The 272,952-nt window shown below is 43.2% G+C and overlaps 5 protein-coding genes across 9 annotated transcripts in view; 4 read left to right on the top strand and 1 right to left on the bottom strand.

The window, feature by feature from the left end:
• Window positions 1-39,927: 39,927 nt before the first annotated feature.
• TAGAP (T cell activation RhoGTPase activating protein) lies at window positions 39,928-50,732 on the top strand. The gene is made up of 10 exons (XM_077813284.1): window positions 39,928-40,031; window positions 40,506-40,590; window positions 40,693-40,746; window positions 41,457-41,523; window positions 42,926-43,095; window positions 44,263-44,424; window positions 44,923-45,032; window positions 45,802-45,997; window positions 46,753-46,870; window positions 48,187-50,732. The coding sequence occupies exons 2-10, from the start codon at window positions 40,564-40,566 to the stop codon at window positions 49,479-49,481; spliced, it is 2,199 nt and encodes a 732-aa protein (XP_077669410.1). The 5' UTR covers window positions 39,928-40,031; window positions 40,506-40,563; the 3' UTR covers window positions 49,482-50,732.
• A 22,744-nt stretch (window positions 50,733-73,476) lies between these two features.
• On the top strand, window positions 73,477-107,394 carry RSPH3 (radial spoke head 3). The gene is made up of 9 exons (XM_077812161.1): window positions 73,477-73,616; window positions 74,974-75,061; window positions 78,116-78,257; window positions 79,586-79,731; window positions 80,656-80,859; window positions 82,347-82,509; window positions 86,614-86,700; window positions 89,703-89,884; window positions 107,228-107,394. Exons 1-8 carry the CDS (start codon window positions 73,477-73,479, stop codon window positions 89,855-89,857), a joined length of 1,125 nt encoding a protein of 374 aa, XP_077668287.1. The 3' UTR covers window positions 89,858-89,884; window positions 107,228-107,394.
• Window positions 107,395-140,068: 32,674 nt separating this feature from the next.
• Window positions 140,069-194,069, top strand: EZR (ezrin). 2 transcript variants are annotated; one of them, XM_077813283.1, is made up of 14 exons: window positions 140,069-140,110; window positions 140,957-141,052; window positions 161,689-161,772; window positions 174,446-174,541; window positions 176,674-176,948; window positions 177,848-177,931; window positions 178,712-178,858; window positions 182,527-182,623; window positions 187,212-187,375; window positions 188,780-188,910; window positions 189,756-189,916; window positions 190,264-190,356; window positions 191,740-191,991; window positions 192,651-194,069. In XM_077813283.1, exons 2-14 carry the CDS (start codon window positions 141,041-141,043, stop codon window positions 192,813-192,815), a joined length of 1,761 nt encoding a protein of 586 aa, XP_077669409.1. In that variant the 5' UTR covers window positions 140,069-140,110; window positions 140,957-141,040; the 3' UTR covers window positions 192,816-194,069. The 2 variants fall into 2 exon arrangements, with proteins under 2 accessions (XP_077669409.1, XP_077669408.1); XM_077813282.1 differs by having other exon boundaries at window positions 140,090-140,110; window positions 140,923-141,052.
• A 1,727-nt stretch (window positions 194,070-195,796) lies between these two features.
• On the bottom strand, window positions 195,797-262,807 carry SYTL3 (synaptotagmin like 3). 3 transcript variants are annotated; one of them, XM_077813279.1, is made up of 16 exons: window positions 262,571-262,807; window positions 249,456-250,057; window positions 247,734-247,949; window positions 239,944-240,008; window positions 222,386-222,437; window positions 220,839-220,905; window positions 219,873-219,945; window positions 218,148-218,275; window positions 214,376-214,519; window positions 210,317-210,495; window positions 208,036-208,138; window positions 205,007-205,177; window positions 204,620-204,734; window positions 202,381-202,489; window positions 200,003-200,208; window positions 195,797-196,128 (listed from the first exon to the last, which is right to left on the bottom strand). In XM_077813279.1, exons 2-16 carry the CDS (start codon window positions 249,563-249,565, stop codon window positions 196,007-196,009), a joined length of 1,860 nt encoding a protein of 619 aa, XP_077669405.1. In that variant the 5' UTR covers window positions 249,566-250,057; window positions 262,571-262,807; the 3' UTR covers window positions 195,797-196,006. The 3 variants fall into 3 exon arrangements, with proteins under 3 accessions (XP_077669405.1, XP_077669406.1, XP_077669407.1); XM_077813280.1 differs by lacking the exon at window positions 262,571-262,807 and adding an exon at window positions 250,175-250,412; XM_077813281.1 differs by lacking the exons at window positions 249,456-250,057; window positions 262,571-262,807 and adding an exon at window positions 248,433-248,530.
• A 2,737-nt stretch (window positions 262,808-265,544) lies between these two features.
• Window positions 265,545-272,952, top strand: part of DYNLT1 (dynein light chain Tctex-type 1) — an 8,113-nt gene continuing 705 nt past the window's right edge. Inside the window, exons 1-4 of one of the 2 annotated variants that reach the window (XM_077813276.1) lie at window positions 265,545-265,653; window positions 270,087-270,128; window positions 271,689-271,812; window positions 272,738-272,815. In XM_077813276.1, the coding sequence (XP_077669402.1) occupies window positions 265,627-265,653; window positions 270,087-270,128; window positions 271,689-271,812; window positions 272,738-272,815 (271 nt within the window). In that variant the 5' untranslated portion in view covers window positions 265,545-265,626. The remainder of the gene's footprint in view (window positions 265,654-270,086; window positions 270,129-271,688; window positions 271,813-272,737; window positions 272,816-272,952) is intronic. The other variant, XM_077813277.1, reaches the window with a different exon arrangement.

Below are 272,952 nucleotides of genomic sequence, written 5' to 3'. Positions count from 1 at the left end.
CCTGATCTTATAAAATTGTCAGCCTGATTTCCAGATTACATGCAGTGCTGAGTGTTTCCGCAAACTGAACTTTTTGAGGTTTGCCCATCAGGAGGTATTATCCACTTCTAAACAAAGTACAAAGCGATTGTGTGACCTCTGCAGTGACCTATATCCAGAGGCGGCTCTACCAATTTTGCCGCCCCAAGCAGTGGCCGCAGAATTGTCCCCACACCCGGAAGAGGGGCAGAGCTGCCTCCAAATTGCCGCCACCGGACACGGATGGCCGCCCCATTCTGAATGCCGACCCAAGCAACTGCTTGGGAAGCTGGTGCCTGGAGCCGGCCCTGGCTATATCCATGTTTCCCTTGGGGCCCGCATAAGTTACGGAAGCCCTCAGGCTGTTTTAATATGCATGGGGACTAGCCCTGCAGAGAACTGTGGCAAAATCAGGGCAATGCAATGGTCAGACTGTCCCTTTGATCTGAGCTCGGTGCAGCACCCCGAATGTGGACAAGCTGCAAATAGAGCCTGACGAGATACAAATCTGTGCACCGTCTATATTTTTCTTCCTGTAAGAAATGATAAACATAAAATTGCTTAGAAATATGGATGCTATTTATATATAGCATGTTTATGCATTTTAATGGGCTAGATCCTGTTGACTTTAGACAATAGACTTTCATTGAGGACCAGAACACACAAATGCAAATGTATTCCTGTCTACAGCTGAAAGGAATACACTTTTTAACTTCTCGTGTTCAGGGTTTTCATTTGACTCCAGTTGCCTGGCTGGAATGAAAGCTGCCCATAACAGTTTTCTTTGAAAATTATGCTGGCCCAACGATATGCAGAACTCTACTCGATCGCCACCAATTTGAAAAGATCTAGAAAAAGTCACACAAATGCACCTGATTTTAGTCTGTTAAAGTGTCTGCACACATCCATTGTCATGTGACAGCTAGGCATGAACTGTTAGGTACAATGGGCCAGACTCTCTGCTGTAACCAGCTTCTGCTGGGTGTGGCAGAGAGAGGGGCTGTTAGGGAGCCACTTGCAGTTCCCTGGTTTTCTGCCCAACCCTGGCCCTGGAATTAGGTTAGAGCAACCTCTAGGACAGGGGCTGCTGTAACATGCACCAGCTGGCAATGCTCAACAAGGAGCCATCCATCATCTGAGGATAGCTGGAGTGCAGTCACTCCGGCCATGCCTCCTCTTCATCCTCACTATGTCCATCCCTGTTCCCTAACATGGGGAGGGTGGCACTGAAGCTGGCTATGCTTACTGTGCATCACCCTGGGGGTTCTCCCATGCAAGGGGAATCCTCAGCTTTGAGGGTCAGGAGAATCTGGGCGTGAGCAGCCTAGGGGGAGTAAAGCAGGGCAAAGAATCTGCCCCAGTGTCTGGATATTACAAGTGAAAACAATGTGCTGTGTTTTGAAAGTGGAGCCCACAGTGTTTTAATGTAAGTGTAAGAAAGACAGGAGGATCCTTTCAGCTATGCATGTCCACCTATTTAACACAGCAGGTCTAAAGTCTCCCTTTCTGTGCAGGTTTCCTAAGGCCTGCACAGTCTTGAATTCATTTCTGAAATGTTTATGCTGTAATCACCCGCCCTTGTGAGAAATGGAAATGAATTGCTTACATTCAGCTAGATTGGTGTTAGTAGCTGATGGTTTCTCAGTGACTTGTGTGAAATGACTTTGTCTCAAAGATAGTTCGATAGTATTTGTCAAAGCAAGAATCTGACAAATATAGTCTTTTTTAGGTTTTAGTTCACAAATCCTTTGCAACCCATTCCCGGCTCCTGCAAATGTATTCGCTATTTATAAGTATTGGCCAAATAGTTTGGATGAACAATTTTCAGACAGTGTGATGAGGTTCACTGCAACTATTTACTCTTCATGGTTCCCAATCTATGGTGTATGATTGGCCATGTGATACTGTCTCTGTTTCATGTTTGAACGACTAGCCCTTTAGTAGGAGAATGACAAATAGTAAATCATCCATGTCAGCTGTGAAGTTGCAAAACTTTCAGGATTCACAAATATTTTCATGACTACTGGCAGTCGCCCAAATATTCACAAACAATGAATAATCTGAGCCCATCAATACCAATGATTCAAAGTGAAGTTGTTTATCTAGGAATGTATTTTATGAGATTGCTTTTTCTTTCTTTTCCCAGCAGTTGTCACAATCCAGTGCCTAGTAGACAGCTATGAACATCACAGAAAACCAATCCGCAGTTGACACATTAGAACTCGCATGGTAGGTTCAGCAGCTAGACCAGATTGATTTGGCCTGAGGATCAAACTAGAGATGAGCTCTCCAGAGCACGGTTAGGCACATTGATGGGGCAGCGTGGGGAAGCTTGCATGGCTGCTGCCCGTGCTGTACCCATAAATAGAGAGTTTCAGTCACTGGAATTTATAATCCAGCACATTTCAGGAACAACAAAACTCACTTTTAAAAAATGGCACCAAAGAAACAGGCAAAGCCACTTTCCTGGTCGATGAGATGAAGAGGACACAGCAGAAAAGCTGTAGAAGGGTTTAGTTTTAGAAAATGTGCACAATTTCACAACAAGCCACCAAGTAATGAAGCAAGATGCCAGCCTGCTCAGACTGATCATGTGATCACATGAGCCCACTTTACAGAGTAAACCCTACTTCTGTTCCTTTCACTCAGGATAATCAGCAGGTTAATTCCTATCAGGCTCTGTTTCCGCCCACATTTTGTAGCATTCTAGATTTTTTTCCAACAGCATTAATAACAATCCTCAGTAGAGAAGTAAGAAAAAAAGGAAGGTTGATAAAGACATCTAAACCCTATGAGATTATGATAGTGGCTGGACTTTTATTTTTTCATTTGTAGATTTAGCACTGACATAAATATAAAATTGCAGCATCTTGTCAGGTTGCAGCTATTGGTCCCTCCCTGCCACCTGCCTAGTTAGTCTGGCATGAGAAAATAGATGCGTGTTCTGGGCCAAGTAACACAATTTAACAGCCTCCCACATATAAATAAAAAAGCATAACATTTCAGAGCCCACGTCCTTTCTCCTTGAGGAGGAGGGTGTGAAAAAATGGGCCTGATTCTCCTCTAACTCAAACCCTTTTAAACAGGGGTAACTCCATTGACTTCAACATACTTTCTCCTGACTGACAATGTTGTAAGTCAGGAGAAATACCCAAATAAATTTGTTAGTCTCTAAGGTGCCACAAGGACTCCTCATTGTTAATGTTGTAAGTGCGATCAGAATCCTGTTCCAAAGGTCTTGATTCTCCTTTGCCTTGTGTTATCATTTAGGCCATCATTCTGATCTGGTAGCATTTTACACCCACTTTCCACAGGTGTAAACACAAAGGACAAAAGAGCAGAGAATCAGGCTCGGTGGATCCAGTCCTGCACAGTGGTGAGTGCTTCTGCAAGCCTAAAAGACAGCATCAAGATTCCGTTGAGCTGGGGGAACCAGCCCCTGGAGAATAGCCCTGATAAAAGAGGGATTCCCAGGCGGTGTAGAGCTGGAACAGAGACCATGACCCAGCAAACAAAGTCTCTGCATTTGCAATTCTACAAGCCCAAATGTTAGCAAAGGAGATTTACTGTGGGCATTGCTGCATGCCCTATTTGAGTTGAGGTTTGCAATTTCCACGCAGTTGTTACATTTTATGACTCTGCGATGCTTCCCAGGGGTGCCCAGGGTTGTGAGGCACCTCGCTACCACCTGCCTTTAGCATGAGGAAGTCATGTCGGTGCCTGCTGTGGGTCACTCCCCAGCTCCACAGATAGCACAAACACTCCCCTCTAGGCCTTGCAGGTCCTGCTGTTACTCTACAGGTCAGCAGTAGGCACACACCAATCCTTTAGCCTTCTGAGCATCTCCCTGGAATGTCCAGCCCCAAGTCCACTGGACACCCACAGTATCCACAGATCTGCTGCTTCCAAAAGAACAGTACACCCAAGCTTGCCATTTTCACCTCAGAGCACCACTCTGCTTAACGCAGAGCACTTCCATTCATTTATAGTGAAAGCAAGTATAAGTTTATTTAATGTAGCATAGAGATTCAAGTGATAGCAAGCAAAAGTATTGGAAACAAGCAGTTACTTATCAAATAAAATCATATCATGCATTCTAGAGCCTAGACTTAATTAACAAGATACTCTCCTGTTTAACCAAGTACTGCTCACCCAAAAGCCCTGCAGCAATTTATAGCCAGGCTAGAGACTACTATGCCGCCAGCTTGCCTCCTAAGTGAAGGATCCAGTGTGTGCCTTTGTACTTCTAGGTATACTAGAACAATCCTTTGTCTTTATTCATATACAGGGCACCTCCATGCTGTTTGTTTGTTCCTGCAGATTTACTTTCTTGTACATTTTGAAGTCTCTCAGTACACATCTGGCTATACATCCAAAGAGCCATTCATTGTGAGGCAGAAGATACACAATACACACATGGCCAGACAGAGAGAGAAGTGTCATAGAATCATAAAATATCAGGGTTGGAAGGGACCTTAGGAGGTCATCTAGTCCAACCCCCTGCTCAAAGCAGGACCGATCCCCAACTAAATCATCCCAGCCAGGGCTTTGTCAAGCCTGACCTTAAAGACTTCTAAGGAAGGAGATTCCACCACCTCCCTAGGTAATGCATTCCAGTGTTTCACCACCCTCCTAGTGAAAAAGTTTTTCCTAATATCCAATCTAAACCTCCCCCACTGCAATTCGAGACCATTACTCCTCATTCTGTCATCTGCTACCACTGAAAACAGTCTAGATCCATCCTCTTTGGAACCCCCTTTCAGGTAGTTGAAAGCAGCTATCAAATCCCCCCTCATTCTTCTCTTCCGCAGACTAAACAATCCCAGTTCCCTCAGTCTCTCCTCATAACTCATGTGTTCCAGTCCCCTAATCATTTGTGTTGCCCTACACTGGACTCTTTTCAATTTTTCCACATCCTTCTTGTAGTGTGGGGCCCAAAACTGGACACAGTACTCCAGATGAGGCTTCACCAATGTTGAATAGAGGGGAATGAACACGTCCCTCGATCTGCTGGCAATGCCCCTACTTATACATCCCAAAATGCCATTGGCCTTCTTGGCAACAAGGGCACACTGTTGACTCATATCCAGCTTCTCATCCACTGTTACCCCTAGGTCCTTTTCTGCATAATTGCTGCCTAGCCATTCGGTACCTAGTCTGTAGCGGTGCATGGGATTCTTCCATCCTAAGTGCAGGACTCTGCACTTGTCCTTGTTGAACCTCATCAGATTTCTTTTGGCCCAATCCTCTAATTTCTCTAGGGCCCTCTGTATCCTATCCCTACCCTCCAGCGTATCTACCCCTCCTCCCAGTTTAGTGTCATCTGCAAACTTGCTGAGGGTGCAAGCCACACCATCCTCCAGATCATTAATGAAGATATTGAACAAAACCGGCCCCAGGACTGACCCTTGGGGCACTCCACTTGATACCGGCTGCCATCTAGACATGGAGCCATTGGTCACTACCTGTTGAGCCCGACAATCTAGCCAGCTTTCCATCCACCTTATAGTCCATTCATCCAGCCCATACTTCTTTAACTTGCTGGCAAGAATACTGTGGGAGACCGTTTCAAAAGCTTTGCTAAAGTCAAGGAACAACACGTCCACTGCTTTTCCCTCATCCACAGAGCCAGTTATCTCATCATAGAAGGCAATTAGATTAGTCAGGCATGACTTGCCCTTGGTGAATCCATTCAATCAACCTCTGCCTGAAAAGAACATTTCCGAGGTATGTCACCTTCTGGTGACCTGCCCTTAACTCCAGGAATTTAAGAACATAATTTTCAGTGTAGACACGTAACTCCTTAAATATTATCCATACATACATGTTGCAATGATTGTGACGACCAGGAGGTTAGTGGCTCTAGGTAGAGTACTAGCTTAGGTGAGCTATTACGTAGTTTGTAGAGTCTATTATATATTATGTAGAGTCCACCCTTAGGTGAACTATTATTACAGGGTGTCCCTGTAAAACCCTATGCACACACACACCCCGTGCCCTCTCCCAGTTGATACCAATGAGTTATGGGTCACAGGCACCACTGAAGGTAAGATAAAAGAATCCCAAATTTTTGTCATTAAGCTTGTTCTAAGAGAGGGATGAAGCTAATACATAAACATTTTGCCAAGTGGTACCTGGGGCATGGCAAGTGAAGCACATCTGAGCACACACTAGAGCAGAGAGATGTGCCTGTCTCTTTAAATATAAATATAATATAATATAATATAATATGAAAATGACAAAATGATTCACCCAGCACTGAATAAGGATAACACTGTTTCTTCAATATTGTCAAGGAAAGAAGCAAGTTTCTTCAGGAAGAAAGTACAGGACATATTCATGTCCTCAAGGCACTTCTTCATTTGGAAAACATGTTGGTCCCAAGTCTCATCTCAAATATATGGGCACATATCACTGGGTATACTGTAAATTTAGGCTCTGCAATGTTATCTTTAAGCAGTATCATGTGATGCCTGCAAAAAACTTGACTATGGCTAGGCTGCTGGCGTGCTGAGATAACAGCCTAACATGCTGACCAATAATGTCTCATTGTTTCCTTGTTCCCCAATCTGTCTGTCTCTATCTGTTGTCTCTTGTCTTCTACTTACAGTATAAGCTCTTTGGGGCAGGGACAGTGTTTTTGTTGTGTGTTTCTACAGCACCTAATGAAATGAGGTGCTTGTCCATGAGTGGGGTTCCTAGATGCTAGGGCAATACAAATAATAATAAATAATAATAATAATAATTAATAATAGTAAATAATGTAAAATGAATCTATATCATGCTTGTAGAACTCAAAAAGTTCTCAAGTGCTCAACCAATGCTTAAATGTTAACTGTTGGATCCCACAGAGAGCAGCGTAGATGGCAGCATGGGAGAAGGTAGTGGGTCAGATACCTAGCTAGTGTAAATCTGTAGCTCTACTGAAGTTAATGAAGTTATGCCAAATTACACCAGCTGAGAATCTGGCTCAGAGTTATCAAAGCTTTGAAAGTGGAGCTAAATCATGGTGAAATGTTTTTAGCACAAATGACCCCAGTTGTTTTTCAGAGGAGTGAAATCTAGAACTGAATCCTTGTTCTTCTCTTCAGAGCCGGCACAACCTTCAGATTAAAGCACAGGTTGGATCTCTGCGAGTTGTGGGTAGTATACAGTGAGGAGGAGGAAGCTTGTGCATTCTGTGTCAACTCTAAGAGTTCCATCAGCCTCATCTGGCCCACCAGAGTCTGCATTGTATCTTTCCGGTGAGCCCTGAGGACATTCCCAGATGCAACATTGGATGTTCGTGATACAATCCTCAGTCCCCTCTGTCATCACTCAGGCTTGTTACAGTATATTGGAAGTGGATGTGCAGACACCGCTAGGTTTTTGCAAAGTAACCATCATTTTAAAATAAGAACGTGACAATGCAAAATCAGAGTGCAGAGGTCAGGTTTCAACCTGGGAAGGGAAGGTGGGGTTCACAAGCTGTGTGTATGAACAGCGGGGACCAGACTAGCAGGGTACACAGTTATATAGCTTCTGTGTAGTGTTCAGCAGGTAAAAGCAATCACTTTTGTGCACTACAGGCACAGAGGACCTGCCTTTCTTTGTCAGATAAAACCATCTTAGCATCAATAAGCATCACCCTTACTATCAGCTACATGACAGCTCATGCTCAAATAAATGTTAGTCTCTAAGGTGCCACAAGTCCTCCTTTTCGTTTTGCGGATAGAGACTAACACGGCTGCTACTCTGAAACCTGATCTATCATTAGTTCATGACAATAACTGTCAGTACACATGCACCATAAAGGATGAATAGAGCCAAAACCCAAATAAGCCAATGAAAGGATTCCTACTGGCTTTAATGGGCTCTGGCTCAGACCCTGAATCTTTCTGTGCCTCTCAGTTTCCCATCTGTAAAATGGGGATAATATTACTTCCCTTCTTCCACTTTTTGTCCCTCTTGTCTATTTAAACTGTAAACTCTTTGGAGCAGGGCTGTCTCTTGCAATATGTTTGTACAGCACCAAACACAGTGGGGCCTCAATCTCAGTTGGGAACTTAAGGTGCAACTGTCACTGTTTCTGGCATCTGACTCCAACACTGATTCACTGTTTGATCATCAAGAAGTCACTTGATTTCTTTGTACCTCTGTTACCCCAGCAATAAAACAGGGATATTGAAACCTATACACCTTTGTAAAATACTTTGAGATCTATAGATGAAAAGGTGCTATATGAGTGCAAGGTATTATCAAAGAATATGCTGCCTTGACGTACAGCTGTGGATTTTCTAGAGAGGTACAGACCAGCTGATGAATTGTGATTAAGCCTTTCACCCTTGCAGTTGAGGCCAGATTGCAAATCTGTTTTCATTAGCAGATAAAAGAGGTATTGCACTGCAGGATGGGATCAAGTGCTGCATTAAGTAAAAAAACTGTAAAGAAACTTGCATTGCATGTGCAGGGACCAACGTGACATTAGTCTGTCATGGAAAAGCACAGGTTACTTTCTGAAAATCATTATCCACATTAGACATACTTGACTTACAGTTCCCACCTCTACAATCATTACTGCAGCCCCAATTGGGGCATCAGTAGTGTTGGTAGGATGCTGGCAGCCGGCAGTGTTTTCACCATCAGTGACAGCAACAGTAAGCATTTTCAGGAAAAGAGGCTAGTCTAGATTTCCCCTGTTAGGAACTTTACCCTTGTATACCAGGGCTGGATTTGGCCCAATATTGCAATGCAGATACATGCAATTCTATTCTATAAAGGTTCTTATACTGCGCTCATCACCATAGTAGCTGAGTGCCTTCTGGGAGTGCATTAAACAACATGACTACATATCTCTCTTGTATTGTTTGTTCTCTCATCCCCTCCCCAGAGGCACAAAGCTGCCAGCATTGTGTCACCTTCCTTTCTTTGGGTAACATTCAAGTAAAACGAAACTTAGTTTCAATGGGGTAATTTTTTTGACTTGCAACATCAGTCTCCATGATCTCAGTCAATAATTATTTTGTATAACCAGCCAGTGAGAAATATATTTTCAGGAAGCTGGCTATATAACAGATTCTGGGAAAACATAAGGGAAAGAACCTATCTTTTGAGGATCCAGATTCTGTGAAAGCAGCTCAAGATTGACATGGCCAAAGCTCACAAGGGAGCGCACCAAAGGAATTAGACAGTATGATCCTGTCTCATCTGGAATTTAGGATCATTGAAACTAAGAAGTCCAAACTACTCACCCAGAATGGAATACTAGGTATTTTGTAGAATTGCAATGGCAACAAGTTATGTAGTATCTGCATAAAGAATCATAGACATGTAGGGCTGGAAGGGACCTTGAGAGATCATCTAGTCCTGCCCCCTGCAATGAGGCAGGACCAAACATAGACCATCCCTAAAAGGTGTTTGTCTAGCCTGTTCTTAAAAACCTCCAATGACAGGGATTACAGAACCTCCCTTGGAAGACTGCCCCAGTACATATCTATCCCTATAGTTAAAGTTTTTCCTAATATCTAACCTAAATATTCCTTGCTGCAGATTAAACCTACCTTGTCCTACCTTCAGTGGACATGGAGAACAAGTGATCACTGGCCTCTTTGTAACAGCCCTGAACATATTTGAGGACTGTTAGGTCCCCTCTCAGTCTTCTTTGCTCAGGGATACACAAGCCCAGTTTCTTCCACCTTTCTTCATAGGTCAGGTTTTCTAAGCCTTTTATCATTGTTGTTACTCTTCTCTGGACTCACAACCTATTTGTCCACATCTTTTCTAAAGCGTGGTGCCCAGAACTGGACACAGTACTCCTGCTGAGGCCAAGTAGAGAGGGACAATTATCTCCCATGTCTTATCAACACTCCTGTTAATACACACCAGAATACTCATCTTTTTTCACAACTGTGTCATGTTGTTAACTCATACGATTTAATTTGTGATACAATCTAACCCTCCAGATCCTTTTCAGCAGTACTATCACCTAGCCAGTTATTCCCCATTTTACAATTGTGCATTTGATTTTTTTTCTTCCTAAGTGAAGTACTTTTCACTTGTCTTCATTGAATATCATCTTGTTGGTTTCAGACCAATTCTCCAATTTGTCAAGGTCATTTTGAATTCTAACCCTGTCCTCCAAAACACTAGCAACCCCTCCAAACTTGGTGTCTTCTGCAAATTTTATAAGCATACTCTTCACTCCATTATCTAAGTCACTAAAGAAAATACTGACTTTTGCTGGACCTAGGGCAGACCCCTGTGGGACCTTACAACATACATCACCCAGTTTGACCGCAAACCATTGATAACTACTCTTCTGCTCTTTGAGCACAGAATTTCAAGCAGCTGTCCACCTACTTTATGGTAATTTCACCTAGATCACATTTCCCTTGTTTGCTTATGAGAATGTCATGTGGGACTGTGTCAAAAATCTCACTAAAATCAAGATATATCACATCTACAGCTTTACCCCTAGCCACTAAGCCAGTAAGCCTGTCAAAGAAGGAAATTAGGTTGGTTTGGCATGAGTTATTCTGGACAAATTCAGGTTGGCTATTCCTTATAACCCTATTACCCACTTGGTGCTAACCATTTGATTATTTAATAATTTGTTCCAGTATCTTTCCACATTTTGAAATTAGGACAACTGGTCTATAATTCAATTTCTTTTTAAAGATAGGTACTATGTTTGTCCTTCTCCAGTCCTCTAGGACCTTACCCATCCTCCATGAATTCTCAAAGATAATCACTAATGGTTCTGAGATTTCTTCAGCTAATTCTTTAAGTACCACAGGATGTATGTCACTAGGTCCTGCTGACTTGAATACATCTAACTTATCTAAGTATTCTTTAACCTACTTTGGCTTGCATTCCTTCCCCCTTGTTGTTAATATTACTTGTGTTAAGTATCTGGTCACAATTTACCTTTTGAGTGAGTACTGAAGCAAAATAAGCATTAAGTGCCACTGCTTTCTTGATGTCATCAGTTATTAGCTCTTCTTCTCCTCTAAGTAGAGATCCTACACTTTCCTTCATCTTTCTCTTGCTCCTAATGTATTTAAAGAACCTCTTCTTCTTGCCTTTTATGTCCCTTGCTAGATGTAACTCATTTTGTACCTTAGCCTTTCTGATTGTGTCCCTACATGTTTGTACTATTTTTGTACTCCTCCTTAGCAATTTGTCCATGTTTCCACTTTTTATAGGATTCTTTTTTGATTTTCAGTTCATTAAAGAGCTGCTGATGGAGCCATACTAACCTCTTACTATTCGTCCTATTTAAAACAAAAAACAAAAAGCATCAGGATAGTTTGCTGTTGCTCCTTTAGTATTGTCTCTTTGAGAAATTGCCAGATCTTCTGAACTCCTTTATCCCTTAGATTTTGTTCCCATGGGACCTTACCTACCAGTTCTCCAAGTTTGTTAAAGTCTGCATTTTTGAAGTCCATTGTCCTTATTTTGAAGCTCTCACTCCTCCCTTTCCTAATCTTGAAATCTATCATTTCAAGATCACTTTCACACAAATTGCCTTCAACCTTCAGATCTGCAACAAATTCCTCCCTATATTTTTAAATATAAACATAAAAAGCATTTAAAAATTGTGTTAAAAGAATGTTATTTAGGTTGCCGAGTCAAGAACTAGAAAAGTTAAGAATGCCAGAGTTATGGTTGCTCAAGCAACCTTAATTCTGCCCCCTTGTGCATTCATCCTGTGCCCTGAATGAGGCCGGGGTCTTGTGGAAAAACTAGTGTGTGATCATGTAATTAAATACTATATCATAGTACACATGCACAAAGGGGCTAGGAGAATATTGGAGATTACTTTGTTGATAGCTTTTTGTATGTGGTATTGTAGGTGTAACAACTGGCTGAATACTAGTTTTCTCAATTTCCATTTCTATTTACACAGTATCCACATTAATGTGCAAGGCCCAGTGAGGAGTGGTGAAGTCTGCTGACTAATATTCTCTGGGGGCACAGAGGAGCACCAGTATCACCAGCTGCTTCAGGGATGGACCGGGAGGTGATATGGTGGTCCCCATTGTCTTGCTGATACCATGCAATCAACCCCAACATCCCTGCCCTCACCACAGCAGCACATTGTGATTGGTTTATGCGGTTTATGAAAGTGAAAACCCAGAATCATAGAATCATAGAATATCAGGGTTGGAAGGGACCCCTGAAGGTCATCTAGTCCAACCCCCTGCTCGAAGCAGGACCAATTCCCAGTTAAATCATCCCAGCCAGGGCTTTGTCAAGCCTGACCTTAAAAACCTCTAAGGAAGGAGATTCTACCACCTCCCTAGGTAACGCATTCCAGTGTTTCACCACCCTCTTAGTGAAAAAGTTTTTCCTAATATCCAATCTAAACCTCCCCCACTGCAACTTGAAATCCATTTGCAATGCAGTTTACCCAGTTCCCACTGCATTTTTCCATATCCTGCTTATGCAATGTGGGAAAGCCGGATAGAGTCCCCAAAAATTAACGTCAGAAGGCTTTTCTGCATTGTAGTTCAGCACCAGAACGAATCATAGCCATTTGTCAGAGTGATACTTATAGCACTGCTCTAGTTGTGTGTTAGATTTTCCTTTAAAAATCCAGGGTTTTTATTACAACTCAGCTATTTTAAATTCACGTGCGGCTGAAAGGACCTACCTTCTTAGAACAGATATGGTGTTTGTTTGTTTGTTTTGCCTCATTATTAACCAGCTCTCAAATGCAAATTCACAGGGGGAAAAACAAAAAATGAAAGTAGGATTTGTCTGCTTTTTAAGCCAGCATCTCTAGTTCAAAACTAGCTGAGTTATGCAACCATCATTTAGCAAGAGGTTAGCCCCAACCAACAGGATGATATTACTACAATTCAGAAACCATATTTGAAAATAGTCCAAGCTGTTTAATTCTAAAAAATACATATGTTGTTGTTCATGATCAGTTAATACTTTTGATATTCTGTGTTTGACTGTGTACTGCCTTTAACCTTGATTATTTCTTGGGCAAAGCTGAATGCCTCATGAAGTCCCGCTGACTTCAACAGGACTTTGTATTTTATTGCAACATTGCATAGTAAACATTGCTACATGTTGATACGCTGCTCATTTTGCTGGAATCTTGCATGTTATTCTTAATGCACCAAATTCTGGCTGATGGAATAGCTTGTATCAATGTGTAACATTCCTAACATGCCAAAGTCCAGCAAAAGATTGGCATTATGGTGGCACAATGGAAGAGCCATGGTAAGGCATCTCAATAATCCAGCAGCCAGATACACCGATGCACACATCTCACTGCAGCAGCTAGTGTGGTATGTGTAATTATGTTTGTTGTTTTCAGAGGCACAATGAAGTCCCTGCTGACTGACATTTCTAAGTTATATACAGTTTTTAAGTCATACTGCTCAATGATATTTTTAGAGATGGGTCAGGACTTAAAATCTGGATCCAAACCTCAATGGGCCAGACTCAAATCCTGAAGCTGGCCGCCCTCAAACTTTGCAGCTCAGGCCTATCTCCAAATAGTTATAAGCTTGTTTTCTATCATTATCAAGGGAGGTTTGGGTCAAGTTTCAGTAATTTCTGTTTCCTATAGAGAAAGCTCCAGCAATCCACCATGCTGATTCCCTGTTCCTCCTTTCAGTCATCCTAACAATGATAGGAACCAACAACAAATGGGTCTGGAACTCTTTGTCCCACTGTGTGTGTGGCCCTGTCTGAGTGATGATTCAGAGATCTTACACTGCACATAGGGGACATGAAAAAGGGCAGAATCAAAACAGGACTGACAGCAGTCACTGCCAGCATGTGCCTAACTTCCTTCTGCAAGTGACTTGATCCCCGTTATCCACAGCTACCCAACCCAGCGACAGACATGCCTCCCTTTGAAATACATTCCAATACCAGTCCTCTAATTGCAGCTGCCAAAGCCACCTCCCAAAATTGTACACATCATGGAAAAATGGCAAAAGAAGTGAAAATCCAGAAGACGGGCAAATTCAGTTTCCATTACTTCTGATATGCTATGACACTGAGGGTATGTCTTGTATAGTATACCCAAACCCGTGCATTCGTGCTTGCTAACCCATTCATTCCAAGCCCTCCTTTGAGTGTCCACACTGCATTGTTATGCACGTCTTATACCTATGCTGGCACATCCATACTGTGGTACGCTGACACATTTCAGACATATATCCCAGGGTTCTTAGTGCCATAGGTAGCTGTGACCACTTTAGGGCTTGGTTCATAGTGTATTGTGGGAGAACTTGTCTGTCCATCTTGTGACACTTGACCAGAAGTGTTCTTAGCCCACCAAAACAGCCAGAGGAGCCATTTTGGGTCTACTCGTTCCCTGCAACCAGATCCAGCCATATGGGTCAGTCCAGCACAAGTGGAAGACCTTTCCCTGCTTGCAGTTTCACTATTTCAGGATTCAGGCAGAACATATGCGAGATGCTGGTGGATGTTTCGGCTGCAGTATCTGTGCTATAGAAAGCAGCTCTCAGGGAGGGACACAGCCATGGCATCCACCCCATGATGGATGCAGCTGATGCCTGCTGCCATCACTGCATATTCCCCACGTGGAGCCTGGTGCTTCTGGAGCAGGGCCACAAGCACAGGCTGGTGGATCACGTTATCATGCAGACCTGGGATGACCAGTAGCGGCTCAAGAACTTTTCTATGAAGAAGTCGATGTTCCTGACAATGTATAGGCAACTTGCACATACTCTCCAGCACCAGGACACATGAATGCTCATCTATCTGGAAGTTGGCTGCCCCAGACTGCTATTGGTTCAGGACTAACCAGGTTGGTGTTGGCAAGTCATTTCTGGGGGCTGTGGTTGTGGAGGTTTGTAAGGCAATCAGGCCTGTTGTTTACCCAAAGATGATTGGCATAAACAGTGTTCCTGACATAATCACCAGCTTTGAGAGAAAGGGCTTCCCAAACTGCTTTGGGGCTATTGATGGGACTCGCCAGCCCATTGTTTGTCGTCCATAAGGAGCAAATGAGTACATAAACCGAAAAGGGTAGTACTCCACTTCTATGCAGGCACCTGTGGACCACAGAGACAGTTTCATATGGAACATACTGGCAGGGTGCATAATGCCAGAGTTTTTCGGACATCAGGACTTTGTCTTCATGGACAAGCAGGGAACTTATTCCCTTCAGATGACATTATTATACATGGAGTCTCTGTCCCCACTCTTATCCTAGGGGAGCTCACATATCCCTTTCTGCCATGGCCTATGAAACCGTACCCTGATTTCAGAGGACCTGACAAAAGAAGGGTCAGATACATTCTCAGTAGCTAAAGGATGGTGGTGAAATGCGCATTTGCCAGATTGAAGTCAAGATAGCCCTGCCTTCAGAACCATTTGGATGCTAATTTTAGCAGTTCCTTTTGCATTACTGTGGCCTGCGGTGCACTTCAAAACATAACATCTGCAAAATTAAAGGAGAACCATTTTGCCAGGCATGGACTCAGACACTGCTAGATTGCAGGAACATTACAACCAGAAAGTGCACTTATCTTTACGGGGCGGGATAGAATCATAGACTTTAAGGTCAGAAGGGACCATTATGATCATCTAGTCTGACCTCCTGCACAACGCAGGCCACAGAATCTCACCCACCCACTCCTGTAACAAACCCCTAACCTATGTCTGAGCTATTGAAGTCCTCAACTCTTGGTTTAAAGACTTCAAGGTGCAGAGGATCCTCCAGCAAGTGTTCCATACTCCACGCTGCAGAGGAAGTGAAAAACCTCCAGGACCTCTGCCAATCTGCCCTGGAGGAAAATTCCTTCCCGACCCAAACATGGCTGTCAGCTAAACCCTGAGCATGTGGGCAAGACTCACCAGCCAGACACGCAGGAAAGAATTATCTGTAGTAACTCAGATCCCACCCCATCTAACATCCCATCACAGGCCATTGGGCATATTTACAGCTAATAATCAAAGATCAATTAATTGCCAAAATTAGGCTATCCCATCATACCATCCCCTCCATAAACTTAACAAGCTTAGTCTGGAAGCCAGATATGTCTTTTCTCCCCACAGCTCCCCTTGAAAGGCTGTTCCAGAACTTCACTCCTCTGATGGTTAGAAAACTTCATCTAATTTCAAGTCTAAACTTCCCAATGGCCAGTTTATATCCATTTGTTCTTGTGTCCACATTGGTACTGAGCTTAAATAATTCCTCTCTCTCCCTGGTATTTATCCCTCTGATATATTTATAGAGAGCTATCATATCTCCCCTCAGCCTTCTTTTGGTTAGGCTACACAAGCCAAGCTCTTTGAGTCTCCTTTCATCAGACAGGTTTTCTATTCCTCGGATCATCCTAGCAGACCTTTTCTGTACCTGTTCCAGTTTGAATTCATCCTTCTTAAACATGGGAGACCAGAACTGCACACAATATTCCAGATGAGGTCTCACCAGTGCCTTGTATAACGGTACTAACACCTCCTTATCTCTGCTGGAAATACCTCACCGGATGCATCCCAAGACTGCATTAGCTTTTTTCATGGCCATATCACATTGGCAGCTCATAGTCATCCTGTGATCAACCAATACTCCGAGGTCCTTCTCCTCCTCTGTTACTTCCAAGTGATGCTTCCCCATATGCCAGGGAAATCAGGGATACCTTGTACACCCACATGAAGGGTTTGCAGTGTGCTATTCATGAGGGGAATGAGTAATGTAGCTATTACACACAAATTCTCCCACACTTATCCCACAATTTTAGGGGTCAATGAAGCTGTCATAAATATAAAGGGAAGGGTAAACACCTTTAAATCTCTCCTGGCCAGAGGAAAAACCCTTTCACCTGTAAAGGGTTAAGAAGCTAAGACAACCTCGCTGGCACCTGACCAAAATGACCAATGAGGAGACAAGATACTTTCAAAGCTGAAGGGGGGGGAAACAAAGGGTTCTCTCTGTCTGTGTGTTGCTTTTGCCGGGACCAGAGCAGGAATGCAGGTCAGAACTCCTGTAAAAAGTCAGTAAGCAATCTAGTTAGATATGCGTTAGATTCTGTTTTGTTTAAATGGCTGATAAAATAAGTTGTGCTGAATGGAATGTATATTCCTGTTTTTGTATCTTTTTGTAACTTAAGGTTTAGCCTAGAGGGATTCTCTATGTTTTGAATCTGATTACCCTGTAAGGTATTTACCATCCTGATTTTACAGAGGTGATTCTTTTACTTTTTCTTTAATTAAAATTCTTCTTCTAAGAACCTGATTGCTTTTTTCATTGTTCTTAAGATCCAAGGGTTTGGGTCTGTGTTCACCTATGCAAATTGGTGAGGATTTTTATCAAGCCTTCCCCAGGAAAGGGGGTGTAGGGCTTGGGGGTATTTTGTGGGGGAAAGACATTTTCAGGTGGGCTCTTTCCCTGTTATATTTGTTAGACGCTTGGCGGTGGCAGCAATAAAGTCCAGGGACAAAAGGTAAAATAGTTTGTACCTTGGGGAAGTTTTAACCTGGTAAAAATAAATTTAGGGGGTTTTTCATGCAGGTCCCCACATCTGTACCCTAGAGTTCAGAGTGGGGAAGGAACCTTGACAGAAGCTTATGAATTTAATAAAACTTGTTAATGTAGCTCAGGGATCGGCAACCTTTGGCACATGGCCTGCCAGGGTAAGCCACCTGGCAGGCCGGGCTGTTTACCTGCCACGTCCGCAGGTTCAGCCAATCACAGCTCCCGTTGGCCACAGTTCACCACTCCAGGCCAATGGAGCTGCAGGAAGTGGTGTGGGCCAAGGGATGTGCTGGTCGCCACTTCCGGCAGCCCCCATTGGCCTGGAGTGGTGAACTGCGGCCAGTGGGAGCTACAATCGGCCGAACCTGCAGACGTAGCAGGTAAACAAACCAGCTTGGCCTGCCAGGGGGCTTACCCTGGCGGGCCGTGGGCCAAAGGTTGCCGATCCCTGATGTAGCTCTGTATTCAGCTGATGTACTGCTGACATGGATTGTGATTTTTATGAATTTAATAAAGCCTGTTCTTGTAACCTTAAAACTTGTTCTTGTTTTCAAACAAAACACTTTTTTTGAAACAAGTATTTAAATCACAATTACAAATCTTATAGGCAGCCCAGCTGCCAGCAAGAGGCAAAAGACAATACAACAAAAAAAGGGCTAAATAAATACCCGAAGCAACAAAAGTGCCACAATGCCAAACTATATACAGAGCCACCGCTACATCTCACTGGTTGCAGAACTGTATGCCCCCTATGCGCCTTTCCTCCTTGCCCTTCTGAAGCATGTTGCACATGTGAGCCCCAATTGCACAGGGTGGACTGTTGCACAAGGTACATTTGATTGTTCCACAAACTGTTCATTGCTTGGGTCATGGTCCCAGAATCATCCATTAGCTGCCTAGGCTGCAGGATGTGGGAGCGTGGTGGGGACTCAATGCATGAATTTCGGACAGTAGCTGGAGCCTATAGCCTGGTGGCCATGAGAGTGAGCAACCTCTCAAAAAGGTCCTTCTGCTGCACTCTGTCATCCTCCCCTCAACCTCTGGTCATGTTCCAAGAACTGTGTCGCCATTCTCTCCTCATGCTGGATTGCCTCCTTCTCCCTCTGCAACCGCCTCTCCTCCCTCTGCAGCTGTTCATCCACGCTGGCCTAAGTGTCCTGCAGCCTTTCATCTCTGATTCTTTCCCTTTTCCCACGTAAGCTGAGTTTCTGCTCCGCCAGACTCCTGATTCCTTGCTTCTTGCCCAGCAAAGGTGGAAGGGCCTGCAAGGAAAATGAAAGAGCACATTATTGTCTGACCATGAAAGAAAGATATTTCTACCCTTCCTTAGGGGCTGTGTCATGACAAGTTCATAGCTTGATACTTTTTATCACTTGGTTTTATTTTATTCATTCTTTATTCACAAGCTCCCGCAAGCCTCACTCCAAGCCCAGACACATTATGGTAAGATTAACATAATTAAAACAATTAAAATCATTTAAAATCTCCTTAATTCCCCTCCCACCTCCCCATGGGTGAGGGGAGGTTCCTATGAAGGACCCTGTTACTAGCTTTGGCTTTACCATCCTTTCACTTGCTGCTGCCCACGCTACCATGGCAACACTAATATTTTTAGTGCACTACCTTGATGAGAGCGAGTGTGAAAATGTCTCCTCGAGCTGGGACTCACACCTCCAGTTCCAAGTGTCTCTTTAGACTCAGGTAGGGCCTTGATTACACACAGGGGGCATATGTACCATTCTGAAAGACTCCGCTGTGTGTCTAGTGGAATTCCCCATTATAGCACTGAAAATGTAGAACCTTTCAAAGCAGTAAAGACTTGCCTGCATGTGCTCTGAGAAGAGCACAGTCTGGACACTGAGGCCCTGATTCTTCCTGCACCTTTTCAAGCCACTTACACATGTGAAATGTGACCCAAATCAGAATGGCTGTATTTTATAGCACAGATATAAACGACTGCACAGGGGGCAAAGGAGTGGAGAATCAAGCCCTAATTGTCACCTCTCCCTCTTGTAAGAGCTCTGCAGGGTCACAGAAACATCAGAGCAACTTGCAATAGGGCTTTTTGGCAGGGGACTTTGAATTTCAGACCTTCAAACTGCAGCTAACTATTGGTAACTTACACTGAAGTGACACAGTTAAAGGAAAAGAGAAGGTTCATTTTAAGGAAGTAAAACTAAGGTCTGCTCAACACTATTAAAGAAGGTAGAAAATGAGAAGGAAGAGGCGAGATCAGGGAGTGGCTGTAATTTCCTTTTGGGGTTTATTTCTGAATAGGAACTTAAGCAATCACATTCAAAAGTTGGTGGGGTGTTTTTTTCCCCAGCCACCTTTACATGATTTAGCACCTTGGAGCTGAGCTGAAAACTACCAGCATCTCAAGTTCAATTTGCTTTCATTAAAATCTTAAAACTATCCACCTAAAAATCTAGCCAAACTCCTGCACACTATGCCTTCCAATAAAGAACAGTCCGATGTGATCAAAGATAGAGTACCTGCTTCCACTAAATCACCTATTGTCTTCTTCTCCCTTTGCTTTCTTTTAACTGTTAAACATAAATAAAACCATCCTCAAGACACAAAATGGGCCATAGCTCCTTGGCCACGTGGCTCAGTGTATGGAAAACAGGTAAAACTTATAAAAACAACCTAAGTGAGTTAGCCGCATAAGGCCCTTTGACTTTTTTCTGTATTATGATGAAAATATGAGAGGTGACAGAAGTACTATGAGATACTGGCTACAATGACAAAATAGTTACTCTGATCCATGGACCAAGCCCTGCCATTCTTGCATCAATTCTATAGTTCATCCCGCTACAGCAAAGCATTTCTGTGCTTTACTGAAGAGGGATGGACTGAAGTCCCTGCTTAAATACTTGGCAGAAGTCAGGCCTCAGTGCTAATGCAGACAACATGGCTGTGATCTCAGTGGGATATTGTCTGAGTTAAGCTCTAAACAGAAACTGCAGAATTTAACTCTGTATGTGCAACAGTGTGGTGGGAGAGATTAAGGATAGATATTTTTAAAGATGAAGCAATTATTTCCTCCCCTCATCACTACTGCAATTAATTCACACTCACAAGTGCCAGCGTCTAGGTTTCAAGAATGTTTCAATATGCCTACTGGTACATGTCTGATCTCATAAACCCAACCAATACATAATATATTAAATGTGATATAAAGGAGTTCAATCCAGAAGCCTTTATCCAGTTAAGTCTGGGAGAGGTTTTGTTTTGATGAAGAACCAATGGGTATGTCTCCACTGCAATAGAACACCTGTGGCTAGCCCAGCTCAGCTGGTGGGGCTCACAAGGTTATAAAATTGCTATGTAGATATTGAGGCTCAGGCTGGAGCCCAGGTTCTGAGACCCTCCCCACCTCCTGGGGATCTCAGACCCTGAGCACCAGCCTTGGCACAAACATCTACATTGCAATTTTATGGGCCTGCGGCCTGAGCGCAAATCAACTATCCTGGGCCAACCACAGGTGTTTGCAGTGCAGATATACCTGTGATTTCAGAATTTGGCCCAAGGATGCTAATAATTAAAGACCAACATTTTCAGACATGGCTGCCAAAAGTTAGGCACTTACATCTTTATGTAGACATAAATAAAAGGGGCCTTGTTCTAAAAGGTGGTGAGCAGCTGCAGTTCCCATTTACATCCTTGCAGCTGCTCAGCACCTCTGAAAGCCAGGCTGTCTTTTATGTAGGTGCCTCAAACTGGGTGTTTGAAGCTGGGCTCTGAAACTCAAGTTTGAAAATTTGAGCCTACAAACTTTTTCTCTTAGAGGTTTAAGGGACTTGATTGTCACATGCACTTTTCAAGCACTGGCATATGTGCAAAGTTGATCCATTCTAACACCTTAGTGTGCAGGAACCTGTGCAACACCCAGGGAAAAAGAGGACCAGATGTGAAGGAGAAGGTGAAAGCTTATGACACTCAACCATATTTTAACCCCTACTTTCAGAGTGGTCCAAATTCAAGTCACCACCATGGGTAGGCAAGGGCCCCCCTGGCGTGCACCTTGCAAAGGGGAGTCCATGCTTGGAGACTTTTCCAGCACAAAAATGCAACAAGAGAAAAAAGGCTTGTTCAAATATTATTTTAAATTCTGTGCTCAATATAATAAAGTATTTGAACTGACTTGAGGGTGACCATCACTGAACAGACCATTTGAAAAGTGTGAAGAATGCTGTAGTGGAGATGTGGTATAATACAGCTGCAAAGACCTCAAGATACGATACTCAGAGTTAATGATTGCACACAAAAACAGTATGCGCCCAACCTAACAATACTTTGCCTTTACAGTGGTTGCAGTTAGAAAGCCTACATTTGTCAACAGTTCCACAGTGAAACTAGATTTAACACAGCTCCCACTGGCCACTTCAGGAAAAGCTATCAATGATAAATGGCAAATGTTGACTTTTAATGGCTTTTACTACAGGTACTATTTTTCACCCAAAGATATCAGAACACTTTGCAAAAAGGGATAAGCAGTATTAGCTCCCTGTTATATATGCCCTGGGTCACACAGAAAATCTGGGGCAGAGATGACACCCAGCCAGGAGCTTCATCCATTGGACTACAGCTCTACCTGATGAAAGGGAACTACTTGCTCAAAACACGTTTTTTATGTTGTCCCTTATAGGGCAGTCTATAGAATAACAACTCTAGTACAAAATTTTAAACCCACCTGTAGAATTTTGTCACAGGGATATGATTCCTTATTACATTCTATAGGCAAGTTTAAAATTCTATAGAAAGGAGATCATTCTCTATTAAACTCTATGGGTTTTTAGAATAATCCTATTTAACTTTTATAGAAACCCTACTTGTTTCAACCCTAGAAAATTCCGTAGGATTTTTCCTCAAGGCTATCACAGAAATATTATGTCTTACTTATTCATTTCAGTCTTCTTACAATTACGACAAGTTTATCACAAACAGAAATACTTTTCCCTACCCCTTCTCCGGGGCACTGTCTTACTACGCTGGCTCCTAGTTGCCAGTCCTTCCCCAGGCAGCTGTTTACTAAGGGTTTGTCTACACTACAAAATTAAGTCAACTTTATCTAATTCGACCTCGAGCCTCCAAATTAATGAAGTTGATTGTGCGTGGCCACACCATGCTCATTGTCTCAGTGGAGTGCATCCTCACTAGCAATGCATGCACCAATGCACAAAGCAGACACCACCTGGAGGCAAATTAAGTCGAATTATACAGTGCTGCATCTGCACTACCTCACAGTCGACCCATGAAAATCGAGCTAAGCGCTACACCTCTCGCAGAGGTGGATTACAGAAGTCGACATTAGAGGCAACTTAGGTTGGCGTAAAAGACCTGGTAGTGCAGACACCTACATTAACAGGTCGACTTAAGGCGTCTTCCTTCAACCTAACTTTTTAGTGTAGTCCAGGCCTAAGCTTCTTTCCCTAGAGGGAGGCAGGACAGCCTGGCAATCTGGCAAGTTCTTGTTGGAGCTTATGTCTCACCTCACCCCTCCCTTCTCACACCAAAAGAGGGATTTTTAAAAGTCCCTGCCAGCCTTTAACCGGCCTCAGGTGTCTCTAGTTAACATGAGGTAACCTTTTATCGCTCATAGGCAACAGGGCCTTCACCATTCTAGGGCTGATATATCCGCCCACTTCCCGGAACCCGACAGGACCACTCTCTTATGTCTGTCAGGATTTGTCACAAATAATATAATGCATATTCATTTCTATCCTCTGAACACTGACTTCAGTTGAATTACACAAGGTCAGAACTGGACCTCTCGGTTGCACAACTGACATTAAAACCGCATATTGCAGTTGAGTCATACTGCATAAATGTCATAACAGTCGCTAGACCATATAGGCTGACTGTTGGAGTTCTGAACCAGCATTCAGTTACCTTTTATAATGGAGCTTTTGCTTGCACAGTAGGACTTGTAGATATCTCATTGAGAAGACGCTGACTGAGACAGTTTTGGGGAGTTTTTATGTCAATACCAAATAAGGCGCAGTTGTTGACTGAAAGACCACACACTGCAATTGTCTGCAGAGTGAAAAGTCCCAAAGTAATTCATTCATCTGGTAAATGAGAGAAAAGGTAAAACCAAAATGAAACTTTAAAAGGCAGTTGAAGGGGGGAAAGTTCTGAAAAAAAGCAAACTTTTGGCTCTGTTTGCAAACCTCAGGCAGGATATTACTGAACCAGGGAATGTTTCAGAGAGTTGCAGCTAAAGTCCATTTTTATACCCTATATAATCATCATCTCTGGTCAGTTGTACCAAATCTGAGACCAAATAAAACATACACAACACACACATTGTGATTTTTATTTGACTAAACGTATGCAACCATAACTTCATCTGTGTCAGAGTTCTGGATGGTGTGTTAAAGCCACCTTTGTGCTCCCCCAATCTCTGGAGCTATCAAGAGACTGATTCCCCTAGTGTAACATAGAGCAAAATCAGGGATGCCCCAGATTCTGTCAGTTTGTAATGTTCCCAATGGGGCTGTTACACTAGCTGAGGATCAGTGCAGTGCACTACAGCATCCCCCTTTCCCGCTCCCAGCATGCCCCCAAGCCGGGGTGTCATAAATATAAAGGGAAGGGTAAACCCTTTTGAAATCCCTCCTGGCCAGGGGAAAACTCCTCTCACCTGTAAAGGGTTAAGAAGCTAAAGGTAACCTCGCTGGCACCTGACCAAAATAACCAATGAGGAGACAAGATACTTTCAAAAGCTGGGAGGAGGGAGAGAAACAAAGGGTCTGTGTGTCTGTCTATATGCTGTTTCTGCTGGGGATAGACCAGGAATGGAGTCTTAGAACTTTTAGTAAGTAATCTAGCTAGGTATGTGTTAGATTATGATTTCTTTAAATGGCTGAGAAAAGAACTGTGCTGAATAGAATAACTATTTCTGTCTGTGTATCTTTTTTGTAACTTAAGTTTTTGCCTAGAGGGATTCTCTATGTTTTGAATCTAAGTACCCTGTAAGGTATCTATCATCCTGATTTTACAGAGGTGATTTCTTTACTTCTATTTACTTCTATTTCTATTAAAAGTCTTCTTGTAAGAAAACTGAATGCTTTTTCATTGTTCTAAGATCCAAGGGTTTGGGTCTGTGGTCACCTATGCAAATTGGTGAGGCTTTTTATCCAACATTTCCCAGGAAAGGGAGGGTGCAAGTGGTGGGAGGACTGTTCATTGTTCTTAAGATCCAAGGGTCTGGGTCTGTAGTCACCTAGGCAAATTGGTGAGGCTTTTTACCAAACCTTGTCCAGGAAGTGGGGTGCAGGGTTTTGGGAAGTATTTGGGGTGAAAGACGTTTCCAAACAGCTCTTCCCCAGTAACCAGTATTTGTTTGGTGGTGGTAGCGGCCAATCCAAGGGCAAAGGGTGGAATATTTTGGGGTAAAGGTATTCTCACATGCCCCGGAGCAGAGGCCAGCATCTGTCCTATAATGAGAATCTGCTTTTTAAAAATCATGTAGAACAGTCTTATTTTAAAATGCTGACAGCAATACAAACCTGGAGTGTTTATGTAAAGCAGCAGCAGTTGCTAGTGGCAACAATATGAGACCACAATCTAATCTGGGGATATTTATTTCTAATTGTCATCTTGATTTTGACGAGTGGTAAGAGCCTCTCAGAACATCTTGTTCTGCTCCATGTACGTGTGTGTGCAGGCACAAAAAGCATAACTGGTCACGGCATCGAAATATCTAAAAGTACTGGGCCAAATTCACCTAGGGGGAGCTTGTCTGAAGACAGTGGAGTTATGCCAGAAATAAACTGGCCTCAGCATGGGATTTGTTTGGAGGATAGGTCAGGAGGAGAGAGTATATGGGATTATAGCTCTTTCCATTTAAAATGTAGTGTTGATAAGAGCTCTGTCACGGATGGCACTGTTTGTTATCCAGGAAACTGGAACCACACAGACCGTGGTAGGGCAGGTTTCCCCACCCCACCCAACAGCGGGCCTCAATGCTGAACTCTTTTGGGAAGAAGCTAACTTAATCTCCTTCAGTAGAGTCAATTGCTGGACTCTCTCCTGAGACATTATCATCATCATGTTCCCGTAACGCCTCTGGCGTTTAGGGCAGTGACGAAGCTTCTCCACTCCTGTCCGTTTCTGGCAAGGCTTTCAGTGGTTCCCCAGCTTGACCCAGGTTTTTCAGCTTGGCTTCCACAGCTCTTCGCCATGTTGTTTTCGCTTACCTTCAAGTGTCCATCTTATTGCTACTCTGGTGATGGTATCAGTTTCCATCTGAAGCACCTGGCCAATCCATCTCCAGCGCCTCCTGGCAATGATGGTGCTCATATCCTCTTGCCTGCACTGTGTCAATAGATCTTGGTTTCAGATTGTTCTGGGCAAAAGATACGGAGGATTTTTCTGAGGCAGGCTGGATGGAATGAAGACAGTCTGGACATGTCATACTTTCTCATTCCCCAGCATTCTGCACTATAAAGTAGTGCTGAAAGCACGCAGCTGTCAAGGCTGAATCCCCACCCTGTCACTCCGAGTGCAGGAAGTGGGGGCCCACAAGGATTCTAAAAATTAATACTTGCCACTCCAGGCTTGTATTACACTCCCAAGGTTGCAGCTTTTCTCTGACCTTGGCTTGGTAAACGCTGCCACCACCCAAATGCAAAAAAACCCAACCCTTTGAACCCAGGAAGGAGCACTTGGGAATTCCTCCCTGTGGGGTAGCCTCAAGCCCTTCCACCCCCCCGCAGGGAAGAGCTGAGAAAGAAAACAAAGGAAATTAGCTGTGGCTACCAGCTAATCAAACACCACGTACAAATCTGTTAGGACACCAAAAATCCAATCCTATTCTTGAAAAATTGTATTAAAAACAAAATTTAATTTTGTTAATTTAATTAAATTTTATTAAAAACAAAAAGGAAAAAATTACATCTGGAACTTAGGCTTTTTGCTCGATTTTAAAAGAGCAATTCCAAAAATCAAGCACCCAAAATAGCTTTCTTGGGGGTTCAGCTTAAAGGTTACAAGAAAACAAAAGCATTTGGGGTTAGCACAGAGGAGATCCACAAGCCAAAATAAGAAATAAACCTGATAGCATCTAACTAAACATTCCCTATCCAAATTATTTCTTCTAGGTATGGAAAATACTTTTTCATACCTGGTTCAAACCTTACACAGCATTCCTGCTTATAGCATTGCTGCCCCGTCCCTGCAGCCCAAACAACAACAGACAAATTGAAAGTTTCTTTCCCAAATGTAAAAGTTCTAGCCTTCCCATTGGCTCTTTTGGTCATGTGCCCACTCCTTTTCTTTTACCTGTGGGCTTGTTACCTTTACAGGTAAAGCAAGCAGAGAACAGACACCAAGAGGAATTTTACAGCTAACTGGCTGGTTGGGTGTCCAAAAGGGAGCTCCCCCTGCTCCTTCAGTTATCACAGCAGCTCTGATAAATCTTGAGTTTGGTTTTGGTGCTGTATTTTGATGATTTTCAGACTGTATTTAAGCTCCTGAAGGTGTTCCTGGCTTTATTGATTTTGTTCTGGATGTCCTGGCTTCTTCCATCATCCTGCCAGATAGTGCTGCCCAAGTACGTGAATGTTTCTATATTGGTGAGAACATAATCCTCTATCCATACTGATGATGGTGAGGCAATATTAAAGGTCATGATATCTGTCTTATTGCTGTTGATTTTCAGTCCCATTTGCTGGCTGAATGCATTGAGTCAAGTTGTTTTTTCTTGTATATGGTGTTGAGTATGTGATAGGAGAGCAACATCATCTGCGAAGTCCAGGTCTTCAAGGGATGAGAAGAGTGTCCATTTAATGCCTCTTGGCATGTCTTCTATTGTACGCTGCATTACCCAGTCGATGGCAATGTTGAAGAGGATTGCAGACATGACACACCCTGACGTACTCCTGTTGTGACTTCGAAACTGAGCTCACTGTGATCAACACTGCATGTAAAGTTGAAATAGAAGCTTTTGATTATGTTGATTATACGGAAAAGAATTCCATATGCCTGCAGGATGCGCCATAAACTGGTCCTGTGAATGCTATCAATGAAGCCTTCTCGATGTCTATAAAATTTATGTAGAGTTGCCATTGCCATTCTAAGCACTGTTCTATTATGTTTCATAGAATGAAGATCTGGTATGTGCATCCACAGCTTTCACTTTTCTGAGAACGCTATCAACTGCCTCTGATATATGCTGAACTATGATCTTATGCAATACTTCGCTTGGCACAGATAAAAGCGTGATACCACTCCAGTTATTACAATCATTGAGAGTTCCTTTCTTTGGTATCTTCACTATAACCCCATTGGTCCACTCATCTGGCACTTTTTCCCTGTCCCAGACGGATGTAAATAGAGGGGCCAGGATAGATGCTGCTAATTTAGGATTTACCTCGAACAATTCTGCATTCAAGTTATCCTTGCCAGGAGCTTTCCCATTTTTTAAGGATTTGATGGCTTGAATGATCTCTTCCTTAGTTGGGGTGTCTGTGCTGATATCAAGATCTTCTTCTGCCTCCTGGATGTTTGCTTCCTCTTTAGGTGGCTCCCTGTTCAGCAACTCTTTGAAATGCTCTGTCCAGCACATTTCTTGTTCTTTTTCAAATGTTAGTAAGTGGCCTTGTTTGTTCCTGATGAGAGTGCTTGTTGGTGTCTGCTGTTTACCACTGATAAGCCATGTCATTTTGTAGATGGTTCCTTGTTCACCACGAGCAGCTGCATCCTCTGCTTGTGTTGCCAAATTATCAATATAATGCCGTTTGTCCACTCTCACAAGGCGTTTGACCTCCCAGTGTGCCTTGCTAACTGCTTGTGGTATTTGTCCTTTAGCTTCTGGGATTTTGTGTCTAAAACATTTTTCTTCAGGGCTTGTCTGGTTTCTATGGCGTTCCATGTGGCTCTCCTGAGACAGCCTGTGTCAATTGTGGTGATGTTTTTTTAGATGTGATCACCTGTCCCCTGGAAACTAGAGCAAGACTATTCATATTATAGGCCACATTCCATGAGACTCTAACTACCCTTGAAGATTCCTTACCTGAGTATATTTTTTAAGCAATAGTCTGGTGGTGGTCGGTGGTTGCTAGGCATGGGGTAGCTTGACCCATGTTCCAGTTTAAGAATGGGTGAATTGAGATGGTGTTCCATCGCCAATTTCCTGAGCCACGGAGTCCTTGCCATCTTTTCTTTTTATTAGATCTATGTGAAATATTCACAACAAAACCCCAAATTACACTGAGATTTAGTTTTGTGACAAACTCATACCAGATTTGTTCAAAGGCCTGTGAAAGTTTGCAAACCATTTGAGTAAATGTAGGCCAATTCATGGCCAGAAATCAAGAGCGAGTAGCAATTTGACATGAAAACCAGGTTCTCTCTGATTCTCACTTTGAGATTTTGGATTAGTTTCATGCCTAATTTGAAAGCAAACCTCAGGGTGTAGACGCAGGGGAAAGACAAACCCACACATAGCAAAATCTAAAGGAAATATTCACCTGAATCTCTGCAAATCAAAACCAAGGTTGACACCATTCTGGTTTCAGTAGCATAGAGAACACTGTCTATCCCTCAAAGCAACTAAGCTTGGCAAAAAAACTAAATCTAGGTTTCTGGTACCTAAATGGTTAATATGCAGAAGCAGAATTTATTTACCTGATAGAATAAGAGGCCACACCTGTGGGTATAACAAAAAAGTGATAGAGTAACTTCTCATTGAGACATATTTTTACCATTACATTTGTAATAAGAATGATCAGCACATCCCTTTGGAACCTCCAAGCAGAAAGTTCAATACATAATGGCATTAAACTATTATTGTTCACGCTTCTTAGTTTTAGTTGTTTGCCAAAATCCAGCAAACAGTTAAATTCTACTCCAGTTGCAATTCCTCTGCTGCTGAGTGCTGTAACAGATACCAGTGTGCAGCATTCAGAGCCAATTGTAAGTATTTTGGCATCCTATAGGAAGAAGAGATTTGGCTGCCCAGACATGGTTATTTGCTCCTTTTCTCCTATCAGCTCATCCGATCACCCATCTGTGATTTCTTCTTTAATAAGGGTGCTTTTGTGTCTCCTCACTCACAAATGGTGGGCACCTTAAATTGCCAAATGCATCCCAGAATCCTTTATGCTGGCTGCAGTGGTAGTTCAAAGGGACAAATGATTCCAGAGAACATCTGAGACACAACGGACCCACTACACATAACTGAAGGGGAATAATGACAGCCTTTGGAAGGGGGAACTGCACGGCCAGGACTGCCAGAGCCCGAGAGGAGCAGTTTGGGACTAGCCTACTGGTGGTGGAAGTCCCAGGACAAAAATCTAGAGGTGGGCATAAAAGGTAGCTGCCAGTTTAGTCTAGATCTAATACTGACCTTGAAAGGATAATGTGAATGCAAGTAATTTTATTAAGATGATGTTAAAATAAAAAGAAAACAGTACAGAGTTTAAGCATAGAAGTTTCTGGTTATCAGGGAATAAGGTACAGATTATCAAGGGGTGTGAAGTTCAGTTTAGGAATGGGTGGCGTAAGGAATACATAATCTGCAATCTCCCTGATTGGGGGTAAAAGGTTAACGGGTCAAAGTACAGACATTGATATATGGGGGTGTGTTGTTCATATAATGGCTATGTTCAGGTGTGGAGTATAATGAGTAGATGCGATGATGAGGATGGATTTACCCTCATTTGGTGAGATTTAATGTTCAATGAGTTTATGGTTCCAGTTCACATGGTCCAATGGAAAAAGTCTCTCTGTCCCTTTCCCATAGTTGATGCACGATGTCGTACCGGCTCACACCTCCTGGTACTGTCGGTGGCTAGTGATGTGTTCGATGTAGATGTCCCTGGACCATCGGATGGTGTCCGAGACCATGAGGCGCCGCATGAGCCATGTGTAGCGTCGACCGATCCCACAGGTCCGCAGCACACGCTCGTTGCAGGGATCCCAAGCGCCCAGGGCTCCGACAATCAGGGCATCCATCTGCACCTCGTAACCCTTCACTCTCAGGGTGTTGGCCAGGGAGGCGTATTTTTCCAGCTTATGAGCTTGGGCTTCGCGGAAGGCCAGAGTTCTGTTCTCAAAGGAGACCGTGACATTGACAAGGATGATCTTTTTCTAGGCCTCGTCAGTGACTAGCACGTCAGGTCGCAACTTGCTGTCAGTACCAGGGATTGCGCAGTTCACGGCGACCTCCCCCAGGCACAGTGCGATGGCTTTCATCAGGCGGTTCTGGATGGCGTTGTGGTGCAGCTGCCAGGCTCTGGAGTGGGGCTTGCAGCTGCACAGGACGTGGGGCAGGGTCTCGTTGGAGTAGCTGCACTTCCTGCAACGCTTGTCTCGGTTCCCGTGGCAAACGGCTCCGTTGAGCAGGACTCAGTTGAGCCGGGCACGGTGGATGAACCGCCAGTCAACGATACAGGTGAAGCCGCCCCCAGCGAGGAAGTGGTTGCTGGCGTCCCACTTGCTGGTCAGTTTGAAGGCTTTACCCCAGTCCGGTTTACGCTTCAGGGTTTCCATGTAAGGTGAGTGGATGGCTGCCTTCAGGGTCCGCTCCAGCATGCCCCTGGCACTCAGGGTGATGATGGTGTTGTCGTTGGACCTGATCTGCAGCACCAGGAATCCCAGCTCCTGGCGCTCCTCGCACCACTCCCAGCAGCAGCCAATGTGCTTCCCCAGGCGACGCATGGCATTGCCAGCGCGGGACCACAGTGAAGCGATGTCGTGCCCGTCCCATCCGAATTCGCCATCCAGGGAACCGCTCAGGAAGGTGGCTATGTCTTGGTTGGAGGGGGCTCTGCCAATCTGCTTCTTTGTCGCGTCATGGAGGGCATTGGCCATGATGTTCCGTACCATGGCGTCGGGACACGTCAGCAGGCAGAAGGCATGGGTGATCACCACGATGTCACACAGGTCGCCCATGCGGGGGACATTGGCACCACCATGCCTGTGGGCGACACAGACCAGCTCATTGCTGGCTCTCTGGGGAAGGAACAGCCATTTCTTCACCAGCTGCCAGACAATCTTGTCTGCCTTGTTGAGGGGTACCTTCGCCATGGCAGATCCCCTTAGGACGAATGAGATGCGGGGGATCAGGAAGGTATTCAGGGCATTTATCTCCTGCCACGGTGCTAGCAGGGAGGCATCGATCTTGGCAGTGTCCTGCAAGATCTCCTGGATGGCGTCCTCGGGTGTCTGCCGGACATGGAAACCCGTCGCTGGGTTGATGCTGGTACGCCTGCCCCTCTGCCAGGGGGATGACAGGTTCACTCTGGATCTGGAACCCCATTGTCTGCACCGAGTCCCTTTTGCTGCCATTGATGTGGAGAGCTGTACACTTCTTTGTATTGAAGCAGAGCCCCATCCAGCCGGCAGCTCGACTGGTGGCATCTAGCATACGTTGGAGGCTCTCTCGGTCGTCCATGGTCAGGACCAGGTCATCCGCGTAAGCCAGGATGCTCACTCTCTCACCGTGGAGGTTGAAGCCATCTGTGCCATTGGAGATCGCTTGCAGCAATGGCTCCATGGTGAGGTTAAAGATGACGGGGCTGAGGGGACAGCCCTGCTTAACTCCGCTCCGGATCGGGATCTCGGCGGTCTCCCCTTCAACCGAGCGAATGGTGGTGCTGCATCCCTCGGACACCTCTCGGATCACACGAAAGAAGTTCTCTGGCATCCCAAACTCCTGGAACATGGCAAAGATGTGGTGGTGGGGCATGGACCCAAAGCCGTTAGCCAGATCTAGCCACGCTACCGTGCACTGCCTCTGCGCCCTTCTGGCCATTTCGATGGTGGTTTGGAGGACGAAGTTGTGTTCATAGCAGTCCTCGCAGGACATGAAGCCTTTTTGGGTGGAGCTGATGGCTCCCCCGCTCACTGACCACTCTGTGATCCTCGAAGCCAGGCAGCTGGCATAGACCTTGTACATCGTGGAGCAGAGGGAGATACAAAATTAATGCAAATAGGAAAGGGGTCATTGGAAGGGGACAGAAAACCCAGGGCATGTTTACAAACTTATTTTTTATTTATACACTTTCCTGTGCAATTGAGAAACAGTGGAGAATTGGGGAGAGCCCATAGTTCTGTTTGATCTTGATAGCTGATTAGGGTTAAAACCTGTAAAGTAGAGGTTTGAAAAACTGAGGGTGCATTTTGTGCAAAAGCAAGGCTGGTATCGATCCAAGCCCCACTTATCCAAACTGTTGAAGTTCAGCAGTGGCAAGGGTTGGATGGGTTAATGGTGCTGGTTCTGAATCATTTCAGGTAGAGAAGAGCCTGAACCAAAGGGGGCAGGAATAAAAAGCCAGGTCAGATTGGCAGGGCCCTTGGGTAGTTATCACCTTCCTCTACATCATGAAGTGGGGGTTAGTTGCCAGGGTTATCTGAGCATATGTCACTCAATCAGTTCCCTGACATTGTGGGGGGCTTTAGGCATTGGTGCCTCTCAGTCCCTTCTATTCTCTCCCTGTGGTGCTAACAGTTTAGTCTCCTGTGGGCTGTAAGACTTTGGTTTAATTCTGGTTGTTGGATTTAGTGTGCAGGTGCTGGGTGGTGTTGGTGGCCTGTGATATACAGGTTGTCAGATCTGGTGGTCCTGTGTGCCTTTAAACTCTGTGCCTCAAGGTGTCATATGTGAACACCCCCAAACTCATCTCTGATATGTGCTAGAGAGCAGAACAAGATTAGAGCTAAAGAAAGTGTGTGTGAGTGTGCCCTGTCCCGATTAGCTACACTAGCATTGTGTTGTGTGAATCTACTGCCAGGTCAAGCAGTCTAGTCTCTTCCTTCCCGCCCACCTCATCCCACGAAGGAAAGAAAGCAAGCAGTCCTTAGCTTTTGCGTAATGGTGCCCCTTATTCTGGTAAATGTTTCCATTGTCCCCAGGGAGACCGTACTTGGGCCGGTTGAGAGAAAGCTGGAATACAACCAGTTTTCAACATTCAGAGGCATTGTTGCAGAACCTGGCTCTTTCTGCTAGATTATACACGGAGTTGAAAGAGCCACCGCCTTTAGTAACATCCTGTTGTATGCTTGTCACAGCTAAACTTCTGCAGTCTTCCAATTAGTAAGACATCAGAACAAAGGCACGTTTCATGATTTGTTTACTTGTACGATTTGGTAAAAGCCATCACATATTTGTGAAAGTCCTATTGAAACAAACAGAAGCAAACCACAGTTGGGATTTTTCCATTGTGGTTCAATAAGGGAAGAAAAACAGACACTTCCGTGAAAGGAACCTTAGCAGATTAGGTTCCTTTCTAAAGAAGAAGATTCTACCTTCTTTTGTTGACTATTAGTTTCTGAGTTCTCTCTCTCCCCTGCCCCAGTTGATGCTCCCTCTTCATTGTCATAGTCTGGGGCATGTCAATGAGCTGCAACTAGCAATCATTTGAGCTGCAGGAAGGTGACATCACTGATAAAAGTCAAGGTTTAAAACGTTTACATAAACAACTAAATAAAAAGTAGGCATATAGCTGACTTGGTTAAAATGATTTGGAAGGCCCGTCACTCAAGTCCTTTAAAACTGGCTTGACAAAGATACCACAGGCACTGGCCGGGGGATGAACTTGCAGTCTTTTCATTCTTACTTCTCTGAGAAGCACACTTTGGAACCTGAGATCACCACAACACACAATGGGGAAGAAGCACTGAAAGCAGTCAGAAAAAAATTAGGATGAGCACCAAACTAAAAATCATTCATCTCACCTCATCACAAGCTTCCCACTTTGTTATTTCACATTGCACACCAAACTTAAGCTAGATCTACACTACAGAGTTCTGCTGGCAAACCTATGTCAGCTAGAACTGTGAAAAATTCCCACCCCTGGGGAACATAGCTATGCAAACAAAACCCCCAGTGTAGACACAACTGAGCCAACAGAGCAAAACCAAGAAACACTCTGTTCTGCAGCCACAGCCTTAGAGTCTTTGTCGCACACTTTAAAGGCTTGTGTCCCAGCTCTCAGGCCTTCTCTACACAAAGTATACACCTTATAAACCTTCCATTCCTCCCCCTCCCTGGACATGGTTATACTGATATCAGTGTTCTTAGTACTGGTATTCCCATGTGAAAAGGAGACTAAACTATGCCGATATAAGGCACCTTTATACCTGCATAATTGCATCCATCCTAGGCATATGCTAAAGTGGGTCCTTCCCCGAGTGATGGGAGGCCCGGGGGGTTGCAAAGCAAGCCCACCCTGCACTTACCCTGCAACAGCAGCTCCTGTCCCATGGGACTGGCTGGGCGTGGCTCCCTGCTCCAGGCATTGCAACCTGACCCTAGCACACAGGGTTGCAGCACTGCTTACTCAAATTTGGCACAGCCAGCCCCCCATCGGGGGGGCTGGGCCAAACCTGAGTGGTGATGTGACCCTGTGCACCACAGGCCAGTCACAGTGCTGGGAGCAGGGATCCAAGCCTAGCCAGCCTTGTAGGACAGGAACGTTTCAACAGGACCAGGTTTTATTGGTCAAAGCAGGACAGTTCCATGAAACCCAGGACCGTTGGGACATCTGACACTAGGGGTTATAACAGTATAACTATATCAGTAAAAAACAAACAACAAAAACACACACCCCTAACCGACATAGTTATCCTGGCACAAATACTGTGCATACACCATGCCGAAGACCTTCAAGATTTAGATCTGTATCTGTGGTGGGAAGGGAGTTGTTCACTTACCAAAAAATAGTTCTTTTTTTGGGCTAGTTCTTTAAGTGCTTTTTCTATGATAGCCTGGGAACGTTCTAAATGAATAGTGCATTTTTTTAGCCTGCATCTGTTACCTCTAGTATGTGAGAGCAGCTTTGTTTGTTGGTACTGTGTGACTCTTCACACGCGCGTTGAGCCAGCCGTGAAACTACCAAAGCCGCTGCTTGCAAGGGAAGATCGTACCCTTCTGGCTCTCTTTCCTTCATCCACCTGGTGCTGCCTGAGATACATCCCTAGTAGCAACTATTCTGGTCTCAAGAGAAGGAGGGAAGTCTGTGGGGCTGAACAGAAGCTGAGATTTCACAATTTAATGCTGTCTTTCCGTGAATGTGATCCTGTGAATTGTATGTGACAATATAACAGCTACACAGAGGCATGCCTATTCGGGATGCATGCTCTTCAGAAGGAATGAGTTTGCTTACAGTGAAACACATTGCTTTTATATTATTGCTGCATGAATTCAATGCTTGTGAAACACACCAGATGGCAATTGAGGGATATAGTTAGGGATTTGAAATCTGAACCCACATTGGTTAATTTTTATACACACCCACTGCTCAAACCATGCCCATAATTTTCGAAAGCAGATCTGCCATACACACAGGATGCTTGCTAACACAGGGAGTGTGGTTAGATAGAGAGATATAGCAGTGTATCTTAACTAAAGATCGGAGAAAGTACTAACAACCTACCAGTCCCCATGAGAAATACTGCCTCTAGGAAATTAGAAGGCTTACACCATGGCATATGTCTGCCTACACTAGTGTGTAAATTAATTGCCTGGTCCTGCAAAGCACTGCACACTGAACCACCACTGGATTCAAGGAACAGTTCCAGCATCCTTATTTATCCATGGAGCAGGTCAAACGTCCCCACACTGGCCTATGTGTCTGAAACTTGTCCTGGAGGGACCACTTTGAGTGATCATGCCTGTTCAATCATTGTTAATTTATATTAATATATTTATACTGCACCCAATAGTGTGCCAATGTGCTTAACAGATGGATTAAAAAGAGCATGCTCCCTGTCTCAAAACATCAGTCCTTGGATTTTCTGGATTAGACTGCCAGCAAGGGTCCTGCTACTGCCTGTCATTCTTAGGAAAAGCACCGAATACAGAACAACAATGTTTCCATAGAAATTGTATGGCATACCTAGAATTTAATAGGGAATCATTTATCTGCTATAAAATCCCATAGGATTAAAAAAAAACAGAAAAAAATCACTAATCAATATTTAGGGGTTTTAGAATAATTGCTTTTGTTCCCTATTAGTTTAATCGCTAATAGATTCTATAGGATTTTTCAATATGGGCTAAAATGGTGGGATTAGTATTGTAGACCTCTGCCCACTAGGAACTGAACTGAGACCAACAATTCATTTCAAATAATTTTTGGGCACTTCCAGATGTGACTTTGCCTAAGTAAAGATGAAAGATTCCTGAGGCCTATTCCCAATCTGTGAGCCATTTTAGTCCCCTTTTTCAGCTTGCAAGATGTCTACACAGCAAAAACTGTGCACAGGTAAGCCTGTCTGAACTAGCTTGAATCCAGCTAGCATGGGTAATAATAGCAGTGAAGATGGCACAGCATGGGCTTCAAAGCAGGCTAGGGAGCTGAGCATACACCCAGAGTCGGTGCCAGGGTTGTATTGTATTGAAGCCTGCACTGGTCTGTCTCCACTGCTACGTTACCTGCACTAGCTGGATTCAAGCTAGCTTGGGTAGGCTAACCTGTGTACAGCTTTTGCTGTGTAGACATACCCTTAGTGTTTTAGAACAAGGAACTGGAAGCCAGAAGTCCTGGGTTCTAATTCAGCTCTGCCAATGAGTCACTAAGGGTATGTCTACACTGCAAAAAAAGACCCCAGCAGTAAGTCTCAGAGCCCAGGTCTACCACCTCAGGCTCATGGAGTTCACGCTACATGACTAAAAATACCAGTACAGACATTCAGGTTTGCGCTGGATCCTGGGCTCTGAAACCCAGCGAGAGGGAGGTTCTCCAGAAGAAGGCTGAGGCAAGATATGATTGCGCTCTATAAATACATCAGAGGGATAAATAGCAGGGAAGGAGATGAGATAAGTTCAGTGTGAACACAAGAACAAATGGATATAAACTGGCCATCAACAAGTTTAGGCTTGAAATTAGATGAAGGTTTTTAACCATCAAAGGAATGAAGATCTGGAACAGCAGAGGAGCAGTGGGGTAAAACAACCTAACTGGCTTCAAGACTGAGCTTGATAAGTTTATGGAGGGGATGGTATGATGGAGCTGCCTACAATGGCATGTAGCTGATCTGTGACTGCTAGCAGCAAATATCTTCAATAGCTGGTGATGGGACACTAGAGTTACTACAAAGTAACTCTAAGTTACTACAGAGAATTCTTTCCCGGGTGTCTGGCTGGTGGGTCTTGCCCCATGTTCAGGGTCTAACTGATCGCCATATTTGGAGTCAGGAAGGCATTTTTCCCCCAGGTCACATTGGCAGAGACCCTGTGGGTTTTTCGCCTTTCTCTGTAGCATGGGTCACCTGCAGGTGTAATCTACTGTAAATGGTGAATTTTCTGTAACTTGAAGTCTTTAAACCATGGTCTGAGGACTTCAGTAACTCAGCCAGAGGTTCGGGGTCTAGTACAGGAGTGGGTGGGTGAGGTTCTGTGGCCTGCAAGGTGCAGGAGTTCAGATGAGATGATCATGATGGTCTCTTCTGGCCTTAAAGTCTATGAGTCTCAGCCTGAACTCAGATGCCTAAACTACTATTTTTAGCCCTATAGCGTGAGCCTCAGTCAGTTGGCCTGGGCTGTGAGACTCACTGCCACAGGTCTTTTCTTTTTGCAATGTAGACGTACCCTACGTGACTTTGAGCTAGTATCTTAATCTCTCTGTGATTTTGTTGCTTATAACATGAATAGCAGTTACCTCCCTTGCAATGGTTTTGCAAGGCTTCATTGCTATTATTGTTTCTATTAAGGTAGCACCCAAAGGCCCCAGTCAATATCAGGACCCCTTGGGGTCAGCTCCTGGAAAAAGATGGGCCCTGATCTTGCAACCTATTCTCTGTGAGCAGATTCCTACCCTGACATGGAGCCCCATTGACTTCAGCACAATTCCATGCATGAAAAGGGTCCACTCATGCAGGACTGTTGTGATAAACCGGTGAAATTAAGAGGCGCTGCACCCAAGTAGTAGTATGAAATTTGCATTCGAAGTAAAGCAAAGTCTAAAATACCTATTAATCGGATTACAATCTACAGCAGTGGTTCTCAAACTTTTGCATTGGTGACCCATTTCACACAGCAAGCCTCTGAGTGCGACCCTCTATAAATTAAAAACATTTTTTTATATATTTAACACTATTATAAATGCTGGTGTTGAAGCGGGGTCTGGAGGTGGAGGCTTACAGCTCGCGATCCCCATGTAATAACCTCCAGTTTGAGAACCCCTGATCTATAGGTATCCTGGCCCAGTTACTAGTTAAAGAAAAGGAAAGTGCAGATCATGTGTTCAGTACACTATACTAATACCTGTAAAAAACAAACCACTGAAATGGATATATGAGCCATTGACAAGTAAGAGAGAAAAATCGCCCCTCTCTCTGCCTGTCTGGAATAAATTTAAACCTTTATTTTCTTAATAATATTTCACACTTATGTAGCAGCTTTCATCTTTATTTTACAAACCCTACTGAATCTTCACAACGTCCCTCGCAATATAGCTGAGCATTGTTACCACCTGTCAGGGATGGTCTAGAGAATACTTAGTCCTGCCATGAGTGCAGAGAACTGGACTAGAAGACCTCTCAAGGTCCCTTCCAGTCCTATGATTCTATTACTCTATCCCCATTTTGCAGATAATCAGAGGCAGAGAAGTGGCTTCTCCCAGGCCACAGAAGAAGTCAGTGTCAGACTCAGATTTATTTCTTACAAGAAGCTGTTGTTAAGGAAGGGCACAGGGAGCTCTTACTGCAAGTTTCTTGACTTTTCATCAGTTTTATTCAAATCCCTTTTCATTATCTAGACAAACTGGTTTTACTTTTAATAAATAGATTTACTTACCACTGCTACTAACAACACCTTAGATTATTAAAATGGAAAAGCCTGTAAAATTCAGATTCACCTTTCACTTTATATGCAGTATATTTATCTTTTGAACTGCAGTCAACTGGGACAATGGAAAACTCATTGTCACTCTTTAGTCAATTTCATTTTTTTAGATTTTTCAGGAACTAGCCCAATGCTGCAAAGGTTGTTGTTGCACTTGTTTAAAAGCAGTGTCCATTGTAGTTTTTAAAAAATAATGCATAGAAATATGTCTATTAGTGTAAGGTGTCATGAAAAGCTTGACAAACCTAAATGTAGGGTCACATTTAACCGGATGACGTCTTTTTCATTGCAAAAGCGATGGTATTTGACTAGCATGGGGGTGTTAAACAGTGCAAATTGCCCTTTAAAAATTAAGTTTAACCTGCCTACACTGCATCATCCTTTTCACACATCCTACCTGGTGACAGTGGCATTACACGGAACCTTTACCTGCCAGATGACTCGTCTTTTCCATGCATAACAGCTACAAGGTTTTAAAAAAATAAAAACACTGCCGCTGCCCTAAAAGGAAAGAGGAAGCTAGAACTTTGAAGCGTCGGTCAGAGAATCTTGTCCTGCCCCATGATGCTTCTTCCTGTCTCAGTTTGTGAATTTCCACCTTCCCCTATTCTCCGTTTATAATGCAGCACACGTGGGGGTAGAACTGTTTAGTCTCCTTCTGTCTCTGCAGCAGATTAGTGGCAGAAAAGACAGTCATGCTGTTTCTCCTTTGCTCTATAGTTCGCTCGAGGTAAAAGAACTCTGGCTGGATACCATCCTCTGGTAAGCCCTGTTCTGCCTATGAAATGCATGTACCCAGTAAATAGTAAAGTTAGTGTAATACTACAAATTTAGACTGCAGAAATTATGTCCTGGGGAAGGAGGTCACCCATTGCCATTGTGGCTGTTGTGCATAGCAGATTGAGCGAGTTTAGTGTCGTATTTGAAAATTAGCACTGATGTAAGATTTGAGTTTTATGGTCTAGCTTTCAGCATTTATTATCTACTCCTTACATGTAGTGAAAGTGAAAAGCTCTTTTTTAAAGGAAGGCATATCTATGGTAGTTGTACTAAATGCATTACAGCTATAATTTCAGCTCCCATAATAATATTTTATAGTTTGCTAAGGATAGAGAGATTGACTTCTTATTTCAAGATATATTTTAAATGATATTTTGGCTTGCAGTAGAGCCACAAAAGAATGGTTAAATGTTATGGTGGGTAACCGTTATTTCTTTGTCCATTCATTCTGCACAGGCAAACAAAAGAAACCAAGGGAACCAGAATCACTAAAGTTCCATCAACTAAATTCCTAATGAAGGTGTTAAGCAGCTGCAATGCTGTAAGTGTTTTTAATGAGTCAATGGATCTACTTTAAAAAAAATTAATTTTTACAAATAATGTGGAATAGTTTCTCACATTTTGTATTTGTTTTCTTTCTTAGCCAAAATCTCTAAATGCCAGCAATATGGAGACTTTGATTGAGTGCCAGTCAGAGGTAAATAATCTCTAACTCCATCCAGTTCTTATTGTATGTTCATGTGTAATACCCTGGCAAACTTGGGGTCAGATCCTCACCTCATGTAAATCGGCATCATTCTGCTGAAGTCAGTGGAGTTTGCTGATTTACACAAGCTGAGGATCCAGACCTTGTTGTGTATTTAATTTCTGCCTTGTTTACATATTACATCTAAAGAGCAAATATGCAGCAGTGACGATGTTTAAAGTTAGTTTAAGCAAGATTCAAAAAGAGATTGGATATTTTTAAGGATATCAAGAATATCCAGTCAAAATAGTTAATGAAAATATTTTGGAATGTTTCAGGATTTAAGCAGATTTCTAACTATTAGAGATCAGAATAAGACCTATGTGGAAGGCAGATTGTCCCACATCTGCCTACTGCAGGGATCTTACACCCTCCTCTGAAACATCTGGTGCTAGCCACTGTCAGGGATAGGATAATGGACCTTGGGTATGACCCAGTCTGGCAATTCCTATGTTCCTAATAGCAACTTAAACATTAGGACTGGATAGTTCTATATAATACAGAGCCTACGTTTAATTGCTAGACTTAATAATTAATCCTGTGATGCTATATTTTTCCATTTTGTATATGAAACATATCACAGGCTTTTGAGATACAGATGTGGTTGGCTGTTGGTTTTTTTTATCTTTGTCTGCTTCATGACTGACTAACATTTATTTTAGGGTGATATCAAGAAATGCCACTTGTTGGTGTCGTGTGACAGTGAAGATGGGCTTTGCCATCTGATTGGTAAGTTTTGAAAAAAAACTTTTCTTCTTACATGAGTGTTGAAAGCTGGTATTTCTGCAAAACTAAAGCTGTTATATATATATATATACATATATATATATATACACACACACACACATAGTACTGGAAGCAGGAAAACAGGGTTTGTTGTTAATTGATATTATGTGTGTTAATATCACATTATGTGACATTGTTATTATTTTTAACCCTTAATTAGCAGGACTTTAATGAGCCACAAGTGCAAGTCCTGCTAACCTCTAGCACACATAGCAAATTTTCCATTTCATTTTGGTGTTGGGATATTCAATTTCTGCACAGAAGGCAACTTGTTTAGAAAACACTCCCAGTTATGCTTTATGGGGAAAATATAAGCTTCAGCACACTGTAATCTTCAAGTTCCCAACATGCCACTATGTTTAAGATCCAGGTTCAAATCCAACCATGGGAGATCTAGGAACCTCAAACAGCAGAGGGCTAGGAGAGCTGTTCATATCCTCCAGGCATGTGTGCTGTGTTCTAGGGCACCCCCTTGTGGCCGGCTGGAACAAAACTTTAAAGTCTTAGAGGTTGCATCCAATGGGCCAGCAACAACACACATATGCAGATGGCCAGAGCCACCCACCCCTAAACTGAAAAAAGTCCATATCTACTAAAGCAAAAAGAGCCAGTGCGTGATCTATGAGAGGTATGGAGCACTGGTATCCACAAGTTTCAGAGTAGCAGCCATGTTAGTCTGTATCCGCAAAAAGAGAAGGAGTACTTTGTGGCACCTTAGAGACTAACAAATTTATTTGAGCATAAGCTTTCGTGAGCTACAGCTCACTTCATCAGATGCATTCAGTGGAAAATACAGTGGGGAGATTTATCCACAAGGTGCAAGATATGAAAGGATGTGCTTGTAATCAATCCTTTGCAAGGTGCTAGAAAGAAAGAAAGAAAGAAAGAAAGAAAGAAAGAAAGAAAGAAAGAAAGAAAGAAAGAAAGAACCCCCACTTCCATGAACCCACTAACAGGGACATTGAGCAGGGTCAAATAATGTAGTGAAAGAATATTCATAACACTGCAAACTGCAAACTGTTGAATCAACCACAAAAGCAGTTCTTGGGCTGCATACATTCCTGCTGTAGGTCTAATGCTAAGAGGAAACAGCGAGTACAACATAGAAACAAGAAAGTTGCTATCTTTATAGAGCTGGTCAGAGTGTTACAGTTTAAGGACTTGTTTCCTTAGTAACATCTTAGCTATCTTTCAGTTTAGCTTTGCTCTGTTTAGCTTGACATCCTTGTTTTAATGTTTATAGTGCATATTATTTCCTCTGTCACAGAGCATACCAGATCATATCCACAGTAGCTTTCTCACACTGACTTTCCTTTCATTTTTGTTTTGCTCTTGCTTGTAATAGATGGTAATAAGAAAAGAAAGAAGGTGATATCATGGCCCTTCGCGCTGCGATGGAACTCTAACGTATCAGAGTCCTCGGGACATTTAGAATCTGATCTGAAGACTTCTCTGTTTGATCAGCCTCTGTCAATTGTCTGTGGTGAAGATGACACACTCCCCAAACCCATTCAGGTAAGCAAACAGCTAGTAGTAGTCATTTGGTATTTCTTATCTCTAATGAGTGGCAGTATGTCCTAGTGGGTAGGGCACTAGACCTCAGTTCTGCTTCTGGGTCTGCTGATGACCTTAGGCATGTCACATCAGCTCTCTGCCTCAGTTTCCCCATCTTTTAAATGAGACTAATGATACCTCATTTGTAAAGTGTTTTGAGACCTACCAATAAAAATCTCTGTATAAGAGCTTGGTATTAATATTCATGCGCAAATAATAGTGCTACTAAGCAAGGTGGGGATTTCCTCTGTTCTAGAAAAACCCAATCCCTCAACTCCCATTTTCTTCAATGAGAATTACACACGTGAGGATTGCAGATTAAGGGACTATTAAAAAAATGCATGGATTAGACCATCAAAAGTCAGTAGAAAAGCAGCAGCTGAACAGCTGTGAAGTTCAGGGTGATGAAGAGGCTTGGGTTGGCTAACTATAGAGAAAGGGTTAGTCGCAGAGTTCAGATGCAAATCCAAAGTTTGAGGGTATTCAGATGTGTGGGGTTGGGTTCAGCCCCTGTAGCTTGTGTTAGAAGTGTGGTCCACTGGTGAGGGCACTGATCTGGGAGTCAGCAAAAGTGAGTTACCTTCTTAATCATGTCATTGGCATGTGTGATCTTGAGAAAGTCACTTCTCCTTTCAAATATTTCAGAAGCATAAGGACATTATGAATTACATCTTTCCCTGAAAAAAAGCACTCAGCTTTTGAGCAAATACCTTCTGACTGACACAAATGCCACCTCACTAAAGCAAAGGAAACACGTATTGAGGCCACTTGTCAATAAGTGTACAGTAAGCTTAGAACTGGACTTTGCCCACATTCAAGCAATGGATATTTTTTTTCCAAAATGAGCTTCACTAGGCATTCAGTATGGGGGCGGGGATAAAAACATGACTGCCCAATTCATCTCCTTCTGGCAATCAGGAGTAATTCCACTGAAGCTGATGTAAAGTTAAAGTAAGAGAAAAGTCAAGAACCTTAAAGTGTAACTTATTGTAAACCAACACTAGATGGTATCCCACTTTAAGAACAGTGCAGCTCCCAGTTAAATATGCTCATATCTTTAATAACACAGTTATGCTCTATATGGCCTCCCTTACCATTCTTCCATTTCTGTATGTGTGTTTCCTATAGGATATCCTTACTACACTGTATTTTAAAGGACCTTTCACTGAAGGAATATTCAGAAAAGCTGCCAATGAAAAAGCACGCAAGGAGTTGAAGGAAGAACTGAACTCAGGAGGAAAGGTTGACTTGGAAGGCAAACCCGTGCATCTGTTAGCAGTGGTCTTTAAGGTAAATGTACCTGACCCCTAGCTGTGAGTGTAGATTTCTAACAGGAATGGGCAAACTAGTAACTAGAACAGATCCTAACCTGGAAAAAAAATTAAAACCAAAGTGAAACTAGACTAAACTTTTTAAGCTTCAGGAAAAAATTGATAACCCTTTTAATTTCTTATTTTATTTTTCTGCCACTGACTTCCAGTTCCTATGTGACCTTGGACAAGTCACTTCATGGCCTCAGTTTTCCCTTCTGTAAAGTGGGGATAACTATATTTTATCTTTCTTTGTAAAGCACTTCATGCTGTTTTGTATATATTCATACAACATACATGAATGGTTGTGTGTGTGTGTGTGTGTGTGTATGTACCTCATATACCATATAGCTAAAATTGATGAGCACTGTGCTGAGTCAAAGTCTTAGTAATAATCAAAAGGCAAGAAATGTCTTTATGTTCATTCCATCGTAAATGGTATTATCCAAATGCTAAACAAAAGGTCTCTTCACTGCAGGATTTCCTCCGAAATATCCCACATAAGCTACTGTCATCTGAACTTTATGACGAGTGGATGACAGCAATGGAGAAGCAGAGCAATCCTGACAGAATTGGAGGATTGAAAGAGTAAGTTTTGCAATCAGTCCCATTGAAATGGAGCAATCCAGATCCAGTGACCTTCCTGGAAACATTTCCACTCATGTCATTTGTAGAAAGTTGGTGCAACTCCTCCAGTGGTTAATTTTGGAGTGAAAATGGTGCAGAACAGCATTTCTCTAGTAACAATACTATCCTAAATGTATATGAGATTGATTTAAAAAACATAAGGCCTCCGGAATAATGAACAAACAGGCTTGCAATGTTTTGGTGATTAATGTCGTACATCAACAGTGGACAGTCATCTGGGGCCTCATCCAAACCCCATTAAAGTCAATGGAAAAGCTTCCATTGGTTTGAACCCTGGTCCTGGGAAAACAAAAGATAATTTTTCATTCTTGTGGGGGGAAAAAAACAGAAAAATATAAATTATAATTAACAGCTGACTTATATGAAATAACTGTAAAGCTACATAACATGACTTTAGAAGAGTTAAGGATCATATTATTGAATCTCTCCAGTGATATTTCCAGATTACATATCATTTATTAACATTGTTTGTTAATTTATTTTAAAACATGCAGTATTCTAACGCTTGCTTGCCAGTCAAGACGTTATGGTTAGCCACACAATCAGCTGCTGCTGGGGATTTTTGAATGGTAGTTTAGTAAAACAGTTAAAATAATTGTTTTCCTCTTTTTGGAGGAAGTGTTGCGTACGTGAGCTAAACTGAAACTTGTTCCCATAAAGACGAGGTCATTGTCACCTACTTAATTTTGCATTTTTTCATGTTTCTTAGGGTTGCAGACAAATTACCAAGACCAAATCTCCTCTTGCTCAAGCATTTGGTCTTTGTGCTTCACCATCTCAGCAAAACCTCTGAGGTCAACCGGATGGATTCCAGCAATCTTGCTATCTGCATTGGGCCAAACCTGCTGACTCCAAAGCATGATGAAACCCTACCACTTGAAGTCCAGAAACAGCTGAATGACAAGGTTAGTTTGGCTTCCTCCCTCTGCTGCTCCCCTAAACAGACTCTTACCATTACTATTTATCTTCAGAAGCTAAGTGAGGCACCACTACCAGCCATCTCTGGGTCAACGCCTCACTGGTCCATTCAGAAACAGGTCATCAAGTCTCCTTGCCTCATCATCTACATTGTACAAACAATAAGTTAGCCTAGAGTACACACTACTCATATTTCCAGCTCCTGAATACAAATGTACTGAACACATATATATCAATAAAATATACAGTGTGTGTGTGTGTGTGTATATAGATATATACACACACATACACTATCTGAGTTGTAATCTTCAAGTGAGAGTTAAGTCTTCTTGGATAAATCTGAGCAGATCCACAGGACCCCTGTTCCAAAGTGGCCCATTATGTAACATGAGGCTAACATTTTCACAGGATCCATCCATTCCTGCAAGCCCTTCATCGTTCAGCATGGTTCTGTTCAAAGATAACTTGCTGTCTGATATGTGGAGCTCTTTATAAAGGAGTGGCTTAATCTAATGTTTAGCAGCTACCCAGCTGCTGTAGTATTATATGCAAAAGTACTGTACAGTATTATGAAAGATTATTATATACTATACATGTTATTCGTATCCCTTCAGTTAAAATAAATTAGTTAACAATAGATCTTAAACTGCAAAAAAAAAAAAAAAAAACAGTGCCAGTTCTGAAACTGCCAGTTCAAATGCTTAGTTTAACACACACAAAAATAATTATTTTATTTTCACAGGTTAAGACATTGGTGGAATTCCTCATTGATAACTACTTTGAAATATTTGGGGAGGATATATCTTTGCTCTTCAGTCCCTCAGCTGATGATTCACTGGAACACACAGACAGCTCCACAGGTACTATGATGTGTGGATGTACTTTACATATTGGGTGTATTGGATCCACTCCAGATCTGGATAAATAACATCCGTGTATATATTTATGCATGGTATCTGGTCTATCAAGTTATTGAAGCACGTTTATGTTAAAATGTATTAAAATTTTACTGAAAGTACAGAGGTTTTCTGAGTGCCAGACACAAACTGCGAATGTTATTTTATTGGAGCGTGTTCTACATGCTAAAGAAGTCACTTAAAATGACAATATCCCACAAGGCTAGATTCATTCCCAATGCCAAACATCAGCTGTTCATACAGTTTATAAAATCATCGTATTCATAGCCTCTCATAGGACTCTATGCTGCAAGCTGCTGAGTGCCCTCAGCTCCCATTGAAGTCAGTAGGAATTGAGGGCACTAGGCACCTCACTGTGTTGAGTCCACAATGATCATTAAATGTCCTCTTAGTGGAACTTCCTGAGGTCCAAATGTCACCGTCTGTATATGTGTAGCTGCCAATGAAGTCACATCCAAGGGCTGAATGTTGTTCATTATGGGCCAGATTGTTCCTGCCCCTGGGCAGGTATGTAAGAGGGAATAAGGACCCTTTCCCACTATGAATCCTTTGACAGGTGCCAAGCACAACCCCAGATCTGTGTGCTCCCTGAGTGTAAGGACCTTAGGTCTCATTATTGGCAGCTCTAGAAACCTTCAAGGAGGGGATGGTTCCATAACCTTGTCCCAACCTCTTGCTAGCCCCGTGTTGGGACAGTATATGCTGTCCCTTTACAAAGTCAGTCAGAGCACCTGCCTTGCGCCAGCCCCTACCCTAAGCTAAGTTAAAACTGCAGTTCAACCTCACTGATTTTAAGGTGACCCACTATCCTTTTTGATATAAATGGATTAAGAAGATTGTTCCTAAAAAGAATTATGAAAATTGAAACCAATGTGCCAGATTGGGAAGCTATAGAATATAGTGGTTGCTCATAGCTGTTTTTTCTTTTCTACTTGTTTTCTTCTATCCCCATTCGTAAAATTGTTTACCTTTCTTTCTCCCCCTTTAGCCCTCCTAAAAATATTATGCTACAGTTAGTTGGGTATATACCTGAATGTAGTGAATTTGTCAGATAAGAACTCTTGAGGTGTTAGACTAAACTACATAGGTCAGATTCTCAACTGGTATAAGTTGCTGAGTTCCACTGACGTCAGTTTACATCAGCTGAGGATCTGGCACCAGAACTATGAATAAATGGAGATCAGCACATCAATAATTGTTGTTTTCAAGTAGTTTTTGCTTAGCATGTAATGTACTGACAATTTCTTCCTCTCCCACAGAACTGTTATCTCCCACTCAGCAAAATGACTCTGCCTACGACAGCACTGATCCCGAGGCTGAATACAACTCCAGCATTTCTCAAATTAAGCAGCTCCAGAAGGCCAAAGGGAAAACCAGTAGCCTGAGCACCAGAGAGCCACAGTGCCAAAAACCACAGGACCTCCTCCCATCTGCCTCTTCACTAACCGTTTTTAAAAACTCCATAAGCACACTGGATAGGAGATTCTCTGAGCCAGACATGTCCTTGAAGGACTACCTTGAAGGCAAGATAAGGAGCCAGAAGCTAACCAAAAGTGAGGATAATTTCACCATCCAGCAGGAACAGCTGAGGTTGCAAGGTCAAGAACTGGAAAAGCACCTGTCAGGGGAATTTTTTCCTGGAGGTCACTATAGGACTAAAAAACCACTAAACCTAAGTGTGAAAACCAACTTGCCATCAGAATTATCAAGTGGCTCATTACCCAAAACATCCTCCAACTGTTCTTTGGATAGCTCCTTATCTAGTTCTGACTGCTCTGTCTTTACCAGCTCACCATTAGTTTCTCCTTCCAGTCCCAAGAGAAACTTCTTAAACAGACCCCAGTCCTTTTCCACCAAGACTGCAGATGAAAGTGATACACCCATCAGAGAGATCAAAAAGCACTCCATGTCATTTTGTTTGGCAACCCGCAAGAAAGTGCTAACAAAAACCCAAAGTTGGGAGCCTGGAAAAGCCATAGGCTTTCAAAGAAACAGCTTCAAGAAGGACTCAAAGAAAGAAAATCAGTTTTCATGCAGAATAGTCCAGGAACACTGTACCAACAATGGCAAACCATTATCTGTGGTATATCAACCAAGGTCTCGTTTCAGGTCAGCTGATGAGGTGTTTAGGGAAGTGGACCAGAAAAATCCTGGCAAACCACCATCGTATGAAGAGGCTACTAAAAACTGCCTGGCTGCTAAGGTCCCCTCATACAGTACCTTAACAGTTCAGAATATGAGAGCAACTGTGTCAAATCAAGACTCTTTGCCTCCTCATGCATGTCTCAGCAATAGAGGGGTTACAACAGATACATATCGGAAGGATCTACCCTCTGACAGACTTTTTGTGGTAAATGATTCTCCGATACAAACTGAAACCATTGACATTGGAATGAATTCCCGTGCAAGTTTACCTGTAACCCCTCGAGTTTATCGTCTCAGGACTGTGTCTGAGTCCTATCAAAAGAACAAACAAGAGTATCTGATTCGACGGTGCAGTCAGCCAGTCTTTGAGGTTGACCAAATCAAATATGCTAAGGAATCCTATGTTTAAATAGACTGTCCATTCTCAACACAATGTACAAAGTAAACATGGTACAAATAGATGTCTTGCAAAAGATCATCCACAACATTTTACTTTAAAAGGACCAAAATTAAGCTAGCTTGACGTGAACACTTCTTTTGCATAAAGCTTTTCTGAAACTGGGTGTCAGCCTAATGTATCATGTTTTTCCAGCATTGGGTGTGTGTGGTGCATTATAATGTAAAAAAGTGTATATACTGCACATAATATATTACATTGAAAGAAAAGAGTAGAAATGTGAGAGCTGTGTGATAGAGTGTTGTGTTTCTATCCTTCAGAGGTCACTTTCAAGGCTGGGAGGGCCAAAACTTATCCCACCTGCCTTTTCTCCTATATATGTATGAAGGCTTTGTGTAATTTGCTATATGGTTTTTCCCCTCTAACACAATGCATTGCTGATTATTTTTTAATTTAAAAAATGGGTCAGCAATCCCTCAGTCCCAGAATCTGAGACATTAAAGATGGAAAAGAACTGTTCCATCATCTAGTCCAGTCCCACCCGCTCCTAATGCAGGATTGCTCGTCACAACATACTTTTCTAGAGCTCTGCCTGGTTTTAAATGACTCAAGCAATGTTTCCACCACTTACCTTGGGATACTACTTCACACTCTAATAAACCTCACTCTTATTAAGTTCCTCCTACTATTCAAGCTAAATTTCCTTTCTCTTGATTTTTATCTCATCACTCCTAGTTATACTCATTGTTGCCCTCCTAAACAATCCCTCTCCCTCCTTGGTGGTTAGGAGAGCAAACTTACAACAACTAATCGGCAGTATTATGTAGTCAGTCATGATCTCCAATCAAAATCAGGGACCTCTGTTATTAGGCATGTACATATACATTGTAAGAGACAGTCCCTGCCCTGAAGAGTTTATAGTCTAAATAGACAGGGCACACAGAGGTGAGAGAAAGGAAGCATTGTTATCCCCATTTTACAGAGTACATGAACAAGAAAAATCCTGCAAGTAAACATTTCACACTCAAGCTTCCAACAGCTCTTTAAAACCTACAATGAGAAACATTTTAGTTATAAAAAATACTTGACAGTGTCTTTTAACCTTATAAGAATAAAAATGACTGGACGTGTAATGTGTTTTCACATGTAGTAACTCACATTTTAATAGCACTTATCTCCAGTTTATGGTTCAATGCCTTGAACCAGGACTGAGGAGACTTTTTGGTTTTTCCTCCAGTGTAATTTCACTACAATAAAGCACTTTTTTCTGCATGTCTAATTGTTATGATATTTTATTCATGGCCTCTCTCTTTTTCAAACATTCACACACTATCTACATAAGAACATAAGAACAGCCATACTGGGTCAGACCAAAGGTCCATCCAGCCCAGTATCCTGTCTACTGACAGTGGCTAATGCCAGGTGCCCCAGCGGGAATGAACACAACAGATAATTATCAAGTGTTTTTCACTTCTCTGAGGCAAGGCATTGTCAGTTAAGTTCTCTCTAAGCTGCACGGCCATGCGGCCTTGCAGCTGCCTATTAAGCCCTACGCAGGGGCTCAGGGCTGCAGCGGGGAGAGATGCCCGGACCTGCCACAGCAAGGAGAGGCGCCCCTCCCGACCGGACCCAGCGCGGACTTGCCCTGGACTTACCGCAGCTGGGGAAGAGGAGCTCCTCCCCCAGCCCGGGCCCACCAGAGCTGCCAGAGAGAGGAGCCCCTCCCTCAGCCCAACCCAGCCCCGACAGAGCTGCCGCAGCTGGGGGGGGGACACCTCTCCCTCAGCCCCAAACTGCTGCAGAGAGAGAGAGGTTGGGAGAATCCTCTCTCCCCACTGGAGCCCAGGGAAGCCTGCACCCCAAACCCCTCATCCCTGGCCCCACCCCAGAGCCTGCACCCCAACCCTCTGCATCAGCCCTGAGCCCCCTCCTGTACCCCGAAACCCTCATCCCCATCCCACCCCAAAGCCTTCACCCCTAACTAGAGCGCTCACCCCCTGCACCCAACCCTCTGCCCTAGTCCTAAGCCTCCTCCCACACCCCAAACCCTTCATCCCCAGCACCACCCAGAGCCCACACCCCCAGCCAGAGCCCTCATCCCCCCCACTCCCCGAAACTCTGCCACAGCCCTGAGCCCCTCCCACACTCCAAACCCCTCATCCCTGACCCCACCCCAGAACCTTCACCCCTAGACAGAGCCCTCACCCTTTGCACCCAACCCTCTGCCCCTGCCCTGAGCCCCCTCCTGCACTCAGAACCCCTCAGTCCCACATCCACCACATGAATTTTGTTATGTGCACCAATATGAAGGTGATATGTCACACATCACCTCCATATTGGTGCACATTACCGAATTCATTCCACACACCGATGTAAAAAATTAGAGGGAATACTGATTGCCAGCGTCATCTAGTACACCACTGCTTGCTATCTGTCCAGTCAGGGTCATGGAGTAGCAGCTCTCTCCCATTCTAGCTCCCCTTTGTTGTCTGGGGAACACACCTACTTCAGGGAAATGGAAGAACCAAACAGATACTGAATTCCTTGGGGGGGGCGGGGTTGGGGTTTGTTTGTTTGTTTGAAAGATGTAATGCTGTATGTCAATAATTGATTAACGATGATACATTATTACTGTCATGGATATGTCAGATTTTTTATGTGTACAACAAACACTTAGCAGCAAACAAGTGCATTTAATTCCTTCCACTGTCACAGTGCCAGGAGGTCCCCCTAGAAAGTCTTTCACTTTGCTTCACGAGGATTCCAGATAAAGCTCTTAATTCTGATGGACACCCTCCTCCCCCTTTGAAATCACAACTTCATTTTTGGCTTGTCTACATTTGCCTCCTTTTCCTGACATTTCCCCTCATGGTTACTGCCTGTGCACCTCTCCCAGTAGAAGCAACAGTGGGAGCACTAGTGAAGACACATCACCGGCTTTCAACTACTGTGTTGTCTAACACTCCTCAAAGCAGGTGTAAATGATAAAAGGGCGAGATTCTAATACCCTTACATTCAGTAGTTCCTTATGTAGGAAGATGAGGCCCTGAAACAAACCCTTGTATCAGAGGCCCGGTATGAGGCCTAAGGCCTGAACTAAAGTAATGGTCAAGACTTTGTTAACATAAAGCAAAATTAAGCTGTGAGCAAGAGGCAGGCCCTGCTCAGAGTCTGGCAAGGAGCGGGCTGATGTTGCAAAAACACACATACCTAAAAGGTACTGGACATTACAGGTATAAACATATGCCAAGATAGTACCAGAACACTCCGATATTAGCACATTCTACACAGATAGCAAGGAACATGCTGACCCATCCTAAACACAGGGGCAAAAGGGTTATATGATGGATGGGGTTGTTTTGATTGAAGCAACATGTACAAGGTGATAGGCGGCACTTTACTACGTAGAGGGATTGTACCTCAGTATGTCAGGCGTGAGGTGTAACTTGTTTGTATCTGTGTATAAGAATGCACCCCTGAGGGGTTGTCTTTGTCTGGCCTAGGGGGCAGTGGTAAATCCCACCACTGATTGAGCCGGTCCATTGTCAGGGAGCATATATGTACTAGCAGAACTGTAGAAATCTGATCTGGGGAGCTAGAGATTTTGTTTCGTTTGGCAATAAGGTATGAAGGCACCCAGCCAGGTTTATCAGAGTCTGTGGTCTTTGAGGTTTCTCTCAGGGTCTGCTGTGCCAGCTATCTGCACAGAGCCAGGGCAGCACACAGAGGGAACACACACACGCAGCCGACTGTTATCAACATTGGACAGAGCTAGGGTGAGCAGATATCAGTACTGTCCCTATAAAATCGGGACAGTACTGATCTTTGGGTCTTTTTCTTATATAGGCTCCTATTACCCCCCGCTCTGTCCCGATTTTTCACACTTGCTGGCTGGTCACCCTAGACAGAGCAGAGCACCACACTAGTGACGTCGGACGGCATTACTACTACCCAAGAACTACTACCTAAGTTTTATTCATGCTTGGTCCCCTCTGACCCTGACAACACTGACAAATAAGTTTCTTACTTTGATACATTTACCTTGCTTTGAAGATTGATTCTCTTGGATTTTGTCACTATTCAGTAATTAATTCCGAGAAGTAGGGCTTGCAAGTTTTTTATTTTACATGATATAATATACATTACAAAAGAACTCTACATCCTGCACTGACAAACACCACTAGAGTTTTAAACAGGCTAGTATAAGAGACATTAACATCTTGCTGGCTTAACAAGGACTCTATCTGGGTAGGTCTACACTGCAGCTAAAAACCCACAGCTAGCCCATGCCAGCTGACTTGGGCTCACAGGGGCTTGGGTTAAGAGGCTGTTTAATTGTGGTGTCAACGTTGGTGCTCAGGCTCCATCCTGAGCTTTGGGATCCTCCCATCTCAGAGGGTGCTAGAGCCTGGGCTGCAGCCCAAGCCCAAATGTCTACACAGCAATTAAACAGCCCCCTTAGCACAAACCCAGGCCAGCTGGCATGGGTAAGCTGTGGGTTTTTAATTGTAGTGTAGACATACCCTCTGTGATGGGATCAGAGTACTTCATAGGCTAATATGCATTCCATCCAGCTGCAAACTAAAATGAAGCCACATGATTTCTCAAGATTTTTTTTTAAGTGAGATTGAGGTCTCCATAAAATGTTGATTAAAAAGGAGTCTGAGAAACTAAGTTTTCCTCTAGATCCAGACACAAATTTACCAAAAGTGCAAAACTATACTTACCCAGGGTTCCAGCTTAGACTCATGTGTACATCTGAAATTTGAAAAAGCCAAAGCTAAAATTACGAAGGGCACCTGTTTACATACACAAAACAGTTCCATACAGCATGCTTACTGCACAGAGTTCTCTCCTAAGCTAAGGCATCAAATACCTCCAATGCCAATATAAAGAAGTACAACATAAAACAAAAAAGATTTTAAACCCCAAAGGAAAACCCCAGTCTGTGTTATTTTTAGACAGACAGGGAGTTTCTGTTCTGTCTCCAATCAGTTCTGGTTTTTGCTACCTGACCTCTATATCACAGCTGTGCTTCCACTGTTTGATTGCACACCAGTACATGCTCATGCCACCCCCTACAGGGCTACAGATCACAATTTCAGGCAGCCTTCCACTGCACCTGAGCAGGACTCTTGACTCAGAGAAGGAAACTCTTGTCCTGTTGAGTACTATGCCGCAAAGACACTCACATACCTCAGTAATGAGCCCAATACAAAAGTCTAGACAGAAACTAGGCATCTGAGTGAAGTAGCAGGACCTATAAGAAAGGTTAAACATGAAGATATTTACATACTGGCCTCCAATGGCCTAGTTGTAAGTCACAGAGCTGCATTCTGAGGGCCTACCAGAACACACAAGGACGAAGAAGAATAATTCCTTTCCACCTCGGGGAACCAAAGATAGAATCATAGAATATCAGGGTTGGAAGGGACCTCAGGAGGTCATCTAGTCCAACCCCCTGCTCAAAGCAGGACCGATCCCCAACTAAATCATCCCAGCCAGGGCTTTGTCAAGCCTGACCTTAAAAATATCTAAAGAAGGAGATTCCACCACCTCCCTAGGTAACGCATTCCAGTGTTTCACCACCCTCCTAGTGAAAAGGTTTTTCCTAATATCCAACCTAAAACTCCCCCACTGAAACTTGAGACCATTACTCCTTGTTCTGTCATCTGCTATCACTGAGAACAGTCTAGAGCCATCCTCTGTGGAACCCCCTTTCAGGTAGTTGAAAGCAGCTATCAAATCCCCCCTCATTCTTCTCTTCTGAAGACTAAACAATCCCAGTTCCCTCAGCCTCTCCTCATAACTCATGTGTTCCAGTCCCCTAATCATTTTTGTTGCCCTTCGCTGGACTCTCTCCAATTTATCCACATCCTTCTTGTAGTGTGGGGCCCAAAACTGGACACAGTACTCCAGATGAGGCCTCACCAATGTCGAATAGAGGGAAACGATCACGTCCCTCGATCTGCTGGCAATGCCCCTACTTATATATCCCAAAATGCCATTGGCCTTCTTGGCAACATGGGCACACTGCTGACTCATATCCAGCTTCTCGTCCACTGTCACCCCTAGGTCCTTTTCTGCAGAACTGCTGCCGAACGATTCGGTCCCTAGTCTGTAACGGTGCATTGGATTCTTCCGTCCTAAGTGCAGGACTCTGCACTTGTCCTTGTTGAACCTCATCAGATTTCTTTTGGCCCAATCCTCCAATTTGTCTAGGTCCCTCTGTATCCTATCCCTACCCTCCAGAGTATCTACCACTCCTCCCAGTTTAGTGTCATCTGCAAACTTGCTGAGGGTGCAATCCACACCATCCTCCAGATCATTAATGAAGGTATTGAACAAAACCGGCCCCAGGACCAACCCCTGGGGCACTCCACTTGATACTGGCTGCCAAATAGACATCGAGCCATTGATCACTACCCGTTGAGCCTGACAATCTAGCCAGCTTTCTATCCACCTTATAGTCCATTCATCCAGTCCATACTTCTTTAATTTGCTGACAAGAATACTGTGGGAGATCATGTCAAAAGCTTTGCTGAAGTCAAGGAACAACACGTCCACTGCTTTCCCTTCATCCACAGAGCCAGTTATCTCGTCATAGAAGGCAATTAGATTAGTCAGGCATGACTTGCCCTTGGTGAATCCATGCTGACGGTTCCTGATCACTTTCCTCTCCTCTAAGTGCTTCAGAATTGATTCCTTGAGGACCTGCTCCATGATTTTTCCAGGGACTGAGGTGAGGCTGACTGGTCTGTAGTTCCCAGGATCCTCCTTCTTCCCTTTTTTAAAGATGGGCACTACATTAGCCTTTTTCTAGTTAATCTGGGACCTCCCCCGATAGCCATGAGTTTTCAAAGATAATGGCCAATGGCTCTGCAATCACATCCGCCAACTCCTTTAGCACTCTCAGATGCAACGCATCCGGCCCGATGGACTTGTGCTCATCCAGCTTTTCTAAATAGTCCCGAACCACTTCTTTCTCCACAGAGGGCTGGTCACCTTCTCCCCATGCTGTGCTGCCCAGTGCAGTAGTCTGGGAGCTGACCTTGTTCGTGAAGACAAAAGCAAAAAAAGCATTGAGTACATTAGCTTTTTCCACATCCTCTGTCACTAGGTTGCCTCCCTCATTCAGTAAGGGGTCCACACTTTCCTTGACTTTCTTCTTGGAAATGCCACAGAGATTTGGGACAAAAGGGGAATAGAAAGTAGCATGCTCACTCTTCACTCATATCTCATACACAGATGAAGGCTTGAACGGAATGAAGTAGAAAAATTCTCTGAATTGCAGAGGATTTAAAACTGAAACAAAGGGTCCTGGGGAAAAGAAAAGGGAACTCCTACTCTCCTTTTCCAGGAGCTCCAATCTCAACCATTCCCTAGAGAAAAACATGACTACATAAGGGCTGTCAGGCACCTTATGTCTCTATCAACTGGATTTCTCTTGAGAACCTCCTTTCCACAGGATCCTCAGAAAAAAAAAAGCCACCTACATCAAACTAACAGACAGACACACAAAACCAACACACAAAAGAAATTTGAGTAGATCACACTGCCAAAGCCTCCAAAGCAAAAATACTATTCTCTCCAATAAATCTCTCCTCTCCAATAAACCCTTAATCCATTCCCTCTAATGGAAAGAAAATTAGAGAGAGAAAAATGAAAAACTGTGATTCAATTGTAACCCTTCTGCCCGTCAGAGTTGGCAGCAACAAGGGCCGGGTTCAATATCTAGGGGATCCATTCCAATAACACAATGCAAACCGGCTCAAGCCCCCACCCAGTGACCTGGGACAAATATATACCACCCCTGCTGGGTGCCTCCAAGAGGCAATACTTCCCCTCTCGCAAGCACATAGTCTGAGTGTAGCAAAAAGCCTTTTAATAACAGAGAGAAACAATGTGGCATTATGTTGGGGAAACACCACCAACAGGATTCCTAACACAACCCATGAGCAAAAAACCCACCCCAAGCAAATTGGGGCATGCCCTTTCCCTTTGGTTCTTGAGTCCAGCAACCCCAAATCACCCAAAGTCCCAAAAGTCCAGTGACCCAAAAGTCTCTGTCCCTGGTCAGGGCAGCCCCAGAGTTCGAGAGTTTATCTGCAGAGCTTTACCTCCCAACCAGGGTGGAGATGGGGGTGGGGGTAAGAGGCACCTTACATGATCTGAAGCTGACCGCCCCACAGCTCCATAGGCCTTCACTCCGCTCTGCTCTGCCAGCTGCCCCACAAACTGCTTTGCTCCGCTTTGCAACCCACAAGCAGCTCCCGCCGTCCGTCCCGCAAACTGCTCCACAATATATCTTCAGGCTCCCCCACTACTTAACACAACACTCAGTGATTTCAGCTTGTAGTAGGGGAGCCTCAGTGCTGGTGCACCATTAGCCCAAAGCGAGCTCAGCAGCCTGTAACTAGACTCCTAATGAAATCAAAATTAGCTCTGATATTCTACAGTGGAGAGAGAAGGAAGTGCAATTAGCATGTAAGGCCCTCACCAAGGGGCCCATGCCACCAAGTATTAATACTTATCCCCAACCTCTCTCAATTCACAGAGTTTTAGAACCCATGACCCTTGCCTAGCTCGTGCTACTTAGTTGATGGTGAGTCCCTCCATCATAACAAAAGGCCGAGTACAGTTCCAAGCACAGTTCCCATAATCAGGGTAATAACAATTTATTCTTCCTGCCCCAATAACAGAGACACTGGGGATCCCACAGCAGCCAAAGTGACCATTTGGGCAGCTCTGGCCTCATTCTAGGCAGAGTGGGTGTGCCTACACAAATGAGATCGGCCCCTGAAGTTCTTTTCCACAACTTGCCACACCTCACCACCAGATGTAAGGGTGGAGCTCATCCTGACACTGTTTACACAATATAATTCAACGTTTTTATTCAATATAAATCACGTTGCCAAGTAATATGCACTCCAATCATTCCACCTCTCTACTAATGCTGCAAAATGGATTCTGTTGATAGAACTACTTCCCCACTGCTTTCACCTCATGTGGTCACTTAGACCTGTGCAAAGTGGGTGGCAAATGCTATCACTCTGCTCCAGTACTATTTTTGCACTCTCTTTGCAAGTGACTACATGAGGTGCAAGGAAGTCGAGAAACCAACTCTCAGGTCAGGGCCTACTACAGCAGAGTCAGTCTGCAGGCAATCTAAGGAGCACATCTGGCCTGCAGTAGGCTGTCTGATTGGTTAGAAGAATTAGCAGACTGGCTCTTAAGCCCAGCAGCTGTTCAATGGCAGCTCAAAGCATTTGACCATGGCTGTGATTTTTCATGTGCCAGTTTACCCCTAGCCTTTGGTTCTAACCCTTGGCTCTGATTCCTAATTACCAACTCCTGTGCTAACCACTAGGCATGACTCCTGCTCCAACCAGTGGGAATGATCACCCATGTCCTTGCCACTGACACAGTGACTCATTTAGATATTCTGACCTCACAAGTGTTTCAAACCTATAAATCACAAAGTCCAGGTGCAGATCACATGCAACTATTACACATAGTATCTCCATTAATTTTTATTAGCAACAGTAACTCCTAATTCTATCGTATACATCTCCAGCAGGGCTAATTTTGACTAAAAGGAAACAGGAAACCCACAGTACTCTCTGGTTTCTTAGAATTTTGTTCAGTCAGTGTTTATCTCTTGTGTCATCAGAACAATGTGTGACTACTCTCTAGCAGAACTTGTTAAAAACCTAAAATTCAGGAGGGGTGATTACAGTTTAAATAATAACAATAATCTACTTGGTTTACAGACGCTATCATTTGAAAATCAGGATAATCCTCCTTGTGCATTCCTCTCTCATCCACACACACCCAGTTTCAACTCTCCCTGGATTTGTCCTCTGGTTAGACTACTGGATAGATGTGCCTACTGGGGACTCAGAAATAGAAATTATCTAATTATCATTGGTTTCAGAGTAACAGCCGTGTTAGTCTGTATTTGCAAAAAGAAAAGGAGTACTTGTGGCACCTAAGAGACTAATCAATTTATTTGAGCATAAGCTTTCGTGAGCTGTAGCTCACGAAAGCTTATGCTCAAATAAATTGGTTAGTCTCTTAGGTGCCACAAGTACTCCTTTTCTTTTTGCTAATTATCATTGTGTTTTTTCTATAGAGCTTATACCTATGCTTCACTGCTGTTTAAAACTAACCTCTCAGTTGCTATGGTAAGTGTTCTGATTCACATTTCCTGTTCACTTTGGGTGCAGCCAGTTCTAGATTTTTCATGCTCTTCCACAAAGGCGAGAGAAGGCATAGTTCCAGGCTATAGGACTGCAGAAGGGTGGTCTTGTGGTTCAGGTCCTGGATAGTACTAAGCATATAGGAGTTCAATTCCTGCCTCAGCCATAGACTTTCTGTGTGATCTGGGGCATGTTATTTACTTTCTCTATGCCTTGGTACCACATATCTAAAACAAAGATTATATTCCTCTGACTTCCAAAGGACTTGTAAAGATACATTCATTAGAAGCTTGTTAGGCAATCACATTACGGAGACAGGTTTCAGAGTAGCAGCCATGTTAGTCTGTATTCGCAAAAAGAAAAGGAGTACTTGTGGCACCTTAGCGACTAATAAATTTATTTGAGCATAAGATTTCGTGAGCTACGGCTCACTTCATCGGACGCACTGAATGCATCCGATGAAGTGAGCTGTAGCTCACGAAAGCTTATGCTCAAATAAATTTGTTAGTCATTACGGAGACAGGAGTCATATAAACTGATATTCAGGTCTCATTCCCAGCCTACAGACAGAGGGATAAGCAAGGCTGATGCTGTACAAATTTATCCCTAGATAATGCAGGTGAACAATGACTATATACTCCTGAGGGCATTCTGTGCCAAAAAATTAAAAATTCTGTGAATAATATTTTAAAATTCTGCAAGTTTTATTTGTCAATAAATACATGTAGAGGCTCCAGCATGACAGTGGGGAGCACAGGCCACTAGCTGCACAGAGGTGGGAGATCACCCTGCAATGCCTCCACGCCTTGGGACACTGACTCAGCAGTGAGGCTGCACCCAACCCTAACACAGCCCAAATCCTGGACCTGTCCCAGAAACATGGTGGGGCCCTGCCTCTCTGCACCAGGCACACCAGGTGTGGGGCAGGCAGGCTCAACCAGGCAGGATCCAAGTGTGGAGAGGCTCAGTGTGGGGGGATTGAGGTGTGGGGTGAGAGGGTTCTGTGTGGGGCAATCTGGGTGCAGGCAGCTCAATGGGGGAATCTAGATGTGGGGGGATCTGGATGCACAGAGGCTCGTTTGGGGGGTGTTCCAGGATCAGGGCAATGGGACTCTGCAGGGGCTTCTAGGTGAAGGTGGTTGGGGCTCAGTAGAGGGGTCTGGGTGTGGGGGTCTCAGCGGGGAAGTCTGGGTGCTGAAGGAGTGGGACTTGGTGGGAGTCTGGATGCAGCTGGTTGGGGGTCAGTGGCATGGGGGTCTGGATGTGGGGGCTCAGGATGGTGCAGGGGGTGGGACTCATCAGGGTGGGGGGTTGAGTGCAGGGAACTCAGTGGGGGGTGGTCTGGGTGCAGGGGTAGGGTTTAGAGGCAGGAGGTCTGGATGCAGGGGGCTCCAGATGCAGGGGTTGAGATTCAGTGGGGTGGGGTTTGGGTATGGAGGGCTAGGGGGGTTCTAGATGTACAGGGTGAGACTTGGAGGGGGTGTCTGGGTATGGCAAGTCAGGATGCACCAGGGTTGGGCAGATGGGGGAGCAGCTCCCCATACAATGATCCTCCCTCCCACTCACAGCTGAGGAGCAATGGGGGCAGGAAGCAGGGGAGGATGCTGAGCTTCCTGCAGCTGGGGGAGGTTTCTGAGGGTGGGTCTGACACAGCCCCAGGCACTCCTTGCAGGGGAAGAGGAAGTCCCATCCTCTCCTGCCTCCAGCCCAGCTGGGACTAGCAGCTGATCCCGGCTCAGGGTAGGAGCCACTAGCTTGGTGATTTACCTCTCCATCGGCTGCTCCAGTTGTCTGATGTACCTGCACTGCTAGGGAGTGGTGCGTGACTGCTCTTGCAGCTTCCCTGTCAGAAAATCATTTTTCTGTGGGGAAGCAAAGAAATCTGAAGGGAAAATGAATTCTGAGCATGTGCAGTGGTGCACAATTCCCCCAGGAGTAACTATAGATGCAGTGGAATTGAAAGGAAGGGGAAAAGGTAGCTGGAATACAAATTTGAGGCTTCCTTAATGGCAGAAGAAAACTGAGAGTGTTTCAGTGGGGAAATGAAAATGTCCTTCTTGTCAGGGTTGAGAAGAGGGTGGACAGGGAGATTCAGTGTCATTTGCACTTTAAGGATCAGGAACCAAACTGAGACCTAGCACTAAGCAATGCCCTACTCTTTTTTCCCCCACTATTTTCTGAAACACACACACACCATTCCTCACTCTTCTGCATTCTAGATCATGCTGTTTCTTATTTCCTTTCACTGCCTGGGTACCAGCAAATGGGTCATTGAAAGCATAAGAAAAACAGTCTCCTTGCTTAGTTCAGGTGCCAGGTACCACAGTGGGGTAAAAGTCCTGCTAAGCTACTACAGCTCCAGGAGAGAGCATGCTCAGCTGCTCTGGAGAGATGGTGCATGCACAGTCTGATGACACAGGAGAGAAGAGGGGCTGGTGCATGCTCAGTACAGACAGAATCTTTGGAGAATTCAGTGGCCAAACCCTGACAAGTCTCTACTGAGGATATACAAACTGTGATTATTTTAAAAAGGCTCATAACTCTGTGTGACAGTTACAGTATCCAATCAGATCTACTAACCAGACACTCAAAGTCTGGTTACTCTGGGCATAGGAGGCAGGGAGGCACCAGGTCATCATCTGTGCCATGCCAGCCCCTACTCCACCAGGGCTGCCTCCTACCTGCATCAGGTGGCTGCAGCTCCCAGCCCCGGCTCCACATGAGTCCCTCCCGACCTGGGCAGAGGGGAAGGGAAGGAGAGGGGAAAAGCAGCAAGCAACAGAGAGACAGGGGAAGAGGAGTGAATGGGGAAAGGGGTGGGGCAGGGGTGGGGCCCAGGGAAAGGGTGGGCCAGGGGAAGGGCCTTGGGGGAAGAGGCAAGGCAAGGGTGGGGCTTCAAGGAAGAGGGGTAGCTCAAGAGGGAAGAGGTGGGGTGGGGGAGGTTCTGGTACTCCTGTTGGAGTGTATGTTTTTTAAATACAGTAGAACCTCGAAGATACGAACACCAGAGTTATGGACTGACTGGTCAACCAGACACCACATGAAAGGGAAAGGGACACACACACCCCTGCCCAGAGGGAGACAAGCTTGCAAATTCATGCTGGGGCTGAGGAGGGAGCTTAGCTGTTGCTGAAGCCTGGCCTGGAGTGTCAGCTGGTGGATCTGGAGCCCGAACTGCACTTTGCTCAGAGTTACGAACATTTCAGAGTTATGGGCAATCTCCATTCCCGAGGTGTCCATACCTCTGAGGTTCTACTGTATTTCAAAATTGGCAACCCTAGTAGTCAACTCTCTCAGATTAAGAGTACAGTGATCTGGCTGCTGCAACTGGAGCTCTCGCAGGCTGGTTGATGAGCTTCCAGCTTCTTCCCAAATCCCAAAATTTTAATTAATTAATTCTGTGCCCCTGTCAAGGCTGATTCCCCACTCTGGCACTTTGAGTGCAGAAGGTGGAGGCTCACAAGGACTCTAAAAATTAATACTTGCCACTCCGGGCTTGTATTAAACTCCCACTGTTACAGCTTTTCTCTGACCTTGGATTGGTAGATGCTGCCACCACCCAAGTGCAAAACCCCTTTGAGAACCCAGGAAGGTGCACTTGGTAATTCCTTCCTGTGGGCTATCCTCAAGCCCTTTCACCACCACCACCCCCTCCAAGGTAGAGCTGAGAAAGAAAGAAAAAAGGAAATCAGCTGTTGCTACCAGCTAATTAAACAATATGTGCACAAACCTCTTAGGACACAAAAATCCAATTCTGTTTTTAAAAAAGGTAAATTTTATTAATCAAAAAAAAGAAGAAAATACATCTGGGAATTTAGGATTTTGCTAGATTAAAAAAAAAACTACAAGGATTAAGCATCAAGAATAGCTCTCTTGAGGTCCATCTTAAAGGTTATGAGCAAAACAAAAGCACCTGGGGTTAGCACAGGGGAATCCACAAGCCATAAAGAAATAAGAGGGATAAATCTAATCATGTCTTCCTAGACATGTCCTAATCTACTTACATATCTAGAGTTTTAGATGAGTAGTTTCTAGGTATGATACATATGATTTTTCATACCTGGTCCAAGCTTCTCACAGCATAACTGCTCCCTGTCTGCCTCTCCCAGAGAACAACAACTGACAGACAAAAGGGGAGTCTTGTTTCGATTTTTAAAAATTCTAGCCTTCCCATTGGCTCTTTTGGCCAGGTGCCCACTCACTTCCTTTTACCTATGCATAGCAATGAGACTTTTTAATGTTTTACAGGTAGAGCAAGTAGAGAACAGCTACTAAGAGGGATTTTATAGCTACTAGCTGGCTGAGTGTCCATAAACGGGAGCTCCCCCCAGCTTCATTTATCACAGCTCCACCAGCCCAGAAATAATTATGCACTCCCAGTCCTCTATCTGTCCATCCCTCAGCCCATCAATTTATTATGCACTCAATCTGGCCCTTGAAGCACCTCCACTCCCTCTGCAGCTGCAAGGTTTCTTCACTACCACCACCCCAAGTCTGTTGTTGCGGGAATGGAGATGGGAAGGATGAACAGACTGACCCATTGTTCACGGGAGGAGAGGGAGAGGATGGAGCAGAGCCAGCCTAAGGAGCTATTTCTGCTCCCACACTTCTCCTGTGAGAATGGTAACTGCCCCCTTTGACTCCTCCCCTCCCAAAAATCTCCTCTGGGCTTCTAAGGGGGAGCTCTGCCCACCTCTTGTAGCAGCCCAGTTTAGCTGCTTTTCCCCAGGAGGCTGGGAAGTGGGGAAGGCAGCCAATCAGAGGGAGTTTTTCCCCAGGGAGGGGTTGGAACTCATGTGGAGGCTGGAACTTCTGGCATCATTGAGAGACTGGCTCAAGTAGGGTCCAAAAACACATTATTGGTGATGAAATCATGAGAACTGGCAATGCTGCACTGTTTCTCCAAAAAATTCTTACAACCAATTCATTAATATGGGCAAAACAACTTATTTTCCCAATTTTGTTCTCTGAAATGGATGAACCGTTTTTGCTGAAACCTTCCAAACAACTTCAGCCTGGGGAAGACACCGGTCACGGAAATTTTTAGTCTGAATGGTTAAAGTTTGGCAAAATTATAAGCAATTTAAACTAGGATCTTATAATAGGAAGAGTCAGGTAAGCTTTTTCATAGAGTCATGGAGTTTTAAGGCCAAAAGTCTGATCTCATGTATAACATAGGCAATTAAATTACACCAAGTTACCCCTGTATTGAGCCCAGTAATTTCTGTTTGGCTAAAGCATAGCTTCCAGAAAGGCACCTAGTCTTGATGTGAGACATCAACAGATGGAGAATCCACCATTTCCCTTGGTAGTTTGTTCCAGTGTTTAACTAACCTCACCGTTAAACATTTGTGCCTAATTTCTAAAATGAATTTCTCTGGCTACAGCTTCCAGACACTGGTTCTTTTTATGCCTTTCTCTCCTGGATTAAAGAGCCCTCCCAGTATTTTCTCCACAAGAAAGTACACATATACTGTAATCAAGTCACCTTTCTGTCTTCTTTTTGATACATTAAACAGATTGAGCTCCTTGAGACCTTCACGGTAAGGGATTTGCCTGTAAAATAAGACAAAAGAATTACAGTGACACCTTGTGGTGAAAATATCTTTTTACATCCGTTAAGATATTCTTGAGACTTGTCTGAGAACATGCTGCTGATACTGGTGCTTCTAAAACAGTATTTATTCTGCTCCATAGAAGTTTTCTAAAAAAAACCACACAAGGTACAGTATTGTAAGTATAAGTATATCCACTAAAAAGATTATTTCTCAAAAAAATCTAAGCAGCCAACTGGCCCAGGAGTTTGAACCAAAAGCATAACTAGAACTGTAGCTTCTACTGAATATTTCAACATGACTAATAAAATAAATAAATTAAATAAACATATAAAAATTACCACTTATTCGCACTGAATGGAATCATATGTTTCTTCATTCATCCATCATTTGGAGAGGCAGCTGGATCTAGTGGATTGATTTCAGGAGTTTGTGTTAATATTTATTTATATGTGCAACTGTCTGAATTTGCTCACAAATCAGATTGTTAAGTACCAAAATCAATCCTTTAACGTTAGCTTCTATATTATATTATGTTGTTAGTGAATTTGATTTGGAAGTGGTCTCATAAATTTGGCAGAGATGGAGCCAAGCAATGAATCTGAATCTGGGCCTGAACTTTCCTAAAGTTCAAATAAGCTAACTCATTCTAGCAAGGAGAATCATGTATGAACAGATCCTGCTCCTCTATTTTCTGGTTAGATTTTAATAATCATAATTTTATTTGTATACAGTGTGACAAAGTTCCTCCTCTACTTTGGTGGGTATTGCGCTAATTGGCGGATTTGCTCACCTTGGAGCTTCACAGCAGCCCTCAGTTTGGCCGTTTTCATGAATCCACAGTCCAGGTCAACTCCTCCTGTGTCTGACCAGGAGTTGGGAGGTTTGGGGGAACTCGGGCCCGCCCTCTACTCCGAGTTCCAGCCCAGGGCCCTGTGGAATGCAGCTGTTTAGAGTGCCTCCTGGAACAGCTGTGCGACAGCTACAACTCCCTGGGCTACTTCCCCATGGCCTCCTCCCAACACCTTCTTTATCCTCACCATAGGACCTTCCTCCTGGTGTCCGATAATGCTTGTACTCCTCAGTCCTCCAACAGTCCACGTTCTCACTCTCAGCTCCTAGCGCCTCTTGCTCCCAGAGGCACCTTACACACACACCACAAACTGAAGTGAGCTCCTTTTTAAAACCCAGGTGCTCTGATTAGCCTGCCTTAATTGATTCTAGCAGCTTCTTGATTGGCCACAGGTTCTTGATTGGCTAATCAGCCTGTCTGTCTTAATTGTCTCCAGAAGGTTCCTGATTGTTCTGAAACCTTCCCTGTTACCTTACCCAGGGAAAAGGGACCTACTTAACCTGGGGCTAATATATCTGCCATCTATTACTCTCCTGTAGCCATCTGGCTGGACCCTGTCACAACAGACAATTTTTCAATTCCTTTGAAAGTTTTACTTGTATGTGTTTTCCGATCGTTTTTGGATTACATATGTGTTTCTTCTGTAACTAATATAAAAGACAAGAAATAATGTATTAATTCTAAAGTATCAAAGCAATTGGAAAAGTATTTGAAACACTTTTAGAAGAAAGTAATATTAATATTATGTTCTTAAAATTGTAATAAAGTTGGTAAGATTATATACATATATTAGAGCTATTAATTTCTAACATACATATACATATGGGAGTTGTTGACCTATTATTTTTAAAAGTCCTTGTGAAAATTCTACAACGCTAGATAATATATGAAAGTCTATAACAGATATGTAAACACTGGGCTTTTCCATCTTAGCATTGTTCCAGTGCTGATATCATAAGAAAAAAGTTACTTCATAAAAGTACATGATGAAATGAAAAGTCATTCGTCTTTTGTGATATATAGAAAAATTGTCGATGAATGAATGAATAGAAAACTGTCAGTTAATGAGGGGACCAGAAACAAGTGAGTGTATGTATGACAAGGCTGTTAAAATACACAGTAAATTCCCAGTCCTTTAAACACTTACTCGTGTGCTTAACTTTACTGCCATGAATAACCCTATTGAAAGCAAGCTTGATGTTCACCGGATCAGATACTAAGGGTACGTCTGCATTGCAATGACATGGCTGCAGCTGACCCAGGTCAGCTGATTCAGGCTCACGGGCTTGTGCTGCCAGGCTATAAAATTGCAGTGTAGATGTTCAGGCTCAAGCTGGAGACCAGGATCTATGATCCAGCATGGGGGCACACACTGTTATTTTTAGCCCAGCAAGCCAGTCAATTGACCCAGGCTCTGAGGCCCCTGGAAGGTGGGAGGGTCCCAGAGCTTTGGCTGCAGCCCGAGCCCCAACAGGACCACAGTTAAACAGTCTCTTAGCCCATGGCCCTGGAACCTGAGTCAGCTGACACGGGCCTCTACCAGGTTTGTAATTGCAGTGTAGACGTAAGTGGGTTTGACCTACAGCAGGGGTTCTGAAACTGGGGGTCAGGACCCCTTAGGGGGTTGCGAGGGTATTGCATTGGGGGTCACAAGCTGTCAGTCTCCACCCCAATCCCCACTTTGCCTCCAGCATTTAAAATAGTGTTAAATATATTAAAAAGTGTTTTTAATTTATAAGGAGGGGGTCACACTCAGAGACTTCCTATGTGAAAGGGATCACCAGTACAAAATTTTGAGAACTACTGACCTACAGAAATAGGGAGTGGAAGAAAAGAATGTGACAAGGAGATCTATTTTACTGTACAACTTCATTAATTTGCAAAACCCATCACGATTTACTGAATTCTGAGCATAAGCGAACAAACATTTAAAAAAACAAAGATAATGCATCACAACACATATTTTGTTATTTTGACAATTGTTCAGTTCAATTTATGATCATACTTCACAATATACTATATATTTTGTAAATGTAGTAGTGAAGCTATAATAATAAGAGCCCTTAAACATGTGATGAGAAAGGGTGGAAGATTGCAATTTTTGTGTGTAAATTATGTGGATTAGTGTGGTTTCTATTGCATATTAGACGATCTACCAGTACTTCAGATATGCATATTTAGGCTAGTGGGCATCTAGTAATATGAACAAGCCACTCAACGTTTCATCTTATTGCTTATGTCAAGGACACCATAACTCCTCAGAAGAAATGCAGTATTACAGAACCAAATTTTTCAAGGGGACTCTTATCCAGCTTCCACTTTTGTGCAAATTTTTGTGCTTTGCTATAACAGAAAAAATATATTTGATTTTGGCACAAAACTTGTTTTGATTGTAGTTAATGAAACAAGCCGAAAAAGCCCCAGAAGCTGCTCACAGGAGAGCAATGGAGACAAAGGACAAAGTAAGGGAGGCAGTGAAAGAGGCAGAACAACACCAAGTGGCTGCTCACAGGAGAGCTATGGAAGCAAGGGATAAAGAAATGGAGGCAAGGGCCGAAGAACTGGAGGAGAAGGAAAAAGAGAGGAAGCATGTGGAGGAGGAGAAGGAAAAAGAGAGGAAGCATAACTTGGAGATGGAGAAGGTAAAGGCTCAGCAGAATATACCAACAAACCGTAGCAATCCTTCTCCAGGTACCACTTCCCATCCCAGAAAGTTCCCCACCTACAAGGCAGTCGATGATACTGAGGCCTTCTTAGAAAACTTCGGAAGGGCCTGCCTTGGGTACGGCATCTCTACAGACCAATACATGGTAGAGCTGAGGCCACAGCTCAGTGGACCCTTAGCTGAGGTGGCAGCTGAAATGCCTAAGGACCACATGAACAAGTATGAACTGTTTAAAACCAAGGCGAGAGTCAGAATGGGGCTAACACCCGAGCATTCTCGTTGGAGGTTCAGAACCCTAAGGTGGAAACCAGACGTGTCATTTACCCGACATGTCTACCACATTGTGAAACATTGGGATGCCTGGATATCAGGAGCAAGTGTTGAATCTCCAGTAGATTTGCCCTTCCTAATGCAAATGGAACAATTCTTAGAGGGTGCTCCTGAGGAAATAGAAAGATACATCCTAGATGGGAAGCCCAGAACTGTAATCGAGGCAGGAGAGATTGGAGCCAGATGGGTGGAGGTGGCAGAGAAGAAGAAAACTGGTTGCAGTTGGAGCGGAGACCAGAAGGGACCACCCCAGACCACACCCTATTACCGGGGGCTGCCCAAGGCCCCACCTACCCCCCAAAGAACCCTCCAGACACCTTATCGTCCCACCACACCATTCTCCAGCAACCCACCTCGCCCCAGTGACCCGTCAGCTGGACGATGTTTTAAATGTAACGAGCTGGGTCATGTAAAGCCCAACTGCCCCAAGAACCCCAACAGATTACAGTTCATTGCACTGGAATCACACCAGAGGTCCGCAGGCCCAGATACCTCCCAGATACCCTTGGAGCGGAGGGAAACTGTGCGTGTGGGCGGGAAGAAGGTCACCGCGTGGAGGGACATCGGAGCACAAGTGTCAGCTATCCATGCTTCCTTAGTGGACCCCAATTTAATCAACCCAGAGATCCAAGTGACGATTCAACCCTTCAAGTCCAACTCTTTCAATTTGCCGACAACCAAGTTGCCTGTCCAGTACAAGGGCTGGTCAGGAACGTGGACTTTTGCAGTCTATGATGATTATCCCATCCCCATGCTGTTGGGGGAAGACTTGGCCAATCATGTGAAGCGGGCCAAGAGGGTGGGAATGGTCACCCGCAGCCAGACTAAACCAACCGTCACGCCTAGCGCTGTTCTGGAAACTTCTACCAGGACCTGGTCAGAGGTGATGGACCCGGACCCCAGGCCAATGTCTGCAACAGCAGTAGTGGATCCAGTCCCAGAGACCCAGACAGAACCAGTCCCAGAACCGGAACCAGCGGAACAACCAGCACCAGACCCATTGCCGGCACGGAATCCAGTACTTGCAACCCCAACACCAGAGGGCGCCACCGAACCTGAACCGACAGCAGCCCATAATCCTACACAAGAGGCTCAGCTGGAGCCTAAACCCCAACATAGTGTCCCAGCAGAGAGCGGTTCACAGTTAACGGAAACAGCCCCATCCCCTACATCGCTTCCAGAGGGACCAAGCATAGGTCCACAATCCAATGAGGAACTGATGTCTCCAGCATCAAGGGAACAGTTCCAGACCGAAAAGAAAGCAGATGAAAGCCTCCAGAGAGCTTGGACGGCGGCACGGAGCAACCCACCACCTCTCAGCTCTTCTAATCGATCCAGGTTTGTTGTAGAAAGAGGACTTTTGTGCTGACGTTCTCAGCCACCCCAGGACTGACTGAACGGGCATACCACTCCATTGACACAGATCATGCTCACCCAATTAAAATCCGACCTTACCGGGTGTCTCCTCAAGCTAAAACTGCTGTAGAACGGGAGATCCAGGATATGTTACAGATGGGTGTAATCCGCCCCTCTGGCAGTGCATGGGCATCTCCAGTGGTTCTAGTTCCCAAACCAGATGGGGAGATATGTTTTTGCGTGGACTACCGTAAGCTAAATGCTGTAACTCACCCAGACAACTGTCCAATGGCACTCACAGATGAACTATTAGAGAAACTGGGACAGGCCCAGTTCATCTCTACCTTGGACTTAACCAAGGGGTACTGGCAGGTACCGCTAGATGAATCCGCCAAGGAAAGGTCAGCCTTCACCACACATGTCAGACTGTATGAATTTAATGTACTCCCTTTCAGACTGCGAAATGCACTTGCCACCTTCCAAAGACCTGTAGATGGTCTCCTAGCGGGATTAGGAGAATATGCAGTTGCCCACCTTGACAATGTGGCCATATTTTCGGATTCCTGGGCAGAACACCTGGAACATCTACAAAAAGTCTTTGTGCGCATAAGGGAGGCAGGACTAACTGTTAAGGCTAAGAAGTGTCAAATAGGCCTAAACAGAGTGACTTACCTTGGACACCAGGTGGGTCAAGGAACTATCAACCGCCTACAGGCCAAAGTGGATGCTATCCAAAAGTGGCCTGTCCCAAGGTCAAAGAAACAGGTTCAATCCTTCTTAGGCGTGGCCGGTTATTACAGGCGATTTGTACCGCAATACAGCCAAATCGCCGCCCCACTGACAGACCTAACCAAAAGAAACGCCAAATGCCGTTCAGTGGACCGAAGAGTGTCAGAAGGCCTTTAACCAGCTTAAAGAAACACTCATGTCAGACCCTGTACTAAGGGCCCCAGACTTTGACAAACCGTTCCTAGTAACCACAGATGCGTCCGAGCGTGGTGTGGTAGGAGTTTTAATGCAGAAAGGACCAGATCAAGAATTCCACCCTGTAGTGTTTCTCAGCAAAAAACTGTCTGAGAGGGAAAGCAACTGGCCAGTCAGTGAAAAAGAATGTTACGCCATTGTCTACGCTCTGGAAAAGCTACGCCCATATGTTTGGGGACGGCGTTTCCACCTGCAAACCGACCATGCTGCGCTACGGTGGCTTCATACTGCCACGGGAAATAACAAAAAACTTATTTGGTGGAGTTTAGCTCTCCAAGATTTTGATTTCGACATCCAACACATCTCAGGAGCTTCTAACAAAGTGGCTGATGCACTCTCCCATGAAAGTTTCCCAGAATCAACTGGTTAAAATCGTCCTTGAGATGTGGAAAATATTGTTAGTCTTCATGTACTTGGTAGTATATTTAGAGGTGCATGTGTCTTATTAACTCTGTTTTTCCTAGCGCTCCAGGAAGAAATCCCAGCCAGCGTTTCACCCTAGCTGTGATTGGGGGGGCGTGTCATAAATATAAAGGGAAGGGTAATCACCTTTAAAATCCCTCCTGGCCAGAGGAAAAATCCTTTCACCTGTAAAGGGTTAAGAAGCTAAAGGTAACCTCACTAGCACCTGACCAAAATGACCAATGAGGAGACAAGATACTTTCAAAAACTGGGAGGAGGGAGAAAAACAAAGGGTCTGGGTCTGTCTGTGTGATGTTTTTGCCGGGGACAGAACAGGAATGGAGTCTTAGAACTTAGTAAGTAATCTAGCTAGGTATGTGTTAGATTATGATTTCTTTAAATGGCTGAGAAAATAGCTGTGCTGAATAGAATCAATATTCCTGTCTGTGTGTCTTTTTTGTAACTTAAGGTTTTTACCTAGAGGGATTCTCTGTGTTTTGAATCTAATTACCCTGTAAGGTATTTACCATCCTGATTTTACAGAGGTGATTCTTTTTTACTTCTATTAAAAGTTTTCTTGTAAGAAAACTGAATGCTTTTTCATTGTTCTTAAGATCCAACGGTTTGGGTCTGTGGTCACCTGTGCAAATTGGTGAGGATTTTTATCAAACCTTCCCCAGGAAGTGGGGTGCAAGGGTTGGGAGGATTTTTGGGGGGAAAGACGTTTCCAAACGACGCTTTCCTAATAAAAATAAATCCAGATAAATGTTTGGTGGTGGCAGTGGAAGTCCAAGGGCAAAAGGTAAAATAGTTTGTACCTTGGGGAAGTTTTAACCTAAGCTGGTAAAAGTAAGCTTAGGAGGTTTTCATGCAGGTCCCCACATCTGTACCCTAGAGTTCAGAGTGGGGAAGGAACCTTGACAAGGACGAACCTACTTCTACTAGCTCCAAGAAAACATGTTTTTGTGGCAACCCAAGAAGGCCTTCCTCATACCAAATGGGTTTCTGTGTAAGTGATGAAGCACAGACAGGATCATTAGCCTCAGGTGCAGAGAGAGGAGTAGACACTGGAGAATCATACAAATATTTTTCTTAATGCCCAGCTCCTGGATTTAGGTGTTTATATGAGCCTCAGCTTTTATTTTTTTATGTACGTTTCTAGCCGTCCTGACAAAAGCTTGAACCCCTAAAGATGGGGAAAAAATCAGCATACGTACGAAAAGCACCAACAATTTATTCTTTGTTAAATCTAATATTTGAGCCTATTTTGTGATTTTTAAAGGCCCTGACTCATAATCTTTGTATCGTGGGGACAGGCTGCAACTCTCTCCCTCGCACACCCGCCCGCGTGCCCCACGTGTAAGGAGCCGGACAGACAGAGCTGCGCGCGGGCGCGGGCAGTTGAAAGATCAGGAACAGCAGGGACACGCGACCCACCCGCCCCCATCAGCTGCCCCGTGCAGCGTGACGGGCGGCGTGCGCATGTGCGCCACGCTGGGCTTGCCTCCCGAACCGGAAGTGCCCCGTTCCGGCCGAGTCGCAGTTTATCCTGGAGACCGTTGTCAAGGAGCGAACGCCGCGTCGCTGGGCAACAACAGAGCGCGGATTGTTCCGGGGGCCCTGAGGCGGCTGGGCTGAGCCCCGCGCCCCGGCAGCGGCCATGGCCACGGCCTCCATGCTCCCCGCGCGCACCCAGGAGGCGGTGGCGGCAGCAGCCAGCGGCACCTACAGCTACTGCAGCCGCCCCCGGACCCTGCCCGCCCGGCGGAGATACCGGGGCGCCCCGGGACACAGCGAACAGTGAGTCCGGCCCGCAGCCCCGTTACAGCCCGCACTGGCCAGCCCGGCTCCGACCGCGCCCCGGGAGCCCCGTCCCCCCCCCCGCGCCCCCTGCCCCTCGTCCCCCCCATCCCGTCCATGCTCCTCCTCCCGACCCAGCCCCCAGCCCCCCCTCGTCCCGCCCCATCCCGTCCCCTCGCGCCCCCTGCCCCTCGTCCCGACCCATCCCCCAGCGCCCCCTGCCCCTCGTCCCCCCATCCCGTCCCGTCCCATCCCCCAGCTCCTCCTCCCCCAGGGCCCCCTGCCTCCCGTCCCCCGGTCCCGCCCTATGCCCCGAAGCACCCCCTGTCCCCGTCCCGTCCCCCAGCGGCCCCTGGCTCAGCACCCCCGGCCCCCTCATCCTGTCCCCCAATGCCCCCATCCCATCCCCCAGCGTCCCCCTGTCACTTTTCCCCACAGAATCCTCCATCCTATCCCCCAGCGCCCCCCTGCCCCACCCCCCTGCCCCATCCTCCAGCATCCCCCTGCCCCCTGTTCTGTCCCACAGTGTCCCCTGCCCCAGCACCCCTGGTCCCCTCAGCCTGTCCCATCCTGTCTCTCAGTGCCCCTGTCCAGTCCCGCAGCACCTCCTGACAACCCCTGCCTGCCCTCTTACCCCCAGCATACCCCAACCCCCCAAGTACTCCCTGCCCCCCAGCATCCCTGCCCTCACACCGCACCCTGTCCCTTCCTGCCCAAGGCACATCCTGTCACTAAGCCTGGCCTGGGGAGGTGCCAGGACCGTGGGACTAGGGGTGCATCAGCTCTGCAGTGTGAGAGGCTGCCTGCCTAGTGAATAGCTGAGATGGGCATGTACAGGAAGGGGGATACAGGGGCTAATTTCTTTAAGTAGCATCCCTGTTGTTGGTGTGGTTTGTTCTTTAGGCCTTTATTGACACCCAGCTGGGTCTCACTCATCAGAGATAATAATTTTATTAAGATAATGTTGAAATAAGAAACAGTACAGAGTTCAAGCATAGAAGTTTCTGGTTGTCAGGGGATAAGGTACAGATTATCAAGGGGTGTAAAATTCGATTTAGGAGCTGGTGGAGTAAGGATTACATAATAATCTGCAATCTCCCCGACTAGGGGTAAAAGTTTAACTGGTCAGCGTACAGATATTGAGATATGGGGTAAGTTATCCACACAACGGCTATGTTCAGTATGCGGAGTATAGTGAGTGGATACGATGGTGGGGGTGGGTCTACCCTCATTTGGTGGGATTTAATGTTCAGTGGGTTTATGGTTCCAGTTCATACGGTCCGATGGGGAAAACAATGTGACACTATCCATAACCAGCTCTGTTGATTTTGTTTCTTTATGCTGTGATGTACTACAGAGAGGAAGAACCTGTTCGCTATGCGAACCTCATGTATGATAGGAGAGTGGTACGAGGAAACACTTATGCACTTCATGCATTACCTTGGGTAGGTTCTGTTTACATAAATCTTATTATAACTTTGTGAAAAACTAAGAGTTAATAGAACTATTATAGAATAATAATTTTTACCCATTTGTACTTTAATTTTACATAAAGCACAATCATGGATTCTCCACTTGGATTAATATGTGGGTTTTTTCACAGTTTTAGTTTCTAGGAATGCTGTAATATATTTTCATGTGAACTTCCACTCTTCAGATTTTTTTTTAGACTAAGAAGTTTTCTCCTTTTTCATTTCCTTTTTGTGTATATTCTATTGAGTATAAGCCAGCACAACTTTATTTACTTCCTGGTTTGTTCATCAGCATCTCAGTGATATTAGCACCACTCTGGGAATATTTGTTTCTAAGCTAACTTGTGCTCACTTATCCTGTAGATGCAGGATTATTCCAGTAAGTGAGCAGCAGACACTTAGTACATCCTTTCTACACACACGCACATCATACATCATTTGAAAGCTTATGTCAATGTTAAGATGAGATATGATGTGGAGCTGTGAAGTGGTGCCATTACCATAGAAATCAGGATAAACAGTGACACTATCAACATGTTAAAATGACCACTTTGGGACAGTTCCTCAGATTTGTCACCTAAAAAGAGTGGCTCAGGTTTGGGAATCTCCCTCACACCTTCAGTCATGAAGACTGATGCAAAGAATTCATTTAGTTTCTCCACAACGGCCTTATCGTTCTTGAGTGCTCCTTTAGCATCTTGATCGTCTAGTGGCCCCACTGGTTGTTTTGCAGGCTTCCTGCTTCTGATGTACTTAAAAAAATTTTTTTTTTTTTTTGCGATTACTTTTTGAGTCTTTGTCTAGCTGTTCTTCAAATTCTTTTTTGGCCTTACTAATTATATTTTTACACTTCACTTACCAGAGTTTATGCTTCTTTCTATTTTCCTCACTAGGATTTAACTTCCACTTTTTAAATTATGCCTCTTTGCCCATCACTGCTTCTTTTACTTTGTTGTGTAGCCACGGTGGCACTTTTTTTGTTCTCTTACTATGTTTTTTAATTTGGGTATAAATTTAAGTTGAGCCTCTATTATGGTGTCTTTAAAAAGTTTCCATACAGCTTGCAGGGATTTCACTTTTGGCACTGTATCTTTTAATTTCCGTTTAACTAACTTCCTCATTTTTGTGTAGTCCCCCTTTCTGAAATTAAATGCTACCATGTTGGGCTGCTGTTGTGTTTTTCCTGCCACAGGGATGTTACATTTAATTATATTATGGGCACTATGACCAAGTGATCCAGCTATATTCACATGTTGGACCAGATCCTGTGCTCCACTTAGGACTAAATCAAGAATTGCCTCTCCTTGTGTGGATTCCGGGACTAGCTGCTCCAAGAAGCAGTCATTTAAGGTGTCAAGAAACTTTATCTCTGCATCCCATCCTGATTTGACATGTACCCAGTCAATATGGGGATAGTTGAAATCCCCCATTATTATTGAGTTTTTTATTTTTATAGCCTCTCTAATCTCTCTGAGCATTTCGCGTCACTACCACTATCCTGGTCAGGTGGTCAGTAGTGTATCCCTACTGCTATATTCTTATTATTCAAGCACGGAATTACTATCCCTAGAAATTCTGTGGTACAGTTTGGTTCATTTAAGATTTTTACTTCATTTGATTCTATGCTTTCTTTCACATAGTGCAACTCCCCCACCAGCATGACCTGTTCTGTCCTTCTGATATATTTTGTACCCTGGTATTATTGTGTCCCATTGATTATCCTCATTCCACCAAGTTTCTGTGATGCCTATTAAATCAATATCCTCATTTAATATGAGGCACTCTAATTCGCCCATTTCTAGCATTTGTATATAAGCACTTTAAAAACTTGTCACTTTTTAGCTGTCTGCCATTACGTGATGTGATTGAATGGGTCTCTCTTTCAGTTGACTGTTTCTCATTAGATCATACCCATATTTTATCATCTTCCATCCTCTCCTCCTTACTAGGACATAGAGAATCTCCATTAATAGATCCTCCCCTAAGGGATGTCTCTGTCCGAGCCACATGTTCCTCCGCACCTGTCGGCTTTCCCCCAGCCCTTAGTTTAAAAACTGCTCTATGACCTTTTTAATTTTAAGTACAAGCAATCTGGTTCCATTTGGTTTAGGTGGAAACGTTCTAGCCCTTTATAGAGAATTGTCGCATGCCTACAGGGCCTAGTGTTCACAAGCAATGCCTATTTGAAGCAGAGACATTCAAGGTCTTGTGATATTTCTGATTAATATTTTAGAGATATTTAGTTTCCAGAGAATGTTCTCCAACAGATCACTTTTAAGAGTAGATCAACTTTTGGATTTAAAGGACCACTGTACTCAGAAGTGACTTTGTGAAAATGGTTCCATGGTTATTATCTCTTTCTGATTACATATCAAATTTGCTTTGTTTATAAAGTTTAAAAAATGATTTCCTAACTGACAATTCTGCAAATGCAATATTGAATCTAAAAATCATGGGTACCTTCTGGCTCACCCTTCACCAACAATAAAGATTCGGAAATCAGAAGTTAGTAAACAATTCTGTTGACAATATGCAACCTAGAACAGAATCCTTTTCACCCTCATAGCTGTCTAGGCTATGCTCCGCTAACTAGAGTAAAGACTTGCTTTAGACAGTAAAGTAAGCTGGCAGGCATGATTGAAAAATTTCAGAGAGCAGGTCTGTCAGTAAACTCATTCCATTTTTACACAGCTTATTTTTCAAAATAGAACCACACTTTAAGCTATTGGATATTTCCAAATAGCAATTTAGTGTAGCTAGCACACTACTTCCTTAGCCCCCTATCCTGCAAAGATTTACACACCCGTTTAATTTTATGCACTGAAGTCCATGGGACTACTCACAGTACGTAAAGTTAAGAAGCTGTGGAAGTCTTTGCAGGGGCCATATCTTACAGCTGATCTATATTATTTGATTTGTAGAAATTTTTAAAAATCACTTATTTAGAAATTTAGTAGTAACTTTTTGTACAATTTGTGCTGGAATTTTTCCCTGCAAAACTAAGAAACTTTTTGTATCAAACCTCAGACTGCTCAGCCTGACCCTCTTGAGATCCAGAGACAGCGAGAGGCTCACAGGAAAGCACTTGCCAGAAAACGAGCAAAAGAGCAGCTTCACTCAAGAACTCCAGAGCCTGTAGAGGGGAGAAAGCATGTTGATGTGCAGACAGGTAAAATGTTGAAAAAATCTTGATCTAATATTAAAAACAAAAAACTTTTCATTGATTGATATTAACATACTTAGTTTAATTCACTTTGTTACTAGTATTGTAGGAGGAGCTGATAGTAAAATCTGTAGTTAAGATTGTCCGTCCCTTCCGATTATAACATCCTGTTTTCAATTGTTTACAACTTTAACAAATTTATCCATTCAGGCTGACATTTTCCATGTTTGGTATCTGGCTCAGGGAGAATTTTTTTTTTTTTTTGAAAGTTTGGGCAAAAATGGTGGAGCCATTTCCAAAAATAAGGTTACTGTTAGGAAAATAAATAAAGAAAAACTACATTTTTTTTAGTCCTCAGTGGTTTGGAGCAGGAACTTAAAATTTGGCAAGAGAATAGCTTTCAGGTCAGTGCAGTGCCTTTCGCTGCCTGTGAAAATCTGTTCAGATTTGGCTTAGCTGTACACTTTGGGAAAAATGCCATTTGCACATGCTCACAGGACACTTTTTCTTAATTTTCTGAATTTTCCAGCTGCAGTGAACATGCTCCCAGGCTCAAGTGAGCCCTCCTGTTTCCCAATTGCAGCAGAAATGGCTTTTTCCCCCATTTAAATTCCTTTTGACCCACGGGAAAGTGCCCTGATCTGAAAGCCGTGACACTATTAGTTCTAATCTCTTACTTTATCCACTGAATAGTGTTAATAACCTTGTACACTTCCCAGCCCTTATTACTGAGCAAGGTCTTGTATCTCCGCCCTTCCCTGCCACACACTCATTTTACAGATGTGAAACTGCTCAGATTCTCATTTATCTGAAGGTTATTTCTGAAAAGCTAGAAGGAGAACTCAGGTCTCAATACAGCAGACCTAGTCTCATCCACTTAGCCAGTGCCTCTCAGAATGAACATACCATGGAGAATTAAAACACACACACATTTTAAACATAGCTGTTAGTAGATAGCTATCTGTGGCCTCTCTTTTAACTTGCTTTATCAGAATTAACTCCACCTGGAACAGTATTTCACAAAGTGAGCTAAAACCTGATAGTCTACACTTTATCAAAATCACCTCATCAACTTCTGAAATCTGACAAATGAAATATCAGTTTATGAATCATATCCCATTAAATATATCAGACACTATGGACAATATGATAATGGTAGTTCCTACACAGAAAAATGGGTGTAAATATTACATTGAGTCTAACTTTGTAGTAATCATTTTATTGTACATTATTTTGATATGACAATTTACCTCTGTTAACAATTAGTTTGCCACCTTGGCTTTTTGTGCAAAACAGAACCTACATACAGTATTCATCATACTATTGCTTCATAGAGTTGTATCTGGAAGAGCTTGGTGACCGCATAATAGAGGTTGATGTGGAGTGTCAAACAGATGCTTTTCTGGACAGACCACCTACTCCACTCTTCATCCCAGCCAAAACAGGGAGAGATGTGGCCACACAGATAGAAGAAGGAGAGGTACAAATGCAAATTTTGGTCTGCAACCATAGCAAGATTTCTTATGTATGAAATAAGTTTGTGATACAAAATGAAGAGTTGAACTCAGTTGAGAAACAATTCAGAAACATGGAGGACCTACTCTTGGTAGAGAGATTAAAAATTCCCTATAATGTCTAAAGTACTTTACTGTGAGGATAATGATAATGTTAAGGAAAATGCCTCTCCCCGAATGCTATTGTTTTACTTATTTGCAGTAAAAATTAAAACATTCAGAAATTCTCTGCATGATAATATAGTCTGAATAATAAAATGCAGCATGAGGGGACTAGGGATGTGTATGTGAGCATGGTTTGGGTCCAGTCTAGCCTTCTGCCTCTGACTGGGGGCCCCAAAAGTGACTGTGTTTTGAACTGGTCTGTTAATTAGGCCCACCAGACAGACTTAGACCTATTGCATGTTGCTATGGATGCTTTCTTAAAGAGAGGGGAGCCTAAAAGGGTCTCAGACAGAGAGAGAGGCTGAGCTGCTGAGGTGGCAGGAACTACCATTAGAGGAGGGGAGTGAATGACAGAACTACCAGTATTCATGTTTACTGGTATTTAGTCTGGATCATACACATCACTTAGTGAGGACTGGAGGAATGCTTTTGTTAAACCTGTGAAATAACCTAAGTCCTCCATATGATCTGGTACTTCCCATCTCCCAAATAGCACCTTATCCTTTCCTTCTCTTTTTGCCCCATTCTGAGTTCAGAGTTTCACACATTCCTTGCCACAGTTGGTAACATTACAACTGTACAAAACTGTCTTCCCAGCCCTGTGTTAGACACCAGCAACCTTGCCAGCTATTGCAGATGTAAGCATTTCTGTTCACCTTGGTAAGACTTTAAATTGATTGGGACCTGGATGCATAAATCTCTGTTTAATTTGCTTTCATCCTCAGCTGTTTGACTTTGACATTGAAGTCAAACCAATGCTAGAAGTTTTGATTGGAAAAATCATTGAACAAGCTTTGCTAGAAGTCATGGAAGAAGAGGAGCTGGCCAATCTGCGGGCACATCAGTATGCATATGAGGAATTACGCAATGCCGAGCTTGCTGAAGTACAACGCCTTGAGGAGCAGGAGAGGCGACACAGAGAGGAAAAGGTATCGATACAATAGCGCAGTCCAGTGATGTTTAAGACTCAGTGTCTTGACCTTTGGTCTTCTGCAAGCTTGTATTCATTTGGCTTTACACCACTGGAAGACAAAGACAAAACCTAAAATAAATTTGATTAACTTAAAGGGGCAATGTCAGGTTAGACAATTATAAAAATAGCTCGATTTAATGCCTTTACTGCTGCTTTTTTTAGTAGTTTCCATATATCAGCATAATGTTGTGGCTTCTGTAAAGTACTGATATTCAAACTGGAATGTAACCACTTAACAGAAACGTACCTCATACATAGTACAGAACCTGACTTCATTTTGCCTTATGTATCTGATAAAATAATTAGTCAAGCAGTTAACTAGAGGTTTCCACAACAATACCTCTTAAATGAATGCTTGCAGTGCTCTAAAATGAAAAAGAAAACATCCAACTTCTTAATACACAAAATCCTGAGTGTGCAAACACTTCTTTCGTGGTCTTTCAAATGAGGTATATTAAAGTGCCCAGTCATCAGAATGTTTAACTTCTCAGCAATAAGCATTTTTTGGAAACAAAGGACAATATTTCGAAAATTACACCATATATCGTAGTAAAATTTTTTAGACCTAATCTTTTTTAAAATGCTTAGATTCTCTAGCTGCAAGCAAAAGAGCCAGAGATCCTCAGACAGCCAAAAGTGGCAGCGATAGTCATGGTTGCAGGACTAGCTGCATCTTTTTTTCCTTCTCTGGTCTCCCTGAGTGCACCCCATAAGATGTCAATTCTCATGCCCTTACTGTCTCTTGGGTGGAATTCCACAGTTCTTCCACTTATAGACAAAGTCCTCATCTACAGTACCCCTGTGTGTTGATTGTGCTTACCCAGCATGTCCACCTGGACTTTGCCTGTGGTTCTTCCCTTGGGGAGCTCTGATCAATAGTGACTGTTTTTGTTTAACATTCAGCAGTTTTATTTGTATTTTTAATACTGTTATTTTATACTAAATAGAACAGAAAATGAGAACGCTGAAAACTTTAGAAAAATCTTTAAGTAAAACCAGATTTGCCTTTCCCCACCCCAAAAGCAGACTCCCTGCTTTATCAACAAGAGGGATTTTCATGTCATTAGCCCAGTTCATGCTGAGGTACCAGAGAAGGGCATGAAGCCAGCAAATGCAAAATCACAGATGTACCAAATATAAAAAAAGTAAACAAAGGGAACCATTTTGCTGAAATGGCTGTGAATAATGTGGTTTTAGGCATTAGCAGTTTTGAATATAATTTGTCCATTTTAAAAAACATTTTTGTCCACCTGAAAGGTCTGTGTACACACAGGTGGACCCCATATGAGTCTTGTGTACTTATCAAAGGAACAATTGACCTCCCCCAGTTTATATGCCTGTTTTGTGTTTTAAAAGTTCAAATTTTATTAATATTCTCTTTTTTGGATTTTGTAATTAACAGCTAAAAGGCTGGAAATTTTACATATAATGTTCTTTTGACAGGAACGTCGCAAAAATCAACAGTCACAATTGCTTCAAAAGCATAAGGAGACTTCAGAGAAAATTGCAGCAAGGGCATTTGCTCAGCGTTACCTGGCTGATCTCATTCCTTCAGTCTTCAGTAGTCTTCGTGAGAGTGGATATTTCTATGATCCTGTAGAAAGAGGTTTGTACTATTTTTTTTTTTTCTTTACAGGAAGCATGTAATCTAACTAGGGCTGTCAAGCGATTAAAAAAATTAATCGCAATAAATCATGCAATTAAAAACATTAATAGTGATTAATCATATGGTTAATCGCATTGTTAAACAAAATAGAATACTATTTATTTAAATATTTGGATGTTTCCCACATTTTCAAATACACTGATTTCAATTACAACACAGAATACAAAGTGTACCATGCTCACTTTATATTTATTTTTGATTACAAGTATTTGTACTGTATAAAAACAAAAGAAATAGTATTTTTCAGGTCACCTAATACAAGTACTGTCGTGCAATCTCTTTTGCATGTAAGCTGAACTTACGTAGAATTATGTACAAAAAAACTACATTCAAAAATAAAACAATGTAAAATTTTACAGCCTGCAAATCCACTCAGTTTTACTTCTTGTTTAGCCAATCACTCAAACAAGTTTGTTTATGTTTGCAGAAGATAATGCTGCCCACTTGTTCACAGTGTCACCTGAAAGTGAGAATAGGTGTTCTCGTAGCACTGTTGTAGCCAGCGTCATAAGATATTTTCGTGTCAGTTGTGCTATAGATTCATATGTCCCTTCATGCCTCAACCACCATTCTGCAGGACATGCGTCCATGCTGATGTTGGGTTCTCCTTGATAACAATCCAAAGCAGTGCAGACCGATGCATGTTCGTTTTCATTATCTGAGTCAGATACACCAGCAGGAGGTTGATTTTCTTTTTTGGTGGTTTGGGTTCTGTAGTTTCTGCATCGGAGTGCTGCTCTTTTAAAACTTCTGAAAGCATGCTCCACACCTCATCCCTCTCAGATTTTGGAAGGCACTTCAGATTCTTAAACCTTTAGTCGAGTGCTGTAGCTATCTTTAGAAATCTCACATTGGTACCTTCTTTGCACTTTGTCAAATCTGCAGTGAAAGTGTTCTTAAAATGAACAACATGTACTTGGTCATCATACGAGACTGCTATAACATGAAATATATGGCAAAATGCGGGTAAAGCAGAACGGGACATACAATTCTCCCTCAAGGAGTTCAGTCACAAATTTAATTACTGCATTATTTTTTTAATGAGCGTCGTCAGCATGGAAGCATGTCCTTTGGAATGGTGGCCGAAGCATGAGGGGCCTACAAATGTTTAGCGTACCTGGCACATAAATAACTTGCAATGCCAGCTGCAGAAGTATCATGCAAATGCCTGTTCTCGCTTTCAGGTGATATTGTAAATAAGAAGTGGGCAGCATTATCTCCCGTAAATGTAAACAAACGTATTTGTCTTAGTGATTGGCTGAACAAGAAGTGGGACGGAGTGGACTTGTAGGCTCTGAAGTTTTACATTGTTGTGACAGTTCAACTTACAAATGTAGGTTTTTTTGTGTTACATAACTGCACTCAAAAACAAAACAAAGAGATTGCACAACAGTACTTGTATGAGGTGAATTGAAAAATACTATTTCTTTCGTTTATCATTTTTATAGTGCAAATAGTTGTAATAAAAATATACACTTTGATTTCAATTACAACACAGGATACTGTATGAAAATGTAGAAAAACATTCAAAATATATCATTTCAATTGGTATTCTATTGTTTGACAATGTGATTAAAACTGCGATTTAATCACAATTTTTTTGAGTTAATCGCATGAGTTAACTGCGATTAATAGACAGCCCTAAATCTAAAACATAAAATAACCATAAAATTCACAATAACTTAAGAAGTTTACAATCCTTCTATCATTTAGTATTGGTTATCCAGATGTAAACAATAAAACTACATTTCATTCATTATTTACATTTGTGACTGGGCATATTTGGTATTGTTTTTAAAAAGTCAATTTTAAAACTAACAGCTGGTCATTCATATGCAACTAGATCCTATATGTGACAACAATAGCTAATAATTATGTTTTATTGAAAAGAGCTAAATTCAATGCATTAAAAACTTGCAACTTAATTTAAATGGAAAGTGAAAGTTAATGGGGACACAGACAAACATAGGCGTGAGCTGTAGGTGTGATAAAGTGGGACATTCAAAGAGTTCAGATTTTTTGAGAATCATTTAAAAACCCTGTTAAAGTTTGTTTGCTGTGTTGCTTATAGCCATGCTGGTCCCAGGATATAATACAGACAAGATAGATGAGGTAATATCTATTATTGGACCAACTTCTGTTGGTAGAAGGTACAAGCTTTTGAGCTCCACAGAGGTCTTCTTCAAGTCTGGGGAAGGAAATCAGAGTGTCTGAGCAAAATACAAGGTGGGACAGATTGTTAAGCATAAGGGGTAACACATGTTGTAGGTGGTCATTTGAAATGAAGTGTGCAATTGAGGGTTAGATTGTTATGCATAAGGATGGGGTTTGAAGTGGGCAATTAAGGGTAGCAGGCAGTGTGGTGTGTTACAGATTATTGTAATGAGCCATAAAACCAGTGTTCTTGTTGAGTCTATGGTTTTTGAGTTATGAATTTCAGTTCCCAGGCTAGCCTTTTGAAGGTGGCTATGCTGGTTTCCTTTGAGAAGGAGTATTGAACAATCAAATATAGAGTGACTGCTTTGTGAAAAGTGTTCACCTACAGGAGATATGGTGGTTTTGTCTTTTATCATTTTTCTGAGGGAATTCATTCGAGAGCATAGTGATTGTCTGGTCCCCGCCCCGCCCCTAAAAGCCAGAGGGATCTGCTGGGGGGTGAGGTGGGGAGTCCCAGTGGTGCTTACCTGGGGCGGCTCCCAGAAAGCATCCGGCAGGTCCCTCTGGCTCCTAGGGGCCGGGTAGCGAAGCTATGGGGGGGAGCAGGGGGAGCAGCCTCTCCCCCCACTGATCACATCAAAAGTGACACCTTAGGCACCAACTCTGTGAGTGCTCTGGGGCTGGAGCCCCCACCGGGAAAATTTGGTGGGTGCAGAGCACCCATCGGCAGCTCCACACCTGGCCCCAGCTCACCTCCGCTCCGCCTGTGCTTCTCCACCCACCCCAGCCCCACTTCCCACAAATCAACTGTTCACGCGGGAAGCCGGGAGGGCTGAGAAGCAGGCGGTGGCTTCGTGCTCAGGCACAGGGAGGCGGAGGTGAGCTAGGGTGGGGAGCAGTTCCCCTGTGGGCCCACCAGGTTACCTGCTGCGGTGCAGGCAGCCCTCCTCGCGCCCCTCCGCCCCAGCTCACCTCCTCTCCACCTCCATCTCCCTGGGCCTGAGCGCGAAGCGGCCGCTTGCTTCTCAGCCCCACCCCTGGCTTCCCGCGCAAAACAGCTGATTCGCGGGAAACTGGAGTGGGGGATGGAGAAGCAGAGCGGGGCGGCGCATTCAGAGGAGGAGGCGGAGCGGAAGCGCGCTGGGGCCGGGCATGGGGTGAGGAGCTGCCAGTGGGTGCTCTGCACCCACCAAATTTTCCCCGTGGGTGCTCCAGCCCTGGCACCACTTTTGGCTGGTTGTTAAATTTCGAAGCCCTTTTAGAACCGGTTGTCCCGTGGGACAACTGGTTTTTTTTTTCATAGATATTTAGGTCAGAAGGGACCATTATGATCATCTAGTCTGACCTCCTGCACAACGCAGGCCACAGAATTTCACCCACCACTCCTGCAGAAAACCTCACACCTATATCTGTGCTATTGAAGTCCTCAAATCTTAGTTTAAAGACTTCAAGGAGCAGAGAATCCTCCAGCAAGTGACCCGTGCCCCATGCTACAGAGGAAGGCGAAAAACCGCCAGGGCCTCTTCCAATCTGCCCTGGAGGAAAATTCCTTCCCGACCCCAAATATGGCGATCAGCTAAACCCTGAGGTTCTAAAAGGGCTTCTAAATGTAACAGCTGGTTCCAGCTCACCACTGCTAACTGGCTCCAGCTCACCACTGCCTACACATAGAAGCCGGAGTGGGGATATGCTGCTGCTTCTGGGAGCTGTGCGGAGCCATGGCACACATGGAGCAGGACAAGCCCCAGCCCCTGGCTGGAGCTCGAGGGCCGGATTAAAACGTCTGAAGGGCTGGATGTGGCCCCCAGGCCGTAGTTTGCCCACTCCTGTTATAACACATCATTAATAAAAATACTTTGTCTTGCTTTCTCTCCACAAATCTTACAGATGTTGAGAAAGAATTTCTTCCATGGGTGATGGCAGAAGTAGATCAGACACTGGAGAAGAAGATTCTGGGAAGGACAATGCTTGACAGTAAGTTACAAAGTCATGGAATGTAATATACCCTGCTTAACTTTTTTCAGTCAAAACTGCAGGATTATCGTGAAATAAAGAAGCAGAGGATATTTTAACAACATTTGCAATTGTCCAAATGGGGATGTATTTTACCATTTTCTTTTTTTTAATCACCTGACTGTTGGACAATTCCCAGACCCATTTTATATTGTTGTTTTGTAATTATTGGTCAAGAGAAAAAAATAGAAATACCAGGCGTGTTTCAGCAGCACATCTCTACTGGTAGTACAAAACATATGTGGAATGTCTCTGACAGAGAGGTTCCTGTTATGTTCAGGAGAAGTGGAGTGGTTAATGAATATTAATTGTTTTCTTTTTTCATTTACATAGTTTATATTCCTCATTTATTTCACAGACAATGAAACTATGTTCTTGTACAGTAGAAGCTGTGTTACCAACCAGAAAGCTCTCGAAACTGGCTTTTAATGGATATCAGAAATGTCCAGTTGGCGTGGGGCTGGCAGGCTCCCTACCTGTCTCTGTGTAGCTCCCCAGAAGTAGCTACATGTCCCTGCTGCTCTTAGGTGGATGAATGGCCACAGAGGCTCCGTGCACTGCCCCAAGCACTGGCTCCACATCTCCCATTGGCCAGGAACCAGCTGCAGGGGTGGAACCTACGGGTGGAGGCAGCGTGCGGAGCCACCTGGCCGCCCCTCTGCCTAGGAGCAGGAGAGACATGTCGCCGCTTGTGGAGAGCTGCCCAAGGTGAGCGCCGACAGATCCAGCACCCTGAAACCCCTCCTGTGCCCCAACCCCCAGCCCGAGCTCCCCTGCACACCCAAACTCCCTCCCAGAGCCCATGCCCTGCACCCTCTCCCACACCCCAACCCCCAGCCCTGAGCCCACTCTTGCAGCCAAACTCCCTCCCTCTTAGTTAACCAAAATTTTTGACTTACTGGCACCTCCCATTTTCCCAACATGCTGGATACCAAAGCTTTTATTGTATTTAGTTTTCCATTGAACAAACTGAAGGCTCTTTTGTTCCTCAAATTGAAAAGCATATACATTGTTTAAGGCCTCCTGTACATAACACAAGGCCTGGTGGCCTCACATGTATAAGTTATCCCAACCATGTAGCAATGTGGTCATTCTAAATGAAAGAATAAGAACAGAAGAAAAATTCTTGGTCATGATTGGTTGAAAAGTCATGTGGCTAGTAACTTTCCACTATTAATTTTAGACATAAACAATATGGCAGTCTGGAACAGTGTAAATCAATCAGATTTTTCATGGAGACATCTGCTTGGCTCCTTAGCAATCAATAATACTGGACTTTCCCCTGAACTAAAACAGTAATTAATCAGATAAATGAACCAGTCTCTGATTCTTGATTGGCTCATCAGAGCTTAACAGTATTTTTTAAAATGTCTACCTTTACAGGTTGCAGTTAAAGCACCAATCTTAAACCAGGCAATAATCATACAGTTATAATTAATGCATCTCAGTGTGTGGTCCCAGATTAGATTAAAATTATTTTTAAACACACATTCATCCTTTTTTGCATATGTTTCATCCTTATGGTGTCACTGCAAGTCAGACTTAAGAAGGTTGTTTGAGTACCCTAACTGTGCATTTCTATACCTTGACTTTGGATTCTTTAAAATTTAGTTGAATTCTGAATTTCTTTGGTCTATGATATAGACCTTATTTCTTTGATAGTTACAACTTTCCTCTTATGTATTTTACCCTAAATTACTGATATGTATTTCTCAAACTTATCCCTTTACTAATGAAATTTTGAATGGGGAATTTTTTTTATTATTAAAAAGTTCATCCATGAACACTCAACAAGCACCCCAAAGAGAATGTTGCCATGTGATATACTAATGACTGGAAGATATGTAGTATCCATCTTAATTTTTTTTTTAAATTTGCTTTTAAATTTGGTGGATCTGGCCCAAAATGTGTTCTAGCTGCTTTGTACCACCTTACAGCAGTGCAAAGTAGCTGGAGCATGCTGACCGGTTAACAGTTACTTTGCCCTCCTACCCTCTACATTCCGTTGCACCACCCTAGTTTTTCTCCACCTGCCTTCAGTGTTTAGAAGGTCTGTTTTCAAAAATTACCCATTGCATCAGATCTACTAAAAATCATCTGTCTCCCGGTTTTTGTGCAGATAGATAATGCATGAGCTGAGACCATTTGGGACAAAAATAAAAGATCAAATAGAGTGCTTCATTTCTCATGGGATTCATTTTTTAAATTAATTTTAAGTTGGAAATTAATTAATGGATTTACTTCTAAATTCAAAGAAAATTTATTCTGTACTCACAGAGTAAGTGCTACAGTTTTGGGGAGGATACATAACAGAGAGGGTGAATCTTCTTTAAGTGCAACACTCAACTCAGTCATAACTATGGAGCTGTTATTGGCACCTCTATATTCCATTTTCTGTATTATTTTAAAAATAAAAACCTTTTATGGTTAATTTTTGGGTTATTTTCATTTGTTACATTTATTATTCAATTTTTTTTTAAAGTGGGATCCCACAGTTTGTGATATTTATTGATCTTTAAGGGAATAAACAGTATTATTTTGCTGCTGCTTTTGTTTCAGTGAAAGTGATCTTCAACTGCACTGCTCTCCAGACATATATGTTAGATTCTTCTTTCTTTGGAGGGATCCCTTGCCTTCAATATTTACTGTCCCCTCACTAGCACTGGTTCCTGGCATTGTGACCTGCTCCAGCAGTCATGAAGGAACAGAGATAAGAGAAGGGGGATAATGAAACAGTTGAACAGAACCTTTTAAAATAATTACCTTGAGGTAACTAGAACTAATTTGGCTAAGCATATATCACAATCTCAGGTAAAATTTTCTGCATTTACTATTACATTTCACAGTTGCCCTGTGAGTCAATCAATAATATAATAATGTATAAAATCATCTCTAAATATTGCATTTTTTTTATCCATAAAAATTTCTGTTCTGCCCTATAGTAACTACATTTGTCATTTCAGCACTGATTCGTGAGGTGGTTAACAAGAGGTTAGATGCATTTGATCAGCCAGAAGCATCTGGCCAGCCTGCTGGGCAAACAGAAACATCTCATCGAGGCTCTGTTCAGACAGAAGCATTACATCAAACAGAAACTCAGGAGCGTGAAGCTAAGTGAAGACTAAACCAAACATCTAGTAATCAGGTAATGGCCGATAAACAGTTGGCCTAGTCAAAAGATGTGTTCATAGCTATTTACAAATCTCATACACTAGCCTTGGTGAAGGATACCAAACAAAAAGATTAGCAAAGCCTAAAATAATTTTTTAAAGTGTTGACATAGCTTACTTGACTAAAGAAAAATGCAGAGAGGTTACTACTAACAAACTACAGAAGGGTGTGAGTGAAATTCTGTACAGTGTTCAGTTCAGCATTGGGGTTGCATTTCTATATAATCAGCCCAAGTGCAGGTCTTTTAAATTGAAAAAGTACTGCTGCCTGACACCTCGTACAAGGGGCTGTGATTGGGGGAGGAGGGACAGGACTATATTAACTTCACACTAATAGACAGAAACATTTGCTAAAACTAACTTGCATGTTTTCATTCCGCAATACAGTATACTATTATCCTAATATTTTTAATCTCAGAACAGGAATGTAAATTCCTCACATCTTAATCCCTCCACATTTATTTCACTTTAAGACTCAGCATGGCTATCAAGACAAAGTCAGACCTGTGTCTTGTCTCTCTAACCAACAGAAGTTGGTTCAATAAAAGATATTACCTCACCCACCTTGTCTTTCTAAGTCAGACCTGATGGTCTGGAACGGGGCATGTATATCGGTCTTAGAATGGCTAAAGTCCTGTTTTCTGTGAACTGAAAGAGGTTACCTCAGGTTAATTATGGACATCTGAGGCTAATTAAGGGCAGCCTGTGACCTTTCAAAACCTCTTCCAGTGAGAGAGAGAGGATAGGAGGGAAGGAAAAGGAATCAAGTTGTAGGAAGGTTGTGCAGAGCATGGGGAAAAGGCTTCTAGGTAAAGAGCTGTTTGTCTCTATAAGGGAAATCTTGTGTGTATTTCTGTTTGGGGAGGGGCCAGCATAAGACGAGGCAGTATCCCAGTGGAAGTTTGGGGGGGGGGGGATTTGTTTTTGTTTTTTCATTTAAAAAAATTCCCAGGGTCTACTCTGTAAATATTGTAAATAAACCAACATGAAGAACTATATCTCCAGAGTACGACTGATTTACCCCCAGCCCTCCCAACACCGGTGCCTTGGTGTGATGTCACTATCTAATTCTGTTTGTTTTGAAGGATAATATGTCAGAACATCTTAAGAGTAACCTCTAGGGAAATGAAGATCAAATTTTAAAATGCTAACTTGCAAAATATTAATTTTCATTTGGTTTTGATAGATGCACAGTGCTAAAATTATAGGAATTAATAATTTATGTAGAGAGCAATCTAATTTCATTAAAAAGAAAAGGAATACTTGTGGCGTCTTAGAGACTAACAAATTTATTTGAGCATAAGCTTTCGTGAGCTACAGCTCACTTCATTGGATGCATGCAGTGGAAAATACAGTGGGGAGATTTATATACACAGAGAACATGAAACAATGGGTCTTACCATACACACTGTAACAAGAGTGATCAGGTAAGGTGAGCTATTACCAGCAGGAAAGCAGGGGGGAAAAAACCTTTTGTAGTGATAATCAAGGTGGGCCATTTCCAGCAGTTGACAAGAACATCTGAGGAACAGTGGGTGGGTGGACGGGGGGGTGGGGGGGGAATAAACATGGGGAAATAGTTTTACTTTGGGTAATGACACATCCTCTCCCAGTCTTTATTCAAGCCTAAATTAATTGTATCCAGTTTGCAAATTCATTCCAATTCAGCAGTCTCTCGTTGGAGTCTGTTTTTGAAATTTCTTTGTTGAAGAATTACCACTTTTAGGTCTGTAATCGAGAGACCAAAGAGATGGAAGTGTTCTCCGGCTGGTTTTTGAATGTTATAATTCTTGACGTCTGATTTGTGTCCATTGATGCTTTTACGTAGAGACTGCCCAGTTTGGCCAATGTACATGGCAGAGGGGTATTGCTGGCACATGATAGCATATATCACATTGGTAGATGTGCAGGTGAACGAGCCTCTGACAGTGTGGCTGATGTGATTAGATCCTATGATGGTGTCCCCTGAATAGCCACTATGGATGGAGAAGCCTTCTACACCAACATTCCACACAAAGATGCACTACAAGCTGTCAAGAACAGTATCCCCGGTAATGTCATGGCAAACCTGGTGGCTGAACTTTGACTTTGTCCTCACCCATAACTATTTCACATCTGGGGACAATGTATACCTTCAAATCGGCGGCACTATTATGGATACCCACATGGCCCCACATTATGCCAATTTTTTTATGGCTGACTTAGAACAACGCTTCCTCAGCTCTCGTCCCCTAATGCCCCTACTCTGCTTGCGCTACATTGATGACATCTTCATCATCTGGACCCATGGAAAAGGCAGCCTTGAGGAATTCCACCATGATTTCAACAATTTCCATCCCACCATCAACCTCAGCCAGGACCAGTCCACACAAGAGATCCACTTCCTGGGCACTATGGTGCTAATAAGCAATGATCACATAAATACCACCCTATACCAGAAACCTACTGACCGCTATGCCTATCTACATGCCTCCAGCTTTCATCCAGACCACACCACATGATCCATCCAGACCACACCACATGATCCATTGTCTACAGCCAAGCTCTACGATACAACCACATTTGCTCCAACCCCTCAGACAGAGACAAACACCTACAAGATCTCTATCAAGCTTTCTTACAACTACAATACCCACCTGCTGAAGTGAAGAAGCAGATTGACAGAGCCAGAAGAGTACCCAGAAGTTACCTACTACAGGACAGGCCCAACAAAGAAAATAACAGAACGCCACTAGCCATCACCTTCAGCCCCCAACTAAAACCTCTCCAACACATCATCAAGGATCTACAACCTATCCTGAAGGACGACCCATCACTCTCACAGATCTTGGGAGACAGGCCAGTCCTTGCTTACAGACAGCCCCCCAACCTGAAGCAAATACTCACCAGCAACCACACAACAAAAACACTAACCCAGGAACCTATCCTTGCAACAAAGCTCGTTGCCAACTGTGTCCACCTATCTATTCAAGGGACATCATCATAGGGCCTAATCACATCAGACACACTGTCAGAGGCTCCTTCACCTGCACATCTACCAATGTGATATATGCCATCATGTGCCAGCAATGCCCCTCTGCCATGTACATTGGCCAAACTGGACAGTCTCTCCGTAAAAGAATCCATGGACACAAATCAGAAGTCAAGAATTATAACATTCAAAAACCAGTCAGAGAACACTTCAATCTCTTTGGTCACTCGATTACAGACCTAAAAGTGGCAATTCTTCAACAAAGAAACTTCAAAAACAGACTCCAACGAGAGACTGCTGAATTGGAATGAATTTGCAAACTGGATACAATTAACTTAGGCTTGAATAAAGACTGGGAGAGGATGGGTCATTACCCAAAGTAAAACTATTTCCCCATGTTTATTCCCCCACCCACCGTTCCGCAGACATTCTTGTCAATTGCTGGAAATGGCCCACCTTGATTGTCACTACAAAAGGTTTTTTCCCCCCTGCTTTCCTGCTGGTAATAGCTCACCTTACCTGATCAGTCTTGTTACAGTGTGTATGGTAAGACCCACTGATTCATGTTCTCTGTGTGTATATAAATCTCCCCACTGTATTTTCCACTGCATGCATCCAATGAAGTGAGCTGTTATTCACAGAAGCTTACGCTCTAATAAACTTGTTAGTCTCTAAGGTGCTACAAGTACTCCTTTTCTTTTTGCGGATACAGACTAACACGGCTGCTACTCTGAAACCTAATTTAATTGGTGATTCTTCAAGACAGGTAGAAAACAAAAGTATTTTTCAGCTAGTGTTAAAATAATAAGGAAGAGTAATGTTTGTCACAAACAAAGGTTATGAAACTGTAAATGCTGTCATATCATTTAATTAGGTATTAGCGATTTAATACATACCTTTTAAAAAGCTTAAACATCTTTGCTGAAAGTTACTATGTTTTACCATTAGATGTCAGTAGTATCATTGAAACTAAAATAAATTTTACCTCTTGTTAAAAATTATTCTCTTATACACACACTCCCATCAATTCTGTTTTCCATGAGTGGCTGAGGCTGCATGCACATTATCGTAGAATCCTAGAATATCAGGGTTGGAAGGGACCTCAGGAGGTCATCTAGTCCAACCCCCTGCTCAAAGCAGGACCAATCCCCAACTAAATCATCCCAGCCAGGGCTTTGTCAAGCCTGACCTTAAAAACCTCTGAGGAAGACTATTCCACCACCTCCCTAGGTAACGCATTCCAGTGCTTCACCACCATCTTTGTGAAAGTTTTTCCTAACATCCAACCTAAACCTCTCCCACTGCAACTTGAGACCATTACTCCTCGTTCTGTCTTCTTCTACCACTGAGAACAGTCTGCATCCATCCTCTTTGGAATCTACTGCCTAGCCATTCAGTCCCTAGTCTGTAGCAGTGCATGGGATTCTTCCGTTCTAAGTGCAGGACTCTGCACTTGTCCTTGTTGAACCTCATCAGATTTCTTTTGACCCAATCCTCTAATTTGTCTAGGTCCCTCTGTATCCTCTCCCTACCCTCCAGCATATCTAATGCTCCTCCCAGTTTAGTGTCATCTGCAAACTTGCTGAGGGTGCAATCCTCCAGATCATTAATGAAGATACTGAACAAAACCAGCCCCAGGACCAACCCTTGGAGCACTCTGCTTGATACCGGCTGCCAACTAGACATGGAGCCATTGATCACTACCGATCGAGCCCGACGATCTAGCCAGCTTTCTATCCACCTTATAGTCCATTCATCCAGCCCATACTACTTTAACTTTCTGGCAAGAATACTGTGGGAGACCCTGTCAAAAGCTTTGCTAAAGTCAAGGAATAACACGTCCACTGCTTTCCCCTCATTCACAGAGCCAGTCACGTAGTCATAGAAGGCAAATAATTTAGCAATTGTAATTTGCAGCCTATTTCAGGATAAAATCCTTCATAGCATTGTTCCTGATTGTCATATATTTTGAGTTGCGTGACAGTTTTGCTAGAATCTCCCCAGACTTAGCTAACATTGGTTTATAAACTAGACTTTCACTAAATAAGTAAGCGATTACTTAAAGAACCATTGTCAGATTTATTAGTGTTCCCCTTAGGTATGAGGTAGTATCTTCTGAGTACCTTTTCTTATACAAAATCCTAACATTGAAATCTCAATCAAAATTGCTGCATTCCAAACCTGACCAATCAAATATGACCTGCAGAGGGACTGTGGGAGACTTAAGCCTATTACAGGGTGCATCTGGCACCCTAAGTACAATTCTGGCCCTTACATTCCTGCTGCATAAGGACCATGGCAGTCTAGCATGAAAAACAGTATTAGACGCCACATGAGCAGCGCAGATTTGGTGGGCAGAATTCTGGGAGAGAGAGCGTGCTGCACCTTGGAAAAGGATGCAGTAGTGACTATTTTTGGGTACATTTCCTGAGTTCTCAGAGAGTCTTTGTCTCTTTTTGAGAGCGTCTGCCAATGAAAAACCTTGCTTCATTCTCCTCACCCACACAGTACTGTCAGAGACTTAAAGCCACAGTCTTGTCTTGGGTTTTCTTTTTAGTTATGCAGGTGATTGGACTAGAAGACCCCTCAAGGTCCCTTCCAGTCCTACAGTTCTGTGATTCTGTACTTTCCTGTTGATTCATTCAGTGTTAAACGTACCAGGCACTGATGGCAAAAAGCACCTGCAACTGCTGCCCCACATACCTGGTACATATTGACATTCCAAGTAGAACATTGCCTCTTAAAAAAACACCTCTACATTCCACTGCATCAAAGCAGTTTAATAATTAACTATGCTGATGAAGATAGCCCCACCTTGTCAAAACTCTCTCCTCTTGTTCCTCCTTTCTGTGGTACTGTGTGCAGTAGTCAGCATGTTAGGCCCAGATCTTAAAGTGGGATCTTAAAAATTCAACACTAATGGAAAAATCGGTATTGCATATTATATATTCTAAATGAGGGCTTCCCAAAGTGTTTCATAGTGTGAAGTACCATTTCATGCAAATATTGCCTCATGGACCACTTGCTCTTCTACCATCAATGGCACATGCTACCTTCCCTCCCATTTGGAAACATAATATTCTTATGGCAACTAGATAATTGCTTAACATGGAAAAGACATACTGGAAAGTGTTTATTGTAGTTTAGCTGTCTTTTAATTAAATTTAGAAGTTGAAAATAAGGAGGAGCCAACCAGCCAATTTTCCAGGACCCACCAACCACAGTTTGAGCTACTGCATGTTTGAATGCATGCTGCTTAACTGACTGCTCAATAGTTGAGAAAAACACTGATGTATGTACAGTATTGGATATTTGTGTTCAAAACCAGGACAGCAGAATCTTGAGTAGTTTTTTAAAGATTGTCTATGCTGTAAAAACCCCTTTGTTTGTTAAGCTTTAACAACAATCAACAGACAGTATTCCATTTTAGTCTTTTGATAGATTACCATCGTTTTATCACCTAGGGATTGGGAACTGTACCTTTAAGTGGTTTAGCTTCAGAGATAGGAAGACATAGGAAGGGGTCTGCAGAATTCCCCTTCCCTGCAGAATTCCCCCATGTTCGGTTATGCAGATACTCTTTATTCAAGGACAAGTTCCAGCTGTATCTCTTTCAAGTATGTTGGGCCAAGAGTGATTCCTGGACACCGTGAGTCAATAGAAATTAAAGAAAATAACCTGATATCTGCTGGGAGAGCAATACAGCAGTGCACAGACAATCCAGAAAGTTTTTGGAAAGTGTAGGGGACAATTTCCTGGTGCAAATGCTGGAGGAATCAACTGGGGCAAAGCTCTTTTTGACTTGCTGCTCACAAACAGGGAAGAATTAGTAGGGGAAGCAAAAGTGGATGGGAACCTGGGAGGCAGTGACCATGAGTTGGTCGAGTTCAGGATCCTGACAAAAGGAAGAAAGGAGAGCAGCAGAATACTGACCCTGGGCTTCAGAAAAGCAGACTTTGACTCCCTCAAGGAAGTGATGGGCAGGATCCTCTGAGAGAATAACATGAAGGGGAAAAGAGTCCAGGAGAGCTGGCTGTATTTTAAAGAATCCTTATTGGAACAAACCATCCGGATGTGTAGAAAGAATAGTAAATATGGCAGGTGACCAGCTTGGCTTAACAGTGAAATCCTTGCTGATCTTAAACACAAAAAGGAAGCTCACAAGAAGTGGAAGATTGGACAAATGAGCGGGGAGGAGTTTAAAAATATTGCTCAGGCATGCAGGAGTGAAATCAGGAAGGCCAAATCACAGTTGGAGTTGCAGCTAGCAAGGGATGTTAAGAGTAACAAGAAGGGTTTCTACAGGTATGTTAGCAACAAGAAGAAGGTCAGGGAAAGTGTGGGCCCTTTACTGAATGGGGGAGGCAATCTAGTGACAGAGGATGTGGAAAAAGCTAACGTGCTCAATGCTTTTTTGCCTCTGTCTTCATGAACAAGGTCAGCTCCCAGACTAATGCACTGGGCAGCACACTATGGGAAGGAGGTGACCAGCCCTCTGTGGAGAAATAAGTGGTTCAGGACTAGTTAGAAAAGCTGGATGAGCACAAGTCCATGGGGCCGGAAGCACTGCATCCGAGGGTGCTAAAGGAGTTGGCGGATGTGATTGCAGAGCCATTGGCCATTATCTTTGAAAACTCATGGCGATTGGGGGAGGTCCCAGATGACTGAAAAAAGGCTAATGTAGTGTCCATCTTTAAAAAAAGGAAGAAGGAGGATTCTGGGAACTACAGACCAGTCAGCCTCACCTCAGTCCCTGGAAAAATCATGGAACAGGTCCTCAAGGAATCAATTTTGAAGCACTTCATGGAGAGGAAAGTGACCAGGAACAGTCAGCATGGATTCACCAAGGGCAAGTCATGCCTGACTAACCTAATTGCCTTCTATGATGAGATAACTGTGGATGAGGGGAAAGCAGTGGACGTGTTATTCCTTGACTTTAGTAAAGCTTTGTTACAATCTCCCACAGTATTCTTGCCAGCAAGTTAAAGTAGTATGGGCTGGATGAATGGACTATAAAGTGGATAGAAAACTGGCTAGATCATCGGGCTCAACAGGCGGTGATCAATGGCTTCATGTCTAGTTGGCAGCCGGTATCAAGTGGAGTGCCCTAAGGGTCCGTCCTGAGGCCGGTTTTGTTCAATATCTTCATTAATGATTTGGAGGATGGTGTGGATTGCACCCTCTGCAAGTTTGCAGATGACACTAAACTGGGAGGAGTGGTAGATACGCTGGAGGGTAGGGATAGGATACAGAGGGACCTAGACAAATTAGAGGATTGGGCCAAAAGAAATCTGATGTGGTTCAACAAGGACAAGTGCAGAGTCCTGCACTTAGAACGGAAGAATCCCATGCACTGCTACAGACTAGGGACCGAATGGCTAGGCAGCAGTTCTGCAGAATAGGACCTAGAGGTTACAGTGGACGAGAAGCTGGATATGAGTCAACAGTGTGCCCTTGTTACCAAGAAGGCTAACAGCATTTTGGGCTGTATAAGTAGGAGCGTTGCCAGCAGATCGAGGGACGTGATCATTCCCCTCTGTTCGGCATTGGTGAGGCCTCAACTGGAGTACTGTGTCCAGTTTTGGGCCCCACACTACAAGAAGGATGTGGAAAAATGAGAGAGTCCAGCAGAGGGCAACAAAAATGATTAGTGGGCTGGAGCACATGATTTATGAGGAGAGGCTGAGGGAACTGGGATTAGTCAGTCTGCAGAAGAGAAGAATAAGGGGGGATTTGATAGCTGCTGTCAACTACCTGAAAGGGGGTTCCAAAGAGGATGGATCTATCCTGTTCTCAGTGATAGCAGCTGACAGAACAAGGAGTAATGTTCTCAAGTTGCAGTGGGGGAGGTTTAGGTTGGATATTAGGGAAAACTTTTTCACAAGGAGGGTGGTGAAGCACTGGAATGCGTTACCTAGGAAGGTGGTGGAATCTCCGTCCTCAGAGGTTTTTAAGGTCAGGCTTGACAAAGCCCTGGCTGGGATGATTTAGTTGGAGATTGGTCCTGCTTTGAGCAGGGTGTTGGACTAGATGACCTATTGAAGTCCCTTCCTGATATTCTATGATTCTGTTATTCTAATGGAGCATCTAAAACCTCCATCAGAGATGAAATTTGCTGAAATGTGGAAAATAATTGAAAGAAATTTAAACAGAACTTCACTCTGTATCTGCAAGCAATGGGTGCAATTGATAAGGAAGACATTCAGAAGGTAGTCTTTTTTTTCTGACAATAGCAGGTTCCAATGCACTTGATGTGTTCAACAGTTTTCAATTAACTCAGGCACAGAAAGCTTAGTATGAAACTGAATTACAAAAATGTGAGCTGTTTTGCACTCCACATAACAATGAAACATATGAGGAAAATTTTTCACCTGAGAATACAAAAGGAAAGTGAAACTATTAAAAAAAGTTTTTGACTGCTCTAAGGCAGTAGTTTTCAAACTGCAGGTTGTGACTTGGCACTGGATCATGGCAGCTTTGGTCAGCACCAACTACCGGGCCATTAAGTCCCATCATTGGTGCTGCCCGGCTAAGGCAGGCTAGCCCCTACCTGTTCTGACACCACGCTGCACCCCAGAAGCGGCCAGCAGCAGGTCCAGCCTGGGGGGAGCGGGGGGCGCCACAGGGCTCCGCGCACTGCCCCCGCCCCAAGCACTGGCTCCGTGCTCCTATTGATCAGGAACTGGCCAATGGGAGCTGGGGGGGGGCAGTGCCTGCAGGTGAGAGCCACACAGAGCCGCTTGCGCTCCTCCACCTAGGAGCCGGACCTGCTGCTGGCCATTTCCAGGGCGCAATGCGGTCCACGGTGCCAGGACAGACAGGAAGCCTGACTTAGCACTCCTGCTGCGCCACTGACCAGGAGCCATCCAAGGTAAGCCCACGCCCCAATCCCCTGCCCCAGCCCTGAGGCCCCCCCCAAACCCAGAGCCCCTTCCTGCACCCCAAACACCTCATTCCTGACCCTACCCCAGAGCCTGCACCACCAGCCCAGAGCCCTGACTCTCTCCTGCACCCCAACCCCCTGCCCCAGTCCTGAGCCCCACAAACCTGGATCCCCCTCTTGCACCCTAAACCACTCATCCCCGGCCCCACCCCACAGCTCTCACCCCCAAACCCTTTTCCCCAGCCCTGAGCCCCTCCTACATCTCAAACCCCTCATCCCCAACTCCGTTGGGTCACAGGCATCAACAATTCTCTTCAACTGGGTCGCCAGAAAAAAAGTTTTAAAACCACTGCTCTAAGAGTTAGCACAAGATGTGCAAAGGCAAGCCTATCCTAGCTAGCTTGAATCTAACTAGTACAGGTAGCATTAGCAGTGACAACAGACCAGTGCGAGCTTCAGAGCAGGCCAGCAAGCCAAGTATGTACTAAGGCTCTGTGCCAGGCTTGTGCTCTCCACCCTGAAGCTTGCACTGCACTGTCTTCATTGCTACTGTTATTCACAGCAGCTAGATTCAGCCCATCTTGGGTGGGCTAGTCTTTGCACAGCTTTTGCTGTGTAGACATATCCTAAGTCTGAAGAGCCAATATTGCAATTCTGTCCCCAATAAGAGACCAGATTGAGATTGGAATCTGGAACGAAAATCTCAGAGAGAGACTACTGGGAGAAGCAGAATTAACCCTTGACAAGGCCATTAGAATTTGCCAAGCAACATAAGTCACCCAGTCCAGAATGAACCTTATGGAGGATGTACAGTGCTCTGACAATGTAGACATGATAGAGAATCCAAAATACCACAAAAAAAGAGACCGGAGGCAAAAAGTCACATAGAGCTGAAAGTCAGAATCATGCAAAAACAATAGCACATGGAGCAACACATGTTGTAACAAACAGCAGAAGCCTGGACAATGCTCAGCATATGGGAAAAGATGCAAGAATTGCAGTTGGCTTCAGCACTTTGCAAGAGTTTGCAAGCACCAGATGGCTGATACTAAGTACTTTTCTCTGCTGATGTGTCAGCAGGGTTTTGGCAGTGCCCTTAGAAAAACAGAGTACACATTTGTCCTCATTCAGCACTTCCTCTGGGAGCCACTATTTCCGCATACTGCCATTTGGGTTGTGTTCAGCACGCAAGGTAGATACAAGATGGAAGATACAAGATGTTTACAGTAGAAGAGTATGACCAAAGGGCTCCAGGCAGTTCTAGGAAGAGCCAGAGCTGTCGGGCTAATGCTAAAACAAACAAAAATGTAAACTCCATATTATGGAAATAGCATACCTGAAAGATACATTAACACAGCAACATGTATAGGTAGATCACAGTAATGTTGAGTGAGGCCATTACCAACACATCTGTCCCAACAGAACAGGAAAGGGTACAAAGATTCCTTGGAATGGAGTACTATGTAGGGAAATTTTTGCCTCATATAACTACTCAAACCAGCAACCTGGAAGTGCTACTGTGCAAAGATGTCCAATGGACATGGAATGAAATTTTAATAGTGAGTTTGAGAAACTGAAGGAGTTAATTAAAGATGACTCAGTCAGGAGATATTATGACAGTAAGCACAAGACTAAGTTGTCCATCGGTGCCTCCAGAAAGGGTAGTGGCACAGTCCTCTTATAACAGTGTAGTCAACTGGAGATGAGTGGCTTATGCATCATACATGCTAACAAAAATGGAGTGTCAGTATACTCATATAAAGAAAAGGAGTACTTGTGGCACCTTAGAGACTAACCAATTTATTTGAGCATGAGCTTTCGTGAGCTACAGCTCACTTCATCGGATGCATACCGTGGAAACTGCAGCAGACTTTATATATACACAGAGAATATGAAACAATACCTCCTCCCACCCCACTGTCCTGCTGGTAATAGCTTATCTAAAGTGATCATCAGGTTAGGCCATTTCCAGCACAAATCCAGGTTTTCTCACCCTCCACAAAATGGGAAATGTTATCCTCTGCTCTACCTTTTCTTGAATGCAGCAAGACTACCTCTGATGAAGCACAATATACAGCTTTCTCAAATCTTTTGTATTAGCTGGTGCTGCACACAGGATAAACAAAGATGATTAGTTTTAATTCCATACATAGCAGCTTACAATAATTAAGATGATGAAACACATGGCAGTCAAAACAGGTATTTTTCCTCAAACACTGTGCTGCTAAAATATAAAGATCTGTGAAATTGCACTGCAATGTCAAGGTTTTGCTATTCCCTGACCCTCCCTATGTAATTTAAATGAATATTTCCCCCCTGAAAGATGAACTCCAATTGACAAGTTGCTTCAGGCTTTTTACTCAGTTTTGCGTTTCAATCCAGGTATTTTAGCTTGGACCTTAGTCACTGCATCTCTGGCAGTCTTGTTCACAAGTCCCAAATAATGGTCAATTTGAGCCTGATGTCTCTCATAAATAACAGGAACACTGAAGAGAGAAATCAGAGCCAGTATCAGTAATGTCAGACCATTAAACAAGGCACCAACATAGGTGAATACCCACATCAACACTGCAAACTTCAGAGAATCAACTAAGTCATCGACTAAGAAAACCTGGATTTGTGCTGGAAATGGCCTAACCTGATGATCACTTTAGATAAGCTATTACCAGCAGGACAGTGGGGTGGGAGGAGGTATTGTTTCATATTCTCTGTGTATATATAAAGTCTGCTGCAGTTTCCACGGTATGCATCCGATGAAGTGAGCTGTAGCTCACGAAAGCTCATGCTCAAATAAATTGGTTAGTCTCTAAGGTGCCACAAGTACTCCTTTTCTTTTTGCGAATACAGACTAACACGGCTGTTACTCTGAAACCTGTCATATAAAGAAAGAGGCTTTGCCTTTAGTACTTTGTTGTAAAAAGTTTCGGGTCCTTATTTTTAGTTGAAATTAACCATAAATGATTTATTACTATTGCCAAAATGGAGCAGGCAAACACCCTCTCCTACCCCCAAGAATACAGAGATTATATTTTCAATTACAAATGTATGATTTGCAAATTGACTAGAAAGGGTAAAGATAAAAGGGGGAAACACTGGGGTGACATCATTGTAGGGGTTTACTATAGACTACCAAATCAGACAGAAGAGGTGGATGAGCCATTTTTAGAACAAACAACAGAAATATCCAAAACACAAGATCTTGTAGTAATGCAGGAATTTAAATACCCAGACATCTGTTGGAAAAGTAATACAGTAAAGCACAAAATTCCAGTAAGTCCTTGAAATTCAGGACAACTTTTGTTTCAGAAAGTGGAGGAATAACAAGGAGGACAGCCATTTTAGATTTGATCGTGAGTGACCAACAGGAAGGAATTGGTTGTGAATCTGAAGGTGTAAGGCAGTTTGGATGAAAGTGACCATGAAATCATAGATGTTATGATTCTAAGGACAGGAAGGAGTGAGAGCAGCAGAATAAGGATAACTGATTTCAGAAAAGCAGATTTTAATGAACTTAGAGAACTGGACTGTAAGCTCCCATGGGAATTAAAATCTAAGGAATAAAGGAGTTCAGGAGAGCTGGCAGTTTCTCAAGGAGACAATATTACATGCACAACTGTAAACTATCCCAATGCGAAGGAAAGATCAGAAGAATAGTAAGATGCCAATATGCTCCATCAGGAGCTTTTTAATTACCTGAAAAATGAAAAGGAATCCTCAAAAAAAACAAAAAAAAAAAAACAGAAGGTCCTTAACAATTTGTCCATATTTCCTATCTTTTAAAAAGAGAAACAGAGGACACAGAGAAGTATAGACCTATCAGCCTAACTTTGATACTTGGAAAGTGTGATGTTATTGAATTGAACTGGGACCATATAGAACATTGTTGCAACAAAGGTACTGTAGTTGCACCAATCTTGTATAAAGGGGATCAAATAAGGTGTCTCAGACAAGGTTATGGTTCGCTGGTTATGATTATTCTATGTGTATCATTTTTGTAGTTAAAGTTATGAATATTGGCTCTATACTGTCTGTAGTTCAAACTTGTGCTATGCTTCTGGGTGACACCCCAGACAAGTTGGTGTCAGCTCTGCCTAGCCTGCTTGATGGCCCATTAAGGACCATCAGCTATACAATTTCAGAGTAGCAGCCGTGTTAGTCTGTATCTGCAAAAAGAAAAGGAGTACTTGTGGCACCTTAGAGACTAACAAATTTATTTGAGCATAAGCTTTCGTGAGCTACAATTGACCCATTGAGAGAAGGGAGACGTGCCTTGGGACTCAACAAGGCATGCAGGGACATGCCTATGGACAGAACTCTGAGGTTTTTCCATGCCATGTGATGGACAGCTTGTCTTTGGAACAAAGAAAGACCACCTGGCAACAGAATATAAAAAGCTGCTGCAGCTCCTTCATCTTGTCTTCAATCCTGCTTCATACCTCTGGAGGGACTTTGCTACACTGAAGCTTTGAACCAAGGACTGAAAGACCCATCCCAGCTGCGGATATACTCCAGAGACTTGATTTGAACCTGCAGTTTATTCTACCACTGCTGCAAGCCTGATCCAAGAACTTTGCCATTACTGTATGTAATTGATTCCATTTAACCAATTCTAGCTCTCATCTGTATCTTTTTCCTTTTATGAATAAACCTTTAGATTTTAGATTCTAAAGGATTGGCAACAGCGTGATTTGTAGGTAAGATCTAACTTGTTTATTGACCTGGGTCTGGGGCTTGGTCCTTTGGGATTGAGAGAACATTTTTTCTTTTACTGGGGTACTGGTTTTCATAACCATTTGTCCCCATAACGAGTGGCAATGGTGGTGATACTGGGAAACTGGAGTGTCTAAGGGAATTGCTTGTGTGACTTTTATGGTTAACCAGTGGGGTAAAACTAAAGTCTTCTCTGTTTGGCTGGTTTGGTTTGCCTTGGTGTGCATAGAAGCCCCAGCCTTGGGCTGTAACTGCCCTGCTCTAAGCAATTTGTCCTGAATTGGCACTCTCAGTTGGGTCCCGCCAGAACCAGCATCGTTACAGAAAGCTACTGAATAAATGATTAAACCATCAGTTTGTAAGCACCGAAAGGATAATAGGGTTATAAATAATAGCCAGCATGGATCTGGGGATGATAGTGGATCATAAATTGAATATGAGCTAACAATGTGATGCAATTGGGAAAAAGACTAATATTATTCTGGGGTGTATTAACAGAAATGTCACATGTAAGACATGGGAGATAACTGTCCTGCTCTACTCAGCACTGGTGAGGCCTCAGCTGGAGTGCTGTGTCCAATTCTAGATGTCACACTTTAGGAAATATATGGATAACTTGGAGAGAGTCCAGAGGAGAGCAACAAAAATTATAAAATTATTAGAAAAACTGACCTATGAAGAAAGGTTAAAAAAAAAACCTGGCATCTTTAGTCTTGAGAAAAGAAGACTGAGGGGGGGACAGCATGCTAACAGCATGTTAAGTGCTGTTATAAAAAGTCTAGGTTTACTTGGTTCTGCCTCAGTGCAAGGAGCTGGATTTGAAGGCCTCTTGAGTTCCCTTTCAGCCCTACATTTCTGTGAAACCTGGGAGAGATTTGGGGGTTGCAGACATACCCTCTAGAGCATTTGACAAAAATACAGTGGAGCAAAGACCAGAGCTAGACATTGTTCATCTCAGTTTGATTTAAAAGAAAGAAAAAAAGAAACACTGTTCAGTCTCAGACAAAATGTGGACTATGATTGCCAGAGCAACAGCTCAACCGTGTGGCCAGGACAGCATGTTCCCAGCCCCTGTCACCAATTCATGGGGGAGCACTCAGTCCTAGATGGGATTTTGTTTAAAGATACCAGGATGGTGGTCCCTAAGGTGTTAGAAAAAAAATATTTTTAAAAGGATACATGAAGGTCATTTAGGGACTGAAAAATCTAAGAGAAGGCCTAGAGACATTTTATAGTAGCCTCAAATGAACAGCAGCATTGAGGAAACCGTCAAGGCTTGTTCCATATACCAGAAATACAGGCCACACCAAGCAAATGAACCCCCATGTTAATGGCATAGGAAAAAATGCCCCATGGGAGCAAAGTAGTCATAGATATACGTTTATGTTGGTTGGAAAAAATAATGTATTTGTTTTAAACTTACTCTAATTTCATTGAGATTGTTTTACTATTATGATTATTATTTATTATCTGTATTATTGTAGCACCTAGTACTAGAAGATACTACAGCTAAACAGGTGATTGTACACGTCAAATCTGTTTTTGGTAGGCATAGTATTTCTGACATAATAATGTCAGACAGTGGACCACAGCTTACTGGGCATAGGTTTAAGCAGTTTACAGTACAGTTTGGGTTAGACATGTAATCAGTAGTCCCCATTATCCCCAATCCAACACGTTGGTGGAAAGTGGTGTTAAAATCATAAAATAGCAACTGAAAAAGGCTGCAGAGTCAGACTCTGATCGGTACTTAGCACTGTTAAGTTGCAGGATGGCAGCACTAAAATATGGTTTGTTAGCTGTAGAAATATTGTCTCCCTGTAATGGTAGAAGCTGATGTCAGAGGAAGTGGGGACTTGCAGAAGTATGAAGAGACAGATAAAGCTAAACATAAAAACGCAACCTGGTTTGGGGGTCTGGGAACTGCCACCACTTCCTGAAAATGATGTTGTGTTCATCTGTGATGGAGATCAGTGACAGTGGTGTCACGTGAGGTTGCCCCACAGTCTTAATGTTTGTCACACAAGACAGACACATGCTGAGGAGTAGGCAACACCTTTTCCAATTTCCAGAAGGGAGGGAGATATGAAGCAGTGAGTTGAGATAATACAACAGGTTGAGACATAACACTATCAGAACAAATTACCATCTCCTGTCAACAGTAGTACTGATATTTCAAGGGAGATTTCCACAAGTCCAAGGAACAGTGCAAGGCACCTCAGAGATTAATTGAACATTGTTAATAAGTTTTGTTAGCAGGTGGGCTATACATTTTGGAATTGTGTGTTGTATCACATTAAGCGTTGTTATAATTAAGTTTGACTGGGAAAGGAAGATGTGATTTGAGGACTGTATCTTTTAGTGGCATAGCTTCACAGACAGGAAGTTCTGGCTGCAGAAGCCATGTTCTTTTATGCAGAGGCAGCGGAACTGGTCAGTGAATTGAGTATTTCTTTCAAGCCCTTTGGGCCCAAAGTGATTCCTGAATGCTACAGGCCACTGACTTCAATGGGGCAAGGATTTCTCCCCTGGTTTCTATTACTGGTTTTGATACTGCCTTCCTCAGTGACCCTAAATAAGTCATTCTCTGTGTGTTTCTCTGTGTTTAAAAAATAGTGTCATTTCCTAACTTCTTGGGATTGTTGAGGCTTGGTTCATTAAAATGTATAAATTATTTTTAGATCCTTTGGTGGAACATTATATGTCAGTGCAAAGTATAATTTATTATTAAATGTGATTTTTATGTCTTTACAGGGGGCTTACTATAGCTAAGAAGATTGCTCTTGATCATTTGTGAAAAGAAGATTCAATTTGTTTAGGAAATCGTCCCAAAAAGGGAGCAATAAACTGAAGATTTTTATTTTTGCAAATTTTTAACAGGCTTTATGCTTTATTTCATATCAAATTTACTTAAAGAAAGAGTGGCTGCATGATTATATGTGTAAATAGTGTTTAGTATTAATCCTTTTCACACTTGGATTACTATACAAAGAGTTTCAGAGTAGCAGCCATTTTAGTCTGTATTCGCAAAAAGAAAAGGAGTACTTGTGGCACCTTAGAGACTAACCAATTTATCTGAGCATAAGCTTTTGTGAACTACAGCTCACTTCATCGGATGCTCACTTCATGGAAGTGGAAAGTACAGTGAAGAGAGATATATATATATATATATACACACACACACAGACCATGAAAAAATATACATTGTATATACAAAGAGTTAATGAATTCACTATATGCATTGCAGTAATATAGGAATATTGGCTTAAGAAGGTTCTATAGTACCCTTTTTGTTAAGAAATCCAAATCAAGTATCCATTGCAGATATATTACATTTTATCCTTGAAGTCCATTCTGCATTTGCTCTGTTACTTAATAAAATCCTGGAGTGTATACATGCATATGAAGAAAATAAAGCAAGTTCACTCAACTCTAAAAAGATGTATTGCCAACTTCAGTTGAAATGAATGGCATTTTTAAAAAAGAAATGTAACTGAGTGTGCTTGTTTATGGTGTTGCAAAACTAACAAATTATCAGTAAAGTTAGCCTCAGATGTTTCTCTACCCAACTGCGCTTGGCTTTTTCCCCTTTAATGAGGGTTGAAAATAATTTTGGAAAATTACTAAAAAATTGCAATCCATCCATTTTTCCTAGAAGGTCAGTTATATGATACAGTGACATTTCTGCTTAATTAGTGTTTGTGAATACAGTGCAAGCTTGTAATCATATTTATACTTTTCAGATTGTATTAGTGAAAAAAAAGTCATGATGATAATATGTTGCAAAAATTCTCCCACGATAAAACTTCCACAGTGCAATATAACAGGAGTGTCCATTCTCTTTGATCCTGAAGTATGAGTGATAAGTGTTCTGTTATCAACGGCTAATAGTTCAGTTAGTGCCCAATGTTTAAGATAAACCAGATTCCATCCTATTTAAATGCAGTACTAGTTTAAAGATAACCACAGAATGAATCCTGTGAAAGTTCACATAATGAAAAAATCTCAGTATCTGTATATGCTATATTTAAAGTAAAAAAAAAAAATTTTATAGCATCCATTTCTGATTCTCTTCTTTTGAGTGGCTGTAGCATGGAAGAGGAACATAATTTGTCCAGCCAGCCAGCCAGCTTTCCCTGTTTGAATGAGAATGTTCTAAGTTAACACTTTCTAGGAAGAACACTGACATTTATGTAAAAACTTGCTTTCCACAAACACGTGTCAATAAAATATCATTGAACTTTAATACAACAGATGCATGATTATGACTGAAATAAATTCATCTGAACGTTTAAATGAATAGGATTAACACTATTTCCCCAGATCGACTGACCACACACTTTCTGGACTTCATGATCTATATTATGCATCTTCAATTGACTGATTAGGCATTAGACAAATTGTACTACATTTCCTTTCCTCTGCCCCAAACATAAAATAACCAATAATCTTGGAAATATGCAGAAGGGGACAGTTAAGAAGTAGCCTGGTGTATTTGGGTGGAGTAGTTTGGTAAAGGCCATTCTGGAAGGTTGGCATACCTGGGTGGGAAAAGAGTTACAGTTTACTTGTAGTATATGATGTACAATAGTTGTGGTAGTGATAGGTGGAGAAGAAGATATATGCTGTTAGGCGACTTAACTTGTAATTTTCTTGGGTTTGTGTCAGGCATAGTAGATGTGGGGCAACCTTAACTAATGCACAAGAGAGATTTTGTGGATGAATATACTGTAGATTAGGCTGGTAGCATCACATATTACTAAGGTTGTCTGACACTTCCCATTCTAAGACCCTGTTTTCAGTTGCTTATATCTTTGCCAGACTTGAACTGTTCAGGCTGAAATTCTACGTGTCATGTCTGCCTCAGGTTCCCTTTTTTTTTTCTTTTTCTTTTTTTTTAAATTTTCAGCCAAAACAGTTCAGCTACGTCTGAGAATGAGGCTACTGAAATAGATATGGTTTTGCCCATATTAAAAATGGTGACAACTTTTTATTTTAGAAACTCTAGTATCCCCATACTTTGAAGCAAGGCCTTGAAATTTGGCAGGGGGTGGCCTTTGTGTCAGGGATGGATCTTTCTCTGTTCCTGTGAAAGTCTGTTCCTATAAAAGTCTGCCCAAATTTGGCCAAGTTATAAGCCTATGAAAAACAGCAGTTTGCACATGCTCAGGAACGTGCTACAGCTTGGCAACTAAAAACACCAAAGATTTGGTCATCACTGAGCATGATACAGCCCAGAGCTGAGCTGAACTTTCCCTGCAATTGCAGCCCTAGGCTGGATCCAGGCACTGGAATTGACAGCACAGATTCTCTCTCTACTGTGTTCTCCCTGCTGGGCCCAAGCAACACAGTGAAGGAAGCTGCCTGATTTGAGCACAGAGGACAAAACAGCCAGACTTGGGGTTGTCGAGAGAATAGATTGGGACAAGGAGTCCTGAAGAGGGGAAAAAGATGATAAAGTCATATCATGTGATGATGATATCACCCTTTTTCATTCCATTTCCATCTCACGAGGATGTTAAATAGTAGCTACTAGAGTCAGACATTTTTAAATCAGCAGGTCCATATAACTTGCATCCAAGAGTTTTAAAAGAGCTGGCTAAGGAGCTCACTGGACCATTAATGTTGATTTTCAATAAATCTTGGAACACTGTGGAAGTTCCAGAAGACTATAAGAAAGCTAATGGTGTGCCAGTATTTAAAAGGGGTGAATGGAATCACCTGGGTAATTATAGCCCTGTCAGTCTGACATTGCTCCTGGCAAGATAACGAAGTGGCTGATACAGCACCTGATTAATATAGAATTAAAGGAGGGAAATATAATTAATGCAAACAATGTGGGTTAGTGGCAAATAGATCCTATCAAATTAACTTAATATCTTTATTTGATGAGATAACAAGTTTGGTTATAAAGGTAATAGTTGGTTTCAGAGTAACAGCCGTGTTAGTCTGTATTCGCAAAAAGAAAAGGAGTACTTGTGGCACCTTAGAGACTAACCAATTTATTTGAGCATGAGCTTTCGTGAGCTACAGCTCACTTCATCAGATACATACCGTGGAAACTGCAGCAGACTTTATATATACACAGAGAATATGAAACAATACCTCCTCCCACCCCACTGTCCTGCTGGTAATAGCTTATCTAAAGTAATCGTCAGGTTAGGCCATTTCCAGCACAAATCCAGGTTTTCTCACCCTCCACCCCCCCACACAAATTCACTCTCCTGCTGGTGATAGCCCATCCAAGGTGACAACTCTTTACACAATGTGCATGATAATGAAGTTAGGCCATTTCCTGCACAAATCCAGGTTCTCTCACTCCCTCACCCCCCTCCAAAAACCCACCCCCATACACACACAGACTCACTCTCCTGCTGGTAATAGCTCGTCCAAACTGACCACTCTCCAAGTTTAAATCCAAGTTAAACCAGAACATCTGGGGGCGGGGGGGGGAGGAAAAAACAAGAGGAAATAGGCTACCTTGCATAATGACTTAGCCACTCCCAGTCTCTATTTAAGCCTAAATTAATAGTATCCAATTTGCAAATGAATTCCAATTCAGCAGTTTCTCGCTGGAGTCTGGATTTGAAGTTTTTTTGTTTTAAGATAGCAACCTTCATGTCTGTGATTGCGTGACCAGAGAGATTGAAGTGTTCTCCGACTGGTTTATGAATGTTATAATTCTTGACATCTGATTTGTGTCCATTTATTCTTTTACGTAGAGACTGTCCAGTTTGACCAATGTACATGGCAGAGGGGCATTGCTGGCACATGATGGCATAAATCACATTGGTGGATGTGCAGGTGAACGAGCCTCTGATAGTGTGGCTGATGTTATTAGGCCCTGTGATGGTGTCCCCTGAATAGATATGTGGGCACAATTGGCAACGGGCTTTGTTGCAAGGATAAGTTCCTGGGTTAGTGGTTCTGTTGTGTGGTATGTGGTTGTTGGTGAGTATTTGCTTCAGGTTGCGGGGCTGTCTGTAGGCAAGGACTGGCCTGTCTCCCAAGATTTGTGAGAGTGTTGGGTCATCCTTTAGGATAGGTTGTAGATCCTTAATAATGCGTTGGAGGGGTTTTAGTTGGGGGCTGAAGGTGACGGCTAGTGGCGTTCTGTTATTTTCTTTGTTAGGCCTGTCCTGTAGTAGGTAACTTCTGGGAACTCTTCTGGCTCTATCAATCTGTTTCTTTACTTCCGCAGGTGGGTATTGTAGTTGTAAGAAAGCTTGACAGAGATCTTGTAGGTGTTTGTCTCTGTCTGAGGGGTTGGAGCAAATGCGGTTGTATCGCAGAGCTTGGCTGTAGACGATGGATCGTGTGGTGTGGTCAGGGTGAAAGCTGGAGGCATGCAGGTAGGAATAGCGGTCAGTAGGTTTCCGGTATAGGGTGGTGTTTATGTGACCATTGTTTATTAGCACTGTAGTGTCCAGGAAGTGGATCTCTTGTGTGGACTGGACCAGGCTGAGGTTGATGGTGGGATGGAAATTGTTGAAATCATGGTGGAATTCCTCAAGGGCTTCTAGATCCTTAATAATGCGTTGGAGGGGTTTTAGTTGGGGGCTGAAGGTGACGGCTAGTGGCGTTCTGTTATTTTCTTTGTTAGGCCTGTCCTGTAGTAGGTAACTTCTGGGAACTCTTCTGGCTCTATCAATCTGTTTCTTTACTTCCGCAGGTGGGTATTGTAGTTGTAAGAAAGCTTGACAGAGATCTTGTAGGTGTTTGTCTCTGTCTGAGGGGTTGGAGCAAATGCGGTTGTATCGCAGAGCTTGGCTGTAGACGATGGATCGTGTGGTGTGGTCAGGGTGAAAGCTGGAGGCATGCAGCGCAAGTAGAGTAGGGGCTTTAGGGGACGAGAGCTGAGGAAGCGTTGTTCTAAATCAGCCATAAAAATGTTGGCATACTGTGGGGCCATGCGGGTACCCATAGCAGCCCCCAACTAAAACCCCTCCAACGCATTATTAAGGATCTACAACCTATCCTAAAGGATGACCCAACACTCTCACAAATCTTGGGAGACAGGCCAGTCCTTGCCTACAGACAGCCCCGCAACCTGAAGCAAATACTCACCAACAACCACATACCACACAACAGAACCACTAACCCAGGAACTTATCCTTGCAACAAAGCCCGTTGCCAATTGTGCCCACATATCTATTCAGGGGACACCATCACAGGGCCTAATAACATCAGCCACACTATCAGAGGCTCGTTCACCTGCACATCCACCAATGTGATTTATGCCATCATGTGCCAGCAATGCCCCTCTGCCATGTACATTGGTCAAACTGGACAGTCTCTACGTAAAAGAATAAATGGACACAAATCAGATGTCAAGAATTATAACATTCATAAACCAGTCGGAGAACACTTCAATCTCTCTGGTCACGCAATCACAGACATGAAGGTTGCTATCTTAAAACAAAAAAACTTCAAATCCAGACTCCAGCGAGAAACTGCTGAATTGGAATTCATTTGCAAATTGGATACTATTAATTTAGGCTTAAATAGAGACTGGGAGTGGCTAAGTCATTATGCAAGGTAGCCTATTTCCTCTTGTTTTTTCCTCCCCCCCCCCCCCCCCAGATGTTCTGGTTTAACTTGGATTTAAACTTGGAGAGTGGTCAGTTTGGACGAGCTATTACCAGCAGGAGAGTGAGTCTGTGTGTGTATGGGGGTGGGTTTTTGGAGGGGGGTGAGGGAGTGAGAGAACCTGGATTTGTGCAGGAAATGGCCTAACTTCATTATCATGCACATTGTGTAAAGAGTTGTCACCTTGGATGGGCTATCACCAGCAGGAGAGTGAATTTGTGTGGGGGGGTGGAGGGTGAGAAAACCTGGATTTGTGCTGGAAATGGCCTAACCTGACGATTACTTTAGATAAGCTATTACCAGCAGGACAGTGGGGTGGGAGGAGGTATTGTTTCATATTCTCTGTGTATATATAAAGTCTGCTGCAGTTTCCATGGTATGTATCTGATGAAGTGAGCTGTAGCTCACGAAAGCTCATGCTCAAATAAATTGGTTAGTCTCTAAGGTGCCACAAGTACTCCTTTTCTTTTTGCAAAGGTAATAGTGTTGATATAATACACTTGGCCTTCTGTAAGGCCTTTGACTTGGTATCACATGACATCTTGATTAAAAAACTAGAACGATATAAAATTAATATGGCACACATTCAGTGGATTTAAATGATAGGTCTAAAAATGTGATTGTAAACGGGGAAATATCATTGAGTGTGTTTCTAATGGGTCCCACAGGGATTGGTTCTTGGCCTCACGCTATTGAACATTTTTATTAGGGACCTGGAAAAAAAAACTTCAAATTATCTCTGATAAAGGTTGCAGATGATACAAAAATTGGGGGAGTAGTAAATAATGAAGAGGACAGGTCACTGAGTCAGAGTGATCTGGATCACTCGGTAAGCAGTGCCCCAACAAACAATATGCATTTTAATATGGGTTATATGTAAATGTACACATTAGGAACAAAGAATGTAGGCCTTACTTACAGGCCGAGGGACTCTAGCCTAGGAAGCAGTGACTGAAAAAGATTTGGGGGTCATGATGGACAATCAGCTGAACATGAGCTCCCAGTGTCACACTCTGGCCAAAAGAGCTAATCCAATCCTGGGATGTATAAATAGGGGTATCTTGAGTAGGAATAGAGGTTATTTTACCTCTATATTTGGCACTAGAGCAACTGCTGCTGGACTACTGTGTCCAGTTCAGGTACCCACAATTCAAGAAGGATGTTGAAAAAATTGGAGAGGCTTCAGTGTAGAGTTATGATAATGATTAAAGAATTAGGGGGGAAAAGCCTATAGTGATAGGCTCAAGGAGTTCAGTCTATTTAGCTTAACAAAAAATGGTGAAGGGGTGACCTGATTACAGTCTGTAAGTGCCTACATGGGGAACAGATATTCAATAATGGTCGCTTCAATTTAGTAGAGACAGGTATAACACAATCCAATAGCTGGAAGCTGAAGCTAGACGAACTCAGACTAGAAAGAAGGCAAAAAAATTTAACAGCGAGGAAATTAACCATTGGAGCAATTTACCAAGGGTCATGGTGGATTCTTCATCATTGGCAATTTTTAAGTTTTTCAAAAAGCTATGCTCTAAGAATTATTTTGGGGATGTTCTATGGCCTGTTTTCTACAGGAGATCAGACTATATCAGTGGTCTTAAACCTTTTCTTCACTGTGCAGACCCCAAAAAATTTCAAATGGCGATGCAGACCCCTTTGGAAATCTTAGACATAGTCTGTAGACCCCCGCCCCCAGGGGTTTGCAGACCATAAATTGAGAACCACTGTTCTCTAGAAATGACAGTCTTTCACAGACCCCCCAAGACATAGTCTGTGGACCCCCCAGAGGTCTGTGGACCACAGGTTGAAAACCACTGAACTATATGATCACAGTGGTCCTTTCTGGCCTTAGAATCTGTGTACAGTTACTGTTTATTCAACAAAATGTCTAGCTCCTTATCCCACTGTGCATGGCTCATTCCAATAACTTCTTAAAACTTACTTTTTCAAAGAGGTCCACAAATGCTGACCCATGTCAGTAAAATGCTGCTGTCTTTCCCCAAAAGCTGTTAAGTGGCACCATCGGCCATGTTTCCCAGTCCACTTTTGTTGTTGTTCAATCACTGACTATTTAAAATTCTGCCACTCTTACACATGCCAAGCAGCATCACAGGCCCAGATTCCACAAGATTATCTGCATGGGCAGACCTGACCCCAAATAGGACCCACAGAGATCAGCTTGTATGCTTGTGGCCTTATTGCATGAGTGGTCCTATTTAAATGAATGGGACTACTTGTGGAGCAAGGAACTAGCTTGGGTGGCAAAATAGGCTCTTAAGGCACGATCCTAAGCCTGCCAAAGTCAGTGGAAACTTTTCTATTGACTTCATGAACTTTGGATCAGGTCCCTAGATTGCAAACTCCTTGGAGCAGGGACCACAGTTTCCCTGATCTTGTGTAGGGCCAAGTATGATGTCATCAGTTAAATAATAATAATCAAAATATATAATAAGTGTAACCCTTCTGCCCGTCAGAGTTGGCAGCAACAAGGGCCGGGTTCAGTATCTAGGGGTTCCATTCCAATAACACAATGCAAAAGTGGCTCGAGCCCCCACCCAGTGACCTGGGATAATATATACTACCCCCCGGGCGCCTCCAAGAGGCAATACTTCCCCTCTCCTAAGCACAGAGTCTGAGTGTAGCAAAAGCCTTTTAATAACAGAGAGAAACAATGTGGCATTATGTTGGGGAAACACCACCAACAGGATTCATAACAAAACCCATGAGCAAAAACCCACCCCAAGTAAATTGGGGCATGTCCTTTCCCTTTGGTTCTTGAGTCCAGCAACCCAAAATCATCCAAAGTCCCCAAAGTCCAACAACTCAAAAGTCTCTGTCCCTGGTCAGGGTAGCCCCAGAGTTCAAAAGTTTATCTGCAGAGTTTTACCTCCCAACCTGGGTGGAGATGGGGGGGCGCTAAGGGGCACCTTACGTGGTCCAAAGCTGGTTGCCCCACCTCTCCATGGGGCTCCGCTCTGCCAGCCACCCCAATGAGCTGCTCCAGGCATCTGACAAACTGCTCTGCTCCACCAGCCACTCCGCTCTGCCAGCCGTCCCGCAAACTGCTCTGCTCCGCCAGCCATCCCACAAACTGCTCCACCATATATCTTCAGGCTCTCCCACTACTTAACACAACACTCAGTGATTTCAGCTCTTAGTAAGTTTAGCTCTTTTGTGATTTCAGCTTGTAGTAGGGGAGCCTCAGTGCTGGTGCACCATTAGCCCAAAGTGAATTCAGCTCAGCAGCCTGTAACTAGACTCCTAATGGAATCAAAATTAGCTCTGATATTCTACAGTGAAGAAAGGAAGAAGTGCAATTAAAATCTGAGGCCCATATCACCCAGTATTAATACCTGTCCCTAGCCTCTTTCTCTCTCCACTGGGTTTTGGAACATAACCCTTGTCTAGCGAGTGCTGCTTAGTTGATGGTGAGTCCCTCCATCATAAAAAAAGGCCAAGTACCGTTCCACTGTCCTTGATACACATAATCAGGATAATAACAGTTTATACCTACCGCAATAGCAGAGAAACTGCGGCTCCTACAGCAGCCAAAGTGACCATCTAGGCAGGGTGGGTGTGCCTATGCAAATGAGATCAGTCCCTGAAGTTCTTTTCCACAACCCACCATGACTCGCCACCAGATGTCAGGGTAGAGCTCATCCTGACTCTGCTTATATAAGCACTTAACTTAGCAGGACAGATACTCCTAGTTGTATCATGTCAAGTGCCTCAAAAGCGGTTGATTTTGGACCTGATGGAATTAGGGGGTCCGATCTCAGAACTAGGGGTTGGTGCCAGTATACATTTTTTGTGAAATGCTGCAAGGGAAATATTTTGGATCTTAGTATTTTACTAACACGAGAACAGTACATTCCTAAAACAACTTACGGTGTGTGAGCACTTCTATTTCCTTGATGAGGCATCTAAAAGGAAAGTCCTACAAAGCAGCACAAACATGGAACGTGCTCTTAAATCAGTATCTAGGAAATGCAGTAAGAGCAGGGCCGGCTCTACTTTTTTTGCTGCCCCAGGCACCGGCTCCCTAAGCTGGTGCCTAGAGCCGGCCCTGAGTAAGAGGAACACTGGGCAACCCAAGCTAAAATAGAAACCAGGAGTTTTCTTCTCCTTGCCTACTATAAACCTTAGCTCAGCTGAGGAGAAATGAGCTGAACACAAGATATATGTCTACAGATATATTTGTATGTTTAAGCAATTGTACAAGAACAGTTCACCCTTATGAAAATATTACTTCTGCAATGATGCCAAAGTCACTGTTTGCATGGTTATCTGCAACATAAGTAGCAGTTTCATAAGATAATTTTGCCTAATTTCTACAAATATTTTACCAATTTCATTTTGGAGTCAGCATTCCTGTCTCCCCTCTGAGTTACAGCATGCACTCCTCTCTATAAATCCTGCATTATCATCTGTTCTAAAGAAATACTGATTGGATGAAAGTTAAAGGGAAGAGGTTAATTGCTTGATTTTTTCCAAATTAAAAACAAATTGCCCTTGATACGGGACGTCATATGCAACAGAGGTTATGCTGTCTGCAACAAGAAATCTGTCAATCAGTGGTAAACTTTGATCAGGCTATACAATGTGCTATGTAGCAAAATTACATTTTTTTCACTTCACCTCTGCTCTGGGAAAGTACCAGCAACTTTTACAGTGGAATCAGCACTAGAATATTTGTGCATCAAAAGTGTCTCCTCTGGCAGCAAAAATGGAACAGGAGCTGCCCTCTTGAGGCAAATCTCTTGCATAATAGAAGCCAAACTCTATCTGACTACTAGTCTACCATACAATCCAGCATACTTTGCACTAAGCAGCTTGTACCATTAATTAGGTCACTCTGGTCCCAAATCTGCCCTCAGTCAGACTCTCCCCTCCCCTCCCATCCCACCCCTGCCCTCCATCTCCAGTAACTTCCAGCTGCCTCAGTTTTCCCATCTGCAAGATAAAGATAATACTAATCTTTGTAAAGCAGTGTGAGATTCGCTGATTAAAAGGGCTAATAAAGAGCTCATTGTTAAGAGAAACTGGGAGTAGAATTGGATTCTACTCCTATATTTAAAATCTATGGTTGTATCTGTTTACCCAAGCCTTGATTAGTAGTAGCACGCAAGAACATTCACTTATTTTTAAGTGATGAATTCTCCCTTTTGGCTACATGGAAGATTCATACTAAACTGATATGTGCCAAAGCAAAACACTCAACCATATTCTGCCCAGGGTGCTACCCAGGCAACCCCACAGAAATAAAAAAGGCTGCACGGGTTTAACTATGATCAGAATTTAGCCCATTGCTAATATGGTCCCAGATCTTTGCAATATAAGTTCAGGGGTCTGCCCAAGCCATTCTCATTACAGGTTTGGGGTCTAGAGCCAGAGCCACAATGTATTTAGGCTCCTAATTTCCACTGAAAGCAAATCCCTTTGTGGATCTGGACCTTCAACAATAAAACATCAGTATCTGAGCTAATCTATCTTGATTTATATGCCACTTTCTTTAAAAATTGATGTTTGAAGTAACACATGCACACTTCTCTTATTTTTGTTTCCTTCACATTTATTTCAGGCCATAGTAGGTGTACGTATTTCTAGACTCTAGTAAAATAAATGCCTAAGGACGTCTAAAGTGTTCCATTATAATATCCTCTTTAAAAATCTCAGGTTTTCAAATAGTGAATCGAAAAGAAACACACTGAAGCAACCATTATTATTTATGACTGTGGAGACAAGAGGGAATTCCTCAGACATCCGGTGCCTCCCAGCCCTGCAGGGGCTAGGCTGCATCTTCTGCAGGGCAGAGTGCAGAGGGAGCTCCTGCTGTGCAGCAGCTACCCCTGTGGGGCCCTTAGACTTTTAGGCTCCCCGCGGCTGCAGCTTTTGCAGGGGTTCTGAACTGGCCCCGCACATGTGTGTCTTTTTTGCTGAGAGGCGCGCTGGTGGCATGATATGAAATGTCACGAGTTCACCTCAGTAGCTCGAGCTATACAGCTTGGTGCCAGCTAAAGTCTAGGCCGAGCGGGAAGTCTGTTGTGCACCAAGGACAGTACAGTTACCCGTCTCCACACCACTAAATACAACTACTATGCTGGCATCGTCAGTGAGTGTTATTCACCATTATGGCTGAAAGTGGCCAGGAGATTACATTTGGCTTCTTATGCATTTTCTGGTGTATTACAGGCAGTGCATGCAATGACTGTTTGTTTGAAACGGAGAGCCCCTTTTTTAAAAAAAAAAATGTTGCATACCACTTTCAAGAAGCTCACTGCCACCAATGGCACACGTACCACAGTTTGGGAACTCCTGATCTAAGTTCTTATATTGGCACCCATCAATGGCATATCTGATCATCTCCCACAAGTAAAGAACCACAAAGATACTTCTCCCCAGCGGGCAAGAGTCAAAATTAGTTTGTTTTTTAAATTTATGTGGAAAAATGACGAGAGATACAAGACTAACTTCAACAATAGGTCTGAAAAGAATAAATGTGAGACCAGAAAAGTGAGTATGTTTTAAATTAGGACTTTATATAATTGGGGGAGAGGGGAGGTTACAAAATCTCCATTATTATTTATAATACCCTTTTTGAGGTTTGAAAATACAAATTCTTTCCCTTATAATTTTGTGCCATTTATTTTGTTCCCCTTTTTTAATAAAAACGTGTTGAATGGGCTAAGATCTACAGATATCTACTGGTAAAATAAACTGCAGAAGTTAATGGGGAAGGTATCAAACAGTTAAAGAAAAAGGGGGGGGGGGACCAGAAGTGGTTGTGGTTACTAATATCCAATAATTTTTAAAATGCGGTTACCACATTGAGGAAGAGGTAGAACACTGTGCTATGACACGTGTGGCAGCATCTCTATTAAGATACAAGGACAGTTACAACTGCAGAGCAACACTAATTGACACCCTGGAAGCATGAGCAGTCAGTATACATGCACACCATTTGCAGAGCCCTCTGTATGCATAGGGATCCAATGGGACACATTATTAATTTAGAGTATAACTACATTTTATTCTACATTTTATAAAGTTTCAGTGGTTTTGAAGGGTCTGATCCTGAACTCCTTATTCAAACCAAAATCCCCTTGGGATCAGCCCAAAAATTAGCTTATTATAGCAGGGGCACATTACAACTATTAATGTCTGCCAGTGTTTCCATTATAAACTCCTACTTTAAAGGTTCATAACTTTGCAATAAAATGTACTGTTGTGGACTCAAATTTAGCATAGCAAAACTCAATCCAGGAGAAAAATCTGTTTCTGTTATGTGCAATTATTTTTACAAGACTTAATTAAATGTTTTGAATTAACTTGCTTGAAAAAGGCTTATTTTTTGGACCAGGAATATGCCGTGTACACTGAACTGCTGAAACAGGCCACTGCTAGGATATCAAAGAGAGGGGCTATTCACTAACCCACAGCAAAATCAACAGCAATATTCACAAGTCACAACCCAAGTGGAGGGCAGCGGTAACTGGCAGCCTCCGTCTGCCGTTGTACCAGGGAGAGTTCAAGGAGACAGAGTACAAAGAAAAGAATATGACTACTCCTTTAAAAAAATCTGGAGAGTGAGACATAGGAATCTGTAACCAGTTAGGGAGTTATCATTTGTTTGTGTCTAAATGCTGACTTAAAATATTACGTCTGATAACTGAGTGGATAAGGGAGCAGAAATGCATGTGACAGGAAAACCAGGTCATTGCCAATATATATATACAGGGGTGCTCGTGAATGGTTGTTTGTTCTTTTTGCTTGCCAGTAGACTTTCTTTTGTTTTCTGGTGAGTCCCGGAGTGCTCCTGAAACATGCAAGTGTTACCATTTCAAGAGTAAAAGAAATGTTTAAAAGACCATATACTTTTTCAGAGGACTTTTGAGTTTAGAAATGGTTTGTTCTGTCTGGGGGAAGTAAATAAACAATTGGATAACTATAAAATTTATGTTATTTTGGATAATTCCAAGGGGCTAGTATAGAATGTAATTACTGGTGGGTTGCTAAGGGAACTTTATTATGTTTGTTGTAAATTTTGAATTTGTCATGCAAAAACAGCCAGTGAAAGCTGCTGTTCCAGGCTGGCTTCTTATACCTGGGATGGTAGCATGAACTTTCAGCCCATGACCTTTTGGGAAATGTAGTTTATTACTATTTATTTGTGTTGTGGTCATTAGTGCTAGAACAAGGGGTCCTGGGGATGCTGCCACGCCCCCTGACTTGAAGTAGTTTCCATCACATAGAGGGTTTACAGTTTGGTTCAATGGCTCTCAGCACCCCCACTATCATAGGCGCCAATTTTCCCCTGCGCCGGTGGGTTCTCATGCCCTCCCACCCCTTTCCTGCCCTACCCCCATTTCAACCCCTTCCCCAAAGTCCCCACCCCAACTCCATCCCCTCCCTGACTCTATTGGACCCCTTCCCCAAATCCACGCCCCGGCCCTGCCTCTTCCCTGATTGCACTGCGTTCCCCCTCCTCCCCGCCGCGGGAAACAGCTGTTTTGCGGCGCAAGCGCTTGCAGAGGAGGCGGAGGTGGAGTGGAGGTAAGCAGGAGCAGGGGGCGGGGCTGGGAGCTGCCAGTGGGTGCAGAGCACCCACCAATTTTTCTCCATGGGTGCTCCAGCCCCAGAGCACCCACGAAGTCGGCGCCTGTGCCCACTATACAAATTGTTCCAGCACCCCAGGTTGTGGTAGTGTCTAGAAGCTCCAGTCATGGCCCAGGACCTAATTATGTTAGGTGTTGTATAAACACAGAACAAAAAGACAGTCCATGCCCCAAAGAGACAAGGGATAACAGGTGGTTACAGACTGAAAAGGTGGAGCACAAGGAAACTATGAGACAATGTGTAGTTTTATTACATGACCATTTGATTGCAGGCATTGCTGTTTATGAGTGGTTAAAGAATGTGAAAGGAATTTCTGAACCAAATTATGATAGATGTAGAGCAATCACCTACCATTCACTAAATAAATAGTAACAACATGAAAAATGTAGGACAAAGCTTATATTTAAAGGAAACACCCAACAACGTTTTGTTCAGTGTATAAAGTCACTGGATCACAGTATACGATCCTTTGCATGATTATTTCTGAAACAAGGAATAAAGTGCATTCTTTCTGACTTCATAAGGAATGTCCTTTAAAATAAAGAATGGCCAGACACCCTAGAGGAAGTACCTAATCTGATACTATGGTGATGGGGCCACCTTAGTACCGAGAGTGATAAGAATACATGTAACTTAACTGGATAGGTGGAGACTGATCAGAGAAAAGATTCAGATCCTTTCAGGTGAGGGATTATGGGTATTTCCACCCACAAAGAGAGCTGATTTAAATAGCCAGATAGGTAACAAATTGGTACAAATAGCCAATGTATTGAATATTTAGGACTGGAAGATTGAGCAATAAGATCCTACTTCTGCAATGAGCTCTGCCTGGGAATAGAGGCGCACCTACTCAGCGCTCCTAGCAGGATAGGGGCTTTTTAATTAATCCAAATGAAACCACTTTTTGATGCCATCAGAGTTAAAATTAATGGGAGAGTAGAAGAGGAATAAAATAATACAATAAGCCTTATCACTACATTTCTTTCACTGTTAACAGACAGTCTAATATAGGGATGTAAAAGGTTAACCAGTTAACGGTAAACATTAGGCCTATCAGTTAACCAACCTTAACCGTTAACCCCGGCGGCCCCACATGAGCTGGAGGGACCCCAGCCCCTGGTTGCAGCAGGCCAGCAGGAGGGTCCAGAGCCCCGTCTGTACCAGCCAGAGCAGCCCCAGGCATGTCAGGCCGGCCGGCCAGAGGGACCCCAACACTAGCCACACTGGGCCAGCCAGACCCCAGCCCCAGCCGGAGTGGTCCCAACCCTGGCTGTGCCAGCGGGACCCCAACCCCAGCTCCTGCCATGTCACGCCCACCGGAGCTACCTTGGGTAATGGTTAACCGGTTAAACTATATGATTTTAATCATTTGACTGGTTAACTTTTTAAATGGGTATTTACATCCCTAGTCCAATATGTTTATGGACTTAGGTTTCACCGGATAAAATATTACCAGGCACAGACTTTTACTTCAAGATATGGCACTGGCTACCCTGAAGAGGATTTTTAAAAAAAAAAAAACAAACAAGCTCTTTAAGAGGGAAAAACTAAAATGAGCTGGAATGAGTCATCCTGCCCCTGCGAAAGGCACTAGAGCTGGGTGGATGCGGGCTGTGGCTATAATTAGCCACTGGTGATTGTGTCTGGGTTACTCACACAGTAACACAATATTGAGGCCATAGTTTACAGTATCACCCCATGACATCCGGCCTCAGGCTATGGCTTATTTTAAAGGCTTGCGTTCCGAGTGACCACAAAGCAAGCCCAGAGGAGCTCCAGGAGAAACAGCAGTAGGTCACCCTAAGCCCACGAGCCGGGGAAAGGGACCCACCTGCCCCTGACGCACATCGTCGCCAGCTCACGGCGAGCGCGGAGCAAAGCGCTGCTATTTATAACGAGCTATTTTGATCGCGTTCGCTCATTGGCCGCCTGGCCCTGGTGACGGCACAATCGCACCCAGGGCAAAGTTCCACTCCTCTGCCCCTCCCGCCCCAGGAGAGCGAAACGCGCCGGGGACAGGCAGTGTCCTGGGAGCGGCACGAGCGCGGGGGCAAGGCACCGGCTGGGGCGCCGAGTTCGCAGGGAAGGCCGGTGGTTCCCCAGGTTGCCGAAGAATCGGGGATTGTGGGATTTCGGGGGAAGTCGGGAGGTACCCGATCCAGTGCAGCTCGAGCAGCAGCCCCCTGGCTGGGAGAGCAGCCCTGGCCAGGCTCCCTAATGCTGCATGTCTCTCAATAGCAGTGTAACTAACAAAGGGTGTTAGAGGCTCGGGAATAACAACACAGAGAGAGGGAGGAAAAGGAGGCTTTATTCCCAGCCAAGAGGAAATTAGCTTTACTACAGAAGCCAAGTGCACCGTGTAAAATATAGAGCTACAGAGGGAGAAGTGTGGTGGGTACAGAGACATGGGGAGGTGCTTGGGTTCAGGGATGAGGACTGTATAAAGACTTGAATGGACAATAGGTACAGAGAGGCCTTGTCTACACTAAGAATGTTCTTTGAAAAAATTTCTCACCACTACTACTATTTCAGCCTCCCTGGAAAGAGAAATATTGGGAGCCATAGTCCACCAGCTGCTTACCAGTGTTTTTAAGTACCATGAAAAAGGCTGACTATTGAAGTCAATTAGGGTTTTGCCATTGACTTCACTGGGGCCAGGATATCGCCTCATGTCATCTAATCTTGCAAAAGGCAGGTCTAATTAGCATGTTTCTCAAAATTGTAGCAAAAACCAGTGAATGGCTCCCTCTAAAGTAGGGTTCCTAGTGCTGCTAAAACTGGTAGAGATGAACCCATGTTAACAAAGATTGGACATTTTTGTCTGGACCATAAACTGATTTCCAGTCAGCATTTGTTACAGTCGTACCGGTTTAGGTTTTGTTACAATGTCCGTTACAAACATAGTTCTGATGGAGATATCCTTAGAAATGTTATTCAAGCAGGGAGTATCTGTTTGTTCCCATAGAAAGGGCAAAGTCAGTCATACGGCAACATGTTCTTTGCAGCAACAAAGGGCTGGATTCACCACTGACTTACACCAATAAAGGGTGGTGGAAGACCCCCCAGTAGCATGAAGCGCACAAGGAGGAGTGGAAGGCAGGGACATATTACAGCAACATAAAACGCCACAATTTCACTTTCAGGGATAGAGACATAAGGGATCAACTTGACCCTGAAAGAGGGCTGCGGCAGCCAAAAAGGGGCCCTGACCAGAGTGGCCAAGAAGTCCTGTGATGCAGCAGCTCTTCACAGAGGGTCCTGCTAGCATAGCTTCTGTGGAACTGTTCCACACACAACTTAGCAGAACCCTGACACAGGCTTTATCACCCCTATGGAGGAGAGCCAGTGCATCTCCATGTTGAGTGCAATGGGGCGGGAGGGTGTACACTACACATGCCTGCACTGTTTTGCTGAATTTGGCCACGCAATAGGAAGATTTTCACTAGTAATGAGTCTACAGAAGTAGGCTTTCTACAAAGTCCTATTAGTCAGGTCATTTAAGATTTATTGTTGGCATAGAACTTAGGCAATTTTAAAATGACAGTAGGTCAAATATATCAGCACTCAGGGCCGTCCCTAGCAGGGTCTGGAGTCTGGAGCAGAAGTGACAAATCCATCACTTCCGAGACTGACCTGTCACTTCTAGGACCGACTGTGCTGGCCAATCGCACCAGCCAGTGGGGCCCCCCAAAGCATGGGGCCCGGAGGGGTCTCCCCAATTTGCCGCACCCTAGGGACAGCTCTGTCAGCACTCTAATTCATCCAAAAGTAACCCTAGTCATAGGTGCCGACTCTGTGGGTGCTCCAGGGCTGGAGCATCCACGGGGAAAAATTAGTGGGTGCTCTGCACTCACCAGCAGCCAAGCTTTCCTCACCCCACGCCCCACCTCCTCTTCCTCCCCGAGCGCTTCACATCCCTGCTCCTCTGCCTACCTCCCAGCGCTTCCTGCCCGACCACCACCAAACAGCTGTTTGGCAGCGTTAGCACTCTCTGGGAGGGAGAGGGAGGAGCGGGAATGTGGTGCACTCAGGGGAAGAGGTGGGGCTGGGGCAGGAATTTGGGGAAGGAGATAGAATATTGGTGGGGAGGGGGTGGAGTTGGGGTGGGGACTTTGTGAAGGGGTTGGAATGGGGAAGGGGTGGGAAGAGGCAAGGCGTCATGGAAGGGGTAGAGCAGGGGCGGGCCTGGGGAAGAGAGGGGGTCGAGCACCCACATGGAAGAGGGGAAGTCGGCACCCTAGTGGCTGCTGGTCCATAAAAACTCTGGGGCATTCTTATACTCTGTAGTTGAAGAAACTATTTGCAACTCGAGTGAGGAACAGTGTCTTCAGCTGCTGCAACTCCTCCTTTAGAGAAGAGATCTCTCTCTAGCTGGTCTGGTTGCTGTACCAGTATGTCCTTGAGAATAGTGTCAGAAGACTCCACTGAGCATGCTCAAAGTGGACTATCTCCTGATTGCACTGACACAGATTAAATCAGGGTAATGCCAATAAAGTTAATGCAGTTCCATCAATGCGCTGTGAGAGGGGATTCTGGACCAGAGTCCTCTATGTTCTAATGAAGGAATGGATTCTTCTCCAGTTGACCAAATGTCAGTCAGATGGGCCATCTTTTAGCAAGGCCACAGTCCCAAGTATTTGGGCTCTTCCCTGGCTGAGAAGACCATTATAAGGACCCCCCAGGAGAGTTATTTGCTTCCTTTAATATCAGTGAGAATCATGATCAGTGGTGTTACCAGATGTAATTCTCAATAACATGGCAGTCAGGCCAGGTGGAGTCAGAACTCTACCTTGGAGGAGGGGGCAGTGTGGAATTCCTAATGTTTTCTGTAGCCATTTAAATCAGAGAATATCGCCCTGACAGCCAATTAAAGATACTCCAGCCTAGATCTGGTGTGACTTCCCTTTAGTGACCAGCTGCCGTGGGGGACAGGTAACCCAGCATTGTGGACTATGGTATTGTTACCCCTTCTTGATATGAGCACTAGTCAAAGTTCAGGGCCTTGTAGGTTGTTCCAGGTGGGAATAGAAATTGGTGATGGAGTTTGGTATTTTCTCTGATGCAATATTGTTCATTTACAAGGAACGTGCAAAGTCCTGCTTCTCCGAATGCGGGAGGAACCAAAAACAGGAGACAGCTTCTTGCTTTATAGCCCCAAGCCTCTTTACCCAGTACCAGGTCTAAAAGGCCTCTCACTCTAGCTTCTTCTAGGGTCATACACCCTTGTTCAGGCTGACCTTATGCCTGTCTCAGACTCTCTCAGTTTCTTGTGTGTACACCAACTTGTTTCTCCACAGACTAGGGCTTTGTCTATATTATAGACTAGAGCCTATGCTGGCCCAGTTGTGGTGCCATAGCTATGCCAGCATAGCTCTCTAGGGTCTATGCAGCCTGTACTGACTGAAGGACTTTTTGTGTCTGTGTAGGAACTCCCAACTTCCCGAAAAACATTAGCTACATCACTGGAAGCCCTATTCAATTAACATAATTGCATCAACACTGGGGATTTTTCATATGCCCTGTAGGACACAGCTCTGCCAAAATAATTTTTAAGTGTAGACCAAGCCACGCACACGCACTCACACACACACCCCTAGTCAGAAAAATAGTCAGTGGAAATCTCCATCCACCTGGTGCTAGTTTCTGGGCAGAGTCCATTATGCCTTTTTCTAAGTTTGGCTACTTTTAACTATCTCTCACAGCAACTTTAAATGATGGGTACTTACCCATCTGTTTCAATGAGGTTTTAACTCAACCTGTAACAAAGCTTAACCCAGGTCAGAACACTATGTCTGCACTGCAGTCAGGAGGCCCACATGCAGCGTGAATAGGCATACCTGAGCTAGCTTTGACCGAGCTAGCTCACTGAAAATAACTATGTAGTTTCAATGGCATGGGCTAGGCAGCTGTGTACAATCCCTGTTCAGGACCCTCGGTACATACTCAAGCAGCTAGCCCATTCTACTGTGGCTACACTGCTATTTTTAGTGAGGTAGCTAGATCAAAGCTAGCTCTGGTGGACCTATATGTGCTCTCCTGATTGCAGGTAGACATACTGTAAGTGAGAGCGCATGCGTATGAGCTCTTCATCTTGTAGAGCATTGAAACTTTTGCCTATGCAACCAGGATCTACATCCTTCAGGACCTCACACAGCCAAAAAAGCCAAGATATTTTCTACCAGTATTAGTGTTATTACATGTTAATATATATTTGAGGGGGTAGAGGACTTCTTATGTTCTGCTTACTAGTGGATTTGGTGAAATAGTCATTAGCTGGATTCAGGCAAATTACTAAAACAGGGCCAAATTAATCTCTGGTTTAAATGCCGTTGAAATCAATGGAGTCACAACACAAGATATGCGCGTGGAGTGATCTTCTACTTTTTGCCCTATCTCTGCCATTGGATTTCAATAGCTATTTGTGATATTCCTTAGGGAATTGAAATTATACACAAAATTACTGGATTACCATAAATTAGATATGTGTTCTGGTTGTTGATCTCCTGCTGTTTCTTACTGATCCTCAGATATCTGTTCTGGCTATAATTCTCTCATAACCCAATTTAGAGATGTATCATGGTTTAAACTTATTTACTACACATTGGAAGCTCTATTGAAAAAAATACAGAAAAATATATTTTCCAGCAACAACCATTTAATGTGTTAAAGGGAAGTTTTCTTCATGTAGGGCTGTTGATTTTAATTTCCATATAATCCATAGCAAATATATTAATTCTCTCTTATTCAAAGCCTGATCAAAAGCCCATTCAAGCCAATGGGAGCCTTTTCATTAACTTCAATAGTCTTTAAGCAGGCCTTCAGTGCATCAAAGTGGATCTTTGTAACAGGATGTACCCTGCACTGCTCTTCACAGGTCTGGGGTTTAAGTGAAAGCACAGTTCATTGATATGCAGCTTAACAATATGTCTCATATACTGCATCTTGCTAACTGTATCCCAACAAAAATAACAGTGAAATCCAATTTGACAATAATCTTAATACATTTTCAGAGGGTTCGATCTTTGGGATTTCCTGATTTCTGGTCTGCTGTCTGGAAGCATCAAGCCAGCATTGCTCCTAAGTAGCTAGGAGTGATGCTGAAGAGGACCATGATCTACAAGAGCAGAGTTTCAGACCTGTGATATACAGGGGCCATGCAACACTGAAGCTCCCATCGGAACTCTGGAGTACTTACAAGCAGTTTCAGAAATTCAGAAAATTGGGATTGCACTATAATAGAAAAAGAAAGGGGGCCTCTAATCCTGATTAACACTTTACAATTCCAATTGTCAACTAAAATCTCATAGGTGTTGGTATTTAGAGGCAAGAAATGCAATTATATGAACTTGCTTATCCCCCACTATTCACTTCTACCTGTAACCAGAAAATTGTCTCTGACTCTCAGCCGGATCCACCTCCCACTGAAGTCAGAGACAGTCTTTCCATTCACTTCCATGGGAGTTGGATCAGGACCTGCATTGGGGCAAATATGCATATAGTTAGCAGCAGTGATAACGGTAGTGGTGGTTTGTGTGATTTTCTGTCTCCTCAATGCCATAATCTCAACTGTATGGGATACAAACAATTTCAACTAGAATGCAATTATAATTCAATAATTTTCAAAGCCAGATGACATCGGGCCAAATCTTCAGCTGTTGTATATCAGCATTGAAGTTAATGCACCTATGCCAGTTTACACCAGCTGAAAGGCTGATCCCTCATGAAGAAATAAATATGTGTGCATTGTTTTTGAAAAGAACTTGCAACATTCCTTGATGTCAGTGTGCTGCATAGATGCACATCAGAGTGGAATTTGACCGTAGAACTAGAAGGATGAGGAAAGGTGAACTGTGGACTAGGAAAGAATGTAGTTGTTAAAGAACAGCTTAGTTACTAAGGATAACCCAGGTCTAGTTGCTATGGGCTTGGAGTGTGCTATTGTTGGGACGTGACTGTAAACACACCACTTCATAATCAACATGTCATAAAATGAGGTTACAAAAGCTGTCTAAATGAACAGCTGGTAAGGTACCGGAAGATTAATACAGGCAGTGAGAGATTGCATCTTTACATTCAGAAGGCCCTGTATGTTTGAATTTCCTAGAACAACGATCGGGGGCTTATGTGAAATGAATTTGCCACAAACAGAGGTAGAAGCAGCGAGGTTTCCTGACAGACAGTTGATACACCTGGAGAGGCTGAGGCTGTGTTTGCAAAGCAATCCTGTTGCTTAGGATAATAATCATACATTTTGATTATGAAAACATAAGTTCCAAGTGTTGAGGGAAACCATATGCAATTAGAGGTTATTTTGTATTACAAGGTAGAGAAAAAACAGTATTGATGTGCAGGATGCTATTTGGTAAATGTTTGCAGTCTCACTGGCCCTCAAGAAAACATGCACAAAATGTATAATGTAATTGTTTCTACTGACTATAGTTTCATTCCATACAAAAAATTACTTTAAAGAATGTTCAGGATGAAAGTTAAGCACTCAAAGGTCAGAAATGGCAATGTTAAGGTTGCATGTCAACTGTGCCCACCTGAGTGTGTGCATTGATTCATGAGCACATACTTTATTTCCACAGGAACCATACCTTATTCAAGCTCCAATTCAGTAGGGTACTTAAGCACGTCTAAGTGAAACGTGAATTCTTTGAATTCCATAGGTCTCCTGAACTTCAGTGAGTTTCAAGGACCCACTGAAGCAAACAAGACTATTCCTGTGCTTAAAATTAGGTAATTAAATACCTTGCTGATCTGGAGCCTCAGGGCATGTCTACCCAGGGATAAAAAACCCATGGTTGGGCTAGGTCAGCTCAAGGGGCTTGGGCTCCTGCAGTAAAAAATTGCTGTGTAAACATTCAGGCTTGGGCTCTCTGGGACCCTGTGAGGGTGGAGGATCATAGAGCTCAGGACCCAGCCCAAGCCCAAACCTATATACAGCAGTTTTTAGCCCTGTAGCCCAAGTCCCACAAGTCCGACCTGGGCTGACCTGGGCCAGCTGTGGCCATGCCATGGAGCTTTTATCCCCATGTAGACATACTCTCGGTGTACCGTTAGATAAGGGTTGGAATGAGGCAGGGGAATGTTGTGAATCAGGTACGGGTCTTGTGGATCTCTACCTCATTCTGAGCCAAATTCTATTTGCAATTATGATAGTGTAAATCAGAATAGTAACTCCATTAATTGCAATGAAGAGTCACTACTCTGGATTTAGGCTGGTGTAACCAAGAACAAAATTTGGTTCTGAACTCATACTTTGGACAGTGCACTGTGGTTTAAACCAGAGTAAGTGGTGAGTGAGGACAGCAGAATACGCCTTCCTCAGTGTAGAGGTTGGACATGAGGCAGAAGTGCACTCACTGACCAGGGAGGATAAAACACCATGTTTACAATAATATATTATTAATCATTTGATTTCTTAAAGAATATTTTAACATAGGTATTTCATTTCTCTAAAGAACATATGTCATTTTTTGATGTTGTCAATTAGCGATTGTCCTTTGGGCAGCCTCCCTCCTGCTTTAATAAGTTATTTTTAAAATCAGTGTTGCAGCCCCATCCTCATTCAAGGCCTGATCCTGAACCACTGAAATCAATGGGAGTTTTGCCACTGGAGCAGGAACTGGAACTGGAACTCACTGTGCAGTGCTCAGCCTGCGACACAATGAGACAGGGAACCTGTGGAAATAGTCTGGGCGTATATGATTAAAAAGACTGTCATATTCATTTTCAGGTACCAACATGGATTTGTTTACACAGAGCCACATTCTGGTCTCATTGAAAGCAATGAGAACAGGATGTGGACCAAAAGCTCTTGTTTTACATTGTATCATGTTTGTTTATTTCAGCTAGTTGCTGTTCCCACCAAAACCCAGTACTTAATGTAACTTTGAGTGTTTACACAATGGAGTAATGAAGGAGGCAATAAATTATTTCCTTTCCAATAGACCAGTTTGTACATTTTGCTCATTGCCACCTGAATTAAGTAATTACAGTTCTTTGAAAAAAGTCCACAAAAGCAAAGTATCATTTCTTGTGCCATTGATCAATATTTCTATATAGTTTGTTTTGGTTACATTTTGTATGATATGATATTGTGTGAAGCGTGAGGGTTACCAAGATATAATTCACAGTATTAAGTACAATCCTTATACCAACAATGAGAGGGATTTTATATTTTCATAGAAAACATTCTGGAAACCCAAGCATCATTACCTGAAAAACAAGAATAGAAGGAAATGGTATTTTTAAAGAAAATTACTTTTTTATTGAAGCAGCAAAACAACTTTTATGGGCATTTGACTTTACTTTTAGGGTAACAGTGGACTTACCTTCACCAAACCCAGATCAGCCTGCCCTCAAAACAAAACAAAAAATGTCCCATACTCATTGCTTGTGTTCACCCAACCCACCAGCATGCCGCCTGTGTTGGCATCCATGTCACCTTCAGTGTGTTTCCCAAAGAATATAAGGCCTGATTCTTCCACCCGTACTCACGTTGTTTAAATAGGAAAACTCAGTGAGTCAGATACTACTAGACATAAATAAGGGTGGCAGAGTCAGGCTCATAAGCTTTTAAAGTTTCCATATTGGTATGAAGGAGTAATTTATGACCTCAACAGTATGTATGTTACATGTTAAACACATATGAGGCTCAACAGTAATGTCACTTACTGGTTTTGCACCAAAGTAACTTCATTGATTTTGGTGGAGTTACTTCAGATTTAGTTTGGCTTGACTCTGATCTCATACAAGGGCAGAAGAATCTCTTACTTTTATGCATGCAATCCTTTGGATAGTACTTAAACTATGAACACAGTTCAAGGTTATCACTATGAATTAACAAGAGTTAGCTGAGAAATTAGTCTAATGTAACTAATTAAAAATGGCAATGGAGTCCAGCTATAATGAAGACATGGCTTTTTTCACACAAAACATCTCCAGTATGGGTCCAATCCTGCAGTTCTGATTCAGGCAAGACTTCCTTTGAAGTCAAAACTGGACTGTAAGTTTGGGTCCTATAAGCAGAGGCTCACTAACTGGCACTGTAGTTTGTGTATTTCAATGCATTTGAAATAATTAAAGTTTCCATTCTTCTCCCCTACAAATGGGGGTTTTCTATAGATGAGTTTCCCATAAATGGGTTACATTTAAAGAATGTCTAAATCTGAAAAGTAATCAATTACCTATTACTGATTGCTCTGAAATTGCTTTTTTGAGGTGCTTGTGAGTTTTTGGTGAAACTGTGGCTGTACTGGGATGGGTAACATAACATTGTGGCTTAATCTCTGGAGAGGAATAAGAGTCCTAAAGTAAAGCACCTAAATCTATATTTAGGCACATAAAAAGTGGGTTGTTTTCAGAGGGTGTGAATACCCACAGCTCCCATGGAAGTCTGTGCCTGAGCTACTTACTGTGTATGCATACAGGACAGAAACCATGCTCCAGAGCTAAGCTAGCACAAATAAGTGCCTTCTATACTGTATTTATTATTTCATTAGAATTTTCCTTTGTTCCTGTTCCCTTTTCTTTCCTCATAGCTTACCACAGTTTCATCTAACTGGAAGTCCAACCCTTAACTTTAAGCCCATGTTTCTGTAGGCCAACATGAAACAAAAAAATGTATTTATCCATCCTTAGTGTATAGGATTGGCATGAGTATTTGTGCACTATAAATATTCAAAAGCTATAGATTTTAAGGTCAGAAGGGACCATTTTGATCCTCTTGTCTGACCTGCATAATACAGGCCTCAACCAGTAATTTCTGCATCAAGATCATAACTTTTGTTTCAGTTTCTGTTGGAGTTATATTGCCCTTGTTAAAATGTGGTATTTTAGAAAGCAAACAAAGCTCAAGAAGTGAGTTTGTGCCCACAGTTGCTGAGGCACTGTGGCTCCTATTCCTGCAATTCCTATTTTAAGTACGGTATAGAAAAAAAGACACTGTCTCAAATACCACAGTGTGGGAACTGTGAGCAAATGTTGACTTTTTAATGGCAACCACTGCATGGCTGACTTTCCTAGGTAACCAATACCATTCAAGGTCACTCTGGTTCTTTTGAATATCCTCCTGCCCCCATCTTTTTTTAAATGTACTTTTTATTTAATTACATTTACAAGCCTTATTTTGAGGATTTAAATGGTACTTAGTGGTGCCTGGACCCATGCTGGTTCTCTGTACAAGAATGAAATTCACCTTCTGTTTTTAAAGGCAGTATAACAAGAAATACTTTACAGAGTGTTTTGAAAGGAGTTGCTAGCCAGCATATTGCAGAACTTCATATTTACCTTTTGTGCCATGAGTCAGAGCTAATTACTTCACAGCCACGCACCTCAGACTAGGTGTGTCATTGGGAGGCATTGAAAACTCCATTTGCTTTAGATTACCTCCATGCCTAACAGCATCAGGTGAGCAGTAATCAGCGCAGTACCATTTTCTCCCAGTGAGGCCTCAGAATACATTTGGTTTGGTGGCCTCCTTGTTTCTGAATTGCCTCTTTGAAGGCACCAGTGACTGATTAGATAAGGCAGTTATGTGTATGCAGAACTGTATACAGCCCAAATAATAAAACGTGTTAAGTTTGCTCTCACTGTTTATCAGTGTAGTTTAAAACTAATTGAGGATTTATTTGTGGATGTGTAAACTGCGCTGTTCAGCATGAAGCATGAATAGCTCTTTATCTCAGGGGAAGTGGACAAGCCTATGTCCAACAGAAGTTTGATTCCAGGTAGGTTCTACAAAATACCAGGGACCAAATGCAGACCTGGTTTAAGAAGGCACAGTTCTACTATATTCAGAGGCATTGCCCCGCTTATACCATGCCTGAATTTGGCCCAGTATCTTTAGCAGTAGCCATCCACTTTCAACACATTTGCATTATCATAGAGCAAACAGAGGATCTCCCAAGTGTGTCCCTGTACTCCAGTCTCCATCTTAGCATCTTACTCATGATTAAGGTTAAGATTTTGTCACAGTTATTTTTAGCAAAAGTCACGAACAAGTAGCAGGCAAAAAAAAAAAAAAATTAATTGGAGCCTGTGACTTGTCTGTGACTTTTACTAAAAATAACTGGGAAGAATGACAAGCTGATAACTGGGGAGTGGGGTGGATGACAGCTGGAGCCCAAGACTCACTGCCATGGCCGCAGCTGCAGCCTCAAGGTGTGGGGGCTGCAACACTGACAGCTGAAGCCAAAGAAGTTATGGAGGACCAGTAAAGTCAGGGAATCCGTGACCTCCATGACTAAATCGTATCCTTAATCATCACTCTGTTTTTACAGACAGAGAAACTGAGCTGCAGAGATGTTAAATGACTTTTCCAAGGTCACACAGGCCCCAATCCTGCAAAGTGATCAGTGTGGGCAGACCTTTATATCCACAGAGTCCTTACTGAGCAGGAGTGGGACCTCAATGAGGCCCAGTTTCATGTTCTGACTACTGGTTCCTTGAGCCTCACTCCCAAGCCTCTACTGACTGGACAACATTACTTTTCCTTTCATTACCTTTGTGTAATGAGTAGGTGGCAGGTAGTGATGGGTGGACCTGAAAAGATTCAGACGTTTAGGCTTGGATATTTAACCATTCAAATAAATGCCCAACCCTCATCCATGCTATCTGAACATTTGGGATCTGCTAAATTGGGCTTTATTCCTCCGTGGAGCTCTGTGCCTGCTGAGAGCTCATTGCAGGACTTGATTTGGAAATCTCACAGATGCTGACTTTGTCCTCACCCATAACTATTTCACATTTGGGGACAACGTATACCTTCAAATCAGCAGCACTCCTATGGGTACCCGCATGGCCCCACAGTATGCCAACATTTTTATGGCTGACTTAGAACAATGCTTCCTCAGCTCTCGTCCCCTAATGCCCCTACTCTGCTTGTGCTACATTGATGACATCTTCATCATCTGGACCCATGGAAAAGAAGCCCTTGAGGAATTCCACCATGATTTCAACAATTTCCATCCCACCATCAACCTCAGCCTGGACCAGTCCACACAAGAGATCCACTTCCTGGATATTACAGTGCTAATAAGCGATGGTCACATAAACAGCACCCTATTCTGGAAACCTACTGACCTCTATACTTACCTACATGCCTCCAGCTTTCATCCAGACCACACCACACGATCCATTGTCTACAGCCAAGCTCTACGATACAACCACATTTGCTCCAACCCCTCAGACAGAGACAAACACTGACAAGATCTCTATCAAGCATTCTTACAACTACAATACCCACCTGCTGAAGTGAAGAAATAGATTAACAGAGCCAGAAGAGTACCCAGAAGTCACCTACTACAGGACAGGCCCAACAAAGAAAATAACAGAACGCCACTAGCCGTCACCTTTAGCCCCCAACTAAAACCTCTCCAGCGCATCATCAAGGATCTACAACCTATCCTGAAGGATGACCCATCACTCTCACAGATCTTGGGAGACAGGCCAGTCCTTGCTTACAGACAGCCCCCCAATCTGAAGCAAATACTCACCAGCAACCACACACCACACAACAAAAACACTAACCCAGGAACCTATCCTTGCAACAAAGCCCATTGCCAACTGTGTCCACATATCTATTCAGGAGACACCATCATAGGGCCTAATCACATCAGCCACACTATCAGAAGCTCGTTCACCTGCGCATCTACCAATGTGATATATGCCATTATGTGCCAGCAATGCCCCTCTGCCATGTACATTGGCCAAACCGGACAGTCTCTACGTTAAAGAATAAATGGACACAAATCAGATATCAAGAATTATAACATTCAAAAACCAGTCGAAGAACACTTCAATCTCTCTGGTCACTCAATTACAGACCTAAAAGTCGCAATATTACAACAAAAAAACTTCAGAAACAGTCTCCAACAAGAGACTGCTGAATTGGAATTAGTTTGCAAACTGGACACCATTATATTAGGCTTGAATAAAGACTGGAAGTGGATGTGTCATTACACAAAGTAAAACTATTTCCCCATGTTTATTTTTGCCCCCCTACTGTTCCTCACACATTCTTGTCAACTGCTGGAAATGGCCCATCTTGATTATCACTACAAAAGGGTTTTTTTCCTCTCCTGCTGGTAATAGCTTACCTTAACTGATCACTCTCGTTATAGTGTGTATGGTAACATGTATGTTTCATGTTCTCGGTGTATATAAAATATTCCTACTATATTTTCCACTACATGTATCCGACAAAGTGGGCTGTAGCTCACGAAAGCTTATGCTCTAATAAATTTGTTAGTCTCTAAGGTGCCACAAGTACTCCTGTTCTTTTTGCGGATACAGACTAACACGGCTGCTACTCTGAAACCTGACTTTTCCTGGAATTTCTACGAATACTGATTTCTGGTGTGTTCAGACATGCCACAAAGAGTGGCTGAGTTTGGCATTTTTTCTCCTGAGGACAGCCAGAAACCAGAGGTTCACACTTAGGATACATGAAAATAGAAAATATTGGAAAGAATAAAATGTTTTTGAAGCTCAGAAAATGTTCACTTAGACATCTGGCACGTAAATACTGAGTTACAGGTGGTTTATGTTGATGTGATATGTGTATTTATTGCTAATGTGTGAAGTCTCATAACTGCTGCTGCACAGACTGTCAATTCGATAAAATTTAGTGGTAAAAAAGTTAGTATAGATGCTCTATCTTATGGTGATGTCACACACAAGATAGATTTTGGATGGGAGACTCTCACGTGTGACAGAATTACCAACTTAATATCACTTCTGCAGGGCTCATGCACTGTAAAATTTAGCACTACGTCACTGATTATATCACACAAACACACACACACACAAATGAGCTAGCCAAAGAAATAAAAAGTGTCAGAAAGTTTTCTTAAGGTGTGAAAAACATCTTGTTTCACATTAATCAAAACCAGCCCTATCCATGAAAATTTGCAAACTACCAAAAAGACAACCACAAAATCCTCCTCTATGTGCTGAGAATAAGCATGAAACTTTCCAGCCCAAAAAGCAACTGGAGGTCTAACATAGTGAATGCCAGTGAAAATGAGGTAGGATCAGAGTCTAAAATAGGGGAAGAACAAGTCAAAAATTTCTGAGACAAGTTAGATGTCTTCAAATCACTAGACCTGATGAAATGCATCCTAGAATATGCAAGGAGCTGATGGAGGAGATATCTGAGCCATTAGCAATTATCTTTGAAAAGTCATGGAAGACGGGAAACATTCCAGAAGACTGGAAAAGGGCAGATATAGTGGAAATGGAAATAAGGACAACCTGGGGAATTACAGACCAGACAGCTTAACTTCTGCACCTGGAAAGATAATGGAGCAAATAATTAAGAAATCAGTTTGCAAACACCTAGAAGATAATGAGGTGATAAGTAACAGCCAGCATGGATTTGTCAAGAACAAATCATGTCAAACCAACCAGATAGCTTTCTTTGACAGGGTAACAAGCCTTGTAGACAGGGGGGAAGCGGTAGCGGTAGATGTGGTATATCTTGACTTTAGTAAGGCTTTTGATACTGTCTCGCATGACCGTCTCATAAACAAACTAGGGAAATACAACCTAGATGGAGCTACTATAAGGCGGGTGCATAATTGGTTGGAAAATAGTTCCCGGAAAGTAGTTATCAGCGGTTCACAGTCATATTGGAAGGGCATAATGAGTGGGTTCCTGCAGGGATCAGTTCTTCGTCCGGTTCTGTTCAATATCTTCATCAACGATTTAGAGAATGGCATAGAGAGTACACTTATAAAGTTTGCGGACGATACCAAGCTGGGAGGGGTGGCAAAGTGCTTTGGAGGATAGGATTAAAATTCAAAATGATCTGGACAAACTGGAAAAATGATCTGAAGTAAACAGGATGAAATTCAATAAGGACAAATTCAAAGTACTCCACTTAGGAAGGGACAATCAGTTGCACACATACAAAATAGAAAATGACTGCCTAGGAAGGAGTACTGTGGAAAGGGATCTGGGGTCATAGTGGATCACAAACTAAATATGAGTCAACAATGTAATGCTGTTGCAAAAAAAGCAAACATAATTCTGGGCTGTATTAGTAGGAGTATTGTAAGCAAGACATGAGAAGTAATTCTTCTGCTCTACTGTGTGCTGATTAGGCCTCAACTGGAGTATTGTTGTGTCCAGATCTGGGCGCCACATTTCAGAAAAGATGTGGACAAATTGGAGAAGTCCAGAGAAAAGCAACAAAAATGATTAAAGGTCTAGAAAACATGACTTCTGAGGGAATATTGAAAAAATTGGGTTTGTTTAGTCTGGAAAAGAGGAGCCTGAGAGGTGACATGATAACAGTTTTCGAGTACATTAAAAGTTGTTACAAGGAGGAGGGAGAAAAATTGTTCTTAATCTCTGCGGATAGGACAAGAAGCAATGGGCTTAAATTGCAGCAAGGGCAGTTTAGGTTGGACGTTAGAAAAAACGTCCTAACTGTCAGCATGGTTAAGCACTGGAATAAATTGCCTTGGGAGGTTGTGGAATCTCTATCATTGGGGATTTTTAAGAGCAGGTTGGACAAACATCTGTCACAGGTGGTCTAGATAATACTTACTGCTGCCTTGACTGAGTGCAGGTGACTGGTCTAGACCAGTGCTACTCAAAGTGGTGGTCCATGGACCGGTGCGGGTCCGCTAGCCATCGGCTACCGATCTGCATGCACATTGGAAAAAAAAAATTGTTGGTCCCCCACATCAGATAGCTTGAGAAGCACTGGTCTAGATGATCTCTCCAGGTCCCTTCCAGTTCTATGATAAGGAAGAAAATGGAGAAAATTGTAAGCACCTGCCAAAGTGGTAGTTGCAAAGAAAGTGCTTCTTCAAATTACATGTGGAGAGTACAATGCGGGGGTGGGGCGGGGAAGGGCTAGTGGGGTGAAGAATTTTTGTCCAAACCCCAACAGCGCTAAATCCAAACAAACCCAACTCTGGGTAAATTCCCCAGGCACGTTGTTATTTGTTACTGGAGGCTCGTTCCTGTTGTTTGCTTCGCTCGCTAAACCCGGACCTAACGCTCGTTCACCACTGCACCCTAAAATGCCCGGCGGTAATTTCCCAGGCTCAGTCCTGGGAGAAGAGCGCCACGCTGACTGGCCGGGGGGGAAGCCGAGAGTGGTGCAGGTGGGAGCAGCCCTGCCTGGGGGCTGGCGTGCGCAGGGAGGCAGCCCCGCATTCACGCCGCGTGTGGACACTCTGAGCCGGACTCAGGCTTGTCCACATGGGAGAGGACTGGGCGCGCGCGCGCCGATCTTAGCGCCGATTGCGGTCCCGCGGAGAGAGGGAGGCTGGGGCACAGCCCGGCGAGGAGGCGGGCCCCCGCTCGGCCATATTGCAGGGGGAGCGGCGGGGCGGGGCCAGAGGCGCGCACAGGGACCGGAGCGCAGCCCACGGCCGGCTGCCAGTGTGCCCAGTCGCCGCAGAGGACAGCCGGGTAAGGGCCCTCCCAGCAGCTCCCCTCTCCTAGCCGGCGGGGCCGAAGCCTGGGAAGCCGCTCAGCTTCCCGCCCTGGCGCCTGTGTCCGGCCGCGGGAGGACGGGGCGGCGCTGCCAACAGGTGTTGCGGGGATTGGCGCGCCGGGAGCTGCCGCCGCCGCCGGTCTCCCCGCTTCTCCAGGGCGCGGTGCTGCCCGCAGCGCCGCGCGGCAGAGGCAGAGTGGGGGGCAGGCAAGCGAGCCCTGCCGGCTCCGGGTGTGGGCAGACCGGAGCCTAGAGTCGCCTTCGGCTTGACCCCAAGAGCTGTTGGGCTCCCCCGCGCCCTTCCCTGGTGGCTGTTTAAGGGCAAAGGGAGCCCGCTGCTGCCCTGGCCCCTCAGGGGCTCTCTGGGCAGGACCCTTCAGCGGCTCCTCGGAAGGACTCTAAACCAGCTGCTTTGCAAGGCAGGATCTTAATTGTATTGAATGCGTCCGACCTGCCTGCTGGCAGCAGCCCGGGCGGGCGGACTGTGTTGCAAACCAAGGGCTGACAATAGTTTCCAGTTTCTGCTCCCTCCTTCTTCTTTCCCAGGTTATTAAGCTTATACCGCTCAGGAAAGGTGTGTCTGGCCAAATGACCTTCTCTGGTTGCAGCTGGTCCCCCCCCCCCCCCCCCCAGTGGGCGAGGTCACTTGTGGTTTTCTTTTCTTTTTTTTAAGCAGTGGAGTTCCTTAGTAATTGTTGGTCATGTCTGAATCATCCTTGCTGCTCCCCCTGAGTACTTAAGAATCCCAGCAGAGGTTTTAAAGTTCTTTACTTTTTCCCCTTCTCAGTAAACCAGAACGTTTTCCACTCTCCTGTTACCAGATCTCTTTAAAATAGAAGAAACACCTTCAAGCCACTGCACCAGCATTTGTTTCTGGAATAACAGAACCACTGCAAGAACTGAAAATGCCCAAACCGGTGAGTGTTATATTTCATGTCTTCTATCTTGTAGCATTCAATGTACACTCTATGTTTTACTGTAGATTGGTAATTTACTTTTTTTTAGGTGACTGTTTCCTTCTAACACTTTTCACAGAGCGATCACACTATATCTGGACTGAGTCTTAATCCTCAAAGGAAATCAGCACAACCCCTTCAAAAGTTGAGCCTGGGAGCTTAAATTATAACTATTAGACACTAAAAAGAATGGACTGAACAGAGACGGTGGTTTATAACAATCTATAACCCTTTCCCCCCAGCTGTCTTCCCCCTCCCTCCTTCCCCCCCCCATGACTGAAGGGGTGTTAATGGGCCCTTTCATCTTGAATGATCCCTTGAAATATGTATTAACTATTTATGCTGAACAATCTGTTCCACCTTATACTTAGCTGTAACACCCTGAGTGTATCTCACAAACCTGAAGAAGACCTCTGGGTAAGCTCGGAAGCTTGAGTGTCCTGGTCCAAGAAAATATATTACCTTGCCTGCCTTGTTTCTCTATTTCCTTCTATGTTTAGAAGGATTATAGAAATTAAGACATCACAATTTAAGAGGTCCATGCGAATTCGAAATCTTTTTGATAGGGCATAGCAGCATGATGAAGTCATATAACCAGAGCCACTGGTTCTGTGGTTTGATGGTTTTGTGTGTGTGTTGTGCAGGGGGTGCTAGGCTGGCCTCGGGGGGTGGGGTTAGGGTGCAGGGGGTGCTAGGCTGGCCTCGGGGGGTGGGGTTAGGGTGCAGGGGGTGCTAGGCTGGCCTCGGGGGGTGGGGTTAGGGTGCAGGGGGTGCTAGGCTGGCCTTGGGGGGTGGGGTTAGGGTGCAGGGGGTGCTAGGCTGGCAGCAGAGGTCAGGCCTGCACTCACTGGCAGGAAGCAGCAGGAGCGACCCCAGCCTGCCCCACTCGAGCTCCTGGAGTCGTTAGGGGGATGGGGCAAAAGCTGGAAGGGGGCAGGGCCTTGGGGGAAAGGGGTGGAGAGGGGCCTCGGGTGGAGTGGGGATGTTGTCCTGGGCCTGCACCCCCCTAGGGATGGCCCTGCATATAACCATCCAATATAAAAATCAAATGTTGTGTGGGGAGAGACAAGGTGTGCTCAAGTGAGAGAGACAATTTCTAATTCTAACAATCAGAAATCCTATCCTTCAGTTCTTAATTTAAACTTTTATTTATTTAGACTATTTTAAATTTTAAACTTTTTATACTAGTATTTAAAATTATATAGTATCTTAATCTAACTATACAAAACTCTACCCCAAGGGCAAGTAACTGTTTTTGGTGGGCAAAAATATACTTAATTTTGTTCATTTATGGTTAACATGGGTGAGCAGACTTTGAACCTGAGTTGGTAAATCTTTGTAATTTTGCAAGGTTGCCTTAAAGGTAGAGGGGCATGTGTGTGTTCCTTTGTAAAAGAGCTCATTTATAGCCTGTGGACTGAAAGGTGTCTGAGGCTAAGTCTATTTTGTAGTGACTTAAGTGTTTTGGTTTTTTTTAAGATTCATTTGCTATTAAAATGTAATCATTCCAAAAGAGGAGAAATAGACTTATTTCTATGCATTATGAAGTATACTATGTAAACTCTCTCTGTGTGCATGAAGATATCAGAGCCAAAGAATTCGCTGGTTCCAGCAGAATTTATAACTGAAAAGGGGTTTAGTAATGGACTTTGATTGGAGATGGGAGGCAGAGGTCAAACAGCTTGATAAAAATTATATTGTATTCTCTGGAAAGATATTGAAACTAATATGCATACTTAAAGTTCATTGAATAAGTCACTTAATGAATAGGTCACTTCTAGGACAAGAATGCCAAAGGCCTTGCTTTTTCAAAGTGCTGAGCATTTAAATTCATGGGAACTGCAGATGCTCTGGACCTGAAAATCAGGCCTTGGTTGTGTCAACTATAACTATAAATTTATAAACTGATTTTTAGACTAGAAAGAGAGCATAAGAAGTTTTTTAAATCAAATGCATTTTGTATTCTAAAACCTTCGTATGTTGGTAGGAAAAATACTAACCCTTGAGTAACTTAAAAGGGAGGGATTTTATTATGCTCCCAAATGTAACTTTTAGAGTTAGCAGTTAACAAAGTTGCAACTATTTTGTTTTATCTTATAGAGACACACACACTACCTATCCTAGAAGAGAGTCCTGTGGCCTTTTATCTCTGTTTCTGTCTAGTCAACACTAATATAAGTGTTCTTCTGTAACAGCTCACAGGAAGCACTACATAGGATTTTATTAAGAGGCATGATTTTAGATTTTCATCCAAATATAGGCAGAAATAACTCAATTTTTTTTTTCTGTGCAAGCTTGGTCCACTTCTTTTTTTTTTTTTTTTTTTTAAATGTTGTTGCCAACATTGCTATAAATATCTTAGAAAACCCGTTGCTAGTTGGGGACATACCACATATAACAATTAATTCACTCAAAAGACTAGAGGCCTGATCAAAAGCTCATTGAATTCAATGGACTTAGGATCAGGCTTTTGCTGTGTGCTATGGTTCGCTGTCAGGGGAAATCTTAAAGTTGCTAACCATAAAGGACAAAGTTAGTGCATTACTGCCACTGTATATCTTCCACAGAGGCCTGTCATCAATTTATTTTAAAATGCGGTGCGGCTGTAGCAAGTCAGAGCTCTGAGGCTTTGGGGTTTTTTAGTTATAGCTCTGCTTTGGAAAAAGGGTAAACAGATTTATCTTCCAGTGACTAGCAATTGATGTTCCACCCATCATAATGAAGAGTTTGTTTAATTGTGTTGCCAATGACCATTGTACTACAGTCCAAGGTTAACATGTATATGGACTGCAGAATGTCTAAAAAATTTCTGACTGACGATTCAGTGTTCAGTAAAAATAGTACAATCTCTCTCCTTTCTTTATGTAAGAATATATGCCTTTCTATTGATGAGAGGTAGTAATGTCCATATGAAGGTCTTTTATAAACTCTGCCCCCCTAGAAAAAAACCTTTTTGAGATTCTAATATATTGCATTATGAACAATTTACCCAGTTTGCAATCTGCTTAACCGGAATGTGCATGCACACACAAATATCATATCCATTGAGAGCTTTATTAAGTGGATCCATTTTGTCTTCCCTCCTCCTCCATGCTGTTTCTCCAGTTTGCATCTTGGTATTGACGTTTTTACAGTTAAGATGGAAATATCGTAGAGTCAGTGGAAAGTGTAAAATGCTGCAAAGACTTTCCTATAACTTTCATAGACTACCAAAGCGGCATTGGCAAACAAACTTTTTGAAATCATTCAGTTGGAATAATCTGAACTCATGGGCTCTGATTAATTTATGCTGAAAGGTACTGTAGGCTGAAGAAAAGTTCTTTCATCTAATCAACAAAAGCTGCTTACAACCATGTTCTTAATTCTACCTGAACTGAGCATGACACTGGAGCAATACCTGACAGAGATTGATATTGTTCCTCTCCTTTTGCTGGCTACTAAGTGAATAGAGAAGAGCCAGAATGTTGACAGGTGTGTGTGAGAGCAGCTGGGGAAGGGCAGCCAGCACCTCCTTTGGTTGGTTTCTGAGCCACGTGCCTTATTGGCTAGGATTTACAGGCATGGCTCTGTGGCAGCACTTACTGATCTAGCATAAACCCAGTCTTTATAATCAGTACTTAATCTGCTGTTCAGTAGACCTAACTCGTATGTTTACTGGAAAAGGATAGAAGAAGAATCATACTGGGATTACTTTATTAGAATACGTTGCTCAGTCTGCCAGTTTCAAATTAGGGGTGATTAATTTGGACTCTTCCCAGCCCTGCCGCTTGTTTTTTACTATCATTAAATAGGATTTTTATCAGTCTATAGGGCATTGTGGGATAGAAATTAAAGCTGTCACTTCAGAGCTGGAACTGCATTGTGAGAGATCAGAAAAGGATAATGCCCTCTGGCCAGAAGATTTAGCGACTCCTAAAGGGGAGTTAACATACTAAGTTAGATTCTGTCTATTTTCCGTTTAAAGTAGGTAAGATGTTGACTCCTTTACAGTGATGTGGTGATCTGGTATAAACAAATATGATTTATCTATTCATATTTCATACCATCATTGATGGGAGACTTTGAGATGACCGATTGCTCTTATTTTTCATAATAGTCCCTTTTTAAAATTGATTAAAAAGCTCTAATTCAGTAATTAAAAAACTTTTAAAAAAATCCTTGAAAGCAAAACCAACAAAACAAACGTACACAGTTTAGAGCAGTGGTTCTCAAAAAAAAAAATTTTCGCGGACCACTTGAAAATTGCTGAGGGTCTCGGCGGATTACTTAACGATCTTTCCAAATGGTGTTTGTACCATTAGCTAACTATTGTAAAGTGCTTTGGATAAAAGCACTATATTAAAAAAAACTTAATAATTAACATTTTTTGGTTCTACAGATAAAAGCACACAACTCATATTTTAATATCAGTATTCTTACATTTCTAATGCGATGGATGTGCCCTCTCTCCCCTGCTGTGGCAGCCCCCAACCTGGGGCTGAGAAGGAGGAGGGGTCTCTCCCTGGCAGCTGCAGCTCTGGATCTGGGGAAAGTTGCCTCTTTCTCTGGCTGCCGCAGCCCTGCACATCCCAAATTCCCCCCACCCCCTCTTGTCACCCCTCTGCCCCCTCCCACCTACCCCTTATTCTCCTCCCGCCCCCCCCCCCCCCCAAGGCCACCACCTCACCTTACATGTGCATCTTCTCCAGGGTCCAGACACCAATTTAGTGGAGCCACGCCTGCTCCATGAGCCATGGCCTGTGGCCATTTGTTTTCTTGTGTGCAGCTGCCCAGGCTCACACCTTAGAGAGAACTATCCGTGGACCACCTGAATGGAGCTCACAGACCTCTGTTTGAGAACCTCTGGTCTAGAGATCATTACCTTTTTGGTTCCATTTGTCATTTTATACAAAGAGATTCATTGCTTAAAATCAGGACACTGGCAGTACTACTGCTCTAGTGGCTTGTATTTTTTAATAGCTTTTTTCCCTTACTACTAAATTAACCCATCATATCCCGGCACTGTCAGCTACATTTGAGGGAATTTCTATTGAGTCTTGTGATGTACATTTTACCTTACAGAAACTGCTATAAGATGAATTAAAAACTATCAACAGTACTATATGGCAGCTCCAAAAAATACCAACACAATTAAACTAAAATTGTGGATTTTTCAACAAGCATGTAATAAGTACAAAGTGTAACTGTTCTGAAGTAGACACACTCTTAAATAAGCTATTTAGTGCACAACTTTAGGTCCCCAATCCATGTGTGTTTGGAGGTTGGGATGGAAGCCGTTTGGGATGGAAGCAATTATCAGTCAATTACTAGCAAACCAAAATTGTGTAAGTTCCTTAGACAATGGTTCCCTAGATTATGCATACTAAATTATTTGAGCAAGTATAAGTAGATGTCATCCTGCTCTGAAGGGATTTACCTAGACTCTGCCTGAGATTTGTTTATCTTAAAAACAAAATAGTAGAAAAAAGTCTAAACTCAAAGTTCTGCAGAAGTTGCTAGGGAAGGGTTTGCAGAAGTGTACTTTGGTGAAACCCTTCTCAGTAAATGGGGGAGGGGAAGCCACAAATGTAAGGGGCAGCAGAAGAAAGTGTGTAGGTGGCAATAGGGAGGGAGCGTAGTTGTTGGAAGGAAGTGAGTTGTGTTGGGCCTGGAACATGAAAAGCTTGACTTGGAAGGTGAGAGGAAGCCAGTGAAGGGCATTGTGAGATTGATATGGACACAATGGCAATAGAGGAAGGTATTTGACTTTTTTCTAGTGCAGTAATCTGTTTGTACAGATGTGGAATGGTTCTTTCAGGATCTACAACCAAAGCTCTGTATACGAACATCAGTCACTTTTTTTCTTTGTACTGAGTTTGATAGTGATTTATCTCCAACTTTTTGCCCAGCATATAATTTGGATTTTTTAGTAAATTCTTTTTCTGATCAGAGCTGAGCAAGTCCTGTGTAATGAATGATTTACTTAACAAACCTAGTCTTGCCTTCTGCTAGTGGAATGTCTGTGTGCTGATGGCAACTTTCTCAGACTTATTTGGTCTTGGTTCCTATTTTATGTGGGGCTGTTACCTGTGGATGTTTCCCCCTACCCCCAAGCTGTGTGCGGCAGTGACTGGTCAGATAAGTCTCAGGGTATGTTTCCTGATTTAGTCAAGTGCATACAAGTTTTGTGAATACCGGAAAGCAGATTTCATATTTAGCTTCTACAGATTTGTGAGATTGGCTCTCTCTACATTTATGCCTCTAAAATTCAGTCTCTTACTTTCCTGGAAGGCAACCCCTAAAAAGGGGGTGAGTACGGTCAGAAGAATTCATTTTTAAACACCTGAGAAATTAGTCTTGATAAACTTTTCCCCTTCCGTACCTCCATCCCAAAACCTGGCTCTATTGCTCATTATGTACCTTTAACTGTGGAGGACAGTGGACTCCTGCCTTCATGTTTCATAAAGGAATTATCTCCTTCAATTCTTCGTATCAGATTGGCGTAACTGGGTCTTTGAGTCTAAAATTAACAAAACTCTTGTATACGTTGACACTCACAAGCTGTTCGCAACAATGTCTATTGCACTTAATTCCTCCTCCCCCCAAGATGAATTTTTACTATCCTTTCAAGATTGGTTTAGCTATCAAAGCCAATTTAATGTTTAAAAGTACTCACGAGTAATGTAAGCAGTATATTTATATTTGTACTGTACCGGTCCTCGCTGCTTGTCTCCTCCCCCCCCTCCCCACCTTGATCCTTAAGCGTTGTGTGTTCCACCTCTCTCCAGAGAGGTGACACATGCAGGAGCAACAGGGAAAAAAGGGGAGAGGCTGATGCTTCCCCCACCACTGCCCAGGAAACTGCCGTGGCAACAGGGAAACCCCCTGGTGGCTGCATGTGGCCATGGTTGCTGCATTTGAGAAATGGTGGTTTAATGTCTTGTCTTATTCGAAATTTAAAAACAAAAAAAAGTGGGCTACCTTATAGTAAAGAAAAAAGCTCTGCGCTTCCATTTGGAGACATTACACAACAAAAAACCTGATAATTTTAAAAGTAGGTCAGATTTTGAGACTAAAATTGCTTCATGACCTTTACACATTTGCATGTGTGTGTAATGAGCACTCTTATTTAGTGCTTCTGTCCCAGGATCTCAATGTACTTCACATGATATTGGGTCTTGCATCAACCCTGAAGCAGATAAGCATTGTCCCATTTTACAGATGAGTGATCTTGTTCCCAGTTGTATGGTGGACTTTAGTGACCTCAGGTAAGCTACTGAAAATTGTACCTAGCCCGCAGAAGTCTGGGACTGAGTTGGGAACAAAACTTGAGCCCTGACTTGCATCCCCTTACTCTAACCACTGAGACCACACTCCTTTCCTGAAGGATGCAGTGGGCCACATCTGGCTTCTCCTCAGTCATGTGAGGTAATTCTATTGATTCATGTGAATAAGCAAGCAGGATTTGGTCCAATATGTAAAGTTGATAACAGCTGAAAATAAGCCCTGTGGAGGAAAGATGGTCTTGTGGGTAAAGGTTTCTGATTTGAAGATTTGGATTTTTATTCTTGGATGTGGCACAAGCTTGACTACTTTGCACCACAGTCTCCTCCTCTATAAATGGAGATAATGCTTCCCTATCTAAAAGGTGCATTGGGAAATAATATTTAATAAAGGACTTGGAGATTCTCAGTTGGAAGGTGCAATAGAAGTGTAGAGTACTCTGTATAAGCTTTTTTTCTCATGGGTACTGCAAATTCCTGATACTCCACGAAGAATATCCAAGAAGATTTTGTTTAATTGGTTAGCAGACTCAACTGTCTAAAACAGGTGTCATCCAAAGAGGAGTCTAGTTTAAAATTGAGCATAGTTTGACTCCTCTTTGGATGACACCTGTTTTAGACAGTTGAGTCTGCTAACCAATTAAACAAAATCTTCTTGGATATTCTTCGTGGAGTATCAGGAATTTGCAGTACCCATGAGAAAAAAAGCTTATACAGAGTACTCTACACTTCTATTGCACCTTCCAACTGAGAATCTCCAAGTCCTTTATTAAATATTATTTCCCAATGCACCTTTTAGGTAGCGAAGCATTATTTGATTTGACCACAAGCCTTTTCTCCCCCTTCTTTTCTTAGGTTTCACCCATTCCACAGCTACCTGCTTCCCTCCATCACATTACACATTCTCTTTGGGCATCTGTGGAGTGCACTGCCTTAAAAACTTTACATTCTAGTCAAGGAGACGCTTTGAGTGATAAATAATTACTATTTGCTCTCACGTAAAGAGAGGTCAGTGCAAGTCAAGATGGAATTGTTTTGTTAGTAATAAGTGATGTGAGAGGCAGGCTGAGCTGTAGGAAAAAAAATGTTTTATTAGCATGCAGAAGGTGGCATGAAAGCCTTGCCCCAGCTTGCATTCCTGAGCCCCTGGTGCCACTGCAAACTGCGTTCTTTCTGAAATGCAACCCTCTCTTCAGTTCTACTCTTACTTCATTAGCGATACTGCTATTAAGAGTAGAACTGAACAGAGAGTTGCATTTCAGAAAGAACGCAGTTTGCAGTGGCATCAGGGGCTCAGGAATGCAAGCTGGGGCAAGGCTTTCATGCCACCTTCTGCATGCTAATAAAACATTTTTTTTCCTACAGCTCAGCCTGCCTCTCACATCACTTATTACTAACAAAACAATTCCATCTTGACTTGCACTGACCTCTCTTTACGTGAGAGCAAATAGTAATTATTTATCACTCAAAGCGTCTCCTTGACTAGAATGTAAAGTTTTTAAGGCAGTGCACTCCACAGATGCCCACAGAGAATGTGTAATGTGATGGAGGGAAGCAGGTAGCTGTGGAATGGGTGAAACCTGAGAAAAGGCTTGTGGTCAAATCAAATAATGCTTCGCTACCTAAAAGGTGCATTGGGAAATAATATTTAATAAAGCATTTTTGACACACATGGGATTGGCATGGTCTCTGAAACTAGGCACAGATGATAATGCCTTACTTTGGGGAAATTGTAAGTGTTGCCACCTCTTTTCATGTTCTCTTCTCACACATTCAGTTCCCTAAAAATATCCCTTCGTTTACCATGATGCCTCCTAGGTAACTGCGGAGAGCCTGATTACTAGTAAGAGCTTTCCAATGGGTATAGCTTGTGCCTCTCATCCCTTTCTGGGCACGTTCTTACTCTTCCACTTCCCCCGGACCCTCACACTGTATTTTCTGAACTGCCTGGACATGACCCTCTGGAAGTGTACATTACTGGCCTCTCCTTTCATCTGCTTTCCCTGTTCTCACTTCCTCACCCATTCATCTGCTCTGGCGGTGCCATACTTAGACCCATAACGTTCATAGAGCACCTCTTGAATAGTAATGTTATATGCTGGTAGTGCTGAGACATTCTAAGCAAGTTGTGTTCATACTACAGTGGCCAGCGTATTTAGTCATTGGACAAAATCTACTTTGAGAAGGGAAACCTGGACTGTGATACTGCGTGTTCCTAGGCAACAAATTTACCATAGGATCTTCAGCTTCCACCAGATATGGACTGAAGGATCTTAAGGTTAATGCATCCTCCAGGGGGTGTACCATGAGAGAGTAAACTTTCAAAGCAATGCCACCACTGAGCGAAAAACACGAGTATTACTGGTTTGGGTTTGAGTTAAGCACCTGAACTTGCACTTACACCGGTAGTGGTTTTCCAGATTGATCCCTTAAATTTAATAAAGATGCCAAGTGGTCTTGAAATATTTTATAGGGCCTATCCATAATATTAAGCTTTGTTTTATTTGATTACAAAAGGGTATTCCATTACACGGTCAAAAAACTACTAAAGCAATGTCAAATGGCTAAAAATCCCTGAAATTGTTTGTAAGCCTGAAAGTTTAGAATGTTTATTTCTAGTGTTAGTCAAACACTAATATTTATGGCTCTTGCTAACCATGGAGCAAACTTTGAACTCCATTTTTAGAGTCTAGACTGAGTGGCAATACATTCAGCAACTTCTGTAAACAAAGCCATTCATGTTTTAAAAGCTTCAGTTTAGGGTATAAAGAGCTTATTCTTGTAAATACATTGAACTATATTAACAGGATGCAATTTTTTGTGTACAGCTGTTGTGACAAAAGTGTCTAATCTGTAAAGGAGTTTCATGTAGTGGCTTGCAGATTTCCTTGGTGTTTACCATTTTAATACAAAGAATCTATTGTTTGCTGTGGTCTGTGAACCATTTGTCATCAAGAGGAGTAGTGCTGTGTTGAAGTAATCAGAAATGGTTGTGTGTTACAGCAGTTCTTGTGTGTACAAATATGGCACACTAAGTAAGTGCTAATAAAGTCTTTACCACATCCCCTATTCTGTAATAAGCCAAATAATTAAAAGTATGTTAGCTTTTTTTAGTGGAAGACTTCAAAAGTTCTCTTCACTTTTTAAAAGCCAGGCTGCATTAATAAAATGACAAACTCGATGTTATGACAAGTTTAAAGCTTAAAATTTTGGAACTTTCCAGGGCTAAATAAAATTGCTTTGTCTCACTGAAAAGTTGGGAATGTTTTTTGTTTTTATTTTTTGTTTTAAGCCATGAAAATTTGAGACATTGGATCTTAAACCTGTCACTCATCTGAGACTGAATGCTTGTTCAAGGTGAAGTTGGTACAAATGTAGTGTGGGAGGGGCTGCAGGAAGCCTGTGTTTGGGAGAGGAGGAGAAATGTTTCTCTGGGAAGTAGGTTTTTCTTTTAATGGCAATTGTTTGAAGCTGCTCAGAGGTCAACAACATTGAAAGCCCCAGGGAGGGGGTGAGTGAGCAGTATGCACGTGAAACTATTGATGCGGGATCAATTAAACTTCTCACACAGATATCATAGCCATATCTGTGTATGCATGTAATCTAATGCTTTGCAGCCAAAAGGTTCCCAAACACTTGAACTATTTGCATAAAGGTCCACTGAAATTCAGCCACCTCTGGGATAGAGGGCAGCATGTAGTTTTGTTGCATGTCAGTGGAGGGGGGTAGAATGTTTTGGCCAAGGACACCAGTACAAACCTGAATTCCAGTTTAAAAACTGGTGTGGTATTTTCTAATCTCCATTTAGACCAGAGAGGACTCTGTTTGAGGTTTCTATCCCAGAGACACCCTCCCATTAAGCTGAAATAGTGCTCATTTATTTATCTTGGGCTGAAGAGCCAAGTTGGCCTTATTAATATAGCTGGCTGAAGAACAGGAATGAGTCTTTGTCTGCCCTCCCTCCCCCCCCCCCCAGTCTTTTTTCACTCCAAAAAACTTTGACGTTTGACCAGCTCTATTTGTTGGGCTTTAATCTTATAATTCTAGAATTTTCAGACCAGGGGTCTCTGTTTTTGTGCACGTTGAAGTTACTTACAACAGTGGAAACTAAGTTTAAAACCGTGTCCTACAATACCTTGGGCAAACCCTATGGAATTAAGTAAAACCTTACCGAATGACGTTTAATAGCTTTGGGGTCCATTGTATTGAAAATGCATATGTTTATGTACTATTGTGGGCTTGTATGGAACTTCGCTAGGAGGAGGAAGGATTAATTTAATCTTTGGGAGATAATGTGAACTTCAAAAGATTACATTGACCAATATAGCGCAGACAATTAATCTTTTGGGACGATATGTGTGAAGTGGAATTCCTAGGAAGTACTGTACTGGGCAGGAGGGGATTGCAACCCCCAACCTACAATCTAAGCCTATGAAACTTCGCTCAGAGGGGAGACCTTTTGTCTGGTGATCACCTGTTGCAGGAGGACAGTTCAAAGACCCAAAGTGGATTCTCTAGGGACCAATAGACAAAAAAGGATTTTTGGATAAATAGCCTGGTTTTAAACAGGCCCAGGGCATTCATTCTGATCCAGTAAATGGACAGGACCCTGAGACCTTAGGGAAGTGTTGGAAGGACTGACACCAACCAGAGCCCTTGTGTATAGATGGATGGGGGTGATCTCTGGTAATCTTATTGGCATGTGTGTAGGTTCCTTTATTGTTTTTTTAATGTTTTCTCTGCAGTGCTTTTACCTTAATAAAATATGCTTGCTTAGAATGAACTGGGTAGTAACTTCTAATTAGCAATGACGCTGTTTCATCTCTGAGACGAATAGTGAAGCAGGTCTGTTTAGGCAGGCTCTCTTTTGCTGGGAATAACGCAGTGAAGGCAGGGAATTGGTCAGCCTGGAAATACTGTGCTCAGAGGAGAGAAATGTGAGTCTCCACTGAAGAAGAGCAATGGCTAGGAGTCCAGAAGCATGAAAGTGGGTGCCCTTGCTGGATCACTGAGGGGGGATACAGATGTCATTGCCCTGAACTGTGACAACTACCATTCTGACGTGTTGGTGTTTTACACTCACTTTGCCGTGCCATAAATAATTACATGAGGGTAGGGTAATAGAGAATTGGGGCCCTGGACTAGCCACCCTAGAACCACAAATTCTCCTGTAAAGGAGGCTGTATTCTAGGCAACACTTCGCATTGCCATATTCCTATCTCTCTCACCCTCTCGTTTCTTTATGTAAGAAAATAACACTGTCAGTAATTGTGCTATCTTTTAAAAAAAAAAAAAATCCTGCCTACCTCCCACTTTATTCAATAAGTAAAACCTCACTAACTTGCACTGATAAGCGTTCTGCCTGTGACCGACTAACATCTGAAAGTAAAAAAAAAAAGAAATTATTCTGTTTAATTCACAGAATCCTAGTAGAAGTATTATATAGCTTATAACACTGTTTCTTTTGTAGTTCTCTTGCCACCCTTCTATAGAATGGTAGCTAAAATTCATAGTTTGTGTTGCTTTGAATCCTTTTACTGTCAAAAGAGCTTTTATTACATTTATATAGCAAAGGGGAAGTATGCCTCAGCTGGAAAATGACAAATTCCTTGACCCTCGTTCTTTCAAGTGCTATTTAGCTGAGATTCCCCAAATTTACATAATTATCCTGGAGTAGATTTCAGATTGTGACTCCTGGATCTGTTTCTAGGATATTGCCAATACAAGAACTCTTAAGGCTTGGTTACACTTACATTTTATAGTGCTCTAACTTGCTGGCTCAGGGGTGTGAAAAATCACACACCACCCCCTCACCTTCCCCCCCCCCCCCCCCCCAGCACAGCAAGTCAGAGTGCTTTAAAGCGCTAGTGTAAACAGACTCCAAGCACTGGGAGCTGCATTACCAGTACTGGGAGCTAATTGCCTCCTGGAGGTGGATTACCAGGAGCACTGAGAGCTCTCTCCCAGCACTTGCGCTTCAGAACACTCCCGCCACAGTGCTTTGAAGTTTCCAGTGTAGCCATGCCCTTACTTAAATGATGAATGTAAGTAGATAGATACTACTGTGTACTAAAAACTCATTTAAGAAGGCATGAGTTACTATATTAAAACTGATAGATTTCTTGTTAGAAAAATTGCCCTTGAAGTATAGTAAATTAGATGCAGTAAACATATGGGACAATCTGAAGCTATGTAATATACTTTTTTAAAAACTGAACTTCCTAAGGTTATTGAGCTGCTGTATTTACTTTCAGCATGTTTCTCCCACCTTGCCATGAAAGGCACAAAAGGTCTGTGACAAAGTCCAGCCTGTCCAATTTGAATTTTTATCTACTATCTAAACATTAGTGATTGGTGTTCTAAATCTGCTTTGTAAACCCTGAAAAATAACTTTTAATTGTACTGCATGTTGTGGGAGGGGAGGGGGGGGAGAAGAGGGGCAATTTGGGTGAATATGACCTAATGCCCACATTTGCTTGTAATGGGAGAAGAAACATTTAGGAGAAACTAATATCTGAGATGTAATGTTTTGCGGTTCAGTGTTAATAAGCAGATGTTGCATCATAGAAAAGATTATCTTGTATAGAGGCAAGTATCTCTTAGCAGTCTGATAGTGTCATTTATTTTAGAGACACAGATGAGTCCCATCTGGTAAAGACAAGTTCATAGCATGCTGTATGACTAAGAAGTATTTCCGTATTCTGTAACTTAAAACTTTAGTGCCAGTCTAGCCGTGTTTCTTACCATGTTATCTGTCTAGGTATGTGAGTTGCAGTTGTTCTCTTCTTCCCCTCTCCCCACCCAAGCTGCTAGCAAGCACTTAAAGTTTTGAGCCAATCTGAACTTGATATTTGTTACCTGGGGCAGTTGGAGGCTGGCACTTTCAGAGGAAATTGAACTAGGATCCTTGTTTAGGAAAGGGAGGATAGGCAGACAAAGGTGAAAGTAGTGCTGGCTGTTTCCTGGCTCAGAGGTACCCAGAAGACTGATTTCCTTCAGAGCAGTTCCATAGAACTTCTTGGGAGGGACATTATGATCACAGAGGGCAGTATAACCTTTAAAATCTACATTAAAGCCCAAACATTATAAATTAGTTGACCTTTCTTTTGTACTATACTGGCACAGAACACTTTAAAAGATGTGTATGACATTCTCTGTCAAATGTCTCTCTTGATCTTTCTACTGAATCCAAAAAACTTAAAATACCAAGACAGGCTAGTTTAGTGAGCAACAACATTGCAGATTTCGTGATGAAATAAAAGATGATCAAGGAGGGAATGACTGGAAACAGTGGTAGTTTCCACAAATGGCTTCTCCTACTCCTGTCTCAATAGACTTTTTCAAGAGGAGTCTCTTTATTTTACAAGCAATGTTGGGTTACAAATTAACTATTTTAAGAGGATAAGCACAAAATTGGTCCTTATAACTTAGAACACAACTATTTAAAAAGACTGGGTTAAAATTCCATTCTGAAATTTTTCAGTGAGTGTACATGCTAAGTCAAACAGCTTATGCTACTAAAAACATCAGACTTGCTGCCTTTTATTTATTTTGAAGAACTTTGGTTCAGAAATTAAGTAATGTTTCAAAGGAACACACAAAGTACATGACTTCATTCCATCACTGAAGTGGAAATACAAGCCTAACGGAAAACTGAGTAGAAAAGAATGCTTTTCTCTTTAGCCAGAAAATCAAGAATTAAAACAAATAGATCATGGATTAGCCTTGACTAGTTCTTGACTTCTAATTTTTTTTTTAAAAAAAAGCTTAAATCTTCCTTAAACATTGTAGTTCAAATTAATAGTTGTCTGAGCCTTTGCTGAAGAATGGAAATACAAACCACAGATTAAAAGTCTGGTTATAAAATCCCTTGCCTTCTCAACTGCTTCAGCTTTCATACTCTAATTTTCCAGACATTGGTGTCTTCTGCAGTAGAGAAGACCTTTATCCTATGTACCACCCCTCCATCCCCAAAATAGTCTTCAGAATAAACCTTTCAGGCCTCATTTATGCACTGTATAGAATCATAGAATATCAGGGTTGGAAGGGATCTCAGGAGGTCATCTAGTCTAACCCCCTGCTCAAAGCAGGGCCAATCCCCAATTTTTGCCCCAGATCCCTAAATGGCCCCCTCAAGGATTAACCCTCACAACCCTGGGTTTAGCAGGCCAATGCTCAAACCACTGAGCTATCCCTATAAAGAAGTAAAAAAGGTCACAAGCTCAAATATTTTTCCTCCTCTTGTGGGTCACCTTTTAGGATAATGATAGAGGGGACCTATTTAAAAAAAAGAGATGAAGAGGGGGAAGATGCCTTGAGTTTAATTGCCCTTAATGAGGGATTAGTAAACCAACAAATTGGCCCTGCAAGGTGTAAAAGTTACAAGGAGTCTGGAACCCATTCCTGATACACACCACAGAAATACCCAGTGATGAGTTTAGTAGATAATAGCATAAAAGCTGTTTTCACGCTAAGCTGCGTTTTATGCTTTTTGTACCGTTTTATTTCAAAATCCTCTGCAACTTTAAGAGGTCATCTAGATTGCTAAGGACCTAATCCTACAAAGAGAACCATGTGGCTGGAATTCAGTGTGGAGTTCCATTTACTTCACTGGGGTCCTGTGCAACTACAGGTGTCTGCCTGTACTGTTCTCTCTACAGCTTCTGAACATGGGGCCTTATCTAAACACAAGTTGTACCAATTTAAATCTGTTTAGAGACTGGCATAGTCAAAGCAGTGTAACCCACCTCGTGTGGACACTCTTGAATCATTTCAAATTAAAAATCTGTTCAAGTGTCCACAATCAGATTTGCACTGAATTTTAACTGCCCAGTTTCTAAACCATACCACAGCTTCTGTGCTGCTGCTGGCAGCAGCTCTGCCATCAGAGCTGGCTACTGGCCAGCAGCCGTTGCTCTCCAGCTACCCAGCTCTGAAGGCAGCACTGCCACCAGCAGCAGCGCAGAAGTAAGGATAGCGGTATCAGAACCACCACCCCCCCCGCACACCCCCCCCCACACACACACAACTGCTTTTTGGGTCAGGACCACTACAATTACAACACTGTGAAATTTCAGATTTAAATAGCCGAAATCATGAAATTTACGATTTTTAAAATCCTATGACCATGACATTGATCAAAATGGACTGTGAATTTGGTAGAGCCCTACTTAAAAAGATACCGCTGATCTGATACTAGATTAAGTAGGTAGGAGCAGAGCAGCCTTATTTATGGGTGGGTCTGAATTAAATTTTTCTTCATACTTCCACTTTTCTGTCCCAATAACAAGTAGGTTGTTCAGAGTAGACATTGTTCAAGTCCAAATCATAGGCTTAGTGTTCCATAGTCCAGTAGATAAGGCTTGTAAAAACTGTGATCTTAAATCTGAGCAGTTTGACTCAAGGCTGGGTGTAAACTTATTTTATGATCATGCTGAAAAGCTAAGAGAGGAGATGATTATATAGTTCATCACTTGCACAGTTCTCTCTCTGGCTCTGGGATGGGGTGTGTTCATTCTCCTCATCTTTTCCACTCCGAGTGCACAAGAGTCTCTCTGCACAGGCCAAGCCATGTGTTTTGGTTTTTTTTTTTAAACTTCTGTATATGAAAACACAACACAATATTTAATACATTTGTTTTGGCCCTGATCCTGTAAACATAAATAAATAAATATATACATGCCTACTTAATTCTATGCTTGTGAATAAATTATTCAATGTCCATAAGTGTTTGCAGGATTGGGGCCTAAATGTGGAAAGCCAGCATCTTACTGTTCAGCACTTGTATATGCTAAAGTGTAAATATTTCATACATTGTGTATAGTAAATACATTATCCCTTTTACTTTTCTGAGCTTCTACCATATTGGTGGGTTTTGCTCTCCCTTAGCTAAGGGCCAAATTTCAGTCTTGGGATAATGCCAAGATTTATTAGTGATGTCCTAAATGGTGAGCTGTCATGCTGTCCCGTGCAGAGATGACTTCCCCTTTGGAAGTCTCCCTCTTATGCATCAGGCTTCCTCCTTAACTCCCTTCCACTGAGGTTTCTGTTGCTGATAGGTTAGTAGTCTATCTGCTCCCACCATAGCATCTTCTCCATTTTGTCTGTACCTATGCAATTTAGATTGTCTGCCTGTTTGCTTTGGCTCTCATCTGTAGCCACTACTTTTCTATGGGCCTTGCTGATTACAGTTCTGGCATCGACCTCACCTTATGGGGAAAAAAAGTCCTTGTAATCCCTGACTCCTACCAATGGTCTCAAGGAGGCTTAGGCTCTAGACATCGCCTTTGTTACCTTGCCTCAGAGACCAAAAACTTCTACCATGTCTCTGTGTGAATATCCCAGAATCAGCTTTCAGATGGACCACAGAGCTCTTGTTTAGAACAAGGCTTATTAGGAGGGAGGGAGGAATGGCGGGGGGGGCCTCTTAGATGGAAGACTCCATAGCCTTACCAGGAAGGCCACAGACCCTTGAAAGTACAGTGGATAATTGAAAGCATGTTTCTCTTTCTAGAAATCAGTCTCTTCAGCTATCCAAGTCCTTGTCTGACCTCTTCGGCACTGACAGAGATCCAGGCCTCAGAACCAAGTCCTTCCCTTAGCTCTGCTGGCCACTTAAAAGTTGATCATGAACCATTTTTTGAAATGCAGAGTGAGAGGGTTCATTAACTTAGTTTTATAGTCCCTTCGTTGTCTCGGTCTAAGGAAATTTAATATCTGGATGAACCAGGCAGCCAGTCCAATACATGTTTAGCATTATGGTATAGCCCCACTGCAACAGAGAGCAGATAGTTTACACATTAACAGTTTTGCCCTATGTTCTTACAGCTAACCCCTGTTTAAACAACTGAAAAATAAATGTGAGATGTGGGACCTTTATAAGGGCGCACAGTAGCTGATTGTATGGCTGTTTTCTGTAGCTTCTTTCAATTCTTAAAAATGAAGTATAACCAGGAGGATACCTTGCTATTGGAGTACTTAATCTTTGATATCCTTTCAAACTAGGGAGATAAAGAACTCTTAATATTCCCCCCAATCATACTATAATGATGTGCTAGTTACTACTAAATCAAGAAGTGTCTCTTATGTCAGTTGGAATGCCATGTATAGGTAGGCAGTAGGATTCAACTCTACGACAGTAGGAAAAATATCCTTTCAACCTCCCTAAAATCTTTGCAAAAATGTACTTTACCCCACAATGTGGCTTTCAGCCAAAACTGTAAATAATCTAAAGGAACTGCAGATTTAAGGATTATGAATGTAAGCATTCCTTAGAGGGTGTGGGGAGAGATTAGTGTATAATATTATCTGACTTTCTTGTGTTGCAGGGGGTGGGCAAGAAGATTTCTTATTTGGCAAGGGTTAGATCTTGAACTCTTGGTCTTGCCATTTCTAAATAGAACTTTTTTCCGCTTTCATGGCCCCCGCCCGGTACCCCTAGTGCACATTGTCGAGTTGGAAAATCCTTCCCTTTTGACAGGAAAAAGCTTGCTTTATTTATAAGCATGGAAATTGGGTACTGTCTTACATTTTTAAGGCTCCTAGAACTCTGCAAATACTAGAGCTAGAGTGGAAAAGAAGCTTTTGAAAAGTTTAGATTTAGTTGAAAAGAAATCTAGAACCTTCAAAATTCTCTCATGCTTGACAGTTTTTAAACAAATTGGGTCATCTAGCAGACAACTTCTGGGGTTTGGCCACGGGGGACACACAATTTTGCAACTGTTGATTCTCCAACAGGTAAATAACTGGAAGGAAGGAATGGAGAGATTTTTCTAATAACTTGTTGTTGTTTTAATGACTCTTGGCACCTATGTAACTCACTGAAAGTGTCTTATGTTCTAACTTGAAGGTGTTCCATTTTGTAATTAAATACATTAAAACTAGTATTGCCAATATTTTACAATTGAAGTAAGTGTAGTTTCATATATAAATTATAATTTTAAAGGACAGTCTCCAGTATCTACATTATTTTTAAGTAGCAGAAAGCTATTTAAACTTGAAACACTGTGCAAAAGGGCAGATATTTCTCTTCTACCTCTTAATCCTGGTCTAAATTTTTTTTTTAAATTTCACTGGTATAGAAGTTTCTCAACTATAGCAGACTTTTCTGGTCTGTTAGTTTTGGCTTTCCATAGTGTTGCATTCATAAAATGATGCCTCCATCTTTTCCCCCTAAGGAGGTGGAAAAATACACCAAAATGTACAATATGTAGCTGGTAAATAAAAATATCCTTGCATTATTTTAGAAATGCAAATTATACATGGAACAAAGAAGGAAGAGGAGGAGTACATCACATCCCCTTTCCCTCGTCTCACGTAGCAAAACTGCCTGTGGTTTCAGGTTCTTGTTCTCATGGTTTTTTACCTCTCCCTTATGGATATTTATGTTGCAACCCTGGGGGTGAAGGGAGGAGTCTTCCTGAGGTGTGCAAAGTGCAATACTTTTTAGGTGACAGTATTGTTGTATCATACCTTCAGATAATCCTTTTCTGGGCTGCTCCTTATGATACTTCCTGCAGGCTTGGTTGCTGCTTTCCTGGTTTTTTTTTAATTAATAGGCAATTTCTTTGTTTACTAGTAAAATATCTCTAGTGTTCTGCATGCAATACTAACCTTTCCATTTTATACTCTTGATCACTCCTTTTGCCTTTGAAATAAACACAATTAATCAGATTTATTATTATTAAAATACTTGTTCCACAGTGTTCTTAAACCTCCCTTAACGCCTTTTTACATGCCTAGTAGATCTGTTATAAGCATAATTATTGATGTTTATTGGATTAATGCTGATTGGCTTGGAAGAATAATCGGCTGCCTTTTACCTTTAAAACCTCATGTTAAATCCCAAATTTAATTTGGTCATTATGACATCCTTTTAGGATTAAGGGGTATCTTAAATGCAGCATGCGGTCCTTGCTCACCATGTGCTGTGCTCAGAAGCAATCAACACTAAAATGCTTTCTCATTTAACCAGAAGTCCAATCCAATTCCAGGCTGAGTAACAAAACCTGTGGAGCAATCTGGATAAGCCAGTGAAGTCAGTGCCCTTAATTAACTTTGTCTACGTGATAACACAAAACTCTAATTGAGGAATACACTAAAATGTAAATAGTCTTTTCAAAATAAAAAAAAGAGCAAGAGACTAGAGCCGTTGTTAATGCTCATTGTCCGTGAGATAAAGATGCCTACAATGACTTTAAGAATTATTTTTACTGGAAATAATGCTTAAAAACATGTACAGTACTGGTTCTCTGAAATATACATATAGTTCACACTGATGATATGGTTTTTCAATATTTTTTTTTTTAAATCACACTCTACTTATTTTCTCTTTAGCTCAATGTTCGAGTTACCACTATGGATGCGGAGCTGGAATTTGCCATCCAGCCCAACACTACAGGCAAACAGCTATTTGACCAGGTCAGTTGTGCATGTGTGTGAAACCGTATTAGATTGTAAGCTCTTGTTCAGGTCAGGAGCCATTTCTCTTCTGTACAGGGCCTATCACAATGAGGTATTCTAAAGCCTGACTGTTGCCTTTGGACTTCGCCACAATAAATAAGCAAATATTTTTTTAAATAAATAAATAAATGACCACTATTTTTAATATGAGCTTTCGTGAGCTACAGCTCACTTCATCGGATGCATACCGTGGAAACTGCATCCGATGAAGTGAGCTGTAGTTCACGAAAGCTCATGCTCAAATAAATTGGTTAGTCTCTAAGGTGCCACAAGTACTCCTTTTCTTTTTGCGAAGACAGACTAACACGGCTGCTACTCTGAAACCTCGCTTTATATTGAGTTTCTTTCTCCGGGTGCCAGAGGTACAGTAGAGCGTGCTGGAAAGGTTTCACTGTGCACCGTGCTAGTTTCTTCCATTGCTGATGTGCTGTCCTGTGAAGAATGAGCTGTTTAAAACTTTTTCATGTGGGTAATGTCTTACCCTAAGCTACTGATATGTCTTGTCTAGATTACAGTGACTTTTGTCTTTCTACTGGTGTAGAGGGCATACTGTAAAATGAGCCCTGATCTACAGTACACCGTTAGAGCAACATAGGGTAGATTGTCAACCTAACTATGTCAGTGTACACACTACAGCCTTGCTCCCATCAATATAAGTGCCCTACTACACCAACATAATAGGGCCTTGTTTACACTACTAATTTTTGTCAGCAAAAGTTAGTGCTTTAATTAAAGCAGCATAATTAAAACCGCCATTGCATGTCCACACTAGCTCCTTGTGTCGGCAGAGTGCATCCACACTAGCAGCTCTTGCATCGACACAGAGCAGTGCACTGTGGGTAGCTATCCCACTGTGCAACTGGCCATGGGGTGCTTTGAGAAGGGTTTGCAGTGCCTCATGGGGCAGGTACAGCATTATGTGATGCAGGTTTCTCAATCACAGGGAGTCCCACTAGATTGAAAAAGCAGCTGACAACTGAAGTGTGTTGGGGGGAGAGAGGAGAGCAGTGTGTCTGGGGCGGGGGAGACAGCAGGCTGACTGACCTGTCCTGGGGGAGGGGGACACGTCAGGCCCTGGCGGCACAGCAGCTTCTCCCGAAGCAGCCCGCTCTGTCTGCCTGCCTGCAGTTCTATGATTCCCTCAGAGTTCTCCACAGCCTCCTCAGCTCAGTATTGTGAGCAGCTCTGTGAGCTCTCCGTGCTGAGGGATGTCAAAGCAGCACAGCAGTCCAGTCCCCCATCCTCCCTCCCCCCCCCACCCTGTTCCTAGTGCAGGGCAGAATAGCAGCATTCCACCTTAATTATTTGCTCTTTGCTCTCCAAATGGAGCAGCACCGCTCAGCTGTTGGATACTTCAGGTAGCTTTGAAAGGGGAGGGGTGCATGTTTGCAGCGCAACGGAGATCAAAACAGTGAGCAGAGCGGTTACAGCAGGCATTGTGGGATACTGGTGGAAGCCACTTATGTGGACAAAAACAAACAGCAGTGTCTACACTGATGCTTTGTCACTTTGACTTTGCTGCAGAAAGCTTTATGCCTCTCGTTGAGGTGGTTTTATTTTGTTGGCAAAACAGCAGAATTTTGCCACCAAAAGTAGCTTTGTAGTGTGTACAAAGGCAGCTTTTGCTGACAAAACTTTGTAGTGTAGACAAGGCCTAACTCTACCTCCACGAGAGGCGTAGGGCTTATATTGGTATAGTTAGGGCCACTATGTCCATGTAAATGCTGCTTACTTATGTCAGCTGTTGGCTGTCATTCTTGTCAATTTCATGACTCCAGGCTGGAGCTGTGAAATTGACAAGAAAATCCTCCCCACTCCCAGCCAGGCTTCTGCCCCCTGCACAGGCTCCCTGCTGGGAGCCAGGCTGCCTCCGGGGTCCTGGCTCCATGCTCCACACGAGAGCATGGGTGCTGCCTGGGCTTCCCATACTGTCCCTCTTAAGTCGGTGGAATGTACACCACTGACGGAAGGAGGGTAGTGTGGATATGAACTCCGCAGTAATTACTGCAGGGGCTGTAAGCAGTGGTGAGCTGGAGCCGGTTCACACCAGTTCGCTAGAACCAGTTGTTAAATTTAGAAGCCCTTTTAAAACAGATTGTTCCATGAGGGACAACCGGTTGTGAAAGGGCTTCTAAATTTAACCGGTCAAAAGTGGCACCTTAGGCACCGACTCCGCGGGTGCTCCAGGGCTGGAGCACCCAAGGGGAAAATTTGGTTGGCGCAGAGCGAAGTGGGGAGTCCCGGCGGTGCTTACCTGGGACAGCTCCCAGGAAGCATCCGGCAGGTCCCTCTGGCTCCTAGGGACGGGGTAGCATAGCTAAGGGGGGAGCAGTGGGAGCGGTCACTCCCCCCACTGATCACATCAAAAGTGGCGCCTTAGGTGCTGACTCCCTGGGTGCTCCGAGAGCACCCACTGGCAGCTCCCTGCCCCACCCCCGGCCCCAGCTGACCTCTGCTCCGCCTCCGCCTCCTCCCCTGAACGCACCGCCCTGCTCTGTTTCTCCACCCCCCATCTCCCCCAGCTTCCTGCAAATCAGCTGTTCGTGCGGGAAGCCGGGACAGGCTGAGAAGCAAGTGGTGGCTTCCCACTCAGGCCCAGGGAGGCAGAGCGGAGGTGAGCTCGGGCGGGGAGGGGCGTGAGGAGGGCCGCCAGCGCTGCAGCAGGTAACCCGGGGGGGCGCACGGGCGGGCGCGCACAGGGGAATCGCTCCCCGCCCCAGCTCACCTCTACCACCCTCAGCCTGAGCGGGAAGCTGTGGCCTGCTTCTCAGTCTTCCCTGGCTTCCTGCCGAACAGCTGATTCGTGGGAAGCCAGGGGTGGGCGCGGAGAAGCAGAGTGGGGCGGTGCATTCAGGGGAGGAGGCGGAGCGGAGGTGAGGTGAGCTGTGGCCAGGCGCGGGGTGGGGAGCTGCCAGTGGGTGCTCCAGCCCCGGAGCACCCAGGGAGTCGGCACCTAAGGTGCCACTTTTGATGTGATCAGTGGGGAAGCGACCGCTCCCCCCCACTTAGCTATGCTCCCCCGCCCCTAGGAGCCAGAGAGACCTGCCAGATGCTTCCTGGGAGCTGCCCGCCGGGACTCCCCACCTCATGCCCCCGGCAGGTGTCTCTGGCTCTTAGGGGTGGGGTGGGCACCCACTATGGTGGCCCACGAGACCCTCCTGCCCGGTTCAGGGGAAGGGGGGTGGATGGGGTAGGGGTCCTGGGCGGGGGGGAGGGGGGGGCATCAAGGAAAGTGGGGGTGTTGGATGGGGCAGGAGTCCCAGGGGGTGGGCAACGACCCCCTCGTGGGGTGAGGAGGGAACCCGTTAAGGTTTTGGCAGCTCATCACTGGCTGTAAGTCGACCTAATATAGGTCTATATGACAATATGAGGGTTGTGTGTTAAGGGAGAATTCTTTTAATAACTGAATATACACTAGAACATCAGTTACGAACACCAGAGTTAGAAACTGACCGGTCAATCACATTAGCTCATTTGGAACCAAAAGTACGCAATCAGGCAGCAGCAGAGACCAAAAAAAAAAAAAGGCAAGTACAGTACATTGTTAAACGTAAACTACTAAAAAAAGAAAGGGAAAGGTTAAAAAGATAGATGGTTAAAAGCAGCATTTTCTTCTGCATAGTAAAGTTGTATTTAGTCAATGTTCAGTTGTAAACTTTTGAAAGAACTGTAACCTTTCATTCAGAGTTACGAACATTTCAGAGTTACAAACAATCTCCATTTCCAATGTGTTCATAACTCTGAGGTTCTACTGTTTATATAAATATGATGAACACACTTATTTCCATCAGGTAGCTTTTTAAATATCTGGGTTAAAATATTGCGTACATGAATTGCTGTAATACCTTGCACTTCTACAATAACACCTCTTGATTCAAGTCTAAGTACCTGCCTTTGGTAGTTGCCTTATCACCATTCTGTGTAGATGGGGAAGCAAGGAGGAAACTGAGGGACAGCAGATGTGAGTTGGCTGCAGAGTAGCAGGACCCCAGGAGAGTCAGGCATTTTGTATATTAAGTGTAACCGCTTTTTACAGGGCACATCCACCCTGTGCATTAGGACAAAGCAAAGAGGCTGGCCACTGGTGTTTGTGGGTTCTTCAAGACACACAGGACTTATAAAAGGAATGAGGAGTACTTGTGGCACCTTAGACTAACAAATTTATTTGAGTATAAGCTTTCGTGGGCTAAAGCTCACTTCATTATAGGCACTGAAGAACATGGGCAGCCACTCCTCTTGCTGTTGCTCTGAGGATATGCTTAAAAGAAACAGCATGAGCTCATCCCTGCTGTCACTAGTAGGAGGTGGGGCTGCTGTGGCTTAGAACAAGGAAGAGGCAGTGATTGGATTGAGGCAAGTGGCATTTTTGTAAACCTTTTTGTACCTTTTTTTGTACGTGTAACAAATACCCAAGAGTTCTCACTGATTGGGTAGAACAGAAATAGGCCAAGAATGGCCTAATTTATCCTAGGCTTGCTTTTTGCAAAGACCTAGCTATGCTTCTGTATATATGAGAGATGAATTCACAGCTCTTGCTTGAAGGAGAACTTCTTTGTAATCATAAAGACTCCTGTATGCCAACAGAGCATTAATATTGCTTGGAAAGAGAGACTAAAACTGTACACAAAAATGGCAACTTTAGCTTAACGTCTCTTACAAAATGTTGAATGAGTTGGGTCAAACAGTTTTTCTTTGCTCCTCTACTGGTCCTTTTGTTAAAAGGCTGTGTAGTCTGGCTTTCAGCTCAAGTAGGCAGAACTGGCTGAATAGCATGCATTCTTTGTACAAATGTTGTCAGTACACTTTGAAAGACATTTCAGACAAGAATTGGCCAGAGCCAACTCAATCTTGTGGGAACTGTGTGGATTCCTTTTCTATAGAAAAGATAGTCTGAGTGGCTTTTGTTTTGGTCTGTCTTGCATTCATTGCTGTACTTGAACGCTAACTTGCAATACCACATTTTATTGTAAGAATGAAACCATTTTAATTTCTTTTGATCACTACAGACCTGGGCTAGATTTGAAATCTATAGACTGTTTGCCAAATCTCAAATAAAATGACTTTTAATTGAAGCAGCATTTAGTTATATGACCTAGCTACTGTGGCTACCTGTAGATCTGGCTTGACTTGCTACCCAGAAAATATAGGAGGGATGCAGCAGGAAGGAGGAGAATATATTTACTTGAATCTTTCAGGGTATAACTTTCAAAAGTACCAAAGTCTCACTTTCAAAAATGATTTAGGAACTATTGAAAAATCTTATCCTCAGTCTTTAGTGTTGCCTGCTATAGATGCAAGTCAAATATTTCAGGCAGAAATGATTGTTTTCCTTGAATTTAGCCAGAAGCTGGCAGTTAGCATGTGAGAATTCCTTTTAAAAAAAAAAAACTCAGCAACTATGTTGATTACCACAGGGGGGGTGTTTAGATTCAGTGGCCATGGTTGATTAGTGATAGACAATCTGTAAGTTACAGCAATGCACATGACTCAAGGGAAACTGGAATTCAATGTGTAATCTCTCCAGAGGAATTACAAGCTAGATGCCCTACTTAAGAACATAAAGGTCATCTCACACACCTGTGGGGGCCATTTCCCCTTGTTTGAAGTGTGCCATTTTAAAAAAACAAAAACAAAAACGGAATATGCTCTTGCACAACTCGGAATGCGAGCCATATGATTCTTGTGCCCTACTTTGGCTGACTCATAAGTGAAACGCTAATTTTACTAAAAATAGACTTTAGGTCAAAACGAATCTTATGTTGTCGTCAGCCAGAAGACTCCACTAAAATCTGTGGTTTTTGACGGTGGTAGGTGGTAAGAGGAACACACAGCAACGAGTAACTGGTACATAACTAGAAAAGGAGTACTTGTGGCACCTTAGAGACTAACAAATTTATTTGAGCATTAGTCTCTAAGGTGCCACAAGTACTCCTTTTCTTTTTGCAAATACAGACTAACACGGCTGCTGCTCTGAAACCTGGTACATAACTAAAATCCCTCCTCCTTCCCAGCGGCAGAATTGGTTTGTTCCATCACAAAAAGCCTGAGAGGTTCCTGAGGTCCAGTTGTATTTTGAAGAGTGGGGAATTGAGCTTTACTCCAAACTCTCTGGCAGGGAGATAATGGTGACAAGAACGCCAACTCTCAAAATCCATTCTGCTGCACAAAGCCCAGTTCTCGTGATTTTTATTGCAAGTGTCATGATGGGAGGTTTTTATTAAAGAACCTGAGTGCTACAGGTGGAAATCAGAAAATCTCAAGTTTAATTGAAAAATATATAGTTTTCTAGCCTCCATGGCTGCAGAGAAAAGCTTAAAAAAATGAGCCCCAAGTCTTCAAAGTCAGATTTTTAAATGCATTTAGGTGCCTAACTCCTATTTCAATGGAAGTTAAGCTCACACACACAAATCTGCCCCCAGCAACTGAAGACAAAGAAGCCTAACTTTTTTGTTAAATCTCATGAGTTCTGATTTTGAATCAGGATTTGACTGTGTGCGGATGGTAATACAGAAAACCTGGGTCAAACCACAAAATCTAGTAACTGGATTCATGCATCAGCTCACCACTGAGACCTTTTAAAACAACTTAAAATATATATATATATATATGGGTGTGCGTGCTTCCCATGGTCAAGAAGGCAAGTAAAGAGTACTGAAGCAGCAAATTCTAGAGTCTCGTATCCGTTCCAGATGGAGTAAGATGCTTCGTAATTCTATGAAAGCCAACTAACAGCAGCATGCTAATTGAAAGGGGAAGATGAAAAAATAAGACCACATACTAAAGTTATTTTTATTGCCTACAACCAACACAGTCACACTGCAGGGCCTAATCCTACTGCTCTTCTTTGAATGGTCCCTTAGGAAACACTATGGTAGCCAATAGGAGTACTCCATGAGTTAGGCAAGCAGGATTTTGCTCATTTTTGCAATGAAGGCCTTAAGCCTTGTCCTCAGTACAATTAAACCATTTTAAGTTAAAATCATGTTCAACAGAACTATATTTAAATCTACTCTCCTGCAAGGTTACAACTCATTTAAAAAGGCTTTTAAGTTCAAGCATCATTTGGCTCTTTCCAGATCAAATAAAGCAATTGTACTAATTTTAAAAAGTCAAGACACTATTTTAGCTGATAGCATACATTATTTAGTTTATTGACTACCCTGTCCTTCAAATAGGCAGACCACATGCCAAATCTGGACCATCAGATGCCTTTGAAAGGACCCAGAAATTGTAGTTACTTATTTTTTTTTTATTTTGTTTTTCTCTGGGAGTCTGGACCCTGACTATACCTTGACCAAGAAATGTGTAGCCTGACAAAAAATAGACTACCTCTGTTGCAGGGGATAACCTAGTTCACCTTGACAAGCTATTACAAATGGTCTACTTGACAGATGCTGCTCCCTTTACCCTCTAGGGATTTCGAAATGTTAACTCCAGGCACTACACTCAAGATAGGTTTTCACAGATCACAAGAATGTGAAAATGCTCGCTCATACTCCATGATGGTCTGTGATTTTAACAAGTCATATAGAATTAACATGTGCTCACACTTTGCATAGGTACTTAAAAAAATTACATGATGCAATAATTAAAAAAATAAGCAGATGGTATGTAGCTTTTTAACTCAGTACTTTTCCTATTATTTTGTTTGTATTAAAGATATTGACTAGATGGGAGATCAGCCACTGATAGAGATGGGACTAAGTTTTGGCTAACTGATATTTGATCAGTGTGAATGTACAAACAGAATGACACAAACTGGACTACAGATCTTAAGTTTAATCACAAAAATTGTTTGTTAATTAAGCCAGAAGCTCTCAAAGTAGGGGTTGCCTTCCCAAGTGTATTCTCAGAAGCGGTTTAAAGGAAGAGTGTGTGCCACAAACTTGATCCCATTCCATTACCCATAAGTTACCATGCAGAAACTAGTGGCTGTTTGTGAAAGATTGTAGGAATCCAGGATTGTGAAACACCTTGTACTGTGGGAAAAGAATGAAGACTCTGAATATGAGCCTGATCTAAAAGGAAAGGGGTTGGAACATTCATAGGCTTAACTATTTTATCATTTTAAAAAAAAAAATCTTCACACAAGCCAGTGAAGTAGTTTCTAGTTAAATAAAGGTTGAGAGGTCTGCTATACACACAGTAAGTTTTGCGGATTACTAGCAAATTCTGTTTTCAGAGCTTGCACTACACGTATTAGAGCCTGCTCATGCAGATTTCAATCTTACTCTGCTGCTTTCAGGTACACTTAGATTTACAGGCTTGTTTGGGCTTGTCTACGTAGGGAAGTTGTTTGGAATAGTGGAATAACTGTTTTGCGATAGCTTAGTCTATCAATTCCCCCATATAGACAAGCCCTTCGCATTACTACAAGCAGAAAACCAACTGATGTTCAAAAGCCTGAAACTAGGCTACTGGGGTAATGAATTAGGCCAATTTAAGATGAATACTAGATGTTATACTTCCAGTGCTCTACATTCTAGTTTGAGGGATGGGATATTTTCCCTTGTCTTTTGAAATCTGTAAGTTTAACAATATCAACATTCTAACAATGGTAAACATTCTAAGTAGGATGTTTACCAAAAAAGGAAATAGTGGTCTACATCTGTTTCTCTTCTAGAACATGGGTGTATTTACAAACACTTATACAGAAAGCATAACTTGAGAGAATAGCATACATTGTGGCTCCTTTCGGCAGAAGACTACTGAAAGTCCAATTCTGCTCCAGATAGTGATTCTAAACATGGGGGCGGGGAGAAAATCAATCCTCTGTGGATTTCTAGATAAAGTGTGCTGCCTCCCAAAAGAAAGACGCCTTCCGACTGCCAGCCCTGAAAACTCCAGCTATGATATTATTGTCTATCTGATTCCTTTCATACTTTCACATCACCAGCAGTGAGGTTTCTGCAGCCCAAGTTAGATGTGTTCAGTCAAGTGGTGGCTTTTGCCAGACTATAAGTGCTCTTTAATCAAAACACTCCCTAAAACACACATGAAAAAATTCACTGCCAGATTGTGACTTTAAATTGGAAATAAACTGGTACTTTAGTAATGAAAATTGAGTTCACAGTCACCTTTCCTTTTAAAGTCTCCCATTGCTGGGCAAAGGCCCACACAAATAATGGACTGACTGAGTAGTGATATTAAATCTCATGCTTCAGGATTTAGGACAATCTAATTATTAGGGGTTAGGACAACTGGGGGGAGGGGGCAGATTATCACACATCTGCCTAATGTGGGGTTTCTTGCCCCTTCCCCTAAGGCATCTGTTGCTGGACCCTACTGGAGACCGGATACTGAACTAGGTGGATCCTGGGTCTAGCAAGTCTTACGTTCCTAGTCAGTTTCACTGTTTCTACACACCTAATGCAAAGTGAACAAAATGAAAGAGCAGGAAAATTATTTCTCTCTAATCTTAGGTGTCACTTGCAATAGCAGAAGGTAAGCCCACCACCACACGCACATAGTCTGAAGTTTTTAAGTGGATGTTATCCCTTTACGGTAGTTTATAGGTTGGGTTTTTTTTTTAATCAAGAAGACTTTCCTTTTCTTAATTCAAATAGAAAGCCTGCTTCTAGTCATTACCTTGTTACAATTGCCCTTTACATTGCACTGTTGGGGAGTCCTTGGGAGCCAACTTCTGCATGGACTATGGCAAGATGTTGGGTAGACTATAGCTTTATTCTGCATAGCAGCTATTGTCACACAGCAGAGTGCCTCAGCAACCAGAAACGATTCAGGTGTGGGAGTTTTAAAATGAAGGTCAGTTTACGTTTCAATCTCATCCCTTCAAAACATAAAAACCCAACACTCTCTCAATGCAGCTTTTCAATTAGACATAGTTGAGTATTGCTGTTCACCTGCAGCCCCCAGAGCTAACTGGTTTCTGATGGGGAACTGATCCCCAACTCTTGTTCTTTTTAATTGTTTGATGAGCGATGGGAAGAGTTTCTGGAACAGAATATCATGATGGGATAAATGAGACTTTAAAAATGTGTGTCTGCTTTGGATTATGTCCACATACATTCTCCATAGACACATGGACCTCCCTAGCCCTCTCAGCATTTACCCCAATATAGAACAAATTCCTGAGGGAAATTAAATAAGATCTTCTCATTTCAGTGTGAGCTTTTGGCACTGTACCTTTTTAAATTTCTGTTTCACTAGCTACCTCATTTTTGTGTAGTCTCCCTTTCTGAAATTAAATGCTACTGTGTTGGGCTGGTGTGGTGTTTTCCCTGCCACGGGGACGTTAAATTTAATTGTATTGTGGTCACTGTTACCAAACGGTCCAGTTATATTCACCTCTTAGACCAGATCCTGTGATCCATTTAGGACTAAATCAAGAATTGCCTCTCCTCTTTTGGGTTCCAGGACTAGCTGCTCCAAGAAGCAGTCATTTAAGGTGTCAAGAAACTTTATTTCTGCATTCCATCCTAAGGTGACATGTACCCAGTCAATATGGGGATAGTTGAAAGCCCCTATTATTATTGAGTTTTTTATTTTTATAACCTCTCGAACGTCCCTGAGCATTTCACAGTCACTATCACTATCCTGGTCAGGTGGTCGGTAGTATGTCCCTACTGCTATATTCTTATTATCTGAGTATGGAATTACTATCCATAGAGATTCTATGGTACAGTTTGGGTCACTTAAGATTTTTACTTCATTTGATTCTACACTTTCACACATAGTGCCACTCCTCCACCAGCAGGACCTGTTCTGTCCTTCAGATATATTTTGTACCCTGGTATTACTGTGTCCCATTGATTAGCCTTATTCCACCAAGTTTCTGTGAAGCCTATTAAATCAATATCCTAATTTAAATTAACATGAGGCACTCTAGTTCACCCATCTTATTATTTAGACTTCTAGCATTTGTATATAAGCACTTTAAAAACTTGACACTTTTTAGCTGTCTGCCATTTTTCTTTTGACTGTTTCTCATCAAATCCTACCTGTATTTTATCCTCTTCTATCCTCCTCTCATTAGGACACAGGGAATCTCCATTTATAGATCCTCCCCATAGGGATGTCTCTCTCCGAGCCACATGCTCCTCCGCATCTGTCAGCTTTCCCCCAGCCCTTAGTTGAAAAACTGTTCTATGACCTTTTTAATTTTAAGTGCCAGCAATCGGGTTCCGTTTTGGTTTAGGTGGAGCCCATCCTTCCTGTACAGGTTCCCCCTCTCCCAGAAGCTCTCAGCCTTGCCTAGCAGGTGACTAGGCTCAGCACATAGTCCCTCAGGCAAACAGACCACACAGTCTGAGAATGAGTGGATAGGGTTCTGGCCAGGAAGCATAGGTGCTGGATGGGGGTGTGCTGCAGAACCCCCTGGCTTGAAGTGGTTTCCATTATATCCAGGGTTTACAGTTTGGTTCAGTGGCTCTCAGCATCCCTGCCAGGGAGTCAGGAGACCTAGTTTCTTGCGCTAGCTCTGCCACTGGCTGTGGAGCCTTTAGATGAATACCTTCACATCTTTGAGCCTTTTTACCCTCACGCCATCTGTCTGTTTAGATTGTAAAATCTTCAGGGAAGGGACTACTTGAAAGCTGGCAGCTGTCTAACACAATAGGAGTGGTACTTCTAGATGCTACTGTAATAGAAGTACCTAGAGGTGCTTCTAGTTTGTGCTAAGTACTGTATCTGCGCTTACATTTAAACTTTCTTTGCTGCCAAAAGAGGGGTGTGTGCGCTACTGTGGGATAACACTTGTTAGCTGTTCCACTGCAATGGCTTGTCTACACGTGGGGTTGTTCCTGAGTAACTCCATGTATGGACCCTTATGTGGAATAAAAGTACCTTGTTCTCATTGCTGTTTAGCTTAACCCACTGGAACCAGGTGTTCTTATTCCTGATAAGTGTCCACACATGGAGTTACTCAAGAACTACCCTATATGTAGACAAGTCCTAAAATCCTAGTGGATATGAGGCACTTATAGTGTTTACAGTGACCTCAACTGCAGACAGAGGTATAGGGCTGACCTCACCTAGCTGCCTCACAGAAAAACTGCTCATGCCTTGTCTCCACAAGGATTTTAGTGGGTTAATTTCCAGTGGTAAAAATGTACCATTTTTTTGCAGTGAAGATGAAACCTTAGAGGAGAGGGGCTTTTATAATTTCATCATTTTGATTCTTAAAAATAGTGGTATCCACTGGCTCCAGATACAATTGTGAACTCCCCTTTCCCTTCTTCCAACCAATACATCTTTCGAAGTGCCTTATACCAAGCAATTCTGCTTGAGTAGTATCATGAAGCAAAAATCCATCAGTCACCCCTGATATGTATGCACAGATGGTAGGCCTTCCATCCGTCATTTCTCACCCTCCTTTTTGGGAGGTGAAATACGCAGCTAATGCTCCATTACCTCCTGTTTTCCAGGCTTCTTTTTTCTTCCCTGTCTGGGAGATCAGATTCTTGGATAGACTAGCTCATCAGGTAGGGGCTGCAGCTGGAGGTCCTGAAGCTGAAAACCTTGGGTGGATGGGAAGAAGGGAGGCCTGTTAGATCATTAATTAGATGTGGGTGGTGGGTGTGTGGGTTGGGGGGAGGGTTCAGCTAAGACAGCTGATAGTCCAAATAACATTTTACAGGTATATTAACTCTCTCTTATTATTTTGTTTTAGGTGGTTAAGACAATAGGCTTGCGTGAAGTATGGTACTTTGGTCTTCAGTATGTGGACAACAAAGGATTTCCGACTTGGCTGAAACTTGATAAAAAGGTAATTGAGATTTTGGGTTAACTATTGAAATTAGGCTAACTTTTGGTGTAAGAGTCATGCTGTGATATCAATTGCTGATGTCTGTCCTGTATATGCTGTTGTTAATTCCTTACAACTCCATGTTTCTGACTTTTTTTTTAAAGAGAACCAGCTGATTTAGGGTGGTAGGAATCCTGTGAACAATGGTCTGGCAAACCAGAGGGTCATTCCCATTCATGCGCATGCATATTGGCAGTCTGGTGTATAAATGTGATAGGGTTGTTTGCAATCACTTTATCAGGATGTACCTTGAGTCTAGCCCCAGCACATCAGGGCTTTCCACAAAATAAGCAGCTATTTTTATTTCTCTGAGTGGAACCTGTTAATTTATGGTGCTTAATCTTCCATGATGGCACAGAATTAGTTGCGAGGCTCATTAGAATAGATGGTTCATTTCTAGATTTTAAAAAAGTGTTATGCTATAATTAATGTACTCTTCATTCAGTGGTTTTCAGATGTTTTCGGGATTAAGATGAGCCCTTGGTGAGCAGACAGATTATTCCAAATCTGCCAGTTGTAAAGTTTCTTGTACCTTTCTCTGAGGTGTCTGGTGCTGGTCACTGTCAGACAAGGAACTGGACAGATCACTGGTCTGACCCGGTATGGCAGTTCTTCTATTCCTGTGTTCCTGAATATACAGAGTGTATTGTGGAAGTCCTCTGCTCCTGTATTATCAGGGACTTCAGGTCTTAAACCCTGGCCCACTGGACTCTTAAGAGCTAGTAAGTTCCAACCTGCCACCTAGGGACCGGCTAACAGTTTCTGGAGTAGAAGCTGAACCCTAACAGAGGACTCCGGTCCTGGATGCTGACAGAATGCCTGGGGTCCTGATTGGTTCACAGCTTCTGTATAAACCCATCACAGGAACAGGAAGTTGGCCATGCAACTGGGTTCTCCACTAGGTCAGACGACTGCACTTTTCAGTCGTGACAGATTTATGGAAATGACAGCAAATGAATTTTTGAGTATTTTGCCACATAAGATGCATAAAGAGCATTAAATACTTTTCATGCTGTTTAGCAGCTGGGAGTAAGGAGGGGAGAGAGCACTCTGTGAAGCAATGGAGTGAGCACATGGAACCACAGGCATTCCATGAACCGTAGTTTGGGGTGGTCTTCTGTTTGTTGCTTAAAATGCAAACAGATCTTCATTTTTCTTCTAGTCTCCCCTAACAAAACCATCTGGCATGGAGTATAGATCAGTCTGAGGCACATGTACCCCTTTGAAGTAGTATCCATTTGTCCCCACTATCTAGTGCAGGGGTCTCAAACATGCAGCCCGTGGAGTTATTTGCTGCGGCCCACCAAGCTCCCCTCGCCCACCACCTTCCCTCCCCGCCAGCGCGCTGTGTCCCCGCTCCTCTGCCTACCTCCTGGTGCTTCCTGCCTCCAAACAGCTGTTTGGCAGCACTTAGCGCTTTCTAGGAGGGAGGGGGAGGAGTGGGGAGCCACATGCTCAGGGGAGAAGGTGGAGAAGAGGTGGGGCAGGGATTTGGGGAAGGGGTTGGAATAGGGGCAGGGAGGGGGCAGAGTTGGGGTGGGGACTTTGGGGAAGGGGTGGGAAGAGGTGGGGCAGGGGTGGGACCTCATGGAAGGGATGGAGTGGGGGCGTGGACAGAGCGGGGGGCTTTTGTATCTTTATATTAAAAGGTGTCAGTGATGCGGCCCTCAGGCCAATGTACTAGTCCTCATCTGGCCCTCGTGGTGATTTGAGATCCCTGATTGAGTGAAAGGAGTTGCTAGGGAGTGTAAGAAGGATACTATCTTTGCCTTTTTCTTGTAACTAAACAGGGCTGCTTTTTGAATTAGCTGTGTGTTAAATTTTGTGCTATTGTAGGAGTGATCCTACAATGAATGCCTCATGGGTGGACCCTGGCACTTACACAGGTGCCCATCGATTTGAAAGGGATCCCATGCTGGTGCGGGAGTTTGTTGCAGAGTTGGGGCCATATTGACAGTAAATTCCTTAAGTAATCTGGTCTGTAAACCTGTACTAGAACACCGTCAAAACCCTTTTCTTTGTGAAAGAAACCCCTCCTATTATCAGTTAGCCATCTGCTCAGTTTTTGGGTCTGTGTGTTCGTTTTGTCTCAGGTCTCTGCTCAGGAAGTCAGAAAGGAAAATCCCCTTCAGTTCAAATTCCGTGCCAAGTTCTTCCCTGAAGATGTGCCTGAGGAGTTGATCCAGGACATCACCCAGAAGCTGTTCTTCCTGCAAGTGAAGGAAGGGATCCTCAGCGATGAGATCTACTGCCCACCTGAAACAGCAGTTCTTCTTGGCTCCTATGCTGTGCAAGCCAAATTTGGAGACTACAATAAAGAATTACACAAGTCTGGGTACCTCAGTTCTGAACGCCTGATCCCTCAACGGTGAGTGCTTTAAAATAAAAGGGTAAAACTGCCCTGAGTCTTCCAGTGTATTCCAGCTATTTGAACTCCCCCCAAAAATGGTATGATCAGAAGGCATGACTCTTCAAAAGTTAAAGCCTTTGCATCTCATTGTCCTCTGTTCCATCCAGGCTGCATGTGCATGACTGGAGGGCACTATTCAATACTTCCTTTCATCAGAAAATAAATAAGGGAATATTTTCACTTCTTTCAGTCAGAGTTTGGATTCCCTCCCACCCCCAAGTCTAATCACTAGCAACTGTTAGCAGGAATGTTTTGACTGGGGAACAGCAGATTGCCTTTATGAATATCCCTGGACCTGGAGAAGTTCTTTTTGCACATCATTAATTTTTAAAATCAAATTATCCCAATGACACACTCTCCCTGTACCGGACATCCAGCTGCAAAAATGAACTTCTCTTTTTAGCTCATTCCTCCAACTGTCTCAGTGGTGTGCATTTTTCTTTCCATAAACTGTTCCACTTGGTCAAGGGGTCATGTGTTCTACCTTCATGCCATTGTGGAATGAGACTGTGGCCTTGGTCAATGACAGCCAGGGGTGCTTGCTGGGGAGAGATGGGGAATTATCTATGTTCCACTTCATGAACTAGTCCTTCTCCCAAAGGTGTTTGTTCTTGGCTGAGGGGTGGGGGGCATTTAGGGTTTTAGTGAGGTTAATTTCAGCAGCACACATCTGCACTTCCTATAGAGGGATACAGTTTTGTTCAGAAATGCTACAGCAATAATCTTTAAAACAGCTTTATCTCCAGGTCTCAAGAGAGGGGACAAAGTGTGACATAAATGCATAGCAAAGTTAAATATTGCAACTGTATGACGCAGAACAAGTAACCTAATGCTTCTAACTTCCTTCCATGTATCAGAGTAATGGACCAGCACAAACTTTCCAGAGAGCAGTGGGAAGACCGGATTCAGGTCTGGCATGCTGAACATGGTGGAATGCTCAAGTGAGTACCCCTGTTGGGCTGTATCTAGGTCATCTTGATTTGTTCTGTTAATCTCCTTAAGCACGCAGTTTTATTATGTATTTTTAAAGTGGGATCTCAAAGTAATTGGCCCTGGAAATAGCTGGACTATTATTTTCCAGTCCAGCATGGAATAACGTGAAAATTCAGTAGAATTGGAAACCAGTTTTATAAAGTGTACTGCAGCCAAGCACAATGCATTTCCAGTCCAATTAACAAACCTGTAGGTCGGCATTGACTACTCTGATGTTCATAAAAGTTAAGATGACGTGAATGCTGGCACACACGGAGAAGACCTCAGTGAATGTATGCAACCTTCTGAAACATTCATTTTGAAAGCTTCTTGAAAGTCCCTTTAAAACAAAATACAATTAGGCTTGTAGAATGGAAAGTCGGGTTTACATTTTTCCATTGTCCACATGTTGGTTGGTTGTCCCCTACCCCACGCCATGACAGATGAATGCTACTAACCATCTCTTACTGAGAAGTCATGATTTAGGATTTAACTAAACAGGAATATTTTATTCTGTTCAATAATAAACTAAAACACATTCAGGACTTCTCCTGAGGCCAAGCATCAGAACTGGAGTTAAGCACGAACTATTTGTCCCAGAAGCGACTCTTCTTTTTTTCCCACTTGCACAGATGTTTCTTCCACTAGCTTTGGCTTGTAATTTCTAAGGAGTTGGTTATCTTATGTATATATTTGTATTTCTCTTCCCCGCCCCCACCCCCCTTTTTTTTTCCCTCCACCTCAACCAGAGAGAATGCAATGCTGGAATATCTAAAGATTGCCCAAGACTTGGAGATGTATGGGATCAACTACTTTGAAATCAAGAATAAGAAAGGAACGGACTTGTGGCTCGGAGTAGATGCACTGGGCCTGAATATTTATGAGAAGGATGATAAGTAAGTGTATGTGTGTGCGCACGTGCCCGATCCCTCCAAAGGACAATGGGCTGGTGCTAGAGCCCAAAGAACTTTAAATTAGTAAAATTAGTGCTTGCTTGGTGAATGTCACCTGAGTTTGGATAGCCCTGGGGTAAAGTTTGTGTTGGGAAGCAGGGCAAGACTTGTGCTTTACGTGAATCCTGACTTGCCTCTTCCTTTCCTCACAATGTGACTGCTTTCTTCTTAGGCTATGCACCAGCATGTCCGAAACTTGAAATTATGTCTATAACATCTCTTTAAATGTAGTGCATGAAATCACAGAACTAAACTGCCAGGATTGTTAACTTCCGTTTCCATACACGGCAGTAAAATCAGGCCCTAAAGAATTATTTTAGGGAAATATCAATGTTGTCCAAAGTTGGGTGATCAGACACCACACCATCACAGTGGTTGCAGCGTAAGAATCTATAGACCAGATTCTCATTATGCACTCCCAGGAACTGCCTTTTTCAGGGATGAGTGCTAAACACAGTTGCCAATAATGTAAGAGCTAATTAGAGTAAATTCCTTTAGTGTGTCCGTAGTTGCAACCGATCCTTTCAGTAGTTGTGGGCTCACTAATAATGGAGTATGAGAGGGGGAAAGGAAGTCTGAGAAGCAGGAAGAAGTAGACTGAAGATTAAAGAAGAATAAAGTTTAAAAGGAAATGGGTCCTCTTTGTGTGTGTCTCATTTTGCTGGATTTTAAAAAATGAAGCACAGGCCCAAAGTGCAGCAAGGTGAAATAAGAGGAAGTTTGAAATGAAGGATTCTGTGTCAATGACTTAGGCTCTTGGGTTCATTTCTCTGAATTTCTAATATAAATCGTAAGACCTAATAATAGTAGGGTTGCAACAGGACCATAGGGGATGGAGAGTAAGTCTGGATCTAAAATGACAGTTGAGATGTAGCGTTAATAGGAACTGTTTGAGGTTCCTGTTAGGACTGCAGAGGAAAAGAACGCATTTCTCTTTGCTGTGTTAATGTGTGCCATCACCCAGAAAACAAGGAGTGTCACATGAGATATTACATGAGTGAAACTACCTTTCTTTATTTCTTGAATGACTGGTTTCGCTGTGTAACCATGGTCACACAAACAGGTTTTTCGAGCTGCATAACCAGGCAATATGTAGCCTTGACCTCTGAAAGAGAATTATGTAGAAAAACTTACAAAACAAAATAAATGTTAGGTCACGTTATTTATTTTATTCAACTTTTTTGCTACTATGCAATTGGATCTTCCGAGCAGATAATGTCAGGACCAGGAAAAACAGTGGTGTACATAAATCAGGACTGGATGCACTGGCAGAGTTTTGGGATTGGGATGGGGGAGGTTGGGGAAAATTTTGCAAATGTTTTGTTTGCTGTTGAGTAAGGTATTACTACTTATTAAATACAGGAGTCTATGCTATGTCGGTACCTATATTTAAGGGTGAATACCAGTCACCCCAAACTTGATTTCTACTACAGTATTTAAAATGTGGGGTGGGGGAGAGAGAAGACTATCATTATAACGTACTACATCTGGAATTTATTCAACAAGGTATCCGTGCCACCTCAAGTATACTGTATTACTACATGCTGGTGTTAGATTTCTTACTTAATTTAATATGGAGGAGACAAGAGCAGTTATTGCCAAAAACCTAGGCAAGCAGATTACTCTGTCTGTACAGACGCACAGGCACACAGAATAAAAGTTAAGAAATGCTAAATTTTAATAGGTGTTCATTTTACTTTTGCACTGGTTTAAAGGCTGGTGCTGGGAAGAAGGCTTGGGCCCAGTGTTTCTACCATTTGATACAAGACTTGGACAAATTTGCCTTAAATTGCAAGCTCTTGTTTCTCTGGGCCTCTTTTCCTTTCCTTCCCTCCCCTATGTATAGTGCTTATAATCTTGAAGAAACTCCAGTTATTAGAAGTAATAACCTGGAGTTGTTAAAACATTAAATATTTCTAGTACACTAAAGGGGTTTTTAAATGTTTGTTAGAAATTCCTTTGTCATTGAAACTGTTTGCCATCTTAATGATGGATTACTGCATGCACAGCTCCCCCACTCCACCCCCCAATGCAGTGTGCTATAGAACTTGTAAGAATCTGCTGTTCTTTGTGAGCAAGCACTGGAATTCTGCAAGCTTAATTTCTTCACTTCCACTTTGCTTCATTAAATTTATCAAGATGAAATCTGCCTATTCTATGTTTTAACTGAAACAGAGAAATTAAACTCGTGCTTGTCACTTCATCTAGGTAAGGAGAATTTTACACTGGCCCTTTCTCGTAAAGGGATGCTGTCTGAGCAGATTTTGGCTCAAAATTTAGACTGCAAAAATAACTTTTTAAAATACTAATGAAAACTGGTTTTTAAAAATAACTGCACGTGCCCCAACAGTGTCTGAACACAGATGCTGCAGTATTGGGCAGGTATATGAGAACCTAAAAATGAAATGGACTAGAAAACAATTAAACTTAGTAATTTCTCTTTTGATTTATCTCTTATTTTTCCAAGCTCAGAAATTCAAAAAGTATTTGGCATAAATAGTGAAAAGTTAAGATATGGACTTGTAATTTTTTCGTTTTAATAATCTGAGGTCTTTGTATTACTGAGAAGAATTCTTGTTTGTTTTAAAATAGACTTTTAGCCTACCAGTTTGTGCTTTAACTGCAGGTATGTTTTCCAGTAGCAAAGAACTGGATAAGACTGTTTAGCATATGAGAGAGCCCATGGTTTAAAGTTCTGCTGTATGACTTTTGGGCAAAGTCCCTTGTGCAGGTTTCCTGCAAGAACAAAACACCTCTTTGTCTCCAGTCTCACCAATAATCTGGGGGAGGGGAAGAAATATAAAAGAGGTGTCTGCTTCCCTTAACTGTCTCTAATAAGCAAGTGGCTGAGTCCCATGATCATATTCTTAAAGAAGATTTTCTGGGGCCTAAATCCATAGCATGCTTAAGTGCTGTCCTGAATAGGGATTGCAGAACATGGGCCTTAAAAGACAAAAATATGTTCCATTGTATATTTTATTAGTCAGAAAATAGATGTAAACTTCGGAGTCTGTATCATTCCAGACAGTGTTTGTTAATAGTTTTGGAAGGGCCCTATATGCTTCAGTGCAAGAAAAAAAAAAAAAGGGATTGTGGGGTTTTTTGTGTGGTGTTTTTTTTAAAAGCCAAGATTTTCAAAAACTGGTGCCTGAATTAAGGCTCCTAAATCCATAGTTAGACACCTTAAAAAAAGGGGCCTGACATTCAAAAGTGCTGAGAATGTAACAGATCTTGCAGTAGTCAAATGGAGCTGTGGGGACTGAGCACTTCTGAAATTCAAGCGCGCACACTCTTGCATTTAATGGCCACAATGTCACTAGGTTGGTTACATTGAATTAGGAAAGGGAGAGCCGCTGAGTTCAATAAGGGATGTTGAGGGACATATCTTCCTGCAGGCAGAAGAAAATGTTTTTCTCATGTTTTATTTAGTATTTGAAGTTGTCTAGTCTGTTTTAGAGCATGTGGCTCAGGCCCCTCCACCCCTTCCCCCCGCAGAGGAGTGAAGTAATGACGCATTGTATCAAATTCTGGAAAGAAGATCAATTAACCACACATCTTGTTGTTGTTTTGTTTGTAACTTGGCTTCTTTTAAAACCTGTCTTTGTTTTCAGATTGACCCCAAAGATTGGCTTCCCCTGGAGTGAAATCAGAAACATCTCTTTCAATGACAAAAAGTTTGTTATAAAACCTATTGACAAGAAGGCACCTGTAAGTACATTTAGAATGAACTCTTGCATATCAAGTTTAGATTGTTAAATACTTTTCATCTCCACGCCACAAAATACAGTTCTTGTACTCCTTATAAAAACTCTCATTGCATCAGAAACAGTATATGCTACTACAGAGTAGTCCTCAAATATTTCTTCCTATAACTAAGGCTGCAATTCTGTCACAGAAGTTGTGGAAGTCACAGATTCCATGACAGTCTACGACCTCCGTGACTTCTGCAGCAGCCAATGCGGCTGACCCCAGTGCCAGCTGCTCGGGCAGCTCTAGGCAGCATTGGCCCCAGGGAGTACCCACGCAGTCGCTGACGGAACTGTTCATCTTAGCAAAGAGATGACTAAGGGGGAATATGATAAAGGTCTATAAAAATCATAAATGGTGTGGAGCAGGTAAATAGGGAGGTGTGTTTTACCCTTCATGAAACACAAGAACCAGGGGTCACCCAATTGCATTAATAGGCCACTGGTTTAAAACTAACAAAAGGAAGTACTTTTTCACACAATGCACAATCGACCTGTGGAACTTGTTGCCAGGGGATGTTATGAAGTCTAAAAGTATAACTGGGTTCAAAAAAGAATTAGATAAATTCATGGAGGCTAGGTCCATCAATGGCTATTAGCCAAGTTGGTCAGGGGTGCAACGCCATACTCTGTCCCTAAACTGTTGACTGCCAGAAGCTGGGACTGGACAATGGGATGGATCACTCTAACTGCCCTGTTCTGTTCATTCCCTCTGAAGCATCTGGCACTGGCTGCTGTCAGAAGACAGTCTACTGGGCTAGATGGATCTTTGGTCTGACCCAGTATGGCCGTTCTTATGGCCCTAAGGAGTTGGAGTGCAAAACAGCACTTCAGAATTATAGAAACATCCTCGTCCTGCTATACCCCACATACCACCACCCAAACACTCGCCACTGCCCCACCAAAAAAATATTCCCTACAATTCTATCTCACGCTCATATCTGAGGTACTTCCAAAGGTGATGTCTAAGTTACCTCTTCATAGACAAATAACTTTTGAGTCGTTTTAAAAAAAAAAAATTATCCCAGGGCTTCTCTCTTCTCAGAACACCTGGAGTTGCTGGATAATAATTGTTTTTATACTAAAAGCTTCTTGTGATGCTCTCTAAAACTGAACATACATAGCATTCTTACTGAGGGTTTCAGGAGCACGTCACTCCAAAAGTCCACATCACACACTAGATTGTTGCATATTTTGACATCTGAAACTTCACAATTTTTTGGAGACAGATTAGGGGGAAACTCGCATTGCAATTCTGATTCCAAGAAAGGAACAGAATCTCTTAAATGAGCTTCTAGACTTATTAGGGTAGGGAGAAGCAAGGACATGGATACCTGAAAAGAGGTAATTTTAAATATAGTACTGGTGTATTTAAAATAAGCACGTTTTCCCAGGTAACTGTAGCGAATTGACCAATATCGCTATCAGTTATCAAACCATGAAGAATGGAATAACAGGAATAGGTGAGGCTTATTCTGACAGTCCTGTCTGCTGTTGGAAAAGCAGGAGAAAAGGACATTGAGAAAAGGGCATGCTCTTGCAGTAGCTCATCTATTAACATAAGGCTTGGGGAAAATGCAGCTTTTAGAAACAGTCAGTTTGGTTTTGGTAGGACTTTTTGAGAAAATAATTGTGGCTCTGGAGTTAAAAGCAAATGACTCAAGAAACTGTTTAAATAATGAACAGCAGAATATTGAAAAACTGTCGGTGTGAAATCCATCCTTTTCTTAAAAACAAATTTGTTTTATAATGTAATTCATGGCAACCACCAAAACAGTGCCCCGCTGTAAAGGTTCACCTCCCTGTTCATGCTGGACTTCTCAGTAGGAAAGCCCCTTTATGATCTCGGCCATACTTCACGCTGAGTACAAAATGTTAATCTCCTGTTTGTGATTCATGGACACAGCTTTCCACCCACTCTCCAATTGCAAATCTGAATGCATTTAAAATGGAAACCTGCAGGAGACTAATACAGTAAAGCTGTTACTATTGAAAACACCTATTATGTCTGTTCCATTCAGTTTCGAGTGCCTTGTATGCTCTAGATGCTTCTTGTATTCAAACTTTGCTACAAAAAAGAAAAGAAGAGGTCTTGTTTTTTCTGGACACATGTTTTGAGCTTCCAAGGACAAACGTTAAAAACAAACCAACAGAAATAACAACCCAGCCCTTGGTACCTACCTGAAGAATCCCCAAAGTAAAAATAGGATTGCCATTTTTTCTCTTTATGTTGACAAGGCTTTAAGTTTACTAGGAGCAGAGTCTGACTCCTGAGTTACTTAGTTCTGTGGAGTTTCTTTCTGAGTCCATGTGCCATGGATACTGAATAGAGATGGAAGATTTTGCTGGGGGTATCAAAATACCAAGTGAGAATGCATATCTTCATCTCAAGCCAGGGTAGGGTGGGACTGAGCTCTTCTTTGCCTCTGATTATAATGTTCACTGCAAAACTCCTGTGTTCTTACATGAATTCATTTTCCCTTACTTACAAGGCTATAGATGACAAATGTGACTACCATCCATGACTTTAGTATTTACCTTCTTGGAGTTAGACATTGCTTAGAGATGGAGGCCATACCTGCATACAATACACATAGCTGTTCACCTTTTTTTAAACGTTTGCCATAAGTGAAAGCATAATGAATAACTTACAGCTGTAGACAATATCAGGCATGCCAAAGACATTGTGATCTGAATAGTCAGAAAAACCAAACAGACCACCTTGTTTGACTGCAAGGTGTGCATCCTTCAGAGTTTCTATGTGAATAAAACTTATCCTTGCCAGTTCTCGCTAAATTTGGAGTTAAGAGCATTTTTCATTATTTCTAGAGTCACTTCCAGTTTTATTAGTCATAGGTCCAAAATACCTTCTGAACTGCAGGTGTAATTGAAATGTTTGGAGCGGCAGTCATTGATGTCACAGACCCAGCCTCTGTAAATGCACAGCTCTGACTCTTCTTGTGTAAATTCTGTTTCATATGAACTATGAGGCACTCCACAGGAGGGTATTTCTAAGGGATTAGTCCATTTCTCAGGTGACTTGTCATTCAAATACTTGTCATTTTATCTGTTGATCTGTCTTATCACCCTATGGAAAGCATTCTGTAATAGCAGAAATGCAATGCTTTATTTATTGAATAATCAGTGTTTCTTGAGTTCAAAGCCCTACTGAATCTATAATTGTTCATATTAAAAAGCTATCTGGACCAGTAACAGATGAAAAATTCTATGGCTTTGGGCATAGCCTTACTGAAGAACTTACTTTTGGAGGGTCCAACTATTACCTACAGGGAGAATGAGTTTTGTTCTAATAAATGGATTGTTGGTTGATTTTGGATTTTGTGCAGTTTTTGTTAACTCAGAAACTTTTCCCTGTTCTTTAACTCTGTTGGTCATCAGTGCTGCATGTAACCCAATACCCAAAGCATTACTCATGTGGTGTTGGTAGCTGGGGAGGGTGATAGAATAGTTCACTAATGCTCAACTAGAGCACTGATCACAGCGCAAATCTTCTTAAAAATGCCACCAAGAGACAAAGATGACAATGCAGATGTCATGAATGCAGAAATCTTGCTCCTATTAAAAACTCCCGAAGTTATTTTTGGCTCAGTAGCAAAAGGAGTGAGGAGTCTCCCATCTTCATTCTAGAGGAAGGAATTAAGGTGTTTCTCCTGTCCTTTTCCCCCATCATCTAGGAGGAAGGGCAGCATGAATGCTTGATGGTGGCAGTCCCTCAGTGGCCTCTTCAGAAGTGGCTATGGACAGTCATTTGTCAAAGTGATGGTTCCATTAGTGTGTAGCTACACTCATCCGTGTTCTATATTTTGCACCTGTGTAGAGATACCACTGCTGGGACTCCCAACAAATATTGATACAACTATTGTGGCTGGACTCTCCAATACTGGAGACTTTCTGTGACATAGTAATGTTTGTAGGTATGTGACCCCCTGAAAAGTATCTCATGGTACAGTTGGCTGAGAGTGCTGACAATTGTTCATCTTTGTCTGAAGAAAGAGATACTAGCAGGGTCTAAGACACTGAATTAGAGGGATCAGTGATCTGACCTATGACTGTAAATCCCTGCAGTATTTTTTAATATTAATCATATACTATTACATTTCAGGTCTCCTTAGGTTTTATTTCCATTCATAAGACCTCCTTGCCCACTTTGTATACAAACGAATAACACAGTAACCACACACTGTCATGTCTTGTGTAATAAATAGAGGTGGGTGGGTTACATGGCTGCTTAGGTATCCTCCCAAAAAATCTGATGGTCTTTCCAAGTGTTTCAAACCTCAGGAAACCCCTTCTGTACTACCGCCACTCTTGAATCAAGGTATTTATGGGAGTGTTGTTAGTCACTGGGAATACATAATTGAAAATGCAGCTGCTATTAATATATGAATGCCTGTGCATGTCTTTGGATTGCAGGAGGATAGTGGCCATGTGATTGCTCTGCCTACAATAAGTTAGAAGTGCTTTATCTCCTTCCATAGGAAACCATTGCCTCATGGACTGAATTCCATTGTTCTGCCTCTCTTCCATAGGACTTTGTGTTTTATGCACCTCGTCTAAGAATTAACAAGAGGATCCTGCAGCTGTGCATGGGCAACCATGAGCTGTACATGCGCCGCAGGAAGCCTGACACCATTGAGGTCCAGCAGATGAAAGCTCAGGCCCGTGAGGAGAAACACCAGAAACAGCTGGAAAGGTGAGCTGAGCTTGAGAGAGGAGGGTGAGAGCTCAGGAGAAATGTGGGTGACCTGAATGGAAGCAAATTGGCAGGATTAAGCATTTTAGTTGTGATGACAGCTGAACTGGAGCCAATAGGGTGGGGTTGCACCAAAGCAGGTGAACCATTCAGACCCTGAGGGCTACTGCCCTCATCCCACCTTAGCCAGAGGGGAGGATTCAGGGCCAGATACTAACTTAGAGGGGGTATTGACTAAAGAGAGAAGAAACAATTCAAAAGAACATAGGAATTGCCAGACACTCTCAGACCTGAAGTCCACATGCCAGTATCCTATCTGACAGCGGTCAGTACCAGATGCTTGTGAGGAAAGTACAAGAAACTACATAGTGGGCAGTTAGAGAATAACCTACCCATAGAGAAATTTCCTCCTAACCGCATTTGTTGGCTTCTTCCCTGGAGCATGAGTATTTATATCCCTTCAAGTCTTTGTGATCTAATGTAACTGTAGGTATTCTTCTTATCCACATGGATTTCTAATCCCTTCCTCGAATTCTGCTTAAATCTTGGCCTCAATGGTCACTAGAGGCAGATAGGTCTGCCAGTTGATTGTCTTGTAGGAAAAGTGTTCCCTTCTGTCAGTTTTTAATTTGCTGCTGCTGTCTTTCATCTTATATTATGAGATGATAAATAGGAACATGTGATTTGACTATGGCTATTGTTACTTTGTATAAGCAGGTCTTTTGTTTAACTCCGGTACCATTTAGTGTAGAGCAATCTTCTCAATGGTTCTCCGTCTGAAAGTATTTACATGCCTCTAATCATTTTTAGAGAGGCATGGTAGGAGAGAGAATCTCTTATTGGACCATCTTCTGTTGGTGAAACAAGCCTTCGAACTTACCCAGAGCTCTTCTTCAGGTCCTCGAAAACTTGTGTGTCTCACCAATAGAAGTTGGGCCAATAAAAGAGATTACCCCACCCACCTGGTGTCTCTAATGTCCTGAGACTGACATGGGTACGACTATACTGCATCTGTCTGTGAATCCTTCTTTTTGCAGTGGGGTGTCCAACACTCAATACAGTGCTCTTGGGTAGGATGTAGCATTGACTTGGAAAAGAGAGACGGAAAGTATATAACTTATCCCATTCCTTAGTAGTAGTGGTAGTATTACCCAGAGCATCTAAGAGACCTGGTTATGGCCCAGGACCCATTGTGCTAGGTGCTGTACAAACACAGAACAAAGACAGTCCCCACCCCCAAGGACCCCCTAACATAGTTTTTGACTGCCATTAAACACTGAGCAGAGGTTTTCACTGAGCTTTCTACAGAGATGCCCAGGCCTCCTGCAGCATGGATGCAGTTCAGTGGAGCAAGCAAAGTCCTACCTTCCTATGTTCTAAACTTAAGTTATTTCTCTCTAACAGGCAACAGTTAGAAAGTGAAAAGAAGAAGAGAGAGACGATTGAAAAAGAGAAGGAGCAGATGTTGAGGGAGAAAGAGGAGCTGATGTTGAGACTGCAAGAGTATGAAATAAAGACCAAGAAGGCCGAGAAAGGTAAAGGGCTTGCACTGGTCAGCAGGCAGGGTCCGGGTGATTCCACCACACTGGGCTTTGCCCTTCTACTTTGCAAAGCAGTGATGTGGCTTGACAGCTGCCCTTATCCTAAACGCTACCATCTTGTGACACTTAGATCTGCTGCACAAAACAGACTTCTACCAGTGTGTCTGTGCGCATGTATAAATATAGGGACAGCGAAATCCTTCCTTTTCAGTGTAGTGATCACCAGCTATTGTATAGAGAAAGTAGATGTCAAGTGACCTTTATTTTTTTGTCTGGGAACTGAGGTTCAAAACTGAATGTTCGCTTTCCCATACGAGGAAGGTGTAGTATGGCCGCTTCCATCAGTGACTGACTCAAACATTTCTCACTCAAGTAGCTTTTAATGGTCACTCCTGTAACTCCCCTGCCAGGACACCTGATGCTTCGTTAACAAGACATCAGTGAAATCGGAGTCTGTCTCTTCCCTACCTCCAATGTGTAGAGAAATATGGAGGACCAGAAGCAGCAACATCCAGTCCTACTCCATAAATAGGTATTCTAAGACTTAGGAGTTGCCATCTTTTCCTCAATATAGAGTAAAACCCACAATTAGACTCTCGTTACCTACATTCTGTAAAGGGAATATTACCTAGAACATAAGCTACGGACCTCTTGCATATGATGTGTCAGGTAACTGCATTTAGACTTGTTCAGAAACCAAGTTGGAGTTTGTGGATAGAAAACTGGAATGAAGTATTTCTTAGTCTTGCTCCCATGAGCATTTGCACCAGTGTGCAAAACCCCTTTTGTAAAGTGGTTAGTTAAACCCACTGACTTACTGCTTTCCTCTTCCTTTACAGAGCTCTCAGATCAGATCCAAAAAGCCATGCAGCTTGAGGAGGAGAGGAGGCGAGCAGAGAAGGAAGCTGAACGTCTGGAGGCCGAGCGCTTGGCTGCTCTCCAAGCCAAGGAAGAGCTGGAGAAGCAAACTGTTGACCAGATGAAGAGCCAGGAACAGTTGGTAGGAACCATAGGCTTTTTGAGTCTTAGCATATAAAGCCTTGAGTCGTATATTTCAGTTAATATAGGCTCACTACTGCATATTTTTAAATGAAGTCTTGGATACAAGGAAATGATCCATTAGGCCAGAGGACGCACTGCAGTAGCATAATCATGGAATCAGTCTTTGACTGGGAAACTTTTCAAATGATATACCAAATAAGTGCAAATTGCCCATAACTTAATGGAGCCTTTATCACAGTGGAGGAATCTATTCACAAAATCATGTAACATTTGTGTCATGTTTCTTATTCAAAAAAGCATTATTGAAAAAGCTCCAAATATAATTCTAGCCTTGCTATTCAATAGGCTACAGAACTTGCAGAATATACAGCCAAGATTGCTCTTCTGGAAGAGGCAAGGAAGCGTAAAGAGAGTGAGGTTGAAGAATGGCAACACAGGGTGAGTTTTTCTGCTTTCCTAAATTAGTACATTTTACTAATTCAAGTTTAAAGCTCTGGATCAATCTGCTTAGCCTTGTATAACACCACAAAAGAGAATCTTTACTAAAGTCCTAAGGGAAATGCTGAATTTATGAATGTGGCTATTAACTTCCAACCCAAAGTGCAATATGTAATTTCCCTCCTCCAACAAATCTGACTCTTCTCAAACCTCTAACCAGTGATCTATATAACAACTTAGAATGCAGTCTTAACTATAGAGCCATGATCGTAATGTGTTTGGGCATCTTAGGAAACACATGTTCTTGTATGAAAGTGTTGAATGAAGGAGAGAGAAACGGACAAAGTAAATGTAACAGCACTAATGTAGTGGTCCCAATAACTTTGTGCTATTGGAAAGTGCCTTCTTTTGGCCTTGACACAGGGGACTGAAGTATTCCTAATGGAATGCAGCAGAAGTGAGAGCAAATCTGGAAGATCCTTAAGTGTGTAGTTATATGTATGTGCCAACATAAATTAAACACTATATCTGGAAAACATTTCCTCATTCTTTGGTTTTCTATTTTGTCTTTGCTATTTTGCACTTCTAGGAAAACAACCCTGCAGCATTTTGTTCATGAATAATTATCGTGTAGAGGAAAATGTGTGTTCTTAACATTTTTCAAACACTGATTAGAGATCTGATAGCAATCCAAAAGTTTAGAGCTGGCTGGGGATACTCTGGATATTTCAGAACTTCAGTGAAAACTGCCAAAACTCTTTGCAACAGTTTTCCTTCTCTCTCCACCCCCCCCCGAACCCCAGCTACCTTTAAAGTTGAAGCTTGCCACAGCATTACAGTCCCCATTCTACATTTGCTGGAAGCTGAGTTCAGTTTTCCCACAAGACCGTAGCTAGTCCTGAGGAGGAAAGAACTGTTTAGCAAGCAAGAAGCCCAATTTCTTGCAATTTACACACCACTTTAAAGTTCCACAATTTAGGGATGTAATTTCTCATTTCTCATTGTATGGACTTCCCAGCTAAACTGTTGGTCAGCCTTCTTTTTAATTGACAAGTAATATGTTATAAATATGGATTCCACATTCCCCTACAATACTAATTCTTCAGACATCATTATATGTCGGAGGAAGACTCTCTTGCTTAGTGAAATTATACTGGCCTCATCCACAATCCTAATCAAATTTTTTTTGTTTTTTTTTTTAATCTCACCACACAAGAGTATATTGAAAGCATTGTCTTCTGGTTTAGCAAATATCCAACCACTCTAGCGCATCCCTTTCTTTCTGTCCCTTCCCCTTTGGGTGCTACAGTGTATTCATTGAGCTGGGTTTAAATAAACTTCACATCTGCTTTTGTGCCCATTTTTTTGTTTCCACTTTTAAAGGCCAAGGAAGCCCAAGATGACCTAGTGAAGACAAAAGAAGAGCTACATTTGGTAATGACTGCCCCACCTCCACCGCCAGCCCCTGTCTATGAGCCAGTGAATTACCATGTCCATGATAACTTGCTTGATGAAGGAACAGAATATTCAGGCTACAGTGCAGAGTTCTCAAGTGAAGGCATCTTGGGTGATCGCAATGAAGAGAAACGCACTACTGAAGCAGTGAAGAATCAGCGTGTTCAGAGGCAGTTGATGGTAAGAAAACAAAATTATTGGGAGAAAACTTAAATCTAATGTTGCTGAAAATTGAGCCCTGTTTAATTGCACAGCTCTTCCAGAATGGTGTATGTAAAATATTAAAGGATCATCTATATGGAAACTTAGTGTACAGCAAGCAGGGTGTAAATCTGCAGCATGCTGTGAGGACCTGCTACTGTACACTAAAAGTTCATAGTGCACTTTGACCTACTGCTGGGAATCGTACTGTGCGCTGCAGAACTGTTTGTACATGGCAGCAGGGTCCACATGGCCAGTTAGCGTGCTGTAGGTTTACACCCTGGTTTTCCAGGCACTAAATCTCCGTGTCGACAAGCCCTACAAGACGTCTTGAACATAAAGTTGCCTGTGCTTTAACATGATTGATTTTCATGCAATACATATGGGCTTTGCTTATTAGTAGGGGTGCACTGACGCTTCTGGTTCTTTCAATTAGCTAGTGTTCAGAGTCTGCACATTGTAATACTCAAATGTCCAGATCTCCAGTTCACCCATTTCCACCGTACTCTTCTGCATCCCAAGGATGTTGTCAAATGCCTCTAAAACATTATTAATCCTTGACTCTGTCAAACTCTCGTGAGATGCAAGGTCTTTCATGTGTGACTCAGATTTGTGACATTCTGTACTTAATATTGCAGACCCTGACAGATGAGCTGGCCCAGGCCAGGGATGAAAACAAGAGAACCCACAATGACATGATCCATACAGAGAACATGCGACAGGGACGTGACAAGTACAAGACGCTGAGGCAGATCCGACAGGGCAACACCAAGCAGAGAATTGATGAGTTTGAGGCTATGTAAGCGCACTTTACAGCCAAAAAGGCAAGACTATGGGAAAGGCAGAGCTTATCCTACGATCTGCCTTTTCTGAGGGGTCACTGTGTAACATCTAAATATCAAATGCTCTAAACCTAGAGAAGCTCCCACTGTCAGCTTATCCTCCAGTTTTTACTATTAAAATGTGGTGACTGCCCATTAAGTCTGTCAGCCAAGCAATTAACTCTGATAACTTTTGCTCATTCATATCCTAGTGCCAAAAGGCCTATAAGTCACATCCACTTTTTTTTCCACGCAGGGTTTATTTTAATACTACATCTTTCTGTTCATAAAGATGATATGCTGTGATAGGTGGTACATCTGGATTCAGCTGTTTAAATAAAAACACAATGCTGTGGGTGAATTTTGTGCCATATATCTTTACACTCTTTAAGTACAGCACATAACCTGACTAATTCTACATTCTGCTTTGTCAGCAAAGACCTGCAGGCCCTTGTTTATAATTTTACAAAATGGTACCAGCAACCATCTGGAAATCTGTTATTTCTACGTACGATAAGTGTGAGGGGTCTTTTTTGTTGCTCTGTTCAATTGGAGAAATTCCTGCAGTGATCGCTCAGAAGAAATGCAGTATAGGAACACTCTTTGATACTCTCCTTGCATAGGTAGGCAAATATTCTTTCTGTTGGACTCATACTTGTTGATGTGTGTTATACTCCAGCTTAATTAATGATCAGCTGTAGTGTAGTATTTATATATAAATATAGTTGATAAATATGGATTGTGACACTAGTTTAAAAAGGGGAAAAGTTTTGCTCTGTATATTTTGTTACCTTTTTCAGATTTAATATTAAAATAAATTGCATATGTAAAAACATTTGCCTAAACAAGATACTGTCTGTGCTACAGAAGGCGTGTAAAACTGATTACTTGCTATAAAACACTATCTGTAAAGTGATTTTTTTACTTCAAATAAAATTGTGATATGCACATAATTCAGTAAATACAACCTTACTGCACCTATTTTTTCTAACAAATTTTCTAATTTTTTAAAATATTTGATTTAATAATATTTCAGACTCCAACTATGAAGGGATTGTTTGTTTATATCCCCCTTGTATTCTGTCCATGAAAAGAGCATTTGTAGACTTCCTGTTACCCCCACCCCATCTTTGAAAATGTGTCAGTCTCAGTGTGTTGATTCAGTGCTGCTTTATACTCAACATTGAAGCTTTATACCAAGGGGGTGTGGGTTTTTTGCAACACGTGACTATGAATAAAAATCTGCAAGGTAACAAAGGATTTGAAGTTGCGTGTTTTGTGCTGCGTAGGGTGTTTAACCCCAGCAGAGCAGTGCTGCATGCATGTTAAAACTACAGTGCAGCTCTACATTTCTCACTTTGGAAATATGAACTCTTATATTTGCAGCTTCACAGTGAAATGTCCTGGGTGGGGGGAAGAATACTTTCTCTTTTAGTGAGGGTGCAGGCAGAGGAAGACAACTGCTTGTTGCAGTAATGTGTGATTTTGGGGGGGGGGAGGGGGTGTGAAAGGGATGAGACCTTTCAGATAGAGCATTCTCCCCACCCCAGAGAAGATGCATCCACCAGGAAACTGGTACTTTGCTTGATCTTAGACTGCGTCTACACTGGGAAACCTTCACATGCCAAATTACTATTCGTTATAAGGTAGGCTTGCTTTCTGCAGTCAGACTTGCTGAGGCAGGCTGACACAGCACTGAAGATGTCTTTACTCACAAAAGCCTCCCACTGGTACTTCCATGTCTTCATCTGAAAGTGGTGTCTGCCTTTGGTTACAGAATGTGCAAGGCTCGGCGAAAAGGCTGACCTATGAGCTCTCCAGTGTGCTGCCACTCAATCAGGAGTGAGTTGTGAGGGGTGCCCCATTTGCTGAGAGCAAGAAAACTGCTGCATCACTAACAGTGTGCTCATTCCCCTCCTGCAGCTGCCTTCATCCAGCCTAGGGCAGCTTCTCAGCATCCCCCAGAGCTTGGCTCTATGATAGAAGTGACCCTTTCTACAGCCTTCCTGAAGTGGCTCTACAGCTTCGAGCACTTCCCAGCCTCTGGAGCGAAGAGCTCTGTAGTTGAGGAGACAAAGAAGTAACTAGCAGCAACCTCCACCCCACATTCCGAGAGCCTGGAGCAGGTGTTTCCAAACAGTGGTCCGTGGACCATCAGTATTCCACAGATCACTTGCTGGTAGTCTGCAGAGAGCTGGCTGCCCACCAGCTAACTCATTAAAAGATGCTCATTAATAAATATGCTTTCCTTCTCCTTGTTAGCTACTGCTCTAGTTGCCACACTATGGGGGGAAAGGTAAGGATCTCTGCTCTAGAGTATTTGGTCTTGAGTCAGTCTCCCTCAACATGCATATCCCATTGTCCCTTCTGTATTAAGTGCCAAACTCTCTTGCAGTCCCAAGATATCAAAGTGACTAACATCTGAGGGGATACCTTATGCTTTCTCTCCCTCCTGCATTCTTCTTCTTGACATCTTTTTGCTTTTCTTTTAGTAACTGTACTGCAAACAACTTGCAAGCCAAAATCCATCCGTGCTTCAGGTGTCATGGTTTCCTAAGGGAATGTGAAGAAGTTTCACCTCTACTCAAACGGATGGCCTTCGACAACAGTTGTAACCGTGTTAGTCTGTATCCACAAGAACAACGAGGAGTCCGGTGGCACCTTAGGGGGTGGGTTTTTTACCCATGAAAGCTCATGCCCAAATAAATCCCTTAGTCTTTAAGGTGCCACTGGACTCCTCATTTTTAACCATAGTAACATTTCTGGCAACAAGTGCTGAAGCAACTCGGCAATTGTAGCTTCCCCTTTTGTAATACATACTACAATAATGCATCACTTAATCCCCAAAACACCGCCAGCTAGCTGCTGCTGATAAATGTCTTACCAGAGCTGCTCATGATGAAAAATCACTCATGGGATTTTTTTAATTAAATGCTCCTGGAGTGTGACAGTTGAATATTTTATTAGTTTTGTAATGATTCTAATTACACAGTTCTGCTCTATGTATAGAAACAGGTGGCTTACTTGTGGAGAGCTCTTTTCAAAGGATGTTTCTTTCCAGAAGGCAGAAGTGACCAGGAAGCATGCCACGTTGCTTAACCTTGAGTATAATACTTTCTTCCATGTGTGAGCAGTTGGAAAGGATATGCTTGTCAAATGGGCGCTATTAGGATTTAAGTGTCCATATTTGAATGCAGCATAAGTGTAATATCTATCCAGATGTTTGGGCTGCTGAGTATTTTCTGCCACTGAAGTTTTGACTGGGGGTCTGAATCCCAGGTGCCAGATGGTTCTTCTACAGGAAAGTTGAAACAAAAGGGTAAGGCCAAGTGTACATGAACATTTCTGCCCCAACTAATTTATAATCTGTCTCCAACATTTCTTCTAATGCTTCATGTCTCATTCTGTAACTCCATCCTTAGATACATGTGTCAAACTATTTAATTCAGTACAGTGAAGACACCATGTATTCTGCAGCAATCCTGATTTAAATTCTGCAGTAAGGACCCTGGTTTCTGCGGCACCCCACTGCTGCAGATTGGAGACCGCTCCATTTAAACAGAAGTATATTGATGTAAATATAGGAAATTAAAACCAGCACAGCTATGCTTGAGTTTATTACACAATTTTATTTTATTGTAACACTCCACTGTATCACAGAAACTGTTGGTGAAGAAGCTAGAATTTTTGTCAGGCAGGCAGGGCAGTGGCTGTCAACCTTTCCTGACTACTGTACCTCTTTCAGGAGTCTGTCTTGTATACCCCAAGTTTCACCTCACTTGAAAACTTGCTTACAAAATCAAAGATACTGTCACAGCACACTATTACTGAAAAATTGCTTGCTTTCTCATTTTTACCATATAATTATTAACCAATTGGAATATAAATATAGTTTTTACATTTCAGTGTATATTATAGAGAGCAGTATAAACAAGTCATTGTCTGAAATTTGTTTGTACTGCCTTTGCTAGTGCTGTTTATGTAGCTTGTTGTAAAAGTAGGCAAATAGCTAGATGACTTAATGTACCCTCTGGAAGACCTCTGTGTACCCCTGATTGAACTTCTGGTACCCAGGAAGGCAGATTAGGACAAGTGCTCTACCTAGATGCTTCTGCTAAAATAATCAGCAGTGAAATAATGAAGTATGGACACGTACTGTCACTTATTTTCAAAGTCCCCCACTCAGAGAATGGAGCTGTTAACAGTTAGGAGAGATGAGCTTTGACTGTCAGCAGGCAATAAGGCATTGGCTTACACGCAGCTCATATTTTTAACCATGCAGTTTACAGATCAGTTTTAAAAGAAGAGGTGGATTCTGCCACGTATTCCGTGGCTAGAGAATTATATTGCACTGTCCTATTTCCAAGCAGAAGAATCTCTTGTCTTCAAAGCATGAGACCCTTTTGGTACAATTGCTCTGTGGCGTGCTCTGAGAGCAGGCCTCCACTACACTCAGTGGCATGCTGGTGCTGTATTTGGTAACAATGGAAATACAGCAGCAGTTGAGTGGATTAACTGTTTTCCAGTTTGCACAGCATAGCTGGCAGATGGGCAAACAAAACTACAAAAAAACTTACAGCTGTGCCTACACCACGGCTGGAGGCAGGCCTGGCAGCATGAGTGGACAGCTGGCTGCTAGTTCTGCTCAATCCAGCACACTACAACTAGCAGTGTGGGTGTGGTGGCATGTGCAGCAGCTCAGGCTAGCCACCCGCGTTCAACCCTTGGGTATGTGCTCGCATGGCTGGCCCAGGCCTGCTGCATGCACCACCCTAGCACCAGAGCAAGTCTTTGTTTGTCTAGCTGTGCTAGGAAGCCCATTCCTAGCTGCCCCGGAGACATGCCCTGGATCTCACTGAACAAAGCTAATGAGGCTGAGCCTTTGCCAGATGAACTCATCCCCCTAGGAAAAGCCTAAGTGAAGTTCAACTAATCGACTGCAGTGGAGCAGAGGCATAGCAAGGTTATTCAAAGGGCCTTCTACTGAGAACACCAGCACTGGTTGCAGACCCCACAAAGGAGAAACCTTGGAGTGGAAGAGCCAGGTCTGTGGCATAAGATTAAGGCAAATAGCCGGTGGAGAAGCCTGCACAGTAGCAGAGCCTGGCCAGTGCCACCACACATCTAAATCCTCATGCTATTAGCAAAAGTGTCTTTAAGACAAAACCTTATTGGAGGGATGGTCCCCTGCCCCACTCTCAAATGGATGTTTCTGTAATAGAGAAAACAAAGCACTTAGGTATGGGGGTGGACAGAGGCTTGCTTATCATTAAGGCTGGCAGGCAAGATAATAAAAGCTAGGTTATGCCCTGCTAACACTACTACTTGGGCCTATATTAATCTTCAGAAAACTGCCCAGTCGCCCCTGGGGAATTTGCTGCAGCACTTGCCCCGGAAGTTGAGATTTCATTCAATAAAGAGATGTTTAGAGCTTGGTTAGTTCAGAAAAACTTAAAAATATTAACTGAATATGAGCTGGCAGCTAGCCTGAAACACCGCTCTCTTGAGCTAAATGGGATGTTTTCACATTGTGTCAGCAAGTTGAACTCTGAAGCCTACGGATGAGGATTTAAATCTGGCCACTTAATATTTCTCTGCCAGTTATTTAAGAGAAGCTGCCAGCTCAGATGGTTCTGCTACAAAACCAAAGCATGGCCCTCGCCTTCCTGGGTGCCTGACCCTCCAATTTCCCTCACCCAAGCCACCAAAATTTCCAGCTATTCCCCACCCCCAACAACTTTCACGCAGCAGTTCTATTACAAAACTGCAGCGGCTTGAAAAAAAATGGGGAAAGAAAAACAAATACCCATATAAAGCCTGGAGCTATGTACTGAGAGTACTTATTAGTCAGGTTCAGATTTAATGTAATAAACCTCTCCATTTTAAACTGTAAATGAAGCGGTTGCAGAATTTCCTAAGTGATGCAGATAGCAGAAGATCCTTGCACAGAACACCGGGGTCCTTGCTAGTCAGCTGGTAACCAAAAGCAAGTGCTGTCCACTCTAGTGCGGTGTTGTGAATTTCAGTTCTGTTAACTGGGTGGGCTTTGGTTTTAAAGCATTAATTAGACCAGCTGTAAAACATTAGGGTTTGACTTGGTCTGTGGTCATGTCAAAGGAGGGATGGCTGCGGGAAAGCCTGGCAGGAGCCAAAGCCACCAGAGAGCAACTCCAAGCAGGGAGTGGTTCAAAGGAATTCTCAGGCCCATTCTTTAGTAAACAAGCTAGAAAGGATGACTGGAGTTCCGTCACCTGACGGACAAGGGCTGGCGCCAAAGCAGCAATAACAGGCCCCAGTGAGTCAGTTCCGGAATAGGGTGATTTGACAAGCAACAACTGGTTGGGCTAGTGGGTGTGGTCACATGCTGGACAGCAGGTGAGAGTCTGACAATGGGTGCATACAAAATTAGGAGCCCACAAGCTACCTGGGGCAGCACAGGCAGAGGTTAATAATTACAGAATGAGAGCTCAACCAGAGCTGTCTGAAATGTTAAAGAAGAACGGAGTTCTAGCCTTGTCTCTTCTAAGATAAATTATGCAGAAGTTACCAGTAAGGCCCTAATTGGGCAAACACTTATGTTGCACATGCTTAAGTTTACACCTGTTCTACTGAATGGGACTAACTCACATGTGAAAAGTTAACAGTATAAGTGCTTGCAAGATTGGGACCACTCCCCCTTCTTTCTTCAAACTTGTCCTCCACACCTAGCTCTATCATGAATCTGTAAGAAAATGGTCAATTAAGGCTGGACAGAATGAGAGGCAGAGAGCTGGCACCTCCTTTACCTATTTGTAATTATTTTTAAAATCACACTTGTTTTTGCAGTTGGCTGCCCCTGCCTTTCATAGGTCTGCTGCCTGTGGTCTTAGGCTCTGATCCCAAATCCTGCCCCTAGTTAGCAGACCCCTGTGCCCACATGGAGCCCCACTGACTTAAGTGGCACTTTTCACAGGCGTAAAGTAAAGCATGTGCATAAATATTTGCAGGATCAAGGCCTAAGACTAAGTGCTTCATGCCAAGGGCTGTTTCTTTGTGTGTTTTTGCATAGCACAAGTCCTGAGTGGGGCCTCCAACTGCTACTGCATTGTAAATAATAATTATTATTGTTATGTACAATAGGTATTGGAGTGTTTCTTTTGTCTTCAATTTTTTAATGATAAAAGACTTACTTGTGCTAAGCCTGGCTCCCCCCAGGAACCGGTCATTTGAGCCAAAAGATGCCTGGTTCCAGACGGCCAAGTCCAGACAAGATTGCCGTAGCTGAGATGGGGTCACACCATCAAAGACAAACAGGTGCTTCCACTGAGGACAGCCTTCTTTCTTCAGGACAGGAGACTTCTGTCTTATCTTACGTTGGTCCGGAAGAGTGAGACAACTTCCAAAAAGGAATAAAATAGATGTTGGGTGAGGTCACTGACCTAAAAGATATTATCTCATCCACCTCGTCACTACTCATTGGAATGCTTTGACTATTAAAGTGAGGCATAAATACGAAATGGTAGTATATTAACACCACTTTTTTTTTTAAATCGTAGGCTTGATCCTCCTCCCATTGAGTCTATTCCCATTAACCTCCAGGGGAGTAAGAATGAGCTCCTTTGGCTCTGCTTGCTGATCCAATTGTCGGGGACCACTGTAGCAGCCTTTGCTTCCCAACAGCAGCTGGTCCTCCAGCCCATCCAGCAATGCCTGCCTAAGAGCAGCATTTTTCTCACTGACAAAACTAAAGAGACCATTCCACCTCTGGTAAGGTGCTCCTATCAGGTACAAGACATATCCTCACTGCAGGTATCCGATATCCTGCCTCCAGCTGTGTACGATGCTTGATTGTAGGAAGGTAAAATGACCCCATAATGCTAATTCTGCAATGCTGCACATGGGAGAAAAATTCCTTCCTGACTCCTGAAGTGATGGAGCAGGAAATGTGATTAGCTCCATCTTAGCTTGCACAGTGAGAACGTGTTAGGAAGGTAATCCAAAACGACGGCAAAGATGACTGTGCATGGGGTACGTGATTCTGTGATATGCCGACTGAACATAACAGAGTTTCACATACAAAACAGAGGGCGTGGTTACACCTGTGAGTTAGAGCGCATTAAAGCAGTCCCGAGCGCCCTAACTCACGACCCGTCCACACTGGCAAGGCACGTAGAGCTCCTGGACTCTGCAGCTGGAGCGCTCCTGGTAATCCACCTCCACCAGAAGCATAAAGCTTGCTGCGCCTCAGCTGAAACACCCCAGCATCAGTGTGGACGAGGGGTTGCATTACTGCGCTGTGATTGGCCTCCGAAAATGTCCCATAATCCCCTGAAGTCAAGTGGCCACTCTTCTCATTGTTTTGAACTTGCTGTAGGAATGTGGATATGCCCTTTCAAAGCGCCGTTTCTGACAGCCGGCTGCTCATCTCCTCCGGGACAAAGCAAGCATTACTGTGGAATGCTGCTGTTGTGAGTGTGTGTGAGAGAGAGGGGGGAGGGAGGGGAGGTCTGCTGCTGTCTGAACTTACAAGACAGCATGCTGACATACTCTCAGCCCCCCAAAACACACTGTCTCTCCCCTGACATACACACAACTCACTCCTCCCCACCCTCTCCATCTGAAAAGCAAGTTGCAGCCACTTGCATGCTGGGATAGCTACCACAATGCACTGCTCTTTCTGGTGTTGCAAGAGTTGCTAATGTGGCCACGCCACTGCGCTTGAATCTGATAGTGTGGACATGCTGCGCTCTCCGAGGGCTGGTTTAACGCACAGCGCTCTACATCTGCAAGCGTAGCCATGCCCTGCGTGACAGTTTTCACGGAGTGCACCCTTCCAAGTCACCGTGACAAACGCAGGATAGGGGTGGTCTCCAACAGATATGTGTACTTGTCACCTACATCAGTTCCAAACATTCTAAAGAACTCTTCCGAACTGCCTAGAATGAGTAGGACAATAGGTTACCTCTCCCAGTGAGTACGATGCTGTAATTCACTTTGCAACAGCACGGCTCAAAGCATGAATTAAGAAGACAGGAGTGGTTCTCCTCCCTTGTTGTTTATAATCACATTTCCTAAGTTACAGAGTAGCAGCCGTGTTAGTCTGCATTCGCGAAAAGAAAAGGAGTACTTGTGGCACCTTAGAGACTAACCAATTTATTTGAGCATAAGCTTTCGTGAGCTACAGCTCACTTCATCGGATGCATTCAGTGTTTTCCTTTTACTGCTTCAAAACTTGACATTTAAACACTTTTGCAACTGTGAAAGCAGAGATTAAATCTCAATAACTGGTGGAGTCTCCTCAAATCCTAAATCTGTCTGAACAAGGCCTAAGCGTCAGATTGTGGCCCCTTTCCTTATGCTGGTAAGTGCTGCAATCTCAGGAGCTACTTGGGTAAATGCTCACCATCATGAGAAAGGACTCCACAATCTGGCTCCATACTCAGGTGTAATGTCTTTTACTCAAAGATCTACTCCCTGGAATGTGTTTAGCTCATTTTTAGCTCCATGCAGAAGTGGCTAATGGATTTAAAAGACTCTAAATCTGAAGAGTTAAATCTCAAAAACATACCCTTTAACAAATGAGTTCAAAGTGCCACCACATCTCATCACAGGCAAGTTCTTAGCTCCAAGCACCACAAGGTGAAGCTGGCCATCAGCAGATGCTTGGTCTTCTCTCCCTAAAACAGAAACATTGCTTATAATTAGCGACCAGTGTGGGTAAATGGTTGGCTAGTTAACACAGGGCTAAGGGAAGGAAAGGAAGTCCCTAAGAACTGTTGCCCTGAAGTGAGAAAGTGCAGCGTGTTTGCCGAACTGCAGAGATATTTTAGACAAGAGGAAAGGTTTGAAGACACTTTTACAGTACGTGATTTTAAAAAATGGAGGGAGGGAGGGAGGAAAATCAGTGGCATGATGATGAGGAAGCTTTACCAGGCCCCAAGTGCACCTGCAGAGATCAAGGGAACAATCCACGTCCCGTAGTTTTACTCTGAGGCAGAACCAGCAGCAAGGATAATTGGCACAACCCACAACATGATGCACCTTGCCTCTGTTACTCTGTTAGTGTGTGTGTGTTTTTGACAGAGGAGGAACACATAGGTGAGTGTAGAAAGGAGAGAGGGAACAGACAGCATGAGGGAAGAGGAGGACGACTGAACCAAGAAGGGAATGGTGACTGGGATACAGGGAGAGGAGATGGGGATCCAGGGGACAGAAAGAAATAAAACTAACAACTTACTTGATCTTTCCATTATTTCCTTCCTACCTCTATGTCTAGGACAGGGGTGGCCAACCTGTGGCTCCGGAGCCACATGCGGCTCTTCCGATGTTAATACGCAGCTCTTTGTAGAGGCACCGACTCCAGGGCTGGACCTACCAGTGCCAACTTTCCAATGTGCTGGGGGGTGCTCACTGCTCAACCCCTGGCTCTGCCACAGGCCCTGCCCCCACTCCACCCCTTACCGCCCCCTCCCCTGAGCCTGCTGTGCCCTTGCTCCTCCCCTCTTCCCCCCTCAGAGCCTCTTGCATGCCACGAAACAGCTGATCGAGAGATGCGGGGAGGGAGGGGGAAGCGCTGATTGGCGGGGCTGCTGGTGGGTGGGAGGCGCTAGGCGTGGGGACTGTGGGGAGCTGATGAGGGGCTGCTGACATATTACTGTGGCTCTTTGGCAATGTACATTGGTAAATTCTGGCTCCTTCTCAGGCTCAGGTTGGCCACCCCTGGTCTAGGAGATCTGCTGTAGAAGGCTAACAACAGCCAAAATAGCCACATCTGGAGCTCTGCCCTGCAGTGCTTAGTATTATCCAGTGAGCAAAAGAATGTGAAGCTGTCCCAGTCATCGACCCTCTACAGTTTTTCCTTCCTTCAGCAGTGACTGCACCATTTACAGAAACTGAATCCCAGTTAGAATGCAAAGTTAAACTTAACTCCGCTGAGCGTAGACGCCGACTTCTGCCAGTGCCAGTGGGTGCTCGACCCCCCTCCCCACCCTGACTCTACCTCTGCCCCACCCCATTCCAACCCCTTCCCCAAATCCCTGCCCTGGCCCTGCCTCTTCCCTGCCTCCTCCCTTGAGCGCGTCGTGTTCCCGCCCCTCCCCCCTCCCTCCCAGAGCTTGTTACGGCGCGAAACAGCTGTTTTGCGGCGGCAAGCACTGGGAGGTAGGCGGAGAAGCGGGGACGCGGCATGCTCAGGGGAGGGGGAGGAGGCGAAGGCAAGGTGGGGTGGGGGGGTGGGAAGGGGAGTTTGGAGGCCGGTTTCCCCATGGGTGCTCCAGCCCTGGAGCACCCACGGAGTCGGTGCCTATGCCACTGACGGAACAAAAACAGTCTGAAGAGTGCAGTGCTTGTACCTAGCAGACATTTCCCCATCACCCGATTTATCAAAACTGATAGTCTCTAACTCCCGAGGGCTCCTCGAGTGGAATAACTGGCCTGCTACAGCTCAGGAATGAGGTGCACTGGCAGAGATCTGAGGGCACAAGCTTGCTTCAAGAGCATCTGAGTTCACTATGCCAAAGCCACTTTAAGAAGCACATTTATATCTGCTTTTTTGGTGTGAAAAGGAAAAAAATGTGAGACTGACAAGTCTGGAATTCAAATCATTTTATCAAGTTTTTGTTTTACCTTAAAAGGCTTCTAACTATTTACATACACAATACAAGCCACAATATGTAGGGACTATTTACTCAAGCAGGAATACGCCCCTATGCAGGCAGTGTTTATACCCAGATGCACACACAAATACTTTGTTTGTTTCCATGTTTTCATAGCCAGGGTAATTCATACAAGGCTGAAATGTTTTGTACCTCCTTTCGTCTGCTCTTCATACTGGCATTTTTTAGACTGGGATGGTAAGATCAGTTTTGCACACACCAGGAGTTCTCCGTTGTACTGAACCAGGTTGTCTTCAGGTTTTTCAGACTGAAAAAAGAGACACACAAAAGTCTGTATTATTATGATCATCCTATACCACCTCCCCTTCTCCTCATTCTCATTGTTTACCTATATCTGGAACATTCCCGTCCAGATCCTGGTATGGCAGGACTGGCCTGCTACATCAAAATTTCATTCTTCCTCTCCATGATCTAGTAAGGGTGGGCACTGATACAGCTTTCACTATATGCTATTTTTTAAAAACACAAACCTTTTTGAAAATTAAAAATAATAATGATAACCTAAAGTCTAGGAATCACCTTTGCTTTAAGCTGATACCAATTGAATGACTGTGTTGAATTGTCTTCAAAATTCCAAGATGCCAATGGAACAACCACTTCTCCAAGGAACACCCTTCTCTTGAGTGTTTCTGAGTGCCACACAGATATTTGAAGCTGTCGTGTTTCCAGCTGGGAGTAGTCAATCTTATACTAGAAAAAAGATAAATAGCAGTACAGGATTAATGAAAGCACATACACACAAACAAGAGCCAATCACAACACAATCACCAGTCTCTGCTCAAAGGAAGCCAAAGAATGGACTTGCTGAAGCCATGGAGATCTAGACTGAGCAGCATTATTTGAGATGGGACTGGGAAATCTGCATATTGTCTGCCCGCACTATGCTTGTCTCTAGCCAGTGTAATGGCCCCTCACTTCTAAAACATTGTATTCACTCACTTTTAACATTACAAAAATAAAACAGGACCACCTATGTCACTACCTGTGCTGCTAACACCTTAGATTAATAACCTGAATTTAAGAGTTTAAATAACTTTTCACGCTCTTTGCTTACTTTTTGCACCTCACTCAGCTGAGACAGCAATATTGGACAGGCCAATGTCACGTTCTAGTTCTCCAGCACTAGCATAATGCAGTTGTGCTTGGGGCGGCAGCACTGTGCAGATTAATATTTAAAGTGAAGAAAAATAACTTTTACATTGAATTATTTTTAAGAATCACGAAAACAGTTCTCTTCACAGTGGGCCTAATCTTCATTTACTCGACGGCCCTTTGCACTGCTCTGGCCACATAAAGCGCGGTAACTGTAATTTATTGCTGCTTTAAGTCTCTTTACAGGGCCAGAGCAAAGTAAAGAGACCCCAGTATGAATGAGATTTAGGCCCATTCACATTCTGTAAAAACCCACTTTTTATGTTATCAAATCTAAGTTTGGATCCTGTTTTCTGGCCGCCTTTTAAGATGTAGGGACAACCTCTCCTGTATGACTGCACACATCTTGAAGAGGCTTGCGCACAATAGAGGCCACCAACTGGAAATTACCTGGCCTATTTACATTTATGGATTGGATGGTGTTTGAGAAAGTGAAATGGCGGATACACTGCCAGAGCTCTAATGCCTCTCTTTGCCACCTGTGCACCGTGTTAGAAGTGGGCCAATTCTCAGTGGTAACACAGCCCTGTATCTTTCCTGGAAACAGTCTGTGCCAAAACACACTGATCTGTTCCTTATAACAGGAACTACTGGACTGTCCATTCACATGTTTAAATGAAACAGGCTTATGAAAAGTACTCTAAATACACGTACAGGGGTAGAGTGAACATGCTGAAGTCATGGATCTTGTCCTGGTAGGGAGCGTCAGCTGAGTAATAGCTGCAGGATTGGGCCCAGAATCTGATTTCTGCATCTCATGTCATGAGGGAGGTCTTGAAGATAACATATTGTCTCATGATTCCCTCACACAGTTTAGAATATTTCCCATTCCCATCCTGTTATTCTCCACTGCAGACTGAGCAAGACCCTATCCTATTTTACTCTGTAATTGTACAACAATAATTAGCAATAATGGCCCATGTGCTTCACCCCCTTCTCTCACTTTGCAGTGTGGAGGGGAATAAATCTGTGCAAAAAGTCACAGTGGAGCCATGCTGAAAGGGAAGTAGCTACGCTGGACACTTCTGCACATAACTATCTTTGCCCTCCTCTGCAAAACCACTCAGAGGCCCAAAGCTGGCATGGCAAGCTGTGAAGGGAGAAGACACCGCAAAATTGTGGTTGATCTGTAGGAAAAGCTTTAGGGAGCATTAACACCGCTGCACCCTCAGTGACTCCCCAGCAGACAAGGGGCACTAGCCGTGCCATACTGCCACGAAAGGGGGTATACGGCAGAGAAGCACAGAGCAGGAGGAGTTCTTCTGCAAAGCTGGCAAGAATCTGGGACTTCAGAGTCCAAATCTAGGGCTTTCCTCTGCCTTTTGAGATCCTCCCCCACCATCACCTACTCCACACCCTGGCTGGTTCTGTGGACTCAGGGGAGGAGCAAATGCTACAGCTTTATTAGAGTCAAGGAGTCTGGGCATTAATCTTTCCCTTCCCATGCAAATGATCAGATTCCATTGGGGCATTTACTATCTTGCACATCATTGCAGTCCCTCAGCTACACACAGAAGGTGAGGTCTAATGGCCTTAGTACAGGGTGGGAGGTAAGAACAGCTGAGTTCTAATCCCAGCTCTGTCTGTAACTCACTGCAGCCTTAGCAAGTCATTCAAACTCAGCTTCCCCCTCAGTCAAATTGGGATAACAACACTTACGGACTGCACAGAGGTGCTGTAAGGATTCATAAAATAATGCTGTAAAGCACTTTGAAAATGAAAAATTACAGCCACCCTTACTCTACTGTGACGATTAATGTGTTGTAAATGAACAAGTCCAAACACTGGTGAATGAGACATCAATTGTGGTGGGGAAGAAAAAGGAGGAAACTAACACTTTGGATCTATCACTCCTTTGAGCACAATAGGAATGAATGGAATAGCTATGATTCATGTAGCAAATTGCAAAGAGACACTCCCTTTGACACTCACAAAAGAGATGTTAGTTCAAACAGATAATAGTACGAAGTATTAATTTTCCTTTGTAATATACACAATTAGTCTACGTAACCATAAAAAGATATGAGAGTTTCCTTTTACCACATTTCCGATCTCTTTAGCCAGAAACTGCAACAGAATTCGGTCAACTTTATGTTTTCTATGGACAAAGCCAGATGTTCCTTTTTTTTGCCAGCTTCCAACTTATTAATAGAGCTGTACAGAAATGTACAAGAGGTTGCTTTTATTCTGATTGGCATCCATCACTAGTTAATGGTTAAGTTCACTTTGACCCATAGAACTGAAGGGTGTGGCACAATCCTAAAAGCCCTCACACAGGGCTCTTCAAAGTCAAAGGGAGTTCTGTTCACAGAGAGCTTGTAGGATTGGGCACAAGAAGTGGAGACTTTGCTATGCAAGTGAGAGATCTTTCCAGGTCACAAATGTTTACAAGTCACCTTTAAAGTTTCATGGAATGCTGGATCCACTGTGTTCTTTTTAACAGCTGTCTTCCGTTTACTCCGAGATGATTTATCGGGAAGCAAATAAGTCTTTGCATACCTTACAATTACAGAGAGGGATGGGGGAGAGTGCAAAATTTAGGACAGTTCAAACTGAGAAAGAAAAGGAAGGAAATAATGCAGCATGTTCCCCACTCTCTAATCCTTGGCACATTCTTAATTTTTCCAGGGTATCTTCAGTGCTGGTTAACGGTGCCAAATTCAGACTATCTGAAGCCTGACAACCTCAATTTATCAACAGAATGGACAGATGCAGTGCAGTGTTGCCCCATACTGGCCAGTTGGTGTGTTACAATCCTATCCTGATCATCTCTAAGAGTTAGAGGGCAGGTCAGTTTCCATGATCTCTCAGTCATTGGTCTCTGCTAAAGGGGCCTTGGGCTGGCTATGGGGTGGGGGGATGTCAGCACTGCCCTTACCACGGGACCCTGGGTGGTCATCCACCCATAAGGCTAGCTCTGCTCACACCCCAAAAAATGATGATCACCTCCCATACCATGTGACCCTCATGTCTGCACTGCCCACTGCCCTCCGGCTGCCCAACTCTAAAGACAGTGCCTCTATCACAAACAACGCAGAAGTAAGGGTGGCAATTCTGCGACCCCCCTACAATAGCCTTGCAACCATCAACACAACCCTCTTTTGGGTCGGGACCCCCATGGTTATAACATCCTGACATTTCAGATGTAAATATCTGAAACTCTGAAATTGACAATTTAAAAATCCCATAACCATGAAATAGACCAAAATGGACAGTGAATTTGATAGGGCCCCTGCCACATAAGTAACTCACATTAAGCAATATTATCTCTTAATCAGAATTCTATGGACTGACAGTGGTCTACACCATGGAGTATGAGTCCAGAGCCAAAGATGATTGATGGCATTATGGATGCCCATTATCTGCTCGTAGGGCCTGTGGTGAAGGAGACAAATTCTACCAGAACATTCTTTAAAAATGTAGTATTTTATATTTAATATAACAGTATATAACTGTTAAACCGATCTGGGTTAAATTCTGGGGAAACTGAAGATCAGATGTAGCTTTCAGCAGCAACGCACTGCTTCCCTGTGCTTCCCAAGCCCCTTTGTACTGTGTGTGTTTTAAAAGCCTTTTCAGCAACAGGGAGTCATGCAAACCAACCAGCCATAGCTCAAACCAGCCAACAAGCTGACAGTTTTGACAGGTTGCTAGCATAAGTGTTGGAAACAACACCTACCCCAGCCAACTTTTGTGTCAAGTGTTCTAACTGTAAACAATGCCTGTACTTTTTCCTACTGGCTGAGACACAGCACTCTGTACACCAAATACAGAATGTAATGTTCACTACTACATGGAACTTCCCACACTATGCTCTCAGTTTTTTTGTGATTTGTATGCTGGCTACGCCATCAGGAAACTCAAGGGTTATTCAGTCACTTATTAAATATTCTCTAACTGTGCCATGGCATTAGCTGGCATTCCAACAAGGATCCTTTTATTAGAGTTCAGTTTTAGGATCCTCCTCTGCAAGAGACTCAATGCCAAATTCTTCCTGGTAGAATCTAAGCACAACTCTGGAATTCCAGCATGCTTATTGTTGGCCCAGCTGATCCAAATGCATTCAAACAATGTATTACAGTAGGGTCAAGCACTAACCATACAGCTGGACATTCTGCCTGATGAATTCCCATGAATGACTTCTGCCATGAAAAGACAGACAGAATCATTCATAACCAAAACAATAACCAGAGAGGAGACACTGGGTTAAACGTTCCAACATTAGCACCTACATTGCAAACAAAAAACACAAAGGCACCTTTCATACACAGAAATGGGTACTGTTAGCACAGTTAATATTTATATATTATATTTTGCAATTATCATTAGCTGTCATAGCATTTTACAAAAGCAGAGATTCGTATTCTCATTTCATAGCTGAAGATGACAAGGACAGACATGTTAAATAACTTGCCCAGTGTCATGCAGTGAGTCAGTCAGGAATGGAACATAGATCTCCCAACTTTCTGCCTCATGCCGGAACCACTAGACAATGAGTGTACAGGCATGTTTTACAGGCACAACTTAAGTGCTAACGGTCTGACATCTGGCCCTATGTATAAGTTGATATGTGTATAGTACACAGTGGCAAGTCAGACACACACATATGTACTATCTTAAAAAACTGAACACCTTGTTTTTGGCCTTTTTTTTTTTTTTTTACATCAAAACACTTACGGGTTACACTTTTTCTTCTTCTCTTCTCCATAAGCCAGGTTCTTGCAGGCCTTGATGCAGACTTCTAAAGTGCAGGCTTTAAAGACGTATCTGATGGCAAACTCTATTTCTCCTGTGACATTAGCCATGTCAAAATTGCCAGCCTCGGTGCAAGTGCTGTTAATGCTATATAAACTACCCTAAGAAAAGACAAGGATTAAAAAAAGTGAGCTCAAATCCAGTAAGATAAAATAGTTTTTCTCCCTCAAATCTTAATATCTTTGCATCAGACTGACTGCTAAAGTCACAGCAAACAACTCAGAACCAACACAATACGTGCATAAAGCTATTTCTTCACTTGCCATACTAGACCTTAAATTCCGTTGAAATTCTACCAGATCTTCATTTTTCTATACAGAATTAACCATCTTTATATAGTAAACTCCATGAGGTAAGGGCAGTGTCTTCCTCTGTCCTTGAAACATGGCTGAGCATAACTATCCTATAGGCACCCACCGTATGAGACCATATCTCTATCTTGAAGTTGACTCCCCCAAAAATTAGTGTGTGACCAAAAAGAGGATTTTTTAAAAAGCATGTGACAGGAACAATATGGATACTGGATTGACCAGCACCCACTGATGTCAAAGGCCAAAGTCCCAAACATCTAAAAATGTACAGCTAGACTGTGTTTGTAGTATACAGCCCATAGTATGGGGCAGTGCTGAAGTACACAGCCCTGGAAAGAGCCTGAGGAAGTGTTGTAGGAAACAAAAGAGAGTCACTTATTAAACATTCCCTAGGGCTCCCCAGTGGCATATTTAAAGGGAATAGCATACTTTTCCTGCATAGCCAGCCATCACTGGGTACCAGTGCACAGGGGAGGTGGACCCCTGGCTCCACTCTTCCTTGCCCACTCTTTATCCTCCTTGGGGGGAAGGTTCTGGGGTGCAGCCCCTGTGCTCCCCCAAGCGCCTGGACAACACTTGTGGCCAGTCCTTACACAGGCCCTGAAGGTAGGGTGAAGAAGGAGGCTTTACTCCCTTCTGTGCCTCAGTGCAGCCACATAACTGCAGGGGGCAATCTAGCTCTCAATGTATTGAACTATGTATTTAATCAAGACAGTTCTGGTCTCTCCTCTCCATTTTTGTTTAACAATAGGCTTGAATGTGAGTGCTTCAGGGTTTCCTTTTAAGTACTATTACTTTGCAAACTGGACACCATCAAATTAGGCCTGAATCAAGACTGGGAGAGGTTGGGTCATTACAAAACCTAAACCTATTTTTCCCTATACTAATTTCCCCCCACTGTTACTCGCACCTTCTTGTCAACTGTTTGAAATGGGCCACTCTCATTACCACTACAAAAGTTATTTTTCCTTCCTTGGTATCCTGATGTTAACTGAATTGTCTCATTAGACTGACCTCACACTTGGTAAGGCAACTCCCATCTTTTCATGTATTTATACCTGCTCCTGTATTTTGCACTCCATGCATCTGATGAAGTGGGTTCTAGCCCACGAAAGCTTATGCCCAAATAAACCTGTCAGTCTCAAAGGTGCCACAAGGACTCCTCGTTGTTTCTATTACTAGCAAGTGTGTCTTCAAGATCTTGTTATTACAGCAATCTCTTCTGACACTAACACCTTCACAGAATGCAATGTCATCAGTATTTGACATCCCTCTCTCTGAAAAAACAGTCCAGTCCTATTCTACACTCCCACCCCAGCTTAGTTAACCAAGGAGTTCTTACTTTGCGTGCCTTAGCAGCTAACAAAACAGGCTAATGATTAGAATAGACTGTATCTCTCTGCGCTGCAGTTATTTTTAATTTGTGCAGTTTGCCAAGCAACCATTTCAAAATTCACAACATCTTTGACTGAAGTCAAAGAAGTCACCCTCTCTACCTTATAAGTTCCAAGTAACACACATTGCTTTTTTTGGCCTGAGGGTGGAAAGAGAAGTCCTGACAGGAGCTAGGGTTACATTTTGAACTGATGTACAGCTCATGTAATCCAGCTGACCTCACAGGATGTAGGCCAGAGCAGCAACTAATCTCTGATGCAGTTTTCTTAAATTCTACTCACCCCTTCACCATAAGGAAGTAAATTATTTGACAGCTAAGTAAAAAAACATGTTCATTTTTCACTATCACTCATCATAGGGAGGGAAGGCATGTAGATTTAGTGCCTCCGCTGATAGATGTTAATGACAGTTTTGCAAAGCTGCCCTACTGTTTAGTTCATTGAACCTCTTATTTATTCAGAGGAACTGTATGATTATTCCAAACAGTGCTCCTCAGGTTGGGTAGCATTATGTGTTCCTTGTTTTCAGTGTGTAGTGGCTTTAGCAGGGGTCAGATCCTCAGACGAAAGCGGGCATTGTAAACATTTAACAAGGAAATACCGTGTCCATTTGGTCCTCCCTCATAATAAATTAACAATGACTTCCTGTACTCAAGCCCAGCTGGCAGAAGTTGGAGCGACTCCATCTCTTAGGTTAAATGATAGATTTTGATGAATCAATGATCAGCATCGCAGAACTCCCCCATAAAGACGGTGCTTGATAAAGCTGGGCCTCCCCTTTGACAATACAGCAGGCGATATTTCACTGTTTAGACTGGGCTGTCCACAGTGCAGCCACTGGAGTCCCAGAATGCATCCTGCAACTGCCCTCCAATCCACTGCAAGCTAGGTTGTAATGGGCTTGACATGGATGCAAGGTGGGAATGATGGTAGGATGCACAACCCCCCTCCGAGATTCTCCAGGGCAGTGGGGCAAGTACATCTCCATACTATTCTCCAACATAGAGCTGTGCCTTATGGGCACAAACTAGCCCTATATCTCAGATACAGAGGTATGACTCATGGAGACAAGGGTTTCTAACAGGAGAGACCTCAAGTCCACTCTTCCATTCTGAAGGCTTTGTCCCTGGTCTCTGGTTGTTTTATCATTACTGGGGTATTTATCCATCAATAAATATCTATTCATGTATGAAGGAATATATAATTATAAGCAATGATTAGGGTTATGTTCATTTATTTTTTGGTAAGAAATACAAGTTAAGTAAACCCCTTATATCAACGGGGTTTGTAATTGTTTTTTCCCCACACCTTGTCCCATCACTCAAAAAAAATAATCATGTTCTACAAGGAAAAGGAGGAATACAGGCAGATCACTATCCATTCAGAAGTCATCTCTGCTAACTGCATCACAGTTATGACCTATGCTAAGAGGAAATTTATGGCAACTCAGATACAACTGTGCGGTGAACTGTTGGCAAACACCGAGGGCCTGATTGTCCACCGCCTTGCACTTTGTGTAGTTATTCACACCTCTGAAAAGCAGGTGTAAAATTATCTCATTGTTCTGTCACTAAAAAGCAGGAGGCTGGTTCAATTACGTTTGGCCCCTAAGAGCCATTTTAGTTTCCTTCCTTCTTAACTCCAGCTCTGAAATTCCTAGACACTGCATACCTATTGTGCCCTGACAATTCCTGTCAAGTCATTTATAACATACTGAAAGCATTACCCTCAGTGACATACAGTTAACATAACAGCTAATCAAAGAGACTTTAAAACCCTTGTTGCATTAACTTCTGATTGGTTTTCTTCTCTCCCTTCTGGCTAAGATCAAGTGCAGTATCTGATATGTCATCAGTTAGGGGACTATATTTTGTAGAAAATGTCAATGATTTAGAAAGGCTTTTCCATCCATAATGATTATGATCGCCTTTGCACTTCAGTGTTTTTGTCCTTTTCTATAAACCGTTCTCAGTGAAGAGAATGAGGCAGCTGAGTTTGCACACCTTAGAGGACATTAACTAAACTTCAATTAACCTGAGGTTTCAGCTAACTGCCATTCATTCAGCTGTATTTATGCTGCAGTAAATTTATAACACTGCTATAAGGACCATGCCAAGGACAGACAGTCTTTCCCTGATCTGAACGAAAGTAGAATTCTCTTCTTATTTCTGAGCATAATCCATGACACATGCTATACTGAACAAGCTTTTAACTCCTACACTTCAGTCCATTTTACACCACTGTTCTATTCTGCTTCATCTTGCATTGACACTTACGTGTTTTTTGCCACCACAGAATACAGTGTCACTTCTGGGACTGGTTGAAATGTCTTCTCCCTGCTTGTAATACCTTTTGGTAAAAACGTCATTGTTGTCCAACGCCCCATTGATGAGTTGCTGAAAGCTTGGTATATTTTTTATCTGTAAGAGACGTAGCACTGAACTTCCATTCATTTGTTTTGTTAAGTCAAGTGCCCGGTGTTTCCTGCCCTCCTCCCCCTTGTGTTCTGCCACATAAATATACAGACCATACCTACAATTCACATATGGGTGTGCCTATTTTGGGACACTGTTTGACTAAGGAAAAGGTCTATAACTACATTTTATTTGTAGACACACTGGTTGATCCATTGCTGCTCCACCCGGTCCATAGTATACCCCTAATCTTGTGTGGTGGACATGCCATTATCCACCATATGATGATTGCTAACATGTCAACTACAATTAAAGGTAATTACTGTAGCAGTGTATTAATAAAAGGCTTCATTAAGACAACTCCACCCCCACCCCCAAAATCCTGGCAGTTTGCCAAAAGAACTCTTCCTCCAGGAAATTACAAATTGTATGCTGCAGCAGATATGGCATATGCCTGTCTCCACCTATATGAAGAAAGACCGGAATGAACGTAACTTGAACGTGTTCTACAAGGATGGACTGACAAGTCTTACTTTAGCCATGACTCCAGAGAAAGGCTGAACATTCAATGTTTGTTTAACTGTAACTTTGCTATAGTCCAGAATGAGGGAGTTCCAAGCAGCACATCTTTAAATTCCACTCCCCACACGAAAATTCTGACTGTGTGGGCAAAATTAAGAGATGAGGTAGGATTCCTCAGTGTCTCCTGTCCATCTGCCTCTGTTCTTCCAAGAAAATACAGTCTGTGAAACACACTTCATCAAGGGAATGGGCGGGGGGAGGGAAACAGCAGTAGGAAAGAAGGAAAAGATCACTTTGGATTAAATATTTGTTTGAAGAAACACTTTAGTGGAGTTTACTACCAAAGGACTAGTGAGACTATTCCTGCCTGAATGAACCAACAACATTAGTGAGAATTATTTGCACACAGGGAGGGGATAACATGCCCTTAATAAACACAGGGATTTCCTGTACTACTAGTAGAAAGACCTACAAAAATGGCCATTGATGAAGATGAAATGGTGAGATTAATTTGAAAACAGACCTCATTCTGAACACCAGGTTATGCACAATCCAAGCCATTATACTTCTCTACCGCGCTAAATACAAAACAATCATAAAGATGATGGACAGGGCAATGTTAATACCAGTGCTAAGGTTAGAAAAGCACATAGACCTCTACCCCAATATAACGCTGTCCCCGGGAGCCAAAAAATCTTACCGCGTTATATCGAACTTGCTTTGATCCACCAGAGTGCGCAGCCCCACCCCCCCAGAGCACTGCTTTATCGCATTATATCCGAATTCGTGTTATATCGGGTTGCGTTATATCAGGGTAGAGGTGTAAAAAAGGGACAAAATCAGAAAGGCTGAGGCACAAAGTAAGTTACACCTAGCAAGGGACATAAAAGGCAATAAGAAGTAGTTCTTTAAATAGGTTATGAGCAAGAGAAAGATGAAGGCCAGTGTAGGTCCTCTACTTAGTGAGGAAGGAGAGCTAATAACGTATGACAACAAGAAGGGCTGAGGTGTTGGTGCCTATTTTGCTTCAGTCTTCATCAGTCAGCCTAACCTTGATGCCTGGAAATAATACTGGGACAAACTAACAAGAGTAAAAATAAATTTTTACTGCTTTATGTCATCAAAGCAAGGAGGCATGTCTAAGAATACACAGGGATCAGATCTGTTGAGTAAGAAGGTGCCATTTTGATAGTCACTCTTCAGCGTAGAACTGCAGTTTAAGATCACTTTAAGAGTTCTGGCAGAGAGAATGCAAACAGTGTGATCGGGGGAAAAAAGAAAGGCGGTAACCTGGTTTACAAAGATAAAAAGAAACTAGGAAACCACAGAGGGAATAACAGATGAGGCATTTTGATAACAAACAGGCTACACAGTGAAGTGTAAGAACTGATGGACACTGCCACTAGAACTATCAAAAGGAAGACAAAGATCAGAACTAGAGATAATGCTAGGAAAAAGTAAGACAGGGGCACAACAGCTCACAGAGATTAAAAGTAAATTTAGGGATCACAGAGCATGAATGCTCAGAGCCATAAAATAGGGGTGGGGAAAAAGGTGTGAGTAAAAACTTCAACCAGAAATAGAAAATCTAGATTGCAATCATGACATCCAAAATAGAAGATCAACCAAAACTTCACCCAAATCAGCCAAAACTTCAGCAGAGGCTTGGGTTTTTCAGTTACAGGGACATTAGAAATTCCTGTTCTCCAAGAGCAGAGCTCCGACAACAGAATCAAGAAAAATGTTACCTTTCTATATCCCTAATACAAAGTGCTGACGTACCTTATCACCCTAAAACCTTTAGAATTTATAGCCAATTGCAAAATCCAGACATATTGTTTGGCAAACATATCACTGGGAGATTTCAAACTATAGAGACCTCATTCATCTATAAAACACAATAGGATGTGTGTTTAATGTGCAATGAAAGCATGGTTAGGGTGTGTAGAGAATGTCAGTATATAAACTCCTTCCTTATTGCTTCTCAGTGTAGTGAAACACAGCAATGATTTTCCAGTGAAACCAGATAGATGAGGAAACACTGGGGATGTGGTTGGTCACACACAACTGGCATAGAACTAAAAGGAAGCACTGCGGTGATTAACCTATCTATCTTTTTCCATAATATTTATAATATAGTTTCAATGCATCCCATAAAAATAAACACCACAGAAATAATTTGCTTCATTTTCTAAACTACTTAGGATTTGTTGTACCAGGTCAGATCATTGGTGCATTAAGTCTGGCATTCTGACACCGACACCAGCCAATTCCCGATGCTTTAGTGCAGGGGTGGCCAACCTGTGGCTCCAGAGCCACATGTGGCTCTTCAGAAGTTAATATGCAGCTCCTTGAATAGGTACTGACTCCAGGGCTGAAGCTACAGGTGCCAACTTTCCAATGTGCCGGGAAGTGCTCACTGCTCAACCCCTGGCTCTGCCACAGGCCCTGCCCCCACTCCACCCCTTCCCGCCCCCTCCCCTGAGCCAGCCGTGCCCTCACTCCTTCCCCTCCCCCTCAGAGCCTCCTGCACGCCACGAAACAGCTGATCAGGAAGTGCAGGGAGGGAGAGGTAGGCATTGATCGGGGAGGCTGCCGGTGGGTGGGAGGCACTGGGAGGGGGGTTGGGGAGCTGATGAGGGGCTGCTGTGGCTCTCCTCAGCAAATTGCCCAACAAGTGCCAGGAATGGCGTGGAAGAGACATAGTTCAGTCTGCTCTGTATCAGTAGGGGATGAAGGAGGGCCAGCAGATGGACTGGGAGAGCAATCGGAGCAGCCTATTGGCTAGTGTAGAGTGTGTACCAAGCAGCCCCAGGAGAGCTTGTGAGCTACACGCACTCCTGGTGTTCCCCGTTGGAGCAAGGTGGCTCCATGCAAACTAGCCCTTAGCTCTGAGCTGAGACTAAGGCTGGAGAATTTCAGCCAAAAAGAAGAATTACTGGAAGAGTTAAAAAAGGAGGAGATCCAGTGGCCATCTCAAAGTAACCTTAACTAGCTTCCACTACTCTAATAAAGCCAGTACTGTATCACGACAATCACCAGTCCTCTAATCATATTCCAATCACAAAACAGCCCTTAAAACTATAATGACTATGTATAATGAATTGCATACCCTGTTTGCAATATCGATGGCCGTGTCAGACTGACTCCTCCTTTCCTTCCTCCGTTCCATGTCCTGCCCGTAATCTGTAGTTAGGAGACTTTTGTCAGCCCTCATATCATTCTGGGACTTTGAGATCTCTAAAATGAATACAAGGAAAGAGGGGCACATTTATAATGAACATTGTCAGCAAATCTGGAGATGTATGAAGCTAATCCTATGCCTTTCAGATCTTTTAGATTACAGATCTACTATTGATTACCTGAGAAAAAGAAACAGATGGGAAAGCAAGTACCTGTCCCATTTTGTGTAACTGCATTCTGCCTACCTAAATTCCCCTTGCAGTCTCAACTGGAAAAGATATTCTTCACTCCTTGTTCTCAGCTACCGTGTATTTTTGCTGTATGCTATCAAACAGAGTTTCATCGCAGAGGTGCCTGCATTTCAGAAGCGGGTAAGAGGATGATCCCTACATATAGTTTAGATATTGATCTGTAAAGTGCTTTGAGTTCCTTTGGGATAAAAGGCACTACACAAATGCAATACCATTATGATCATTTACGGGAGTGCTACAGTGGAAATTAGGAAAATGGGGAGTCAATTAAAATGGATACAAAATATGGAAGAAAGTGGAAACATTTTATATTCAGGCCCCAGACCAGCACAAATGTAACCATATGCATGATTTTAAGGATGTAAGTACCCCCACTGACTTCAAGGGAGGAGGAGTCTCATTAGAAAGAATTCAGAGTGGTAGCCATGTTAGTCTGTATCACCAAAAACAAGGAGGACTCCTCACTAGAAAGGCGTGATTAAGAGGAAAGATGACAGAAAGGAGGCAAGAGACTAGTGCCAAGTTACTCGGGTCTAGTTTCATTTTATAATCCTTGGGATAAGGATACTGCTCTAGCCATGAGGGACAAAATTTACAACTGCGCCCAGTCTGTGCAGCAGGCAATGGATTAGTAAAAATATATGCAAACAGTGGGGTCTCTGGTCTTCATAAGGGTCGGAGCTTGTTCTCTTCTGGCTATTGCTCTCTTTTGTTATGCACCCGGGGCCAAATTCTGCCCTCCAGTAGGTGCAGGTTGTTCCATATACGTATCCAAAGCCTAAACTTGCACTCTAAAATTACTGAAGAAGAGAGAATAGCAATAAGTCAAAGAGGAAAATGAGAAGGACAAAGAATATCAGGATTAAAGATGGACTGACGGGAGAGGATGACTTTTAAAAACACATACAGTGACAGGAAGATAGAATGAGGGAGAAAGGGAAGGGAGAGGTTTTTTAAAAAAACTGAGAGGAAAGAGAAAGACAATACTATATCCCTCCTTCTGAGAGTGATCAAAGAAGGGCAATCTGTGACAAGTTCACTTGGGGAGGGGAAGATGGAGAATACAGTGGTTACCACAATAGAAAGTTGGCATATTCCACGCCACAATAGTTGAGTTTGCTGCAGTAATTTCAGGTTTTATCTCCACATATCTGAACTGTTGCATTTGTTTAAAAAAAACTCACCTTCATATATAGTCTTTTTGCTACTTAGCAAGAAAAGAGAGAGTGCTCAGTTGGGATCATCAGTTGCTCAGCTTGTTAAAAAAATCTGAGGGAATTCTGATGGAAAATGAGACATGCCTTATAAATATTTGTTGGTCTTAGCAGCAGTCACTAACAGACCCTTCACTTGTAACCACTTGTGGCTCAAATTTAAATGGCAAAGCACTGAAGGATACTTACTTTTCATATTTGTGGCAAGAGATAGAAACAAGTTTTCCACAGACTTATTAAAACTTTTAGATTGGCTGATTTCCTGCAATTGAGAGAAAAAAAATTAAGAGATAAAATAAAGAACTGTGTTTTCAAAGCTTCCCATGTTCACGCGCCTTTAGAAATTGCAAAAATAGCATATGTGTAAGATTGCCCAGGGCTATCATTTCTGTAGCATTTATAAGCACATATTTTTGTACTACATGTAAATATTAGCACCAAAGTATCTGGTTGGGGAAGGGGGTGGCTCTTTCAACTGAGTTCTTTTGCACTACCAGCAGAAAACTCTGCAGGAAATTTCTATATTGCTTTCATAAATATAAACAAATGACATAGCTGATTATTTTTTTTATAATACTGTTTGCATTTACATTAAGGTAAGAAAGAGTCTGGCAGTCTGGATTCAGAGGATCCTCACAAGGATTGGAAGTAGAGCTAGTGAAAATTTTTCATCAAAATCAATGGGATTTAAGCATATGTATAAAATTAAAGATGTGCTTAAGTGCTTTCCTGAGCAGGGAAGGGCTGCTGAATTAGGGCACCAGAGCCTAATCCAGAGCCCTATGAAGTCAATGGTAGTCTTCCAATTTATTTCAATGGATTTTAGATCCGATCCTAATAATCCACCTGCTAGAAACTGTGATGAAATTGTAACCACCAAAATCATTCTGCTCTTCACTCATTTATACAAACACCACATGCAAAGTTTTCATTACAAATGGCTACATAACATGCACTAAAAAGTTGGTGACTAATCTAATATGTCCCTAAGAGACCAACTCCTCAGAAAAAGGAACGAGACAAAGGAAATAAAAGCATCATTTATATAGCAACAAATTCCTAAACAATATTACAAGTTGTTGCTATTTGCTACACTTCTGCGGCTGGCCCTTTCCACTGAAAGAGCTCTTAGATATCTGCACATATATACATTACCATTGCAGTGTTTCCCCTAGTGGTTTCCGTGAAAGGAGGGGGAGTAGGAGGAACCACAGAAATTTTACTAGGAAGTTAGGAGAAAAGAAACAATTAACATATTTTTCACAAGGCTCTAATATCTACAGCTTTCCCAACCTCTTTCTTTGTTTCTTCTCTTTCCTCAGAGGAGCCACCTCTCTCCTGCAACCTAAAGATCTTGGATGAGTCTATGCTACGCTTCTTACAGGCTCAGCAAAGAACTTGCAGCCACAGGAGTGAGGGCTAAAGTGGCTTTGCACCCTCCTGATCCTTAGCTGCTCCAGCCAGTATAATTTAGACTGACCTGAGGGCCTATTTAAGTCACTGCAGCCTCCTTGGGCTGCCCTATGGTCACCAGTGCATACTATACCCCCACCCCACCCCACCCCGCCCTACCCTGCTGACTCCAGCGTGCATGCATCTTCCTGCCATCAATATCAGCAAATGTTGCCCGTTTTTTCATGTTCTCTGTGTAGATATATCTTCCTACTGTATTTTCCACTGCACGCATCCAATGAAGTGGGTTTTAGTTCATGAAAGCTTATGCCCAAATAAATTTGTTAGTCTCTGAAGTGCCACACGTACTCCTCAGTTTTTTTGCTGATACAGACTAACACAGCTACCACTCTGAAACCTGCCATCTACACCAGTTTGTGAGAGGATCCTCAGAAATCAGCCTTATGGCCGTCTTCCATGGTTCCTGTGCTGGAGGGATTCACCCCAGCTGGAATTGGGGCTTTTAGAGCACTTTTATTCTACCCCAACCCCTTCATGCAGCATAAAGGGGCCAGATCAGGGGCAATGATCTGCTCCTTGATCCTGTCCTCTTAACACAATCAAAACCCCCAATGCAGACAGTGCACTTCCCCGTGCTTCTACTCTGTTCTATCTAGATACTTATATGATCATCCTCACCATTGTATCCGACCATCCACAGGTTCTCTGGTGATGCACCTATGCCCCACCAGAAAGCCTCAGTTTGGTCTATGATTTGTATCTATTCTTATTTACTCATTCTAAAGGAACAAGATTCCTTTAACAGAATATACACTGCTTACACTTAGGTGCACCTTGACAAATAGGGACCTTCCTGTCTTATATTTACTTAAAAAATAACAATAGGCAAAATCTCCAGTCAGTTAACTGCATGTTTGTACCATTACTGTTTTTCCTGCAATGATTTTCAACCGACATCATTTACACAGAGCCTGTAAATGTGAAAAGCACTGGAGAAAAAGTTTACAGCAAAATACTGTATGCTTCCCTGAATTTCCAATAAGCTAAAGCAAGGAAACTGTCCAGCTAAAAGTAGGATTCTTTCTACTCTTTCTATAGAATGTACAAAGCCAAAAAGAGTGGCAATCTTTCTATAGTACTCTAATTGCATTCCAAACTTTTTTAAATCTTGAGATTTGCCGTCTTGGTAATCAGAAAACTTAAGCAGCAAGCTGTTTGGTATTATAAAATATGTTCATTGTATTGTAGTCTCAGTGCCCTAGGACAATTTGTCCTTCTACAAGTCTTACCTCAGTTTTTGATAAGATTTCAAGAGCTTTGCACCAGCTGTTTCGTGTCTACCTATGAAGCAAGAAAATAATGTAGAGGTCATTTTGTAGCAATAACAGTAATCAGCACTTAGATAACAATTTTCAGAATCAAGGTGCTTTCAGGCACCGGACTTAATATATAAAAGCTCGAGAGGATGTAAATCACTATAGGTGAAATTAAACCCAGTGCAACAGACCACCGCAAGCCCTAAGCACCACTTAAATCTCACCTAAGCCAAAAACTGTTTTATTAGCTTACCTCACCCTCTCTTCAGAGGTAGTTTGGCAAGACTAAAGATGCTAATAACAGAAGTGTAGGACTGCAAGGGACCTCAAGAGGTCATCTAGTCCAGTCCCCTGAACTCAAGGAAGGACTGTGTAATAACTAGATCATTTCTGAATGGTGATTGTCTAACCTGTTCTTAAAAACCTCCAATGCCGTAGATTCCACAACCTCTGCAGGCAATTTGTTTCAGTGCTTAATTACCCAGACAGGAAGTTTTTCCTAATGTCAAATCTAAACCTCCCTTGCTGCAATTTAAACCCATCGCTTCTTGTCCTATCCTCAGACATTAACGAGAACAATTTTTCTCCCTCCTCCTTGTAACAACCTTTTATGTACTTGAAAACTGTTATCATGTCCCCTCTCAGTCGTCTCTTCTCCAGACTTAACAAACCCAATTGTTTCTATCTTTCCACACAGGTCATGTTTTCTAGACCTTTACTCATTTTTGTTTCTCTTCTCTGGACTTTCTCCAATTTGTCCAGATCTTTCCTGAAATATGGTGCCCAGAACCGGACATGATACTCCTGTTGAGGTCTTATCAGCACAGAGTAGCGTGGAATAACTAATTCTCATGTCTTGCTTACAACACTCCTGCTAATACATCCTAGAATGATGTTTCCTGTTGACTCATATTTATCTTGCAATCCACTACAACTCCCAGATCCCTTTCCACGGTACTCCTTCCTAGGCAGTTATTTCCCATTTTGTACATGTGCAATTGATTGTTTCTTCCTTAGTGCATTTGTCCTTATTGAATTTCAGACTATTTACTTCAGAACGTTTCTCCAGTTTGTTCAGATCATTTTGAATGTTTATCCAATCCTGCAAAGCATTCGCAACCCATTGCAGCTTGGTATCATCCACAACTTTTATAAGTGTATGCTCTATGCCCATTATCTATATCATTTATGAAGATATTGAACAGAACCAGACCCCGGACTGAACCCTGCAGGACCCCACTCGATATGCATTTCCAGCTTGACTGTGAAAAACCTCTCATAAATACAGAAAAGTAATCTTATCTGATTCCCAGATACTGGGCCTATCTATCTAAGATACTTATATGTATATATATATCACCATAGTATCTGAATACTTCACAACATTTTAATGTATTTATCCTCACACTCTTGCATGGTAGGGAAGTACTATTATCCCCATTTTACAGAAGGGGAATGGAGGGCAGGTCTTCACTTAAAATGTAGGATCAGCGCTTAAATGAAGATGCTCCTTCACCAATGGGAGACAGCTCTCCCACCAGTGTAATTAATCCACCTCTCCGAGAGGCAGTAGTTATGTCATACCCCTGAGCAATGTAGTTCTACTAACATAAGTCTGCAGTATAGATCTGGCCTGAGGCACAGATCTAAGTGACTTGCCAAAGGTCACACAGGAAGTCTATGGCAGAGCAGGGAATAGAACCAGGGTCTCCAAGTCCGAGGCTAACCAATACAAGACAATCCTTCTTCTCTAGGGTGCTAAGTGGAGGTAAATGGGACCTGAGTAGTGCATAGGCGTTGTGCTGACCCACTGTACAGAAGTAAATATGACCTATAAAACATAAACACTGTGAAAAGTAGTGCAAATGAACAGACAGAAAAGTAATACTCATGGAAGCACTTTCAATGTGATTTTGAAAAGGTCTTTTCATTTTTCACACGATACATTTGAACAATTATGAATATGCACCAATGACTCACAAACAAAAAAGAGACTGTGTATAAAGCTTGGGTCATCCAACCAGGGAGCAGAAACAATGACATGACTTAGATGACCAATCACAATTCTTTAAGAACAACAATCATAAGTGCTTTATCACTCACGAACAATTAGAGTCATAAAAATCACAAACAGACAAAAGTTGTAAACTAAAATAATTTAATAAATGGAAAATAGCAAGTAACTGGCTCATTGCTAAGTCACTGTTAGCAATGTCAGCATGTCACTAGTAATATTGCTCTAAGAGCAATGTGAGTATTGTGGTCTGTTGTAGAAGACATCATTAACAATAGAGGAGGTAACACCTTTTAACAGTTGGGTTTGGTGGTAGTAATAATTTTTTCTAAATGTTATAAAGTTTACCAAGTGTCCTGAATTTGATGCTCAGTTTACCACAAGGACAATTATCATGAGTAACGTCCGGTATCTGGGTTTATTGCTGCTTTAGCCCATTACAGTAGAGCCTCAGAGTTAAGAACACCCAAGTTACAAACTGACCAGTCAACCACAGACCTCATTTGGAACGGAAGTACACAATTAGGCAGCAACAGAGACAAAAAAGCAAATACAGTACAGTACTCCGTCAAACATAAACTACTCAAAAAAATAAAGGGAAAGTTTAAAAAAAAAGATTTGACAAGGTAAAGAAACTGTTTCTGTGCTTGTTTCGTTTAAATTAAGATGGTTAAAAGCAGCATTTTTCTCCTGCATAGTAAAGTTTCAAAACTATTAAGTCAACATTCAGTTGTAAACTTTTGAAAGAACAATTGTAATGTTTTGTTCAGAATTACGAACATTTCGGAGTTACACACAACCTCCATTCCCGAGGTGTTCGTAACTCTGAGGTTCTACTGTAATTTACTATTTAGTAAAAGCAGCTAAATGCTTTTATGAAGGTTGGTTGTTTAAGCTGCTAAAATATTAACAGGAGAAGTGGCATACCGGTATAGCATTTCATTTTTTAAAGCCTATAACATGGAAAGAATAAAAATGTTAGCCATAGTGTATACTAGTAAATTAACCTTGTATTACTCTACCAAGCCAAAAGAGGGCTCTGTCAGTACACTCTTGGAGGATGCATAACTAAGCACAATGCAGTGTTTCAGTTATCCAGAGACCTGATCCTGAAAGGTGACGAATGTCATCAACCACGGTTTACTTCATTGGGAATTGAGAGCACTCAGCACCCTGTAGGACCAGGCCCAATGTCTGAGAAAAAACGGTTACTCGCTTCTTGTAACTGTTGTTCTTCGAGATGTGTTGTTCACGTCCATTCCAACCAGGTGTGTGCGTGCACACGTGCGCGTTGGCTGGAAGATTTTTCCCCTAGCAGCATCTGTCGGGCTGCCCTGGGCGCCCCCTGGAGTCGCCCTTTCATGGCACTCAATATAGAGCCCTGCCGACCTGCCATCCCTTCAGTTCCTTCTTGCTAGCTACTCCGACAGAGGGGTAGGAGGGTGGGTATTGGAATGGACATGAACAACACATCTCGAAGAAAAACAGTTACGAGAAGTGAGTAACCAGATTTTCTTCTTCGAGTGCTTGTTTAATGTCCATTCCATCAGGTGACTTCTAAGCCAAATTCAGGAGGTGGGGTCGGAGCTGTTCACTGATTGGAGTACTGCTTTTCCAAAGGCCGCATTGTCTCTGGCCTGCCAGGTGATTGCATCGTGCATGGCAAAAAAGTGTGTATGGAAGACCACGTTGCTGCGCTGCAGATTTCCTGGGTGGGAACTTGAGCCAGGAATGCCATCGATGAAGCCTGGGCCTTGGTAGAGTGCGCAGTGATCGGAGGCACGAGGACCCCTTCCAGGTTTGTAGCACTTGCTGATACAGGCCAAGATCCATGATGAAATGCGCTGGGCCGAAAGCAACTGGCCTTTCATCCTGTCCGCCACTGCCACAAAGAGCTGGACCAACTTCCTGAACAGTTTAGTTCTCTCTGTGTAGAAAGCAAGCGCTTTTCAGAAGTTCAGAGTGTGGAGTCTCTGCTCCCTGTTGTTAAAATGAGGTTTAGGGTAGAAAACCAGAAGGAAAATGTCCTGGTTGATGTGGAACTGCGACACAACATTTGTGAGGAATGCAGGGTGGGGCCTGAGCTGAACTTTGTCCTTAAAGAACACCGTGTAGGATGGGTCTGAAGTCAGAGCCCTGAGCTCAGACACCTTCTTGGCCGAGGTTATCGCCACCAGGAACGTGACATTGTAGGAGAGGTAGAGCAGGGAGCATGTTGCTAAAGGCTCAAAGGGGTGCCCCATGAGTCTAGAGAGGACCAAGTTGAGGTCCCAAGCAGGAACTGGTTATCAAACATGCGGGTACAGCCTGTCGAGCCCCTTTAGGAAGCGGCTGACCATGGGGTTACAAAAAAACCAAGCGGCCTTGTATACCCAGGTGGAATACCAAGATGGCAGCAAAGTGCACTCTTATAGAAGGTAACGAGAGACCCTCCTGTTTCAGATATAGAAGATAGTCCAGAATGTGCAGCACTTATGCTAGTATCAGTGGCGAGTCGCGCTGTGCCGATGAGATTAAAAATCTCTTCCACTTGGCAAGGTACGTGGCCCTCATCGAGGATTTTCTACTGCCAAGGAGGACCTGTCTAATCTGGTCTGAACAGGAAAGCTCTGACAGATTCAACCATGGAGCTTCCATGCTGTGAGATGGAGCGACTGCAAGAGACTGTTGGAGACATCCGTGATCCTGTGTGAGAAGGTCCGGGAAGAGCAGCAAGGTAATCAGGGCTCCCACTGACATGTCTAGGAGAGATCTGGACCAATGCTGACGAGGCGAGGCCGGTGCTATCAGTATGACCCGAGCATCATCTCTGCGCATCTTGAGCAGGACCTTGTGAACAAGTGGTATCGGCGGGAAGGCATATAAGAAATCCCCTTCCCAGTGGAGGAGGAACAGATTCTGGAAGGAGCAGAACTGCTGGCACTTCCTGTTGCGTCGTGTGGCAAAGTGATCGATCAAGGGAAATCCCCACCTCTGGAAGACTGAAGTTGCAACGTCTGGGCGAAGGGACCACTCATGGCTGCGGAACGACCTGCTGAGGCGGTCTGCAAGTTTGTTCTGAATCCCAGCCAGGTATGACACCTGGAGGTCGACTGAATGTTCTACACAGAAGTCCCATAGCATGAGGGCTTCCCGGCACAGGGAAGAGGAGTGTGCGTCCCCGTTTGTTGACATAGAACATTGCAGCCGTATTGTCCATCATGACTGAAACACATTGTCCAGTTAGGTAAGGGCAGAATGTCTGACATGCTAGGCGCACCGCTCTGAGCTCTCTGACATTGATGTGGAGGCACAGATCTGCTTGCAACCAGAGGCCTTGGTTCCTGCGGTACCCCAAATGAGCTCCTCAACCCAAATCCAATGTCCGTCACCAACGACAGGGATGGCTGTGGGGCAGCAAAGGGGACTCCTGAGCACACCTGCTGGGCGTTGGTCCACTACCATAGTGAATCGAGGACCAGGGGAGGCAAGGTCACCATCTTGTCCAAGCCGTCCTGGGCAGGTCGATAGACTGATGCTAGCCACGACTGTAGTGGCCAAAGCCTGAGTCCGGCATCTTGTACCATGTACATAAGGCTGCCATGTGCCTGAGAAGCCCCAGGCACTTTCTTGCAGCAGTGGTGGGAACCTGCATGACACCCTGGATCATGTCGTTGAGGGCTTGAAACCTCACCTGTGGGAGGAATGCCCTGGCTTGGGTCAAGTCCAGTACTGCCACTGTGAACTCTATCCTCTGGACGGGGGACAGAGTCAATTTTGCTTCATTTAGGAGCAGACCCAGGTTGTCGAAGGTGGCTTTGATAAACGCGACCTGAGTTTCCACTTGTGTCCTGGAGTGGCCTTTGATCAGTCAGTCATCGAGGTACGGAAATACCTGTACCTGATGTCTCCGCAGAAAAGCGGTGAAGACAGCCATGCATTTGGTGAATACTCGAGCTGCTGCTGACAGGCCGAACGGAAGGACAGTAAATTGGTAGTGGGAACCATTGGCCACAAACCTGAGGAACTTCCTGTGGTTCTGAGTGATTGCGATGTGAAAATACACGTCCTTCAAGTCGAGGGCGGCATACCAGTCTGCTGGATCTAGTGAAGGGATGATGGAGGCCAGGGAGACCATGTTGAACCTGACTTTCTTCACGAATTTATTGAGCTTGCGTAGGTCCAGGATAGGCCTGAGGCCGCCTTTGGCTTTTAGTATTAGGAAATACCGGGAATAGAAGCCCTCGCCCCTGTGCTCCAGAGGAACCTCCTCCACCACCCCTAGTGATAGGAGCAACTGCACCTCCTGAATGAGAAGTTGCTCGTGAGAAGGGTCCCTGAAAAGGGACAGGGAAGGAGGGTGGAAGGGCGGGAGGGCACAGAATTGGATGGAGTATCCCCTCTCTACTGTGCGAATCACCCAGCTGTCCGAGGTGATAGGGGACCATGCACGGTAGAAAGGGGATAGTCAGGAGGAAAAGGTAAGGCGGGTTAGATCCAGTTCGTGATCTGGTGCGTCATCCTCGACTGCACCTTCAAAAGGCTGGTTTAGGGCCAGAGGGCTGTTTGGGCTGGCCAGAGCCCTGAGTTGAGGAAGGGTGTTGCCTCCTCCTGCCACTCCTGCTCCTCCTCCGAGAACCGTCCTGGCAGCTCTGCTGCTAGAACCTTTGAGGGGGTTCTAGCAGAGCGGGTGGAAGTGTCTCCACTGCGTGGTGGGGGCATGCAGGCCCAAGGATTTGAGGGTGGCTCGGGAGTCTTTCAGGCTGTTCAGCCGCTTGCCTGTCTTTTCCGAAAACAGTGTCCCGCCCTCAAATGGGAGGTCCTGAATGGTTTGCTGGACCTCGTAGGGCAACCCTGAGATTTGGAGCCAAGCTTTGCGCCTCATAGCTACCCGCATCACCATCACTCTAGTGGCGGCATCTGCAGCGTCTAATGTAGCCTGCAGGGAAGCCCGGGAGACTAGCTTCCCTTCCTCCACCAAGGCTGTGAACCCTGCTCGGGAATCCGAAGGGACGAGTTCCATGAACTTTGCCATTGCTGCACAGGTGTTGTACAAGTACCTGCTCACAATGGCCTGTTGGTTAGCGATACAGAGCTGCAAACCACTGTCGAGTAGACCTTTCTCCCCACAAGATCTAGGTGTTTAGCATCCCTGTTCCTTGGGGAGGGTCTTTGGAAGCCCTGTCTCTCACACTGGTTAGCCGCACCGACCACCAGCGAATCAGGAGGTGAGAGTATAAATGCTCGAACCCTCTGGAGGAGATGAAATACCGCTGCTTGTTGCGATTGGCAGTAGGTGCAAGGATGCCGGCGTCTGCCACAAGGTCTTAGTGGTGTCCACAATGGTCTCTGCAAGTGGCAAGGGTATACGTGAAGGTCCCGAGGGCGCTAGGATGTCCACCATGGAATCAGCCTCCTTTACCACATCCTCAGCCCTGATGCCCAGACCCTGGGCAGCCCTACGTAGCAACATACGGCTATGGCTGTCCCCACCAATGCTTCGTGCAGTGATGAAGGGGAGGAAGCATGTGCCAGGAGTGGAAGCTCCCTACCATCTGCCCCTGAGGGGTCACATGACTCTTGAGGCAGTGTTGGAGGTGGTGGTGCCATCGACGATGCCAGGGCTGTGGATGTTGAAGCAGGTGTCAGCGCAGTCATCAGCCCTACAGGAGGGAGCTACATCGGCACGCTCACAAGAGCCACTGGAAGCAGGGGCCCTGGTGCCAACATCAGTCCTGGGGCCGCCGGTGCCTGCATCAAGGTCAAGCGTGGGAGATGGGTGTGTTGATGCCATGAAGGGCGGTGCTGAGGTCGGAGCCAAGCACAGTGCTGGAGTCAACAATGGAGCTGGAGGCAGAGGTGTCAGGACCGTAGACACCGAGGGCAGATGCATAGCAGAAGGTGGACGAAGGTGGCAGAGGCCACGGAAGATGTCCCAGAGCATAGACCCTGGGTTCCTCCCTGGCCCTGGCCAAAAGCCCAGGGGGTCCAGAAGGGCCACTGAGGCGGCTTCTGCCACTGCGGAGGCCATGCCTGGGGCTCTCTCATGTCTCTGCTGGACCTCGACCTGCGACTTCTGCTCCACCCAGAGCAATAGGAGACGGACTCTGACTTCGAGGTCTCAGACACTGAAGACCACGGAGGAGCTGATCCTCGGTGTCTTGAATGTCGAGAGCTCAGGGAGTGGGTAGGCTCTCTGTCCAAGCAGGTAGGTGCCGAGGAACATGGCGAGGGGGATTGTCTTGACATCATACCCGGCTTCCCCTTTGAATGCACTGGAGGACGCGAATCCACTGGTTCTGAGGGTTCCTCCCTGGCAGGCGAGAACGGTGCCGTAAGATGGAGGAGGTCCTGAGCAGCCTGGTACGCTTCCAGCAACGATGGGAGCTGCAGCTGCTGTGTAGGCGCCAGTAATCGAGGTGGGGCCGGACTCAACTGCCGCACTTGGGCAGGAGTTGACATGGCCCCGGCAGGGGATCCTGAAGAGTGGGCCACCTGGGGTCACATGTCTCGTAACTTGGCTGGAGGAGAACAGTCACCCGGCTTCTTCTTTTGAGACACTGGTGAGTGGGAACGGTGCCTACTATCAGATGGGCCACATGAGGAGCTCTGTCAGTGCTGAGTGTCTCGGGAAAAGACTGTTACCTAACTTTTCATAACTGTTGTTCTTCGAGATGTGTTGTTCACGTCCATTCCAATTAGGTGTGTGTATGCTGGACGTCGGAAAGTTTTTCCCTTAGCATCTCCCATCAGGAGGGCAGGGGAGCCCCCTAGAGTAGCGCCCTCATGGTGGTATATATATTACCCTGCCAGCCCGACCCCCCCTTTGGTTCCTTCTTGCTGTTGACTCCAACAGAGGGGAAGGGGAGGTGGGTATTGTAATGGACATGAACAACACATCTCAAAGAACAACAGTTATGAAAAGGTAGGTGTCATAAATATACAGGGAAGGGTAACCATCTTTCTGTATACAGTGCTATAAAATCCCTCCTGGCCAGAGGGAAAACCCTTTCACCTATAAAGGGTTAAGAAGCTAAGGTAACCTCGCTGGCACCTGACCCAAAATGACCAATGAGGAGACAAGATACTTTCAAATCTGAAGGTGGGGGGGAACAAAAGGTCTACCTGTCTGTGTGATGCTTTTGCTGGGAACAGATCAGGAATGCAGCCTTATAACTCCTGTTAAGTTAGTAAGTAATGTAGCTAAAAATGCGTTAGATTTCCTTTTGTTTAATGGCTGGTAAAATAAGCTGTGCTGGATGGAATGTATATTCCTGTTTTTGTGTCTTTTTGTAACTTAAGGTTTTGCCTCGAGGGATTCTCTATGTTTTGAATCTGACTACCCTATAAGGTATTTACCATCCTGATTTTACAGAGGTGATTCTTTTACCTTTTCTTTAATTAAAATTCTTCTTTTAAGAACCTAATTGATTTTTTCATTGTTCTTGAGTTCCAAGAGCTTGGGTCTGTGTTCACCTGTACCAATTGGTGAGGATTATTATCAAGCCTTCCCCAGGAAAGGGGGTGTAGGGCTTGGGAGGATATTTTGGGGGAAGACATCTCCAAGTGGTCTCTTTCCCTGTTCTTTGTTTAAAACGCTTGGTGGTGGCAGCATACTGTTCAAGGACAAGGCAAAGTTTGTACCCTGGGGAAGTTTTTAACCTAAGCTGGTAAGAATAAGCTTAGGGGGTCTTTCATGCAGGTCCCCACATCTGTACCCTAGAGTTCAGACTGGGGAAGGAACCTTGACAGTAGGTAACCGTCTTTTCTTCTTCGAGTGATTGTTCACGTCCATTCCAATTAGGTGACTTCCAAGCTTACCATAGGAGGAGGGTAGAAGTCATGGAACGATTGATTGGAGAACAGCTCTGCCGACTGCTGCATCATCTCTGGCCTGTTGGTTAACAGAATAGTGGGCTGTAAACATGTGCACTGAAGACCAGGTGGCTGCTTTACAGATCTCATGGATAGGGACCCGAGCCAGAAAGACTGTCGAAGATGCCTGTGCTCTGGTTGAATGGGCCGTAATTGCTGGGGCTGGAACCTTGGCCAATTCATAGCATGTGCAAATGCAGTCTGCGATCCAGGATGATATGCGTTGCACAGAGAAGGAAGACCCTTCATTCTGTCAGCTATGGTGACAAACAATTGAGTCGACTTGCGGAAAGGTTTCGTTCGCTCTATATAGACCGCCAAGGCTCTCCGGACATCCAGGGTGTGTAGGCTGCAGTGTCCCAGGCTCACGTGGGGTTTTGGAAAGAACACCGGTAAGCAAATGTCCTGACCCATGTGGAATTGGGAGACCACCTTGGGGAGAAATTTAGGGTGTGGTCTAAGCTGCATCTTGTCCTTATGAAACACTGTGTAAAGCAGTTCAGAGGTGAGGGCTCTCAGCTCAGACACCCTCCTTGCCGAAGTAATGGCCACCGGGAATGCCACCTTCCAAGAGAGGTAGAGGAGGGAGCAAGTGGCCAGGGGCTCAAATGGTGGGCTCATGATTTGGAGAGGACCAAGTTTAAGTTCCAGGTTGGGACAGGTGGGCCAGAATTGGGGGAACCCCCTTTCCAGACCTTTGAAGAATCGCCCCACTATGGGATTAGAAAACACCAAGCGCCCAGACTCCCCTGAATGGAAAGCTGAAATGGCTGCCAGGTGCACTCTTATGGAGGAAGGGGATAGACCCTGATGCTTAAGGCGCAGGAGGTATTCTAGAATAACTGGGAAGGGAGCCTGGAGTGGTTGAAGGCACTTGGGTTTACACCAACAGGAAAACCTTTTCCATTTTGCCAGGTAGGTAGCCCTAGTGGAAGGTTTCCTACTGCCGAGGAGAATCTGTCTCACCGACTGAGAGCACTGTCTGTCCATGGAATTTAGCCACAGAGTTACCAAGCCATGAGATGCAAAGATTGCAGGTTTGGGAGAAGGAGGCACCCGTGGTCCTGCGTGATCAGGTCTCGGTGGAGGGACAGGGCAATAGGGGCATTCACGGACAGCTCTATAAGGGTTGTATACCCATGCTGTCTGGGCCAAGATGGGGTGATCATGATTACCATCGCCCTGTCCCTGTGAATTTTAAGGAGGACCCAGTGGACAAGCAGGATAGGAGGGAAGGCATACTTCAGACCCCAGCCCCATGGTGTTAAGAACGCATCAGCGACCGAGCCTGGACTGTGGTTTTGGAATGAGCAGAACTGAGGGCACTGACTGTTGCTCTCGGGGGCGAAGACGTCTACTTGGGGATAACCCCAATTCTGGAAGACTGACTGTATGATGTCCAACCTGATTGACCACTCATGCATGTGGTAAGACCTGCTGAGGCGATCCGCAAGCTTGTTCCGCACTCCTGGGAGGTAGGATGCTTTGAGCTGAATGGATCAGGCTATACAGAAGTCCCAGAGAAGGAGAGCCTCGCAACAGAGAGGTGAGGAGCGGGCTCCGCCTTGTTTGTTTATATAGAACATGGCAGTGGTGTTGTCTGTCAGGACTGTCACGCTGTGACCTTGTAATGTGGCATGAAAGGTTTGGCAGGCCAGATGAACTGCCCTGAGCTCCTTCAGGTTGATATGGAGAGGTATCTCGTCCCTCGACCACAAGCCTTGCGTCCTCAGGTCCCCTAAGTGTGAGCCCCAGCCCAGAACTGATGCATCTGTTACTAACGTCAGAGAAGGTTGGGGCTTGGCGAAGGGGTCCCCTGCACAGACCACTAGTTGGTCCAGCCACCAGCACAGGGATTCTAGCACCTGAGCCAGGATTGTCACCATGCAGTCCAGGGGGCCTCTGTACGGACAGTAAGACAGTGCGAGCCATGCTTGTAAGGGTCTGAGTCTCAGTTGGGCATGCCTGACCATGTACGTGCATGCTGCCATATGTCCTATCAGCTGTAGGCAACACCTGAATGTGGTAGTGGGATACCAAAGCATTGAATTTACGATCTGCTCTATGGCCTGGAATCTGGGCTCTGGAAGGCTTGCTTTTGCCTGTATTGAGTCCAGGACTGCCCCTATAAACTCTAACCTTTGGGTGGGTATGAGAGAAGATTTGGGCACATTGAGGAGGAGCCCCAGCCTGTGAAACATGTCCATGGCCATCATCATGTGGGACTGAACCTCTTTCTTGAACAACCTGTGAGAAGCCAGTTGTCGAGGTACAGGAACACTCGAACCTGCCTTTTCCGCAGGAAGGCTGTCACCACCAACATGGATTTCATGAACACTCAGGGGGCTGTGGAGAGGCCGAATGGGAGAACCATGAACTGGTAGTGATGTTGGTTTATGGCAAACCAGAGGAAGAGTCGGTGTGTCAGATGAATAGCGATATGAAAATATGTGTCCTTCATGTCGAGAGCAGCATACCAATCCCCCAGATCCAAAGATGGAATAATAGTGCTCAGGGAGACCATGTGGAACTGGAGCTTGACCAAAAATTTGTTGAGTCTGCGAAGGTCTAAAATGGGTCAAAGACCCCCCTTTGCCTTGGGGATTAGAAAGTAACAGGAGTAAAACCCCTTTCCCCTTAGATCCTGCGGAATCTCCTCCACCACACCTATCTCAAGGAGCGAACGAACCTCCTGCATAAGGAGTTGCTCGTGAAAGGGGTCCCTGAAGAGGAACGGGGAAGATGGGTGGGAGGGAGAGGAGGAGGAAAACTGGAGAGTGTATCCCACCTGTACTGTGCGTGGGATCCATCGGTCCGATGTTATATGGGACCACGCATGGTAGAAGTGGGTTAATCAGTTTAAAAATCATGGGGATGGATCCGGGAACTGGGTTGGTACACTGTCCTCAGGCGCGCCTTCAAAACCCTTGCTTGTTTCCAGGTTAGGGCTTATTCTGGCCCTGGTTAGGTGTGCTGTTCTGTCTGCGCCTGTTATTTCTGCCCCGCCTGCGATACGGCTCCTGCCTGGGTCAGGGTTGATACTGCCTCTGCTGCGGAGGCTGAGGCTTGAAGGGCTTTCTCTGAGTTGCTGGCGTATACAACTACAGCGTAGCAACTTCAGCGTGGCTCTAGAATCCTTGAGGCTGTGCAGCCTGGAGTCCGTTTGCTCCGAGAAAAGGCCTGAACCCTCAAAAGGAAGGTCCTGGAGGGTATTCTGGACCTCTGGAGGGAGGCCCAACGCCTGGAGCCACGCTGAGCGTCGCATGACTACCCCAGAGGCAATGGTTCTGGCCGCGCGAATCGAGGGAGGCTTGCAAGGAAGTCTTAGCCACCGCTTTCCCTTCCTCGATTAAAGCTGCAAACTCAGGGTGTGTGTCCTGGGGCAGGCGATCCTTAAACTTGGACACTGCCATCCAAGAGTTGAAGTTGTGTCTATTGAGGATCACCCGTTGGTTGGCTATGCATAGCTGGAGGCCCCTGAAGGAGTAGACCTTTCTACCGAAGAGGTCCAAACGCTTAGCTTCCTTGGCCTTGGGGACTGAGGCTTGTTGGCCGTGTCGTTCCCTTTCGTTGACTGCTGAAATGACTAGGGAACAAGGAGTCGGATGCCAGAACAAGAACTCATACCCCTTGGAAGGGGCCAAGTATTTCCTTTCTACCCCCTTAGCCGTCAGCATGATGGAGGCTGGGGTCTGCCAAATAGTGTTGTAGTTGGACTGTATGGTCTTTATGAAAAGGAGAGCAATTCTGGAGGGACCCTTGGGGGCCACAATGTCCACCATAGGATCCTCGTGCTTGACCGTTTCTTCCACCTGAAGGCCCATATTGAGGGCAATTCTGCGGAGCAGCTCCTGGTGAGCCCTGTGGTCTATTGGTGGCGGTCCTGACACTGACATACCCACCACCTCGTCTGGGGAAGAGGTTGTCCTCATCTAGACCCTCCTGTGTGTCCCCACAGACCTGGGTCACTTCAGGGCCCTGCGGGGCTGGCACCTCTTGAGGTGTCGCAGAGCTTGGCGCCATCTTGGATATTGGGTCTGGGGGCGCCGGTTGCTCTTGTGAGTCTGGGGGTGGCCAGGAGAGAGTGGCATCCCTTGTCCTTGATGGGTGCCTGTGTGGCGACTTGGAATGGCTACCATAGCTAGAGCGACCAGAGTCGGCCTCAGATCCCAAGGATGCTGACTGAGTGGACCACAGCAGTGCCGAACATTGAGTGGTCGCAGGGTGCCAGGGAGTGGTGCCTGGCTGACCAGGACAACGAACGGTACCGGGAGTCCCGCGGGTGGCACTGGCTGGTTCGCCTCCAGTGCTGTAACCTCACGCTGGGTTGTGGGCACCGGGGAATAATGGGATGCCGAACTCGACCAGGAGTGGTGCCGAGATGGTGACCTGAGCGGCGCACCATTGCTGGCTTCCCTCTGGATAGCAACCTTCTAGGTGGTGCCGGAGGGGGCTCGGCACTGACAACTCAATGAGGTCTTTTGCTGCCTCAAAAGTGTTGGGTGTGGAGGGATGTTCAAGGACCTCCTCCAACCCCTTGTCGGCACTAAATTCGCTGGGTACCGGACTCAACAGGCCCTGTGGCGCCAGAGTCGACAGTGCAGCTTCTTGGCTTGGGCCCGCAATGTGTCTTTGCGTGCCGGGAACATCTCTGAGCGGCTTAGTAGCTCTTTGGGGAGAGCGCCCTCTTTCTTCGTGCTTGTGCCGCTTAGTCGGTGCCGGAGAAATCGACCAGTGCCGAAGTTTGTTGTCCCGTCTCGGTGCCGATGATTTGCGGTGCCAGGTCACACACGGATGCTGGGGCACTTGGCACCGAGGACGCCAGTGCCGGTTGGTTGGAGGCTGGAGGTTGTAACGCAGCCTCCATGAGCAACTGCTTAAGGCGAAAGTCTCTTTCTTTCTTAAAAAGAAAAGGAGTACTTGTGGCACCTTAGAGACTAACAAATTTATTTGAGCATAAGCTTTCGTGAGCTACAGCTCACTTCATCGGATGCATTCAGTGGAAAATACAGTGAGGAAATTTATATACACAGAGAACATGAAACAATGGGTGTTATCATAGATACTGTAAGGAGAGTGATCACTGAAGATGAGCGAATACCAGCGGGGGGGGGGGGCGAGGGAGAGAAGAAAACCTTTTGTAGTGACAATCAAGGTGGGCCATTTCCAGCATTTCTTTCTTGGTGCACAGCTTAAAGGCCTTGCAGATCTTGCAGCGCTCTGCCTGATGAGACTCTCCCAGACACCGGAGACAGGAATTGCGTGGGTCGCTGCTGGGCATAGACTTGCGGCACGTGGCGCAAGCTTTAAAACCCTGGGCTTGCAGCATTCACCGCAGCCCAAGGCTGGTGCTGGAAGTAGCTTCCAGACACCTGAGACAATGGATTTCTAACTACTGATAACTAACTGATAACTACATATGAAAGGCTAAGGGATCACCCACAAGCGAGAGAGAGAGAGAGAGAGAGAGAGAACGTTCCAACACTGCCACAGACGGTAAGAAGGAACTGAAGGGGGGTCGGGCCGGCAGGGTAATATATACACCACCATGAGGGCGCTACTCTGAGGGGCTCCCCTGCCATCCTGACAGGAACTGCTAAGGGAAAAAATTCCGACATCCGTGCACGCAGCGCACGCACCCCTAATTGGAATGGACGTGAACAATCACTTGAAGAAGAAGAATCCTTTCTCGGTGCCGAGCTCGCCAATGGCACCAGGGCGTTCCACATCGAGGATGACACAGTAGGGGTCGGGTCTCCCAAGCCTGGGTCAGAATGGGGGCGTAGAGCTGCCTCCATCAGGATCTCCTTGAGCACTGTTCCCTTTCCTTAAGAGTTCTCAGACAGAACTTGCAGCACATCTTACAACGATCTTTCTGATGGGTCTCCCCAGGCACCGTAGACACGACAAGTGCGGGTCACTCTTTGGCATGCGCTTGGTGCAGGCCACACAGTTTTTGAAACCTGGGGAACGTGGCACATCACGGCTCCAGGAAGCGGAGTGGGGGAAAAGGGGGTGGGCAACAAACTCTATACTAAGACACTAATAACACTAACGAACTAACTATATACAACCAGATAAAGAATGAACTTGCTGAGCAAGAGCTACGGGAAGTTCCAGCCACTGTCACTGGCGGTAAGAAGGAACTGAAGGGGTAGCAGGTCGGCAGGGCTATATATTAGGCACCACGAGGGCGGGACTCCAGGGGCGCCCAGGACGACCCAATGGATGCTGCTAGGGGGAAAATCTTCAAGCCAACGAGCAAGTGTGCGTGCACACACTTGATTGGAATGGACATCAACAAGCACTTGAAGAAGAATAACAGAAAATCACTTTTCTGTGTTTGTGAGAGATTGTTTAGATTTACATCTTTACTACTCTCACCAACCACCTCTGGGAGAGAGAGAGAGAGAAATGAGCGCATATAACAACTTTTGGAACTCCACTGACCGCAAGAAGGTGAATCAAACAACATTATTAAATTGGGAAATGTGTTCTATCTAGAAGGGGATTCAGTGAAGTTGATAAATAACTGCTGTCTGATTTTTAGCAAGGAAGTGTATCATTACTCATCTTCTCACTTTGTTTTGATGCCAGCTTTCAGTGAATACCTGTTGTTTCAAAGACTGCTTGATTACTTAATGTATAACATCCTTCTTCTCTTATATTGCTAATGTTTCCACAGATAAACAGAGGTCCCTGAGGGGGTATTTTAAGGACCAGTGTCTATTGGCTTCACCTGCGTATTATCCCTTCTTACATCTGAAGTCATAAAATGGGGATACTCTGGTCCAGGTTGTGTCATTTAGACACAGGTCCCAGATAGGGAAAGTGGGAAGCGACACCACCCCCAGGGGAGCTCAAGAAGGGACTATGTCTCATAAAACACAATCCTTTCCCCAGAATGCAGGGGTAGAGCACACACTGTAGCAGCCCTTTGGGCGATGCAGCATGTTCCTCATTCACTTGACCTGCTTTGGGTTCCAGTGCTGTGGATGAGGATGGATCTGCCACCACCACACACCCATTGGCTACTTTGTGTCCCCAGTGGCATAGGAGGGCCCTACACAAGGGGGATGGCATAACTGGGCTCCAAACAGGTTTTGGTTTAGGTTCCCATAGATTAGTATGTGCTGAACACTGTCTCATGGTAGGTTTGTAAATTTCCCCTTTTTATTGTCTATTCTATCCTGTCCTCTTTGTAAGCTTTGAACCTACATCACTGAAATCAATAGGAACTTTGCCATTAACTTAAAAGGCTGCAAGACATCTCTTTGCAGTCCACATACCCTAGTGCATCTATATTTATTTCACAGACCATTGTATTTCTTATTCGTCTTAAGGTGCACACTTATTTGGTGCTCACAATTTCAGTTACATTGTTCAAATTGATATGGTTATCATATTTCATTTTATCCAGCCAAAGTACTTTGCCCTTTAAAGGCCTTCTTCTGGCTTATGCTTGAGGCAAACAGGCAGGCATTCTGCTGTCTTACACCCACTGTAGAGACGCATACCACAAGATCTAGTCTTTATTTCAGACCTATCTCCTACTAAATGGGCTAAAAATGAAACAAAGCAGTGTGTCAAGATTTTGTATTGTATATTAGTTAGATGAAGACTATACACCGCAAAGCAGTTTGTTGCCTGCTCCAGTAATTACCATCAGCTGGGAATTTCTTGGCACGTTCCTCAAAGAACCATTCCCCAGTCTTCACTTTAATGTCTCTGAAAAACAAACAAACAGATATTTGAACCTTTTTCACAGTTTCCAAGATGAATTTTCAGGACCATATACATGTGCACTTAAGGCAAAAATCTAATTAACAGTCAAAGACTACAGAGTAATCCTTCTTAACTGTACAGTATAACTAATGGGAGATCACTACAATCTGACCCTGAGTTCAGCTTTGTGATCAGCTTTGTGCTCCCTGTAAGAACTCTTCTGCCCTGACATATTATCTAGTGTTTAGAGCAACACACTGGAAGTCAAGAGTCCTTGATTCTATTCCTAGCTCTGCACCTGACTTGCTCTGTGACCTCAGATAAGGCCCTTAGGGCTAGCTTGCTGTTTACTGCCATAGCCTAGCTTGAGGGAATGTAAAGGTACTGTAGTGTGCGCTCCTAGGTGTAAGACAGAATGGCTATATAAGAGCAGCACATGCTGCAGTGCCATAACCCTAGAAGGTGCAACACAACTCCCTCCTCATTGATGTGGACAGTGTGGTGGTGCCATGGCCTAACCCTAACCTTACCCTGCTCCTCTTTCAAGAAGCTAGTGCCACTGGTAGCAACTGTCATGCACATTACTTGCATGCATCAGGATCATGAGATCAAATGGGTGATATTTTAATGAGTATGAAATGCACATAAGGACAGATCTTTGAGAAAAATTCAAAAGCCTGTAACTAAACAAAACCAAAAAACTATATATAATTCTGACTGAAATTCACAAAGGCCAGGAAATGCAGCGGTTGAGTTGCCATGCTGGTTCTCAATTCATTCCCTTTTAAAATATGGTACAATGTTTAGGAGGCTGTGTGCTTTTGTTTCAGCTTGGTTTTAGGTTCCATTTTTAGGCACCTAAATAAGTGTCTTTGTATTCAGAGGAGCTGAACACCTGCAACTTTAACTTACTCCACTGGAAATGGAGTATGTTCAGCTCCTCTTAAAATCAGGCCATTTATTTAGGTGTCTAACCATAGATTATGGTGCTTAATTTAAGACAATGGAATCAGAAAATTTGGCAGTAGAGGTTCTGGTATAACTGTTCTGGACACTGCTTTAAATCCATATAATGTGCTATGATTAGGCTTGAAGGATTAGATTTGTATCGGTAAATGCAGGTAAACATCTATTTCACCATACACACACAAACTGAAGAAGAAATATTTCCATCAATAATATAGATAGACAAAGTAAGAAACGTACTGCTTGAGAATTTATTAAAGTTTGACTTGAGGATATTTACTTTGTATATTTTGACATGTGATGTAGACAATTTGTGTTTTGATGGTTATAAAGCTTCAATTTTTTGAATCTCAACGTCTACTATCATAAAATAATTATTGTCTGCCCCCCCTTGTGTGAACTCCCCCCATAATTTCCCACAGCTGTGAAAATTTAAATCTATAAATGAAGAAAAGATGCTTAAATCCCATAATTTTGTGCAACTGTGAAAATTTAATCAGATAAAATAAAAAAAATGCTGTGGATCGGATACAAAGTGCCATCAAATGCATAAAACAATCAAAGAAAAACAGACAAAAATAAATATATTTTCTCCAATCTCATTCTATTATTTCTAACTTTAGCAGGTGAAAATATTCAGACCGAAGTGTTATTTTTAAGTTTTCTTAGATTCATACATTTTAAGGCCAGAAGGCCTTATGACCATCTAGTCCACGGGTGGGGAACCTTTTTTCTACCAGGGACCACTGACCCACGGAAAAAAATCAGTCATGGGCCACACACAGCCCAGCGGGTGGGGGGGTTCGGGGCCTCCCCTAGGCTCCAGGGTAGGGACAAGGGGAGAAATGAGGGGTTCAGTGTGCAGGAGGGGGCTCTGGGCTGGGGGCTGAGGTGTGGGAGGGAGTGAGGGCTCCAGGCTGGGGCCAAGGGGTTTGGAGTGCAGGAGCATGCTCACGGTTGGGGCAGGAGGTAGGGAGGAAGTATGAGGTGCGGGGTCTGGGAAGGAGTTAGGGTGCGGGAGGGGGTTCCAACTTGGGGCAGGCTCCGGCCGGGCGACACTTACCTCAGGCGGCTCCTGGTCAGTGGCACAGCGTGGCTAAGGCAGGCTCCCTGCCTGCTGGGGCTCCGTGCTGCTCCCAGAAGCAGCCGCCATGTCCAGCCCCTAGGCAGAAGGGTGAGGGGGCTCTGCATGGTGCATGCTGCCCAGGCCCAAAGTGCTGCCCCCGCAGCTCCCATTGGCCATGATTCCCAGCCAATGGGAACTGCGGAGCCAGCGCTGGGGATGGGGGCAACGCGTAGAGCTTCCCTGATCGCACCTGCTCCTAGATGCCACAGGGACATGCTGGGAGCAACACAGAGCCAACCAGACTTCTGGCAACCTGGTGAGCAGGTGCTTGCGGCTCAAGCCCCGTGAGGGGGCGGAAGAGAGGGCACCAAGGCTCGGGGCTTCCGGCCTGCAGCACAGAGACTTGCCATGGGCCAGATGAAATGAAGCAGCGGGCCAGATCTGGCCACAGGTTCCCCACCCCTGATTTAGTCTGACCTACACACCACAGGCCAGTGATCTTCACCCAGTAATTCCTGCCTCAAGCCTATATCTTGTGGTTGGACTTGAGCATATTTGCTAGAAAGACATCCAATCTTGACTTAAAGACTTCAAGTGATGGTGAATCCATCACAACACTAGGTAACTTGATCCAATGGTTAATTACACTTACTGTTCTAAATGTGCACCTTATTTCTAGCTTATATTTATCTAGCTTCAGCTTCCAACCACTGGGCATTGTTATGCCTTTGTCACATTTAAGAGCCCTATGCTACCAGAACTACTCCCCATGTGGCTATATATAAACCATGGATTAGATAAATAGAGTTAACTTCTTAAGTTTCCACTGTAAGGCAAGTTTTCCAGACCTCATATCATTCTTGTAGTTCTTTTCTGAACTCTTTCCAACTGTCCAACACCCTTTTGGAGTGTGGAGACCAGACCTGGACAGACTATTCTAGTAGCAGTCTCACCAGTGCTGTACATAAGAACAGCCATACTGGTTCAGACCAAAGGTCCAACTAGCCCATTATCCAACAGTGGCCAATGCCAGGTGCTCCAGAGGGAATGAACACAACAGGTAATCATCAAGTGATCCATTCCCTGACGCCCATTCCCAGTTTCTACCAAACGTATGTATACATAAATTATATCAACTTCCTGTTTGATTTTCCCCTGGTTATACATCCAAGAATTGCATTAGCCAATTTAGCCACAGTAACACACAGGGAGCTCATATTCAGTTAGTTATTCATCATGACCCCTGAGGTCCTTTTCAGTGTCACTGCTTCCAAAACAGAGTCCCCAATCCTGTAAGTGACCTACATACGTTGTCTGTTGTTCAAATGACCTCATCTCACCAAGTGATCTAGACTGCTCTGTATAATTGACCTATCCTTATCATTATTTACCATTTTACTTATTTTCATGTCACCTGCACACTTTGCCAGCAAAGATTTAATATTTTCTCCTAGATCATTGATAAACATACAAAATAGCATTACACCAAGAACAGATCCCTGTGGGAGCCCACTAGAAACACCTGCTTTGGATGATGACTCCCCATTTACAATTATTTTTTGAAGTTTATCAATTAGCCAGTTTTTAATCCATTTAATATGTGATATATTGATTTTGTATAGTGCTAATTTTTTAATCAGAATGTTATGCGGAACTAAATCAAACACCTGACAGATGTCTAAATCCATACTATGTCAATACAGTTACCTTTATCATCCATACCTGTAATCTCATCAAAATAAAAAAAATATCAAATTTCTTGAACAAGATATATTTTCCATAAAATCATGCTTTTATGGGGGGAATGGACAGGGGTAAGGGGGATGCTACCCTGAAAAGTTTGGGGACCACTGATTTAGAAAGACAAACAACATTATAAATAACTTTATCCTTGTTCACCGATTCCATCTTACCACAGGATGTACATATTTAAATGTTACTTTACATCTAGCATTCATTCAATCCAGATTTATTTAGTTTGAATACATTACATGACTAACAATATGATCAGCCCCAAAATCCCTGATCTGAACATCCCCAAACTTTCTGAGGTTAAGATGCCAATTGGAACATTGCAGCTTGGCCTTCTTTCTACTCACGATATAGCAAACCAAATGCCGACCTCAGTTAAACATTTATTTTCTTTGGACAGGTGGGATGTGAGCACTTAAGAGTTGAAACTGGCTGACAGTGTTCATCTAGCAAATGGGGACATGTATGTAGCCCTGTGATAAATCATATCCAAGGCTATAATGGGACTGCTTTAGAGATATTTGCCCTCAGCCATGCACAGAGAAAGGGCATATGAGAAGTTAAAAGATACTTCTATTCACATTTATAAACTTATCAGAGCAAGACCATGAACAGAGGATGATGGCTGATTTCTGTTCACTTATGCGTGACTCATAGTAATACCTACAATCATCTAGATACAGCACACAGGAAATACATTTCCATTTTGTTTTTGAAATGCCAAAAACGGTGTTTTATGGTAGCCTTTTTGTCATTGCTTATGCTCAGTTTGGTCTATGAAGTTTGTCTCCACAGATAATCTAATATCTAAAACTAGTATTTAAAGAGCAGGGTAGGGGAGGAAGAACGTCAGTGATGTTGCTGATATCAATGTTTTGTGGGGGAAATAACATTTTAACAGCAACTGAGAGCTAGATAATAGTATCAGGATTAAAAAAAATCAAGATGAAGATAATGAAATTATACTGCCTATCAAATGTACACCAGTATGTTTTGTAATTGATCATTTATAAGCAGTCACTCTACTTGTCATCACAAAGACACACAGAGCCTCTGCTGGCCTAGATTCTGCAAGAAGTCATTTAGACGCTGATTTTCGGAAGTCAACGTGCTTTTCTTGACTTCAACAGAAGGTATGAGTGCTCAGTACTGTATCTCTGAAAATCAGACTCTAAATTTCTACATCTTTCCTCTTCCCATAAAATATAGGGCACTGAGTGGAACTACTCCATTACAGAGGGTCCACACATAGCCCTATCCATCTCTTAAGCTTTATAGTCCTGAACCAAAGCCCATTAAAGTCAATGGAAAAACTCCCAATAATTCCAATGGGCTTTGGATCAGGCCCTAAGTGATAAGCTCAAATGAGGCTTAAGCGCAGACAGCACCTTGTGCTGTCCTTCTCCTCAAAGGTAAATTTCACTCACTGAGGATGCATAATTTTTCAACGTCTGCAATAGACAGAAAAATAGATTTTCTTGGGCGTGTTTATGTGTGTGTGTCTTGCTGCATGCATTACTAAATATCAGGATAAGTAATGATATGAGATACGATATGATGTGATCTTAATTGGCTGAAATGACACTTTTATTATAAACCTCTATTTTTAGTTGCTTTCGGATAAAAAGAGTTTTTCCATGTTACACTTAGCCTCTGAACAATAGTCTTAAAAAACAAATGAGAAAAAATGTGGTCCATTTGTCCTTAACTTATGGTTTCCTACACACAAAAATAGTTATGAATCCATCCCCTTTTCGCTAAAAAGAAAAGCACTTTGGAGGTGGAGATAATGGTTCTGGAGCTCATATAATTCAAAAGCTGCTTTTCCCTCCTTCCCCCCGAAAAAAACAACCCCATAATTATTTAGCCCCAAATATCGAGCAAACTACTGTGCCTGTTTTGTGATAAATGCATTTCAAATACATTGTTTAAAAATCACAATTTACATGAAAAGACATTCATTGTGCATTCTTAAAGTCTGCATTGTCACCCAAGATACACAAACTGACTTTAAAAAGAACAGGAGTACTTGTGGCACCTTAGAGACTAACATATTTATTACAGCATAAGTTTTCGTGGGCTACAGCCCACTTCATCGGATGCATAGAATGGAACCTAAAGTAAGAAGATATATAGATATATATATACACATACAGAGAACATGAAAAGGTGGAGTAAGAGGCTAATTAATTAAGATGAGCTATTATCAGCAGGAGAAAAAAACTTCTGTAGTGATAATCAAGATGGCCCATTTAGAGAGTTGACAAGAAGGTGTGAGGATACTTAACATGGGGAAATAGATTCAATATGTGTAATGATCCAGCCACTCCCAGCCTCTATTCAAACCCAAGTTAATGGCATATTAATTAATATGCAAACTAGATACCATTAACTTGGGTTTGAATAGAGACTGGGAGTGGCTGGGTCATTACACATATTGAATCTATTTCCCCGTGTTAAGTATCCTCACACCTTCTTGTCAACTCTCTAAATGGGCCATCTTGATTATCACTACAAAAGTTTTTTTCTCCTGCTGATAATAGCTCATCTTAATTAATTAGCCTCTTACTCCACCTTTTCATGTTCTCTGTATGTGTATATATATATCTATATATCTTCTTACTATAGGTTCCATTCTATGCATCCGATGAAGTGGGCTGTAGCCCACGAAAGCTTATGCTCAAATAAATTTGTTAGTCTCTAAGGTGCCACAAGTACTCCTGTTCTTTTTGCGGATACAGACTAACACGGCTGCTACTCTGAAAACTGACTTTAAACTGGCAACCATCCACAGATCGTCAATCCTGTTCAAAAAGCTAGTACAAGACCTATGTACCACTTGAGTTCTTATTTAAACCTAAATTTGAGGTGTAAAGAGGGATTTACGTGGTGCATAGCCCTTATACTGACCTTCTTCACAGTGATGAATTTCATTTAAAATACTTGCCCTATGTACAGGGATGAATTTCACCTTCAGAACTGCTCGTTTGATTTCAAAACTCTGTTTTTGCCTATAAAGTACCACAACGTTTCTCATCAAAGTCAGAAATGTATCAGAATATCCCTGATTTGGACTATTGAGCTTAGACAGGATGTTCTGAATAAGAGTATATTCAGTGGAGGTATTTAATATAGTAGTACAGAGAAGGTAAATCAAAAACTCTTGTTTACACTTTCTGGTAATACAAGAACAAAGTAATATGCAATGAAATTAAAAGGTAACAAATTTAAATTAGATAAGCATAGGGCTGTCTCTGACTATATGCGCTTGTCATCAGAATGTTGTTATTAATATTTGTTATACATTTTTAATCTACATGTACTATAGCTTCATATTATTTATTATATTAATTATTAAGTATTATTATTGTTGTTATTATTATTATTATTAAACACAATGGGGATACCTCTACTCTTGTGATAAGGGCCTTGGGAAAAATAATGACAAGGAAGTAGTCAAGAACTCAGCCAAACATCTCATCCAAAAGATGGCACCTCCTGTGGCACAAGATCCCCAGCACCCTGCAGGAATGCACTGGTTCAGTACTGACTCATAGGGAAGATAGCCATCTGTGGGAATCACAGTATCAGTTACTGCAGCTATCTGGGTTTTCTTCAGATAATTTCTATGGAAGAACTGACTATACCAAACCCTGCCCTACCTTATGAGATCTAACACTATCACAGCCCCAGGAAATACTGACGCATGTTTGAGTCTCTGTGACCTGTCCATTTTGCTAAACAGAAGGGGTGAAATTCTGGCTCCACTGAAGTCAATGACAAAATTCCCACTGACTTCAACGGGGTGAGGTTTTCACCCCAGGCTTTCAACTCTTGTCAATGCTACCTTAATTATAACAATTTAGGCATTTTATTTGCTTCTCTAACTATTACAACACCACAAACAACAGAGATGGCTCAGCAAAACTAGTCAAATTTCTCACCCATGAGCATAACAGATGGTGCATTTCCACAAATAGGGATTCAGGCAGACACGGCACTCAGAGCACACTCGATGACTGCATCCATTGCACACTGCACCTCTATTCATCACCAGTCCCAAGGATTTCTGACAGCGAGCGCAGGATCTTTCTTGGTACTCATGGCTTACACTTTTTGCCCCCTTGCAACGAAGTTGCTGCAGCTGAATTTTCAATTTCCTGTCCACACCAAGCAAATAAAAATATGTACAATCACAAACTGATAATGTTTGTGTCCAATAGTGATAATAATTATGGGTCAAATCTTCAGATTGTGGCCTCTATTTTTACGTTGCCTGAGATCACTTGCATACAGTATTTTTTTGCATTATCAGTTGCACATGAAACCCCACTTCTGCACATAAATGGAGTTCTAATCTAGTACAAATGGTGCTCTGCACATGCAAATTATGCACACATAACAGGGAGCCAAAAAGTATGTATGCAAGTGATCATGTGTTCAAAGCTGTGCACATGCAAAAGAAGTGGGGTTTGGTTCCCTTTGCAAATTTGACTCATGAATGAGAATTGCAAAAACATCTTCATTAAATACATGAATCAGCTAAGGTGAATTTAACTGAATTATGTGTAGACTTAAAATTACAAAAACAAAAACCAAAACCATTTTAAAACAAAAAATTGAAAATTGTTGCTTTTACTTACCTGACATAACCGTAATTCAGTGTTTCTCTGACAAGGATCAGTAACATTAAGAATCCTGTTCCCTGCACTATTTGGTTACATCATAACCCTTCTGCAGGAGAATATTCTGACTATACAAAGTTGAACTGAGTAAATACCAAAGAAGTTACTGTATTTGCTCAAATTTAAAAATGAATTTGTTTCAGCTTTGCTTACAACCTATTAGCATTTGTTTTCCACAGACATTTAAGTTTTAATCATACAAATACTTGCAGAAAGCAAACTGTAGGGCCTACACTCAAATGTGAAAACATAGAGAATTTTAAACTTGCATGTGTAAATATTAGCAACCCAAATGGTATGTTTTATATGGGGTGGGTTATTGCTTGAGAAAGTAGGTTGCAAGGTTCCAAAAAAACAACAACACCTTGTCAGAGCCCTAGTATACAGGAAACAAAATAAGCTAGACAAAGATTTAACCTCACCCTTTACAAATCAAATATCCGTGTGAAGGTACTGAGAGAGAATTAAATTTAAACTCTTCATTCAGCCAATAAAACCCCCTGGTGATGACAGAAAATTGCACACTAGTACATGCAATGCACTTGGCATAAAATTTATATGGGATGGGACACTGCTTCACTCAGCATGGGGAACAGGTTCCCAAAACCCCTTGTGAGAATCCTGGAACAGATGAAATGATGTAAATCAGTCAAAGACCTGATCTCATTCTTTGTAACTGGGACAATCCACGTGCACCTGTGAATGTGATGAGAGAGAATTAACTATAAACTCTCCACTGAGGGAGTAACCCTTGTGGTAGCCTGATTTTTTCTAAGAATGCTAGAAGCTAAATTCATTGAGTAGTTTATTCAATGCATAGTATTTATTCAGCTCTAATGGATAGTAAGCCATGACACACTGGATACCTCTTAGTTTTCCCAACTGGAAAAAAGATACTAGTTAACAGCAGATAGGAGATGAAATAAGATTAGAGAAGAAAGCAAAGAGAAATGGTGGCATAGTACAAAAAAGGTAAAATACCTTATCCTTTCCTCATCCACTTTTCTCACCATCTGGTCACGGTACAGGACCTGTAAAACTGTCTCTTGTTCCAATTCCTTAAGGAAGTTCAGATTCAGTTCACAGGTCATTTTCCCCACACTTCACTTCCTTTAGAGACTCCTGCACTACACAGTTCTACTATATCCAAACTGACAGATATGACTGTTTCTGGAGTATAATATGGCACGCAGGAGGTCTATGAGTTCTTTTATGTGCCTGTGCTCTTATTTCATTGGTGATACATTTCTACTGTGTCATACTCTTGAAGAAAAGAAAAAAGAGTGTTCATCTCCATGCAAATCATAATTTCCAGAGTGTCTCTGCCCCCTGATGAATACGGTCATTTAGCAGGGTCACAACAGTCTGCTGCCTTTCATATGAAAGTTCTTTTTTTGCTGAGAGTGGCTCCAAAACTGACAATAGCCCAAAGTAAGATTTTATTTGTAATCACCAGGCTGAGGGAGCCTTCACACAGAAAAAGGGCATGAAGGAGAGGAAAACAGCTTGTCTTACTTGCCCTCTTGCTTTAGAAATTTCATGGTAGGAAGTAACTAGAATAAAAATAGTATCTTGTTCAGGACCTAGAGAAAAACAAAGATAAAGTGTTATTTTTCCTCATTTCTTCTTCTTCAACATCTCTCTGCTAGAATCTGGGCATTACTCTGTGAAAAACAAACTCTACCGTACACAAACTATACCTTTCACACACTGATTCAGACATGCTGGAATAACCTGGAGATACTGAACAAGACAGACCATTCTTCAGTCAGCATTACCATCATACCCACATGTTTCATTAATGCTTAGCTTTCTGCGTTAATAGCTTAGAAAAGACTAATTTTGGTGTTGTGCTGATAATGCAAAAAAATCAATCAATTAATAAAAGTAGCTGCCAAGAAAATTCAGAGGCTGCCCTGGGGGCCTCATGATTTGAAGATATATTGGTTATGATATGTGCTCCTTAGCTGACTAGTAGCTGTACATCTCATCTTATGGAAGTGACAAAGCATTAAAATCTTGTAATAAAAGGAGAAAGAACAACACCCCTTAGAGTTGTTTCTATCAATTATTTATATGTTTTAATAGCTAATGGACCTGTCATCTGAATCATAACTAGCTTCTTTCTGTAGAGGCTAGATAAAAGGTTTTGAGCACAGCAGAGCTGCTATCTTTGTTAAACATACACAAACACAAAAAGTCAAGAGGATACAGTTTTATTTCTTGCATTGTGCACAAATAGCTCCTCATCCCAAACTGATGAGTTACTTATGTGCAAACATACAAGAAGCAGGAAAATACAGAAAGAGAAATAGATGAATGTGACACAGAGACCCTTTTTTCTCATCTCAGACCTGACAAACTCACTACACCAAAGATGTCTTTTACATGTCTTATTCATTAAAAAGTAGTATGTAAGGTATCTAGAGAAAGCTCCTAATTTGTCAAGAGTCATAATCTCATTGCAATATGTATGTACAAGTAATATTTATGGAATAATGTATTTATATGGAAAATAGGCTTTATGGACTTTGAGTAAAAATTAGTCACCGGGGTAATGTGTCTCCATGATGACCTATTCAAGCAAGAGGGAGCTGTCACCCCTCCTTAGTCAGCCATCGAGGTAATGCAAGGTTCTATTGTCTACCCTTGCCACACCCCAGAAAAATCAACAGAAAACTATCGAAGACAATTGCAAATTATTGAAACCACCTGGAGGTGAAAAGGAACATTATAGGAGGCCGGAAATGACTCTGGGTATGAATAAAGACAAAAGACTTCTTCACTTTAAGAGAAGCAATGTCTATACTATAGCCTATGTCAGCAAAATTTATGTTGCTTGGGGAGGGGGGGAGTGGTGGAATCCACCCCCCGCCCCCGAGCGACATAAGTTACACAGACATAAGCACTCATGTGCACAACGCTGTGTCGGGGGGAGAGCTTCTGCCACCGACATAGCTTCGGCTGCTCTCGGAGGTGGGTTTTTTATGTTGACAGGAGAGCTCGCTCCTGTTGACATAAAGCGTCATCACCAGATGCGCCACTGCAGTGCTGTACGTATAGAGATAACCAGAGTGTACAGGAAAGCACTCTGTATCCATTCACTGAGGAAAACCCCTGGCAGAGAAGGGTGCTTTCATGAGCATTTGAATGCTGGCTCTTCCGAAACTAGCCAGTCTGCAACTGACTAAACTTGGGGGGGTGAAATCTACTTTATTAGCTAAGAAAAGTAACTATTAATAAGTGAAGACCCAGGTTCACATTTTATGATTTTGTTTCATATTGTAACCACTTTTTCTACCACTCTCACATTTCTACTTAAATCCCTATTCCTACTTTAATAAATCTTCTTTGGTTTTATAAGCACCCTCAAGTGCTCTGTGATTTACAGGAGCAGTGGTTTAAGGTACAACTGGTAAATTAGGGTATACTGCATCTTTGGGTACAGAGGATTGGAAATTGCTGAGAGTAATCAGTGTCAGGGGCTGGATATTGCAGGGGAACACTTCAAAGGGACTTGGGTGCACCTATTGCTAACCTGCTAAACTAGGGCTGGCATAGTCAAGAGGAGAATGCTTGAGTGGTTGAAGGGCTGGCACGGTCAGGAAGCTAACACCCAGCAACCACAAACAAGACTTCCTCTTGCTGGAGGAGGGGGGCAACAAGATGATTCACAGTTCTGGGTACCTCAAGAACCGTGACAACAAAGTTTAAATAAAAACACGCAAGAATTGCTTTGTATCTATGGGACATATTCTGTGGTACTTACTTGTACAAAACTCTCACTGAAATCAAAAAGCATTTGCTTGATGAAACTGCAGAAACTGGCTCTATATGTATAGCTTTCAAAAAACTGAACACAAGAAAAAGTGTGTTATTTTTTAATAATAATGCATATTACTGTAGCATCTGCAGAAGGGAAACAGTTATTGAATCATATTCAGAATATTTGCATATCTTACAAAATCATACTGTTTCTATTAGGTTATAAAGTCTATATTTGGGTTGGTCTGACCTATTCAGGAGAGTTTAAAAGCAGATCAGTTTTGACCCACCTCTATTATTTAAAGGTAATAAAATAAAAATTAGTTTTGAGATAAAGTCTTGAGTGTTTAATCTAAGTATTATAACAGTCTTGGGGTTCATTAAACAACAAACCAAATGAATGAGAAAGGAACAAAACTTTAATAAAACAAACTGGAGAGCATCTCTGGTGATCTACACACAGCCATCTGGTGCTCCCAACCACTGCCTCAAGGGCACATCTCCAAATTCCTATGTTCATAATACTGTCCCTTATGAGGGAGCGTCTCTCAATTATAATCTTCTACAAACATATCTCTATATCTTCCCTGTTAAAGAAAAACAAATTAACTCATATATAACAGCTAACAACTATCTAAAAACACATTCATTAAATTCTAAACCCATCTACTATATTTCCATAAACCCAGTTTGTCAACTACCTAGAGAGGACAGATTACTAGCACATCACTCTCCAGTGAGTCTTTACCACTCACTTTTCTCAAGTACCCTTACTCCAGGCAGGTTAGCAAGTCTCTATGAGTCTTCCAGGAAGTTTAATCTCACACTCTGATCTTCTGAGGATCAGCCTTTCATTAGAGTCTGAGTTGTTCACTTGTTCCTTGACAGTTGCTCCTTTGTGCATCAATGACAAAGGATCAGTCACATGGGAAATGCCAGAGTCCACATCTGCTGTCAATGTTGTGGAACCTTCTGGGATTAATCATACATCCCTTCAATTATGTCAAAATGTGTCCACCTGGTCTGTCTCGACTACATAAAACCTTGGATGCAGCTGTTCTTTAATGGCACCCCTTTGGCCCCAAGTATCAGAGGTGTGATTCCTCAGGCACACTCTATCACCTGGGTTAAGAGATGGGAGATCACAGGCCCTTTTGTCAAAATAATATTTCCGCTTCCACTTCTGATTTCCTTTCATCTTCTGTATGGTTGCATTGTTATGAGATTTCAGCAGGTCATCAGTAATTGGTAAATTAGATCTGATCTTTCTTGCCATTAACAACTGAGCTAGAGAAAAGCCATTCTCCAGGGGTGTACTTTGGTAACCAATAGTGCTTTATACAAATCACCCCCGACTGTCAAAAGTCTTTTTCATAAGATTCTTTACTGTCTCTATAAACATTTCCTAAAGTCCATTTGATTGGGATTTTCATCACAAAACATCAAATCCAAATTATCCCCAATCTCTGGCAAATTGCCTAAAATCTGCACTGAAAAATTGCGGCCCATTATTACTAAAGACTTCATCTGGAATTCCATGTTTGGAGAAGATTCTCTTCAAGCCGGCTATCACTAATTTATTATTAGTACTGTGCAGTGTGCAAATTTATGGATACAGAGAATAATAATCTGTGACTATTAAATAATCCTTTGATTGTCAGGGAAATATATCAGTACCAACCTTCTAATAAAGCCTTTGTGGAACTGGATGCATTTGACTTTTCTGCATTTGAGATCTGCAGCATTTTGCAAAATGATTATTTCCCCCACATGTATGACAATATCCTAAAGGCAATACACTGTTTCCGGCCTGTGACAGGTTCGGTCTGAGAGAACCCCTTGGGACTGTCACCTGATGTGCTGAAATTACCTCTGAGCCCATTTTCCCTGAGCGCTTGGAACTCCAGAACCCTGTCTTGTTGAGCCAGACACGCTAGTCTACTGCAACAGAGACCCAGGTCTGAACCACGCCCCCAAAGCTGCAGGCTTTAACTGAAAACCACTCAGCAGGTTACCTATCTCCAGCATCCAGACACCCAATTCCCAATGAGATTCAAACCCCAATAAATCTGTTTTACTCTGTATAAAGCTTATAGGATAAACTCATGAATTATCCGCCCTCTATAATACTGATAGAGAGATATGCACAGCTGTTTCCTCCCCCAGGTATTAATCACTTACTCTGGGTTTGTTAATAAACAAAAGTGATTTTATTAAGTATAAAAAATAGGATTCAAGTGGTTTCAAGTAATAACAGACAGAACAAAGTAAGTTCCCAAGCAAAATAAAACAAAACATGCAAGTCTAAGCCTAATAGATTTAAGAAACTGAATACAGGTAAATCTCACCCTCAGAGATGTTCCAATAAGCTTCTTTCACAAACTAGACTCCTTCTTAGTCTGGGCCCAATCCTTTCCCCGGTACAGTTCTTGTTAGTTCCAGCTCAGGTGGTAACTAGGGGTTTTCTCATGACTGGCAGCCCCCTTTGTTCTGTTCCACACCCTTTTATAGCTTTGGCACAAGGTGGGAATCCTTTGTCTCTCTCTGGGTTCCCACCCTTCCTTCTAAATGGAAAAGTACCAGGTTTAAGATGGATTCCAGTATCATGTGACATTATTCACTGGCTGGAATCCATGTATACAGGAAGGCTTACAAGTAAACAGAACCAATTGTCCTAGTTAATGGGAGCCATCAAGATTCCAAGCCACCATTAATGGCCCACACTTTGCATAGTTACAATAGAGTAATACTTCATATTTCTAGCTTCAGATACAAGAATGATACATTCATACAAATAGGATGAACACACTCAGTAGATTATAAGCTTTGCAATGATACCTTACAAGAGACCTTTTGCATAAAGCATATTCCAGTTACATTATATTTATACTCATAAGCATATTTCCATAAACATATGGAGTGCAACATCACAGGGCCATACTGTGATCCACAGCTTCCTTATGAGCATCTGTAACCAGTCTTCCCTGTAGCAATGGTTTTCACAGCGAGTAGTTCCACTCTGATTTGACCTATTCTGGCTCTATTCTTTTGCACTTAGTACATGGATAACCCTTTCTGATGAATTCTGCTCTTTGGTTTGTTGTTTCACAGTTTCTGCTGCCCTGCATATTTGGAGAGCTTTTTCTAACGTTAAGTCTCCTTCAGGTAGCAGTCTTTCTCTTAACACATAGTCTTTAATGCTAAAAATGAGTCTATTTCTGACCAGAGACTCTGTTGGCTCACCAAAGTCACAGGTTTTACTGAGTTTCCTTAATTTTGTGACATATTGCTCTATGGTGTCATCAGTTTTTTCATGCATGTAAAAAATGTGTCTCTCTTAAATGTTTCATTCCTTTTTGGCATGCAATTTTCTCAAGTTTAGTCAGTATCTTGCTCAACTTCATGCTTTCACCTTCTTCAAACATAAAGTTGTTATAAATATCCAATGCTTCCTCCCCAACAACATACAAAAAGATTGATGATTTCACTTTATCATTTTTTTCTCTGCCCTGATGGCTGCTAAATAAATTCAAATCTCTGTCTGATATTTTTTTCAGTTCTCTGCAACATTGCCTGACAATTGCAGACTGGATGGAGGTTGCAATATGTCCATTTTTGGATTTTTCCCCCCTTCTTAAGCTAGTCAAGTTCTATTGTGATCACCAAATACAAGCAAAAGCCTCTGTGCCCGGTGCTCAACGTGTTTCTCTCGTGCCTCCCTTTGTCTCTGCTTTCAGTTGCAAACTCAGGAGTAAACTTCAAAATCACTGCACTTCCCTTATCTTTCAACTCTTCTGACACCATGTAACTATCTTTGGGTTCATTAAACAGCAAACCAAATGAATGAGAAAGGAATAAAACTTTAACAAAACAAACTAGACAGCATAATTGGTGAACTGCAGCACACAGCCATGGCATGCGATATTCCCAACCCTCACCTCCAGGGCACATCTCCAAATTCCTATGTTCATAATACTATCCCTTACGAGGGAGTGTCTCTAAATTATCATGTTCTACAAACATATCTCTACAGGTATTAAATACACGGGGCCAGATCTTTCACTAGTATAGATGGGTGTAGCTTTATTGAAATTAATGAAATTACACTAATTTACACGAGCTGAAGATCTGACTCATTATCTGTATGTTTTGTTTCAAGAATCAGAGAGTCCACATTGCCAGTTTATTTGCGCATATCTACAGCTATTTTATTTTTTTATATGTGTGTTTTACATCCAAACTGTCACGGATGGGCAGCAGCCATCATAGGCTGGGGGAGGCTGTGCCTCCCCAAACACCAAGGCGTGGCCCCACTCATGCTCTGCCCCCAGCCCCTCCCTCCTGCTTCCTGCTCCACTGCCATGGCTGGAGTCCAGCCTCCCTCTGGGGACGGACTTGGGCCGCATCGCCATCCCGGTGCTCCGGGGCTGCGGGGGGAGCTAGCCTGGGACGGGTGCCGGTGGCTGTGGTGGGGGCTCTGGTGGAGGGGGTGCGGAAGAGGCGGGGCCTTGGCTGGAAGGGGTGGGGCTGGAGACTAGCCTCCTCCCAGCCGGCAGTTCATGCACCACCCATGCTGTCAGGCTAGCTCAACTTTATCCACTTAATTTTGCAAAAGAAGGCAGGAGGAGATGCTGCTTTTTATATCCAGACAGTAGCTTTGTATATGCTCCTCCTTTTGCGTTCTTTTGATAAAATCCTTTGATGACAAAAAACTGACAGATTTTCACATAGAAAACCGTTAAAGAAAAAAAAGATATAACATGAATTTCCGGTGGAAACAGAGGAGGCAAAGATATGAATAATCGTATTTTATTTCCTCACCAATTACATTTTCACAGGAAGTTACTAAAACACATTGAAAGCCACAGCAATTATGAATTCTCACAACATAGGCCATTTTCAAAGACATGTACAACCACGGCTCAAGTTGATCTTTCACTACAGTCATTTCTTTACGGCTCTGCTCTTTTGGAGTCTGATCCTGCCAGGTACTGAGTCCCTCTTAAGTGGTGCTGAGAGGCCTCAACTCCCACTGAAGTGAGGAAGCATGCAGCACCACACAGCATCAGGCCCCCAGAGAATCTGTGAGCAGTGCCTTCTATTTCTCTAGGATTGATTTGAAAAGCTAATATTGTTACAATGTCCTCAATAAATCTGAAGGCAAAATTCTGAGGCATGTCATTTGGAGACTAGCAAATTCCACAGAAGTGATTAGCAGTGGGACGAAGCAAAACCCATCTCAAAGGGTTAATATTAATACACGGCTAATAAGAGCAACACCTACAGTTAGCAAATAAATAAATGAATAGTTATGTTATTTCCCATCCCCTCCATATTCTTAAAAACAAAATGGTTTTCCCCCGGGTCTACAAAATGCCACACACAGAATGAAAGATTTCGGGCCCATTTTGTGAAACAGCTTTTTGACAGCAGCTATTTCTGAACAGTACATAACAAGCTGATAATGGGAGGTATAGAGAATCCTTTTTAGAGATTCACAGAATAGATTATTTGTACACAAATAGTGATATTTTCAAGGATTTGTATTTGTACAAATACAAAATAATAATCGGCCAAATTCTGGCTAAATTCCCGTTTAAGTCCATGGGAGTTTAGCCTGAATAAAGACTGAGGCCCAGATCCTCAGGGGTATTTAGGCTCCTAATTTTTCCACTGATTTCCCTGCAAGTTGGGAGCTAGATACCTTTGTGGATCTGGGCCTCAGCAAACACTTGAATAAAGACATTCGGAGATGGCCCAAAATGAGTACTTAGAATGCCACCATTCAGCAACAATGGATTTGCTGCTGCTACTCAAATTCTGTGCACAGTAAAAATAAAAAAAAAAATGGGGCAATTGTACATTCAGTTCTGATCTCCTGAGATATAAATTATAACATCTGGCAACATTTAAAACATACAGAACCAAACTATGGCTAGGTCTGATTGGGGGTCAAACGGAGAAGAAAGGGCCCAGAATCATTTCCCTCCCCATACCCCTATGCAGGTGTCAACCACAGTCCCAGTTCTTGCATTCTGAGAGGTTCTGGAGAGTCTAGTGCAGTGGTAGCACCAGATTTCCCAAAAGGGATCAGGGCTAGGGATGCATGGCCAAGCTGAATTAGCACGGAGGGAGTGCCTGTTGCACCTAGCCCAGTGAGCCAAAATGCCTCTGGTGACTCCCACTGCTATGCGACCCCACCCCACAAATACAGACTGTGGCTTAAAAGCCACAACACAGCCAATAGCTTTACACAGCTTGGATGGAGGTTGGCTTGAATCATAAAAATGTAGGACTTCAAGAATTTATATAGTCCATCCCCCTGTGCTGAGACAGTACTATGAACACCTTGACCACCCCTGACAGATGTTTGTCTAATCTGTGCTTAAAAACCTCCTGTGATGAAGATTCCACAACCTCTCTTGGTAGCCTCTTCCAGTGTATATGTATAGTTGAAAAGCTTTTCTTAATATCTAACCTAAATTACCGTTGCTGCTGACTAAGCCCATTACTTCTTGTCCTACCTTCAATGGACATGCAGAACAATTGATCACCTCTTTAGAACAGCTCTTAACATATTTGAAGACTGTTATCAGGTCCCCCCCAGTCTTCTTTTTTCTAAGACTAAATATACACGGTTTTTAAATTTTTATAAAATCTGTATTGTGTTATACTTTGACTATTTTTCCCTACTCGTGAAAAGACAGAGTCAGGCAATCTTTGTTGCTCTGGCAATTTTCTTGTTTTTTGTTGTTCAATTATGTGTAAGCAAGGTCTGAATGAGCTCTCCCCTGACATCTGGTGATCAGCAGGGGAACAGGACTTCCGAAGCCAATCTTGTTTGCATGGACACACCCACTCGGTCTAGCTGTGCAGCATGACCCCAGAGAGAAATGAGCCCCTCCAAACACCACAGTGGACAGAGCCCGGGAGCTCTGAGCCCACCCCCCAGAGGGTCAGGTGTGGCACAGGAAGTATAAAGGCCCGACCCCAGAGCTCACTGAGAGAGCAGCCGCTGGGGAAACCAGACGCCTCTAGCCTATCTCCCAGTTGAGAAGCCCCAGCGACCTGCGGCAAATTCAAGGGCTGGCTGAGCCTGCCCCAGGCCAGCTACCCAGAGGAGTGGCCGAGCCTGCCCTGCACCAGGGATCCTGAGGAACTCACGGTGTTGGTCCCCCCTGAGGACACCACCTTGATCCATGTACCTCAAGACGGGGAGTCCAGAAGTAGCCCGGGGGCAGCTGACCCTAGTCTGGCTGTAGCACTGCCAGAACCCATATCAGTGTGTTGCGGCCAGGATCCCCACTGACGCAGTGGTGGGTCTTCTGCTGCTGCAGAAATAACTGAGCACTGAAAGCTGTGTTAAGTGGTGGGACCTCAAGACATCTCAGAGGGTGTGGTGGAGCAGTGAGCAAGTGGCTGTGGGAACAAGAAAGCTGTCTTCTCCCCACAAAGGTGAAAGACGAACTCATGCAAAATCACCTCTGAACGCTGGGTCTCCACTGACCAAGGACAAGAACTGCAAGTGGAGTGTGACGGAGGGAGGGGGACATTAAAGGAACTTTTGTTGATGGACTTAAGAACCTGAGACAGAAGACACTGCCCAATGTACTCTGGGATGGGTGTTTTGCTCATGGTCTTATGCTTATGAATCCTGCTTGTGCCATTTTCCCAAGATAATGCTGTGTTACTTTCCCCCTTTATATTAAAAGTTTCTTATCTACACACAGACTCTGTGCTTCTCAGAGGGGAAGTATTGCCTCGTAGAGGTGCCCAAGAGGTGGTGTGTACTTTTCCTAGGTTATTGGGTGGGGACTTGAGCAAGTTTTGTGTTGTATTGTTAAAAAGGAACCCCCAGATCAGCAGTTCTCAAACTTTGTTGCACCGTGATCCCCTTCTGACAACAAAAATTAATACATGACCCCAGGAGGGGGGACCGAAGCCTGAGCCTGCCCAAGTCCTGCCACTCTGGGCGTGAGGGCCCAAGCTGAAGCCCCAGGCCTCAGCAAGTCTAACACCAGCCCTGGCGACCCCATTAAAATGAGGTCGTGACCCACTTTGGGGTCCCGAACCACAGTTTGAGAACCGCTGCCCTAGATATTGCACCCAGCCCTGTAACTTCCGACTCCACCTGGAAGAAGGGTTACATACCTAATTTTCTATAAATGTTCTAAGCTAGTTTAGAATCACAGTTAGGGAGTTTAGAGGGTAAACAAAGTGCCCTTATGGGGGCAAAGCTTCATGCCTCACAATCACCAGATTTTGTAATTATTTTGCAGATGTGGTCAAATTGGATGGAACAGGTGATTACTTTTGTAACAGTAGAGAAGAGCTTTTGAATCACTGAAGTTACCTGCATCAGACCTATTCTTAGGAGAAATCAAGAAATGATATTTTTAATAACGACTGTTCCTCAGGAGTCACAGGAAAAAAAAAAAATCTTACAAAATCTTCAGATACCTTCCTTCATTACATGCCTTCTGGGAAAATCCATCCAGCTAGCTTAGAGTTTTATACTGCCCTCATCATTATAATGCTTGAGCACCTTCTGTGTAGACTCAATAGCAAGGTTCCTAATAAACTTCATGGTTCCTCTCCCTTTTTAGGGTATAAACACTTTGATTAAGATAGGGTTATGGTTTTGTTTGTTTGATTTGTTAATTTTGAGGCCGGGGGACTTTCCAGGGGCATTCCTAAACTTGTGTGAGGAAATGATACAGGGCCAATGTACACAGCTCTATGGCTTTCTCCTTTGCAGCATCCAGTGCTGGGTTCAGACTACGGAATCTTTGGAGCACTCTGAGCTCTGGCAATTTTGAGCTGGAGAGCAGCACATTGGTAGCAGTAGGGAAGCTGCCACAAGTTAGAGCAGCCCAGAATCCAGGAGGTCCAAATGTCTATAATATGACAGAGCTAGGTCTCATCCGCTTTCACAGAATGCTTTTTGGAACGCATATGCCCTATGAACTCGGCTATGCGGTCCACAGCCATCACTCTAACAACTAAACCACATTCTGATCACAAAGTCAGGAACAGAGCCAGAAATACTGATTCCCAGTATTCCACTGCTCTACCACATATAGTTGCCATTTTGTCACAGACAAAGGGTGTATCATGTTCCTGTCTATGGACTGGTCCACCTAAAAGATAACAACTTAGTTCTGCTACATTACTCCATTAGCCCAAGAGGACTGCAATGTGGATCTGGAAGTTCTGCGTACAACCTTTGCTGATGACCAGCCATTCAGGAAAATATAATATATGCTCACATAATTACAGGTTATAGCATAATGTATACATACAAGTGGGCACGATTAAGTTTGCATGAGTAACTTTACTTCTGCCATTTCTTAATCTTTCAGTATTTGACTTTGCAACTTTACCCTTCTCTTAAGGTTGCTTGTTTGCATGTAACATATATAAAGACTCTCTCTTAAATTACTACTTGTTTGGGGGCTGGATGCCGCCAGGCACTGCTAATAAACCAGAGATCTTTTTGCTAATAGGTCACCAGTCTGAACTCAGACAAGCTCAGTAGGGAGTAAAAATTGGGGTCTTTCTAAATTAAAATCCTCAGATGAAAGGCAAAGTATTTTATTATCATCTTTATTATTATTTATAATAAACAACACCTAAATATTGTGGTGATATATGGGATAATAGTATATGATTGTATATGAACATTTTTGTTTAATTTTAAATTACTCAGGTATTTTCATTGTGAGATCTATGAATAACATTTCCAATTCCTATAGCCACATTTATTTTTTGGTTTTGGTTGTGACACTGAATCAAATACATACAAAATAATCTGTGAAAATGAGGTCCTGATTTGAGATAATTTGACTATTAGATCCATTAATTTAAAAGAGAGACGTGGCATATCTATAATAGAAACTCAGAGTAATGCTATTTCCTGGAAAAAAACATGCAAATCACAAATGCTAATGGACTTTATGGCAGTTGCCTCTCATACAAATACCAATCAAATTAATTAATTAGAACTCACTTGACAAGCAGAATTATGAAAAAAATTTGCACTATCGGACTGCAACATTTTAATTTTCACGTAGATATAGAATGTTTTCCCATAACAATGTCTTTTGTGTTGTAAAAGGAAATATTTTGCTTGCACTTGTCTCTTGTAGTATTAATATCATCCTACCCAAGTTTATCCAGTAAAAGAGATTACTTCACAACAAATCACTTCCAGTTCAAGCTCCAGCTCCAAGTCTTTCCACAAATCCTTTAAAAACTAAGCAACATTGTTTAAGCAAAAAATCCATTTCTCCTTGCTGTGTTAGATAAAACAGATTGAAAATATCCCTTACCTTTTCAGCTGCCACAGAAGAAAGAGATGTGGAAGTGAACTGTTGGAGATTGAGGAGGTCACTTCTTCTTTACTGAAAAAAATTGATTTTCTCCCCACTCTTTTCCTTCCTGCAAGGGCCAAAATTGGAGTAAAACATATGTAGAGAGTGATCCTGTGGCAGCCAACAAGGACCTGGCTCAGGGGATGGTTGCTACTGCTGCCACAGGCTCCAAAACACTGCTGTTCCTGGGAGCAAAGCAGAGACTAGTGATCAAACGGAAGTTATTAGCTTCTTTAAAATTTTAAAAAGAGGTTTCACCGTGTGAAAATGCAATGCTGTATTAATCAAAATGTGCTTACGGCCTCCAAGCCACCCACAGGAAGCGTAGTGGCTATGCTTTCTTAGACTTCCAAATGATTTTGCTTTCTGAAGAATAGATTTGCAAAAACTGCAAACCTCAACCTCCCCAGAGAGACTGAAAAACGCTGGTAAAGTGAGCAGGCCCTTTACTGGAAACAAGATAGCCTGGTTTCCTTTCCAGTCAGCTGCAGATCACAAAGCATGACAGATAGATAGACAATATGAACTTTCCTGAATGAACACCTATGAAAAGTAGAAATGAACCTTGTTGCGGTCCAAATACAAGACAGCACAAAGCTTTAAGCAAGCAAGCAGGCTGGTCTGCCAACGGGCTGCTCCTGTCAGCTTTCCACCCTCTCCTTTATTCTCTCTCTCCCCCCGCGCATTACATTCTCCAACAGATAAAAGGAATACACTGGCTTTGTTTAACATTCTTATTTACCAATTTCTATCTACCGCATTCCTTGCTCTCGGGTCTTGAGCCCAGTCCTGGGAGGCTTCCCATGGTTCATGTCATCTGGGCGAGATTCCAAGGTTCATGCCCTTGAGAGGAGCCGTGTGTGCACTGCTCCTACACAACACTCCGGGTGTGCCCTGAATGTTGCCAAGTGCATGAACCTTGCATGAATGCTACAGAACCTAACTCACCAAGAATGAGTCTGGAATCAGATGCAAATCAAAAATTCATGGATGTCTGGATTGGGGATTCCAGTCCAACCAGTTACAGAGATAGGCGGAGTATCTGCATCCAAACTTCTTCAGATTCTGGGAGGGGGTATTGAGCCTCTTTTTCCAGGTCAAGCTCATCTCTAATTTAAAGGAGCAGTTATTTCTGGGTCAAACACAACATATAAAATAGGACAACAGGGTTCTTTTTATTTCTTAGATCTCTTGAAAAATGGCATTATCAGTACAAAGTCTATAAAGCATTGCCATCCGCATGGCAAAATGAAGCAGCTCGTGTGACTCTTTAATTGCATAGCTCTACTAACCCAATAGATTCAAATAGCTTGTGCTTAACTTTAAGCATGTCAGTAGTCTCACTTAGGTAACAAGAACTGCTCTTGTGCATAAAGATAAGCCCATGAGGAACTATTTGCAGGATTTGGGCCTTCGTCTTTACTACAGGGACCTTTGTCTTTACTCCGGTGACGTTCTTATTGGAGTAAAGACTTATTGGCAGTCTTGCCATCCAACCTTAAACATTAAAAAATGAGTTGGGTCCCCCAAAATAATGATAGTTATTTTTAATCTCATGATTTTTAAGACAAATGTTGGATTCTTTTTGTCTTTTGGTTTTTGAGCCTGTAAGATCCACTCGGGTCATGTTTTCAAGCTTTCCTCAACAGCCATGAAGACCAGACACATTCCCCCACCCCCCCTTTTTTTTTAAAATGAAAGCTGAGATTCTCATGTGGGAGACTTGAGATGAAATCACAAGAGTTGACATCTCTGGATCTGTTATGATTCCATCATATCTCAGCATCTTCCATCCAAAGCCTCTGATGTGCTTTATCAACATAAAAACTCACACCACCTCTGGGGGAAAAACTACTTGGGCACCCCTGGCAGGATTTGAGGCCAGACACAAACGGCCAAGTTGCATGGGGTGTAAACCAGAGAACAATCAGCACAGAGGTGTTTGGGGATAAGTCACAATGGGGAGAACTCCAAACGCATCTCACTAAGACCAATCTTGCCAGCAGTGCCCGCTGGATTTTTTTAAAAAAACTTTTCATTAAGGCAAAGTTACCACCCGTCTGTTACTATTCCGGGTTCCGGACCAGGGTAGCAGTCACAGAACCGGGCTCCAGCTCGCCGGCTGAGGAGCCCCCCACCTCCGAGCACACTAGAAGGGGCGACCACATTGCTAAAAAGCTGGCCCCTCCGTGGCACCGCTCTGGCGGAGATCCGTGGAGTGAGAGTTTCTCCCAGGCCAGGCCGCGCATTACTGCCCCACTCCTGCAGCCGGGGCCCGGGCAATGCAGAGTCCTGCGGATGGCGGGAGCTGCGCCAGCTGCCGGGCGGGCCGGCCGGCGCCAGCCTGGGCACATGGCCAACGGGTCCCGGGAGCGGGCAGCGAGGCTCGCGCCACGCCTTGGCAGACCCAGCCCAGCTAGGCCCGCCCACTGCCGGGCCTATGGGCAACTCAGGAGGGGGTCCGGGTTCCCGTGGAAACCGACAACGACCCCCCCCTTGTCACGTGGGAGCCGTTGGGCGGGGCCAAGCGCTGACTGACTGCTGTCACGAGATTAGGCTGTGGGGTGGGGAGGAAACGGCGCCTTTCCGGGCACCAGCGTATCCCAGCATGCACCGCCCTGCCTGTTGCTATAGCTGGGGAAAGGCGCCTAAAACAGCAGGGTCGATTCCGCAGGCACCAGGACGAGCTGCAAACTGGGAGGGGGTGGAGGCGTCGGATGCGCCGGCGCAAAATGAGCCACTCGAGAATGGCGGAGGCAGATGGCGGAGAACAGAATGAGGTTGAATGCGCAGGCGCACTATAAGCAGGGCTCCGAGCCGCAGAAGGGTGTGAGGTAAGAGGTGAGAGCGTTGCGCCGCCGCGGTTGGAGCGGCGGGGACGTCAGTGGGCGGGGTGGGTGCGCAGGCGCGGCGCGAGCAGCCCGCAGTTGGCGGAGAGGTTATCAGGGGGGCGGGGCCGCGGTGTTTCCTGCAGGCTGGCGGCGTGAGCGGCTGCGGTCCGGGCCGGAGGAAAGATGGACGAATTGCAGTCGGGGGAAGAGGTAACAGCTCGGGCAGCGGGGCAGGGATCCCGGCGAGGAGCCTTCTAGGGGCGCAGGGATCCCCTGTTCGCATCGCTGCCGCCCTTCCCCGACACACACGGTGGTTGGGGGCGGGCGGGCGGTGTTGCTAGGAGACCCACCATCCGCGCTCCTGGGCTGCTCCGGGAGAGGGGGCGAGCTAAGCGTCCGGGGGCAGGGGGAGCCTCGCGCGTTCCGGAATCCCCAACGGCCGGAGCGTGCCCGAGCTCCAAACGGGCTTCCCCTGGCTCGTGCCTTGCCCGTGTCGCGGGGGGCGGGGCTGCTGCAGCCCCGGGGCGTAACGCCCAGTGCCCCCTCCTCGGTGCTTGTGAATCCCGGGCAGGGGGAGCCGAGCCTTTGTGTTCTCCATGTGGCCGCGCGGTGCTGCTGCCGCTGCCGGTTGCTTGCAGGAGCAGGGTGCCATTTGATTAGCGAGTACGACACATCCAAGGAATAATAAGTTGGCGTCCTTGTGGCACCTTAGAAACTAACCCATCTATTTGGGCATAAGCTTTCGTGGCCTAAAACCCGCTTCATCAACCTGTCACCAAGGAATAACGTCTCCCAGAACCGCATGGCCGCTGTGGGGTTTTGATAACCTCACAAACCAAGTGAATGAAGCTTGATTAATCCAAGTCTTAACATAGAATTCAAGCTTTAACTCTTTGCACATTAATGGTCATTGAAATATCTCACGAAGCAATATTCCCACACCCTGTCCCTAGGTCACTTTTGTGTCTCTGTATCTTGCGTACTCCTTTATCTTTCAGCCTCCTTCTATGCCCATATTATTTTCTTCTATCCTGAAAGTTTCTCTTTCAGCACTCTTTTGTAGGCTATGATAGAGAAATATCGTAATAGACATTTTTCTGACATAACTACTGAACAATAGACTCCTGTCATTATATGAACTTCATGATTGCATTAAGTGCACAGAAATGTCACAGAGCATAGAAGCTTGAGCACAAAAGCAAGGGCACGCTGAATTAAGCCAGATAAACCTCGCAATTGTGCCTCAATTTTGCAGCACACAGATATTTTCTTTTATTTCAGGTGAACGAGCCCCTGATGGCATGGCTAATGTGATTAGGTCCTATGATGGTGTCACTTGAATAAATATGTGGACAGAGTTGGCATCACGCTTTGTTGCAAGGATAGGTTTCTGGGTTAGTGTTTTTGTTGTGTGGTAATTCCACCATGATTTCAACAATTTCCATCCCACCATCAACCTCAGCCTAGACCAATCCACACAAGAAGTCCATTTCCTGGACACTACTGTGCTAGTAAGCGATGGTCACGTAAACACCACCCTATACCGGAAACCTGCTATACTTACCTACATGCCTCCAGCTTCCATCCAGGACACATCACGTGATCCATTGTCTACAGCCAAGCTCTAAGATACAACTGCATTTGCTCCAATCCCTCAGACAGAGACAAGCACCTATAAGATCTCTATCAAGCATTCTTAAAATGACAATACCCACCTGTTGAAGTGAAAAGACAGATTGACAGAGCCAGAAGAGTACCCAGAAGTCACCTACTACATGACAGGCCCAACAAAGAAAATAACAGAACGCCACTAGCTGTCACCTTCAGTGCCCAACTAAAACCTCTCCAGCGAATCATCAAAGATTTACAACCTATCCTGAAAAATGATCCCTTACTCTCACAGATCTTGGGAGACGGACCAGTACTCGCTTACAGACAGCCCCCCAACCTGAAGCAAATACTCACCAGCAACCACACAACAGAACCCCTAACCCAGGAACCACTAACCCAGAGCCCGATGCCAGCTCTGTCCACGTAGTATTCAAGTGACACCATCATAGGACCTAATCACATTAGCCATGCCATCAGGGGCTCGTTCATCTGCACATCTACCAATGTGAGATATGCCATCATGTGCCAGTAATGCACCTCTGCCATGTACACTGGCCAAACCGGACAGTCTCTACGCAAAAGAGTAAATGGACACATCTGACATTAGGAATCATAACCCTCAAAAACCGGTAGGAGAACACTTCAACCTCTTTGGCTACTTGGTAAAAGATTTAAGGGTGGCAATTTTGCAACAGAAAAGCTTCAGAAACAGACTCCAGCTAGAACCTGCTGAGCTTGAATTAATATGCAAACTAGATACCATTAACTTGGGTTTGAATAGAGACTGGGAGTGGCTGGGTCATTACACATATTGAATCTATTTCCTTAAGCTAAGTATCCTCACACCTTCTTGTCAGCTGTCTAAATGGGCCATCTTGATTATCACTACAAAAGGTTTTTTTTTTTTTTTCGCCTGCTGATAATAGCTCATCTTAACTAATTAGCCTCTCACAGTTTGTATGGTAACTTCCAACTGTGTGTGTGTGTGTGTGTGTGTGTGTGTATATATATATATATACACACACACACACAATCTTACTATATGTTCCATTCTGTGCATCTGATAAAGTGAGCTGTAGCTCACGAAAGCTTTTGCTCTAATAAATTAGTTAGTCTCTAAGGTGCCACAAGTACTCCTGTTTTTGCGGATACAGACTAACACGGCTGCTATTCTGAAACCTGTATTATAACTTGTGACTACCATACCTGAATCAGGTAACAGCCGTGTTAGTCTGTATTCGCAAAAAGAAAAGGAGTACTTGTGGCACCTTAGAGACTAACCAATTTATTTGAGCATGAGCTTTCAAAGCTCATGCTCAAATAAATTGGTTAGTCTCTAAGGTGCCACAAGTACTCCTTTTCTTTATACCTGAATCAATGATCGTTTGGTTAACACATTAGCGCTGTCCAAGAGACCACCAGTTCAGTAAACTTTGTTTGTATTTGTTACCAAGACTTGTTTTTTAAGAAGTACTGATTCTGTGAAGATTAGTACACACAGATTATCAATTGTCTTCCCCTTTACCATTTCATATGGGAGAAACATATAATTTTATAAGCCTCCGATATCAGGAAATGTGACTGTAACATAATGGTCATGTTTGTTTAAATATTCTAGAACCTCTTCTTTTTTCAAATGCCAAAGGAAGTCCAGTATGAAAGCGTTAATGATAAGACTGAGAATCTAAATGTACAAGTCAGAAGGTCAAAAATTATGGATTCTACAGCAGAAGTAACTTAGTTTCATTACACATACACAAAGGTACAAATTTAGCAGTTTTCTGTTGGGACACCACATTGTTAACAGAATCCATCAACCAGAAAGCTGGCTTTCTTATTTTTTAATGAAGATTACATTGCCACCATTCCCCCTTTTCTTCCCCTCCCCTGTTTTTATTAATTATTCAGGACAGAGGAACTGATCCATCTTCATTCATAAAACATAATCTCATGTCAAGGGTTGACTACAAGCTCTTTGGTCTCTAAAGATATTTTGCAAGGGTCAGGTGGAATAAAACAATACTGTAACAAGTAAGGAATAAAGACACTTAAAATGGAACTGTATCAAGGAGAAACACATTATCCAGTTGCGCATATACACACATGGCCAGTTTGACCGTGTCACTTTCCTGTTCTGCACCCACTCAGCAAACTTGATCTTGATGTTCTTTCTCAGGCAAAACTTCAATTTTACCAAGCTCAGTCATTTTACTATTACCCTAAGTATCTTCATTCCAATTTTTCCTGTTTTCTCCATCAGTAGTCACATCAGATTGTAAGCTGTTTGGAGCAGAGGTTATTTCATGTGTATACAGAGTCTAGCATTACTTGTGCCCTAATAGGAGCCTTGATACTACCACGATACAAACAACCTGGACTTCCAAGCAGAACTGCAAACGTTTAAAAAAGTTGTGGGGAGCCAGGAGACAGCTACCTACATGAAAGGGAATTTCAACAGAATAGTAAAGGTGGAGTGGGGATGGACATGTCCACCTCCCCGTAAGGTTGCATCTGTGCTGTCTGCTTTTTTTAACCTTTGTGTCTAACTGTAAATTGTAGTCTTAGATTTGAGTATATGTACTCAAGGACTGAGTTACTCAAGAAATCATAACTCCCTTTCCTGGCTTGTTGAAAGTCTTGATTGTTGCATTGTATAGGCATAGTTAGTATCATGCCACTGTCCTCCAAAAAGAATGGAACTGCTCAAAATAGAACTAATATGCTGAATTTTATTGTAAAAAATGAAATAAGTCAGTTAAAATCTTACTTAATTCCATGCTAATCCAAGTGATAAGAAATATTTTATTAGCAATGAGTAGGCAAAGTACTGATTCAATCCAGTGAGAAGCCTAATTAAATGTAAACGAGAAAGTTGATTTATGTCTGACAGACTAACCGTCTAAATTATCCTAAAAAATGTACTTACTAGCTAAATTTCCACTAGTGAAACTTGTACTCGCAACTAGAAACTGGCTCTGAAACATTTAAAAGTATTCATTTATTTAAAATTCTACCTCTGAATTTTTCTGTAGACTTCTTTTGTTATTGATGAAGTGAGTAACATCGTTAAAGAGGTAAGAAGTTACCAAATGTCATCTTGTCATGTGAAAATGTAACCTTGTATGCCCTATATTTGTGTTATGTTATTTTCTCTCAATAGTTTCTTTGTGTACAAAAAAATCTTCCAACCAATACATTGATTAGTATTAGAAATAGATATTACATAGGTTATTCAGTTTTCTATTAAGACTGATACCAGTTAATAGTAGTCTGTTTGAAAAATCTATTTAAGTATTGTTATGAACTTAAAATATATTTGATATTTAGAGTATGTTCCTCTTCTAGTGTGAACCTGCCTTTCCTCATATTAATTCCTAGATGGTGGAAATTACATGAATAAAGTGAAACTTACGCAGAAGGGCGTAAGCTCCATTTAAAACTCTTAGCATAAAGAGCTTTGCCCAGGCCCTCTGCACAAACAGAAATTTCACTTAAATGTCTCACCTTTCAGGATTTTTTCCTCAGAGATAATGTATGAGCTACATATTTGATTTAGACACTTTAAAGTGTATTTGAGATAAATGCCCTGTAGTTGCAAGTTGCTAAGAAACTTGCATCTTGTCTACAAATCTTCAGAGGCGTTTGTTTGTGGCAACCACCTTTCCTGTTGTAGAAATTCAATGAAATGGCAAGTAGATGGGATTATGACACATTGGAGAGTTTATTTGGTTACTGTACAACAAAACAAAGTTACAGATTAATGTAGTCCTAATTAAGTGGAGTTACTGTCAATGAATTGTGCCCATTTAACATGTCTCTTACAAATTTTGGAAGGCCCCTTTCATATACTGTATATTTTTTTCCTACACGCTAAGTGAATTAGTTCTTTGTTTTTTATTTTTTTAAGGAAGCAAACTAACGCTTCTGTAAGAAAAGTGCATGACCTAAAAATACCCATTTCAGCCATAAAAAGTGTGTGCCTCCTTACTTTGAAAATGTACACCATTGGGTACAAGTGAGAATCAGCACCTATAAGTAGTGGAATTTCTTCATACTTGCTTTTCTTAAATCTTCAGTCACGTGGTCTATCTTATTTTCTACACCAATAGCAAGATTTTTTTTTTAAATCCTGTTACTTCTGATCAAGACTACTTCAAAGTTTAAGCACAGTTTAAATTCTACTTTCAGACCCAGCTCTCTGCACAGTCATACAGCAGTACCAAACATGTATGTGTGAATATCTATGCTTGTGATTCCAAATGTTTCCAGTCACTCTAGTTCTGTTGCAAATGCAAGTAACACTTGTAGTTCATAATGCGTATTTGGGATTCTGCATTAGGGGTTTGAGAAAAGCAGGAATAGAAATTGAAATCAAAGGCTAAGGTAAAACCGTTGACATCATCATGCTAACAAAGAGCAAATCATTTGGAGTGCTTTGTTCTTAAATAGTAGGTATGTGGTAAAAGTATTTCTAATGTATACCACTGCTACAGACTCTGGCATCTTCAGTGCTAGTTAACTTGGGGTTCTCCATAAACTGAATTCGAATGTGTTAAAAACATGAAGCATTTAGTTAAAATTAGACGTCTAAGCTGGACAGTGGCAACAGATATATTTCTGTTTGTCACTTTTAGGCTATAGAAAGTGCAATAGGTGGCAATGCCTATCAACACAGCAAAGTGAACCAGTGGACTACAAGTGTGGTAGAACAAACTTTAAGTCAACTTACAAAGCTGGGAAAACCTTTCAAGTATATTGGTAAGTTTGTGCTGCTATATTGGCTTTATTGACTATACCAGAAGACTGAAATGTAAGCAGTCTATTAGTGAGATTTATTTAAAGATGAATGCAAAACTTTTCATAAAAACTTTACTCCTAAACTAGTAACTATATTTTAGTTATAAACTACGAATATACAGTCAAACTATAAAATAAGCTTTATTTACTTGTTAAGTATTTAGCATCAGTCTGTGGAAGATTAAACAGTCTGGCACTAGTATCTTGCATGCTGTTGATCTTGCTGCCTTTGCCCCCAAGAAGAAGTAGGAATATTGTTCCCCTTTCAGGAGGGGGGCTGGGAGGAGTGAAACATAGATTAAGTGACTTGCCCAGCATTCCACAGGAAGTATGTGGCAGAACTGGGGGAAGAATCCCCATCTCTTGTCACATTTCACTGCCTTAACCACAAGACCATCCTTCCTATTACAGGTTATAGGCTTATTTATTTGTATTACCATAGTGCCTATGAGTCCCAGTCCTGGACCATGACCCCATTGTGCTAGGTACTGTACAAATGGGGGGGAAAGCCTTTCCCTATCCCAAAGATCTTTGTCTGTCTTGAGCTGTTTGGGGGTTTTATGTAGATGATGGCCAGGGCTGACTTTTTTTGGGACACCTTTGAAGTGTCCGTGTTAGCACCTTAGCTTTTTCTTGCTTTGTTTTTTAGTGCTTTATTATGTTGTACCATTTGACATGTAAGGGTCTGCATCTTTTTGCCAGGAAGTTTTTACAGTAAATTGCATTCATGTGGATATTGTATGTAGTGAATTTGAGTTCATAGACATAGGGGACTGATAACACAAATGCTAGTTTAATGCTAAAACTAGGCATTGATGTAAGCTGTGTTGATGATGATAATAGTCAATTTGGTTCTCTAATGGAAGCTTCCTTTGTGTGTTAACAGTGACCTGTGTGATTATGCAAAAAAATGGTGCTGGCCTTCACACAGCAAGCTCTTGTTTCTGGGATAACACCTGTGATGGTACAGAAGCGACTTAATTTTCTTTCTTAAAAATAGCAACTTTTCATAAATATTCTCATGCTAGAACTTGTTTTTATTTTCAAGATTCTGTTGCCTTTATCTCAGATAAGACTGACAATCTTAAACTACTGTTTTGG

The sequence above is a fragment of the Eretmochelys imbricata genome, chromosome 3 (genome assembly GCF_965152235.1).
Source record: "Eretmochelys imbricata isolate rEreImb1 chromosome 3, rEreImb1.hap1, whole genome shotgun sequence".
In the NCBI taxonomy this organism is placed as follows: Eukaryota; Metazoa; Chordata; order Testudines; family Cheloniidae; genus Eretmochelys; species Eretmochelys imbricata.
This window is presented reverse-complemented; position numbering and strand designations above follow the sequence as displayed.

Excerpts from the sequence above, each read along its gene's own strand:
- EZR (XM_077813283.1), top strand. Across the intron at positions 174,542-176,673 it reads GGCTGAAACTTGATAAAAAG|GTCTCTGCTCAGGAAGTCAG; the intron begins GTAATTGAGATT and ends GTTTTGTCTCAG. Across the intron at positions 176,949-177,847 it reads GAACGCCTGATCCCTCAACG|AGTAATGGACCAGCACAAAC; the intron begins GTGAGTGCTTTA and ends TCCATGTATCAG.
- TAGAP (XM_077813284.1), top strand. The coding sequence starts at position 40,564 with ATGAAGGTGTTAAGCAGCTGCAATGCT. Across the intron at positions 40,591-40,692 it reads TGTTAAGCAGCTGCAATGCT|CCAAAATCTCTAAATGCCAG; the intron begins GTAAGTGTTTTT and ends TTTCTTTCTTAG. Across the intron at positions 45,998-46,752 it reads AGAAACAGCTGAATGACAAG|GTTAAGACATTGGTGGAATT; the intron begins GTTAGTTTGGCT and ends TTATTTTCACAG.
- SYTL3 (XM_077813279.1), bottom strand. The coding sequence starts at position 249,565 with ATGACCTGTGAACTGAATCTGAACTTCCTTAAGGAATTGGAACAAGAG. Across the intron at positions 210,496-214,375 it reads TCTGTGGTGGCAAAAAACAC|GGTAGTTTATATAGCATTAA; the intron begins GTAAGTGTCAAT and ends GTCTTTTCTTAG. Across the intron at positions 196,129-200,002 it reads GGGAGCCAGGCTTAGCACAA|AAGAACCATCTGGCACCTGG; the intron begins GTAAGTCTTTTA and ends ACTTTCCTGTAG.
- RSPH3 (XM_077812161.1), top strand. The coding sequence starts at position 73,477 with ATGGCCACGGCCTCCATGCTCCCCGCGCGCACCCAGGAGGCGGTGGCG. Across the intron at positions 75,062-78,115 it reads CACTTCATGCATTACCTTGG|ACTGCTCAGCCTGACCCTCT; the intron begins GTAGGTTCTGTT and ends ATCAAACCTCAG. Across the intron at positions 79,732-80,655 it reads CACAGATAGAAGAAGGAGAG|CTGTTTGACTTTGACATTGA; the intron begins GTACAAATGCAA and ends TTTCATCCTCAG.